At 34.3% G+C, this 271803-nt stretch overlaps 11 protein-coding genes, 1 long non-coding RNA gene and 3 pseudogenes across 29 annotated transcripts in view; 4 read left to right on the forward strand and 11 right to left on the reverse strand.

The window, feature by feature from the left end:
- iyd (iodotyrosine deiodinase) overlaps positions 1–5279 on the reverse strand; it is a 6448-nt gene extending 1169 nt beyond the window's left edge. The window contains exons 1-3 of the mRNA XM_051095882.1: positions 5055–5279; positions 1952–2155; positions 1614–1773 (exon numbers count right to left, since the gene is read on the reverse strand). Of these exons, the coding sequence (XP_050951839.1) occupies positions 1614–1773; positions 1952–2155; positions 5055–5238 (548 nt within the window). The 5' untranslated portion in view covers positions 5239–5279. The remainder of the gene's footprint in view (positions 1–1613; positions 1774–1951; positions 2156–5054) is intronic.
- An 11660-nt stretch (positions 5280–16939) lies between these two features.
- ppp1r14c (protein phosphatase 1, regulatory (inhibitor) subunit 14C) lies at positions 16940–36434 on the reverse strand. Its single transcript, XM_051097425.1, has 4 exons — positions 36122–36434; positions 22109–22192; positions 21126–21158; positions 16940–19327 (listed from the first exon to the last, which is right to left on the reverse strand). Exons 1-4 carry the CDS (start codon positions 36398–36400, stop codon positions 19253–19255), a joined length of 471 nt encoding a protein of 156 aa, XP_050953382.1. The 5' UTR covers positions 36401–36434; the 3' UTR covers positions 16940–19252.
- Positions 36435–40604: 4170 nt separating this feature from the next.
- map7b (microtubule-associated protein 7b) lies at positions 40605–84669 on the forward strand. 10 transcript variants are annotated; one of them, XM_051096721.1, is made up of 20 exons: positions 44787–45183; positions 58407–58529; positions 58613–58687; positions 64353–64516; positions 64770–64884; positions 67487–67585; positions 68463–68573; positions 68713–68814; positions 70889–71005; positions 74213–74394; positions 74582–74724; positions 76591–76835; positions 76929–77079; positions 77176–77344; positions 79737–79841; positions 79928–79969; positions 80093–80147; positions 80236–80374; positions 82276–82496; positions 82580–84669. In XM_051096721.1, exons 1-19 carry the CDS (start codon positions 45066–45068, stop codon positions 82487–82489), a joined length of 2469 nt encoding a protein of 822 aa, XP_050952678.1. In that variant the 5' UTR covers positions 44787–45065; the 3' UTR covers positions 82490–82496; positions 82580–84669. The 10 variants fall into 10 exon arrangements, with proteins under 10 accessions (XP_050952682.1, XP_050952678.1, XP_050952677.1 ...); XM_051096725.1 differs by lacking the exon at positions 44787–45183 and adding an exon at positions 40605–40682 and having other exon boundaries at positions 82276–84669; XM_051096720.1 differs by having other exon boundaries at positions 82276–84669.
- Positions 84670–86553: 1884 nt separating this feature from the next.
- On the reverse strand, positions 86554–88027 carry LOC127154863 (chemokine XC receptor 1). Its single transcript, XM_051096731.1, has 2 exons — positions 87561–88027; positions 86554–87479 (listed from the first exon to the last, which is right to left on the reverse strand). The coding sequence occupies exon 2, from the start codon at positions 87469–87471 to the stop codon at positions 86554–86556; it is 918 nt and encodes a 305-aa protein (XP_050952688.1). The 5' UTR covers positions 87472–87479; positions 87561–88027.
- Positions 88028–92279: 4252 nt separating this feature from the next.
- LOC127154990 (chemokine XC receptor 1-like) lies at positions 92280–94254 on the reverse strand. Of its 2 annotated transcripts, none has more exons than XM_051096885.1 (2): positions 93960–94254; positions 92280–93734 (listed from the first exon to the last, which is right to left on the reverse strand). In XM_051096885.1, the coding sequence occupies exon 2, from the start codon at positions 93687–93689 to the stop codon at positions 92754–92756; it is 936 nt and encodes a 311-aa protein (XP_050952842.1). In that variant the 5' UTR covers positions 93690–93734; positions 93960–94254; the 3' UTR covers positions 92280–92753. The 2 variants fall into 2 exon arrangements, with proteins under 2 accessions (XP_050952842.1, XP_050952841.1); XM_051096884.1 differs by having other exon boundaries at positions 92280–93745.
- Positions 94255–96523: 2269 nt separating this feature from the next.
- LOC127154903 (chemokine XC receptor 1-like) lies at positions 96524–97765 on the reverse strand (annotated as a pseudogene).
- A 3903-nt stretch (positions 97766–101668) lies between these two features.
- LOC127155164 (chemokine XC receptor 1-like) lies at positions 101669–102762 on the reverse strand (annotated as a pseudogene).
- A 6199-nt stretch (positions 102763–108961) lies between these two features.
- On the reverse strand, positions 108962–109922 carry LOC127155103 (chemokine XC receptor 1-like; annotated as a pseudogene).
- A 2571-nt stretch (positions 109923–112493) lies between these two features.
- LOC127154391 (chemokine XC receptor 1-like) lies at positions 112494–114576 on the reverse strand. The gene is made up of 2 exons (XM_051095881.1): positions 114468–114576; positions 112494–114361 (listed from the first exon to the last, which is right to left on the reverse strand). Exon 2 carries the CDS (start codon positions 114242–114244, stop codon positions 113255–113257), a length of 990 nt encoding a protein of 329 aa, XP_050951838.1. The 5' UTR covers positions 114245–114361; positions 114468–114576; the 3' UTR covers positions 112494–113254.
- Positions 114577–115983: 1407 nt separating this feature from the next.
- On the forward strand, positions 115984–151013 carry fyco1a (FYVE and coiled-coil domain autophagy adaptor 1a). 3 transcript variants are annotated; one of them, XM_051096365.1, is made up of 18 exons: positions 115984–116075; positions 117521–117627; positions 117981–118087; positions 119408–119533; positions 121444–121550; positions 126463–126606; positions 126812–126905; positions 127075–129561; positions 130947–131039; positions 131680–131798; positions 132004–132171; positions 134149–134301; positions 136523–136746; positions 139195–139351; positions 145056–145151; positions 145246–145456; positions 149349–149458; positions 149724–151013. In XM_051096365.1, exons 2-18 carry the CDS (start codon positions 117567–117569, stop codon positions 149797–149799), a joined length of 4533 nt encoding a protein of 1510 aa, XP_050952322.1. In that variant the 5' UTR covers positions 115984–116075; positions 117521–117566; the 3' UTR covers positions 149800–151013. The 3 variants fall into 3 exon arrangements, with proteins under 3 accessions (XP_050952322.1, XP_050952325.1, XP_050952324.1); XM_051096368.1 differs by having other exon boundaries at positions 145059–145151; XM_051096367.1 differs by having other exon boundaries at positions 116022–116075; positions 117518–117627.
- A 2550-nt stretch (positions 151014–153563) lies between these two features.
- ghrhrl (growth hormone releasing hormone receptor, like) lies at positions 153564–197977 on the forward strand. Of its 2 annotated transcripts, none has more exons than XM_051095683.1 (13): positions 153564–153628; positions 166266–166374; positions 170180–170287; positions 172746–172837; positions 174896–174993; positions 175226–175358; positions 178593–178746; positions 182330–182390; positions 183927–183996; positions 184088–184179; positions 190205–190334; positions 195029–195070; positions 196010–197977. In XM_051095683.1, the coding sequence occupies exons 1-13, from the start codon at positions 153581–153583 to the stop codon at positions 196109–196111; spliced, it is 1239 nt and encodes a 412-aa protein (XP_050951640.1). In that variant the 5' UTR covers positions 153564–153580; the 3' UTR covers positions 196112–197977. The 2 variants fall into 2 exon arrangements, with proteins under 2 accessions (XP_050951640.1, XP_050951641.1); XM_051095684.1 differs by lacking the exon at positions 196010–197977 and adding an exon at positions 195448–195693.
- LOC127154266 (uncharacterized) lies at positions 172727–178681 on the reverse strand. The gene is made up of 3 exons (XR_007825467.1): positions 178466–178681; positions 175274–175405; positions 172727–172814 (listed from the first exon to the last, which is right to left on the reverse strand). It is a non-coding gene; the product is annotated as an uncharacterized LOC127154266 (long non-coding RNA).
- Positions 197978–198805: 828 nt separating the features above from the next.
- Positions 198806–234752, forward strand: gpsm2l (G protein signaling modulator 2, like). 5 transcript variants are annotated; one of them, XM_051097081.1, is made up of 14 exons: positions 198806–199033; positions 216945–217166; positions 217259–217394; positions 219669–219808; positions 219986–220109; positions 220426–220541; positions 227322–227477; positions 227567–227675; positions 228107–228245; positions 230198–230274; positions 230463–230678; positions 230776–230935; positions 233679–233905; positions 233991–234746. In XM_051097081.1, the coding sequence occupies exons 2-14, from the start codon at positions 216946–216948 to the stop codon at positions 234162–234164; spliced, it is 1995 nt and encodes a 664-aa protein (XP_050953038.1). In that variant the 5' UTR covers positions 198806–199033; position 216945; the 3' UTR covers positions 234165–234746. The 5 variants fall into 5 exon arrangements, with proteins under 5 accessions (XP_050953038.1, XP_050953037.1, XP_050953035.1 ...); XM_051097080.1 differs by lacking the exon at positions 198806–199033 and adding an exon at positions 200055–200161 and having other exon boundaries at positions 233991–234749; XM_051097078.1 differs by lacking the exon at positions 198806–199033 and adding an exon at positions 202729–202950 and having other exon boundaries at positions 233991–234750.
- A 50-nt stretch (positions 234753–234802) lies between these two features.
- Positions 234803–239713, reverse strand: LOC127155099 (protein-glutamine gamma-glutamyltransferase K-like). The gene is made up of 14 exons (XM_051097075.1): positions 239423–239713; positions 238585–239075; positions 238261–238452; positions 237894–238145; positions 237687–237805; positions 237473–237580; positions 237157–237334; positions 236925–237063; positions 236642–236834; positions 236398–236551; positions 235988–236272; positions 235692–235852; positions 235469–235605; positions 234803–235301 (listed from the first exon to the last, which is right to left on the reverse strand). Exons 2-14 carry the CDS (start codon positions 239072–239074, stop codon positions 235154–235156), a joined length of 2556 nt encoding a protein of 851 aa, XP_050953032.1. The 5' UTR covers position 239075; positions 239423–239713; the 3' UTR covers positions 234803–235153.
- Positions 239714–251701: 11988 nt separating this feature from the next.
- Positions 251702–257580, reverse strand: LOC127154878 (protein-glutamine gamma-glutamyltransferase K-like). The gene is made up of 14 exons (XM_051096751.1): positions 257506–257580; positions 256582–257123; positions 256255–256446; positions 255884–256135; positions 255686–255804; positions 255325–255432; positions 255003–255180; positions 254774–254912; positions 254503–254695; positions 254259–254412; positions 253833–254117; positions 253537–253697; positions 252375–252511; positions 251702–252208 (listed from the first exon to the last, which is right to left on the reverse strand). Exons 2-14 carry the CDS (start codon positions 257120–257122, stop codon positions 252061–252063), a joined length of 2607 nt encoding a protein of 868 aa, XP_050952708.1. The 5' UTR covers position 257123; positions 257506–257580; the 3' UTR covers positions 251702–252060.
- Between the last annotated feature and the right edge of the window lie 14223 nt (positions 257581–271803).

The raw sequence follows: 271803 nt of genomic DNA on the forward strand, positions 1-271803 counted from the left end.
CTTCACCTTTATTTTCAAAACAAAAGCCCTGTTAAAAAAGTACTCAAAGTCCTGTGAAACAGACGTTTACTTGAAAAGTCTAAAGTTTAATTCTAAAGTCATAGAATTCTTGAAATAGAAAAAAATTAAATAAAACAAAATACTAGAATTTCTCAAATAATTTCATTTGTAATTTTTATTAATAATATATTATTATAATATATTGTTATATTTCTAAAATATTTATATTATATTATATAACTATATTATATTCTAAAGTCATAAATTCTTGAAATAGAATAAAAAATAAAATACTAAAGTTTCTCGAATAATTAATAAATAAATAATTTTAATTTAATTTAATTTTTTAAATAATTATTATAACATATATTATTATGTAAAAATTTTATTATATTATTACATAACATTTTAGCAGCTAAGTCTTTATTGCTAAGTCTAATAATTTTTTTTTTTACATTTTCGAATACTTAATTTTTAATTTCATTTTTAATTTTTATTAATAAAAATAAGATGTTATTTCTAAAATATTTATATTATTGTGTTAGATTATATTATATTATATTATATTATATTATAATATTTTACCAGCACATACTGATGTGTTTACACTTTTCTGTTGAATTATCCTACAAATAGCCAACACAAGTTGTCTCTGCATATTAACATAGGATAGAATTTAGTGAATTCTAAAGTCATAAAATCTTGACAGAATTATGGTAGAAAGAAACTGACCACAAGGGGGCTCTAGTAACACAGCTATAGGAATTTATTAAAACGTAATAATAATAATAATAATCAAACGTAATGTTTATCTGTAAACCAAAAATACCTAAAATAACTACAATGTAAAATACTACTACTACTACTAATAATAAGAATATTTTTATTATATTACATTGTATTGTATTAGAAATATTATTATTTTTATACATATTATTAAATGATTGTGTTCTATTGTACCTATTAATAATTATTTTTATAATAATAGTTATTATTATTACCTCTGTTTGAAACAAAGTTATCCATGAAAATAAATAAATAAATAAATAAAATGGAAAAAAAAATAACCACAAGGGGGCACTAATATCATAACTAAATGTATTTTAGTCAATACATTATTATTTGTCTGTAATTGTTGTATGTGACCCTGGACCACAAAAGTAGCATGTGTATATTTGTAGCAATAGCCAATAATACACTGTATGGGTCAAAATGATCAATTTTTGCCAAAAATCATTAGGATATTAAGTAAAGATCTTGGTCCATTAAGATATTTCCTACCGTAAATATATCAAAACTTAATTTTTGATTAGTAATATGCATTGCTAAGAACTTCATTTGGACAGTTTTAAAGGCACTTTTCTTAATATTTAATTTTTTTTGCACCCTCAGATTCCAGATTTTCAAATAGTTGTATCCTAACAATACAATAAATCAATGGAAAGCTTATTTATTCAGCTTTCAGATGATGTATAAATCTCAATTTCAAAAAACTGACTGGTTTTGTGGTCCAGGGGCACAAACATAATACTAGTACATAATAATAGTACAGTAATAATAAATACAATGCATAAAACTATACATTATATAATGTCCTGTCTATTTAAACTCACCTCAGTTTCTTCAGGTCATGGACCCACTTGTCTCCCATCCTTTGTTTGTAGTTGATCTCCTCTTCCTCCTCAACGATTTCTCTGATCTTGTGTTTGACGTCTACATCAGACACCACCACAAATGTCCAGGGCTCAGTGTGAGCTCCACTAGGTGCAGTGCCTTAAACACACACACACACACACACACACACACACACACACACACACACACACACATAGGTTTGGCTTTGAATTGTTTTGTCTTTTGAGCTGAATAGGGATTTGCCACCTCTGCCAAACCAACAAACTACATGACCTAAAGTCAAACTTAACCCACTGAATCATGGTGATTGCATTACCTGCGGTGCGTATGACATTGTCAATCACTTCTTTTGGTACTGGGTCTGGACTGATGAAGCGGACAGATCGTCTAAGATTCATGAGCGAGTAGAACTTCTCAGAACGCTCCAGCATCTCAGAAGCAGAGTATTGAGTTTGGGTGTACGGGATATGGAGTAAGTTTTCTTCCTCTGTTGTGTGTAGCCAATCAACATTATCATCCTCTGTGAACAGATGTTAGAGTCACCAACACCAATAAACAGTAACACAAATGAACATCTCAGTCAAGCAATAAATGACTTACATTTTAGACATAATATTGCTTGCTTTTGCTCAATTTGCCAAAGAAAATAGTTACAAACAAAGATCGCAGCACTGTTCTGCGTCTTTGAGCAATGGACGGTGTATACTTATTGAATGAATCTGCTTTTTTGAACGAATTGGTTGATAAAAATGATTCAGTGATTCACTCATTAAATGCTTTGTTCCAGAATGAATCAGCCGTTTGAATGAATCGTTTGAATCTCAATGACTCACTCATTAACAGCCACGTACTGGCGGTTTTAAATTAACATTTCAACCATTCTTTCATGTCTTAAATTATTTCAAATATCAGTATTCAACGTTTTATGCCAAAAACAAAACGTATCTGTAACTACAGTTTAAATGCATCCATGTCCCCTCTGAGATACATTAAACAGTACATACATCTAAATGCTATTTCAGATGCAGATTCCAGAAATGTTTTCTTATGTTGGAATGAAAGATACTAAGTGTCGGATGAAGTGCTTCTTATTCTTACCCAAAAATACAACATGGAAGAAGTAGTTAAAACCAAACACAATCTTGCTACTCAAGCTGTGTATGAACATTTTATGTATATTTATTTGCTTATTTTCCATTTTGCATTTACTTGTACTTTTACTTTCAATACTTAAGTACGTATAAGATAAAAAAATATATACGTTTTGTACTTAAGTACAATAAATATCACATACTTTAAGACTTTTACTCAAGTAATATTCTAAACGGTGACTTCAACTTCTACCAAAGTCATGATATCTGTACTTTTACTTAAGTATGTCTTTCAGTTACTTTATGCACATCAGATAATGTCTTTGAGAGGTGAAAAGCTACATCATGAAGATGTTTTAACTTAAAGCCGTTGATACCACCTAATATGAGTCCTCTATCCATAATATTGCTTTCTCCATTAAAAATCAAATATGTTGGTGGATTTTGATGTGAGAGGACAAAAGGAGATGGAGGAAACGTTATTACTGACTTTTTACAAGATGTAAGCTGATGGACTAGTGTGGTGTGGATTACTTGTGCATTATTGTGATATTTTTATCAGCTGTTTGGAACCTCATTCTGACGGCACCCATTCACTGGAACCATTGGTGAGCAAGGGATGTGATGCAAAATTTCTCCAAATCTACACATCTATATCTTGGCCTGAGATATTAATTTTCTCTTTTTTGGGTGAACTATTCTTTTAATTCTCTACTGTCTTTTGTTTTTTAATATATTTGAAAATGTCATCTAACAGAAGAAAATCATCATATAAGCAAAGTATGACTGAATATACACAAATTATGACAAATATTGCATATAAACAGGACACCTTGGCTAATTGTTCTGTGGGGCTGTAAGTGGGCTGTAACAGAGAATGTTGCAATATCTTGAGCAAGACTTTTTTGGACTTGAACCTTTGCATTTGGTTGAAAACTCTGTCTTAGCACAGAGTTCTTTCCGTCTTTGAGATCTCTTTAAAAGTTCTGCATCGTTACGCTTGACTTGGTTCCCTCTTCAAAGGCATCTTCACATAAATGCTGCTGTGTTGAGGATATGTTTGCTTTCCACTCTTGACTCTAACCATCCGGATCCAGACAATATTTTATATATATACACTACCAGTCAAAAGTTTTTGAACAGTATGATTTTTTAAGTTTTTTTTAAAGAAGTCTCTTCTGCTCACCAAGCCTGCATTTCTTTGATCCAACGTACTGCAAAAACTGTAACATTCTGAAATTTAAAATAACTGTTTTCTATTTGAATATATTTTAAAATGTCATTTATTTCTGTGATTTCAAAGTTGAATTTTTAGCATCATTACTCCAGTCACATGATCTTTCAGAAACCATTCTAATATTTTGATTTGCTGTTCAAACATTTTTATTATTATTATTATTATTATTATTGTGGTAAAAAACAGCTGAGTAGATTTTTTCAGGTTTCTTTGATAAATAGAAAGTTCAGAAGAACAGCATTTATCTGAAATAGAAATCTTTTATCATCACCTTGCTAAAGAAACTATAATTTCTTTCTCAAAAAAAAAAAAAAAATACTGACTCTAAGTCTTTGAATGGTATAGTGTAGAATGTTACAAAGCTTTTTATTTTAGATAAATGCTCATTTTCGGATCTTTCTAGTCATCAAGGAATCTTGAAAAAAAATGTTTTAAATATAGATAATAATAATTAAAAAAATCTTTCTTGAACAGCTAATCAGCATATTAGAATGATTTCCGAACAATCATATGGCACTGAAGACTGGAGTAATGATGCTGAAAATGTAGCTTTGATCACAGGAATAAATTACATTTTAAAATATATTCAAATAGAAAGCAGTTGTTTTAAGTAGTAAATATATTTCAAAATTTTACAGTGTTTACTGCACTTTGCATAAAATAAATACAGACTTGGGGAGTAAAAGAGACGTCTTTAAAAAACATAAAAAAAAATTACTGTTCAAAAACTTTTGACTGGTAGTGTGTGTGTGTGTGTATATTATTATTACTATTATTATTAAAGAGGACCCATGATGGGTTTTGCAAATGTCTATATATTTAAATATAATTAGAGCATATGTATTATATGCAATATATGTAACATGCAATATGATTCTGATACACTATCGTAATATAAAAAATCTATTTATTCATTAATTAATAATTTATTTACATAACATTTTACTATTAGTATTATTAATAATACTCTTATAGACTGGACAGTGGATGCAAAAGTAAAATAATACGATCAAAATCTGTCACTTACTCCTTAACATTAATGAAATATATGTGTTTTATAGTGATGATATGAGTATAGTGGTGGACAGTACCGTTGTGTTTACTGCTGATTTCTGTATCATCCTGCAGATCCTCGTCCACCCACGGTCTGGCTGTCTGATCTGAAAGCTTCTGCTTTGATCTGGTCTCTTTCCTTCGGGAGTTTTTGAAGAGAAATCCGATAATCACACACAAAACCGCCACGAACACCGGAGTAAGAGACGAAAACACCGCCATGATGAACGAGTGAAGTCTAAAGGAGTTTCACTCAAGTTGACTCAAAGGGGAGGGACTCACTTTCTTCTGTTAATATAAAACAGCTCCCAGGGAACATATAGGCTACACACTATTGAATGATTTGTTTATCACACAGTAGTCCTTCATATGATATATCCGTAATACCTATACAAATTATAAAAGTAGTTTACAGTTATACATTATTTAATAGTGTTTTAATAATAATAAAAATGTTATTGTTGTTGATATTATTATTCAATAAACTATTCAAATGGATTAGTCCTGAATATTTAAGTCACTCTTTCTGCGTGTTACATATCATTCGTCAGTAGTTAGCGACAAGTGAAAGACTTTATGAATGAGTCATGGAATCGTCCGATTCGCTCAAAGTCGATTCAGTCAGGAACGAATCAGTGAAGTCTTTAGGAATGACTCGGTGAATCATTTACGAAAACGATTCATTCAAAAACGTTGATTCAATCAATTTCGTGTGGAAATATTTTCGTTGGAAGAGCAAAGGGGACAAAGTAACACTATCTAAATGTAAGTTATTTGACCATAACGCCTTGCCAATATCGCCTCGAAATATTGAGATATTGTCGTTATCAGAATGGATTAACAGCACGCTTGCTCGTCTGATACTGTGACCCTGAACCACAAAACCAGTCGTAAGTCGCACAGGTATATTTGTAGCAATAAGCAACAATACATTTTATGGGTCAAAATGATCGTAGGATTAGGATATTAAGTAAAGATCATGTTCCATGAAGATATTTAGTAATTTTCCTACCGTCAATATATCAAAACTTAATTTTTGATTAGTAATATGCATTGCTAAGAACTTCATTTGAACAACTTTAAAGGCGATTTTCTCAATATTTTTAAACCCATCAGATTCCAGATTTTCAAATAATTGTCTCTCATGTATTGTTTGTCCTAACAAACAATACATCAATGCAAAGCTTATTTATTCAGCTTTCAGACGATGTATAAATATCAATTTCCAAAAATTGACCATTATGACTGATTTTGTGGTCCAGGGTCATCTATATCTTCTTATGTATTAAACTTATATATCTAGGATACAATTTAACATGTATCTTAATAAAATAATTTATTATTAAAATATGCTGTTAATTGATTTATAATGAATTGTAGCGATTTTAGCTCAAAGGGAAATGTATATAAATAATTACAATTAATTATGATTAATTACAATTATTTATATCAGCTGCCAGTAGTAACTGTAGCAGAATTAATTTTCCATCAACTAATCTGTTCGCCCAGCGAACATTCAGTATAATTTTTATATCAGCTCTAAGAAATGGTATTTTCTTGGCCACAGAAAATAACTTTCGTAAAGTACTATTGCGTTAGGGCATGTAGCTCGAATCGGAATCGTAAAGGGACATTAATTTGCAAGGCAGAATCAGAATCAAAACTCAAAAATTTGTGCACAATAGTTTATTAATGAAGGACTAACACATAACTAATCTAAACAAACAAACATGAAATCACATTTCGACCATTTTTTTCATGTCTTAAATTATTTCAAATATCAGTATTCAACGTTTTATGTCAAAAACAAAACAAACAACAGCAGTTTAAATGCATCCATGTCCCCTTTGAGATACATTAAACAGTAAATACATCTAAATGCTATTTCAGATGCAGATTCCAGAAATGTTTTCTTATGCTGGAATAAAAGACACTAAGTACCGGATGAAGTGCTTCTTATTCTTACCCAAAAATACAACATGGAAGTTGTAATTTTGTGCACAATTTGTGTAAATTTGTGCACAATAGTTTATTAATGAAGGACTAACACATAACTAATCTAAACAAACAAACATGAAATCACTCATACACGGGGGAATAGTCAGTGAGAAGCAGTTAGACAGAGACAAGGAAATGAAGCTATGAACAGAGTCAGTTAACCACCTGAGTGAAACTGTCTACAGCTTATACTAAACCTCTGTTTGTTTAGTTAAATGTACGATACTTGCATTGCCTTGGTCGTTGAACAAGTGTCCAAATGCAGTCTCAGGTGAAAGTCTTGATGGTTTGGAGCAGTGGTGGTTTTGGAATTGCAATCACGTACTTCCGGGTCTGAAGAGTGATGAATTCCAAAGATGTTCTGACTCGATGGTGACTGGGAGTTTCTTCCCATGTGAAAAGTGAAGAAGAACCAAGAGCTGAGAGGAACCCACCTGAAGTCCTGTGATCTTTGGGGAATGGAAAGACAAGGCCGCAAGGCCTGGCGCGTGCTTACAGAAGTCCTGAAGAATTCTAGCTCATCTTCTTAGGTTCTAAAAGAATCAATGACTGACTTAGGCAAGTCATGAAGATAAATTCCAGGGTTGAGTGGAACTGTCTGGCTCTTTGTGGTCGAGAGCCACAGCTCTGAATGTTGGGGCCTGTCGGGCCCGCCGGGCACGCCCTGTTCCTCCACACGGGCTGCAATCGGAGGGTTTTGCAGAAGAGAGCGAAGTGAAGAGAGAGAGGGAGGCGATCAATCGTTTGATGCCTTTAAGCTCTCTGGAGGCTGTGCCTCTAGGAGGTCCACAAACCAATGGTAACTTTCACCTTTGGAGAGAAAAGTTTACGACTCTTTGTCTGTGAGCACGGTATTTTGCATATGTAATTCCATTGGGTGTTGATGCAAAAACTACTAAGGTTTCTTAAAACACTAATATGTTGCATAGGTATCAACATCTAATTTACACCACCTTTTAGATAATTAAAATACGAATTCAAAGAGACCAAACATGGCATAGGTGGGTTATGTGACTAGTCATCTATCATAACGCATGCATAAAACAGTAGAAAGACAAATACAAATACAACAGACAAATTAAAATACAATGCAGTAATACTGTACACAATGACCTGGGCTATGTGTGATGGGAAGGTCAAAGAAAGGTTTGTCTGTGAATGAATAGGAAAGAGTCTATTTCTGTAGGCATTGTTCCTTTCCTATGGGCAAATGTAGCATGGGCAGATGTGCATTCCTCTGGGCAATAAAACCTCTTATCAGATAGTCGTCCTGGCAACTGAGCCCTTTTGGGGTGTTAGTTGCTTTGGGGGGTTGTCTCCAGAGCTCCAGCATATAGCTGGCTTTTTGGATTTAAAGACTATTTGTTAAATGTAACAATTAATGTATGTCTGATTGGTCCAGATGCTACAGAATTAAACTGATATTACTGGTATGTGTGTGTGTTTTTATTTAAAGGGGTTGATATAATTCTTTAGGGTCTTAATGAAAAGTCTATAACATGCTTTGGTTAAAATTTCTCAATGGTAGTGTAAATAACACCTTTTTTTACCTTGCCAAAATCAGCACTGCAAAAATCATCCTGTTCCGGTCGAGGTTGCTTTAAATGTTAATGAGCTCTGCTCGGCCCGCCCCTCTCTTCTCTTTGTGGAGTGACAAGCCTGTTTACTTTAGCCGCATTTACCCGCGTTTAGCCGCTAAACTTGCTAACTAGCAGTGATGGGGAGTAACTAGTTACATGTAACGGAATTACGTAATTTAATTACAAAATAAATGTAATTGTAATTAGTTACAGTTACTGAGAAAAAATGTGTAATTAAATTACAGTAAAATGCCAGTGATTACAAAGGGGATTACATCTGAATTTTTTCACACACCCACCCCCACTTACAGATTTAACTGACTTCTTTCATAAATTGCATTGACTGCTCTAAAATGAGACACCAGTGTTTCAGGAGTTTAGGACACAGAATAGGACACATGCTTATTCAATAACTTCAATAACGTTTTATTTCCTATTTGGGTTTATGCAAAAAAAACTTTATTTTTTAAGATTGTTTTTCCAAAGCATTGTTAGATGCTAGTGTTTTCTGTCATAACTATGCAAACATTTGATTTCAAACCCAGTATCATAGCTATTAAACTATTTCTTGTTATTATGTTATGTTATGATTTTGTTATGACATATAGCGCAAGTGCGCTCACAGTGACCCGTGTTCAATTCCCGTCTCGAGGTCCTTTGCCGCTCCCGCTCCCCTCTCTCCTCACAGCTCTTTTCTGTCATCTCTCTACTGTCCTATCACAATAAAAGGCATAAAAAGCCCCCCCCCAAAAATAAGTAAAAATAAGTAAAAAAAAAAAAAAAAATGTCTGAATTTGTGGTGGCTGTTCTTTAAATTAAATTATTACACAGCTCAGGCTCATTTGGGGCACCTTAAGTCAGTGCTATATGCTTGATCATTTTTCTTGGTGGAAGCTTTGCGTTTGGTTAGTTAATAAAATATTAAAGCTTAATTCAATATTATGTGGACAATCTCTTAATTCTGTCATCCTGGTATCATGGACTTGCTCTGTTGTTTCATACAAATGCAGCTGCTGCCATTTTTTTTTTTTTTTTTTTTTGTACACTGTAATGGATTATAAGATAACTAACAAACTAGTACTACTACTTAATTATTTATGTGGTGAAATGTTGTGTAAGAAAACTGGTGTGACTGCACTGTATCCCTAAAATGTCTAGTTTGAACTTGCTGTTTGATAGCAACTGATTTCTTCATGGAAGCTTTGCGTTGAAATATTTCAGCTCAGATCAGTGTTTCGTGTCTAATAATTTTGACACGAAACATCTAAATAATCTATCAAGCAGCTGTGTAATAAGTGGGGTAATGTACATTCAGCCAGTTGTTATCGTAAAATAAAGATGTATGTTATCCCTTACTTATTATAATCTTAATTCAAGTGATAAAGAATTTTGAAAGTCTGACAGTAATCAGTGTTGAGTGCTACTGTAAGGTTAACTCTGCCTGGTTTAATTGTTTCAAAATCATTAACAGTTGAAAATATTAGAAATTTAGAAAAGTAATCAAAAAGTAATTAAAAGTAATGTTACATTACTTTAATAAAGTAATTGAAAAGTTACACTACTTATTACATTTTAAATCAAGTAACTTGTAATCTGTAACCTATTACATTTCCAAAGTAACCTTCCCAACACTGCTAACTAGCACGTTTTTAGCAAAGATTCATAAAAAAAAAAAAACCTTATACTCACTTCTGCTGTCAGTAAAGCTGGATCACAAATAATTTGTGCGAACATAGATGCATTTATGTAGTTTGGGAGGTGCATTCCCTTCACAAACACGTGTAATCCACTGCATCTTCAGCTGCTCAGATGTCGGGAGTAAATGACGACCACTATGTTCATTATTACATCCAGCAACACAACACCTCAATCGTTCAATCGGAGATATTCTTGTCTAATTTACATCCCTGCTCCGGCATTGAAATAATAGAGGTTGGACTGTTACAGCTGAGTAAGATACTCATGAATGGTTCGATTTGAAAAAGGGGATATTATTTTTACAGATGGATTAAAAACCACTGCATGGATTTTTATCATTACAGAGTAAATGTGTACATACATTGCCAACACACATTAATGTTCAAACCAGGCCCGGTTCTACGGGGGTGCTTGAGGGTGCTAAGCACCCCCAAACAAAAGCAAAAGCACCCTCAGATAAAATTATTAATAGCGTATTAATTTTTAAATTAATGAACACGCAGACAGATGCACACACATACATAAATTCGCCAAATTAATACGTACACACAAGCTTATAAATACACAAGCTGAATTGTTAAAAGCGCACCTCGGGTCATGTGACACGAACCAACCAATCAGCTTCATCCTTTATAGAAACAACATTGAAAACTCAGCCAAGACGGTGAAACAGCTGATCATAGCTGTACAGGGATAGACATTTTTAAAATACATTTTGTAGCAGGGCAGTGCTAGAAAGCCATTTATCATTTGCTGAAACTAACTTGTCTTCATGGAGAGCGTAGGCCATGGTTGCCTAGTAACGACAGACGCCATGGGAGCGTAACTTAGCGCTTTAGAAAGAACGCGTTTTTAGGCGCGACATGTGAACTGCTCCTAGATGAGCATGCAGTAATAACCTTCACAGTGTATTCTTGATGTTAGATGGCATTTGTTGAAACTACAATTACGATACTAGTGTAGACGATTTATATTACTCAGTCCTATTTGGTGGTACCGTTTTCATACAGTTCCATGCATATTTTTTGTGAGCACCCTCACAATTTTCAGAAGCACCCTCAGTGATTTGGTTCTGGAACCGGGCCTGGTTCAAACAACATGTAAAAGTGAACTTTGCATCCGATGACCCCTTTAAATCTTCTTAAAATATACTCAAGATCAACATTAACAAACAAATATATTTTTATGGAGTTTCCTAAAAACTGTGGGCCTAAACAACATTCTGTAAAGCAAATTATACATTACAGAAAGAATTATTGGTTTAGGTCATATTTCATTTTTCACTGGTGTGTTCAGACTTCAAGAAGATCTACCACAATAAAATATCAGAGCTAAAGCTCTGTTGACACGACATTTATTCATTTAATTGAAAATCTCTCTCACTCACCATGATATTATAATGTATTCACATTTGAATGATGAGCTCAAAGTTAATTTAATGATATCAATCATAATAGCAGATAAAAATAACAGTCCTTCCCAGAGGCGCATTTCATATCACAAAATGAAAATGGTCTGTCATTACGGCACTTTTGCCATGATTACAATTTCCCTGTGGAGACTGAAGAAAACCTATGTTCTGAGATGCAATTAGTAACATGAAAGCTTATATGTATTCACTTAGGATTTATGTTCTCATACACCACTGATGGCAATTTAAAGGTCATGCAAAGGACATTTTCTATTGTTGTTTGTATTATGAAAATCACCTCATTTGCGTCACTGTATGGTGTTTTCCTCACAGACGTGAAATAATCAAAACAGATGGTTATATGCACTGTCTTGACTCTGTCTGGAATAATATTGTTCATTTACACACACACACACACACACACAAAGCCACATGTTTACATGTTTGTGTGTTTTTAAGAGCTGTTAATCTGCTTTACAGTAGCATCTGTGACCACGCTAGCATTTCTGACCTATATAAATCAATCAGATCAGTGTATGCCATTAAATCCACATGGAGTTCTGTCATTAGAGGAATGGTCCACCCAAAAATGAAAGGTTTCATAAAATTCACTCTCCCTAAGGCATTCAAGATGTAAATGAGTTTATATCATCAGAGCAGATTTGGAGAAATGTAGCATCACATCACTTGCTCACTAATGGATCCGCTGCAGTGAATGGGTGCTGGTGATAAAATTCAGCTGTTTTATAATTTAAAAATGTTTCATATAGTTTTACTGTTCAAAATTAATGAAGTAATGCAATTAATCTCTAACATTATGGAAAACAGAATGAAAATCTCACAACATGCTCTTAGTTTTACTGTTTACAGATTCAGCCTTGAACTTCACGCCAAACAAAGTCATGCTGCGATGGTTAGAAGATCTCAGAAACTCATTTGCGATAATTACATTTCAATGTGAGGATAACAAGCATGTCTAATTGCCACTTCTGTTTGAAAAGGGAGACGAATTCCTGCCTAGTCAGATTTCAGCATCACACGTCCATATCACAGCCATTTCATGCCTTACAATCTCAGCATCACTTTAAGATGGGAATATGCAAACTGAACCTAATATGAAAGAGAGAGGTGGTGAAAACTATTTTTATTTAAATGATCAGTAGAAAGCAATAAACTTCATGAATACAGTTAATATTGCTGATAATTTGCCAAGTCTGTTCATATAAAAATAAAACCCATAAAATCTAGTTTTAATAAAAAACCAACCCCTGGGACAATAAAACTGTCAGAATCAAATGAAACACCCACACCCTAAAGCAGCAATGTATACTTAGTAGGTGTAGTAGTGGAACAGAAGAATTTTAGCATCTACAGTGATAGTCTAATAATAGTAGCAGTAGTACAAGTGTAGCAGTGCTGTTGGAACTGAAAACTGCTGTAATGGCTATAAAGTGAATGGAGTCTGATAGCACTAGAGGTATTCCAGTACTTACACGTCTCTAGAGACAGACTGTGTTTACTGGAGTGAAATAAACCAATTACAGTACACTCACACCATACACACGCAGACACTCACGGTCACGTGACGACAGTGTGATTGAATGCGTGTTCCTGAAAAGCTTTCAGGTCCGGCGTTTCTCCACAGATCTGGGTCAGTGCTGGGCAAGTTAAATATTAACCAATAAAAACAAAATTCTGCATCCGCTGCTCAAAATCTATTGGCCTCTACAAGTATGATTTTCTTCCAAAATAGCAGTTTGCAGTTAACAATCACACATTATCTACTTAAATTATTATTTTTTTAAAACTAAATTCAATTTAAATGAGAGTCTCTTGCTTAGATCCTGAAACACTAATTTTGTTGTTCTATTTTTCTGTGTATCTTCAGATAAAATGGTGGATGAAAGTTTATTAGACTACTGTTATCCCAGAATGCACCAGTTTATCAAAAGGAATTTTTTTTCTGAGCAGAACAAGCATCCCAGTGGCTCTGCAGTGTGTAGCCTCTCAGTTTTTCAGTGACTCTTTCTGTGGCTTTGCCAGTAGGTGGCGAGAAGTGAGTGAGTCACCGATCATTGAATCACTTACTCAGCCGATTTGTTCAAAAAACCTGATTCATTCATCCTTGCATTCCAGAGGTGCGTAACGGTCAATTATGTTGCTGCTTTGTTTCAAACTATTTTAATTCATTTACTTTGAAGCGAGGTGACTGTCTGTATGAGTGAGTCATTGATTCACTCTTTACAACAGTTCCATTCAAAACACTGAATCATTCAGAAACGAAACAAGTGATTTTTTTATGAGTGAATCATTGAATCACTTAATCAACCGATTCGTTCAAAAAACCTGATTTATTCATCATTGCATTCCAGAGGTGCGTAACGGTTAATTATGTTGCTGCTTCATTTGGAACTATTTTATTTTCATTTTATTTTCATTTCATTTGAAGCGAGGTGACTGTCTTTATGAGTGAGTCATTGATTCACTCATTACAACTGTTCCGTTCAAAACACTGATTCATTCAGAAACGAAACAAGTGATTTTTCTATGAGTGAATCGTTGAATCACTTACTCAGCTGATCTGTTCAAAAAACCTGATTCATTCATCCTTGCATTCTAGAGATGCGTAACTGTTAATTATGTATTTGCTATGTTTCTGCTTTGTTTGGAACTATTTTATTTTCATTTACTTTGAAGCGAGGTGACTGTCTTTATGAGTGAGTCACTGATTCACTCATTACAGCAGTTCCATTCAAAAAACTGAATCATTCAGAAACGAAACAAGTTATTTTTTTATGAGTGAGTCATTGAATCACATACTCACTGATTTGTTCAAAAAACCTGATTCATTCATCCTTGCGTTCTAGAGGTGCATAACTGTTAATTATGTATTTGCTATGTTTCTGCTTTGTTTGGAACTATTTTATTTTCATTTGAAACCAAACAAGTGATTTTTCTATGAGTGAGTCATTGAATCACTTACTCAGCCAAAATGAAACAAGTGATTTTTCTATGAGTGAGTCATTAAATCACTTACTCAACCGATCCGTTCAAAAAACCTGATTCATTCATCCTTGCATTCCAGAGGCACGTAACAGTTAATTATGTTGTTGGTTTGTTTGGAACTATTTCAATTTTGTTTAGTTTGGGGCAAAGTAACTGTCTTTATGTGTGAGTTACTGATTCACTCATCACAACAGATCTGTTCAAAACACTAATTCATTCAGAAACAAAAAAATGAATTTTTATGAGTAAGTCTTTGAATCACTTACTCAACTGATTTGCTTAAAAAAACTGATTCATTCATCCTTGCGTTCCAGAAGTGACTGTCTTTAAGTGAGTCATTGATTCACTTATTACAACTGATCTGTTCCAAACAATGATTCATTTAGAAAGTAAACAAGTGATTTTTTATGAGTCATGATTTGGATAACAGCACTCTTATGTGATTGCTGATAGGTATATAATTATACCTATATACATACAGTAGGCTATATAATCATACTTATATATCATATATTTCTAATCATTACAGTCATTTCTGCCGAGCATTTAACTGAAACTGGATTTGATTGATGAATGAATAATATTTTTTTCTTTATTACAGTTTTTCGGAAAAATGCACAAATGTATAAATGCATTTGATGCTTCTGGGAAATGCAGAGAGGGATGTGTGTTTTAAATTCCTCTGAATGTGGCTTTTTAATCTTCCTTGCATGGCAAACCACTGATTGCATTGCTGGATGGCAGATAGTATGCACGCACACGCTAATATTGGCATGATTGATGTGAGAGGGTTAGAAAAACAAATGAATGAGACAAGAGCCGGGTGAAAGAAAAAGACCTGCAGACAACAGTCCAGGAAAAGAGCAACAGAGATATCTGTTGGAAAACAAAGGGGGAGGATGAGCATGCTGACCAGTGCTTGATTTAGCCAATACAATAGCTGAAGAGAGTTAAACAGGGCTGCTTCAGTCAGCCCACATCACATCTTAATATGATGCTATAATGGTCGACAACAGCACTGATGCCAATCAAATTAGACCTAATGGCTGGTTTACTTGTACAGAAACCCTGATACCCTTTCAGTCTAGATTGTTGATTGCGCTAAATGGTATTTGAATGGATTGTGTTGCACATCTGGAGGGCGCAGAGCCAGAGCACGCGCCTGTCATTAGACATTCTCCTCACATGCACCTCCCAGTCTCAATTATTCCCCTCGTGAACGCGCCTGTGGAAAGTGGGTCAGGAAATTTAAAGGGAAAGCGTCGCTATGAAGCGATTTCATAGCCTCATGTGTTTAGAACGTATCTGTGCTTTTTAAACAAGGCTGATATGTGAATAGCCATCGTTATGATTTTATATTATTTAAATAATGAATTAGCAAAATATTTGGTAGCTTTTAAAGGAATAGTTCATTCCAAAATTTAAGAAAAAACTTTAAAAAATCTGAAAATGTACTTACCATCCAAGTTGTAGTTTGTTTCTTGATCGGAAATTACATCTCTTGTTTCACCAGTGAATCCTCTGCAGTGAATGGGTGCCGTCAGAATGAGAATCCAAACAGCTGATAAAAACATCACAAGTCCATCAACTGACATATTGTGAAGTGAAAAGCTGCATGTTTGTAAGAGATCAAATTCATCCGTAAAACATTTTTACTTCAAACCTGCTTCCAGGTAAAATGCAACTCCTCCATCCATAATACTGCATAAAAATTGCAGCAAATTGTCATTTTTGGGGAAACTATTTCTATTGAAATGTAACAAAAAAATTAATTTAATTTTTTACATTTAAATTTAAATTTAAATTTAAAACTACTAAATATTTTGGTAAAAATAAAGTAAAGTACAATGCTTGTGTCACACAAATGTGATGGTTTACTTGAACTGAATTTAATTCAGAAACCTCTTGGAGCTTGGAGAAGAGCATGAATATGTATAAGAATTATAGACAAATGACAGATCTGTCTGCATTATGTAGGGAGGATTCGTAAGAATTCTGATATGGACCACAAGACGAACAGTCTTGTAGCAAGAAAGCGGATTAATACATTTTCAGGATTAATGTGACATGTTCAGTAATTAGATGCAAATTTGTGTCTAACAGACCCCAGAAAGCATGTATTCCACAATGCATATCTACATAACACCACTCCTACATAGGCTTGCTTGTATGATATGTTTGAAATATTGTGCATTTGTGTGAATAAAATGAAGTGACACTGACAAATGTGTATTATAACAGTTCAGACACTTTGCCTTTATTTTAAGTAGAACAGCACAAAAGACCACACTTTACATATATCTAAAAAACAAAACAAAAAAACAAACACCTAAAACGCAGATATACAGTCAATAAAAATGAATAAAAAGTTGTGAATTTAATATTTATAAGAGTAATACTTGTAATAATGTATAAAAAGACAAATCATCGCTTAAGTAAGCGATCCAAATGTTCCTATCATGCCAGTAAAACATGCATAAATAAAGCTTTCGTACACTCAAATACATCTCTAACATTTTAGAAACAAAACAAAGCAAATAAATTTAAAAAAAGAGATCAAGATCAGCCTAAACCCTGAATGTTCTTCTCCGAGAGAAAGTTCAAAACGTACTTGAAAACACGCAAACTCCTTAAAATCTACAATATTTAGGCCGATAGAAATGTTCAGGATAGCGATTTTTGCCCCTTTTCTCTCGGCCTGCAAAACACATCGTCCATTCGCTGTAGAGGGTTAAACGTTTAAACAGCACCATAGTTTTTCCCCTGGATTCCTTGTTATACAATTTACACCATCACAAATCTGACCCATGAGTATGACACCGAATGACACGAAGATTAAATGTTACAGCGAAACGTAATATACATGTACCAATTTACACCAATAGCACTTTATAATATGCTAATATTCAGCCGGTTTATATTCTTTGGCAGCCTCCGTGTAAAGAGAAAAAAGCCTAGATTTTAATGATTTACGTGCTTTCAATAATGGCTTGAGTCAAACTAGACACCTCGGTCGTTAGACGAACACTTACCATCATCACAGTTTGTCTGTTAATAAGATCTACTCTCATGCAGCCCTTGTTCACTTGCAGAAGTATTCAAATCTCAGGTTATGTTCGCAATAGCATACTAGTATACTACGCTCAGCTACTAATTCAGCAGTATGCTACATTACATGAATGCATTTGCATATGCAGTGTATAGAATACTATATTCCACAATGCAATGCACTGAGTATTCTAGTATTTAAAGGAACAGTTCACCAAAACATGATCAGCTTATATTTAGGACATCTAAGATATAGATGAGCTTTTTCCTCATCAGAACAGATTTGGAGAAATTTAGTCTTGGGTGTCCAAACAGCTGGCACAAAGTGTTATTATGGATTAGGGACAAGTAAGCGAAAAACAGACTTCACAAGACGTTAACTGATGGACTACAGTGGTGTGGATTACTATTGTGATGTTTTTATCAGCTGTTTGGACTCTCATTCTGATGGCACCCATTCACTGCAGACGATCCATTGGTGAGCAAGTGATGCAATGCTAAATTTCTCTAAACCTGATGAAAAAACAAACCCATCTACATCTTGGATGGCCTGGGGGTGAGTACATTTTCAGAAAAATTTCTCTTTTTGGGTGAACTATTTCTTTAATTCCAAACATAGCCTTATTTCTTAACTTTCTGTCATCATAGCCCACCCAAAATCTTTGAACTTTTAACATCCCACAATCATATTCACTTTATGAAAGTAGTTATTTTAGCCACAGACCTTTCAAGAACAGTTCAACTTTCTTGAAAGATTATCATAGTTATAAAAAAAACTGAATTATGATGGTTATATGACAGACTGATATGTATTCTGGCCAATTATATGAGTTGAAACTGAACATTACCCACAGTTTATGACCCTAAATATGCTTTTCTTAAGTGTAGATTCTAGGAAAGAATAACTCTCGTGCAAAATTATGAAATTTAACTGGGCAGATATTGGCAAACATGACTGCTGATCCAGGATCAGATGATTGGAAAAATACTAAAGGACAGTAACTGAAGGGGGAGGGAGGGGAACTGTTCTGAGATCAGCAGAAAAAGCAAACAGCTATTAAGAATGGTCTGTTACTTAAAAAAAAACAAAAAACAAAACTGGATGTGACTTAATCAAAAAAAAAAAAAAGGCTATAAAAAATAGCTGTAATACTGCACCAAACAGTGTAATAATGTGTTGGTCGTCTAAGACCCTTAGGTTGAGGACAGGAACATCAGACCATCCCGAGCAGCTGCTGAAATTGTTTGATTATGTCCCGGATGAACTTCACACTCTTGGATTTATTGTGTGATCTATGGGAAATGGATGACTGAGTTTAGGTATACTAAAAGTCCGGGTCATTTGAAAATGAACTCTGCTATATTGATTCTGGGCCAGAAATGAATCCTGGGATATGAAGTCCTTGAGGGCTGTATGAGGTCGACTTCAGGCTGAGTGATGGATTGTGGGACCTGTAGTCCAGGTAGCTGGATTGTCGTTGGCATCTTTGAGCACTTAAAAGCTTTTCTTCTGCGGAGCGCTGAGTTTTCGCATTCCTCTTATCCTGCCGAGGAGCTCGCGTACGAAGTCCTGGTGTAGAGAGAAAGACAGAGAGGGCGAGACAGATTGTATGTTGTAAAATTCTTTCATTCTCTTCTGCTCATTCACTGTCTGTGTGAGTGTAAAGCCTGTGGCTGTAGGTCAGCAGCAATGCTGCAAGGTCAGTGGTTTGCAGACTGTGTGGTTGGTTTTGGCAGAGGCGAGCACACATACTCAAACAAGAGCACATGTTAGTGTTTAAGGGTCTGTGATTAGATTAGAGAGGATTGTAGAGAGGATTGTAAGAGTGCATATTTGCTTTTCATTTAACACAAGATAATTATGAACACGAGTGTGTTTGGATGTCTAAAGATAAAAATTACACTTAAAATATATTTTTTAAAATAAAAAAGTACAATATTTAAACATTTCTTTTGAAAGAAATTCATATTTTTTATATTTTTATATAATAGTATCATTATTACTGTTTTAAATTGATTTAAAGTGACAGTATGGGTATTTATAATATTATGTATTCTTATTAAACATTGATAGATTGTTTTCAACGTTGATAATAAATAGAAACGCACATCAGCATATTAGAATGATTTCTGAAGGATCATGTGACACTGAAGTAATGATACTGAAAATTCAGCTTTGCATCACAGGAATAAATTACATTTTAAAATATATTCAAATAAAAAAAATTGTAAAAAAAAAAATTAAAAATAATATATTTTATTTATATATTTATTTTTAAAAATAATATTTTTACTTTTTGATCAAATAAATGCAGCCTCAGTGAACATAAAAGACTAACGTTACAGACACCAAATTTTTTGAACCAAAGTGTATACATAATAAAATAAAATATTAGAAGACTTATGTTATAAATAAATAAATTCTGAAATATTTTTACTATTTAAAATAATTGTATTTAAAATAAATGTAATTTATTTCTGTGATCCATTTCAGATAAATGTTGTTCTTCTGAACTACCTATTAATTAAAGAAACCTGAAAATATTCTACTCAGCTGTTTTCAACATAATAATAAATGTTTTTGAGCAGCAAATCAGAATATTAGAATGATTTCTGAAGGATCATGTGACTGGAGTAATGATGCTAAAAATTCAGCTTTGAAATCACAGGAATAGATGGAATTTTAAAAATATTTAAAAACTTCACTGTTTTTGCTGGACTTTTGCTGGATCAAATAAATGCAGGCTTGGTGAGCAGAAGAGACTTCTTTAAAGAACATTAAAAACATATGACTGGTAGTGTATATAAAAAAAATCTAAATCTAAAATTAAATTAAAAATAAAAACAGCAGAACCAAATTTCAATAATCAAGTAAACATGTTTAAATTGGGGTAAATGCAATTGTATATATGTGTGTGTTGGTCAGTGGGATATTGTGTCTGCTGTAGCTCCTATGCACTGTGATTTTGATAGTGTTGGATGGATTCTTTGAGCACACACATGTTTTCAGGTCAGTGCACTTGTATGAAATCCACTAGCATGTCCTGAAGCAGTGCATGTGTGTGTGGAGTAATCAAAATGCAACCTCATATGTTACTGATATGAAGCACTCATGCGGTCAGTCATGCAAGCCACATACACTCCTTATGAACAGCATGCAACATTTAACTAATTATATACATTTATTATATATATGAGACTAATATTGTTGCATATACATGTATGCAACTATAAGGCAGTGAATACGGCTATAAAGCTTTTGCTTTGTGAATGCATCTATGATGCCTTAAAATATTATCTATGTATGAAGTTCACTAGGTTTCAGAATAGAGCTGTGTTAGTGGCCTATATTTTACATTATGACTTACGTCAGTAGGCTTGTAGCAGTCTGACAGTGATTCCTAAGGGGCAAAACCAGAGAGATATCAACCGAATGAAACACATATCAACAACTTTAGAAACCTGAACATTTACAGATTTAAAATAGACTAATATGTACACAACATGAAGTTTTGGCTATAGGGCATTGCAAGTGTGCAGTCCTGGTTTTCCTGCTTAACGTGTTTTTGCATTACTGTTTTGGTAGAAAAAAAACTCAAGGGGGCGCTAGAGTTGCTTTTAAATGTCTACAATAGTAAACCAGATGTGGTTACAGCTAGCTAGCTGTAAACATATAGCCGTAAACTTTAATTTTAACAAATTACTCAACAAGACTTACTTAGTGCCCCTACTTAATAGCACTGAGAATGCAAAATGCTGCAATTATTATTGCATTCTGTTATGTTTCATAACAATGACATGTGAAACTAGGCATAGCTAGAATCGTTTGCATTTTAATGTTTGCACTAATTTCAATACTTTGTCTTTAAATGGAATAGTTCACCCAAAAATGAAAATTAGTTACATTGATTTTTCATTGAAACAGATTAAAGCAATGTAGCACTGCATCACTTGCTCACCAGTGGATCCTCTGCAGTGAATGGGTGCCGTCAGAATGAGAGTCCAAACAGCTGATAAACATTTTAATGATTGAATTGTTTTTTACAAACACACAGCTTTTCACTTTACAAGATGTTAAATGATGGACTGGAGTGGTGTGGATTTATTGAGGATTATTGTGATGTTTTTAATCAGCTGTTTGGAATCTCATTCTGACAGCACCCATTCACTGCAGAGGATCCACTGGTGAGCAAGTGATGTAATGCTACATTTCTCTAAACCTGATGAAGAAACAAACTAATCTACATCTTGGATGGCCTGTGTGTGAATACATTTTTTAGCATATTTTCATTTTTGGATGAAAAAATAAGAAAATGCATTCTCTTAAACACATGCTCAAACAGAAATTCACCTGCAGTTTTACAGCTCTTTCATCTTCACTGTTCACCTCCAGGAGATCATCAATGTCTATCTCCACCTCCGGCATTTCCTCTTCCTGTAGAAGCAGAGATCAGGCGACATTAGTGGAAGTGAATACATCACAGTGAGAAATCACAAATGAGATTTCTGAAAAAATACAGAAACATCTAAAACCACCAAGAATTAAAAAGAAACCCCCAAGCAATTAATTTCTCCACTGGGTCCTGTTCTTCATTAGTGCAGAAATGCTAACAGATTGTATGGATGTGGTCTAGATCAAATCAGCAGCCGAGAAATTCTGAATTATATGTTCATCAGGGACGTTTATAGGAAGCTTTCTAGGGAACATCAGGAAGCACTCTGAAGGGTCATTAACCAGAACGCCATGCCACTGTGATGACAGACAGAGCCACACAGACAGGATGAGATGAGCTCTATAAATACACTCGCCTCTTTAAAGGTGAAAGAAGAAGAGGGAAGTATTTTCCATGTAGCAATGGCTTTGGCTCGTTTGCCAAAGGAGAGATGGAATAATACACATCAGCCATATACACAAACATTATGAAACAACATTTGTCATTTCTGTCTGTGTAAATTTCAGGGATTGTGAGCGTTTCAGTTAATTCTGTATTTGCATGGCAGATCCAAGGACAAATCCATGATTCGCTGTCAAGATTTACTCCACTTTGTCAAATGTGCATGACATTACATTACATCACATTACGTCTGTTTTTTTTTTTTTTTTTTTAATTTATAGTTTGAAATGTTCTCTACAGAAGCCTGTATCTGCCACTGAATAAAAAATAAAGGGCAACTTTATGACTTTTTATCTCACAACCTTCTTGCAGTTGCGAGTTTACGTCTTGCAGTTCTGACTTTTTTTCCTCAGAAGATGTAAGATCGCAATTGCAAGTTTTAAAGTCCAGTTCTGAGTAGAATCTTAGAATAGTTTATATTTCACAGTTCTGTCTTCATAAGACACAATTGTGTTTTATAAATAATCTATTTAAATAATCTCGCAATTCTGATTTTTTTTCTGAGGATTTCATGTTTATATCTCGCAATTCTGAGTTTATAAGTCCCAATTGGGAGTTTACATCTCACAATTATGCGAAAAAAGAATTGCAAGATATAAACTTGCAATTAAAAAGTTGCAATTATTATTATTTTTTTTTTCATTTTGTATTCAGTGCCGGAAATGGGCTTACATAGTTTTCACTCATACAGTTTGGTACTGATATAGTTTTAAATGCACATGCATACATATATACATACATTCTTTTTCACACTAAAACATTACAAAGCATTATTTTTAAATTATTTACTATTATTTATTAATATTTTATAGATCATTTTTATAATTAATAATTAATAATTAATAATTTATTTATGTATTGAATTATACAATTAATTATTTGTATTTTTTTATTTTATATATCTACAAATTATTTTAATTAACATTATTATCTACATTTTTACATATATATACACACACACACACACACACACACACACACACCACATACACCTTACACACATCATTTAATAAATAAGTAATAATAATTAATTACACATAATTATTAATTATATAGGTTGAATTATTTAATATCTATATCTATCTATCTATCTATCTATCTATATATATATATATATATATATATATATATATACACACACATATATACATATACACACACAATTTTATAATTTTAACAACAATTTTATAATTTAAATCTTTTTCACACTAAAACATTACAATGCATTTTTTTACATTACTTATATTGCTACATTTCATACATATTTTATATATAAAACACACACACATGTGTATGTACATATAACATATTGTCTATATTTATTAATTAATACTTAACATTTGTGCCCCTGGACCACAAAACCAGTCATAAGGGTCAGTTTTTTCAATTGATATTTTTCCATCATCTGAGAGCTGAATAAAAAAGATTTCCATTGATGTATGGTTTGTTAGGATAGAACAATATTTGGCTTACAACTATTTGAAAATCTGAGTGCAAATAAATAAATAAATAAATAAATAATTAAATAAATATAAATATTGAAAAAAAAAAAAAAAGTGCCTTTAAAGTTGTCCAAATGAAGTTCTTGGCAATGCATATTACTAATCAGAAATTAAGTTTTGATATATTTACGGTAGGAAATTTACAAATTATCTTATATTAATACTTAATATCCTAATGATTTTTGGCATAAAAGAAAAATCGATAATTTTGGCTGTTGCTTCAAATATACCCATGCTACTTATGACTGGTTTTGTTGTCCAGGGTCACAGTTATTCTTACAATTTAATTTTTTTTTTTTTTGAACATTTCCTGAAAAGGCAGACTCAGCTCTAACTGTCTTAAATATCTATATAAACAACTGCACAAGCCGTATCAGCTTCACATGCTCCACAGTTAACAGTTCAGCTGAAAAAAGCAGCAAGATTTCTACTCCTGCTCCCCAGATCTACCCGTTACCAATTTCTCTGTCTCAGGCTGCACTGATGTTGTATTTACTAGCAACTCAAATGATCATCAGTTTAATAAACACTGCTTCCTTTTAGAGAGAATACTGAAAGAAGAAGAGCGAAAGAGAAGAAGAGATTTAGCAGAAGCAGGTCAAAATGATTAGTGCTGGTCTGCAGAGTTAATAAGGATGAGTCCGTGTGTGTGTGGGTTAAGAAAGCGTGGGTGGTTGAGAAGAAAATTCACACTACGGTTCATACGGTGAGGGAAAACTGACAGTGATGGATCTCTACCTGTTTGTATGCCTTCAAAAGAGAGATTTCATCAAAAATATGAGTAATTTCACATCAAGTGTTTCCTCAGGAGATCTCAGGAATGTCTTAATTCTTATCAACTTTGCATAGTGTATTATCTGAGCTGTGCAATCCAGACAAAGGTGGATACTGTGAATTCATGTACATTTATTCAGAATGATTCTGACACACTTTTAACACAAATGGATACACATCAGTGTATATTAACACTATAAATCTGCAAAAGCAGACACACTCACATATGCATTTTTAATGAAGTCTTTTGACAAATCAGCCTTTTAGTACACCAGCATGGTTTCCTTAACCTTGTTAAAGCTGTTTGTTAAAATAATGATCCAATCAGTCGCCTGCCTGCTGTCAGATTGGCTCATTCATCATGCGTTTACACATTCACCATTAGACGAACTAACATTTTAGACCATTTGTCTGTGTGCTCTCTCTTTGAAAGGGAAAATGGCAAGGAAGACAATACCAGCCACAAAGACTCCAGCAGATAAAGCTGAACCATCAGCAGATCAGTCAAGCCAGCCGCCAAGACGGAACCAATCAATCACAGGCTGATCCAACATCAGTCAAGATAAGCTGACACACAGGCCATCAGCCTCAAATAATCATTTCATTAGTTACATTCACAATGATGTACCAAGCAGATAGTCCAGACCACTACAGCAGCCACATGGGAACATGCTAACAAAATGCTCAGGGCAACTTTGCAACCATATTATCAACACCTTGGTGTTGTTGTGGCTAGTATTATGAAGGAAACATTATATATTATACTATAAATAAGAAATGACACACACAAACAAAGACCCACCCACCCACACCTTTTTATATATATAAAATATATATATGAAATACACACACACCTTTTTATATATTTAAATGACATATATTTATCATAAGTTGTATTTTTATAAAATGTATTAATATGTAATATATATAAAAAAGTATATATGCTTTTTATAAGTAATTAATTATGTATTGAATTACATATTTAATTATTATGTATTTGTTATATATATATATATATATATATATATAATAAAAAAGGAATAAAAAAAATTAAGTTATTCAACATGAATATTATGAATGAAATTAAATATATTAATACATTTAGAAAAATTACACACACACACACACACACACACACACACATACATATTATATATATATATGTGTATGTATGTATGTATGTATGTATAATTTAGATGAATAAACATAATATTAATAAAGAATAAATAATAATTTCATAAAATCTATAATAAAAAAATAAATAATATTCAAGTAAATAATTCAATAATTGAACACAGGTATCATTTGTATCAAGTAATGAATTAATTTCTATTAAATATTAAGTTGTTATTTAAATATCAAAAATATTTATCGATCCTTATCTTTAATATTTATCTATCTATAATTGTTCTATATAATATTATTTTTAAAACCTTTGATTAATTATTAATTATTTATGTGGTGAATTATACATTGAATTATGTATTTGTTTATTTTATACAAATTATTTTATTTATATTCATTAAAATGTATACATGTATAATCACACATATAATAAATAAGCAATAATATTATTTAAATCTAGTTATTAATTATATATATGCTGAAATACTGCTATTATTAAATAATTAATATTATAAATTATTTGTATATTATGAGATACATATACATATATATACATACACACACACACACACACACACACACGATAACATTTATTTACAACTTAGTATTTAATAGCAATTAATTTATTACTTATTATATGAACATTATGCATACATACACGTATCAAAACGCCTTTAAAGTTGTCCAAATGAAGTTCTTAGCAATGCATATTACTAATCAAAAATTTAATTTTGATATGTTTACGGTAGAAAATTCACAAAATATTTTCATGGAACATGATCTTTATTTAACATCCTAATGATTTTTGGCATAAAAGAAAAATTGATCATTTTGACCCAAACAATGTATTTTTGGCTATTACTACAAATATACCCAAGTTACTTAAGACTGGTCCATATAGCTATTGCGGTTGTTTCATAAAGGCATCTTTCCATTTTAATAAATCCTTCATTTGCGCAATCATTAATGGCTACTACAGTATCATAAATCATTAATTACTTTTACTAATCATTTTTCATTCCAGCTGCTTGCATGTAACATCTCTCCATTGTGAATGAAAAGCCCTGCAGGTGGATTGTGGGTAGTGAAAGTGTGTGCCTTCAAGCCCAAATGTTGAATGAGCTTCTCCAGTCCGCAGAAGCAGCACACACACCTTCACTTGACCTATTTGTGCATTGTGCCTCATCGTGCAGTCGACAGAGCAGAGGGAAACCGTCTCTCCCCCACACGGAGCAGACAGGTCAGATCACAAAGGATTTGTATCAGAAAAGCAAACAGACGTTGGTGTGAGGAGAGGTCTTGGAGAAATATGCGAAATGTACACAGAAATGCCCACAGCAATGCTGAGAAATCACACACGCTCCCACACACATAACACCATTTGCATACCAACATAAACAAGCAGGTTGTACTGTACTGCGCACATATGTGCTCGTGAAATACTATACACATGCATATTCTGTGTGTCATGGATGATTTATGATCAGGATCCTCCGGTCGACAGAATAAAGATGATAAATTTATTCTCTCCAAGGCAAAGGTGACATGAAACCATTTTTTAGTGGGCATCAGTTGCATTGGTTGCTTTATTAATATGACTGAAGACAAAAAAACAAAAACAAAAAGCCTATATGCATTATATACACAAATAAAATATGTTAAATGTAATTGTATAGTTTCTAATAGCAAGTAAAGAGGCATGATTTAAAATTCAAATTTTTAAATAATTTTAAAATTTAATCAGCATATTAGAATGATTTCTGAAAGATCATGTTACACTGAAGATTGGAGTAATGATGCTGAAAATGTAGATTTGCATTATATAAATTACATTTTAAAATATATTCAAACAGAAAACAGTTATTTTAATTTCTAATAATATTTCACCATATTACTGTTTTTACTGTAGCCATGGAGAGCAAAAAATTAAAAATAAAAATAAATGAATTAATAAATTAAATTAAATTAATTCTTAAAAGTAATTTATATATATATATATATATATATATATATTTTTTTTTTAATTAATTCTTCTTTTTTTATTTATTACAATTGATGTCAAATTTAAATTTTATTTATTTATTTATTTATTTTTTTACATACAGTAATTGTTTTCTTAATAATCAGTTAAATTTGCATTTTAAATGAGCTTGGTTTAAAAAGCCGTGACGCTTCTGCTACAAGGTCACACGGAGATTAAACTCTACGATAAACACAAACAAACGCCAGCAGGATCATCTCTGATACAAAACACAAACACGCTGCATCAGTACAAACAGTCAAAGAGGAATGAAAAGCAGCGCCCCTGATATCAGACAGACAGACAGACAGAACCCTGAAGCGCTCGACATCAAAGTCAAACCCCTTCCCCCCTCGCTGAAGAGGAAGATGACAGCGGAGAGGGGGGTTGAGGGTATCTTTTGCAGACAGGGGCATATTAGCAGAACCCCACTGAGCTGAATGTACAGGACACATCTCACTGCTTCTTATGCTGTGCTGTGTGTCAGAATGCACAGTGTGTGTTAATTTGTGTGCTGTGTGTCACTCAGTACTAATATAATTAACAGGATGCTGAATTTAGCTACTTTGTTTGATAGATTACAGTATTTAGAACAATGCAAAATTAATTTTATTTATTAGAAATTTAATAATGTCCATCATCACCTCTACATTTAAATAAGTTGTATATGTAAGAAAAAAATTCTACTACTATTAGTTTTTATTAATATTCTGAATTAGTTTTAATCTTTATATTTTTGTGTGTTTATTTTAATTTTAGTTTGTTTTAGTCATTTTGTGTCGTCATTATTCGTTTTTGGTTTTTTTTTTAAATGTCAGAAGAATTAATTCTTCTGTTTTTGTCATTTTAATTTTAAAGTTTCAGTATATTTGTTGTTTTTTGTCTTTTTTATTAGCTTTTGTCTTTCCCAAATTGTTTGTATAGTACTTATTAATATTTTGAGTTCGTTTTTGTTTTTATATTTTATATTTTGTGTTGCAATTTTTATTAGTTTTTTTTTTAAGTCTAAGTAGTTTTTATTTATATTTTAAATATCTTAATTTTTCTTTTTTTGTTTTAATTTTAAAGATTTAGTAATTTTGTAGTTGTCGTTTTTTTGTCTTTTTTAGTTTTAGCTTTTTCAAAACATGTCTGTATAGCTTTTTTTTTATCTATTTTGAATTGATTTTCCTTATATTTTCTGTTTACATTTTTAATTTTAGTTAAAGTTTTAATCATTGTGTTGTTGTGTTCCTGTCATTTTTGTTAGTTTTTATTTATATTGTGAATGTCTTGATTTTTCTATTTTTTCTATTGTCATATTTATTTGAAAGTTTTAGTAATTGTGTGATTTTTTTTTTCCCTAATTGTGATCATTTTTATTTGTTTTTGTTATGCCTGTATAATACTTTTTAATATTTTGAATTGGTTTTCCTTCTATTTTCTGTTTGCATTTTAATTTTAGTGAAAGTTTTAGTAATGTTGTTGTCATGTTTTTATTAGTTTTTTAAAAATATATATAATAATAAATATCGTTTTTATAATTTTTTTAATTAGTTTTCATTTTTATATTTTTAAGTTTTAGTAATTATGTTGTGTTCTTGCCATTTTTATTGAAAAAAAAAAAACATTTATTTCAGTTTTAATTTGAGTTATTTTAGTTCATCCATTTAAACTAACTAGCTGTTTTTTTGTTTTTTATTTCAGTTAAGATGTTTGTTTTATGGTTCTAGTTTTAGTTTACTATATTATCCCTGATTACAATTAAAATATAAATGTTTTAACTGTTTTTTCTTTTCTAAAAATGCTTTCACTTCAAACTCGAAACCAAATGTAACAGGCTTTGCAAAAACAAATATGTCATGCGTTATTTTTTTTTCTCCATTATAGTGCGATTTATTTAGAAGCACACTAAAACCAAGTCATAATGCCAAAATATTTATTTAAATCTTAAGTATATATAATTTAATTCTAAGTATAAATGAAGTCTGAGTTGAAATACTTTCTAAGTTGACATACTTTGCAAGTTTGTAACCACATAAAAAAGCCATAAAAATGGAAAATGCATGTTTATTGCCTGCTAATCTGAATATTTAGGATTAGTGTTTAGCACAGCAGTGTTACTGAATTAGCTTTCACATCCTATCACAGCACTATTCATCCTTCATCACACAGTGAGAATCTGCACGCTTGCAAACTGCTGCACGTTGCCCAAAATAGACAGAATCCTCAGCAGAAAACAGCTTAGGCAGCAGTTTGTGACCGTCATTGATTTGAGGACTCCATCATTAGCTCGCACGTAACCGCCTCATCTGCGCGTTCAATGCGCTAATGAACTCCAGACGGACCTGTTTTACTAAGACAAAGCCCATCAGAGCTCTGACACACATATACATGCAAATCGCAACAAGAAACGGCCTACATTTGTTCTTGGTAAGCCTTGTAAGTGCAGACGAGGCTGCTGAGAAAGCAGAGATCATGCTGTGAAAATGGACACAAACACACAAACACACATCTTTAGTGTTTCTCAGAGGATTGTTAGTGTGTGCATGAGATAACATGCTGTTTTACTCAAGGCAGAAATTGATTCAATTCCCAGTCTAGAAATCTCTGTACTTCTCTACCGTAAAATTGCCTGTTTTTCCTTTTGTTTTATCGTCCACGAAACATATTCTATTCTAATTCTATTATATTCATCCATCCTCTGCCTTTCCATTACTTTCCTCTCATCTTCCGTTCTAATTTCTGCTCTAATTCCTTTCTCCCAATCCTCTTCTCCCAGAAGTCATGGAAATTAACCTCTGAAAATCCTGATAACGTTACACCATTTTTACTGCTGGATACACTCTTTCGCTATATGGCGGGCAAATTCATCTAATTCACGCTGTGCTGTCACTCATTCTGATTGGCTGAGGTCGGAGTTCAGCTCGGTGATGTCATAGCCACAAGATGTTATAAAGCGAGCCAGTTTAAGCTCATCACAGACTTAAATTGGCCAATCACAATGTCAAATTGGCTGTGAATACTTAATACTTGTACTCAAAGAGGCGACAAAACAACCTTCAAATGGTTGCATCATTAAACCAAATGTTATTTTTCAGGTTTTCATTTTTATATTTTAATTTTAATTAAGGTTTTAGTCATTTTGTTGTATGTTCTTGTTATTTTTATTGTACTCTGAAAACGCTGGGTTGTTTCAACTCAACTTTGGGTCAAGTATGGACTAACCCAACTGTTGGGTTAAATTTTTTAATTAAGTTTTTAACCCAAAAATTGAGTTAGTCCACATTTGACCCAAAGTTTAAAAGTTAAAGCAACCCAGCAGTTTTTAGAATGTAGTATTTTTTTTTAATGTCTACAGAGATTTATTGATATTTTAAATTAGTTTTAATTTTTATATTCTGTTTTAATTTCAGCTCAAGCTTTAGTAATTTTGTTGTCTTTTGTATCATTTTTTATTGACATATATGTCTATATTATTAAATGTGTATATTAATTATTTTTTATATTTTCTGTTTTCATTTTAATTTTAGCTGACGTTTTTCTATATTATTAAATATGTCTATATACATAATTTCATTATTTCAGTTTTATTTTAATTTTAGTTAAAGTTTGAATAATTTTCTTGTATGTTCATATCATTTTTATTGGTATTTGTTTTTTATGTCTATATAATTAAATGTCTATATTATTTAATTTTAATTTAATTTATTTTTTTGGTTTAATTTTTATATTTTATGTTTTCATTTTAATTTTAGTTAAAGTTTTGTTATTTGTTTTTTTTTAATAAGTCTATATTATTAAATATATCTATATCAATTATTTTTTATTTCAGTTTTATTTTAATATTTTCTGTTTTGATTGTAATTTTAGGTAAAGTTTTAGTAATTTTGTTGTATGTTCTTATTTGTAATGGTATTTGTTTTTAAATATGTCTATATTATTAAATATATCTATATAAATTATTTTTTTATTTTAGTTTCAGTTTAATTTAATATTTAATATTTTGTTTTCATTTTCATCGTGCTTATCATTTTTATTAGAATCTGTTGTTTTTTAAAAATATGTTTAGATTAAATATATCTATATAAATTATTTTTTATTTTAGTTTCATTTTTTCATTTTAATTTAAAAGTTTTAATAATTTTATCGTATGTTCTTATAATCTTTATTGATATTTTTAAACATTTTTATTGGTATTTTATTGTTTTTTTAAAGTATGTCTTTTTTGTTTTTAAATATGTTTTTGTTATTTTAGGTCATCCATTAAATATCAAGTTAAAGAAGTTTACTTTTTTTTAAACATTGTATTTTATTTCAGTTAAAGCTTATTAAAAAAAAAAAAAAATCCAAGAGACTTTTTATGTTTTTAGTTAACTATAATAACTCTAATTACGATTAAAATATCATGCTTTAACTGTCTGATTTTTTTCTGTTCTTGTCTAAAAATAACATTCAAAACCAAATGTTATTAAAGTTAACTAAAACTAAAACCAAAAAGTTACTTGAAATAAACATTAAATTACATAAAATTATTTTATTTTAGCTAGTTGCAACTCACATTTGTTTAGTAACTTTGAAGCACTAAAACTAAAAATCAATACCAAAAAAAAAACAAACAAACAAAAAAAAAACCTATACAGACATTAAAAAAAAAATAACAAAAACGTCAAAAACATAAAATTACTAAAACTTTAGCTAAAAATACAGTGAAAACAGAAAATCTAAAAATAAAATCTAATTCAGAACATTAACTGCATACTTGAGTTATGAATTGTCTTTTGACATTTGGGAATGCAACAATGCATACAATCAAGCCTATTTACACAGCTAGTATGTGCATTCATGCTAGAGACAGAGAGTAAGTTTCAGGCCTTGGAGTTTAGTTAGAAAAAGTTCAATTCTGTCAAACTTCTCCAGAGGCATAAAATCTTCACTGTCAGCAAGTAATCCCATCCTGACCTACTCTTCCTTAAGTAGGTCTGTCTAAGGCGTCAACACCTTACACTAACCCTAAAGGCCATATTGCACAATGGGGATGTTGCTAATGAGCGGCACGCAAATCACGTCAGCAACTGTCTGTTTACATGTTAACTTGATAAACACTTTACCTGAACAAACAAACGTGACAAATTTGCATATTAGAATGATTTCTGCTCATGTGACACTAAAGAGTGGAGTAATGATGCTGAAAATTCAGCTTTGCATCACAGGAATAAATTGCATCTTAATATATATTTAAATTAAAAACAGTTATTTAAAATAGTAATAATATTTTATATTTTTATGATTTTTACTGTATTTTTGATCAAATAAATGTAGACTTGGTGAGCATAAAACACTCAACACTGCATTAGACAAATGCAACAATACTAGTCTTTTAAAAAAAGCTCTATTTAGTAGTAAAGCTATTCCAATTCAGAATCCTGTTTACATGAAGTCTATTGCCTTTGATTGTAACCTGCTGTTAATAGGCGCCCAGACATTGAGCTGCGAACGGTTATTGGCTACGTGTGACTTCCTCCTCTTGTTTCTAATGTAAATGTGACGGGTCGTTAAAATGCACCTGAGTAAACACCTCTTTATGAGCTCACTTGTTTAATCTGATTAGATGCTTAAGCTTGTAAATGGCATCCTATTTGATGTTTTTATTAATGGCACGTATAAAATGCATTTTATTTGCCACAAATGCCATGTTCTAGATCAAAACAGGCTTACGATTATAACAGAGACAAATACCAAAAAAGAAAAAGTGAATATAATTCACAAAGATGTACACAGCAGTGCATAAAACACTGAGGATGCAACTGCAGAGACCAACAACATCCTCCTGTTTTCAACATGATTGCCAGTGAACTACTGCCATCAGAGATCCGGCTCTAAACACCCATAAGATGCTGCTGGGATTGTGTGTAAAGTCCAGAGAAACCATGTTAAAGGTTAATTTACCATATGTTCATGTCTGCTTATATTGAAGAAGGTTTATACAATAAACAACATGGCATTACATTAAACCTTACAGCCTAAAAACACCTATCCTCAGACCCATTGTGTTTTAAGAAACATATCAAACTCAGACGTGTAGCCACTTATTTTTAATGGAAAATAATTTCTCTTCAACATTAAAAAAAACAACAACAATAATTATTATGAATTATTAATACTGAATTATTACATAATATAATTTTTTATAAAGAATATACATTATAAATCAATACTGTCGTGTTTCTAACAGATAACATTCACACAAAAGGTAACTAAAAAGTAAATAAAAATTATTACTTAGTAAAAAACGAATTTATATTATATACAATTTATATATAATTGTAATAATAAAATAATTATAATTATATATTAAATAATAAATATATAATTTCATAATACATTTATAATATATTAAATTTATATAAATGACTATTTAGTAAATAACAAATTTATATAAGAATATATAATTAATAATGTAATTTTATTTATTACTATGAAATACGGTTAAAAAAATAGCATTTACCTGTATATGATGCTTTGAATACAATTAAATTAAAAATTAAAAATATATATTATTCATTATATTTGTTATTTACTAATTAATAATTTATATATAAAGTAAATTAAAATGATTAAATAACACAATTATATTCTATTAAATGTATATATAATTATAATAATAAATAATATAAATATAATAAATAATAAATAATACATATATAATTTTAATAACACATTTGTGATGTTAAATTTATATATATTACTATTTAGTAAATAAATTTATAACTAATTTCTATAAGAATATGTAATTAATAATAGAATTTTATTCATTATATATTATTTTTATTGTGCACATATAATATTTATTATAATAATAGAATAATAAATTTATAATATATTACATTTATATATATATTATTTAGTAAATAGCACATTTATCACTAATTTATATAAGAATATATAATTAATAATAGACTTTTATTTATTATATATTTTATTTATCATACATATATAATATTTATTAATAATATTATAATAATAGAAGTATTATAATAGTTAATATTTACTTACCTCAATAACCTAAAATAAAAGATAATAGAAGATAATTAAATAAAATGACAGTGATTAATAATTATCTAAATGAAATCACAGAGCTTTCCGAGTTTTTCCGCTTTGGGTTTAGTCTTACACAACCATATTTTGTCTAAAGATATATATATATATATATAAGACAGGTTTGTGACATTTTTAGCTCCAAGACTTGTTCACTTAAATATCAATTTCCTGTTTTTTCTCAAATCTTGAAAAACCCTTAGAATCCTTTTAACCCGGTCAACATGATTTCAAACTAGCCATTTCTCTCTTTCTTGTCTCTCTCTGGAGCCAACACAGCATCAGCAGAAAAAAAGCAAGCTGCTGCAGAACAGAAATACTGAGAGAGACAGATAGAGAAAGAACAAAAGAGACCAGCACACTGTACAGAGCAATAAGACACCTCACAGGGGTCAGCAGAATGACGTTTTGTCATCTTCAAATGAGCACTCATGCCAAAGGATGCCACACTTTAAAGATGCCTATTGCTGTAGCGTCATACATTACATCGCAGCCAAATGTAGGTCATACAAAGAAGATCAAATTTATCAACCTATAAACCTGAGGAGATGGTGGAGCTGAGGTTAAAAATCTTGCTTTGTGACCTTTTAGGTCAGAACCCCACACGGGATGACTGATACAGGCTACTACTATCACCACTGTGTCCTTGATTAAAACTCAAGTTACTTAAAACAGTAATAAATGAACTGTAAATAAGGCTCAAAATAACCAATTATTTTGCCTGGCTGATAAGTGACATGTTGGAAGATATTATTAATGTTGTTGTATTTCTAAGATAGATGCATACAAAAGGTCCAAAATATTTTTTTTTTAATAAAATGCAGTAGAAAAGATAGCATTTGTCTGTACTGTATGATAATTAAATGAATATAAATTTGTGTATTTTTATTTTAAAAAAATTAGAAATTGTTTAATTTACTAATTTAATTAGCTAAATTAAAGTAAGGCTTCCGGTTCGGGTCCGGTCTTACCTCGCAGTCGTAAAGTTCGCTCAGCTGTTCAATGATCCATTCCTCCAGTATGAGTCTCTTCCGCAGCTCTTTTCTGTCGTACTTCACCGTCACTTTTCCCTGTTTTTTCTGCACCGGGTCATCCCGCTGCATCGGTCCGGAACCGGCGCATCCGACGCCGGGCTGAAAGAACACTCTGCCCGCGGCCGGGGGTAGCTGTGCGGTCGTCTCGGCGCTGGCGGTGGACATTGCGGCGGTGATGGCGATGATGATGATGATGGTGGTGTCTGAGGGGTGCATGCACTGACACAGTTTCTCTTACCTGCTATTTAAAGCGCAGCGCGAGCATTTAAAGGACGCCCGGCGCGTGGGAGGGGAATGTCAAACCAATGTGCGCGCTCGCGTTAACGCTGTGAGTGCCAGAACGCGCACGGCATTGGTGAAACGGGAAATCCCTTGGTGCTCATTGGACACAACAGAGAACCTGAACAAGCCGTGCCAGTACAATGGTACAGTAAGACATGATAATACCGTGACATTTTGACATGTAGCATGGTATTAAACTTCTCTATCAGGTTATCTCTGTCTATCTATCTATCTATCGGTCTGTCTGTCTGTCTGTCTGTCTGTTTGTGTGTCCATCCGTCCTTCTATCTATCTATCTATCTATCTATCTATCTATCTATCTATCTATCTGTCTGTCTGTCTGTCTGTCTGTGTGTGTGTCCTATGTCTATCTATCTATCTATCTATCTATCTATCTATCTATGTCTGTGTCTGTCTATCTATCTATCTATCTATCTATCTATCTATCTATCTATCTATCTATCTATCTATCTATCTATCTGTCTGTCTGTCTGTGTGTCTGTGTGTCCATCCTTCTATCTATCTATCTATCTATCTATCTATCTATCTATCTATCTATCTATCTATCTATCTATCTGTCTGTCTGTCTGTCTGTCTGTTTGTGTGTCCATCCGTCCTTCTATCTATCTATCTATCTATCTATCTATCTATCTATCTATCTATCTATCTATCTATCCGTCTGTCTGTGTGTCTGTGTGTCCATCCGTCCTTCTATCTATCTATCTATCTATCTATCTATCTATCTATCTATCTATCTATCTATCTATCTATCTGTCTGTCTGTCTGTCTGTCTGTCTGTCTGTTTGTGTCCATCCGTCCTGCTATCTATCTATCTATCTATCTATCTATCTATCTATCTATCTATCTATCTATCTATCTATCTATCTATCTGTCTGTCTGTCTGTCTGTCTGTCTGTCCATCTATCTATCTATCTATCTATCTATCTATCTATCTATCTATCTATCTATCTATCTATCTATCTATCTATCTATCTATCTATCTATCTATCTATCTATCTATCCGTCTGTCTGTCTGTCTGTCTGTGTGTCCATCCGTCCTTCTATCTATCTATCTATCTATCTATCTATCTATCTATCTATCTATCTATCTATCTATCTATCTGTCTGTCTGTCTGTCTGTCTGTGTGTCCATCCGTCCTTCTATCTATCTATCTATCTATCTATCTATCTATCTATCTATCTATCTATCTATCTATCTATCTATCTATCTGTCTGTCTGTCTGTCTGTCTGTGTGTCCATCCGTCCTTCTATCTATCTATCTATCTATCTATCTATCTATCTATCTATCTATCTATCTATCTATCTATCCGTCTGTCTGTCTGTCTGTCCATCCGTCCATCTATCTATCTATCTATCTATCTATCTATCTATCTATCTATCTATCTGTCTGTCTGTCTGTCATCTATCTATCTATCTATCTATCTATCTATCTATCTATCTATCTATCTATCTATCTATCTATCTATCTATCTATCTATCTGTCTGTCTGTCTGTCCGTCACTACAATACAATTTTCAGTACACATAGGTTAATGTTTTGTATAAAACTGAATATATTATCATTCTATATAATACATTTGATTTGATTTTTTGTTTTTTTGTTTTTTAATATTTTGCTTTATAATGATATATAATTGATATATGGAGGCAACTGTGCTCCTATACAATACAGTCTAATACAATATGCAATACAAAATATGATAAAGCACAGTCACAGAATACAGTAAACATGCAGGTGGAGTATAAACAAGTAAAACAAAGGAAACAGGTAATTGGTGTGGCACGCACATGATCTTCCAGATAAACTTGTTCTGGTTTACAAATCAAATACATATTGTTACCAAACTGAGAGAAGGAGTTGCCTGTGTTATGATTATTATATCGATGCAGATGTGTATGTAAGAGGGAAGCTGAGGTCGGAGATTCAGTGGGATAGAGGACAGTGAGGAGAGAAAGTGTTCAGGGCTTATGTAACGTAATGAAACTCCCACTAATGAGATGGCCCAGTCCCAAAACACCAGTGCTGCTCTAGAAAGAGAACAAGAGAGACTGACGGAGAGAGATTTAGTACCTTCATGTTCTCAGTTATCTACTTTATAATGCTTCTTAATAACCATGTGGGATGCATGATGTATGTGAGCAGCCAGGATGATGGATTGGTAGACAAAAAGCATGGGGTGCCTGTATGTGGATTAGAGGTTATCCGGGGATATTCAATATTAAACCATCCAATCTAAAAATACACGGCTTATTGTTCTGTTTTTGTACATTCTGTGTTAAGCTGAACCAAACAATTCTCAGAAGTATTTTTTTCCTGATGTTTTATCCATTTGTTTTTATGTAAAAGAGAGATGTCAAATGATATCACTCCTATAAATAACAACTGGCTTAGCACACAAGTCAAACACACTCATGCAGACACACACATACCACATCGTGGTGCATGGGGACAGTCTATATTCTTATTGTACTTATATAATAAATATGATACATTCTTATAATTTTCATGTTCAGATCATGAAGGTCCAGATAGTACATTCACTTAATATTTTGAAGATATGAAAGAGTACTGTGAATTGCTGCCACCTTCTGGACATGTCATAGTATTACAAGGAAAACATAAACAAGTATACCATAAAAAAAGTACATAATGTATAGGTCAAGGTACTTGACAGGAAGGAATAGAATCTTAAAATGTGACCCGTAGTGGGTGAGCATTGAAAAGCATCCTATTGGTGTCTAATAAGAATTTGATTAACATGAAAATACATTACCACTAGATGGCAACACAATTACACAATTATTTAAGTGCATACTAACACACAAAATAAACTTGTCTTAATTAAAAATATTAAATACTTTATTAATCAGTAAAATATTTTAATAAACAATCAACATATTTATAATAACTGCTATATTATAAAATAAAATAATTAAAATATAATAAATATAAACGATTGAATGATTATAGAAAATATTAGAATATTGTACTGAAAATAATAAAACAAGTATTTTTTAAATATAAAATTATATAAATATTCTAAAATTAAATTCAATTAAGATTTTAAAACAAAAACAAACAAACAAAAAGATTTTTACCAATCAAAAGATTTTAAATGTTTTTTAAAGAAGTCTCTTCTGCTCAGCAAGCCATTTATTTGCATTTATTCGATCCTAAGTACAGCAAAAACAGTAAAATTCTGAAATATTTGTTTGTTTTCTATTTGAATGTATTTTAAAATGTCATTTATTTCTGTGATCAAAGCTAAAATTTTCAGCATCATTTCTCCAGTCTTCAGTGTCACATGATCCTTCAGAAATAATATGCTGATTTGCTGTTCGAGAAATATTTAATTATTAATATTATTATTATCAATATTTAAAACAGTCTAATACATCTTTTTTCAGGATTCTTTGATGAATAGAAAGATCCAAAGATCAGCATTTATCTGAAATAAAAAGTAACATAATACACTATACCATTCAAAAGCTTGGAGTCAGTATCATTTGTTTTTGGAAATTTTGGAAAGAAATGATACAAATTAATACTTTTATTTATCAAGGATTCTTTAAACTGATCAAAATAGATGATAAAGACATTTATAATGTTACAAAAGATTTCTATTTCAGATAAATGCTGTTCTTCTGAACTTTCTGTTCATCAAAGAAACCTGAAAAAAATCTACTCAGCTGTTTTCAACATAGTGATAATAATAAATGTTTTTAAAGCAGCAAATCAGAATATTCGTGACTGGATTAATAATGATAAAAATTCAGCTTTGAAATCACAGAAATAAATTACAATTTAAACTATATTTAAATAGAAAACAATTATTTAAATAGTAAAAATATTTCTAAATGTTACTTTGGATCAAATAAATTCAGGCTTGGTGAGCAGAAGAGACTTCTTTAAAAAACATTAAAAAACTTTTGACTGGCAGTGTACAGTTACATAAAGTCAGGTATATTAAATAATTCAAACTAAAAAATTTTTTTTTTACAATATTTATCAAAAACTGGAAATTATTAGAAAGGAGCTCTTGCAGTCAGACAAGTCCAAATCTGTTATTCTGCACCTGTCCGCTAGAGGCGCGACCGCCGCTTTTGTACTAAGCGCGCTCCCTAATCCTCTCATGTGACGTCGGTGAAATGGCGGAGCGGGATGGAAGCGACGTCTGTCAGAGTTCCAGCCAAGGTGAGAGTTTATTTATTTACCGTAAAGTTTGTCCAAAAGTGCTATCCCACTTCCATTCGGGTGTACCATACGCTTATTTGTTTTTAAAGCTGGTTAGTTAAACTTGTCATTAAATAAAACACTTTTACCTCACAAGCAAGCGCAAGCCGGTCAGACGAAAGGGATTAAATCAGTAAATCAGCCTAAACGCTGAGCCAGAGCACCGCCAGCGGGTGTTTACATCAGCTGTCACGAAGAAAAACACTGGTTTATGTTTCGATATGGTTTTGGTGGTGTTTAATTAGTTTAAACTTGTTTAAATCCCGTTGAAGTACTTTTGCGCAGAGCACCTGTTACGTGCTCGTGCTCGTTCTGCGCGTGATTACAGCTAATGTTGACAAGTTGACAAGTTTGATATCTGTTGTATGCTATTTTACTTGTGTTGTTGTGTTATCTCTACAGTCAAGTAAATATCGCGAAACCAGTTCTTTAAAGAGTCTAATGCAATCGTCCTGTCTTCAGTTGCTTTGTTTATTACATAAATATTCCGGTGAGTGAATCACATTGTCTTTAAGTGTAGATTACTCCTCACGTCGTCTTAATAACTAACTATTATCTATTATCTATTAACTATTATAACTAACCTTCTATTATCCACTATCAAATTGTCTTGTTTCTCCTAATTCTGATGGTTAATATGTCTAGTCCAACCCTTGTCATTTTTGAAAATAGACATGAGCCAAAATTGTGCAATTTGAGAAATAAAAACCTGGTAGAAAAGGAAGGAAAACCCAGATAAAATGGTACAGCATAAAGAATATTTCTGACTAGTTTTGTCAGTCTGATATTTATACGTTTCTAGATTAACTTTACCAATTTTGCAGATTGACAGATATATTATTTAGCCTTTGTGGTTACAAAATGTACCTATAGCTTTGTCGGTGGATTTTACATACAGACAGCAACAGTGTTACTAGTTAAAGTGTAAGGTTACTGCCTTTCTTGGGGCTGGAGGGGCAAAGATCAGATTCCTGTGCTTCCTCTGTTATGAACTGAGAAAAATAGAACCATGATTATGATGGTGTGTGTTTTTGTGATGGATATTGATCACTGTTGTAAATATGAAGAGATTAGGTTTTTTATTATTATTATATTTGATTACTTTATATTTGATTATTATGAGCATCAGCTACATAACTTATTTTTTTTGCTGATCAGTGTAAGCATTAATAAGTTGAAAATTTGGTGGAATTTGGTTGAAAATGGGTGCTGTCAGAATAAGAGTCCACACAGCTAATTAAAAACTTTTGACTGATAGTGTAGTTGCAATTAATTATTATTATTATTATTATTTTTTGCTATAGATAGATATTGATCACTGTTATAAATATGAAGAGATTTGATTATTTTGATTATATTTGATTATTCTGAGTATCGGCTCATAATTTAATTTCTTTGCTGATCAGTATAAGCATTAAAGAATAGTTCATGCAAAATATGACAATTTGATGAAACTTTACCCACACTCAGGCAATCTAAAGCCTTATTCGGGTGGTGACTCTTTCTCATACATACATCTGTAAAAAAAAAAATTTATATGGTGCCTCAGTGATGCAGCTCATGGGCTCAAGATGAAGTTTGTTTCTTCGTTGGAAGAGATCGTTTACTCACCAATGGATTCTCTGCAGTGAATGGGTGCCGTCAGAATGAGAGTCCAAACAGCTGATAAAAACATCACAATAATCCACAAATTACTTCAGTCTATCATTTAACTTCTTGTGAAGTAAAAAGCTTTAGTTTTAACTTCAAAACAATTCCTTTCAGCTAAAATATGAGTCCTCTATCTGTAATATTGCTTATTATGGCCAGAAGCGATGATTCAAAGTTATCGCGGCCAGTTATAACGGCACCCATTCACAACAGATGATCCATTGGATCCATGAATTTCTCCAAATTTTTTTTCAATGAAGAAACAAACTGTTGTACACCTTGAAAGGCCTCAAGGTGAATAATTGTTTTAGCAAATTTTCAATTTTTGTTAGGTAAGCTAATTCTTAAAATCTCTTGCATCTGTTTCACTATATAATGCACCATTCATACAATGGTGTATTTTTCATATGTTTTTAGTAAATGTCAAGTAGAGCATAATTGAATGGAACAAAACAATTGTTTTTGTATGTGACTGAAGCTTGTCTATGAGAAGCCCTAATGACGGCTTTATTGTATGGTAATTGTATCCCTGCTTCCTGAATATTTGAATGGTTTAGCATCTAAATGAATCCGACCTTTTCATTTATGAGTGCTAAATGCAAATTTTTGTGTTCATTTGCAATAAGCAATGTAAATAAACCGCACATGTATATAAATGCATTTTCAGTGTTACGAGATGTCACATGCACTAAAATGCATGCAATTCATATGTGACCCTGGACCACAAAACCAGTCCTATATTTGTATAGCAATAGCCAACAATACATTGTATGAGTCAAAATGACTGATTTTTCTTTTATGGCAAAAATTATTAGGATATTAAGTAAATATCCTAATAAGTGTCCTTTGCACACTCAGATTCCAGATTTTCAAATAGTTGATTCTCAGCAAAATATTGTCCTATCCTAACAAACCATACATAAATGGAAATTTTATTTATTCAACTTTGAGTTGTTCAGTTGTTTATATTCAGTTGATGTATAAATCACAATTTCACAAAAACTGACCCTTATGACTGCTTTTGTGCTCCAGGGTCACATATAGACATTTTTAAGTTGTTAACCTGACTTTCAGCATTTAAATAGTCTGTTTAATGTTTATCAATAGACAGATGGTTATTATTACAAGAAACTGTTTGCTTATAGAGTTTTATGGATTTATTACACATACAATTATCAGGTTTGGCTTATTCATTCATGTTAATTGTCTCTTATACAGGTTAAAGAGTGTTTATTAGATTCAGTCTCACACAATGAGTTTTTAACAGAATAATGTGGGAATAAATATGTGTTGGATTTACTGTATAACAATAGCCTTATTTATATTGGTGGTATAGTGGATTAAAGTAGGAGGAGGATTTGCAATCATTTGGTGGTTATTAGTGGTTTTAGTCAACTGTGCACTGAATAAAAGGGAATCAAATTACAGTATTTCATTACTGCATCAGTTTTGTATTCATGAACTAGAGTCATAAGTGATGCTTTTCAGTTTGCAGTAGGTCATAGGTTGAGCTTTACGTGTCATTCACCCGTTGGCTGTAAACTGACTATCAGCTGTTTCTCTTTCATAAACACACACACACTCTTATCCACTGACAGTAAAGGGTGGGACACAGCACACAGGCAATAACTGCTATGATGGATTCAGTATTTTACTAGACTGACAATCCATAAACTCCAAAACACAAACTACTTTTACAGTTAATTACCTGAACTGGTTCATTAGTCATTTGTTTTTTAATCAGGTTGTTTGTTTTTGCACGCCGCCAGCAAATACAACACAATGGAAATACCCAATCCTTTTGACTCATCACATTCAGTTTGAGCTCTTTTGATGTTCAAACACTGTTGTAGGATGACTAGGCAATCATCCCAACCCATCCCTAGCCTGTGTATTTGTTTTTGAGCATATTTGAGCCACAGTGGGACGATGTGCAATTACATTTACCATTGCTTGATAAATTTTCATGAGTGAAATCTGGTCATTTTAATATAGGAATCTGCACAATGTGGAATTTCATGTGAAGGCAAAAGATTTCCCCATGCACATCTCGCAGCGGATTCATTGCAAATTGGTCAGTTTTATGAAATCCTGCCAAAATGCTGCTAATGTGACTGGACCTTCAGCAGTAAAAACAAGTGCTCATTATGTTGTAGGATGGGCAATAATTAATCTCTTTTGGGTCCATTTTTATCCTACCATTCTGTGTGCCGTAATTGTCATGGTGTCTGTTAATCTGCTGGCTCACCTTGCTGATCTTCATACTGAATATTTCAGTAGGAAACAGGGGACTGTGTGCGTGTGAGGCAGTGTTTCAGTGCATTTGTCAGTCTGTGATACTTTCTCTATAAGGGCCTGTGCAAGAGAGAGAGAGAGAGAGTAAGGCAGACCTGGAGAGAGACAGTGGCAGCATCAGCAACTAGAGCAGCCGTGTCTCTCAGGCTTAAGGAAGAAGGGAGCCGGCTGCTTCTGTGGATTACAGGAACGTCAGTAAGCCGGGCTGGGCTGGAAGGAGTTTTGACTCATCTCGTTTTCCCTTCAATCTGTCTTGCCGCGTCTTCCAGCTCCTACTGTGTCTGTTGCTCTTCCTACTGTGTGCTGTATCATCTGAGATCATTCAGAAGAGATGTGTGGGGTGCTAGCTGTTAGCAGCGCTGGGTACTGAGAGAGAAAGGCACAGGAGAAGAGGGGAGGATGCCGGCCCCCCTCAGGATGAGGAGGGGGGCCTGCAGGTCGGCTATCCCGTCTCTCTCAACCATCGCTGAGGAAGAGGAGGGACAGCGGAGCCGAAAGAGAAGGAGGAAAGGAGGAGGTACGTGGGAGGTCAGGATAGGAAAGATTAAAAAGGCTGATATTAATCTCTCTGGGGTTTTGCTCTCAGGGGTGCTAAGCTAATACTTGGCCTATTAAGTGTTCAGAGTGTCTGCCTGTGTGTTTTATTGTTGGTACAAGTTAAAAAGTTGTTTTTTTGTTTTCATATTGTTTGGTTTGTATCATCAGATGATGTCATAACTGTGCAGGGTTTATGATGTGTAAACATTTTTTTTATAAGTAATATAGAATATTATATATTTATGTATATACAAATTTTCTTAACATATGGTACCAGTCAAAAGTTTTTGAACAGTAAGATTTTTAATGTTTTTTAAAAGAAGTCTCTTCTGCTCACTGAGCCTGCATTTATTTCATCCAAAGTACAGCAAAACAGTAATATGTTTATTGTTTAAAATAACAGTTTTCTTTTTGAATATATCTTAAAATATAATTTATTTCTGTGATCAAAGCTAAATTTTTAGCATCATTACTTCAGTCTTTAGTGTAACATGGTCCTTCAGAAAGCTTTCTAATATGCTGATTTGCAGAAACATTTATTATTATTGTTATTATTATCAATATTTAAAATCAATATTTAAAACAGTTAAAAACATTTTTTTAGTGTATTAACACACTATAGCATTCAAAAGCTTGAAGACAGTATAATTAGTTTTATTTATTTATTTTTTGGAAAAGAAATGATAGAAATTAATACTTTTATTTAGCAAGGATGCTTTAAATTGATAACTTTTTTCAATGTTATAAAAAATTTCTATTTCAGATAGTTCTTCTGAACTTTCTATTCGTCGGAGAAACCTGAAAAAATTCTACTCAGCTGTTTTCAACATAATAATAATAATAATAATAATAATAATAATAATATGTTTTTTCAGCAGCAAATCAAAATATTAGAATGATTTCTGAAGGATCATGTGACTGGAGTAATGACGCTAAAAATTCAGGTTTATAATTTATTCAATTTATTCAAATTTATTCAAATAGAAAACCGTTAATATAGTAAAAATATTTCAAAATTGTACTGTTTTTGTTGTACTTCGGATCAAATAAATGCAGGCTTTGTGAGCAGAAGAGACATAAAAAAAAAAAAAAAAAATTAAAAACCTTACTATCCAAAACCTTATAACTGGTAGTGTATACATTACATTTATTTTTCACTATATGTAAAACTGCGAGAAAAAAAAAAAAAAAGAAGGTCAAACTAAAGAAACAGTGACTAGTTACAACATAATAAATAGATATTACCTCATTCAATCTCTTAAATTGTAGTCTTCATGAAAACCAAAGCACATGCAATCCAAAATCACTCAGTGAGAATTCAGGACAACCTATTTTAGAGCCCCGATTCAGTAACTAAATGTGCGTAAGGAAAGTGTGGCCTTAATACTTGAGATGCCTTCAGATAGATTTTCTTTAGGTTTGTGTCTGTATGTACTGGCATTTTTTTTAGTTTATGGCTGGGTCTTAAAACTTAAAAAGACAGCAATTTTGAGCACCATGGGTGTGATGCTTGAAAGCATATTGTAGTTAGTCAGCTTACAAGGTTTTAAGACCCTATGTGTTAGCTTGGATTCTGAACCACGCATTCTGTGACTATGACCTAAAATACAAAAATATGTTTTTAAATGTTAATTTAGATAATTGTAAGTAATTAGTTCAATTTACTTGCTGATCAAGTTGTTTCAGTTTATTATATATATATTGTTCTGAGTATCCTCTTAAGCTGATTTCCTAGTATTTTTTTTTTGCATAAATAAGTATCAATGTCATTTTTGTGAATACAGACTGAGAATGATGTCATTCTGGAGTGAGCGTCAGCATCGTATCTATTTCACGGAAGTGGAGGAAAACGCATTTATCGGTCTTGAGTGTCTGTTTTATCACCGTGTCTGAGCAGGAAAATATTTTTGCTCTTTTTCTGTTGGGAGTGGCTGTTTTGCCCCACCCATTGTCACTACAGCAATGGCAGATGACTGACAAGTTGGACAGGATGGCCTGGGCTGTGGGTGGGTCACATGACCACCAGGAGGTGGAATGTAAACAGCAGCACAGCTCTGTTAGCTGACTGGAAGGATCCACATAGAGGTGGATGGGACTGTTTAGACTGAGGCTAAAGGCTTTACTTATGAAATAAGGATGCAGGTTACTTATTTCTCGATCTGAAATGATAGATCTCTTTTTTTATGAGGAATCACTTATATGTATTGATAATTAGCTTAAAACACCTAACATTAAAATGTAAAGTAAACATGTTTTAACCTTTGAGGTCTGACTCCAGCTTTGACTTTTCACATGCTCGGATTTGGGTCACAAGAATGTACTCAGCTGGGTCAAAAAATCCCTCTGAACTCAAAACACTGCTGCCTCACTTGAGCTAATGCTGTAGGCAGTACACACATATGCTCTTAGGCTACGTTCAGATTTTTTTTAGGGTTCTGGTAACTCAGAGATGGAGGAATTGGCTGCGTGCCATTTAGAGGTTTTAGATCCAGTTGCCGTTTTTCCATGTAAGTGGCTTCTATTTTGTGTTTTGGGTGCGCCACAAAAGCTGTGCTCTGCACAAAAGAATATAAAGCATTCAAGGCAAGGATGTGTAAGGATAGTCAGCTAATAATTCAGTAGTCAGTTAGTGAGTAGTCTTGTTTGTCTAAAATTCTCAGAGAGGATTTTAGTGCACTGTTAAACTGTCAGCACAACTAGATTTGTTTTTTAAAGGAGACCTAGTATGCCCCTTTTACAATATGTAATATAATTCTCAGGTGTCCCCAGAATGTGTCTGTAAAGTTTCAGCTCAAAATACCCCACAGATCCTTTATTTTATTATTTTGAAAATGCCATTTTGAATAAAAACAGAAACCTGCTGTTTTCATGCATGTCTCTATAAATGCAAATGTGCTGCTGCTTCCCACCCCCTTTTCCAGAACAAGGCTGTACCTTTACAACTTATGTCTCAGATACCTGCTAAAAACATCTGTGTGTTTTTGATTATCATGTCTGTTGTGTTGAAATCATGCGTTAGTTTAAACTTCTGATTTATGGTTTTCTGAGCGAAGACATCCGAAGCACGCATACAGAAAGCGGCAGTCACACATCCTGTGAATGCTAAACTATGCTCTCTTTCGTGTCTTATTGCGCTTAAACTGTCAAATACATACAAGTTTATGTTAAAAACACACAGGAGTTACAAAAACAGTAGGTTATGTCTGTAAAGGAAAACAGCTGGGAAAGAAATCACATGTTTACATTAGATCTGTGTGGAAAATTAAATCTTGCAGGAAAAGGCGTACCAAAAAAAAAAAGTTTTTTCTTTTTCACCTTTTTTGGGTTGGTAGATGCACCGGGACTCGATTATAGCACTTAAACATGGGAAAAAGTCATGATTTTCATGATATGTCACTTTTAAATAACATTTTGTGTTGTTTTAATAACTCTTTAATAACTTTTTTTTGGTTATACTGTGGTTACAGACATTTGTGGTTTTTGCTAGCACTGCACGATAAATCAAAATTATGATATGGGTCGGTGCTGGTAGCCTTGTGGTTAGTCCGCCGACATACACAGCGCAACTGCGCTCACGGCGACCCGAGTTCGATTCCCATCTCAAGGTCCTATGCCGTTCCCACCCCCCTCTCTCTACCCATACTTTCCTTTGTCCTATCTGAATAATAAAGGAATAAAGAGACCAAAAATATAACTTAAAAAAAAAACAAAGTAAATGAAATTTAAAAAATGTGATATGGCTTAGTCCGATAATCATATCGCAAAGGCTTTTTTTTTTAGTTAAATAAATACATGTACTGCGTGTTTCAGAGTAAAGCGTGACTCTTTTACACGTGAGGGGCTCATGATCCAGTGTTTTCAGTGTCTCGGAGTGTCTCAGTTTGCAGTAAATTCTGCTCCATCTGCTCTGAGTTTGGATTCCTTTATTGTGCATTTAGGAACGTAACTTGTACCAAACATTTTCCCAAATTTATAATAAAAAGTGCGTATAGACTCTCTGTTTAGCTTCAAGGCTCTCTGCAGTTTTCCACCAAAATAAAAGCTTGACGGTTTAATGTTTAAAAAATTAAGAAATTACGGCGGCCATAAGTATTTGTATGGTTTTCTAATTGTACAGTTGTAATAGAAATAAATAAAAAATATTATTATATTTGGAAAAATTAAACTTTACTTGTATTTTTTTGACCTATTTTTGCGGATCATGTGAAGTACGAATCATTTGATCTCCATGCCTTGACTTTAGGCACTGAAGAAGGTCATGTTATGAATGAAAAAATTGCAGTTCCTCAGAAAAGCTGTCTTACATTTGGTTTTTAGCTTGTCTTTTTTCACCCTAGTAGTGTACAGGCGTTTTTGCAACTTTTTAGTTGCAGACTGAATTACTCGCAATCAAAATTTTAAGAAAAATAAACTAAAAATGTACCAAATCTTGCAGCCCTAGTTTTAACAAAAATTGAAAAGATCCTAGAGTATTTAAGGAGTTCCTTTGTAGCCAAATGTTAAATGTTAATGTAGCCTTATTCTAGCTGTTTGTATGTTAGTGTGCTGCGGTTTCTTTGTTGTACGTTTCCCAAAGTGCTCTCTGGATAAACTAGCACCCTGTTGTTTAGTAAGGGAGGAAGGGCAGTAAATCTACACAGTGCACTAAATGTGTCTGATCACTTACTGAGAGTAAAAAACTGCATTCAAGGGAAAAGGTGTTAAGTTAAAGAAACAGTAGGTCTACTTATTGTTTCGAATGTAAAAATTCAGACTCAAATTGACTTGCATATATGTTTGTCATTTTACATTGTTTTGATGAGTCATTACCCTGAATATTAGGTCGCGTAAAATCCTGCCAATGTTGTCAAACACACCCTGGAATAATATAATGGGTTAAATTGGGTACGGTTTGATTTTTCTTGTACTGGTTGGTGAGGGTAAGGCTCCCCTGCTCTCTCTTCCTCTCTCTGTAAGCTTAGCATTAGCTGCCGCTAAGCTGCTCAGATCTCTGAGCCTTCCCGCCCCAATACACAAACACACACACACATCCTAGTGCCATGTGGAGAATTGCACACTAATCGCTGATCTCTCTCTCTCTCTCTCTCTCTCTCTCTCTCTCTTTAATCTTGTATTTGTTCTGTACTGCACACACAGCAATCGCACACACAATTGTGATTTATAATCTCACATTTACATGCTCAAAAAAGGGGGATCTACTGTCTCCTCTCAATCAGTCTCAGATTGAAGGGGTTGGGTGAAAGTCCAGTTTTTCTCATCCATGTCTCCATATTCCTCTCTTTATTTGACCATGAATGAGCGCACACATTATCATCACCCTATGATGGATGTTGCATCCTTTGGACTTTGTGTATGCATGAGGTTGTGTCTGATGTATTGGATTAGGATGGCTTCCTGGGTGATGTAGACAAGAGGTTTGCCTGAGGTTTTTCAGAATTCTCCCAAACTATGAGTGAGATTCAAGGTAAGAGCTGGCAGAAATATGCAGTTCACAGTTTCCTAGACCAGATGTTTTTTAAGCTTTTTAATGCCAAGCTACCACAAATATGATGATCCTCTTTGCAAGAAAACATCTCTGTGTATGAACATCTTTCATGCTGTGTATGAACAATTGTACATTGTGCATTTTTTGTGAACATGTTTCTGATATATTTTTATATCTGTATCTATATAAATATCTATATCTATCTATCTATCTATCTATCTGTATATATATATATATATATATATATATATATATATATATATATGTGTGTGTGTGTATATATATATATATATATATATATATATATACTTTTCAGTATATTTTTTTATGGAAACTTGTTTCTGCCACGGGATAAAAAATAAAAAGGGTAATTATGACTATCTCAAAATTCAATTATTTTTTCTCAGAATTCTGAGTTTACATTTCAAAATTCAAAAAAGGTCTAAATTGTGAAATAAAGAGTCACAGTTATCTTTTTCTTTTTCTTTTTTGTCTTGAAAAAGTAAACTTATTTAGTCTTGTGGAGGTTAACAAAGGTCAACAGAAGTCATTCAGGTTTAACTTTCTGGCTACAAATGAATCCATGAGTGTAGTTTAACTGTTTAGTTGCATTATGTTAGTTGCTCAGATTAATCAAACAGCAAGGTGCTCTGTCCTGTTGGAATCTGGATTGTGCTTGTAGATGTGATTGTGCCATGTGAAGACATTTGCCATTTACCCGGATTAAAGACGCGCTGGAGGGGGTGGGGATATGTTATTGGTTGCATTTGATTTCAGACGCTAGTCTGCTCACAAACAGGTAAACTCCAGGTCAGTGACACAAAGCTCAACTCTGACCTTTGCCCTTAAAGTTGGATCATCTGACACCTGGGAAACAGGAAGGCACTCCTGGACACTGTGCTTCTTTGAGCATACTGTTATTTGTGACACATTAATGGATGGTGTGCAAACTGGGATTTCGCAGCAGATACAAAACTGGCTAGGAAAGCATTCGGTTTTAACAGGTATCTCTTTCTCCGCCCTTCTTCCATATATTATCTTGTATAACAAAAGCAGGCTCCTGATTTACATAGCATTTATCCGATGTTTTGTCTCGGACCTCTGCAGTTCTGCTTTGCTGCGCACACTGGCATGGAAACCATTCACAGCAGAGCCAAGATGGACAACATCGACAGCAGAAGAAAATAAGAAAGTGTCACTCCACTTGTGTGCCTGTGTTTGTATTTTAGTTTGCCTATCTATCTGTTTGTGCTTATTTGAATATCTGATAGACGAATGGAGGATATTTCCTTAAATCCTCCTTAACCCACATTGTCTATGGTACATGCTCGCTATGGCACACTCTGAATTTATTGTGGATAATTTGACTGTATTTACTCTGATATAAAGTCTACGGAAACTTGTTTCTGTCACAGAATAAAAAAATAAGTAAAAAAAAGTATATGTGACTCCTTTTTTTTGTACATCTCACAATTCTGACTTTTTTTCTTGCAATTCTGAGATATTAATTGTGAGATTGTGAACTCTGAATTGCATTTTAACTTGCAATTCTGAGAAGTTAAAAGTTCTTGAACAGTAAGATTTTTAATGTTGTTTTTTTTTTCTGTTTATATTTGAATATATTTTAAAATGTAATTTATTCCTGTGATTTCAAAGCTGAATTTTTAGGGTCATTACTCAAATCACATGATCCTTCAGAAATCATTCTAATATTCTGATTTGCTGCTCAATAATACTTACTATTGTTATTGTTATGTTGAAAACAACAGAGTGGAGTTTTTTTTGTTTCTTTAATGAATAGAAAGTTCAGAAGAACAACATTTATCTGGAATAGAATTGTAACATTATTAATTTCTTTGTCATTACTTTTATTCATCAATTTAAAGCATCCTTGCTAAATAAAAGTAATTTCTATAAATTAATTTCTATAATTTCTCCCCCCCCCCAACAAAAAAAAATTCTGACAGCTTTTGAATAGTATAGTGTATAATGTTTTTTTTTTTTTTTTAATTTCAGGTAAATGCTGATCTTTGGATCTTTCTGTTCATCAAAGAATCCTAAAAAAATGTACTCAGCTGTTTTAAATATTGAAAATGAAAATAATAAAAATGTTTCTTGAACAGCAAATCAGCATATTAGGATGATTGGATCATGTGACACTGAAGACTGGAGAAATGATGCTTAAAATGTAGCTTTGATAACAGGAATAAATTACACATTAAAACATATTCAAATAGAATAGCATTTATTTTAAATAGTACAATTATATATATATATTTTATTTGCTGTATTTTGGATCAAATAAATGCAGGTTTGGTGAGCTGAAGAGAATTCTTTACAAAACATTTTACAAATTTAAGAATTCTGAGATTTAAAATTGAATTAAAATTAAATTTAAAATTGAGAGGAAAAAAAAATCTAAATTGTGAGAAAAGTCTCAAGTCCCTTTTTATGCATTTATTTATTTAATTGTTTTTATTCCATGGCAGAAGCAGGCTTCTATAAGAGTCAGTGTACACTAACAACATTTCTTGGATTTTGACTTACTAACTAGCTTTGGCTGCTTTCAAACAAAGCCTGTATGCCATCATATCTTGAATCCTGTTCATCAATAGTTTATTTGTTGGCTAAACAATTGTTTTAAAGTTTGTGTAACTACCTTAATGTAATTTCATTAACACTGTTGTAGGTGGTTGGTGTCTGTGTACTCTTCCTGTTTATTCTGTTCTGCCGTCACTACATACTTAACCAGCCTGTGCAGCCTGGCATTTAGGACACAGATTAGTAAGCTAATCAGGCATAGGCCTGGGAGCAAAGGTTCATGAGCTGGTAGCATTTTATGTCCTGTGCTGAAATGGAGAGAAAATGCAAAGAGAAAGTGTTGAAAACCTGCTAGAACGGGCTCAGTTCACGCATTTGTCAAATCTCGAGAGGAAAGATTTCATGGTACTGTAAATATGCAGACAGGTCTATCTTTTGTTCGAAGAACGTATTGACTTGCCGATGTTGACTTGGTTCAGAACTTTGATTGTTTTTGCACCCCTTGGGCATATATGGGTCAAATGAAAAGCCTTTATTAGCGAGCTACATGAAGGCAAAATCAGGTGTTCACACAAATACGCCCCACAGGTGTCAAGTTAAAGTCACTATAGCCTGAGGCTTGTTTAGATGGTGCATATATCGGATGATTTTAGTCACACTTAGCTGCCATTAGTGATAAATGCGGTGCTGTGATGTAGCAGATGTTTCGGATTGTCCTTTGCAGTTTTGTAAGCTGCATAAAGCTTACATTTTGTGTTTGAGCTTGAAGTGTCTAACACTTGTGCTTGTGATTTCAGATTTTGCTCTCAGGTAATTTCTGGGTTAAACACCACTGGGTCTCCCTTACCATCAAATAATGAGCTAAAGCCTTCACACACACACACACACACACACACACACATACAGACTCATTTTTAGGCTTTGCATTCTCTTAGGGATTGATAAACATGTATGCTGCGTTTTAATAAGCCTCAGCGGAGAACTGATAACTCCAGGTTAGGTTGTATTACTGTAGTAAAGAGGTCTGTATGAGCTGGTAGAAACTGAGTTGATCCTCTGAATGAAATGTAAAACAATGACGCCTTTTATTAAGATTTGTCCCTGTTTCTTGAATATTATAATTTCAGAAATTGCCTTCGGTAATCATTTGAGACCTTGCCCATTGTTTGTCTCAGAAAGGTGATATCTTGCATTTTTGGAAAGCGGGTAAAATGGGTCAGACAGAGTTTGGCCTGGGATAAATCAGGAGCTGCATTGTCCTGGAATCTAGAGCGAGTGACGGCCGTTTCGGTTCCATCTCCTTAGGGATCGCATGCAGAAATAGATTGAATAATATCACAATAGCTCTGTTCCAACACACAGTGAACTGCCAGTGTGGACAGCATCGTTACAGTAATGGAACCTCATTAGGGTGCATGTTTTCCAAATGTGACTTGTTCATAAAGTCTTCAGACAATTTAGCATTTTGTCGAAGGAACTTGGATTTTATGTGGTATTCAAAATCTCAGCCTTATGAAATCAGTTTATTTCTTTATTTAAAAAATTCTGTTTTGTTTAATATAAAAGCATGTTGACTTTTTTAAAATCATGAAACTTATACAATTTAACATCAATTTATTAAAAGTTACATGTTTAGGGCTTTATGAAATGTTTTTTTTTTCACCTTATGTTTTACTGTTACCAAATTCTGTGTTTTAGCATGTCTAATTATTTGAATGCTTAAAAAGAACTTTTATGTATTCTTACGAAAGCTTTATGATTTTTTTTTTTCCAAATTTACATTTTTCTGGTTATCAGATAAAACATTATTTTAATTTATCTTTTAATTAAAGAAAATTAAACTAATTTATTTTTTTTGCAAGTATAACATGAAAGAAGTGTAGTGTTATTATTTCTTTAAAACAGAACAAGCAGGATTCATATTTAAATAGTTTTTTATTTAAATTGTTTAATATTTACAGATACTAGTAAATAGATATTACTAGATATTCCTTAAATAATGTTTTAATAAATTATATTGTTATTAGAAGTTGTACATTCAACAGGTTGTAGTCTGGGCTGGGCGATATGGGGATTTTTTTTTTTTTTTTTTTTTTTTTTTTTAGCCCTCAGAACATTTGACCGATATTTTTTATTTTTTATTTTATTTTTTTTTTTAAATGATTTTTAACTAGTCAGCTTAAAAATGTAACTATAACATGATTCAAGTAATTTTTATATAAATGTTCTATAAAAACAATAAACAGCAGCTTTCAGCCTGTCATCATGATGCAAACATGAAATATCAGACATACAGTAGTAGTTCTTAACCATTTTTTTTATTCGATTACACTGATTTTCATTTTTTTTTTTATTGTGTGTAAACATGGATGCGTTTGACTGTTGCACTCGTTTCTCTTGCAGCATCTCATGCATGTAATGGCATAATAAAAATGCGGCGCTCAAGTTAAAAGAAGTTCACACTTCTTCTTGCTTGTTTTTCCTATTCCACTGCCCACGTTGCGTCTTTGTCAACACAAAAGTGCATTCTGTCTGAATGGCGCCTAGAGATATGAGCATGTGATTAACTGCTTGCATTTAACATGCGCCGACATGCAATTGGATTGTTCTTTTCTCTTTACTGTTATCATTGGCATATCGTCTAATTGTCTAATTCTAACGTTTGGTAATATTTCTATTCTAAATCCTGATTTGTCGATTTCTAAAAAATAAAATCATGACAAAACATTAAATTTGAATTAATCGATTAAATAAAAAAAATTGTTTAGGCCTAGTTGTAGTGAAGAGTCTTGAGTGCCTCTGTGTATCTGACAATATTTTTTTTATCAAATGAAATGGTGAAATGCTGGTGAAGTGATTCTCGGAGTAGCTCTGGAGATGAAGTTTACATGTTCATGTCCTCATATAAGGCAGATGCTGAAAACATTGTGAGCATCATGCAAACTTCATTCATTCGGAGACATTCAGAACATAAAGGTTTCATATTTCAGCAGCAGTCTTTTAATAGTCACAGACACCAGTACATATTGCAGCTTAATTGTACAGCCCTACTTTTTTTTTTTTTTCATCTATTTTGATTTATTCACCATAGTTCTAGTTTTATGACTAGATTCGCTGATTGCTTGTGCGTTGAAATCAAATGTCCCTGTTTTATGTAGAAAAGGAGGTTTTGTTTTTGGCATGAGTCGTCAATGACTTTTGCTAAAATGTTTATTGCTAGTTTGATTGTTTTTGTCCTTTATCCATTCCCTCCTCGTCTAGACACACCATCTGCCCATGGCTTGTTCATCCTCTCCTCCCCCACAGTGGTATTATGGATAGCACTCTTTGAAGATCAGAGTTTATGAGAGCTATAATACACACTATACACTTCCTTCCTTTCCCTGATAATGTTTGAATTTTGAATGTCACCATTGCTAGAGAAATGGCTTTGTATTGGGATAATATTCCTGAAACAAGATGCCTAACCTCAAGTTAACTGAGGGATGTTGTTGTGTTCTGTATTGTAAGTTTGTATGAAAAAGCATAATGCATAACAAGGAATCATATAACTATTATTGATTGATTGTGTGGGGATGACGCAGACAGCAGGAGCTTGATTGGTTTCATAGAGGGGGAATCAATAACACAATTCAACCAGTTGCTGATTCTGACATGTGCTGTTTGCTTTAGTATCTGATCACAGGAAGCTTGCAGATGCAGAGACCTGATTGCAGTAACACTACAAATGCACTTTCTGTCTGTAGATGGTTAAACCTTCTCAAGCCATATCTTTAATATGTTTACCCATGGATTCAAAAGCCTATTTGGCATCTGTTTTCAAGGAAATGTTTACCACCCAGGCTGAGGTCTGTCAGGTCATAAACTGTCTTACAGTCACTTTCTAAAAGAGTGTATGAGGGGGAAGATCTCAAGTCTTAAGTTAAATAAACATAATGTAGATATTATATTTGTATATTTTAGTTAACTTTTAATGTTTCTTTTAATATTTTGTAATATTTCTGTAATATTATGTTGTATTTTATATTACAGGAGAAGTTCACTTCCAAAACAAAGATTCACATATAATGTACTCAGCCCCTTGTCATTCAAGATGTTCATGTCTTTCTTTCTTCAGTCGTAAAGAAATTGTTTAAGGAAAACATTTCAGCATTTTTGTCCATATAATGGACTGATATGGTGCCCTGATTTTGAACTTCCAAAATACAGTTTAAATGCGGCTTCAAACGATCCCAAATGCGGTTGTAAATGATTCCAGAAGAGGAAGAAGGGTCTTATCTAGCAAAACGATCGGTTATTTTCATAAAAAAACAGTTTATATACTTTTTAATGCCAAATGCTCGTCTTGTCTCACTCTGCCTGGACTGTTTTTGTTCCGGTTCATGACAGTTAGGGTATGTCGAAAAACTCCCATCTCATGTTTTCCCTCAACTTCAAAATCATCCTATAGCGCTGTTTTACTTTTTTTGTTAAGAGTGTTTGATCTTCTTTGCATGTTCACTTTGCAAAGACTGGGTCGGTACTTCTGCAGCGATGTAGGATGATTTTGAAATGATTTTTGAAGTTGAGGGAGAAAATACGATTGGAGTTTTTGTCTTGAGTCAGAATACACAGAGTTCAGGAAGAGTGAGACAAGACGAGTGTTTGAGATTAAAAAGTATTTAAATTGTATTTTATAATGAAAATAGCCGATCGTTTTGCTAGATAAGACCCTTCTTCCTCTTCTGGAATCATTTACAACTGCATTTGGGATCGTTTGAAGCCACATTCAAACTGCATTTTGGAAGTTCAAAATCGGGGCACCATATCAGTCCATTATATGGAGAAAAATGCTGAAATGTTTTTCTTAAAAAAACATAATTTCTTTACGACTGAAGAAAGAAAGACATGAACATCTTGGATGACAAGAGGGTAAGTACATTATAGGGTGTGAATCTTTGTTTTGGAAGTGGACTTCTCCTTTAATAAATATTTCATATTCCTATTATATTCCCTGTGATAATATGTTGGCCTAAGATCACCAACACAACTGATAGCTGGATATTTCAAAATCAAAAACACTCACTTTGTATTTTCACTTTCTTTTTTTCTCTTTTTTTCTCTTCTTGATCTCAACATAGTAATGAATAAACACTTTGGGTTTTCCCCCTTCTCTCTCCTTTGTCTTTGTCATTCAGGCTCTGACTACCTTCTCAGAACAGATGAGAAGTCGTCATGGAGTCGACCGGACTCATCTGCTTCTGGACAGTACACCTACACCGTTCCCAGCCCTACAGAGATTCACATAGTTACAAGACCAGGTACTGATCACTGTACATCCACGCAGACATTTCCCAGCTTTACTGCCAGAGCTCATCCGGCGCATGTGTGCTTGTGATTGCAGAGCCTCTCATGCTGAAGAACGATGAAAGGCAGAGACTCGCCCGTGAACGGAGGGAGGTGCTGGAGAAGCAGAGTGGTATGATAAACATACACATATTCTCATTAAAGACAAGAAGTGCGTTTACAGTGGATTTAATATTCTAATAGTGACATATTCCAGAACGCAGCAGTATAAAGAGGTTACAATAACATGATTTTGGGTTTGACTGTCACATCGTTCCAATGTAGGAGATCATGAATTGTAGTGCATTTATATAGACCAATGAGTAGACGTCACAGTGACGTCACTTGCAGCTGCACACGCATAGTGGTTGCAGAAAAACCCTGGTAACAAGTGGAGGTAATTGGGTAAAATCCATGGAATAAGAGAAAAAATATATTTTTGTACCTTTTGATGTCAAAAATGCAAATAATGCAAATAATTTTTATAGAATACTGTCGTCAAATACGTCATTAGAAGCTAAATGCAGACATTTAAACGGACATACTATGGATGAAAACTGCTATGATTACTCTACTTTTAAAGCATAAATTTGATTTAAACAATAGCTCTACATAATATTTACATATGCTGTTCATACGGGACGTATTGTATTAGTAGGGCCCTATGAAATCCGTTTTATTTTTAAATAAATTTTTTAATTTTTCTGGATTCTATTTTTTTCCATTTTAATTTTTCTCAACTATTTTTTTAATGGTAAATTAAATGTAATTAATCAAAGAGCATGTCTAATTAATTAAAATCATAAATGACATGTTAGGGTGCTATGAAATGTTTTATTGTTTCTCACCACGTTTTATTGTTATCAATTTCTGTGTTTTAGCATGTCTAATTATTTGAATGCATACTTAATTTATTCAAATTTATTCTTAAAATAGCCTTATGAAAGGTTTTTTTTACCCTCATAAATTCTGTTTTTTGTATTTAAAATGTTCTGGTTATCAAATGAAGGCATAAAACATTAATTTCACTTATCTTTTAATTATTGAAAATTAAGCAAACTTTTTTTTTTTCCTCAAACAAAGGGGAATTTACTATTAAAATTAAAACATGGAAGAAATGTTGTGTGATTATACCCTAAAAAATAATGTTTGTTATTTCTGGCAGAATGTCTTGAAGTTAAACCAGACTTTGTTTTGATGGGTTGCCGTGTCTACCTTTACATTTCTGTGTGTATATACGATGCTAGTTTTCCTAAAATGGAACGGTCACAAGCTAAAATCACCGTGAGCGCCACACACGCTTCAGTGTGTGTAGTAAACAAAACCGCTCATCTGCTCCATTCATTAAAACAGAGACACGCAGAACATGCAGGATTCACATTTAAATGGTATTTTTGCAGCATACAGATACTGGTCCATATTGCGGGTTGATTTAAGTGTAATGACCTACTTTCGATTAATTCATTCAAACTTTGACAAATTCCATGACATTCCGCATTATTCAGTAAATTCCGTTTTTATGGCTGGATTCTGTGATTCCGTCCACGTTTTCTGCATCACGGAAATCATAGGGCCCTATATTAGCCTAACAGTTACAGCATGAAGTATTATTTAAACCTATTACGATTAACATTTTTACATAACATTTATTTATTTTATCTCCCAATTCGGACTTCTTTTTTCCCTCACAAATGCAAGTTTATAGCTCCTAATTCAGACTTTATAACTTGATTTAACTCAAAAATAGTGGGTTTGTCCATTTTGAGGGAAAAAAGCCAGACGTGTGGGATGTAAACTTCTATTCTGAGCCGAGGGGAAAAAAGAGAATAACAAGTTGTTTTTCCTTATTAGAACTGTGAGATATAATCTCGGAATTGCGAGAATAAAGTCAGAATTTTGAAATGCAATCAAATCGACCTTTTTGTTCTTTTATTCCATGGCTCCATTTTCTGCCAGCAGATAGTCCCCACCCACAAATAAACATCATCTCTATTTTGCATCTGTAAGACTATCCTACTGTCTAACGTCAATTGCGTTGAATAACGTTGCTTATCGCTGGGTGACAAGCTCTTGTAATATGCATAGAACATTTTGAAAATGACATCTAATCAATATAATCTATAATCTTTTTAAATCAAACTATTTTGTACCGTATCCATGTAATTCTCTAGGCCTAAAGGCTATCTCTTCCTGGTTTCTGCAACCACGATGTGCGCGCATCCGAATGTTTACAAACCTATAATTGGTCTATAAGTTTGGTCAGAAAAAATCCGACACATTGGACAATTTCTTAATTCTCTTTTTAACCTCTCAACTGATTTTTCTTAGTGATACCACAAAAAAAAACAAACGAATAAAGGATGTACGTGTGATGTGTTATTCATGCTTTACCTGTTTTTCATCACTTTTGCATAGGGCTAACAATTATTTTAGTGATCGGGTAATCGGTCGATTATTCTGATGATTAATAGAGTAATCGGATAATTATAATTTTTTTTTTTGTGGTAAAAATAGACCCAAGTGAACAATAGTCTGAAAAATTATTTAAAATACATATATAATTGCAATGAGGCAATAATAATTTGTTCAAATAAAGTATCAAAAGCAAGTAATTATATGGTTTTATTGAACAAAAATGTTTAAATACATAATGTATTATAAACAATAGAGCTAATGTACATTACACATTATAACAAATGACAGAGGGCACCAACGGCCTGACGATTGTTTTTACATTTTACTGTGTGATCTAATCCTTGTTTAATATTGACTAAACAACATTTAACATTCAAGTGTCCACTTAAGCTTTCATTTTTAGCCATTTCTTTATGACAGAAATGCTACACCCACTGCAATTTCTTGAATATGTGGGCATCAAAACGTGCAAACTCAGAGTGAGGATTTAAGCTTTTATTTTGAAATCGGGATGAACACTTAGCATATTGAGAAAGATACTGATATATCCTCCTGTGTTTGTGTAGGTTTATAAATGATTTTGATTTTGATAAAATGATTTTCCCAAAAATGTTGAAATGGTGCACGTGCGCTCCCAGATTAACGTTATACTAACCCCAAACTCACAATATGCAGAGATGGAGTTCGAGACGCTCCACACAAATAAATGTTAACTGTTTGTGCGGAGCAGCATTTAACGTTACTCTGAACGGAGGCGGTCGGAGACGCAGGTACACAACCTACACGCATGTAAATAGTTAAAGCGCATATGTTAAACCTACATCGCATATATTTATTTAATCGAATTGTAACGTTTGTGAATTCACGATAGCTTAATGCTATATGATTTAAGTGGGTTTAATATAAGATGTAGCTTTGGAAAACGGTCAAATAATGCATTTCATGGATTCTCTACCACAGAATGCACCATTTCCAGTATTTTGCTGGTTACTCAACACTTTTTTTTTTTTTTAAATAGAGAGCTCGAATTGAATCGAGGAGTCATGACAGCCCTACTCTTGTGCTCCCTCAGAGAATGATGGGAAATGTAGTTTGGTCATGTGGGATTGCATGATGGGTCAAAATGAGTAGTTATGGCAAGTTTCATAGCTATTCTTCACCCACAAAATGTTAAAAACTAAACAATCACAGCTAAAACTTCACATTGACAGCTTGACATTTTAGTTCTTATAAATAACAATAATTAACTCATGTTACATATTTAATTAGCACAATTTCAGGCACGGCTGAAATGCCATTTATGTATGTCATACTTTTGGTGGGACTAAAAGGCAATTATTAAGAAAGTGCTTAATGTCATATGCTTGCTCATGTTTTCATATTGCCTTGAAGAGACAGTGGCTTTTTATAAAAACACAGATACTGTAGAAATGACCTTTGTCCAGAGACTCAGTCCTAATGAGAGTCTAAAAGCAGTTTAGTAAAAGTTAGATGTTAACATACTGTTCTTGTATTTCAGTAAATCATGAATTTGTATGTCAAAACAAACCTACTTTGCCCTAGGTTCGTCTAGGTTATACTTGTTGCCTTTTTACCCATTTTGCACTTTCTTGTTTCTGTCTGTTCATGACTGCATGACTAACTGGATGGGGCAGGTTGCTGTGGCGAGGTGCAGTTGTTATGTAAACTCTTGGCAAGGTGGTTACCAGGACACCCAGTTTTATGTAAGGGGTTAGAGGCCAAGACAGAGAGGCCAGAGAGATTGGCGGATTAATTTTGCTCACTTTACTGAAGTGCTTGGATGCTAATGAAATTCATAATCCACAATGTTGATTATTAACATCTGCCTTTCTTTATATTTGTTCATATTCCACTGATGTTCACTTTTGACCATTTTCCACCGTTTCCCTGAACTATAGCATTAAACTGTTGATTAAAAAAAACATAGTTTTTAAAAGATAAGTTAAAAAGTCTTGAACTTATGTTTATTGACCTTACAAGCAAATTAGATGCAACAAAGGATAGGTGGGTCGATGGTTAGGTAGACTGATTTCCAGAACTCCTTAAACCAGAAAAGTTGTTAGAAAGAGTTGGAATTATAAACAAATGACAATGTATGAACATTTCCCAGGAGGTCTTTCTAAATTTATAGTTGCCATATATAGGGCTAGCAGAAAAATCCTTCTCATGATTAAAGAAATCCACTTCCAGAACAAAAATTTACAGATAATCTACTCACCCCCTTGTCATCCAAGATGTTCATCGTTCGTCTTTTTTTTTTTTTTTTCAGCCGTAAAAATGTTTAAACATTTCAGGACGTTTCTTCATATAATGTTCTACTATGGTGCCCCAATTTTGAACTACCAAAATGCAGTTTAAATGCAACTTCAAACGATCCCAAATGCGGTTGTAAACGATCCCAGCTGAGAAAGAAGGAATTTATTGAAACGATCGGTTATTTTCATTAAAAAAATACGATATAAATACTTTTTCATCTCAAACACTTGTCTTGTCTTTCTTTCCCTGAACTCTGTGTATTCTGGTTCCAAACAGTTAGGGTATGTCGAAAAACTCAAATCGTATTTTCTCTGTCAACTTCAAAAGTCATTTCAAAATCATCCTACGTCACTGCAGAAGTACTGACCCAGTCTTTGCAAAGTGAACGTGCAAAAAAGATCAAACACCCTTACCAAAAAAGGTAAAACAGCGATATAGGGCGATTTTGAAGTTGAGGAAGAACATGAGATGGGAGTTTTTTGACGTACCCTAACTGTCATGAACCGGGAAAAAAAACAGAGTTCAAGCAGAGTAAGACAAGACGAGCATTTGACATTAAAAAGTATACAAATTGTATTATTGTTATGAAAATAACCGATCATTTTGCTAGATAAGACTCTTCTTCCTCGGCTGGGATTGTTTACAACCGCGTTTGGGATTGTTTGAAACTTCATTTAAACTGCATTTTGGAAGTTCAAAATCGGGGCACTGTATCAGTCCATTATATGGAGAAAAATCCTGAAATGTTTCCCTCAAAAAACATTATTTCTTTACGGCTGAAGAAAGAAAGACATGAAGACATGATCTTGGATGACAAGGGGTGAGTACATTACTTTTCAATTTTTGTTATGGAAGTGGAATTCTCCTTTAAAAGAGAATTAATTTTTTAATAAAGATTTCAGATGATGCCAAAACTTGCTACAACTTTGGATTGACACAAAACTGTCAAATATTGTGCTTATAATGCAATCATTACAAGCACAAGCTGTTTCCCAGGCGAACTCCACCAAAAGCATGTATTTTATCCCCACGGAATGCGATTTTTACCAGGTGATCCCCCTTGAAATACGATTGGGCTACTAGAACTGAACTGTGTGTGTGTGCAGCTGCACGGGGTTCCAAGTGGTTGGAGAGAGAGGAGAAGGCCCGACAGTTTCATGAGAGACAGCTGGAGGAGCGCAGGAAAAAGCTGGAGGAGCAGCGGGTGAAAGAGGAAAGGAGACGCGCTGCTGTGGAGGAGAAACGACGACAGAAACTAGAGGAGGAGAAGGTGGTTGAAAACCCCTGCTTTACATTGTCATCACTTTGAACATATACAGAGACTGTTTCATTATAATTGTAAAGGAAATACTAAAGGCAAACAATACTTTTTGTTAAGGGCCCTTTAATATAGACCTGCACTTTTGGACTCTGTATGTGTTAGAGGGTGGACATACAGGATAAGCACCTGAAAAACAAAATAAAGAACATTTTTTTCCAGTTAAATGATTTCTGGATTGAGAATGTGTTTGTGTGCATTTCAGGCTCGATATGAGGCTGTTATCAGGAGAACTATGGAGAGGAGTCAGAGAGCCAGGCCGAAGTCGAACCGCTGGAGCTGGGGTGGAACGCTCTCTGCTAGCACCTCACACAACAGCGGTAAATAAACACACACACTCACTAGTATTCATATCATTTTGAGGCATAATGGTTTTTATACTGGTCATTGTATTACATTGTATTTCCATTTCCTACCCCTAAACCTACCAGTTACACAACACTTTCTGCACAAAACACTGCATTCTGTATGATTAAACAGCACCTTCTTTCTCCCAACTCATCACAAATTGACACTTGGTCAGGACCTCTTGGTGTCGCTTTTTGACACTCAAAGTACCCCTTTAGTGTCAATTCAAACGCACAGGGTCCTCCATTGTTTTCAGTTGTTTGTCTTAATGGTTTGCATGAATTTGTAAAAAAAAAAAAAAAATAGAAACAATTTTATATAAATGTATACTTTCATTGGAACACCTAAACCTACCCACTTCTGAACCATATAAAACACGTAACAGGCAAATATAAGTACAGTCACAAGTATTTATTGCAAAACCTGACCATAAACAAGCAGTATAAAAGCATTGCAAACAAGTTCTGTTGCATTCCGAGTCTTCTGGAGCCATACGGTATCTTTATGCGAAGAAGAGAGTAAAACATAAGGTTTTAATAGCTGAAAATGATCCCGTTCCGTTGAAGAAGTCCACTTCCAGAACAAACATTTATAGATAATGTACTCACCCCCCTTGTCATCCAAGATGTTCATGTCTTTCTTTCTTCAGTCATAAAGAAATTGTTTTTTGAGGAAAACATTTTAGCATTTTTCTCCATATAATGGACTGATATGGTGCCCCGAGTTTGAACTTCCAAAATGCAGTTTAAATGCGGCTTCCAATGATCCCAAATGCGGTTGTAAACAATCCCAGCCGAGGAAGAAGGGTCTTATCTAGCGAGACGATCAGTTATTGTCATTAAAAAAAATAAAATTTAAATACTTTATAATGTCAAACGCTCGTCGTGCCTTTCTCTTTCTGAACTCTGTGCATTCTGACTCAAGACAGTTAGGGTATGTCGCAAAACTCCAATCGTATTTTCTCCCTCACCTTCAAAAATCATTTCAAAATCATCCTACATCGCTGCAGAAGTACCGACCCAGTCTTTGTAAAATGAACATGCAAAGAAGATCAAACACCCTTAACAAAAAAGGTAAAACAGCGACATAGGACGATTTTGAAGTTGAGGCAGAACATACCCTAACTGTCATGAACCGGAAAAAAAGTTCAGGCAGAGCAAGACAAGACGAGCGTTTGACATTTAAAAACTATATAAATTGTATTATATTATATGAACTATTATATATTATATAACCAATTGTTTTCGCTAGATCCCTCAGCTGGGATCGTTTACAACTGCATTTGGGATCGTTTGAAGCCGCATTTAAACTGCATTTTGGAAGTTCAAACTCGGGGCACCATATCAGTCCACTATACTGAGAAAAATCCTGAAATGTTTTCTTTAAAAAACAATTTCTTTATGACTGAAGAAAGAAAGACATGAACATGAATCTTGGATGACAAGGGGGTGAGTACATTATGTGTAATTTTTGTTCTGGAAGTGGACTTCTCCTTTAACGTACTCACATCTCATTCAAAAAGATAGCATGATGCAATCGTTGATGAGACACACAAGAGCCAATAGCATTTCACAACCAAGGGTGACGTAAGGCTGTACAGACTGCAGCACACTGGATGAGCTTTACGGCAATCGCATTTATTCCTCTCACAAATCAATCGTTTCGTCTCGGAAGACTTGGAATATTAATACTTTTGAATGAATGAGTTGTGCCTACGTGTTATATCTTGTGTTTTATTGATAAATACTAGGTTTAGGGGCAGGAGTTGGGTTAAGTGCTCATAATGTGTAAATAGTGTAATATAAATAAAACTGTTGTGACCGTTTACATTAAAAAAAACACACCCGATATGTATGCAATAATGGCAGTATTATTGCCCAATATATAAACTAATCATGACAATGCCTTTTGTCATGGTTACGCCAAGGGTTTCCTATTTTAAGCAATGGAGGACCCTGAACGTTAAAAAATGATGCTAAAGGGGTACCTTGAGTGTCAAAAAGTGTCGCCAAGGGGTCCTAAGTAAAAATGTTCATTTTTCATTAAAAATTTACTGGTATTACTGTACATGTGGGGACATTTGGTCCCCATAACATGTGCACAGAATGATCAGTGTGAAAATTCTGGAAAACAAAATACTCAGGACACCTCAAATGATGTTGGCTGATGTGGAGAGGTGATCTATAAAAGAGTGTTTGTACAAAAGTGTTTGTACTTTTGTCAATGAAACAGATGAAATACTGGGAATGTTTTGAAACCAGTTCAGTTGCTTACAGGTGCTTACAGGTGCTTTAAAGCTTCTCTTTTTAGTATTTTGATTTCAGTTGCTTTTCGATTAAACATGCAGCCTAAATGCAAGCTTACTTTAGCCTGGTTTTCAGGATTTAAGGTCCTAATATTAGTGCTTTTGTTTAAATATAAATTCATATTGTTTTGCAGTACAGCATTTTTCTGCACTCTCCCTTTGTTTCCTTTATTTTACTGTTCCATCGTTATCTCTCTTTCCTTTTTGTATTGTTCTAAATCCTTCCTTCTCTCTTTCTTTCAATGCTTCTCTCTATCTTTCTTTCTCAGGTTTTGATGATTCTGCTCTCTTTTCGTTGGATCTAGCTGGGCTGGAGCACTATCATGGTGTTCTGAGCTTGGCGCGTCAGCAGCAATTTCGCTCTAAATGTGAATATATTCATCAGTGTAGAGCAGCAGACTAGCAGTGCTAGCTAGAGCTTGTAGCATCACCTATAAATGATTAAATGATTAATCTTTTAATTTCCTGTGAGCGGTTAGCATAGAGCCAGAAACAAACTGCTTAACCAGTAGTATCATAGATGTGATGTGTAGATATTTAGTAGTTTCTGTTTTAAAGAGGACATTTCTTGGTAGTGCATCAACTTTATTCTGTCATTTAGGTGTCTCTCTTTTATGCAGTTACACCTTTAAGATTAATACTTTATATGTATTGACCCACAATGTTTGACGGTTAATATATAGATAATTTATTTTTGTCTACTAAACTAATTTCAAGCATTAAAACTTAAGCCTTTAGATCATTTTTTTTAATAGTGTGAGAATGTAATCATGTATTATAATATATTGTGTCTACATTTTTGACTAGTTTTGTACATCAGTTATTATTTTATTTTACATCTTATTTTCCATTATATGACCCCTTTAAAGTCTGAAAATGTCGATACTGGTGATGTTAGATCCTTTTAACGGTGTTTAAAGACATCACAGATGTCCTGTTAGTTTTAAAGCTGTCAATGTGTCTGTCCATACTGGGACACACAGATGGAAGGCAGATTGTGAGCATTAGGCAGATGAATGTGCCGTCATCCTCTGTAGTCTTTAGTACATGTAGCTAAGCAGTTTTTCTCAGAACTAACCTTAAAAATTACCTTCTGTTAACTGCAGGTAAACACACAGTACGAAAAGTAAAGCCTCTCATGCCCTCTTCTCTATTTTCTACTTCTCTAGTCCTTTTTTCAGTGCATGTTTATATTATGCATTTAAGTTTTGGGTCTGATGTTGTATTTTGTCTGTGTGTTTGTAGATACTGACAGAAGGTCAGTCTCCACTATGAATCTGTCCAAACCCACAGATCCAGTCATTTCTAAACGCCTGTCATCTTCCTCAGCCACCTTGCTGAATTTACCAGATAGAGGTAAACACACACACTGTCTCTTTTAAGTGTTACACAATCAATCACATAGCCAAATGAGTCTTTTTAGATCACCTTGTTAAATTGATATTGTTTTTGTGTGTGTGTATTTGTGTGCTGTGATTGTGCTGTACCGTCCAAGCCTTACAGAAGCAGACATCTCTCTCGTCGTCTTGCTTGATTAAAAAAACGCAATCTAAATCCCAAATCTGCAAAGAGAAGATCCCTCAGGACAAACCAGCAGGTGGATTTTAGAAATCCAGGAATCTTTCTTGATGCTCTCCTACTGGGTTTAAACCTGTGCTATCCAGGGCTCCAGACTGCAAAAAAAAAATCACAAATGCAAAAAAGCCTGAATGAGCAGTTCACAAAACAATCAATTACGGAACTTCTGGGTCGATATTAGGGGTGGGAATCTTCAGGTACTTCACGATCCGATCCGATTCCGATTCCGATTCTGGGAGTCATGATCCGATTTCAAAATGATTCTTGATCTGCATTTTTAATTTTAATTTTTTACATTATTGCCGTTTGATTATTACTGATTAGATCATTGGCAGCTTTAACGGACTGTATTCACACTAATGCATAGATCTATTTTGATATTTTGATCTATATCAGAAGTTTTGTCCTGCTCTGAAAACATAACTGAGTGTGTGAACATCAATTTCGTATAAAGGTATTTGAAAATGGAAGTGCATTTAATTGCAGCTGCAATCTATCTTTAAGATGACAAACCAGCGGCCAGCGCATCACTTTCTGCGTTCGGTGTGAAAGCCGCTTCTCACAGCGCAAATTCTGTGAAATGAAGCCTGCCACATCTCTAGCACTGCACACGTACCACATGCGGGGAATAAAACAAGGTCAGAATCGACTGTGAATTGTTGAAGAGAGAATCGCGATGCATCGAAAAATCTTTTTTTTTTTTTCTCCCACCCCTAGTCGATATGTGACTTTTAATTACATATAAATTAAATTTATTTAAAATGCATGTCTTTTTCTTCTTCAAAGTACAGAGTAACTGTTGGATGAGAAATGACATGTTCAAGTAATGAGCTTTGCGCTTAATGAAGTGCATATTCTGTTTCAGATACCATTGCATTCACTCAGTGTGAGCATGAACAAGTGCTTCTAAAAAATAAAAAAGTCTATAATCAAACAATTTAATGTAATTTGTCATTTTCAGTCTTGCGCCCTGGCTACACATGCAATTTCTTCCAGTATTTACAAATTTTGCATGTTAGTTTATGAAAGTCTTAAATGGTTTATGCATTTGCAAATAATGATTTAACTATAACAATAATGGGAAACATTTATACTGTGTCTGCATGCAGCATGCCTTTTTTGACTGTATTGTTAACATGTTTTTGATATTTAGTTCTTGCATGCTTTTTTTCCTACAGTTGGCAACTTTTTTTTTTTTAAAGACAACATGAAATCAAAATGGATTAATTAGTTTTTCAAATGTCTCAATGCGCACGGTTCATCAGTGCATGTTATTTTAAAATAATCAAATAAGGTAGTTACTGAAATTACTTTCCTGCTGCATGACGGGTTATGTGGGTTGGACCAAATAGTATTCATTTTATAACTAACTTTTCACAATTCCATCAAATCCTGATTGATAACATTAGGTTCTGCCCAAAAATATTCTTTCAATTAAAAATATGCAACTTTACATACATTAAATGGGTCGTGATTGCAGTTTCATGTTGTCTTTCAATAAGTGGTTATGTTACAAATCTTTTTTTTTTTTTTTTTCCTTAAATTGATTGGTCTAACTTGAAGGAATAGTTCACCCAAAAGTTTTAATTTGCTGAAAATGTATTCACCCTCAGGCTGTCCAAGACGTAAATGAGTTTGTTTTTTCATCAGAACAGATTTGGAAAAATTTACAGTACTTGCTGAGTACTGTTCTGATTGAAACTGTTTCATTTTTGTGTGAACTATTCCTTTAAATGGGTTGCAAATACAGTTTCATGTCCTCTTTCCGATAGTGGTTGCATTTATGGTACAAGGAAATCCTGTATTTCCTTTATTGGTTGGTCCCACTTAACACACAGCTTCATATAAAACATGCATGATTCACTGTCACCAGCAGATGATGCAAATGGGTAACCAATTCTGTGCAAATGGTGTCATGAATACATGTGATGCATCTGTGTCAGCTGCACTACTGTCGCATTTGCAAACTACTTTTTTTTTTTTTTTTTTTTTTTTTTTTTTTTTTTAACATTTTGTTCCTGGACGACCAAATATTTTCATTCAGTGACATTGACAGTATATAAGAGCAAATATGCTTGTGTGTGCTCATCCAGGTATGCGTCGCATGCCTCTTACCCCATGGGAGAATTCAGTGATCAATCGACTACAGACACCAACACACTCCTACCTGGCCAGGAGTCGCAGCGCCATGTCTTTGTCTGGAGAAGCAGGTAATTGCTTACATAAAAAGGTATTTGCAACTTTACATCTTACAATTCTGAAAAAAAGTCAGAATTGTGAGATATAACCTAAAAATACTGTGAAGAGAAGTCTGAACTCTGAGATAAAGAATTGCGAGATGTAAAGTTAGGATTCTAAGGAAAAAGTCCAAATTGCGAGATATAAACTTGTGATTAAAGTCTAATAACTTATAACTGCAGAATCATTTCTTTTTATTCTGTGGTGGAAATAAATGTTGATACAGCCATTTTAATTATTTTGGTTCGGATAAAATGACATCCTCCAAAACTGAAGTTGCAGGGCTCTACGCTTACTTTTCTTTTTAGGAGCACTTAAAAAAACTTAGCACAGTCAAAATTGTAGGAGCACCTTCTAATCAATAATTTAAAAATCTGATAAAAAATTAGCCATCCCATTATGAGGTGACTGCTTAAAGTGATGTACACGGGAATTTTGTTTTTACCTTTGTAATGCATTTTTCTAACTTTATTAAAAGTATGTCATCTTTTATATCAATTTTTTTTTTTAAATATATTTTTAAGCTTTTTAAAAATTCTAATTAAAACAACAGAATAAGAACAAATAGAATAAGAATAAGTTATTAATCAAATGAAATCAGTGTTAACTAAATTAATTTGTACTACAGAGGTGGCATAGGAGAACAAAAAAGTGGCTTGTAGGTGTATTTTCCTGTTTAATGAGGCTCAGAGGTGGCATAAGTGCAATCATATTTATAAATTCATGTTGAGATTGTTTTAAATATAAAATTTTGAATACAGAAATATTAAATGATTTAAATAACTGAGAAGATACGTTAAAAATGAAACTAAATCTGACTGTAGGTAGCAGCAAGTCACTGATTTAAGTACTGATATCCTTCATTTGATTTGTTCGAACAACTGATTCATTCAGGAATAAAGCAAGTGACTGTCTTTATGAATGGGAAATTGAATCATTGACTCACTAGATTCGTTTAAAAATGCATGTTCATTCATAAACTAAACACTGCTGTGTTTGAATGAAGATGCGCAGCGGCTCCGTTGTGACTTGTTTCAGACGATTTTTAACGATAAAATAGAGCTAAATCAGGCATAGTGTTATAGTCAGACGATGTAAGTTATTTAATATTAACTTGTTTATTTAACTGTTGTATTAAATCAATATCTCATTTACATACTCCGTTAAAAATCATTAAAAGCTGTCACTCATCTTAGTTCATCATGTTCTCACAAAGTTCCATTATAATCAACGAAGCTCTGTACACTGCACAATGGATCTTTTATTTACACTCTCTACACTTTTTATACTTGTACAATAGCTTAACTTCAGGATGTTTTCATATTAAAGAGCGGAGAAAGAAGGGAATGAGAGTACTGTAGAATGGTGAGAGCTGTTTCTGGCAAGGCCCTTGTCCTAAAACAAAACACCCTTTTCAGACAGACTTTTCTCTCAGCTACAGTTTTGCCCAGTTACTGCCAACTTCATCTTAAACTGACGTGTGTGTGCACAAATGGAGTTGATGCTAATCTCTAAATGGCTTGTGTGTATCAGCTGATTAAATTATAAAGCCAAGCTTTTAACATGGGCAACAGCATCATCACTGACTCATGAAGAATTGAAGTGTCTGTGTTGTTCAGAGTGAAATACTACCCTATTGTTGATTGCATACTGTGCCGTACTATTTACTGCCTGCTGTTATTATAATCATGTGTGAAACACTTCGCAGTTGTTCTTCACATTGTTGTTTACCTCATTACTTTGCATTTTTAACGTAGTAAGAAATGTCCAGTTTTTGTCTTTGAATTAAGAGTTTTATTTTGCATTTTTATTCCAATTTAAATCTAATCAAATAATGCGTATAAAGCAGAGTAAATGTATATTTTATATTATTTCTGGTTCTTTTGTCACCCTAAAAAAATGTTTAGTTAATTGCATTATAGGATATAATGTGTTCATATGTTGGCAATTTCAGTTCCTTGCATGCAGTAAATTTACCCAGTGAGCATAGTATACATCAAAAATAGTATGGTAGTATGGCATTCTGAACATGTAGAGCCCTGCATTTGACTCGCAATCTCCTCTTTAGACACGCCTTTAGAGAGAAATGCATCTTTACAGATTACATAATGTAATGAATGAATTACATAATGAATGAGCTTTTGTTTTTGATTTGTTTTATTTCGTTAAGTAATAATTTAAAACTTTCTGTAGATATACCTCACAGACATGATAAATATGTATTCGCTGAGTTTTGGTTTATTTTTGTGAAGTGCTCCTGTTGAGATGACAGAAAGCGCATCATGTTTGTTTTCTTTATTTTATAAAAGCACCATTTGCAACGTTTTGTTGATATTGTGAGTGCACACAAATAAAAGTAGACCCTTTACAGTTCCGAATTATGTTTTACTCTTACCTTTATGGTCAAATATGATGGAATATTTTCAATTGTTTTCAATGAAATAATGAAAGTGATCCCACTGGCGCCTCCATGTCCTGCAAAGCAGCCTTAGCTTCCACTCTCAGCACAAATGATTGGAGATTCGCCTAACAGCACACATTTATTTAGGTTTAACGTTTAAAAATAAAAAATTGGTCTAACAGATTTTTATCAGTCTTCCGCTGGCCGCTTGGTCGTTACTTTAAAAACAAAAACTTATATTTATCAAACAAAAAAATGCTTCAAACGTTTTTCTAAATTAACTTAATAAAAAAAAACTAAACTAAATAATATATCACTTTGCCATTACATACAAAACTGAACTATTTTAATAGCTGAAGCAGTAGTATAAGCCGTTTTGGGAGAAGGGGGAAAAAAGACTGGCTTGGGTCGGACTCGGGCTGAGAATTCTGATAAGCTGTTGGACAAGGGCCGGGCTAGGGCCTGAGCATCTTGGGCCAGGGCCGGGCTAGGGCTTATATATTTAAGGCCTGTGCAGGGCTCTATGAACATGCTTTTCAGACTGTCCCTCCCTACAGTGTTGGTAGATGTTGCCTAATTTCTTTCTGTAGCTTTGTAGATACTAACGCACACTTTCTTTTTCTTCCCCTTCCACTATTTCATCACTCCTTCACCCCTTATTAACCCTTTTCATCCGCACACCTCCCTCCCTCCTTGTCGCTTCTTTTGTCCATATTGAATCAATTTATTTATTCCATAATACTCCCTGGTCGGTTGGTTAAACTTGCCTGTGGTACAGTGACCCCCGTTTGTCCTCGCTCAGCCTCCTGTCACCCAATGAGCTCCATGTCCTTCAAGTCCATCCAGTCTCGCAGCGCTGAACGACCAATCAAAGCAAGCCTTAATCTTGAGAGACCCATCAAAGCAGGGTTCGTTCCTCCAGACAGCAGCACTCGCAGAAAGACCATCCAGAATCTCCCGGTAAGCAAACACACATGATTAGGTATTGATGTATAGTAATTGTGTCTGTGCAAGTGCTGTTATGCTTTAAAAAGATTACTTATGAGTCTGTGTAGGCCAGTTGCAGTGTGTTGATCTTTGTGTAATGTAGTATGGAAGTACAGTACATGTCTCTGAAATTATGTATTTTGTGTGTTTCATTGGGCAGATTGACAGGAAGGATAAGGACAATGTGAGAAAGTCATGGAGTAACCTGGCATATCCCACTCCCAGTCTGAGTCTGTTTACGCCCAAGAGATCTCCTTCACCTGTCGGTAATCGCAGCAGGGTTACCAATCCATCCCCCAACAGGTATAAACACCATTTTTGTATACATTTATGTATTTGTATACATATTTTTAAAAACCTGGGTTAGTACATTTAAAACTTAAAAATGATGAAAATAAATCTGCATTTACATAGTCATTTCATAGGTATAATTACCAAATTATATATATATAAAAAAACTACTAAAATAACTAAACGAAACTAAATTATATAAAATTTAAATTTATTCAAATTATAATCTAATATACACACTACCAGTCAAAAGTTTTTAATGCTTTTAAAAGAAGTCTATACTTTTTCATTATATTTTTACTATTTAAAAAAACTGTTTCTATTTGAATATATTTTAAAATGTAATTTATTCCTGTGATTTCAAGGGTGAATTTTTAGCATCATCACTCCAGTGACATGATACTTCAGAAATCATTCTGATTTCTAAATATCTGATTTTTAGGTTTCTTTAATGAATAGAAAGTTCAGAGGAACAGCATTTACCTGAAATAGAAATAAAAAAAATTATAAAAATTATAGATTTTTATAGAAAGTAAAAATTATAAATGTCTTTATCCTTTCCTTTTTTTTTTTCATTGGAGAAATGTATGCATTACAAAATCTTGGCAAAATCAAACAATTCTCCATATTTTCTTTATGCATAAGAGGTAACAAAAAAAAAAATAATCCAAAAGAGTTGAACAAAAAAAATCTTCCTTTTGCAATAAGTATATACAAATACCTATGAAACACATAAGTACAGTCTTCTTACTCTTACTATACAAGCATGTAAACATGTGCCTATATTCCAACAATCAGCATATTCCTAATACATAACAAGAAAAACACTTTATCCACCCGTCCACCCCCCACCCCGTCCGTCTGCTTGATACGCACTGCATGGGGAAGACTGCTAAAAACAGTCAATAGGTAATTGCACTGTCCTGCTCAGATTGAGTCAACATCTCCTTCCTCTGTGCCTTTTTTGTCTCCCCCCTCTAAATACCTTATGAATGGTTCCCATGTTTTAATGAATTGATGTCTCTTATTCCGTATATATAGAACCGTATACGTTCTAGGTGAAGTGTCATTGTGAGTTCGTTGAGCCAAAGCTGAAAAGGAGGAGGCAATTTATTTTTTCAAAAAGTTAAAATAAGTTTTTTGGCCGTTAAACTTTATCATCACTTTTGATCAATTTAAAGCATCCTTGCTAAATTAAAGTATTGATTTCTGTAATTTCTTTCCAAAAATAAAAAAAAATAAAAATTATACTGACTCCAAGGTTTTGAATGGTATAGTGTATAATGTTACAAAAGCTTTTTATTTCAGATAAATGCTGATCTTTGGATCTTTTTATTCATCAAAGAATCCTGAAAAAATGTACTCAACTGTTTTAAATATTTATAATAATAATAATAATAATAATAATAATAATAATAAATTAAATAATTAATTAAATAGGCATATTCGAATGAATTCTGAAGGTCATATGACACTGAAGACTCGAGCAATGATGCTAAAAATGTATCTTGGATCACAGGAATAAATTACATTTTAAAATATATTTATTAAAATAGAAAGCAGTTTATTTTAAATATTAAAAATGTTTCCAAAATTACTGCTTTTGCTGTATTTTGAATCAAATAAATGCAGGCTTGGTGAGCAGAAACGAAAAACTTTATATATTTAAAAAATATGAAAAATCTTAATGTCCACAAACTTTTGACTGATAGTGTATATTTACTAAAACCTAAACTAAAATATATAAAGATAAAATAGAAAAACTATACTAAAATAGAACTAAGTTTAAATTATAAACTGGTATTCAAATAAATGTTCACTAATTTTATAAAGTACTTTTTGCTCACTGATTAATTTTTGTTGTTGTCTGTTCATCAGGGACTCTACTACCAAACCTCCTCAGAAGACACCTAACCCCAAAATCTCCAAGTCTCCACCTCCTCCAGCATCAATTCCTTTGTCTCCTAGTAACCCGTCCTTATCGCCAGGCAATCTCAGGCCCAACAGAGTGACATCAGAGAGCCCAAGAGCTACCCCAGAAGGAGAGGGGGCCAAAAAGGAGGATGCTGAACCTCCTAAAATTGAACCAGAGGCTCCTGCATCTAAACCAGAACCTTCTCCTGGTCTGTAATTCTGCACAGCCATTCATGAACCATTGAATTCAATTAAACTAGCATCATTTATTCTACTCCTGTGCTTCTTTTTTGTCTTTATAGAAGATTTGGGAAGTCCTCCAACAACACGGCCCTCTGCAGGCACAACGGATCCTGAAGAGGCATCACGTCTGCTGGCTGAGAAACGACGGCAGGCCAGAGAACAGAGAGAAAGAGAAGAGGAGGAGAAGAGACAGCAGGAAGAGGCTGAAAGGTGTGTGTGAGAGAGTTTCATTAGCTAAACCAAGCACTAAACACATATTTACTTTGAAATAATTTTTGAAATCATTATGTGCCTGTGTGCATGCAGGCGCAGCAGGGAGGAGATGGCTCGCAGGAAGGCAGAGGAGCGAGCAAAGAGAGAGGAGGAGGCGCAGCGGCAGGCAGAAGAGAAGAAGAGACAAGAGGAGGAGGCCAAGCGTTTAGAGGAGGAGAAAGCACAGAGAGAGAGAGAGGAAGCTGAACGCCTGCAGAAACAGGTACACACACAAACACACACACAATGGACTTATTCATTAATCATACCAGACAGATCAATAAACACTCAGTACTCACTATGTGTTTCAGTAAGATAAGATGTAAACATTAGGGCTGTAAATAGCTAATTAAATGCTAGTAAATAGCTAGTAAATGCTTGTAAAATTGTGATTAATCTCATGACATTTTGATAGATAATTCAACATTGACAAAAAATAATTATTTATGTGCACTACCATTCAAAAGTTTGGATTTTCTTAAGCTGCAAGTCAGCATGTTAGAATGATTTCTGAAGGATCATGTAACACTGAAGACGAGTGATAATGCTGAAAATTCAGCTCTGTATCACAGGAATAAATTATATTTTACAATATATTTAAATAGAAAACAGTTTTGAATTGTAATAATATTTCATAATATTACTTTTGGTCAAATCAGTGCAGCCATGATGAGCAGAAGCGACTTATAAATCATTGAACAATCTTTCCAACCCCAAACATTTCAATGGCAGTGTGTACTGTATATGTATATAATTTGCCACTCATTATAATGTCTTAAAGGAGAAGTCCACTTCCAGAACAACAGTTCACAAATAATTTACCCTCCCCCTCATTATCCAAGATGTTCATGTCTTTCTGTCTTCAGTCGTAAAGAAACTTGAGGTTTTTGAGGAAAGCATTTCAGGATTTTTCTTCATATAATTGACTCCATTGGAGCCCCGATTTTGAACTTCCAAAATGTAGTTTAAATGCAGCTTCCAAGGGCTCACAATGATCCCAGCCGATGAAGAAGGGTCTTATCTAGCGAAACAATCTGTCATTTTTTTCGGAAAAAAAAATTTGTATACTTTTTAAGCACAAAAGCTCATGTAGCACAGGTTCTGGGATGCACGTTCACAACGCTATGTACTGTCGTCGAAAGGTCAAGTAAGTGCAAGCAAAAAAGCAAAAAGTACAAACAAAAAGGTACACCGATGTCGGACGATTCTGAAGTTGTAGGAGAATATATGATGGAGTTTTTTGACATCCTCTATCTTTTTTTAGCCGGAGTACACAGACAATGAACTTAGACGTGATTCGTAGTAGTGATGGGAAGTTTGGATCATTTTACCGACTCAGACCTTTGAGTCTCATTCAGCAAAATGAACGAATCTTTTTTCAAGTCATTTCGTTCATTTTAGCAAAATATAATTTAAATGTTATGTGTTACTTCCCTAACACATCTACTGCTTACACAAACGTTGATCACACTACAAACAAGACAAAACTATAATGCTGTAACCTCTTATCTGACAAGTTCTTGGGTTTGAGTCGTTCGTTTATCACGTGACAGCCCCATAAGATGAATGAACGACTTGAAACAGGTGAACTAATTCCTGTACAGAACCTAATAGGATGTTGCGCATATGCGACTGAACGAATCACTCCCCGAGACGACTCGTTCTTTACAAGTCACATTAAAGGTTTGTTCAAAATGAACGAATCATTCAAGAACGACCCATCACTAATTTGTAGCATTGTGGACGCGCATCCCAGAGCCTGTGCTACACAAGCTTTTGTGCTTGAAAGGAGAAGTCCACTTTCAAAACAAAGATTCACATATAATGTACTCACCCCCTTGTCATCCAAGATGTTCATGTCTTTCTTCCTTCATTTGTAAAGAAATTGTTTTTTGAGTAAAACATTTCTTCATATAATGGACTGCTATGGTGCCCCGATGAACTTCCAAAATGCAGTTTAAATGTGGCTTCAAACAATCCCAAATGCGGTTGATCCCAACCGAGGAAGAAGGGTCTTATCTAGCAAAACAATCGGTTATTTTTATTAAAAAAATACAATTTAAATACTTTTTAATCTTTTAAGAAGTACCGACACAGTCTTTGCAAAGTGAACATTGAAAGAAGATCAAACACGCTTAACAAAAAAGTTAAAACAGCGATATAGGACGATTTCGAAGTTGAGGGAGAACATGAGATGGGAGTTTTTTGACATACACTAACTGTCATGAACAGGAACAAAAACAGTCCAGGCAGAGTAAGACAAGACAAAAGTATATAAATTGTAGTATTTTTATTAAAATAACTGATCGTTTCGCTAGATAAGACCCTTCTTTCTCATCTGGGATTGTTTACAACCGCATTTGGGATTGTTTGAATCCGCATTTAAACTGCATTTTGGAAGTTCGAGGCACCATATCAGTCCATTATATGAAGAAAAATGCTGAAATGTTTTCCTCAAAAAACAATTTATTTTAAGTAAATTATTTATAAATTGTTGTTCTGGAAGTGGAGTTTTCCTTTAAGTTTGGCAGCCTTAAACTAAATGCATGCTAATTTCAAACATTTTTATGTATAACATTTGTCCAAATGTATTTTTTGTGGCTCTGTTTATTCAGAAAGAGGAAGAGGAGGCTCGCCAGAAAGAAGAGGCAGAGCGTTTGCGTCTGGAGAGAGAGAAACACTTCCAGAAAGAGGAGGCTGAGAGAATGGAGAGAAAGAAGGTAAGATGATTTCATTTTATTGAGTGCTTTGTAAGGTAATGACATCAGGTTTTAATGTTATCTGAGCATATTCTTGTTTGTCACAGCGCCTTGAGGAAATTATGAAACGCACACGCCGATCTGATCAGGTAAGATGTAATATCTGCACAATTACCATCTTCTTTTCAGCGTTGTTTTCTTTAATTTGAAGAGAGCTGGTTTTTTACTAACACACGCACACATTTTCTGTCTCTTTACTTTCTGTTTTTAAGAAAACAACCCCACAGAAAAATGGTGATGCCAGTCAGCAGAGTGAACAGAATTCAGGTGATTTGTGATTTTTAAATTTACATGTGCACCAGTGTTTTCTCGCTCTAACATGACACGACTAACTTTCCATTCTTGTCTTTCTTAGCGAGTTCAGTATCCAGCATCCCTTCAGTGACCGTGTCGGCCCCTCAGGCTCCGGAGACTTCTGTGACAGAGCGTAGTGATAGTAACGGACACACGGGGCCCAGCTTCATTACACCTATACTGCCCACATCAGGTCACAGGTAAGACCAGAGTTCATTATGTCTTTTTTCTGTTGATAAGAAGTGCCTTTATAAAGTCGCAGAACGTCTTTACAACCACATCAAACAGGAGACTTTTCAGACATGCTCTCCAACTGCACATATTGAAGCACGAATGAAACGACGAGCATGCATGTCGATATTATCGTGGTCACATTACAGTATGAAACAATTTAGGTCTTCTGGTCAAAAAGTGTTATTTTTAAAATAAAAGTTATGTTTTGCACCATTATGCTTTGGCACGTTATCTGTCAAACAAACTAAAACCGAAATCACAACACTGCTTAATCCCTTTATCAAGTGTTTTCTCTGCATGTTTCAAAGCGAAGCGCACACATTATTGAGGCGATCAGCTCGTGATCCGGTGTTTTCCATGCTTCAGAACAGCTCTGTTCACTGTGAATGAATGCAGCTAACTCATTTATCGCATGTTTGGGAACGCAGCGGGCAACAGTTTTATTTTTGTGGCAAATGATTACAGCATTTCACTAGATTTGTAGTGATATGCGTTTTTGTAACCCTGTGTTCACTGAAGCTGGAGTTTTCAGTCAAAATAAAAGCTTAAAAGTGCAGTATGATTTGCTGACAGCTAGCGGTTTAAATGGGTAACGTTACTGCAGTCCAAATTCGAAATATCTCTGTAAAGTGTAGAAATTAGGAAAGAAGTATTGTAGTTTCCCTACTGTAGTGTAAAGCAAAAAATAATATACTTGTGAAATATTCATTTTCATTTATTTTACAGTCAAATTGTTTCACAATATATGGCTATTACTGCCATAGGAATAACAGTAATATAAAATTATTATTATATTCTAATTTGTTTGGCTTCCTGAAACACCAGTGTGAATGTAAATTAGACTGAGCCAGTATATTACACATAAACAAAGGTTGAGTCCCCTTTAAATTCCAGGTACAAGTCAGTTCACTAACTTTTTTCTGATTCAAGTTTTAATTTTGAACTCTCAAAGTTTTTTTTGTCCCCAAATCTTTGTCTTTTTTTTTTTTTTTTTTTTTTTTTTTTAATTATTGCAATAAATATCGTATCATGTCAGGATATAATCATATTGTGAGATTTTGATATTGTTTACAGTTAAACAGTGTTTAACTGTCAATTTCTGTATATTTCATATTTTCTGAAGGGCACAGGTAAATAATGGGTTTATGTAAAGATAATTTTAAGTTCATAATAGCTCTTAGTTATAGTGTAATATTGAATGACTATAGTCAATGGTTAAATATTAGGAAAAAAAGAACAATTTCTTAGAGACATCAATAATATCGGTATCAGTGAAACTCCCTTTCAGTCATACACATTATGTGAAAAATATACTATCTTTATGTTTCTACATTAATTTGATGATTAAATGTAATATAATTTCAATATAATAATTGTGATGAAGTGCAATTAATTGAAGAAAAAAAGTTAATTATTTAATTTTAGATATATAATTATATATATATATATATATATATGCAAATATATTTATTATTTATTAAGGATAATGACTGTAATTTTTGTTTGTGATATTTTTGTGATATTGGGATGCTTACTGCACATTTGTACCTGTTTTTGTTTTTTTTTTAATTGCTTTTATTTGTCCTCAAAGTCACTTTGAATAATTGTCTGCTATATGTATTAGTATAATACAGTAAGTGATTCTCTCCTGCCATCTACTGGTGACAGGACGAACTCCAACTTATTTTTTAATTTCCAAGCACTTTAGATCATTTGTTTGCAGGCAGTATGAGCACTATTTACATGTACTTTTATTAATTTAGTACACATTTTTATCCCAAATGACTTCTAATGACAACACAACAATATGCTTAATCAGAGAAACGCAAATTTATTTGTAATTTCTGACACCTTTCTTCACTCAAAGTGTGGCTCTCCAGCTCAAAGAAAACGGCGCTGTCACAGAGGCCTTTGAAGAGGTCATAGAGGTTCCCATGGGGACCAAACTGTCCCGTCAAGATGGAGACGGAGAGGAGGTGGAAAATGAAGAGGAGGAGAACAGAAAGGTTCCCTTATTGGCTTTCAAAGAGAACGGCAGCATGTATAATGTGAGTGGACTGGAGGAAAACCCGGCGCAGTAGAGTTCAGGTCAGTCTGGACACAACATGGACTGGGGGTGACATTCGATACCCTTTTTACCTTATTTAGATATTTTTGTTTTCCCATTATAGATGTATAAACATTTATAATGTTGGAAACGCAACATGCAACACAGGAAAGAAAGAAAACTGAGTCGGAGGGAGACCCCTAACTGTACGTCCCTTCATATGACACTTAGACACCTAAAATGGAAATTACAAAATTCTCTTGGCTTCTACTTTCTGTAATCAGCTCCTGTCTCCTCTAACTGAAGTGGTGCGCATTAGGAACCACATCTTCCGTCTTTTGGGGGGGACCACCATTGTGGTGACTAAAGTCACATCTAATACTTGAAGAAAAGTGTTGTTGCTGTTGTGAAATCTCCTGTGAAGTGCTAACCATAAGGAATGTGTGACAAGAGAATGATGTTTATTGTGTTTGCATAGATTTATGGCAAAACCTTGTAGTTTTGCTCTCGTTATGCCAGCAATTGAGTGGCTGAACTCTTAGTTTTATAATTACCGTTGAAATGAAGAGAACATATTTTCTTCCCTCTTTGTAAAGCTTGAACAGATTTTTGCCTCTTGAATTATGAATTTTGCTATGTTTGCAAAGACCTCGTCTCATTCCACCCCAACGTACGGCTCTCTGCGCAGTCCGAGCGAAGCAAAGCTGTCGTCCTAAAATTATATATATTTTTTTCTGATATGACTGGGTGAATCGAACTAACTTAGGAACATATCCATGATATATTTAACTCAAAATACATGGAAAAAAAGTATTTATACAGTAATTGTGAGAAAAATGATTATATATCATGTAGAATGTGAAGTAAGTACATTATGTAAATAGTTGTTCTACTGCCTATAATTAATGCTGATTCAAAAAAAACAAAAAAAAACAAACAATTTTATTACTTTTTCCATTAGATTTTGGGTTGAAATGTGACCTGGATGTGTTTTTGTGAGATTCACCCAGTTGTTGTTTTGAGTAGCATTAATCACAGACATCCAAAAGCAACTTTTGCTATAAAAACTTATGCATATATGAAATATAACGTCTATTTCATCAGTAGAACCCATACAAGCTAATCGTTAAAAATTGTTTGAACGTTAATAAAAGATGAACCGAATCTCTTTAAATTAAAATGCTGCTACCTATGTTTTTCCTCTGCCTTATCAGATGAAGTGAAGTTTTGAGGATTTGTTTGTAGAGCTGTTGTTAAAGGGCTGATTTTCTTTGTTTTGTTTTTGAAAGATCCTCTTTATCAATAAGCTTTTAACACATGCTGTCAGCCCTGTGAGTCCTGCTGCATCATATAGCCGTTTCCATCCAAGCCCTGTGAGACACCGCCATCAATATTTAATAGGGCTTATGGAAAACCAAGTATCCTATATAATGTAGGACATATTATAAAGCCATTTATCTCACAAACAGTGTACACTGTAAAAAGAAATTAAACTATTTGTTGAGTCAACTTAAAATCATTTGTTACCCTTAAGTTCAGTCAACTCAAAAAAGTTTAGTCAACTTGAAATGTTAAGTTGTACTAAGTGAAAACTTAAATATTTGAGTTTACAACACTAAAAAATTGGCTTTTTAACTTAAAAGCTGTGTTTGCTACCCGGCTGCCTTAAAATTGTAAGTTGAATCAACTCAAATATCTAAGTTGTCACTTACGTTTCAAGTTGACTAAACTTTTTTTTGAGTTGACTGAACTTACAATTTTAAGGCAGCGTGGTAACACATTATTTTAAGTTGTCTCAACAAATTGTTTTTTTACAGTGTAAGACTGTCTCTTTTTGTTGTAATCAGTATCAGTGGATGGTCAATGGACACCATGCAAAAAAGAACCAGGGATCAATTACATATCTCAAAATCAAGAAATTGTAAATCTTGATATGCAAACACTAAAAAACTATATATAAATATTGCACAACATCTGTTTGTAAAAGCGTGGGTGAAGGTTTAAAACGAGCACAACTTGTTTGTTGAGACGTCAGGGACAGATTTCTCAGTTAAGACTTATTAAAAGAGCACTTCTGATAAAGCACCCATGTGCCCTTGACCTAAGCAGCAGCACTGAGCACTACAAACTAAAAACTGAAGCGTTTTCTCCCAACCAAGTCGATCTATATGCATGTACAAATGATAAATCAATAAACTTTTTATCTGGAAATGACTAAGGCTGCTTTGTCCATGTGTCTGTGTCAAATGAAGTTGTCACAGTAAATTACATCTGATATTTTGCTGGCCTAGATTAAACTTTTGCATGTGGGATGATGTGATGTTTACATTCAGCAGTGGTTTGTATGGTGTCGATGTGAAGCTGGCATCCTTTTTTCCCCATGAGGTTTAGATGTTGAAGAAAACCATGTAAACATGCATTTTTTTCCAAAGAAGAATCTGGAAATTTTCAGTGGTTTTCAACAGCATGCCACAGAGGTGGTCAGTTAAGCTTATATTTAATGTGGACTATTTCTTTGAGATCATATAGGGGTCTATCATTTAAAAATCTGAGGTTTGAATGTTTTTAAAAGAAGTCTCACCAAGGCTGAGTGTATTTGATCAAAAATTCTGTAAAAGACAGCGAGATTGTGAAATATTACAATTTAAAATAATTTTCTATTGTAATATATTTTAAAATGTAAATTTTTCCTTTAATGCAAAGCTGAATTTTCAGCATCATTACCCAGTCTTCAGTGTCACATGATGCTCCAAAAATCATTCTAATATGCTGATTTGCTGCACATTTCTTATTATAATCAATGTTAAAAACAGTTATGCTGTTAATATTTTTGGAGACAAAATGTATCACAGTTTAAAAAACAGCATTTATTAGAAATAGAAATCTTTTGTGACATTATAAATGTTTTTACTGACACTTTTCATCAGTTTAATGCATTCTTACTGAATAAAATATTAAAGGAGAAGATTTCTTTACGACTGAAGAAACAAACATGAACATCTTGGAAGCCAAGGGGGTGAGTACATTATCTGTAAATTGTTGTTCTGGAAGTGAATTCTCCTTTAATTTCTTAAAAAAAAGACCCCAAACTTTTAAGGGGTTTGTGGAATCATTTCTGAATACTGGTTTAGTGATGTGGAAAATTCTGATTTGCATCACAGGAATAAATTATATTTTATATTTATATACAGTTGAAGTCAAGAGTTTACATACCTTGCAGAATCTGACAAATGTTAATTATTTTACCAAAATAAGAGGGATCATACAAAATGCATGTTATTTTTTTCATGTGGAAGATATTCCACATAAAAGACATTTACATATAGTCCACAAGAGAAAATAATAGTTGAATTTGACTCTTAATATTGTGTTGTTACTTGAATGATCCACAGCGGGGGGTTTTTTGTTTTGTTTTTTTTTTTTTTTAGTGATAGTTGTTCATGAGTTCCTTGTTTGTCCTGAACAGTTAAACTGCCTGATTTTCTTCAAAAAAATCCTTCAGGTCCCACAAATTCTTTGGTTTTTCAGCATTTTTGTGTGTTTAAACCCTTTCCAGCAATGACTGAATGATTGTGAGATCCATCTTTTCACACTGAGGACAACTGAGGGACTCATGTGCAACTATTTCAGAAGGTTCAGACGCACACGGATGCTCCAAAAGGAAAACAATGCATAAATTCAACTATTATTTTGTCTTGTGGACTATATGTAAACGTCTTTTATGTGAAATATCTTATTCAGGTCAGTACTATATAAAAAATAACATTCGTTTTGTATGATCCTTCTCATTTTGGTAAAATAATGAACATTTTGCAGATTCTTCAAGGTGTGTGTAAACTTTTGACCTCAACTGTATTCAATATATTTAAATAGAAAACAGTAATTTTAATAATAATATTTCACAATATTGCTGTTTTTACTGAATTTTTAATCTCATAAATTCAGCTTTGGTGAGAATTTGTTCAAAAACAAAAAAAGCACCACATTTTTTTAATAATAGTTTATCATAACGTTATGTCATACATCTTAAATAACCTGATATGCACTGTGAAAATTGTTGCATTTAATAAACACACCAAAAGATGGATCAGAATTGCTTTATTTTGAACACAATTTTTTCAATATTGTCTTCAGATGTTTCCGAAATCTTTCTCCAATCAGAGCATAAAGCACTGGGTTTAAGCAGCAATGTGAAAAAGCCAACAGCCGGCAGGCATAATATGCATAATCAAGACAAATGGATACATTACAATCTGTGAATGAAGACAAATCATAATCTTGCAGAATTCTTAAAAACATAACAATGTTGTATGGAGCCCAACTAATGAAGAATACCAGCCCGACACAGAATATGAGTCGGATAGTCTTGTGTCGCCGCTTTATTTGAGATTGAGCGACTGTCTGGAACATTCTTACCTGACAAAATCCCATGATGCAAAATGCAACCAGGAAGAAAACATTCTGTAAATAAACAGCGGCATGTTTTACCTGAATACTGTCAAATTCACAATAAAAACTCCCTTCGTGTTCTAAGACTTTGCTGTGAAGAGAGACTAAAAGTGCAGCTGTTCCACTCAAGAACCATATGATGAGAGGAGCAACTGAAAAGCATTTGCATGCCTCCCAGTCAGACAGAGGATGAACCACTGCCATGTAACGCTGAACGGTCATTAGAGTCAAGAACAACACGCTGCTGTAAAAGCCAGCGTAGAATAGAAACTTCACCGTTCTACAGCCAGCTTCTCCAAACGTCCAACCACAGACGAAGTACAAAGCCCAAAATGGAAGTCCAGACGTGAACAGCAGATCTGACAGAGCTAAATTGCAGATCAGGATGTTGATCAGCGATCTAAACTTCTCATACAGCACCAGGATGAGCAGAACCAGCAGGTTACCAATGCAACTAAACACAACCAGAAGAGTGAAGAAAACTGGAATTACAATAGATCCAACTCTGATCACTTCTTCTTTGTGACATGGTTGGTCTTCTGGATCATATGTATACTCTTCCGTCATGATGTTCTCTATATAATCATATTAATTTTGTCATTAGAATTGATTATGATTGTATTTATTAATCAAATAATAAAGAAAAACATTCTTACCCTAATTTTGTCTGGTCTCTTAGTAATATGATTTGAAACTGCCAAACTGAAACCAACTGGTAAAAAATTCCATGGCAAATTGAAGCTGATATTTAGTGACATCTATGTTTTGGATGGAATGTTTAAGTGTTTTATGTTGAATGGGAGGGTTACAGACGTCAATCTCAAAACTGCCATTTCTCTTTTCCTTTGTAAAAAATTATACTTTCATTTCACTTTTGCAGTGTAACCAGTTGTTCTTGTGGCAGTTCCTTAGTAACATTTTAGGGTAGTTGCCAGTTAATGGGAGTGTCAAAACAGTGTCACACTTTTTCATTTTTATGTTGAAAAGTTTAAAATATCTGTTTTCTATTTTAATATATTTTAAAACGTAATTTATTCCTGTGATGTCAAAGCTGAATTTTTAGCATCATTACTCCAGTCACATGATGCTTCAGAAGTCATTCTGATATTCAGATTTTCTGCTCAAACAGCTGAGTAGTATTTTTTTCAGGTTTCTTTAAATAGAAAGTACAGAAGAACAGCATTTATCTGAAATGGAAATGATAAATGTCTTTATCATCACTTTTGATCAATTTAAAGCGTCCTTGCTTGGTAAAAGTATTTGCTACTATAATAAAATTATACTGACTCAATACTTTTAAGTGGTATATTGTATAATGTTACAAAAGCTTTTTATTTCAGATAAATGCTGATTTGATCTTTTTATTCAAAGAATCCTGAAAAAAAAAAAAAACTTAACTGTTTTATATATTGATAATGTTACATTCCCAATCTCCCGTCTAGGGTCAGGGCAGGAGTAACAAATAAACTAAAGCGTAAAAAGAACTACTGAAAAAAAAAAAAAGAATGAAAACTAAAACGTGGAGGAATCACTCCAGTCCTCTGCCCCAGAAATACAATACAACACTTAACTTAGTTTGAGCGGTTTTATTTAGTAATTCACAAAATAAACAGGGAAGTAACGGTCTTCAGGAGAGAGCCAGGCCAAAACAACAAACAAAACAGCAGCTAACTAACAGGAGGAGTACTAAATAACCTACCTGGGTAAAAGAAAAGAAATAAACGACAAAGGCTTTCCTCAACTCCCTCACTAACCAAAAAACAGGGATAAACATCAAGTACAAACATAAAATGGCACCCTCTCCCTACAGCTTCCAACCTAAACTCAGAATAATCAAACAACAAAATTACAATACCTTCTAATACTTTAACAAATAAATATTAAATTAAAGTTATACACAACACTGCTGGTCAACCTGATTTCAATTAAAACTCTAAAGTTATAGTTCAACAGTTAACTTTTCAAGAGAATGCACCACAATCTACATAAAGAGAAAGAGTCAACACAGGTCTGGAGCAGGGGAGAAGTGAACCTCGCTCCACATTGCTTCTTTGCTCTTTTGTCTGGTTTGCTTCTCTGCAGCACACTCTCTGATGAGCACCACCTGTGGCTAATCTGCAACTGCCAAGCAAGCAGAGAGAGAGGGAGACAGAGAGCACACACAGGGAAACACCACCACACCCAAAATGGGCAGGGAAAACACACCTTAGTCATTAATATTAATATTATACGTCCTCAGGATGTAACAATAATAATACAAAAAAATTTTCTTAGAATGATTTCTGCAAGGATCGTGCGACACTGAAGACTGAAGAAAATGTAGCTTTGATCACAGGAATAAATTACATTTTAATATATATTCAAATACAAAGCAGTTATTTAAAATAGTAAACATATATCAAAATTTTAATCATGCTGTATAGGATCAAATAAATGCAGGCTTGGGTGAGCAGAAGAGACTTCTTTAAAAAACATCTTACTGTTCCAAAACTTTTGACTGGTAGAGTATGTTATTTTTTTTTAAAGGTGATAATGTTTTGCAGGGATTACATGTACAGTATGTAGGCTACAAACATACTAATATTGTTGATATTAATCTGTTAAAAATTACATTTAAAAACAATAAGACTGGCATGAACTCAAATCTTCCATTTTCCTGTTTATGTAGGTTAGTGATGATGCTGTGCTTCCTTCCACAGACCACAATTTGTCACGTGAAAAAAAAAAAAAAAAAAGTGAATTTCCAGTCATAACACATTTACAAAACCAAAACTGCATAATTCTGCGTATTTACAAACAGTTTTTATGGTTTGCTTAACAGTAATTTTGAGTAGGAGTGTTTGAAGTTCACAGCACTTCATTCACAACATTTTTCCGCTCTAAGTAAAAACTGGTTTCTGTTGTGTGTTCGAATTAGAACATGCTTTTACACAAAGATAGCATTTAAATATTTTGCATTTCAGATGTTCTTTGTAATTTGTCTAATAAATTCATCCCATTCGCCAAAATCTGTCAATCTTCAGCATTTGTTTTCATACATTTTTAGGAGAATTTGCTGAAAATTTTACTTACACTTGCTCACAAATGGATCCGCTGCAGTGAATGGGCGCCATCAGAATGAGAGTCCAAACAGCTGATGAAAACATCACAATAATCCACAAGTAATCCACACAACTTCAGTCCATCAGTTAACGTCTTGTGAAGAAAAAGTTGCATGTTTGTCCTCTCACATCAAAATCCACTAAATTAATTGTTTGGATGTGTTTTGGACTGTTTTTCGCTTGTAAATGGTGCTGTGCATATTTTTCTCCTGATTCAGATTAGATGACTTTTTACTGGACATGGAATTACACATTTTTTTCTGAAATTAGTTGCGATTAATCCCACCTAACATTACAACTTTTATAATGCAATAATTTCGCATTCCATCTTCAAATTTATGTAGAAACAACATAAAGAAGTATATTTTCGGTATTTAATCCCATTTTTTTATGACTGTAGGCAAGTATCACTGATACCAACTGATGTCTCTCTGACTTTTTTGCTAATATTTAACCATTATACTATGGCCATTCAACATTACAGTATAATTGAGAACTTTCAATTTAACATTTATTAGACGTAAGTTTTAAGTGAGCTTAAAACAATCTTCACATAAACCCATTATAACAAACACTAACATCTAAATTCATTAAAAAATAATGCTTAAAAACTTCAGAAGTTATTGATCTCCTTATTTTGTTTAAGTTTGTTCTTTGATTAACAGACATCACAGCAGCTGGTTATTAGGATATTTTGGCTGTGGTTACTTTAAAAACTTCTGCTGCTGAACTTGAAGCGGCTCTGACTCTGTTTTAAATGTGACTCTTAAATAATAAACACTTACATGCCCAATTTTAACAGTTTAACAGTTTTACTTTTTTGTAACTTCAGTGAGGTAACTGACGACATAACTATGACTAACTGCATACTCGTAGCTTCATTTGGGTTTGACTATGATACAGCGCTTCAATGGGGTATTTATGGGTTTCAGTCATGTGACTTTTTTTGTCATGGCTGCCATCTTTAGGAGCTTGCATAGCCTCTCCTTGGTGATTGGAAACCAACACTTCACCAACAACGAAAAACAATTTTTTTTTTTTTTTTTTTTTTTTTTTTTTAAGATTTGTTTTCACTGACATGACCAGACAACATCTCATCTGACCACAGTTCAGCATCATCAGTACCGTTTCTGCGCTCGTTTGACTCGCGCCTGACGTGAGGTGACGGTTAGCGCGCGTCTAAATAAACGCAATTCTTTAGTGGTTGTGGGTGGGGTGGCCAAACCTAGCCCCGCCCCTGCGTTAATTGTGTTAAATATTTTTAACGCGTTAAACTGAAGAAATTAATCGCCTGCAGTCCACTTCCAGAACAACAATTCACAAATAATTTACTCACAACTTTGTCATCCAAGATGTTCATGTTTTTCTGTCTTCAGTTGTAAAGAAATTGTTTTTTGAGGAAAATATTTCAATGCAGCTTTAAAGGACTCTAAACGATCCCAGCTGAGGAAGAAGGGTCTTATCTAGTGAAACGATCTGTCATTTTTTTCTGAAAATAAAAATTTGTGTACTTTTTAAGCACAAAAGCTTGTGTAGCCCAGGTTCTGGGATGCGAGTCCACGTACTATTGAATCATGTCGAAAGCACGCCGAACGTAGGTGGAACCACAGACCCAGTGTTTACAAAGCGAGAGCACAAAGACTAAAAAAAGTGCAAGTAAACAAAATGGTACAACGATGTCGGATGATTCTGAAGTTGTAGGAGAAAATAACCTTTTTTGAGCTGGAGTACACAGACGATGAACTTAGACATGGTTCGTAGTAGTGATGGGAATTTCAGATCATTTTACCGACTCGGACCTTTCAGCCGAAGACTCGGAGTCTCGTTCAGCTAAACGAATTAATCGTTTTTTCAAGTAATTTAGTTAATTTTAGCAAAATTAGCATCACATGACAGCCCCATAAGATGAACGAACAACTCAAAACCTGAAACAGGTGAGCTAATTCCAGTACAGAACCTAATAGGATGTTGCACATGCGTGACTGAACGAATCACTCCCCAAGACGACTCGTTCTTCCCGAGTCATATTAAAGATTCGTTCAAAATGAACGAATCGTTCAAGAACGACCCGTGGACGCGCATCCCAGAGCCTGTGCTACGTAAGCTTTTGTGCTTAAAAAGTATACAAATTTTTATTTTTCGAAAACAATGACTGCTCATTTCGCTAGATAAGACCCTTCTTCCTCGGCTGGGATCATTTAGAGCCCTTTGAGGCTGCATTTAATCCATTATTTGGAGGAAAAATCCTGAAATGCTTTCCTCAAAAACCATAATTTCTTTACGACTGAAGACAGAAAGACATGAACATCTTGGATGACAAGGGGGTGAGTAAATTATTTGTAAATTGTTGTTCTGGAAGTGAACTTCTCTTTTAACGCACTAATTTTGACACCACTAGTGTAGACTACTTTATTTTAGCAGAAAGCAGCAGTTTGAAGATAAAAATGTCTTTGTGATGGATTACTTACAAACACTTAGTTGTTCATCAGCTGTTTGGACTCTCATTCTGAGGGCACCTATTCACTGCAGAGGATCCATTGAGCAAGTGATGTAATGCTATGAAGAAACAGAAATACATCTTGGATGGCCTGAAGGTGAGTACATTTTCAGAAAATTCTCATTTTTTGGTTGAACTATTCCTTTAAGCACCCAACTTTTCTCTTTCAGGTCTAGCTTATCTTACCAAGAAGTTGAAATATTGTGATAAACAGTTAATAGTTCTGAGACATTATTCACAGACTTCAATTTTTACACAAAACTTCCTTGTCTTGTAATGTCTTGTAAAGTATTACAGAACCTTGCATCTAAAACTAAAATCACTGGGTTTATGCAACAGTGTGTAAAAGCTAACATTCGGCAAGCATAATACGCATAGTCGATTCTTTTGCTTACTTCACAGTCTGTAAAAGGATTAATAGTCAAAGATTTTAGGAACATGACAATGTTATATGGAGCCCAACCAATAAAAAACACCAGCACGATAAAAAATGTCAGTCTAACAGTCTTGTTAGTCTGTGGTTTTGTAATCGTCCGAAGCATTGTCCCATAACAGTAACCCATGATTACAAATGCAATGAAGAAAAAAGCATTCTGAAAATACGCAATGCCAGATTTCCATTCAACACTGCCATATTCACAGTATTGATTGTCAGATTCAATCATGACTTTACTATGAAGTGAACTGAGCAGTGCAACCGTTCCACTCAGGATCCAAACGATAAAAGGAGAGACTAAAAAGCATCTGGATTTCTTCCAGTCAGACAGAGGATGAACCACTGCCATGTAACGCTGAACGGTCATTAGAGTCAAGAACAAAACGCTGCTGTAAAAGCCAACATAGAACAGAAACTTCACAGCTTTACAGCCAACCTCTCCAAATGTCCAACCCCAGATGTAATACGAGGCCCAAAATGGAAGTCCAAAAGTGAACAGCAAATCTGACACCGCTAAATTAAGGATGAAGACATGGGTCAGGGTTTTGAGGCTCTCGTAGAGTTTAAAGATCACCAGAATGAGCATGTTACCGATGCAGCTCAACACGACCACTACTGTGAAAAAGATTGGAATAACAACAGATCCGACTTTCACCACCTCCTCTTTGCGACACAGCTGGTCGTCATAGTCGCTGTTGTAGTCGTAGTAGTCACTGTCCATCGTATTCTCATCAGTCATGTCAATATCCATTTGCAATCGGATTTGTCCGGGTTCAATCCTTTTTCTCTTTGTTCACTGAAAAAATACTTTGAAACGGTTTTCACTTAGAATTTGCTTGTGGAGTTCAAAGATAATTACAAAGAAAGTGTAAGTTACACATTTACTTAAAATCGAAACTTTTATGTAAATCATTAAAATAATTTTTGACAGTATAAAGGATGTATTTAGGCGACATAAGGAGGAAAAAGTGAAGTTATACCATTCAGTTTAAATAGTCAAATGAATATATAAATGACTTACCTGAATTCTTGATGTGGACCACAGTGACGATCAGAACAGCACTTTAACCGTTCAATGCAGTCGACCACAGTCTCTAGTATAAAATAAACTGGAATTTCATCAGCTATGTTAACTATAATAACTAAAGTTCAAGAGAATGCACCCACTCAGTGAATTACAAAAGCAGCATTATTGTTCTGGTGATTGTGATGTTTGTGTGATAGGTAAATAACATACATCCTCCCTCAAACCTCAAGACTCTGAATCATTTCATCTTACATGCTCAGAGGAAGCTGAAGTGGCTTTGTGATCTTTATGCTCGAAGTAACCGCTCTGCTTAAACTGTTTTGTAATGAGGCAACAAATGGCATAAGAAAGTCACCTGCTTTCTTATGAGCAAAAGACCCAAATCATGTCATGTGTCTGCTCTAGCTTCATAACAGTCACATGTGCTTAAATTTTCCAAGAAAACAAATTTTGCAATCGAAAGTCATTATCATTTGGGTTGAAACTTCATTTACTTGAGAGAAACCAACACTTCAAAATATATGATGGACATACACTTTTTTTTTTTTTTTTTTTTTTAATAATACCATTAAATTTAAATGAGACACAGCTTATATAGGCCATTCTACAGAATTGGTTCAAAGTCAGTTGGAAACTATGTTTCAGTCATTATCAGACATCGAACATGACAGAATTTTGAACTCACATACTAGAACACTACTAAAACATACTAAAATACTAAAAAGTTGCATAACTAATCTAAAATTTTGTTTATTTCCCCCAAATAAAGGATTATGTGTTCCTTTTTCTCACTACCGAAGCAATAATGACATGTTTCTGTCGTGACTGTTACGGCAGTGACAATTTTATGGGATAACACCAAAAAAGACAAAGATGTCACTATACTGAAACTTTACCAAATGTTTTGTTAGTGACAATTGTAGATACTTTTGAACCTAGCTCAAAGATGCCAATCGACACATGGTTAACTAACACAGTTCTGAACAGTTGTACACATATAAAAACTAAATGTAATGGAATAACTCTGAAAAAAAGTGTTTAATTAAAGTGTTTAATTAAATTAGAAAAATGGTGTTCGGTAGTGGCATTCTTTGAAGTTACACACAAATGTTCATAAAACGAACACATTTACCTCAAAATGATGGGGCGTATATACTCACCATATAGCTATGAGAGAGAGGGACACATAAATATTTCCTAATCATAAATGTAGGGGTGTTAAAATCAGTCTCAGCCAATGGACTAAAACATACACTGTTTTGGTAGTGACTTGAAAATGCAGGACACTTAAAGAAAAAAAAAAAAATATATATATATATATATATATATGTGTGTGTGTGTGTGTGTGTGTATGTATGTATATATTATATATATATGTATATATATATATATATGTGTGTGTGTGTGTATGTATATGTATATATATGTATATGTGTGTGTGTGTATATATCTATATATATCTATATATATCTATATATATACATATAAAAAGTCTTAGGCCACTAGTATTTTCATCAGCTAAAAAATGGTTTAAAGTCAGTTAAAGTCAGTCTTTTGCTGTAGTGTGTCAGTAGGAAATATCAGATTACATTTCTAAAGATTCATTTTGCCATTAATTATAATAATCCAGTGAGATTTTTGTATGGAGCACAGGCTGTTGTCAGACTCCTTGTGCAAACAGAGATCTGATCTCTCCATCATTCAATCCAGTCTGTCTTAAGAAACAGCAAAAACGGAGACAGACTAAATCCAGAAGAACTGTGGCAACATCTCCAAGATGCTTTAAGAGACCTACACCTACAAAGCTACAGTACTGTTAACATTTTTAGGCAGTTAGGCACATAAAATGAGGATGCTGTCAAAAACAATGTCATAAATAGATTTTCTTTATCAAAGAACTTCTATTAACTAAAATAAATAAGCATTTGATGTGACCATCAGCAGCTTTTGCCCTATGTGCACTTATGCATAGTTTTTCCGGTAGCTCTGCAGGTAGGTTATTTGAAACATCCTGGAGATGTTGCCACAGTTCTTCTGGATTTAGTCTGTCTCAGTTTTTCTGTTTCTTCATGTCATTCTCACCATGGATGATGGTCAGATCAGATCTCTGTGTGGAGCACTGGCTGTTGTCAGACTCCTTGCGCAAACGAAAATCTCACTAGATTATTACAATTATTGGCAAACAGAATGTTTGTAAATGTAAACTGATATTTTTTACTGACTTTTGCACAGTACTGTATATATATGTACATATATGTATATGTGTGCGTATATATATATATATATATATATATATATATATATAAACATCTTATCATATAAATAATTTAGTGGGTACTTGCAATTTCTGGCTGTCAGATTGGACTGGTGAGTGTGTTCTGGTCAAGAGGTAGTTGAGGATGCATTATGATCGGTTCTCAGTGTAATGTAAACCCAATCTAACTATTGTATCTTTATTCACCATATAAATCCCTGCTCACTCAGTCTGAGGGCTGTCAGAAAATAATAGATGAACAGTTTTGACAAGTTTATTTGAACCTGACAGTAAGTGGCAATATTTAAAACTGTTTATTTAGAAACACGTTTCCTTGGATTTCCTCAAAACGATTACGGAACCTTGCATGTACAAAAGATAAAATCGCTGGGCTTATGCAACAGTGGGAGAAAGCTATCATTCGCTGAGCATAAAATACAGCATAGTTGAGTGTTTTGCTTTCTTCACATTCTGTGAATGGATGGTTGGTTACAGACTTTAGGAACATGACAATGTTATATGGAGCCCAACTGATAAAAAACACTAGTGCAATAAAAAATGTTAGTCTAACAGTCTTGTGTCTCTTTTTAGTGTGTGATTTTCTAATTGTTCGAAGTATTCTGCCATAAAAAAAAAAAACATGATTAGAAATGCAATGAAGAAAAAGGTATTTAGAAAATAAACAAAGGCAGATTTCCATTCAACACTTTCATAAACACAGTACTGGCTGTCAAATACTGTCATGACTTTAAGTGAATTGTGCAGTGCAATTGTTCCACTCAGGATCCAATGATAAAAGTAGTGATGGAAGATCTCTCCCAGTTGGACAGAGGATGAAGCACTGGCATGTAACACTGAACGGTCATTAGAGTCAAGAACAGCACACTGCTGTAAAAGCCAACAAAGAACAGAAACTCCATAGCTTTACAGCCAGCCTCTCCAAATGTCCAACCCCAGATGTACAAGGATGAAAACAGAAGTCCAAAAATGAAGAGCAGATTTGACAGAGTTAAATTGAGGATGAAGATGTTGGTCAGGGATTTGAGGCTTTTGATGAGCGCCAGGAAAACCAGAACGAGGATGTTACAGATGCAGCTCAACACAAACACTGATATGAAAAAAAAAGGATCAATGGATCCGATTTTTACCACATCCTCTGTGTTACAAAACACGTCTTCATAAAATGGGTCGTAGTAGTATGTTGTATTCTTATCAGTCATGTTGTTCTGCAGTTGCAAACTGGGCCGATCAGATTCGTCCAGGTTCAATTCTTTGCTCTTTGTGTAAAAAAAACCAAACTTTGGAGTAATTTTCATATACAATTTGCTTGTTAATTAATTACAAAGAAAGTTAAGTTATACCAGTCAGTTTAAGTTTTATAACTAAGTCAAATGAATATATACATGACTTACCAAAATTCTTTATGATATTGATCTTGTAGAGCGCAATGATAATCAGAATAACGCAGTAACTGATCTCTGCTGTCTACCAAAATCTCTAGTATAAAATGAGCTGGAATTTCATGAAATATATAATTAGATTAACCAGCTATAACATAAAAAAAACAGTTATAAAAACATACCCAATCAATTAATTAAAAAGAGCATTCTGAGTGAAGTTTGTATGTTGGGTAAGTAACGTACATCCTACCTCAAACCTCAGACTCTAAATCTCTTCTCACATGATCAGAGGAAGCTGAAGTGGCTTTGTGATCTTTCTACATGAAGTAACTGCTCTGCTTACACTATTTTCTAATGACAGACGAGGCAACAAATACCACAGGAAAGTCAACCGCTTTCTCATGAGCGAAAGACCCAAAGAATATGTTGTTTCTTCTCTTGCTTCATAACAGTCACATGCTCAACATATTTTGCATTCAAAAGTCATAGTCATAGTCACCCAGCAGGCACTTTGATATCAATTTGACATCAAATCTTAGTCAAGAAATGATCAAGATACTGCAACATCATTTTAAATTTAGTTTGGACGGCAAAGTGGTGAAAATAGGAAGTTAATCCCACTGAAATTTGTTTAATGTATATGTAGGCCAATATGTTTGATGTTCATTTTACATCAAATCAACATCATGTCACATTTTTGATGTTAGTTTTGTTTGCATATTTGACATGTTTTTTTTTGTTTGTTTGTTTTTTTTTAGTTTGTTTTTGTCATCAGTTTTGATATGACATGATATTATACTGAAAAAAACAAAGTAGGATTTACTTAGGAAAAAAGCTAGGAAACAATCTGCAAATTTCACAATTTCAAAGAAATGTAAAGTGACACATTTCTCTTAAAGGAGAAGTTCACTTCCAGAACAAAGGTTTACAGATAATGTACTCACCCCCTTGTCATCCAAGATGTTCATGTCTTTCTTTCTTTAGTCGTAAAGAAATTATGTTTTTTGGGGAAAACATTTCAGGATTTTTCTCCATATAATGGACTGATATGGTGCCCCGAGTTTGAACTTTCAAAATTCAGTTTAAATGCGGCTTCAAACGATCCCAAATTTTGTTGTATATGAGCTGAGGGAGAATGGTCTTATCTAGTGAAACGATCAGTTATTTTCATAAAAATAATGCAATTTATATACTTTTTAATGTCAAACGCTCGTCTTGTCTCACTTTGCCTGAACACTTTTTTTTCCATTTCATGACAGTTAGGGTATGTCGAAAAACTCCCATCACACGTTCTCCCTCAACTTCAAAATCTGATCTTCTTTGCATGTTCACTTTGCAAAGACTGTGTCAGTACTTCTGCAGCGATGTAGGATGATTTCGAAATGATTTTTGAAGTTGAGGGAAAAAATTTGGAGTTTGGAGTTTTTTGAGATACCCTAACTGTCTTGAATCAGAATACACAGAGTTCAGGGAGAGCAAGACAAGATGAGCATTTGAGATGAAAAAGTATTTAAATCGTATTTTTTTAAAATGAAAATAACCCATCGTTTTACTAGATAAGACCCTTCTTCCTCGGCTGGGATCGTTTACAACCGCATTTGGGACTGTTTGAAGCCGCATTTATACTTATATAGAACACTCTCAACCCGTGGTTCTTTATGCAACCTTATAAGGGTTCTATTTGGTGCCAAAGGCATTTACACTTAGCATTAACATGCAAGCTGTATCCATATGTTCTTCACATAAAAGGAAAGTGTTAATGTGTTTCTGATTGTCAGATTGGACTGATATCCAATGAGTGTGTCCTGGTCCAGAGGTAGTTGAGGATGCATTGTGAGTGTTGAGTCCAAACACTTTAGAGATGCTTTTGTAACCTTTTGACTTTCACTGAGATCTCAGTGTAATGTAAACCCAATCTAACTATTGTATCTGTATTCACAGATAGAGGTCACATCACTCTCTCTAAGGGCTGTCAGAAAATGATGGACAGACGCAGTTTTGACAAGAAACTTATTTGAACCTGACAGTAAGCATTAATATTTAAAACTGTTTATTTTTCCACTTATTACTGCATTTTTGGATAAGGCTTTTCTAATTGCTACAGAAATATGTGATAGGGTTATCCCTAAACATCAAAATATTTGTTTGCTGAATGGTGATTCTGATCTTAATTTGAATTTGTATATATCTTGTATATATCTTATATCATGTGTATATGTGTATATGAAATTTGTTTGATGTTCATTTTACCTCAAATCAACATCATGTCAAGCTTTTGACATTAGTTTTGTTTGCACTTGTGACCTGTTTTTTTGTTTGTTTTATGTCATCAGTTTTTATGTCAATCTGATGTCTTTTTAACATCAGTTGCCAACTTGGTATTATACTTGGAAAAACTGAGTAGGATTTACTTAGGAAAAAAGCCAGGGAAACAATTTTCACAATTTTAAAGTAATGTAAAGTAACACATTTACCTTAATGTAACATTTTTAAATATTAGATTGAAATACGTGTAGTGTTTGTACTAATCTTTTTTTTTTTTTTTTTTAGCTAAATATTTAGCTCATTCAGATTTAAAGACAACATGGTTTATTTTACATATAACACTCATTTTTTCCCACTTATTCCTTTGCTGGAAGATAGAAAAAACATCTTTGAAGGAGAAGTTCATTTCCAGAACAAAAATTTACAGATAATGTACTCACCCCTTTGTCATATAAGATGTTCATGTCTTTCTGTCTTCAGTCGTAAAGAAATTGTGTTTTTAAGGAAAACATTTCAAAATGCAGTTTAAATGCGGCTTCAAACGATCCCAAATGTGGTTGTAAATGATCCCAGCCGAGGAGGAAGGGTCTTATTTAGTGAAACGATCAGTTATTTTCATTAAAAAAAATACAATTTATTTACTTTTTAATGTCAAATGTTTGTCTTGTCTTGCTTTGCCTGAACTCATGACAGTTAGGGTATGTCGAAAAACTCCCATCTCATGTTCTCCCTCAACTTCAAAATCATCTTATATCGCTGTTTTACCTTTTTTGTTAAGGGTGTTTGATCTTCTTTACATGTTCACTTTGCAAAGACTGGGTCGGTACTTCTGCAGCGATGTAGGATGATTTTGACATGATTTTTGAAGTTGAGGGAGAAAATACGATTGGAGTTTTTCAACACACCCTAACTGTCTTGAGACAAGACGTGCATTTGAGATTAAAAAGTATTTGAATTTAATTTTTTTTAATGAAAATAACCGATTGATTCATTAGATAAGACCCTTCTTCCTCGGCTGGGATCATTTACAACCGCATTTTGGATCGTTTGAAGCCGCATTTAAACTGCATTTTGGAAGTTCAAAATCAGGGCAGCATATCAGTCCATTATATGCTGAAATATATTTATATGCTGAATAGTTTTCCTCAAAAAACATAATTTCTTTATGACTGAAGAAAGAAAGATATGAACATCTTGGATGACAAGGGGGTCAGTAAATTATCTGTAAATTTTTGTTCTGGAAGTGGACTTACAAGCTACAAACTACAGCTCCTGTGTTTGTCCGAACTCAACTGGTTTTGCGAGAGAATGTAAAAGTTTTGTGAGGGTGTTGCAGAGTTTCTCAAGGAAACGCCAAAAATGTGAAAAATATTTTTTCCTCCCACCCCAAATTTTTCCCACCACATTCCTTTGGGGGTTCCACACTATAGAACACCTTATAAGGCTTCTATTTGGCGCCAAAAGTGTTTACACTTGGCATTAACATGCAGCCTGTATCTGTATGTTGTCCACATAAAAGACAAGTGTTAACATGTTTATGATTGTCAGATTGGACTGATATCCGATGAGTGTATTCTGGTCTAGAGATAGTCAAGGATGCAATGTGATCAGATCTCAGTGTAATGTAAACACAATCTAACCATTGTATCTCCAAATTACCATATAAATCCCCGCTCACTCTGAGGCCTGTCAGAAAATAATAGACAGACGCAGTTTTAACTAGACATTTATTTGAACCTGACAGTAAGCGCCAATATTTAAAACTGTTTATTTAAATTTACATGATAGCCTGTGTTTAATTTTAATTGAGCAACATTTATTGAATTTCTTTAATCACCCAATTTCTCAAGTCTCTCTTATCTTACCAAGTAGAACAAATCAGAGATTAAAATATTGTGGATAACAACAAAACAATTAATAGTTCTGAGATATTTTCATTATTCATAGACTTCAATCTTTAAACAAAATCTCCTTGGAATTGCTCAAAAGGATTACGGAACCTTGCATGTACAAAAACTAAAATCGCTGGGCTTATGCAACAGTGGGAAAAAGCTGTCATTCGCAGAGCATAGATTAGAGCGTAGTCAAGTCTGTTGCTTTCTTCACATTCTATTCTGAACTGATGAATGGTCAAAGATCTTAGGAACATGACAATGTTATATGGAGCCCAACTGATAAAAAACACCAGTGCAATAAAAAATGTTAGTCTAACAGTTTTGTGTCACTTATTAGTCTGAGATTTTTTAATTGTCCAAAACATTCTGCCATAGCAAAAAAACATGATTAGAAATGCAATGAAGAAAATGGCATTTTGAAAATAAACAATGACAAATATCCACTCAAAACTGTCATAAACACAGTATTGGCTGTCAGATACTGTCATGACTTTGCTGTGAAGTGAAACGAGCAGGGCAACTGTTCCACTCAGGATCCAAATGATAAAAGGAGAGATGAAAAAGCATCTGCATCTCTCCCAGTCAGACAGAGGATGAACCACTGCCATGTAACACTGAACGGTCATTAGAGTCAAAAACAACACACTGCTGTAAAAACCAACAAAGAACAGAAACTTCATAGCTTTACAGACAACCTCTCCAAATGTCCGATCCCAGATGTACAAGGCTGAAAACAGAAGTCCAAAAATGAACAGCAGATTTGACAGAGTTAAATTGAGGGTAAGGATGTTGGTCAAGGATTTGAGGCTTTTGAAGAGTGCCAGGAAAACCAGAATGAGGATGTAACATATGCAGCTCAACACAAACACTGATATGTAAAAGGGTGGAATAGCAGTGGATTCGACTTTCACCACCTCCTCCTTGTTACACAACTCTTCATCATAATTAGAGTCATAGTAGAACATTGTATTCTCTTCAGTCATGTTGTTCTGCGGTCGCAAATTGGATAGATCAGATTTGTCCAGGTTCAAATCCTTGCTATTTGTATACTGGAGAAAGAAAAAAAAAAGAAAACTTTAAAATTATTTTCACTTAGAAATAGCTTTTTCTAAAATAATAATAACAAAGAAACGGCAAGTATCATATACAATTAATTGTAAAATTTTAAAGTAGAAACACTGAAGTAGTATTTTCTTGTATTCCAGCAGTCTTTGTTTTATGTTTTTTTACAGTGTATACAGAAATAAATAGGTGTAGAAATTGCTTGTACATTTGACTAATTATTACAACGAAACATGAAGTTGCAAATTGAATTAAACATGACATTTGAAGTAGAAAAGCTGAAACAGTATTTTCTTGTAAAGAAAATTTGCAAATGTCACAAATAATTACAAAGAAACAGAAAGTGACATTTAACTCAATGTAAAACATTGTATGTAAAATATCTAAGTAGAAAGGCTGAAACAGTATTTCTAATAATCTTTATTTTAGTTAGGAGAAAAATTGTTTCCTGCTTTAAGTAAGATTATTTTGCTTACCCCATTGGTAGATTATTTGCTTGTTCTTAACAAAAACTCACTTATTTTGGACTTCTTTTTTTCTTAAACAAGACATTGATTTTTCCTTGTCTGGAAAATCCTTCCTGATTTAAGAATTTTTAGATATTTTGACTGGAAACAAGACAAAAATTCTAAGTAAGAAAAGTATTTTTTGCAGTGCACTGGAAATTTACGCACCCCCATGTCATCCAAGATGTTTTTTTAGTCGCAAAGAAACATTCCAGGACTTTTCTCCATATAGTGGATTTCAATGGTGGCCAAAAGGTGAAGGTTTAAACTGCAGTTTCAGTGCAGCTTCAAAAGGATCTACACAATCCCAGCTGAGGAAGAAGGGTCTAATATAGCGAAACGATCACTCATTTTCTTAAAAGAATAAAAATGTATATACTTTTATAACCACAAATGCTCATTTTGCACTAGCTCTGCGATGCGCTTCTACATTCACAAATTCCGTAATAATGTTGGAAAGGTCAAGCATAGTCTTCGTCTGTGTAGTTTGGTTCAAAAAGGCACTGTTGTTTTACCTTTTTTTTTAATAAAGTGTGTTTGATTTTCTTTGCATGTCCGCTTTGTACACTCTCGATTGGTATTTCCACCTACATCATGCATGACCTTTCCAATGTGACTACGTAATGCATGAAGTCGAGCTAGTGCAAGACAACATTTGTAGTTAAAAAGCATATTAATTTATATTTTTCTTAGAAAATGACCAATCGTTTCGCTAGACAAGACCCTTATTCTTCAGCTGGCTTTGTGTAGAGCCCTCTGAAGCTGCAATAAAACTGCAATTGGACCTTCAACCCGTTGGCCACCATTGAAGTCCACTATATGGAGAAAAATCCTGGAATGTTTTTCTCAAAAAACTTAATTTCTTAGTGACTAAATAAAGAAAGACATCAACATCTCCGATGGCATGAGGGTGAGTAAATTATCAGGAAATGTTCATTCTGGATGTGAACTTGTCCTTGAAGGCATCACAAAATTATATGTTAGCTAAATATTTTGCTCATTTAGATTTAGAGACAGCATGGTTTATTTTATATTTTACACATTTTTCTTGTTCTCACTTATTCCTTTGCTGAAAGACAGAAATGACATCTTTAATAAACCTGAGGCAGAATTAATAAGGATATAAACCTCATTGGATGTAAAACTTGCTTATTTGTTATGTCTAATTTGTGATACTGTGAATGCTAATTCATTTTCCGACTGTCGATTTTTCCTGCTTCAAGTCAAAATGGTTGTTTATTCCACTGATAAATACACTCTAAAAAGATGTTTTTTAAATATATTATAAAGATTATGTTTCTATAGAACACTCTCAAAGTGTGGTTCTATATGGAACCATATAAGGGATCTGTCTGGTGCAAGCATTTACACTTGGCATTAACATGCAACCTGTATCCATATGTTCACTACATAAACTTGGGTTGGGTTGCCAAAAAACCCAAGTTGGGTTGTTTTTAACCCAGCATTTTTTATTGTAGTACATGGGATAAGATTTTTCTAATTGTTACAGAAATATGTGTTAGGGTTATTCCTAAACATCCCAATATTTGTTTGTTGAGTTGTGATTCTGATCTTAATTTGAATGCCTATCAGCGAACAGTATTCTAAATTGGTATAAATCTGGTATTAATTCACATACTCGGCTGACAAAATGTGGCTCATAGAACTAAAAAATATTGTGCTGTTACGTTCAACAGCAAGCATTAATAGAGCTAAACCAAGAACAATTAAGGCATGGTCAGAATTTATTGAGAAACTTTCTTACATAACTCAAAAGACTAAATACAGTGAAAAATAAATAATTGGTATTCCAGTTTTTTTTTTTTTTTTTTTTTTTTTTTGAAGACAAATCCTGGCTTGTATATAGTTCAATCTTTAAACACAATCTCCTTGGAATTGCTCAAAACGGAACCTTGCATGTAATAAAACTAAAGTCGTTGGGCTTATGCAACAGTATGAGAAAGCTATCATTCGGCGAGCAACATATTCAGCATAGTCTGTTTTTTTGCTTACTTCACATTCTGTGAATGGATAGATGGTCAAAGACTTTAGGAACATGACAATGTTATATGGAGCCCAACCAATTAAACACTAGCACAATTAAAACTGTTATTCTAACAGTCTTGTGAAGGGGAAACTAAAAAGCATCTGCATCTCTCCCAGTCAGACAGAGGATGAACCACTGCCATGTAACACAGAATGGTCATTAGAGTCAAGAACAACATGCTGCTGTAAAAGCCGAAATAAAAGAGAAACTTCATAGCTTTACAGCCAACCTCAAACCTTAGACTCTGAATCTTTTCATTTCACATGATCAGAGGAAGTTAAAGTGGCTTTGTGTTCTTTACACTTGACAATAACTGCTCTGCTAAGACCATTTTCTAATGACAGATGAGGCAACAAATACCACAGGAAAGTCACTTTTCTCCAAACATAACGCTTCATATTGCAACCAAAAAGTTCTTTTTTGGTCTCATCTGTTCACAAAATATTTCTCCAATAGTCTTCTGGTTTGTCCATATGATCTTTCGCACAATGTTGTGCGGGCAGCAATGTTGTCCTTGCAACTCGGCCATGCACACGATTGTTGTTCAATGTTCTCCTGATGGTGGATGCATGAACATTAACATTAGCTAATGTGAGAAAAGTCTTTAGCTGCTTAGAAGTTACCCTGGGGCAGGGCAGTACAGTGCGACACATATGTTGCACGTCCTACAAAAAATCAGGTCTGTGCAATAAATTTACCACTGTAGCATGTCTGCGATACAGTTTCGCGTGTTCATAACACAGCTGCTTAGTAGTGTGAAGTGATTTTGTTGTTTGTGTGTGTGATTATACTTAGTAGTTAGTAGGATGATTTTTGATCGTAGACGGTTAAAATGTTTCCACGACCCTCTTTCTGAGAAATATCGTAGTATTGTACTACAATGCACATTATATCAGTTGCAGTTCTGGCGCTTTCACCTCAATATACTGTACAGCGTGACATACGTTCACATCAAATGTTAACTCAGCAGTAGTAGAGTTACACTCGCGGGGCATTATTTGCATCTGCTTTAAACATTTAATTCACATGTTGTTCTGGGGGGTGCATTTCCCAAAAGCATCCTTAGCCACTATGGTCACAAGTTCCGTCATTACCAACATAATTCAACGATGCTGTGTTTCCCGAAACCATAGTTCAAACGAACATTTGAAAACAAGGTCACAAACTTACTTGGTTGGAACTACAGTTCTTGACCTGTGGTTAGAAGCATAGTTCCTTGTTAGTAAGACATATAGGTTCAATAAATGATGCTCTTGGGTACAGTAAGCAAGCTAACATGCAGTACAATCTATATCTTCCGTTCTATCTAAATATAAATGCATTTTAATCTACGTATTTTTGCGCATCATCTGTAAGCGCCGTTTTTGAATAGTGCGCATGTGCATATGTGCCTAAGGCCATTGTTGAACTAATGTGGTTCAAACGACGGAGATGCGACCGTGTTCGGTGACAAGCTAGTTCGTTTCCGCAACAATGCTTTGAGCAGGGGCAGATCTACCGGGGTGGCACGGGGTGGCAACTCTTATAAACCGGTTCTTTTTGAGTCAAAAACACAGGCGTGGCCCAGTTCACTAATGAATTGTTTTACATTTGTACGTGAATCAGATAATTTCTGCTTCTCAGCTAACTCAGAAGTCCTCTGAAAAAATATGATCCCTTTCGGATGTGTCTGAGATTCATCACGTAATTGTTTGATCCGATTCTCTGACCGCTCATTCCACTTTCATCATGGATTTAGGCCTTTATGCCGTATCCGACGAAGCAATAATAGCAAGAATTCAATAAGAAGATGCCGTTCACGGAAACTAATAGCAGAGTTAGGTAAGCATCTGGTCGTATTCCAGTTTTTTTAGTTGGCTCATATTCTCAAACCATTCATTCAGTGCTAAAAACAAAGACACATTTCTCAAAAAGTTTAATACTGAGTAAGTTAAACATTAAGTAGCAAAACTGATGACACACCAATCAGAATCTCTGCATTCAGCAACGGAGAGAGGAGAGAAATGAACGAATCATTCACATGGGTATTATACTTACAAATACAGTATAATTATATACAGTAACAGTACATTAGATGATGGAAATTTCACTATTCTATATGTACAGTAAACTGTAGTACATGTTGTACACCTTCAAAAGTGTGACTATCAAACTTTATTTGTAAGCATTTTTATTTTATGTGTAGCCTACAGCATTTTTGCAGAACTGAAAAATGACTACCTAGAGATATAACTAGTCTTGTGTCAGGAGACCAAGAAACTGAAACTGAATTTTGAAGTGCTTTTCATCTGCTGCAAGATTACTTTACAGTAGTAAAATGATTGCTGAAAAATAATGTAATTGTCTTAAAGTCTTGTTTAACATAAACATATTTAACATGAATAGTTTGGTGAATTTGATGTCCTAGATGTTTGCTTAAGTGTTGCTAGTTGGTTGCTAGAATATTCTGGGTGGTTGCTAGGCTGTTGCTATGCAGTTGCTGGGGTGTTGCTAGAGTATATGGATAATAGTGTGTTATGAGTGATTACAGACATTCCCACCTCTGTTAGTAATTTAATAGAATTTAATTGAATAGAATCGCATGTCTTCTTTAGTGATAGAAGCTCAGAAACATTTATAACCTGTTGAAGTTTATTATTTATAGCCTGTTTATATTGTTTATTGACTTGGTGCCATGATGGACATTGAAATGTTATTTATTTTTCATTTAAAACAGTATAGATGATTACTTAATGGTAATGCAATATTTGTGAACACAACTGTGTATGTCAGACTATAAATCCCCAAAAACTATGCATGGGGGCTTGCTTTGGTGTTGCCACCCCTCATAGACCACAGGCCACCCCTTTGCCACCCTTAAAATTATTTTCTAGATCCGCCCCTGCCTTTGAGAGAGAAACGGATGCGTGCAGCTCTTAAAGCGACAGAACTAAACATGGTGCCGCTTGTCATTAAAGGAATAGTTCACCCCAAAATTAAATCTGACATTATTTACTCAGTCACATGTTGTCCCAAGCCTGTATTAATTTCTTTCTTGTGCTGAACACAAAAGAAGATATTTTGAATAATGTAGATAACTAAACAGTAGCTGTACCCATTTGATAGTAGAGGGGAAAATACTACTGTTAAAAAATACTACTGTTTTTATTTGTATATATGGGTATTTGTAAAGTATATCTTTGTTCTGATTTTCTAATAACAAATATAAAATACAAAGATTTTCATCTTTACCCACTTTGGCCCAAATGTCTGCCATTTTTTTTTATTTTATATTTTGTTATCTTGAAAAGCTTTAAAAAAAAAGTCAACATGACAAAGAATCATGATAAAAATAATGATATTCCTGAAAAAATTTGTGATATGATATTTTTGCCATACCGCCCACCCCTAACTTGTGCTACAACTGTTTGGCCTGTGCTACAAAACTTTTTTGAATTTCACTGAGATTTCAGTGTAATGTAAACCCAATCTAGCCATGGCATCTGCATTAACAGATTGGAGGGACGTTTAAATGAACTAGACAGTAATCTTTTTATTTAGACTTACATGGTAGCACATGATCAAGAACATTTTTTGAATGAGACGATTTCTTTAATCACAGACTTCAATCTTGACACAAAACCTCCTTACTCGTAAACTATTATGGAAACTTCCCTCTACAAAAACTAAAAACACTACAGTGTTTATGTAACAGTGTGTTACAGCTAAAATTCGGCATGCATAATATGCAGCGTAGTCAAGTCTAATGCTTACTTCACAGACTGTGAATGGATAGACTGTCAAAGATTGTAGGAACATGATAATGTTATATGGAGCCCAACCAATAAAAAACACCATCACAATAAAAAATGTTGGTCTAACAGTCTTGTGTTTCTTATTGCTAGACAATTTTGTAATTGTCCGAAGCATTTTGCCATAGCAGTAACATATGATTACAAATGCAATAAAGAACAAAGCATTCTGAAAATAAGCAATGCCAGATTTCCATTCAACACTGCCATATTCACAGTATAGGATGTCCAATTCTATCATGACTTTGCTATGAAGTGAACCAAGCAGTGCAACCGTTCCACTCAGGATCCAAACGATAAAAGGAGAGACTAAAAAGCATCTACATCTCTCCCGGTTGGAAAGAGGATGAACCACTGCCATGTAACGCTGAACCGGTCATTAGAGTCAAGAACAGGACACTGCTGTAAAAGCCAACATAGAAGAGAAACTTCACAGCTTTACAGCCAGCCTCTCCAAATGTCCAACCCCAGTAGTACGAGGCATGAAACAGAAGTCCAAAAGTGAACAGCAGATTTGACAGAGCTAAATTGAGGAAAAAAACATTGGTCAAGGATCTGAGGTTCCCGTAGAGAGCAAGGATGAGCAGAACGAGGACGTTACAGATGCAGCTCAACACAACAACTGATATGAAAAGGAGTGGAATAGATGTGTCTTTCACCTCCACCTCTTTGCGACACAACTGGTCGAAATAGTTAATGTCATAGATGTACACAAAAGTTGTATACTCTTCAGTCATGTTGTTCTGCAGAAATAATTGCAAAGAAATGGCAAGACATTAAATTAAACAAAATGAATGACTGAAATAAGTAAAACATTCCAAATCTTTGTTTTCTTTAAATCAAAGAATACAGTGTATAATAATATAAATTTGACAAAGAAACATCAAGTTTCTAAATGAAATCTTGAAGAAGTAGAAAAGCTGAAAAGCTTTGAGAATAAAGGTTATAGCAATTAATCTAACTTGAATAACTTAAGTCAAATCAATATATACATGACTTACCTGAATTCTTTGATGATCTTAACCTTGTAGAGCAGTGATGATCAGAACAGCACATTAAATAATCACAATCTGTAGTGTAAAATTAACTGGAATTGCAAAAACTTTATTATAGATCAGCAGTTAGTAACTGTTAAGCACCCAATCAATTAATTAAAAAGAGGATATTGTTCTGGTGATGATGTTCTAAACTCTGTTTGTGTGATAGGTAAGTAACATACATCCTCACGCAAACCTCAGACTCTGAATCTGTTCACCTCACACGCTCAGAGGAAGCTGGAAGTGGTTTTGTGATATTTATACTTGAAGTAACTGCTCTGCTTAAACTATTTTGTAAAGAGCTAACAAATAGGAAAGACACCTGCTTTTTCATAAGCAATAGACCCAAATAGTGTCAAATGTGTCTGCTCTTCTCTGCAGTGATGACAACTCATTTGTTGGTGGAGTTCTTTCATTATGTATTTTCTGTTGCATTTTATATGCAAAAATTAGAACTTTAACAAGCACAAAAAAGAAAGAAGAAGAACACAAGAGTCATATGTGTTCAATTTTTTTGAGTTGATCAGGTTGTTGATTGTGGCCTGTGGAATGTTGGTCCACTCCTCTTCAATGGCTGTGCGTAGTTGCTAGATATTGGCAGGAACTGGAACACGCTGTCATATACGTTGATCCAGAGCATCCCAAACATGCTCAATGGGTGACATGTCTGGTGAGTATGCTGGCCGTGCAAGAAATGGGATGTTTTCAGCTTTCAGGAATTGTGTACAGATCCTTGCAACATGAGGCCGTGCATTGTCATGCTGCAACATGAGGTGATGGTTGTGGATGAATGGCACAACAATGGGCCTCAGTATCTTGTCACAGTATCTCTGTGCATTCAGAATGCCATCAATAAAATGCACCTGTGTTTGTTGTCCATAACATATGCCTGCCCATACCATAACCCCACCGCCAAAATGGGCCACTCGATCCACAACATTGACATCAGCAAACCGCTCACCCACACAACGCCATACACGCTGTCTGCCATCTGTTTTGTACAGTGAACACCGGGATTCATCCGTGAAGAGAACACCTCTCCAAAGTGCCAGATGCCATTGAATGTGAGCATTTGCCCACTCAAGTCGGTTACGACGACAAACTGCAGTCAGGTCGAGACCCCGATGAGGACAATGAGCATGCAGATGAGCGGTTTCTGACAGTATGTGCAGAAATTCTTTGGTTATGCAAAACATAACACTTCTGCAGTCAGCATGCTAATTGCACGCTTCCTCAAAACTTGCGACATCTGTGGCATTGTGCTGTGTGATAAAACTGGACATTTTAGAGTGGCCTTTTATTGTGGCCAGCCTAAGGCACACCCGTGCAATAATCACGCTGTCTAATCAGCATCCTGATATGCCACACCTGTGAGGTGGATGGATTATCTCGGCAAAGGAGAAGTGCTCACTAACAGATTTAGACAGATTTGTAAACAATATTTGAGAGAAATAGGCCTTTTGTGTACATAGAAAAAAGTCTTAGATCTTTGAGTTCAGCTCATGAAAAATGGGGGCAAAAACAAAAGTGTTGCGTTTATAATTTTGGTCAGTGTATGTAGTAAAAAACCCGTAAAAGATTATATATTTTGGACTGGAAAATACTGGGGGGCGCCATTATTTCGATGACGTAAAATGGTTGCACTCAGTGAGCTGCTGCGCTACCTGTTGCTATATTTACTGCAACATAACTCGGACAATAAAGTACTATGTGGCTTTTGGTTGTAATTGTCAGTCTAAGGACAGAAAGAGAAGTGAGAAGTTACAAGAACAGTGACGTTTAAACACCTTGTGAGAAAAATCGATGGTAAGGCATTTCAGTAAAGCCTACGCTTATATTCATCGCCACCTGTAAGCTCTTTCAGTAGCTGTGGTCATCGCATTTGTATTTTATTTTCATTTACATTATATTAAGCCATACAATTTACCTAGAACACTGTGGTGTGTGGAGTGCTCACACATTCACAGTAGCTACTTTTGGTCATTTAAACATAATTGTCTAAACAATTGGAAGATAAACACTTGTCACTCTAAATGTGCATTTCTACCCAGATGCCATCACTCCCTACAACCTCATCATCTGCACAGAGAAACTGACGCTTAGTTACACCAAAGTACATGATTGAACCATACTGAAAGAAAAAGGGTTCTGCTATTGTTACAAACTGAAGAACTATAATTTGGTACCATTTAGAACCGTTTCAGTGTATAATATATATTTGGATTAATAGCGAAACCTGGCAGTAATTTTTCACCACAAAACTGACCACACTGTGGTCTAAAAAAAATGAAATATATTCAAATGGGGATTTTGCAGCAATGCCATCGAAGATCCATTTTTGGTTCCTCAAAGAACCTGTAAGTGAACAGTTCCTCAGGAAGTCTTTTTTTAGTGTGAAGAACATTTCAATCTAAAGGGCCTTTTGTGAAAGGCTCCATGGATGTTAAAGGTTCTTCATGGAACCACCGATGCCAAAACCTTTTTAAAAGCGAGGAGCGACAGATGGTTCATAAACTGGACTCATACTTTATGCTCATGCTGTATATTACTTTTGCTCTATATTATCCATTTAATAAATTGTACAAGCAGTGTCATAAACATGAGTCATAATATAAATGCATACAGAAATAGACAGAAGAAGGCATATAGATATATTTTAATTTCTTGTGGAAATATTTTCTGCATTAATGACGACACATTTGTTCATGGGCTTCTTTCATTACGTATCTTTAGTTTTTACCTTAAATAAATGAGAACTTCAACAAAAAGGAAAAACACTGGTTATAATTTAGGACATGACATTCTCACAACTGAATGTTTTTGCTGTTTGATAGAGAGAGGAATCATCATGCAAATTGGTACTTTTTTGTTTTTATTCAATGGTTCAACAAAGTTCTGCCATGACTTTACCAGCATATTAATAATAATAATAACCAAAAAAGCTGCAACATCTCTCTGTACATTATTTACACATCATATTTTAAAACTCAAAGCCTATTCGCTGCAATCTGTAAAAGCACTTGAGTTTTCTCTCAGTACATTGAACCCAGCGACTGATTTTTTGCCAATGTGACTTGACTGAAATTGAGTTTTTTTTTTTTTTGAAAGATCTTCTGTAAAATCATTTTTAGATGATTTCTGAACTTTACGCCAACAAAAACGTAAAACACAGGGTTCAAGCAACAGTGGGAGAAAGCGATCACTCGGCAAGCATAATACGCATAGTCGACATTTATGCTTACTTCGCAGACTGTGAATGGATGGAAGGTCAAAGATTTTAGGAACATGACAATGTTATATGGAGCCCAACCGATAAAAAACACCAGTGCGATGCAGAATATTAGTCTAACAGTCTTGTGTCTCTTATTAGTCCGTGAGTTTGTAATCGTGTGAAGCATTCTGCCATAGCAATAGCCCATGATTACAAATGCAATGAAGAAAAAAGCATTTTGAAAATAGGCAATGCCAGATTTCCATTCAACAGTGCCATATTCACAGTATTCGCTGCCAGATTCTGCCATGACTTTACTATGATACGAACCAAGCATTGCAACCGTTCCACTCAGGATCCAAACGATAAAAGGAGAGAATGAAAGGCATCTGCATCTCTCCCAGTCAGACAGCGGATGAACCACTGCCATGTAACGCTGAACGGTCATTAGAGTCAAGAACAGCACGCTGCTGTAAAAGCCGAAATAAAAGAGAAACTTCACAGCTTTACAGCCAGCCTCTCCAAATGTCCAACCCCAGATGTAATACGAAGCCCAAAATGGAAGTCCAAAAGTGAACAGCAAATCTGACAGAGCTAAATTGAGGATGAAGACGTTGGTCAAGGATTTGAGGCTCTCGTAGAGTGCAAGGATGACCAGAACAAGGATGTTTCCGATGCAGCTCAACACGACCACTACTGTGAAAAAGATTGGAATAATAATGGATCCGACTTTCACCACCTTTTCTTTACGACACAACTCATCTGGATAGTCTGAATCATAGTTGTAGAACGTTGTATTCTCATCAGTCATGTTGTTCTGCAACTGCTAACTACTAGTCAGCTTCGATTTGTCCAAGTTCAGTTCTTTATTCCCTTTATTCCCTTCCCTAACGTTTTCTGTGGAGAATTGACTTCAACATAAATCTGCCTTTTCAGACAAAACAACAACAACAAAAAAGTTTTATTAATCATTTCAGATAAATTTATTCCAGTGAGCATATACAAAATTAATGTATTAATCATTTTGTCCTTACCTGTTGCTATTTCTAACTGAACGGGCTCAAACCAGTTTGAAATTAAATATATAAAACCATTGTCCCCACAGCTGACCTTCTTGTCAAGTAGACAGCCGATGTGAGATGTGGTAGAAGCGTTTGCGTTTGCATATTTATACTGAAAAAAGGGCAGTTTTTCTTCCTCATTTTTTCTTAACACATGACAAACATGTACACAAAAGACCTTTTTTGTTATGCAGAAATATAAAATTTAGGTAATAAAAGATGGGATAGAATACATATAGTGAGATATAGTGGAAGAAAATTAATGTTATGTTACATTATAATAATATTTAATATTATATTGTATAAATACAATTATTAAAATAATATACAGTTGAAGTCAAAAGCAGAATGTGCAAAATGTTAATTATTTTACCAAAATAATAAAGATTATACAAAATGCATGTTATTTTTTTTACTTAGTATTGACCTGAATAAGACATTTTACATGAAAGACTTTTACATATAGTCCCTTGTTTGTCCTAAACAGTTAAACTGCCTGCAGTTCTTCAATTCTCAAGTCCTTCAGGTCCCATAAATTCTTTGATTTTTTCAGCATTTTTGTGCATTTTTTAAACCCTTTCCAACAATGACTGTATGATTTTGAGATCCATCTTTTTACATTGAAGACAACTGAGGGACTCATATGCAACTATTATAGAAGGTTCAAACACTCAATGATGCTCCAGAAGGAAATGCAATGCATTAAGAGCTGGGTGGTGAAAACTTTTGGAATTTGAAGATCAGAGTAAATTTAACTTTTATTTTGAAACATGTAAGTATGTTCTGTAGCTTCTGAAGGGCAGTACTAAATGAAAAAAAGAAAAAAAAAAAAAAGAGATATTTTAGGCTACATAAGAAAAATGTACACATCTTAATTTTAGTTCAAAAGTTTACACCCCAGCTCTTAAAGCATCGTTTTTCCTTCTGGAGCATCAGTGAGCGTTTGAACCTTCTGTAATAGTTGCATATGAGTCTTTCAGTTATCATAGTCATTGTTGGAATGGGTTTAAATACACAAAAATGCTGAAAAACCAAAGAATTTGTGGAATCTGAAAGATTTTTTTGAAGAACAGCAGGCAGTTTAACTGTTTAGGACAAACAAGGGTCTCATGAACAACTATCACTAAACAAAAAACACAGATGTGGATCATTCATGTAACAACACAGAGTTAAGATTCAAGTGTATGTAAACTTCTGTAAACTATTATTTTCTCTTGTGGACTACAAACATCTTTTATGTTAAATATATTATTGAAGTCAGTATTAAATAAAAAATAACATGCATTTTATACGTTCCCTCTTATTTCGCTAAAATAATTAACATTTTGCAGATTCTGTTATGTATATGTATAATTTTATTATGAATTGCACTTTTTTTTACTGTTACTTCGGACACTCACATCTACAACTGATCGGCTCCTGTTCTCGAAACCAAACTTGATGCGGGCTGTTTTTCGCTGTCCAATAAAAATGACTCTCTCAAGCCTGCCGTCTATGGCGGAAATTTCTGTCAATCAAGGCTAGCAAGGTTGGTTGTGTAACGATGTAAACCAAAGTGGAGTTTCGGATCCCTATAAAAGCGTAAGTTATGTCAGTTTCTGTTTTTCACTTTCAAGACATTTATTGCACATTCAGCAAACGTCCAGCTGTAATACGTACATGGCAAATTCAGTCTAAAATCGCGTTTATACTGAATAAACGTTCTGACATGTCATCCTGCGCGTGACTGTCTGTTTACCCTGTGAATTCTTGACTGAACTTTAATAAAGTTGAACAACTGTTGATATTTTATTAAAAAAACCTCGTTTCTATGACAACAAAAGACGCCGTTCCAAAGAACTCGTCTCTTTTTGTTTGAATTCAAACTATACAGGAATGCGTGAAAGAACGCGGACACTGATGTTTGTTTACACTTCAAAACAGCTGTTTTTGTATAACAACAGTGTTGTATAATTGAGCAGTACACTTAATAAGCATGTTATTGTTTTTTCAAAAAGCCTTTTATCTCTTCCACTCTAAGGGTTTCGATGTCATGTGTGATAATTTTGTAACTTGATATTTATAATTCTGGGTAGGACGTACAATTACGCCATCTAAGTATATATAAAAATAAAACCATCTGGAAAGTTTCTGATAGTAATTCTTATTTTCGTTCCTCGGAATCGTCACCAAACCACTGTCTAAACCAGCTGTTAAAATAAATTAGAGAAGTAGGTTTGTCTTACCATGTCTTAAATAATCTTTAGCTTGCAATTGGTACAATTTTAGTAGTTCCTTCAAATCCCTTCTGACCAGATATTGCATCTCTGCTATAACAGATTAGTAGTTTACTCTACATGATGTTGCACATTGCTTCATTTTAATGAGAAATAGACATTTTGGCTTTAGTAACTATTATTATGTGTATGCTAAAGCTTTGGTTGTCAACAAAGGGCAATACTGAGATACTGTTTGTGGCCTTATTATATTATATTATAGTCAATAATCAATCAGCAATATTATTAATCTGTACTACATTGATAATAAATTATTCATGCATTGAAACACTAATCCATAACATTTAAAACATTATAATGTGCGATCAAACCTAAGTATAATGTTCTTAGGTTTATAAAATTGTATAAAATCACGATTTTATACAAGAAGTTCTTGCATAATGTGCAATCAAACCTAAGTATAAGCTTTAATAGTGATGCTTGACACCACTCCAAGCTGTGTTTTTAAGAAACAAATCCATCTTTAAGATGATTTTAACTTCAAACAGTTGCTTCCAGTTAAAGCATGAGTCCCCTATTCATCATATAGCTTTTTCTACAGTGAAAAAAGTTGCGTTGCCTGAATATACCCAGATTGAGCACTGTTTACAAGCCAAAACAGTTGCTTAACAAATATGTTGGTGGATTTTGATGTGAGAGGACAATTAAAATCACTGATATGACTAATATTTCATTCATCTCTATAAATAAATGTAATATACATGTCAAATGCGAGTTATCTTTAGTCACTGTGATTCTTTTACTCAGCAGAATACAGATGACCTCTTGACCCCGTTGGCAGGAAGCTAGTCAGACCATGGCCGCTGGTGCTGCAGTTGGGGAGGGTCAGATCCAACGGATTATCAGAGATCTGCATGGTACGGATGCGCGTTGGCCTTCACGAGAGGGGCAAAGCTATTGTTTAGAGTTAAAAGAGACACGTGGTTCACGGCAGAGCACGTGCAATTGCTATTCTCAGGGTGCTGGCTTTCAACATGGGGGAAAGAGAAATCCAAAACGAGAAAGACCTGCATGTCAGAGTTCATCCCTCACGTGTGCCGTTTCAGTTCCTGAAGTGGATGAAAGGCGCGTGGAGTACATGTAACCAAGATGGCCTAAAGAAGGAGAAAAAACACTTCTTAAAGCTTCTGACTATGAAATTGGGGTTTTGTTTTCTGTGATCAGTGTTAATTACAGTGCGATGGTCTTATTTGCTTTGATTGTCTTACAGATGCTGTATCGGAACTGACAAAAGAGTATAAGGAAAATGGCGAGCCCATTACAGATGACAGCTCCAACCTGCAAAAGTTCTCCTACAAGCTGGAGTACCTGCTTCAGGTCAGAGATACATAAACATAGAACAAAGGTGTAAATGGAGTCCCAAACTTCTTATTTGATAGATCAAAGTAGTTCGAAATGCATTTGATCACATCGCATTTCTTGTCTAAATTCTCACGCATACATTTTTGGAGGTTGATCAGGAGGTACAGTGAAAGTTATTTACATACACTACCAGTCAAAAGTTTTTGAACAGTAACATTTGCATTTATTGATCCAAAATACAGCAAAAGCAGTAATATTGGGAAATATTCTTACTATTTAAAATAATTTCTATCTGAATATATTTTAAAATGTAATTTATTCCTGTGATGCAAAGCTGAATTTTCAGCATCATTACTCCAGTCTTTAGTGTCACATGAAACCATTTCAATATGTTGATTTGCTGCTCATGAAACTTTATTATTATTATTATTATCAATATTTAAAACAGTTGGGGGGATAAGAAATTATATAAATAATACTTTTATTTACCAAGGATGCTGTAAATTGATCAAAAGTGATTACTAAAGACATTTATAATGTTACAAAAGATTTCTATTTCAGATAAATGCTGTTCTACTGAACTGTCTATTCATCAAAGAAACCTAAAAAAATGCTAATATTAGAATGATTACTGAAGGATCATGTGACTGGAGTAATGATGCTAAAATTCAGCTTTGAAATTTTAAATATAATTTTAAAATATATTCAAATAGAAAAGTGTTATTTTAAATAGAAAACATTTTTTCAAAATTTTTACTGTTTTTGCTGTGCTTTGGATCAAATAAATGCAGGCTTGGTGAGCAGAATAGACTTCTTTTAAAAATCTTAATGTTCACTGGTAGTGTGAATTTTGAGAACGTAAGTTCCTTTCAATTTATTCCTCAAAATTTCTTTACTTGGCCTTAAAAAAAGATCTTAAATTTATCTTGATAAACCTGTTATGATTTGGCTGCAAAAGTGGTTTATTTGTATTTCTGCTGCTTTAATTTTTTCATGTATTATCAACATGCAGTGACAGAATGATGTGTTTAGTCCTATAATGGGAAACCCTCTTTTGATTAAACCTGACTACAAGTGATCACAGGAGATGCATGTTAATATCAGGTGTAAATGACAGTCGTCTCCGCCGACCACTTGGGATCCGATCACCCGCGGAAAATGCTAATACCAAGTGTGAAGCAGGCCATATGGATGTACTCAAAATCCCTAATCGTACAAGATGAGATCTCATGCTGTCCAAAAGGACTGAAACTTTTCCATTTAAACTTTGTGTCTGCTTTTAAGATGTTTCACAGTCATTTATGTGAAGTGTTGTGTTATTGTTATGTTGCTCAGTTCGACCAGAAGGAGAAAACAACATTTCTGGGGTCCAGAAAAGACTACTGGGATTATTTCAGCGACTGTCTAGCCAAAATCAAAGGAGCAAATGATGGAATCCGTTTTGTTAAATCAATTCCAGAGGTAAACATCTGTCTCATTTGCTTCTAGCATGAATCTGAGCAATATTGTCCTGTGTGGCATGCTAAATTTCGCATCTAAAACCTTTTAAACAAAATTTACATTTTTTAACTTACCCCAATTTTTTATTATAACAAAATAGTAATTAATAATAATAATAATAATAATTATTAGTAGTAGTAGTCGTAGTAGTAGTAGAAGTATTGGTATCATTTTTAATAACAATAACATAGTGTAGGTGTATAAAGAAAAATTTATAATATATGATATAATTATATATTACTGTATAATATGGACACTGATATGTTAATGATATTATAAAAATATTTTTTAATTATAATTCATAAATGTAAATACCAATTTATAATGTAATATAATAATAATAATAACGATAAGAATTATTATTATTGTTATTATTATTATATTTATTATTACTACTAATATTTTATTAATAATAATAATAATAGTAATATAATAATAATAACAACATAATGTAGGTGTATAAAAATAGGAATATATAATATGAATTTTATATTACTGTAAAAAATTGACATTTGATATATTAATGTAATATATTTATTGAAATTCTATATATTTATTAATAATAAATATTTTTTAATTAATTAATAATAATTTATACATGTAAAAACAATTTATGATGTTGTATATAATGTAATAATATGTAATAATATTGCCAATAATAAACTTTATTTAAAAACCTTTAAAACCAACATTGTTTACATAAAAAAATTACAAACTAATGCAAATACAAACATAATAAATAAATACATAAATCTGTCACATTAACTTATTAACATTAACAATGTTAAATAACTAATGATACTACTAATATTTTGGTAACGTTTTACAATAAGGTATCATTTGTGAATATTAGTTAATGTATTCATTAACATAAACAAACAATGAATGACACATTTATTACACTATTTATTAATCTTTGTTAATGTTAGTTAATAAAAATACAGTCATTCATTGTTAGTTCATGTTAGTTCACAGTGCATTAACTAATGTTAACACAACTTGTGATTTTAAGAATGCATGAAATGAATATTAACTAAGATTAATAAATGCTGTAGAAGTATTGTTCACTCTTAGTTCATGTTAACTAATGTAGTTAACTAATGTTAACTAATGAACCTTTTTGTAAAATGTTACTAATATTTTATTATTTATATATACGGTAATAATGATTGTTTGTATTTATTCTTTTGCATGCATATCTCCATGTTAACTACCCCTTTTTTATTATGTGTCGTATTAGTGGACATCTCTTACCAAAGTATCCCTGTAGACACACACACCTTTTGTTCAAACAGACCTTCCTATCGGATTTGTACAGTTCCGTTTTCTCTCTGAAATACAAGAGATTTTAGTTATACTATTGATTAGGTTGTTCCTTATCTGCCTACATGATACTCTGAATTTAAATGCCATGTTCCACTTCCACATGTCCGCTATTTGATATGGTTAACAGTAAGATTTGTTTCTGTATTGTCTTGACGCTGCTACTGTGGTGACCAACTTCCTTCTATTGTGGTGTGGTCAGTTTCAGCGGCAGATTCACTGAATTTTGGGAATTTGTAACAGCGGCTGAATTATTCAGCTTTGACCAAGTTACTGATTATAGTCTGTGTGTGTGCGTGTCTAAATATGGCTATTTAAATATGCCACACAAAAAAGTCAAACATCCTTCAAATTAAAAGAATAAAAATGCTGTAAATTGAAAAGCACTAATTACTTTATAAAAACTAATTTGCCTTAAATATTAAGCAACCACCCAAAACATCCTAGCAAACACTTGCAACACCTTGGCATCTTCAGAAAATGTCTTAAAAAAAAGTATTGTCATTTATATATCAATAGTGTGAAATATGTTCCTTTTTCTTTCTTAGCTGAAGACGTCTCTGGGTAAAGGCAGAGCATTTATCCGTTACTCGCTTGTGCATCAGCGGCTGGCTGACACCCTCCAGCAGTGCCTTATGAACCACAGGGTCACCAGGTAACACTTCACTGTCACTCTTCTTTCTTTATAAACATGGAATTTAGTATTCAGACCCATAGTCAATCCTTTGACTGTATTGTTTTTGCTTTAAAATTAAGACAATGAAACACAGTATGTCAGTGCAATATTTCTACATGTAGGTATATGAAAAAATATTGATAAATAATGTAGATTTTATATTAATACTAGGGCTGTCAAACGATTAATCGCGATTAATCGCATACAAAATAAAAGTTTGAGTTTGCCTAATATATGTGTGTGTACTGTATGTAATTATTATGCATATATAAATACAAGCACATTCATGTATATATTTAAGAAACATTTACAAGTATATGCATTTATTATAATTTTTATAGAATTTATATTACATATGAATAAAATATTTTGTACATAAATAACATATTTCTCTTAAATATTTACATTAATTTGTGTGTATTTATATATACATAGTAATTACACACAGTACACACACATATATTAGGCAAACTCAAACTTTTATTTTGCATGCGATTAATCACGATTAATCCTAATTAATACAGTACTTGTCAAAAGTTTGGAACATCACAGTTTTAAAATATTTTTTATGTAGACTCTTATACTTGCCAAGGGTGCATTTATGTGCTCAAAAATAAAATAGCATAAAAACTAATATTGTGAAATATTATTACAATTTCAAATACATGTTTTCTACTGCAATATATTTGAAAATTTAATTTATTTCTGTGATGCAAAGCTGAATTTTCAGCATTACTCCAGTCTTCAGTGTCACATGATTCTTCAGAAATCATTTCAAGAAATAATTTCATTTCTTATTATTATCAATTTTGAAAACAGTTGTGGGCAATTCCACCATTATGAATGTGACATTTGCAGTCAAAACCTGAAATAAAAATTCTCAAGAATTATATTTATTACCAATATACTGAACCATCTCTTTATATATTTTTTAAAACCCCTTAAAATAGATTCCAGACATCAGTAAGGTATCAGTCTATAAACCTGCTTTATATTTTAAATGCTGGAAAAACACGAAGTTGCTGGGAGACAACATATTTCGTAGACTTTCTGTGAATTACAATGCACAAATCAGAAGCAACAACATCTGCCGAGTGGAGAAGAGTTGGCTATTTACAAAGGATAAAGTATCAATTTTTATTTGTTTCTGAAAGCGGAATTTATCTGACTTTGAAAACGCCTATAAAATGCTTAAAAAAACTTTAACAGAGACCTCTAGTGAGTATTTAATAGGGGTGCCCCTACTAAAGTTTTTTCTAGTTAACTAATCGTTCGTTTAAGCCATTGCCTAGTAGGCTGTTCAACTAATCACACATTTATATTAAATCAATAGGCCTACTAATCCATAATGAGCTTTTATATATTCTGCACTCAAGCACACGTATAAGGTTTGCCCCAAATCACAGGCAAAAGTAGCCTAAAGATTATTAACATATAGAAAAAGGAGATTTATTTATTTATTAATAAACTAAAGTTTATTGTTGGCTGCAAAGATGAAATTCACGAAATCTCTACTGGACACGCCTTTAGAGAGAAGTGCATTCACTCATTACGTAATCAGAGAGCAGCCTATTTGATTACGTTTTGAACTGGTTCGTTTAAAAGTAGACAAGCTTTCTTTAGATATATTTCTCATATATATAAGGCACCCCAATTTTAAGTTGTTTCATCATCAGGAAAAATGCAAGTGATCGCATGTGTGCATCCCTGTCTTGCTTCTTTGTTATATAACTTTGTTATTCATAAATTTGAATATGAATAACAGCCTCGAGCACATTTATATTAGGTCAACGCTAGAGTGTGGGATCCGCATTAAAATATTAAATAAAATAGATGTAGAACCTGCAAATTGAAGGCTGTTTGACGTTTAAAATGATCTAATAAAGGGCCAATGCCGCTCCAATTCGTTGATGTTGATCAACATTAAATCGTCACAGTCATAAACTTGTTTTGATAAATCACTTAAGCATTAAATAATAAAGATACAAAACAGGTTAAGTTAAATATGCTGAATATATATTACACAAATATTTATAAAATGCTAGACTGCAAATAAGATTACAGTTTCACATTTTGCATCTGCCTAACATAGTGAATTTTCTTTAACATGCAATGATAAAAAATTCAACACAGCAGACACAAATCAAACAAGATTTGTAATGAAGAAAAAATACGTAGACAATTGGCAATGAATGATGTTACTCCACAGCACATCTCTTGCGCGTCTCATGCAAAATCTTGCTCTCTGTATGAATGCAGCACAAATAGCGACATTATTTGAAACGCATTAAAAAGTTTAAAGACGATAATTTTGACAATGAACATGACATGTCATGAAATAGTTCTGCCGATTTGTCCTTCAGTCCGTCTGTGCATTTCTGACCCGCACATGCAGTCTTAGCTAAACCTCCGTGATGTTCTCGTTGAGAATGCAATTTCTAAAATGTTAGAATTATTTTTTTTCTAAAACGTTATGATACGGAAAGCCTGAAACAGATCACAGCAATCACAGTAAACGTGCATGCCAGTATGCTTATGCTTATGCATTTAGTATAGAGATAAGCTGTTGATCATAATTAGCATGGCCAAAAGTTTTAAGTTAAATGCATTAATAATTACTATATGATATAAACTTAATCTTTAAAATGTTACGGGTGTGACACAGCGCTGAAGCGCCCTGCCCTTATAAACCTAGTGCTTATAAATCAAAAAATCATCGCTGTTTAGACAAAGTGAGTTAATAACTGAATTAAAAAATGAGCAGTCTTTGATCTCTCATTTGAAAAGATGAATGAGAATGAAAATGTTGAATGAAAATGTCATTTTACTTAGGTGCACCCCTCATATGTGGTGGATAAACATAGCGATTTCCTTCAAATTTCTATTAAAGCATGTTAATGCAGTAAAATAGAGACCTAAATGCACAAGTTAAACAGGGTTTTATTCTTTTGGTTAAAAAATTTCATGGTAAGGATGACTTTTGCATGGAATTGCCCGTGTGCTTCTTAATTATGCAGAAACCATTCAAATGTTTGTTTTATTTGTGTGTGTGTGTGTTTAAATAGAAATTAAAGTTAAATTAAATTATTCAGCAATTATGCATTAAATTGTTCAAAATGACAGTAAAACATTTCTAATGTTACAAAAGATTCTATCTGAAATAAGTTATGTTCTTTTAAACTTTCTATTCATCAAAGAATCCTGAAAAAATCCACAAGATATTAAGCAGCAAAGTAGAGTGGAAGACCGGAGTAATGATACTGAAAATTCAGCTTTGCATCACAGGAATAAATTACATTTTAAATTGTATTCAAATAGAAAACCGTCATTTCAAATTGTAACCATATTTCACAATATTACTGTTTTTACTGTATTTTTGATCCAATAATTGCAGCCTTTATGGACTTGAGATTTAATCAAAAACATTTAAAAATCCTAATGTTTCTAAACTTTTGATAAGTTCTGTATACAATATGGACATTTGACATATAAATGTAATAATAATCAACTATTACTGGACCTTTAAAAGTAGCTTCTGAAAGTGCTTTGCATAGTAAAAACAGCCTTGACAATACAAACATTACAAACTAAATAAAACATGCAATTAAAAAATTACATAATGTGTATATGTACATTGTGTATATGCTGCAATGTGTGACTGTTTTTTAAACATGGCTGTAAATTAAATCTGTTACTTTATAAGTAATTTTAAATGGTAATTTGAATATTTTGATATTTGATATGATATATATATATATATATATTTTGTAAGGATTTCATTAAATGACCTTTGGAATTCAACATTTGCGTCCTAAAATTTAACAAAAACATACAACTTTTCCATGCAGCATTTCTGCGCTTATGAGAAATAACACCTAAAATAGGTTGTGCCATCAGCATAGAGACATGATTATTCGTATTGATGTCTGTGTTCACTATCCAAACCAAAAAAGGCAAAAAACTTGTACATTAGGTACCGTTTCCGCATGTTCTATTTACAGTATTTTACAACGCAGAGCTTAATTCAGTAGAAACAATACTGAGAGTGCTTCCCTCGCAGAGTTTTACTTCTTTAAATTGGCTTCCCTGTTTTTAAGAAACACTATTACTTCTTATTACAGATTAATAAGTCAGTGCTATGCATGCGTATACAAGCTTAATGTGAGCTTCCTTTTTTTTTTTTAATGCTGATGAATTAATTGTCAGACAATGTAGTGTTTGTGATGAATACATGGCGTCTTAACCCATTGTGAGATTTGATTAATACGGCCAGTACAGTAATTTGCTATCATAATTTTGTGTGTATATATATATATATATATATATATATATATATATATATATATATATATGTATATATATATATATATATATATATATATACACACATAGTATAAAATTGCATCCCAGTTCATATGTGTTTACTATGCACTTAAAGTATGTACTGTGCGGGTAATGCTGAATTACATATATTATTAGTATGACACCAAAACAATGTGCTTTACTGCAGAGCCCTTTTCTCTATGATGTTTGTATTTGCATGTAGGTATATAAATCTAGCAAACTAAGTTAAAAAGCTGAAAGCACTTGCATGAATGAATGTACATTTTGAAAGTCTTTTGAAATACTGTACTTTGGGTTTCTCCGAGTCTTAAACTGTCTTAATTTGCCTTTCCTTTTAAGGACTTAAAAAATTAATATTTATTTTCAGACGTGGAAGCATTTACACAGAGTACATATTAAATAGTATTAAAAAGTATTAAATTTACCTTCATAACCTGCAGAAACCCTGAATGTAATAAGATTTGGGGCGCCAGAATTTTTATTTCTCATTAGAGAACTAGACTAGGTTTTCCAATGCCTTCTTTTTACAGTTTTTTTTTTTCTGTAGTGACTGGTATAATTCCCGGAGTCCATTTCTCAAACCCCATCTCAGTGTGGACATCATTAATTACCTCTATGAGCTGAATGATGTTCAGTTTGATGTGGCATCCAGAGGTCACGATCTTGACTCAGAATGGCCCACTTTTGCAAGGTAAGAGCACATTGTAATTTCTGCAATTTTAAGATAAATATAACATCAAAAGTAGATTAATACAAACACAGTGACGCACGAGTAATGCTACTAGTTTATAGTCCATTTGCCAGTCCATTTGTCATGACTGGTAATAGTGTGTGTGAATGCATTTGAATAATATGATTGATGTTCAGTTAAGTTAATTTTAAAAAATGTGTCACAGGAGGACATTGGGAATGACTAGCTCCCCCAGTCACATGTGGAAACCACCAAGTCGTAGTTCCAGCATCAACAGCCTGGCCAGCACATACTCACAGGTACCAGCACACCTATTGTCATCACTCTAAACTTACATTTAAACAATGAACACTACTGTTTTATATCCAGTAGATGGCAGTGTTTCTCTCAGATCTGCAGAGTTGAAGCCTTCTTTTTGTATGTATATATGTATATTCCCTCTCACAAACTTTCTGTCAAACCTTGCAGCAGGCCCATGAGTTCCCTGGGAGTCCAGACTTCGGACCTGGGCTTCTATCAGACATGTCTGTACAAAACTCCAGTGGTCTAAATGATTCTTCCATCAGTGCTATGGACGAACTCCGTCTGGAGCTGGACCAGTCTGAATTAAAGCAAAGAGAGCTTCTCAACCAGGTTCAGCAGTTAGGTGGTGAGGCAGGTGAACTCCGCGGGGTTGTGGTAGAGCTCCAAAGGCAGCTGGATGTCTCTCTAGCTGCCCAAGGTAACCATCAGGAGCTACAAAGGAACCTTGAGGTGCTAGCTGAGAGTGAACGAGCACTATCCCGTGAGCTGGATGTCTTGCGGGGACACGAGACCATGAGAGAGGCCTCCTATAAGGACCTCCAAGACATGTTGGCAGCAGCAGAGCGAAAAAATGAGGAATTGATGGCAAGGTTAGATGGAGTATTGGATGAGAAAGGCCAGAGGGCTGCCAGTGACTTCAGCTCCGCCCAGAAGATTCATGAGCTGTTAAATGAATTGAAAGAATCTGAGAAGGGAAGGATAGATGCTGTGGCAGAAGGAGAAGAGAGGAGGAGGCAGGCGGAACAGCTGGCTGAGAAAGTCAGGATGAAGGATGAAGCACTCAAAGAGGCTGAGGTGAAAATGGCAGCTTGGATGGAGAAAGGTGAACAACTGCAAACCAAGGCAGGGGAGCACCGTAATGTCATGGACAAACTACAAGGTGCACTTGCAGTGCGAGAGAAAGAGACCAGCAATCTGCAGAAGCAACTGCAAGATCTTCAGCACTCTTTGGAAACCATGGAGCAGCAGGCCAAAGTGGAGCGTAAGGAAATGCAAGAGGATAAAGAAGAGCTTGAGAAGAAGTTGAGTGGTCTGGAAGAGCAAGTGCAAACATTGCGGACGCAGCTGAAAACTAAGGAGTCCAATCTTCTCTCCAGTACCAAGAGAGTCCAGTTTTTGGAAAAGGAAACGGAGAAGCTTAAAAGCGACAAACAGAATCTGAAAGAAACCATATCTGAATTGGAGAACAACGTCAAAGATCAGGCCAAGAAGATTGGAGAATACAAAGATAGCTGTGCCAATCTAAAGGAGGAAAACAGCAAGCTCCTCCAGACGGTGAACAAGAATGAAGAAACCAAAAAGGAGTTGCTTGAAAACAAATCATCCCTAGAGAGCGAGCTGGCTGGATTGAAGGCTTCGGAGAAGCAGTTGCGAGCGCAAATTGATGATGCCAAAGTGACTGTGGATGAACGAGAGCAGCGACTCAGAGAGGAGAACAGAAGCCTGGATGAAAAACTGCATAAGGCCAACATGCATTTGGAGGAATCCGAAAATTCAGTTCGCCAACTGAAACTGGAGAACAAGGACCTCATGGAGGTTCAGGTCACTCTTAAAGCATCTCTCACAACCATGCAGGAGGAGATACGAAACATAAACAGCCAGATTGCTGAGCTTGAGAAGAGTCTTGGTGCTGCAAGATGCAATGAGACAAACTTGACCTCGCAGCTTAAAGATAAGGATTCCCAACTGGAGGATCGGGAGAAGCTCTGTGAGGAGCTTCAGGGAAGGGTGGAAGAACTTGAAGGTCGGGAGAGGGATTTGGAAGTGGAGAAGACCAAGGCAGAAAGAGCGTTTGTTAAACAAACAGAGATGATTAAAACTCTTGAGGCCCAGAGGACAGCTGCAGAGAAGGTCCAACTTGAGCAGAGTTCATGCCATGCTAAAGAAACCCAAGAGATGGCCTCAAAAGTGACTCTACTGGAAGATCAGCTGGGACTGAGCATGAAGGAGGTTTCTAGGCTTCAAGAGGAGGTGCTTGATCTCAGGGCTAAACTTCACAGTGCTGTGGAAGAAAAGGACAAGACCCAGGCAAGGCTGGATGTCACAGAGGCTTCCTGTGCAGAACTACGAACGTTGACTGAGGAGTTGAAGAAGCAGACGGAGGAGCAGAATCGACTGCATGTTAAAGAGCTGCTGCAGTCTAGCGAACGGGTAGATGCCATAACTTTGCAACTGAATCAGGAGACGTCCACATGCAAGAAAACATCTGCTGAACTTGCTTCAGTCCAAGAGGAGCTGGCAGAGCTCAAAGCCCACAATGAAAAGTTGGTTCTGGAGAATGCTGAGACTCGAGATGGTCTCCATCGGGTCAACACAGAAATGGCAGAGTTGGGAATGACAATTTGCAAGCTCACCGCAGAGCGGGAAGAAGCACGGGAACAATGGGCTGCCGAAGCTGCTCGGATCCAGGAGCTTCAACAGCAGGGAGTAAAGGAAACAGAGCGGCTTAATGCTAGCTTGGTGGCTCTTCACCAAGAAAACTCTAGTTTGCAAGAAGAGCTCCAGCAGACGGAGAAACTTTCAGAAACTGTGCTGGAGCTAAAGGAGCTGTTGGACAAAACGGAGGGTGAAAGGGACGCTGCTCGAGAAGAGATTGCCGCAGTGAAATTTCAGATGAGCACAGAGAGCATGACTCTCAAAAACCAGATAAAGGTAAAAGGAGTTTAGAATTATCAGTCATTATCACTTCATATCTGTTCTGTCAAATACTTATGCTGCACTCATGTCATGGTAGAATTACCATAATTACAAGTTGACAACGCTACTCTGAAACAAGTTGTTTCTATGGTAACACTCATAATGCAAAATACATAAAATGTATTAGACTTTGCTGTTGATGTCCATTTTATATCTGCTGTGTTTTTATTTTTTTTTATCTAGTACTTACTAATAGAAGAAATATAAAACAGAAATAGTTGAGGTTATCTTATCAAAATAGGAGGGATCATACAAAATGCATGTTATTTTTTATTTAGTACAGACCTGAATAAGATATTTCACATAAAATACATTTACATGTAGATAAAATAATAGTTGAATTCATAAAAATGACCCCGTTCAAAAGTTGTACTTGATTCTTAATGCTGAGTTACTTGAATGATCCACAGCTGTGTGTGTGTGTGTTTTTTTTTTTTTTTTATCGTTGTTCATGAGTCCCATGTTTGTCCTGAACAGTTAAACTGCCTGCTGTTCTTCAAAAAAATCCTTTAGGTCCCAAAAATTATTTGGTTTTTCAGCATTTTTGTGTATTTGAACCCTTTCCAGCAATGACTGTACGATTTTGAGATCCATCTTTTCACACTGAAAACAACTGAGGGACTCATATGCAACTATTACAAAAGGTTTAAACACTCACTGATGCTTCAGAAGGAAAAATTATGTATTAAGAGCTGGGGTGTGAAAACTTTTAGAATTTGAAGATCAGGCTAAATTTAACTTTTTTTTGTCTTCTGGGAAACATGTAACTATCTTCTGTAGCATCTGAAGGGCAGTACTACATGAAAAAATATGGAACTTAGGCGAAATAAGAAAAATGTACACGTTTTCAATCGGTTCAAAAGTTTTCACCCCCCAGCTCTTAATGCATTGTTTTTCGTTCTGAAGCATCAGTGCGCATTTGAACCTTCTGTAATAGTCGCAAATGAGTTCCTCAGTTGTCATTAGTGTGAAAAGATGGATCTCAGGGTTCCAAAACACAAAAATGCTGAAAAACCAAAGAATTTGTGGGACCTGAAGGATTTTTTTTGAAGAACAGCAGGCAGTTTAACTTCAGGACAAACAAGGGACTCATAAACAACTATCACTAAACAAAAAAACACAGCTGTGGATCATTCTGGAACAACATAGTATTAAGAATCAAGTATATGTAAACTTTGGAACAGGGTCATTTTATAAATTCAACTATTATTTTCTCTTATGGACTGTATGTAAATTTACAGTTAAGTGAGAGAAACTGGTCATAATTCAAGCACTTTATTTCTTTTTTTAATACTATATGTATAATTTCTTGATATAATTATTGTTATTTTTTAACCTAGAGCCTTGATAAAGAGATTGAGGGTTTGAAAACTCAGCTAGACTTGGAGTTGAAGAACACATCTGAGCTGGAGACCAAATTATCAGAGTTAGAGGTATGTAAATGTTGAGCCAGGTGAGGATAGATTAACAGCATTACTTTTAATACTTTCATTTCAGTGATCAACATGATCATCAGATACTTTTTGCATACCAGCATGTGAATGATTAATATTCTTCTCTGTTGGCTGATAACACTGATATTAGTAGGTGATGAATGTCTGATCTCTCGCTGCTCCTTTTGTTCTCTTTCATTGGAGACCCGCTGCGCGAGACAGTAGAACAGAAGACGAGAGATTGGGGTTAATTGCCAGACAGTGATGAATGATTTGCTTCTCATTAAGTCTATAATTAGGAACATTGCAGACTGTTACCTGCAGATATTTGTCAATTAGAGTACAAATGCCACTGTAATTATTTTCTAAAATAATGTTCTTCCAATTGTGCATCATCATTTTTGGAAGCGTTGCCATGGTACATGTTCAAAAAAGATTAGTTATGGTACATTTTTGTTTATGCTAATACATTGTTAAATGCTCAATAATACAGTAATGAGTTAAACCGAGATGAAAATCCAGATAAAATCAAACAAAATGAGACAAAATAACTACAGTGCATTGTCAGTTTATCCAAATGTTTGATGCTTCTGTGTACAGATTGTGTTCATGCATTTGGCTGTTTGTTTTGCATGTTTAGGCAGTAAATATTGAATACTCTCGTCTGATTGAGGAGAAAGACTCTCACATCACTGACAGTGAGACTCTGATGCGTGAGAAAGAGAGCGAGGCGCAGCAACTGCAAGAAAGTGTATCAAGGTGAACGCTCAAAAACACAATAAAAGGGTTAATGCATCACAGATAATGGATCTGCATGTATAAAAGCCATCACTAATGGATTTCCAAATGGATCTTCATAAGGATTTCTTGGGCCCTGGATGAGATTCAGTTTTAGTAATTATTGGTTAGGTTATATTTGTATGCATTATGATGAACTTCTATTTTCTTGTTCTCTCGCCCTCAGTACCAGAGAGGCTCTTAGTGAGGTACAGAAAGAGAAGGAGGAATTGAAACAGAAATTGGATCAGGTGTTGACAGACACTCAGAATCAGCATGTTCGCATGTCTGCTGAGCTGGAGGATCTGGGACAAACCAAAGTAAACCTGGAGGAACGGCTCATTGAACTTATTAGGTTTGTATATTGCCTTGCACTTCAGGGTTAACTTCTTTTTGCTTACCTAACAACAAGGTTACTTCATTGTTTTGAATTAGCTAGGGTGTTTTATGATAATAGGTTAGGTAACTTTGTTCAGTTTTCCTAACATGTCTAGTCATGTTCATAAAGCTCTGTCACACCTAGGATGTTTTGCCATAAAAAATGATTCAGTGCATTTATATAAAACATATTCATTCCTGAGCATGATTTATTTCCCTCTTGGTGTGATTAATTTGACTTTGTCATTTTGAGAATTCTTAAAAAATTTTAAATAGTTTCGATGCAAAATAATACTCTTTTGTTGTTGTTTTAAACAGGGTAAGTACAAGGTGCTTGAAGTGTTTGAAGTGCTTGAATTTTTTTTTTATTGAAGGTCTTAAAAACCCTCGAAAATATTAATATTCCTGAAGAGGTACTTGAAAAGTGCTTCAATTATTGAAAGACAATGTATCTGTGAAACAACTCTTTAAGCACATATCTTTTCTTGCAATTCATAAAACATCATACCTTTTTTGCTTATTTCAGTTAATGTCAGAAAACAATCAAGCTAAGCAAGTAGTAGTACTGATAGTGTCGCGTAAAGAAGAACAGATGAACCGAATCAATTGAGTCATTTACGCTGGAAGTAACCGCTTATTTAAACTCGCGACTTTGATCATTCATTTCAAGCGATTCACTAGCAAAAACAGATCAAAATAAAAAGCCATTCATTTTAGAATTTCAACATTGCTTGTAATGATTTTTAAAAAGCACGTAGTGATGGGTGAAGATCAAGATCATCATTTCAGATCTGTATCCTGATCTGAAATAATGATTCGCGAATAGTTTGATTCAGATCGGAACTTCAAATCGCGGATCGCGAATCATTTGATTCAGTTTGGGAATTTAAATGGTGGATCGCGAATCATTTGATTCAACTTCAAATCGCAATTCTTTTTTTCTGATTTTTTTTTTCTTAAACAGTAGGCCTAACATCAAACCATTTTTTTACAGTTTTTTACAGTTATAAAAAAAAAAAAGAGTATATTTTTATTTAACTTTTTCTCTTTGTTTAGAATTTGAAATAGAAGTTAAGATCTCTAAAGTCCTTGAAAATCAAAAAAGTAGTGTTTGAAAAAATTTTTTTTTTCACTATCTGTATGAACTTTTCTTTTTGTTTTAAAATAGTTAAATAGTTTTAATTTAGTTAATTTTTAAAGTTGTTAATTTTGTTTTAAAATATTTTTCAAATGAAAATGATTGGATGATTTTAGTTGTAGAAGTAAGTAATGTAACCTTTTTTTTCAATAATTTCTCTTAACGATGAATGAAACCCATCAGTTTCTTTTACTTTGGTCTTGCATGTCATCTTATGCTACTTGAAATAAAAAGCTTCAGGGGAGAGAAACTAAAAAAAGACTAAAAACTATTTCACAGATGAAGCTACCTGAATTCTCAATGAGATGTTAAGAAAAACTGATAATGGCTATGTGAAGTGTTTGTATATCAAAATACAAGAAGCACACATAAAAGCAGGTCAAGAGCCCATTCTGTCTCATTTTAATTCATTCCTGCCACACTCACACACAAGCAGATGTTGGTTTGTTATTTGCTCTTTTTAAGTGCATGGCTTATTACATTGTCATGGACTGTAAGGTAATTCACTTTAATTCTCAATGCAAAACAAAACTAAGCCGAAAACAGTCAAACAAATATAAAGGTGCTGTTTCCACAAAAGTGTGTGAGATATTCAGGAACTTACATAAGCTTTTATATTTTGATGAAATATGCAGTTCGGTGTGATTCACATAATCAAACAGCTGCAGATGTTATAAAACGTTATCCTTGACATGAAAAGGAAAAGAAACATGAAAAGTGCCGTACGACATTGAGGACCCCAAGAGACAAAAGAGAATCAAAGAGATTCTGAGTCTTTCTTTGTTTCTCATCTCATCCTTTCTTTCTGTTCTTCAGGGATAAGGATGCTCTGTGGCAGAAGTCGGATGCTCTGGAGTTTGAGCAGAAGCTGAGAGCCGAGGAGCAGTGGTGGCTGGTGGATAAAGAGGCCACACATTGCCTGGGCTGCCAGGGCCAGTTCACATGGTGGCTGCGGCGCCATCACTGCAGGTGGGCAATCTTGCAAACACCCACGCTGATCTCAAGTTAGATGTGAAGTGACATGCAAAAACTGCAGAAAAATAAATATGCATATTAATGCCACGTTAGTATATCACTAAACAATGCTAAATGTTTGGCTGGAAAATGGTGATATTTCTTGAAATTAAATTAAACTTTCTTTTGAAACAAAGTGTATTGTAAAAAGTACTGTGCGTTTTGAATCTTTTGTTGAATAATGCAAATATATGCATACATTTGTAACTAAGTTTTGAGTGTCCAAATACTTTTTGTTGTGCAGGTTTAACTCTGGAGGTGTTTACGTCTTTTTTCCTGGGCAAACACAACACATTTTTGGCTGTTTGCTTTGCTACCTGATCTGCATAATGACTTTAGTCAATCTGGCTGAAACAATGCAGACAAAACATGCAAATTAACACCATCACTGGGAGCAATTCATTCTCAGTCAATCCTCACCTCAGGTCTTTTAGACACTTCCTGAGGTTTTATTGCAATTCTTTGAGCACATTAAACGAACAGTTCACTAAGAACTAAAAATTTACTAATAATTTGCTCATCCTCGGGTCGTCTAAGATACAGATGAGTTTCGTTATGGGAAGTGATTTGAAGAAATGTAGCATTACATCGCTTGCTCACTAATGGATCCTCTGCAGTGAATGGGTGCCGTCAGAATAGTTGATAAAAACATCACAATAATCCACAAGTAATCCACACCACCTTAGTTCATCCATGTCTTGTGAAATGAAAAGCTGTATGTTTGTAAGAAACACATCCATCATTAAGATTTTTTTTAAAGTTGTAAATCCCATGTCCTTAATAGTGCTTTCTCCAGTGAAAAAGTCACCTCGTCTGAATCAGGGAAGAAATATGTACAAATCCAACACTTGTTACAAGTGAAAACATTCCTAAACAACAGTCCAAAACAAATATGTCAGTGGATTTTGTTGTGAGAGGAAGGAGACTGGAGGAAGTGTTATTATGGATTATGGGCTTTATTTTGTCCAGAAGCAAAAGTTTAATGTTAAAACGCATCAGCGATGGATTTGTTTCTAACAAACACGTAGCTTTTTCCTTCACAAGATGTTAATTGATGGACTGGAGTGGTGTGGATTACTTGTGGATTATTGTGATATTTTATGATTATTGTGGACTTTCATTTTGACGGCACCCATTCACTGCAGAGGATCCCTTGGTTTTTCATTTTGGACAAACTGTTCCTTTAAATACTGTGCTGTTTTCAGTACTTATTTTTATATTATTTATAAAAAATGATATAATTCATATTTTAAGACCTGAAAAATGATTTGCCAAACATTATCTGTTACACTATTTATACTGACAAAAATAAAATAAAAAAAAGGTTATTATGACTTTTTATCTCACAGTTTTGACTTTTTCATAGAATTGCATGATACAAACTTGCAATTCTACCTTTTTTCTCAGAATTGTGTGATATAAACTCTTATTGCAGGTTATAAAGGCAGAATTGCAAGACAAAACCGTCAGAGGCCGCTCCCACGATAGTTGATTGACATGAGCGTCTTACCTCAGACCCGCCCTAAATCTGTAACAGTCCGACCTCCATTGTTTTGATGCCAGAGCAGGGATGTAAGTTAGACAAGAATATCTCAGATTGAGTGATTGAGGTGTTGTGTTGCTGGATGTAATAATGAACATAGTGGTCGTCATTTACTCCCGACATCTGAGCCGCTGAAGATGCCGTGGATTACGTTTGTTTGTGAAGGGAATGCGCCTCCCGATCTACATAAATGTGTCTATGTTCATGCAAATCATTCGTGATCCAGCTTTACCTACAGCAGAAGTGAGTATTAGGGTTTTTCTTATGAATCTCTACAATCGCCTTTCCTAACAGCGAGCTAGTTAGCAAATTTCGTGGCTAAATGCAGCTAAAGTAAACAGGCTTGTCACTCCACAAAGAGAAGAGAGGGGCGGGGCGAGCAGAGCTCATTTGCATTTAAAGGAACAATCCATCAGAATGGGTTGATTTTTGCAGAGCTTATTTTGATAAGGTAAAAAGGGTGTTGTTTTACACAACAAATGAGAATTTTTAACCAAAGTATATTATAGACTTTTCATTAGGACCCTAAAGAATCATATCAACTTGTGGAAAATGGGCGTCCGATGACCCCTTTAAAAAGTTCTTTTTTTTGTACCCAGTATTTAAACTTATGTTATACTTCGTTCCTGCCAGGTTGTGTGGCCGCATCTTCTGTTACTACTGCAGCAATAATTATGTAATGACAAAAAGCTCAAAGAAGGAGCGCTGCTGTCGAGAGTGCTACACACAGCACAACGCTGTGGTGGAAAGATTCACAAAAGCCGAACTCAACAGCTCATCAGAGGATCAGCCACCGCCTCATGCAAATGCTGCCGGTCGACCACCACCACCCTATATACCCACACCAAGAGTTACAGGTACAGATACAGACAAAAAACAGACCTTAAAAATACTTACAAGTTAATGAATGCCACCTTAAAAGTTGTAATTGTGTTAGAACTGTGAATGTTAATGGAATAGTTTAGTTTGTATGAATTTTATTGATGGAGAGTAGCCAGAAAGCACTACTAATTTATCTAATTCATGAGAACAGACTTGTGCAATCAACTTGCATTTCTCATGTCAGATAAAACTTAAATTACACAGCAAATATGCATCCTTTGCTTCTCACTGTGTTGCATTAGTGCTAAAAAGCTTTCTCCTGACAGTGGAAAAAAGAGAAATATGATATAGTCCATTTTATTCTTGATTATATCATAGTTTCTGTCTTGAAAGTTTGAACTTCCCAGGAGGTCTTGAATGTAAAATTACTTGGGTTGTTATTCTTTAAGTTTTAGATTTAAGAAACTTTTTCCATTTAGGAGGACCTCAAAGCTCCCTTAGCAAGCGTAAAAGTTACTTTTCTTTCATGTAAACTCTCTGCATAAGTACTGATAACAAAGGTGCTGTCAGCTACGAGTGGTTTTTCATTTTGAGTGTGTGAATATAGCAGCACATACGATTGAGAGAACCTTCAAGTGCTTAAATGTATTGTTCTGTCTGGCATTCATCTTTTGTGTCTTAAGATTGTCTTTATGAATGGATTGAATGGCCAAGAAGTCCATTCTTGAATGCTAAAAGACTGGGGTTTTGCTACAGAGAGATTTGTTTTTAACATGCGTCATTGTAATTGACAGGTGGAATGCCACAAATTTGTCTTGACTGTAACAGGCAGTCCTGTCACTGGTGCACAGCAAATATTGCTTGTTAATAAATCTATCTAGAGGCACCTGATAGTTAAAAAAAAAAAGCCTGATGCAATAAAAATCCTGACATTTGAATAGAGTATAGCAGATATTTATACAAAAGAAAGTATAACTGTTAAAATCTGTTAAAAGTGTGAAGTATAGAAATCTGCTCTGTGCAATCTCAAATCAATATACAGTCATTGCAGACTGTGATTGCTCCATTCTGACCAGCACTGAGAAAAGTAACATGTGACAGCGCCATCTATGTATCATCAGTAATTTAAACCTGAACAACAATACTTAGAAACTTTATAGCCATTGAATTTAAAACAGCGAATTTAGATCAGTTGAGTATTGTTTTAATCTATTTTAGTTTTAGCATTTTAGTGAATCTATTTTATTTTATTTCAGGTTTTGTTTCTATTAATGAAAATAACGAAATTACATTTTTGATAGTTTTTCTTAAAAATAACAACACTGGATCCATCATATATTAATGATCTGTGTACTGTGTGTATTTATTATGTATTTGTGACCCTGAACCACAAAACAAGTCATAAGGGCCTTTTTTTGTGAAACTGAGATTTATACATAATCCGAAAGCTTTCCATTGATGTATGGTTTGTTAGGATAGGACAATATTTGGCCAAGATACAACTATTTGTTAAAAAAATCTAAATATTGAGAAAATCGCCTTTAAAGTTGTCCAAATGAAGTTGTTAGCAGAGCATATTCCTAATTAAAAATTAAGTTTTAATATATTTACGATAGGAAATTCACAAAATATCTTCATGGGACATGATCTTTACTTAATATCCTAATGATTTTTTGCATAAAATAAATATCGATAATTTTGACCCATGTAATGTATTTTTGGCTATTGCTACAAATATACCCGTGCTACTTAAGACTGGTTTCGTTGTCCAAGGTCACATATATAAATACACACACATACAGTATATATTTTGAGAATATTTACATGTATTTACATGTATATATTTGTATTCATATAATTTATATTCTGTATAAATATATTTAATGTAAAAACATAACATTTTTCTTAAATATATACATGCATATGTGTGTATTTATATATACATAATAAATATACACAGTACACACACATAGATTATGTAAACAAGAAGTGCGATTAATCGTTTGACAACACTACTTTTTTTTTATGAGGTACGCTCACTAAGGAACTTGTTTAGTAAGATTTTACCAGATTTTAGAATTTTTATCATATGTTTAAGTGATAGTTCACCAAAAATCATTCTGTCATTAATTACTCACCCTTATGTTGTTCCAAACCTGTAAGACCTTTGTTTGTCTTTGGAAGACAAATTAAGATATTTTTGATAAAAACCGAGAGCTTTCTGACCCTGCATAGACAGTAATGCAACTGACATGTTCAAGACCCAAAAAGATAAGGACATCAACAAAATTCAAATTCAAGTCATTTTTTATTTTAAACAAATGTCTTATGGGTTTGGAACAACATGAGGGTGAGTAATTAATAACAGAATTTTCATTTTTGGGTGAAATATTCCTTTAATGCCAATTGCCATTCTACTTCATACATTTCTCATGGGCTGTTGTCATACTAAAGTTGATACCTTCCTGTGTCCTGACTTGCAGTTACAGATCCTAGTGAGAAACCGGATGATGGGGCGTTTGACATCATAACGGAGGAGGAAGTGAATGAGGTCTATGACAGCGACTCGCGCACCACCACCGGGTCACAGGAGGAAGAAGGAGATGGAGGGCAAACTGGAGAAGTATTTAATAGTCCTAGGTAACACCACCGGTAAAAACACTGATGTTCAAAAGTTTGGGATGAGTAGGATTGTTTCAAAGAAATGAATACTTTCATTCAGCAAGGATACATGAAATTGATCAAAAGTGACAGTGCAGACGTTAATATGTTATAGAAGATTTGTATTTCAAATAAATGCTGTTCTTTTGAACTTTCTATTCATCAAAGATCTTCAAAAGGTGTCAAAAAAAGCAGAACATCTCTTTTCAAAACTGATAACAAGAAATGTTTCATAATGTTTCTTAATTAAGCATACTAGAATGATTTCTAAAGGACACTAAAGACTGGAGTAATGATGCTAAAAATCCTTTTTAAAATGTGTTTTTAACTGTATAAATAAATACAAACTTTGTGAGCATGAGAGACTTCAAAAACATTTTTAAAAATCTTACGAAGACCGAACTTCTAAATAGTAGTGTACTTGGTGAACTAATCTATCTTAAACCTTAAACCTGGCATTCAGATATGCTTATGAATAAATTTAAAAGTAAACCAAAATACATTTATGCCACATATACAGTCTGTGTAAAATCTTCAGTTTTGCTGAAAATTCCATTTTAAAAGTGTATTTTTTAACTGTATAAATAAATACAGCCTTTGTGAGTGTGAGAGACTTCAAAAATATAAAAAAAAAAAAAAAAATCTTACAGACATCAAACTTTTAAACGGTAGTGTACCTGGTGAACTAATCTAGTTTAAACTAAAGGGGTCCTATTATGCTCTTTTTCGAAGTCTTGATTTTGTTTTGGGGTGTACTAGAACATGCTCTCATGCTTGGTGGTTTGAAAAACGCATTATTTTTGACATAATTTACATTATTACAATACATTTCTCCCAGCCTGGCACTAAAGGCTTGATTAGTTCCGGGTTTAATGAAGGCCCGCCTTCCGAAAAAAGGAAATGTGTTATGACTGGTTAACTATCCCAGTGCGTTGCAATTGGCGAACAGCTTAGATGGTGCTTCAGTACTGACACGCGCCTTGTCAAAGCAGTTAGCGCAAACTAGATTAAGAGTGAATCTTACGTTTTAAATATGGATAATTTTCTTACAAAAACGCATTGGGAACCTTGTGAGGCACTTTTTATTATTGATGGATGCACTTTATTAGACTTTATTAGACTTTGCGATTGCATTTGTCTGAAAGAAGCTAGTCATATACACCTAGGATGCATGGAGGGTGAGTAAATAATACGCTACAGTAGTGTTGAGTCCTATCCTTATTCTAGTGTAAGTTTATACATTTTAAAAAGCACTCGCGTTATAAGTGAAGCTATCTACACTGTATGATGAATAAATCTCTTACCACATACTGCACACGTCTGCGGCACGTTACGACTCCGACGCGGCAACCGGAGTAGATCGTGGTTTCGGCATGTGTTTCGGCACGTTACAGCTCATTACGGCACGTTACAGCTCGTTACAGAGCGGCCGCCCCTCTAGTCAGTGCTTGTGTTTATACCCGTCACGCTGCGGCTCGTTGAAGTGGCTCTCTGCGCTGCATCGCTGAAGTCCTCGTCCCTACACACCCCCAACAATTCGAATTTCCGTAGGTGGAATTTAATCATTAATTTATCATTAAATTTAATGTAATGATATTCTATGGACCGCGTTGGGACATGTAGTCCAAAGGAGCCCTTAGTTGTAGTTGTTGAAAAGAGATTTTTTAAAAACGAAATATCTCCCTTTGGAGTGGACTTTGTAGATCTTTTTTATGCCCAAAGATGCACACCACACACTTTAAAACTAAAATTCAAAAAGTGAAAAAGCATAATAGCACCCCTTTACATCTGGCAGTCAGATATGGTTATGAATAAATGTAAAAGTAAACCGAAATGCATTTATGCCACATATACACTCTGTGAAAAAGCTTCAGTTTTGCTGAAAATTCCATTTTAATGGTGTATTTTTTCAACTGTATAAATAAATACAGTCTTTGTGAGCGTGAGAGACTTCAAAAACGCTTAAACGTACAGACACCAAACTTTAAAGTGGTAGTGTACCTGGTGAACTACTCTACCTTAAACTTTAACCCTGGCATTCAGAAATGCTTATGGATAAATGTAAAAGTAAACCAAAATACATTTATGCCACATATACAGTCTGTGAAAAAGCTTTAGTTTTGCTGAAAAATCCATTTTTAAGGTGTATTTTTAAACTGTATAAATAAATACAGCCTTTGTGAGCGTGAGAGACATCAAAAACGTTTTAAAAAAATCTTACAGGCACCAAACTTTTAAACGGTAGTGTGCCTGGTGAACTAATCTACCTTGAACTTTAACCCTGGTGTTCAGATGTGCTTATGAATAAATGTAAAAGGAAACAAAAACACATTTATGCCACATATACAGCTCAGTTTTGTAGTATATGCTGCTTAAGATATGTAGTTTTTGCAAATAAAGATGCTTTTAGACTTTTTATTGTAATATAACTATATGCATCTTTTTATTGTGAGACATTTTCCATTCTTTTACCTTTAAAAGAATAATTAAGGGAACAAATAAGGAACAGCTTTTATTAAATGTATTTTGAAAAACATGCATACCAAAAAGAAATGACTAGAGACAATGGACGTGCTAAAGCATTCTCATGTCCTCACAATCACACTCATAATGGTCCGATTTGTAGCAGTGTTATCAAGATTCCCCAGGCTGCATCACCGGGCCTGTTTAGAAAATTGTCCTGTGATGCTTCCACAAATAAGTGTTACAGACAGACAGGAAGTCCTGCCGGGAGATTGATTGTGGGGGGGATGATGACTGTCAATTTATGCATTTCATGCCATCTTGTGTGCATTTCCTAACGTTTGTCACTCTGAGATGAGCACCTGCTTGGCATATAATTTTACAGCAACCTCAAAAGATCATTTTATTGTGGGTGAACAAGGTTTTCCGTAATTAGACACACTTCCTGGGAAAGGAGAGAAGTTTGATTGATCTATTTTTTGAGTCATTGAGGTTTTTTAGTGTTTTTCCCTTATTGTTTACGTCAAACACATCATATGTGCGTGCATTAATTGCTAACTTTTTGCTGCTTTGCCTTTAAGAGCTTTATGCATGCACCATTTTTGCATTTAAAGTAAAAATGGTTCTTGCTTGCAAGTTTGCTGTTGGATCCAATTGAGATTTTTCCTGCTTCGTCCTTCGATAACAGTCTCTCTGGCAAGCTGCTTAACATTGCAGGGCTGTACGCTTACTTTTCTTTTTAGGAGCACTTAAAAAATTTAGGAGCACAGTCAAAATTTTAGGAGCACCTTCTAATAAATAATCCAAAAATCTGATCAAAAATTAGCTTTCCCAATATGAGGTGATATTAGACTCCTTAAAGTGATTTACAGGGGAATTTTGTTTTTACCATTGTAATGCCATTGTTCTAACTTTATTAAAAGTATGTCATCTCTTATGTCAAATTTAAAATTTCTAATTAAAACAACAGAATAAGAACAAGTAGAATAAGAATAAGTTACCAATCAAATGAAATCAGTATTAACAAAATTAATTTGCACTACAGAGTTGGCATAGAAGAACACAAAAGTGGTTTGTAGTTGTATTTTCATGTTTAATGAGGCTCAGAGGTGGCATAAGTGCAATCAAATTCAGATTAATGTTTTAAATATAACATTTTGAATATAGAAATATTAAATGATTTAAATAACTCAAAAGATACTTTAAAAATAAAACAGAAACTGCCAATAGGTTTCGACAAGTCACTGATTTAATTCATTCATTTGATTTGTTCGAACGGCTGATTGATTCAGGAATAAAGCAAGAGACTGTCTTTATGAATGGGAAATTGAATTATTAACTCAGTAGATTAGTTTAAAAATGCACATTCATTCATAAATTAAACACCGCTGTGTTTGAATAGAGATGCGCAGCTGCTCAGTTGTGACTTGTTTCAGACTATTTTTGATGATGAAATAGAGCAAAATGAGGCAACAGTGTTATAGTCAGACAATGTAAGTGACTTAATATTAACGTCTTGTTGATTTAACTGTTGTATTAAATCAATATCTCATTTACAAACTCATTTTTAAAAATCATTAAAAGCTGTCACTCATCTTAGTTCGTCGTGATCTCACAAAGTTCCATTATAATCAACGAAGCTCTGTACACTGCACAATTAATCTCTTATGTACACTCTCTCTACACTTTGTTTATGAAAGGATTCATGAGATATGTCTGTGATACATTACTCAACATTGTAAAAACACATAGAAACATTTGAAGCTCCCCTCAGCGCAAACGCAGATATGCTGATCGGGTCGTGCTGGTGCTCCTAAATGTCATAGTTCATAGTCACACGCAGTAGTTTTCAGATGCAAATGCGACTGAAATGGTCGCACTGAAGAGCCCTGCATTGTGACAGATTTCTATAATAATCAAAACTAAAATGTGCCTGATAAGTTCACACTGAAATGAATAGGAATAAGAGATCCAGAAACCGCACACAAACACTACTATTAAAAAGTTTGGGGTCTGGAAGGTTTATTTTTTTAAAGGACGCTAGTAATTTTATTTAGCAAGTATGGATTATGCTGATGTGACAGTAGAGACATTTAGAATGTTATTTCAAATAAATGCTGTTCTTTTGAACCTTCTATTTAGCAAGAATTCTGAAAAAACTGTTTTCAACATTGAAATAATAAGTGTTTGGATCAGAATGAATCTTTGTATTAAAATGATTTCTGAAGGATCATGTGACACTGAAGGCTGGAATAATGATGTTGAAAATTCAGCTTTGCATCACAGGAATAAATTACATTTTGCAATATATTCAATAGAAAACTGCTATACTACATTGTAATAACATTCCACAACCATTTTTACTGTATTTTTGGTTAAATAAATGCAGCCTTGCTGGGCAAAAAAAAAAGACTTTAAGAAATTTTACAGACCTTACATTTGAATGGTAGTGTATTTGCAAACTTATATGTCCAAATGTATTCATCTGTATTATTTAATATAATAAAGCTGCGTTATTTCAGATTTTTGCAGCTTAGTTTTTGTATTAGAATGTTTTGACATCTGAAAGATGCAGAATGTTTGCATAGTTCAATTAACTGTTATTTAAAAAAACAAAAACAAAACAAGGACAGTTACATTTTTTAATTGTCATTTTTAGATAGTCTAGACATAAGGGCAGATTTTTCTTTGTGACTTGGACCATCAAGCAACCACATAGCAACCCATTAAGAAGCTTTCAACCCCCTGAAAGAGATAGTACACCCAAAAATGTAAATTCTGTCATTAAATACTCACCCTCATGTCGTTTCAAACCCAGAAGACCTTCATTCATCTTCAGAACGCAAATTAAAATATTTCTGACCCTGCATAGACAGCAACGCAGCTACCACGTTCAAAGCTCGAAAAGGTAGTAAGGAAATCATTAAAATAGTTCAAAGTTCATGTGACAATGTATTTACCTTGAACGTGTCAGTTGCGTTGCTGTCTATGCAGGGTTAGAAAGCTCTTGAATTTCATCAGAAATATCTTAATTGGTGTTCTGAAGGTCTTATGTGTGTGGAATGACATGAGGGTGAGTAATTAATGACAAAATTTTCATTTTTGAGTGAACCATACCTTTAAGCAACGTCATAGCAACATCCAGGCAACATTCCAAACATTCTAGCTTCAAAAAATATTCTATCTATTTATGGTTGGTTGTGATAATTGTCTTTTTTAGTAGCATTTCAAGTGACGTGACCCCTGATGAACAGGAAGAGATGGTCCCTAGTGTACAGGATGCAGAAATCACCCTCCTCGTGTCAGGAGAACTCACGTTAGTATATTCCGACACACTGACACACACACACACACACTCATCCGGCTACACTGTTGTTATTACTGTTGATTGGGTGCATGTCTTTCTGTAGTGTCTCTGTGCCTCTGGATATAGATGAGATTTCTCATTTTGGCGATGGTTCCCGTGAGCTGTTTGTCAAGTCCAGTTGCTACAGCGCAATTCCCATCACCGTGGGCGACCGCGGCCCCATCATCAGCTGGGTTTTCTCTTCCGAGCCCAAGAGCATCTCCTTCACTGTGGTGTACAGAGAGACACTTGACACACCTGTTGAGCAGGCCAAGGTACCAAACACATACATACATGCCCTTCAACACCTGTTTTGGTATTGGTTGCCACAGGCAACGTGCACTCATGCTTGTTCGCACATGCACATAGATGAGTCAACCATCACAAAGCTGTAAAATATGGCCTTGTTAGTGGGATGCTCAAATATAGTTCATGAAAAAAACCCAATGCATTTCTGCAAGGAGTGTCATTAGTGGTGTAGTTATAGGTGTCTCTTTGTGTTTTAATACTTGATTTTTCAGATCACAGCTAAATATCGCCTCCCTTTTTTGTTGTAGTGGAGTAACAAATAAACTATAAGAAATATTGTAATATTATAATTGTCAATATTAAATTTTATTTCATTTGGTGGAAAAAAAGAACATTTTAATGGCATGGAGAATATGTGAAGAATTTTTTCCACACAGTGGAATGTACAAAAAAAAAAGATTCCCTTTTAAAGGAATCTAAAACATTTAGCATTTTATAGCAAAATAATACTCTAATATAATGTATAGTAAAACTATATTAAAATATTAACATACCATTGTTTTTTTATATGTATTTTTTAAATAACATTTTAAAATAATTTAGTGAAAATTCTGGGCTATTTATTTTGTATGATTACATCTGTAGGTACAAGAAGTATATTTGTAGTTAAATTTGGTGTATTTTATGTGTTCACTTTAGATGCTTTTAGCCTAATTGTGATTCTTATTGTTTTTCTGTAAGGTAAATACTAATAAATATTAAGTCTGACAGAGCAAAATTGCCTGACTAAATAGCTTCAGAGTTTATAGTCAGTGTTATTTTAGTATTATTTATATACTGTTTAGTGTTTATTAATATTTTGAATGAGCTTTTATTTGTATATTTTCAGATGCATTTAAAGTTTTTGTAATTTTATATTTAATGTTTTAGTTTTGTTTATTAATTTAATATTTTTTAAATCATTCCTTATATTTTAGTTTCTTTTTTTTTTTTTTTTTAGTTTTACTATTTCAACTTTTAAGTTTTCTTCACATACTTACAGTTGAGGTGAAAGGTTTGCATACCTGTACACCTTGCAGAATCTGCAAAATGTAATTTTTTTTAACCAAAATAAGAGGGATCATACAAAATGCATTCGATTATTATTATTATTTTTTTTTTTTTAGTACTGACCTGAATAAGATATTTCACATAAAAGACATTAACATATAGACCACAAGCGAAAATAATAGTTGAACGTATAAAACCGACCCCTTTGAAAGGTTTACATACGCTTAATTCTTAATACTGTGTTGTTACCTGAATAATCCACAGCTGTGTTTTTTTCTTTTGTTTGTCCTGAACAGTTCTTCAGAAAAATCTTTTAGGTCCCACAAATTCTTTGGTTTTTCAGGATTTTGGTGTATTTGAACCCTTTCCAACAATGACTGTATGATTTTGAGATCCAAATTTCCACACTGAGGACAATTGAGGGACTCATATGCAACTATTACAGAAGGTTTAAACACTCACTGATGCTTCAGAAGGAAACACAATGCATCAAGAGCCAGTGGGTGAAAACTTTTTGAATTTGAAGATCAGGGTAAATGTAACTTATTTTGTCTTCTGGGTAAGTATCTTCTGTAGCTTCTGAAGGGCAGTACTAAATGAAAAAAAAAAAGAAAAGATATTTAGGCAAAATAAGAAAAATGTACACGTTTTCATTTTGTTAAAAAGTTTATACCCCCTGGCTCTTAATGCATAGTTTTTCCTTCTGAAGCATCAGTGAATGTTTGAACCGTCTGTAATAGTTGCGTATGAGTCCCTCAGTTGTTCTCAGTGTGAAAAGATGGATCTCAGAATCATAGTCATTTTTGGAAAGGGTTCAAATTCACAAAAATGCTGAAAAACCAAAGAATTTGTGGGACCTGAAAGATTTTTCTGAAGAATTAAATTCAGTTCAATTCAAATTTATTTGTATAGTGCCTTTCACAATACATATCATTGCAAAGCAACTTCACAGCAAATTAAAGTTTATACAGTATATTTAGTAGTAGCTTACTAGTGGTGACTATGTCAAGTTGATGTACATATGGCAGAGATGTACGGTAAAGATCAATTAATAATGTAATTAAACAGACAAAGAACACTATAAATTAGTAGCAAAATTCGGTAGTTCGGTATTCGGGTTGGCATTATCTCTTCTTAAGTGTTCTGGATCCAGACTGAAGCTTGTGAATTCCTAGTTACCACAGGATGTCAATCCCATGGCAGAAACAGAGAACAAATAGGAACATAATTAGTGTAACTGCTGTTCAAACCAAGCAAAGAAAGATTTGTTCAGCTAGAGCTAAAAGATTAATAATGTGCATTTGATCAGATATAACTGCAGGAAAAGTTTATTAGATGCATTATTTGAATGCTTGGCTAAAAAGATGTGTCTTTAATCTAGATTGAAACAGAGAGAGTGTGTCTGAAGCCTGAACGTTATCAGGAAGGCTAATCCAGAGTTTGGGAGCCAAATGCGAAAAAGCTCTACCTCCTTTAGTGGACTTTGCTAACCTAGGAACTACCAAAGGTTTGTAGTTTTACAACCTTAGGGAGCGTGATGGATTGTAGCGTGGTAGAAGACTAGATAGGTACACAGGAGCTAAACCGTTAAGGGCCTTATAGGTAAGAAGTAATATTTTGTAGCTGATGCGGAACCTAATGGATAGCCAGTGCAGAGACTTTAAAATTGGGGTAATATGATCATATTTTCTTGACCTGGTAAGGACTCTTACAGTTTAAATATTCAGGACAAACAAACGACTCATGAACAACTCTCACTAAACAAAAAAACACATTGTGAATCATTCAGGTAACAACACAGTATTAAGAATTAAGTGTATGTAAACTTTTGAACAGGGTCATTTTTATAAATAAAAGTATTATTTTCTCTTATGGACTATATGTAAACGTCAAACAACTCTACAAGGTGTATGTAAACTTTTGACCTCATCTGTATATTACTTTATTTCTACGCAAGCCTTCTGCAACTGAATATTTTTTTTTTTTTTAAAGTTAGTGCGACTTTTTATCTCACAATTCTGACTTTTTTTTGTCAGAATTGTGTGTTATAAACTCTCAATTGCACATTATATAGTCAGAGTTGTGAGATATAAACCCACAGTTGTGAGTTATAGTCTTTTGACTTTTTCTCAGAATTCTGACATTTTAATCGCAATGCGAGTTATAAAGGCTAAGTTTGAAGGGAAAGACTGATATGTTCTCATAATTATAAGTCTATTTCTCACAATTCTGATTTAATAACTTGCAATTGCGATTTAAAAACAGAATTGTGAGCTATAAACTTGCATTTCTGAGAAAAAAAGAATTGTGAGTTCATATCTGACTTTATAACTTGCAATTGTGAGTTTACATCATACAATTCTGAGTTAATTTCTCAGAATTGCAAGTTTATATCTTACAGTTCTGAGAAAAAAGTCATAATTGCAAGATGTAAACTCGCAAAAAAAAGGTCAGAATTGTGAGATGATAAGTCGCAGTTACCTTTTTAAATTTTTTATTCAGTGGTGGAAACGGGCTTCCATATATTTCAGCTTTATCCCAGTTAGGAATTTATACAGTATCAGTAACAGTATCAGCTCTTCTTGAAGTGTAGCTAATTACTTTGTTACAATAAAAATATCTTGAAGGTTGCTTAGTTTGAAAGTGGTTTGAAAATAGCTTACCCAACATTCACCACTTTGTTATTTACAGTAAATTAGACATTGCATCAGCTTGCTTTTTTAAATCCATTCAGTGTGGCAGCGTCTCAAATGCGTCCTCCTTTTCATCTTCTGGAAACTTTTTCACCCGTTGAAATGACAACCATAAATCCTGGGAGCCCTTTTACTTCATAGAGTGCTAAATCTATTTTATGTCCCTGTGGTTCAGGTTCTGATTCCTCTCACGCGCTGTAACTCGCACAAAGAGACCATACAGGGCCAACTCAAAGTCCGCAATCCTGGAGTCTATATGCTCATCTTTGATAACTCGTTTTCCAGGTACAGTAGCACACAGCTGACATTTACACTCTCCAGGGAACCTTTCAAAGCTTTTATGCTTCTCAAAAAATATCTACCATTTTGACTGATAGTATTTTCCTGATGTTTACTACAAATGTCACATGTCCGCAGGGTTTCTGCCGGTCTTAAAAAGTATTAAAAAGTATTAATACACTCATCCACAAATTAAAGCCATTTTTTGGGTGCACTATCCCTTGAAGCAATCACTGTTTCTTATGCTTGTCCTGTATTTTCTTTTCTACAGGTTTCTCTCCAAGAAGGTCAACTACCATCTGACCATTGAGAAGCCCATCATCTATGATGGAAGTGACTTCCCTTAAATGTGGCTTTGTGGTGTGTAGCGTCCTCGTGTGAACTTGATGTGTTTCATTTTTATCCTTTTTCATCTCAGACCTGTTCCTGTGTGCCAAGGGTTTCTGTTTTAAGGTTTTATGGTTTAGTATAGTATTAGTTATGTTTTATTGCTGATAGCGTTAAGGTTGTCTGTTTTGGCCTGAGTTAAGTGTTATGAATGGGTTTCTACAGCACATGTTCTTATTGGAAGAGGATTATTTGCTTTTGATGAATCTTTTTTTTGTGTGTGTGTATTTTATTTTCTTGTGGATTCAGTATTTTAAAAAAGATTTTACAAACAGTACAGATGAATTGAAAGCATCAGTGATACAGAGCAGTTGAAGCTGATGTGGGTAAATATGCAAAGCAAGACAATCACAAATTAAGCTTTAAAAAAATAGTTCACCCAAAATTTAAATAGACTTGCTGAAAACATGCTCATCCTCAGGCTATCCAAGACAGAAATGCAGCATCACGTCACTTGCTCACTAATGGATCAATGCAGTGAGTGGATGCCATCAGAATGAGACATCACAATAATCCACAGGTAATCCACACCACTCCAGTCCATCAGTTAAAATGTTAACTTTTTAACTGGAGAAAGCCTTATCATGGATTATGGACTCTTTCTGACGGCACCCATTCATTCTAGAGGATCCAATGGTGAGCAAGTGATGTAATGCTACATTTCACCAAGTATTTTCAGATGAAGATACAAAATCATGTACAGAATGGCCTGAGGGTGAGTAAATGTTCAGCATATTTGGGTGAACTAGTCATTAATAAACTGAACTATTCCTTAGTGTCATTTTGTTCTTGCATATTACAAAATACAATCTGCAAATAAGACTTGGAGATGTCCAAAAATGGCTGCTGTTTGTAAAGATATCACACTACACTTCCACTACAGTTGTGCAACACAATACTATATGCTCCAAGTTTACAAAGTACACAGAAAAACACGTTTTTGCCATGTTAACTTGGTGTGTTTTTAAGAAATGCTGCATTAGGTATTTTTATAACATGATGAGACTTTCATACAAGGTAAAATTGTGCGGTACAAAAATTGTATGGCTCATGTCTATATGCATTTAAACCACTCTCTCTTGTTCTTTTTTTTTTTTTTTTTTTTTTTTTTTGCTGAGATGCTGAGACATTGTTTCATGACAGAGTCCTGTAAAACTATATTCAGTTTTACTGTCCAAAATATATATATATATATATATATATATATATATATATTTTTTTTTTTTTTTTTTTTTTTTTTTTTGCAGTCTCCAGCAACTAGGTCAAATTATCAGTTATCACTGGTAAGACAGCAGGTAAACTGTTTAACCACTCAATATTCTTGTATCAGCTATATTATTTCATATACACCATTTATAAATATAGCACTTTTTTATTTAGTGTGCTCCATGCAGTAATTCAGCATACTCTGCATTGAATGAAATGGCACATACTTTGTACTCATTTAGCACTTGCACAGAGTATATTTTTGCAAATATAAGGCTGTCAGTTTTTCGATCTTATAAAACTGGTTTACTGATGCTCGGATACATAATATTTGGTTTTATTCCTTCATGTTTGTATATGCATCACTGAATCCTTATCCTGATCATCAAACATTAGTAATATGAACACTAAGGCTGTTAAATGTGCATCTAATGAACTATCTCACCTTTTTTAACAACTTTGAAAGCAAATATGCAAGACACATGTTTATTCAGGTGTAAGGTTCATGTATAATTTTCCCGGTGACAAAGCTCAATTAGACTGCTGCTCTTAAGAAGATCTGTTTATATATTTATATCATATTTCAAGCTCCTTTTTGAACTATGTGCAATTTTAAATATTTTCCTAATAGAACTTGTTCTTTTGGAAGAGTTTTTTAAATGGTATTTTAAATAAATTGATACTTTCAAAGTACTTTTTAAAAGCGGTTGTTCAGGAAATTGTGAATACTTAATGAATGTCACTGATGGTATCTGTGAATCTATGCAATCACAGTGCAATGTTTACAAATTGCAGAACCCTTTAAATGTAATAAAGTTTTATCAGTTCATCATTGAGCGCAACAGTTTTGTTTGTTTATAAGCAGACGCTTGTCTGTATGCATGCACATGATAATAATTAGGCTTCTTTGAAAAAGCCTAAATGAGCCTGTATTATCTGTATTTGCAACATTATGTGGTGTGTGTTGCTCAGCAGATTTTTATAGATCATCCTTCTGCTTTGGTGGTTTGAGCCACATTGCTGGTCATGTGATGTCAACATGAGGGGGCGACCTTCTCCATGTAGAATAAAACAGCTGTTTCTGGGAGAGTTTTCATCTCATGTGAAAAGTGTTCATCATCTAATGTTTTATTTATTATTATTGTTATTATTATTATTTTTTAAAGCTATTATTTTCCTTGGGCAAATGTTTTATTTGGCAGAAAACATGTAAGTGTAATTAAAGTACACTAATTTACGTAAAAAATATGGAAGCCCGTTCCCGCCATAATGAAAAAGGTACACAAACTTTTCATCTCACAATTCGGACCTTTTTTCCTCGCTATTCCGAGAAAAAAAACCCAGAATGTAAACTCAGAATTGCAAGGCAAAAGTTAACGAATTCTGAGTTTATATTTCACATCTCTGACTTCTTTTCCCTCAGAATTGAGAGTTTACATCTCAGAATTGTTGTGCGATAAAAAAGTAAAAATGATCTTTAATTGATCTCCTTTTTTTATTTATCCCGTGGTGGAAACAAGCTTCCATAAAAATAGAATAAATATTGTACACTGTAAAAAATTACCGTGAATTTAACAGTAAAAATACTGTAAAAATGCTACAGTAAAAACCCGTTAAATGGTTAACGGTAAAAGGCCGTAACATTTACAGTGAACAGTGAAATTTACCGTAAACTGACTTTCCCAGAATTTCCTATGTTACATTTTTGATGTTTTTTTTTGTTGAAATAACCCTTTCTTCTTACTTTTTCTTATCAGTTTTGTACATTAGGGTTCTATGTTACATCTGATGTTGTTAAATGAATGTTTATGCATTATTTCAGTTTCATGTGTGTTACCATGATGGTGTTTAGTGTTTGTGTGAATGACACTGTGCACCTTCTATATGTTAATATATAAAAGCTGTTTGTGATGAGCTTTGGTTCATCATGTGATTTTTCTCATCACCACCTGCTTTTGGTGGTTATCAGTATATTACAAAGGTACAAAACAGATTTCAGTACTTCAATAGGTTGGTACATTAACATTATATCAGTTAATGAAATTACGGTATTTACCTGTAAATTTTAGTGAAAACCGCAAAACATAAAATGTTGCTACCGTATTTTTTACGGTAAAATTCTGGCAACCACAGCTGCCAGTTTTTTACCGTAAATTTTATGGAATATTTTTTACAGTGTAGTATACCTGCCGTACACCTAAATGTGAAATTATCTGCACATGAACTTTAAATTAAGTCTACACATTAAGCAGTTTTAATAGCAACCTTAGAGGTTTAGAAACAAACCTAGTGTTTGGGGAATATTAATAAGCTACATTAATTCAAAAACAAGTTCTTGCATGTTTTGAGTAAAAGTGAGCAAGTGGACATTTGTTGGAATTCCCTGTCAGATGCAATGGTTTTAACGCGCCTTGTGCTGTGCTATGAATGATGTGCGCTCTCTCCTCTCTCTCTCCTCTGATTGGTCAGATCCAGTCTATATAGCATTTGCTCCAACTACAGCTGTCAGCGCGCACTGTGGACTCGACTGGAGAGATGCGTTTGTGCGTTCGCGGGATCCTCTGGTTGACATCTCTTACAACAGTGAGTATGCACAACCTCATGTATTTATTCACCTGTGAGAATTACAGTCTGCACTTTTTACAATACATAATTGTTTGAGAAGCATCTTTAAAACTAGGACAGACTTTTGAGCGGTTGTTGGTGGTCTAGTGAGGTAATTAAATTATTCCACGCCTTTAGAATGAAGAACTGAGCGTTGTGTTTTATCTGTATCTGTGTTAACTTAACTTTGTATTGTTTTACTAGATATTAATTTGGACTCTGTGAGAATATGATCGCAGTCAATGTGCTCTTAATTCAGTAGTGCAGGTTTGCTCACCAGTTGATGCGCTGCTTTAAAGGTGGAGTGATTTTTTTCCACACCTGTTTCACTTATACGTTGTAAACAGCGAAAAAGAGACAGGGGAGTCCCTTTTTAGCCAATTAGAATATCTGGACAATCAAAATTGATGGTTGTCTTCGCATTTTATGTGCTGGAGTCTGATATTTCTTTGGAGGGCGGGGTTTTTAGGGGATTTTCTTAATAATAATAATAATAATAATAATAATTACTGTGTGAATTAAAAAGGCTATTTAGGTAAATTAGAATACAAATTTCTTTTTGTTTCTTAGTATAATTGTAGTCCAAACAGTCTGCATCCAATATTGGCAGTACACTTTATAGGTCTACTGCACATTTGGGTTATATAGATCTTATGCGTAAGAGAAACAATTTAGAATGTTGTCTTTAAACTTTTGGCGCTTGCCTATTAAGCTGGTGAAGTAGATTTACTCATTGTAGAGTTCAATCATGTGCATTGCAATGTTTGAGGCGGATGTCATAACAAATGTCAGTAGACCTGGAAGATTTTAAAACGGGTGGTTCATTCATAAATTCGCACAATCTTACCGTCACGCTGTGGAAATACAAACGGATGACAGAAGACAACGAGCGCAGCGCTGGGGGCGCAGGGGCAGGGCTACATAAATAGCGGTTGTCTGTCAAAACGATTGAGGTGACCAATCACATAAAAGAAGGCGGGGCTTTATTTTTCACAGTTTATTTTTTTAATGGTAAAAAGAGTGCAAGGTAAGATGTGAGCAGGTAAACATTTGTATCACATGTTTTGTGATACAAATGTTAAAAGACCAACAGAAATATCCAGTGATGCAAATTACTCAACTTTGTCAAATATCACCCTTTTTAATTGATGTAATTCATAACTGAATGTGACTAGACTAGAATTGTTTTGAATATGAATAAGAGTGAATATTGTTTATTTCTAAAATAAATATACTATTCGCTAATAGACCAGCTCATAATAGTTAAAAATTATTCTTTCTTCTTTACTGCCCTTATGACTTGGTTATGAGTGTTTTCACGATGTGTCATCAATTGGCCACATTGGCGGCACTGAATGTAAACAGTGCCACTGAAAAATGGTGATTATTGCTGCTAAAAATGGTCAGTTATTGCCATGTTTTGGGTTGTATTAATCGGTCGGACCAGAAAAAACATTCAGAGTACTATAGACTGCCAAAAGTTATAACAAATCAAGAATAGTGCAAAAACTGAGGAACAAAATGCGTTTGTGGTTGGCCAAACTCAACTAGGAATTCCAAGGCAAGAATCTTTAACAATGTTTGTGTTTGTTCTTATAATTTCCGGTCAGGCAGGTTAAATATTAGGCTATTATCCTAATTAATACTGCTCGTATGTTTTTTTACCACCTATTACCTTTAGTTTGTCAGAATATTGCACCCTTTCTCTATATGATTTAGCAGCTTCCACACTTTTTTTCCATGGTTTAGACAGCATAAATTAGCAGAACAACGTATTCAGTAGTACATTAACCATGCAATCCATGCTGTTGTTTATATCCGAGTATCGCCAATATGGCCGTGACTAAAAGTGCAAACCCTTATAGAGTGCAACAGTCAGGTTTTGGAAGTAAAAATACCATTCATTTTTCATAGGTAAAAACTTATAAACTTTTCAAGACAGACCTTCTGTGAGCTCCAAGGTTGTTAATCGATGGTACTGTATATGCTTTTTAATGTTTTAAATAATAGCAGAATCACTGGTGAAAAATTGCATTAGCCATGATGCTGTAAAGAAAATTCCACCAATCAAAGAATCAAAGCGAGGAAACCGTGCCAAATGATTGCAGAGCTTTATCCACTCCCATGCAACATCATCGATCGTCCACACTCCCAATACACTTACATTTTCAATATAAATGCATATTTTTGCAATAAACTTAAAATATATTGTTTCAGTACATGCAGTCAACAACTTTAAATGGATAGTTTTAGATATCTCCATCATTTTGAATTCAGTTATGCCATTTGCAATAGTTTATGAGAGTTTCACATTTTTTGCTTCAAATAAAAGCTTGTAGTGTACACCTCATAGCTGGCTGGTTTGGTTCATGGCTTATAGTGTTTTAATGAAGACTTTTCAAAATTCTTATGAAGAAAATGAATGGAAAAAATAATTTCTGGAACCGGCAGGTTGGCATTGTTACATACCATGCGACCTTGTGTATGTCATTGTTAAAAGATTGTTTTGGAGGTATTTATAATAGGCAGAAAATCCTTGTTTTCCCACCTGTGGCAGCTAATGATCTTCCTCTGTCACCCACCTCTCTGTGTTTTAGCCACTCTATACCCCAGCACTGATGGAAAACAGAATTGCAACACTTCTGATGTCAAGGTTGCCATCTGAGGTCGAGGTTAGAGTATGCCATTTGCGATTTCTAAGAAAAGAGAAAACACTCTTTTGTGGAGTGTTAAATTCGCCTTTTTCAATGTGGATTTGACAGTGAGTCAAAATGACTTCAGATAATGATATTTTTGGACACATGTCTAATTTTAACCTTCTCTTAAAAAAGGTTGTCTGCTCATCTCTCCGTGTTGGATATGTTGGCTTCTTCTGAGTTTCACAATGGCTTATAGTTTTGAATTATCCATCATGCCTCCTGCAGGGGCCTGTAAATGCAGGTGTATGTGAATGTCTTCGCCAGGAGAAGGTTTCGAAATGATCTCGGGCTTTCTTGCTGTCAGAAATAAGTGAGCATTCAACTTTACTCTGGTGCATTTGGTTGTGCACTTGTGCGCCCATTTCCTTTGGCAACTACACCGCACAACCTCAAAATGAAGTAAATATGGAGGCACAAGCACCATCTGCGAACTGAACTGGGGAACCCTTTCTTGGAAACGGGGCAGTTAATGGATCTGTGTGCCGTCCTGTAGAATGGAGATTAATGTTCTCCAGGGAGGATGCACAGTATAATAGAGCTCTCTGTAAGCGAGACAGGTGGTTTGATATGGCGCAGGTGTTTTTTTTTGGAGCATCTGTACAAATAAGCGCTTTCTTTTTCATTTTCTGCGCTGAAGTACATTAACATTTCAGGCCTTTTGAGATCATCAATGGAATCAGTGGTTCGCTTGGTGGGACGTTTTAAGATTAGTTGTTGCATTCATAATATGAACTTGAATTCAAGATATATTTCTAAATAACCAGGAGCTTTCTAAAGCCTTTAAACAGTACTGGGGCATTCACAAGCTGCTCACAATCTGTTTGTCATTGACAAATGGTAGAAGATATTTGCAGGTAGGTAGATATCCTCACTCCTTTTGTATTCTACCCTTTACTATTTCAGTGTGAGAAACCGCCACAAATGATTTAGTGTGTGAATGAATCAAACTGAATCACGAACACTTTTTCATTATTATTAAGTGTTCAAGCTATTGCAATTGTTAGAATGGCCAAGGATCAGCAATCTCCATGTAAAACTCATCATGCAAACCAAACCGTAAGTCATAGAGACTTGAAACTTGGAGCAATGGTAGTACTCACCCCGCCAAGGCTCGCCCAAATTGGCCTGACAGGGGCGCTACACCGATCAAAAAGTATGAAATCGCTCATAACTCCTAAACCTTCAGTCGATCCTAGCTATCTACTTTTGCCCGATGGGAACCAAACCAGTACAGGAAGACTCTCTGGAGAGCAAATATCAATAATTATGAAAAAAAAGTTTCAACTCGTCGTTTCAAAACATTCGAAAAGGGAGGGGCCACTTTTAGTAAAATGCCTATAACTCCTGAACAGAATGAGATATCCTCACCAAACTCACAAACTTTTTGCCACACCTGCCAGTGGCTGGTGATGTGATAAAATTTACTGGCCAAAATTTTTTTTACCGGCCTTGAAATGCTTTTTGCAAAAACTGGCAGTTATTAAAATGACTAAACATATTTACAAATGTTTTTAATTTGTCCTGCTACTGGTGTCTCTATTAAATGCATTTCCCCTCAATTTTGCCTATTAATTATAGCCATTCAACATTACAGTATAATTGAAAGCTATTATTTCTTATTTTTAGGCTTTTAGGAAATATATAACAACTTTTAATTTAAGTGATTTTAAAACAATCTTCACATAAACTGTAAATTATGCAAAAACTATACAGATTAATCTTTATTCAAGCTACAAAAGTTAATCAGCGACTAGAGCAGTAGAGTGTTTTCTCTTTTTCTTTTGTTGTAATTTACATCAATGAGGTTAAATTTCACTTTAAAAGCAGCGTGGTTTCTTTAAAACGTGACGCGCATGACGCGGATCTGGCACATGGCCGAATTCCGCCGCTCTTTCCGGTCATTTAAGATTTCATAACTCATTTAAGAATACATTTCACTCCATTCAAAGTAAATGAGAAGTGTTAACGCTGATGCCCCGTGTGAATAGGGTGTTAGCCGTTTGTATTTCATTATTTGATTGGCTCGTCGCTTATGACATCACGATGATCTTATGTTCGGAATAGATAATTTTATTCGCTTACATCAGAAACAGCGAATCTCTTTAAAAACTGACTATTGTTTTCACTACATTGCATTGTTATATTTCGTAAAAATTTTACCCGCCAACTGGCGACTGACACTGTTACATATACTCGCCAACGCCGATTTTTACTCGCATTTGGCACTTGGCGAGTGTTAATTTTAGGCCCTGCAAACACATATGTAAGAGCTCAATTTGAGGTCACTATAAAAAAAATGCGGAGCTTGGCCACTTGGTGGCGCTATAGGAGGGAAAACACATAAATATCTATAACTACACACCCTGTTAGACAAGGTTAATGGAGGCTGTTCGGAATGCAACTCAGTGGGCCTGTTTGACTCAGGGCCCCAAAGGTCTGTGAGAAATTTGAAAGAAATCGGCCACTAGGGGAGCGATATTGCTTTTTTAAAGGGTGTAACGATCGTAGGTCTTGCAGTTTTTCACACATGCGCAAGATATTCGTATCATATGATAGAACTCCTCATTCTGAACAACTTTGCCTGTAGAACCATTGCTGTCAATCAAATTGTTTGTTAAATGATTGAGAAGATGTTAAAAAACCTACTTTTGCGAACTAGTCCTAGGTATTTCTTTCTTTCTAGGTTAATAATTATCATATAATGTTGAAATTTACTGTTTGGAAGATGATAATGGGGTCGTTTAGAAAAGGGGCCTGTCCGAGTTTTAAGAAGATCGGACCACAGTTGGCGCTATAATAGTCATAACTGTTAAAAAACATATTTCTATGGTAAATTACCTGGATTTGCCAAAATGCTTTTTAAATCATTGATTAAGGTGGTTACAAACTTGCTACATAATGTCTTTTTTCATATGTGCTTAAATGCCTTAAAGAGCTTGAACCCCGGCAATCGCTGCAATGCAGCTATACTTATTATTATTTTTTTAAAGAAATTAATACTTTTGAAATAAAATAAGATATAAAAATGTATTTCAACTTAAACATTTTTTATTTAAATTTTTCCTAATTTTAATGTAATTAAACTTGATTTACTAAAATAACTAAAATAAAAACTATGGACATATAGTTGTAGTTTATATACTGTAGTACTAAAAATGACGAATGCACAACAAAATTACTAAAACTTTCACTAAAATGAAAATGGAGAATATTTAAATAAAACATATAAATATGAATAAAACTAATAATCGTATCTCAGTGAATCTAAAATAACATTCTTATTCTGAAAGCTTGATGCTAAACATTAATAATAAATGTTTCTTAAGCAGCAAATCAGCATATTAGAACGATTTCTGAAGAATCATGTGACATTATAGACTGGAGTAATGATGCTTAAAATTTAGCTTTGCATCACAGAAATAAATTACATGTTAAACTATATTTAAATAGGAAACAGTTTTTTTTTTTTTTAAAATTGTAATAATATTTCACAATTTTACTGTTTTTACTGTATTTTAAATCCAATAAATGCTGACTTGGTGAGGAAAGAGACTTCTTTAAGTGTATAATTAGATGAAATCATTGTGCTATTATGGATGAATACTGTGAAGTGCTGCTGTAAGCAGCTCAGGATCAAAAACATAAAGTAAAAGCCCATAATAGTATTTAATTGTTTTGATGAAATGCATGCTTTAATAGCAGGAAGAGAGAAATAAAACCACAGACAGACGAGCACGTTGGGTAAAATATCCACAGCGTGCAGCTCTGAAATCCACTGAATCCAGTTGTGAGTGATGTCATAGAAACAGCATGAATGCATTAATGGACTCTCTTTTCATTTCATGTCCAGAGAATCAAAAGCATTAGTGACAAAAGCACCAGCACTCTTCTCTCCTTTTTACACTAATCAAACCGATTGTGACTCTGAACACGACAGAGCGTCCGTGTCAAGTTTAGCAGCCGTCAGTATTAAATGTAAATGAGCGTGGAACATGGTGGTAGGTGTAAATGTTTTTTTTGTGTAATAAAGAGGGTGTGAAACTTTATGAATGAAGAGAGACCTTGTTTACACCGCAACTCTGACTAATATATTAAAAAGAGTTTATAGACCCAGAGTCAGTGCTGATTGAATTACCGTTTACACTGTCAGTTATTATGAGGAAAATCTTGGACAGAGGTTTGATTAATTTCATGCTCATGCATATATCCGGTCAATGGATTCCATCAGTTTAAACAGCATGATGAATGACACTTACAAAGAAATGTCACAGTCATATTTCACTTAAAAGATAAGAAGATATATTCTGCATACAGATTATTATTAATAATGATTAAGCCTGTTTTTAGGAAGATTATTTATTTACATGACAAATAAAAGCACTTTTTCTGTTTAAATTCTCAATACTTAAAAAAAACAAACAGATTTAATGCATTGTGATAATCATTATACATATATATATAATATGATTATCAAAATGCATTAGCTCCGTTTTTTTTAAGTACTGAGAATTTAGACACAAAATGTGACATCATAAAAAAAAAAATATATATATATATAATTAATACATTAATACATATAATTAATACATATATATAATATATTAGTAATTTCATAAATAATACAATATATATATATATAATACAATAATACAATAATCATATGATTATATATATAGAGAGAGAGAGAGAGAGATTATTTATATTAATTATATATAGAGAGAGAATATATACAGAGAGAGAATTTATACTTATATTTATTACTGAATAATTATTTAATAAGGAATATACATTTTTAAGAATAAATTAATGAATTAAAATCTAAAAAATCTGAATGCTCCAAATTTCACAGAATCTAGATGCTGAAAAAAATAGGCTTTTTGTTTTTAACTTAAAATGTGAATTATTGTTTTTCCTTTTATTTTCGAGGTAAAATATGACCCAGATAATCATAATGTATAATAATGTATAATTATAATATAATTGTATTATATAAAACTACATATAATTGTATTTATAAATTTAATATAATTATTTTGTAGTTGAATATGTAGATATACAATGATCATATGATTATATATAGAGAGAGATTAATTATGTAATTATATATAGAGATAATATATGGAAAATGTATATTTTTAATTAATTAGTTAATTAATTAATTATTTAATTTTTTAAAAATAAAATAAATGAATTTAAATCTAAAAAAATCAAAGTGCTCAAAATCTCACAGAGTCTAGGTGCTGAAAAAATAGGCTTCTTGTTCTTATGTATTATTATGTATTATTAATCATTATTAATAATAATCGTTAAAATGTTCTTAACGTAAAATGTAATTTGTTTTTCCTTTTGATTTTGGGGTAAAATATGACCCAGACATGTTTTTTTTTTTTTTTTTATATTATTTATATTATTTTATTTGATAAATAATACAAAAGTATATACAGTTATGATATAATTGTATCATATGCAATTGTAATAATTGTATTTATAAATATAACTAACCTATTTTATAGTTATATATAGATATACAATAATCATATGATTTTTTATATAGAGAAACTATTTATATTAACTATATATATATAAACAGAGAATATATATTTTTATATTATTTATCTGAAAAATCTAAATGCTCAAAATCTCACAGAATCTAGGCAGTGAAAAAACAAGGCTTCTTGCTCTGAGCATAAAATATGATTTATCGTTTTTCCTTTTGATTTTGGGCTGAAATATGACCCAGACAGCATTCATGAGCTTCACCCAAATAGTAACCTAATTCTGCTGTTTCCCCACAGATAACGTAACCTTGAAGCAACAACTTGAAGTAACACCCATATAAAATCTCCCAGGGGAGGCCTGTCTCACAAACTCAATTCAAGTCCTGTTCGTTTTGGGATGTTTCTAGTCTTGCTTTCTAAAAATAGAATAAAGCGTATAATGGTTCCAGAGCTCTGTCTGGATTACTGCTATCAGAGGAGAGTTTGGGCAGCTTAGTGAAACTAAAGAGGTAATTTTGGTTGGATAGTGAGATGAGCTTGACCTGCTTTCATAAGCACTGACATTTCACCTTTCCTTTCTAGTAGCAGAGAATGCAGGAAAATATCTGGTGAAGTTACACATCCATAGTGACTCATGCGCTCAGGCCCAGGTTTTGATTTATAACGCTGCATTTATTTGGAGGATTGAATTGTTGGTCGACAACATTTCATTTCCCATATACTAATAACTCAATATGCTACTGTGATGAGACAAATAACCGTTAACTAGATGACGCAGGATTTTCACCAGTGCTATTGTTTTGCTTCTTGAAGTGATGGCTGATATGGGTTGGCTGGGCTCCTCAGAGAACAAATGTCTAGAGCTTGGAGATTGAGTTACATTTAATCTCACTCTGGGTTGAATCGTTTTGAAGGGCTCTCCATAGTTTTTCATCATGTGAGATGAATAGAAGAATTAGATTTATTAGGCCGTGCTGTGGTTCTTAGGGCAGCCTTGTAAAGAATGTTCCAGGACGGGGGTTTTTGATTGTAAGTGCTGGTACTTTGGTTCAAAGCGGGGCAGAATGAAGTCCTGGTGGAAAGTCACCCTTCGACGGCTCTCCAAAGCTGCCATCTGTGGAAGACCTCTCAGGAAGGCTCTTCTTTCGGCTGCTTCATTTTTATAATCATTTCCATCAGCTTGCAGTTTCTCGGCCTCTTTTGTTCTCTCTCTCTCTCTCTCTTTCTCTCTCTGTACCCATATACATGTATACTACCAGTCAAGAATAAAGATGTTTTTTTTTTTAGATAAAAAAGTCTCTTATGCTCACCAATTAATTTGATCAAAAATACAGTAAAAACAGTAAGACTGTGAAATATTATTACAATTTAAAAAAACTGTTTTCTATGGTGCTATATTGTAAAATGTAATAATTCCTGTGATGCAAAGCTGAATTTTCAGCATCGTTACTCCAGTCTTCAGTGTCACATGATCCTTCAGAAGTCATTCTAATATGATGACTTGCTGCTCAAAAAACATTTCTTATTACTGTAAATAGTTGTGCCGCTTTTTTGTGGAAACCATAAACCACCATTTCAGGATTCTTTGATTAGAAAGTTCAAAAGAACAGCATTTATTTGACATAAAAAACTTTCGTAACATTAAAAATGTCTTGCTGTCACTTCTGTACATTTGTTGGTCATAATATTCAGTGTTATTTTATTATTATTTTATATACTATTATAGTTTTCATTCTGAATTAGCTTTTATTTTTATATTTTCAGTTTTCATTTTAAATTTAGTTACATTTTTAGTAATTCTGTTAGGTGTTTTGTTTAATAATTTAGTGTTTATTTAATTTTGTTAAATTACTATTTCAGGTTTAATGTACATATATTTGTTTTCTAGTTTTAGTTTATATATTTATATATATATATATATATATATATATAAACAGAGTTGTCTGTTTTTGCAAATAAACTCTTCATATATATAATACATTGCTATGAATTATTTATGTATTTATGAAATATTAATATTTTAGGTTTAATGTATTTAATATATTTTTATTGCAGTTTTAGTTTTCATTCTGTTTTAATTTTATTAATTTTATTTTATTTTGGTGCTTCGGCTGAAACATCAGTTAGTTCCCCAGCAAATTTTCAGTTTAAGTCTATAATATTTCCAATGCTTTCAGTATATGTATATATATATACAATTTTTTATTTTTTTATCATATTACTCTTTTAGGTTAATGCATTTTTATTGTGGTTTTAGTTTTCATATATATATATATATATATATATATATATATATATTACATTATATATAATACATTGCTCTACAATTTCTCTAATATTTAATTTTTTGATTTATTTCAGCTTTATGTCATATCAAAATGTTTAAGTTACCTCTAACAATTACAAACAAATATATTCTACTTGTAATATGCACAGAAACTGTACCTTTTTTCTAAAAACATTCCTCTTTCTCATTGTCTAGTATTGTATGATTGAATAGTTCTTCTAGTCTTCTTCCCTCCGCTCGTGTTTTCCTACTGTGCTTTATTTTTTCCTTTAGACATTGAAAATGGCAAGTGATACTATCAGTCTTCCTGCGTCTCTAAGTCTTGAGGATTAAAAAGAAGCAGATGGAGAATGATAAACAGTGAAAAAAACAAGTACATATGAGATTGTTAGAATGAGATAGAGCTGCTTTATGAGACTAAAGAACCCCACACAGAGTAAACACACACACACACACACATATGCCTTCTCAGTAGACTTGTTTATGGTCTTGAACGGCTCAGTGTTTTTGAAGAAATCTTTTAATGAACAATACCCTGTTGCTGACCTGTATTTTTCATTCAGTGAAAGCTCCCCCTTGTAGCAGAGAGACGTGACCGCTTTGGAGATGATTTACCTTTCAAGACAGACTATAGCACACACAGCCTTATCGAGCAGCCAGTAAAGAGCGAAGTGATGAACTTTTACCTTCTCTTGTGTAAAATAATATTTTTTGAACTTTTCAGACTGTTATTGGCAAAAACATATATCAAAGTAAATGTTATATGAGAGCATTTCTCAGGAAATGGAGCCATTTCTGTGCTGTGTGTGTCAAGGACTTACTGATGTGAATACACTGCTGTTTAAGTCAGGGGTTGGTTTTTAAAAAAATTAATAATGAATTTTGAAAGAGTAATTGATCAAAAGCGACAGCAAAGACATTTGTAATGTTACAAAAGGTTTTTGTTTCAAATAAATGATGTTCTTTTTGAGCTTTCTGTTCATCAAAGAATCCTAAAAACTGTTTTCAACATTGATAATAATCAGAAATGTTTCTTGAGCAGCAAATCAGCATATTAGAATGATTTCTGAAGGATCACATGTCACGTAATGATGCTGAAAATTCAGCTTTGGATCACAGAAATAAATTACATTTTAAAATATATTCACGTAGAACACAGTTATTTTAAATTGTAATAATATTTCACAATATTGCCGTTTTTTTGCAATGGTGACCGTAAAACATTTTCTAAGAAACATCAAGGTTGTGTAAAATCAGTTCTTTTCTTTTCAGCAACTTAACAAAAAATGATTTATGGAATATTATTATTATTATTATTATTACTGCATGTTTACTGCGAATTGGGGGTTTATTAGTTTAAGGGTCATTGAAAAACCTATTTTGTTAATTTGGAATCTCCCTACGCTGCTTCTGTAATATCTGGACCTGTTACTTCAAGCCTGAGGTGCTGAAATACTACTTTCTTGAACCTTTTTGAACAATAATACAAATTTCCCTGAATATTTCCAGCACAATAGCAGCGTTTCCTCAGAATAACCCATGAGTCTTTGATTGCGATTGCTTTCAAAAGCTTCTGGAGCTCATAATACATTTTTAACTCTTAAACTACGTGGAGTCACACTGAAGTGTTTGATTGGAGACAATCATTCTGAATGAGCGCTTTGATTGCATGTATATAGTTAATGTGTGCATATGCATGTGTTTGTGCATACAGTACATATGTTGAAACGGTGTTTGATGAGGGCTACTTCATTAACAACCACTACGGAAGAAACAATAATTTGAGTTGAAAAGCAGTGTGTTTATTTTAAATTGCAGGTCTAATGAATTCTTTTCAATAACCTCAATATGGCAGAACGACCATCCATTGAAAAAGAAGAAAAATTTCACATTTGTGCTAATGCAATCAGAAGTGATGTTTTTCTGTGCTGTTATTACCATTACAGTTTCAATCTATTTTTCCATGGACATAAGCACATGCTCTGCAAAGTGGGTCAGGATTGCGTCTGCAATTGATTGTCATTTTTTATTTAAAGCGGGAGTGTTTGAAGATGGATTTTTGAAGCATTGTGTTATAAGGTAGACCTGCATTTTTATGCATCACTCACTCATTTAATTTTCTCTCTCGGCAGGTGTTGTCTAGTTTGCATCCTGAGTGTGAGTATATCTTTCAGTTGGCAAGAGATGAACAGCGGTGTCTCAGAGAGATCACAGATCTCGGGAACCTCAGCAACTCTTCAGGTACAAATAAACAGACGCTCCTGATGAGATGTTGAAGGGGTTTTTTTTCCCACAGGATGTGAGATGCATGCTAAAGAGCACTAACTTTCAATAAGAGAGCAAATGGAGACTTTTGTTAAAACATCCTGTTTCTTAGATTTTTTTTATTCAGAAACTGTATTTGAGATACTAAATTCTGAAAAATTGCTCAGTTTTATCCAAGACTAAATTCAAAGGAAATATTATTACAGTTTAAAAAAACTGAATACATTTTAAAATGTAATTTATTCCTGTGATGCAAAGCTGAATTTTCAGCATCATTTCTCCAGTCTTCAGTCTCACATGATCCTTCAGAAATCAATATACTGATCTAATATGAATCCAATATGTTGATCTTTAGAAATCTGATATGCTGATTTGATGCTCAAATGCCATTTCTTCTTATTATCAATGTTGAAAACAGTTGTGCTGATTAATATTTCAGGATTCTTTGATCAGAAGAAAATTCAAAATAAAAGCATTTATTCAAAACAAATTTTAGTAGCATGATCTATACTGTCATTTTTGATCAATGTAATAAATTCTTGTTAATTGTTAGTATAATTTCTTTCAAAATTCATTATTACATTTTTAAAAACTGACCCCAAATCATATACACTACCAGTCAAAATCTTTTGAACAGTAAAATTTTTATTGTTTTTTAGAAGCTCAATAAGCCTGCATTTATTTGATCTAAAATACAGCAAAAACAGTAAAATTGTGAAATATTTTTACTATTTAAAAAAACATATATATTCGAAACAAATCTTTAGTAGCATTATCTTTACTGTCATTTTTGATTAAGTTAATGAATTCTTGTTGAATAAAAGTATAATTTCTTTCAAAATTCTTTATTATTTTTTTCAAAAACTGACCGTTAAGCAGTTAAAAGTGTTTAAACAGTAAGATTTTTAATCTTTTTTAAAGAAGTCTCTTCTGCTTACTAAGCCTGCATTTATTTAATCCAAAATACAGCACAAAACAGAAAATTATGAAATATTTTTACTGTTTAAAAAACTGTTTTCAGTTTGAATATATTTTAAAATATAATTTATTCCTGTGATGCAAAGCTGAATTTTCAGCATCATTTCTCCAGTCTTCAGTGTCACATGATCCTTCAGAAATCAATATACTGATCTAATATGAATCCAATATGTTGATCTTTACAAATCTGATATGCTGATTTGATGCTCAAATGCCATTTCTTCTTATTATAAATGGGTTAAACAGTTGTGCTGATTAATATTTCAGGATTCTTTGATCAGAAGAAAATTTAAAATAACAGCATTTATTTGAAACAAATTTTTAGTAGCATGATCTATACTGTCATTTTTGATCAATGTAATAAATTCTTGTTAAATATAAGTATAATTTCTTTCAAAATTCATTATTACATTTTTAAAAACTGACCCCAAATCATATACACTACCAGTCAAAATCTTTTGAACAGTAAAATTTTTATTGTTTTTTAGAAGCTCAATAAGCCTGCATTTATTTGATCTAAAATACAGCAAAAACAGTAAAATTGTGAAATATTTTTACTATGTAAAAAAACAAATATATTCGAAACAAATCTTTAGTAGCATTATCTTTACTGTCATTTTTGATTAAGTTAATGAATTCTTGTTGAATAAAAGTATAATTTCTTTCAAAATTCTTTATTATTTTTTTCAAAAACTGACCGTAAAGCAGTTAAAAGTGTTTGAACAGTAAGATTTTTAATGTTTTTTAAAGAAGTCTCTTCTGCTTACTAAGCCTGCATTTATTTAATCCAAAATACAGCAAAACAGAAAATTATGAAATATTTTTACTGTTTAAAAAACTGTTTTCAGTTTGAATATATTTTAAAATATAATTTATTCCTGTGATGCAAAGCTGAATTTCCAGCATCATTATTCCAGTCTTCAGTCTCACATGATCCTTCAGAAATCAATATGTTGATCTAATATGAATCCAATATGCTGATCTTTAGAAATCTAATATGCTGATTTAATTTTCAAATGTCATATCTTATCATTATTATCAATGTTGAAAACAGTTGTGCTGATTAATATTTGTGTGGAAACAACAAATAATTTTTTTTAGGATTCTTTGATTAGTAGAAAGTTCAAAAGAACAGCATTTATTCGAAACAAACCTTTAGTAGCATTATCTTTACTGTCATTTTTGATTAATTTAATGAATTCTTGTTGAATAAAAGTATAATTTCTTTCAAAATTCTTTATTACATTTTTCAAAAAACTGACCCCAAAGCACTACCACAAAAAAGTTTTTGAACAGTAAGATTCTTAACGTTTTTTAAAGAAGTCTCTTCTGCTCACAAAGCCTGCATTTATTTGATCCAAAGTAAAGCAAAAACAGTAAAATTTTCAAATATTTTTACTATTTAAAATAGCTGTTTTCTATTTGAATATATTTTAAAATGTAATTTATTCCTGTGATCAAAGCTACATTTTTAACATCATTACTCCAGTCTTAAGTGTCACATGATCCTTCAGAAATCATTCTAATATGCTGATTTGCAGAAACATTTTTATTATTATTATTATTATTATTATTAGTATTATATAAGTACATTTTTCAGGATTCTTTGACGAATAGAAAGATCCAAGGATCAGCATTTATCTGAAATAAAAAGCTTTTGTAACATTATACGCAATACCATTTAAAATAGTTTTTGGGAAAGAAATTATAGAAATTAATATTTTTATTTAGTAAGGACGCCTTAAATTGATCAAAAGTGATCATAAAAACATCTATAATTTTACAAAAGATTTCGATTTCAGATAAATGCCACTTTTCTTTATTTTCTATTCATCAAAGAAATCTAATACATTTCTATTCAGCTGTTTTTAATATAATAAAAATAATAATAAATGTTTTTTGAGCAGCAAATCAGCATATCAGAATGATTTCTGAAGGATCATGTGACTGGAGTAATAATGCTAAAAATTCAGCTTTGAAACCACAGGAATAAATTACATTTAAAAAATAGAAAACAGTTATTTTAAATAGTAAAAATATTTCAAAATTGTACTGTTTTGCTGTACTTTGGATCACATAAATGCAGGCTTGGTGAGCAGAAGAGACTTCTAAATAAAACCTAAAATGTTACTGTTCAAAAACTTTTGACTGGTAGCGTATATATATATATATATATATATATATAATATATTTATATATATATATATATATATGTGTGTGTGTGTGTATAGGATATTGAAAATATTCTGCTACTTTAAGAGAATATACTATATTTTTATTTCTATGTTATTTCAAAAATACATTTTTTGAAGCCATAATATCATCAGTCATTTCTCCTGTCAAGTGTTTTAACTTTTTGACTTTTAAACTCTACTATTTTTTGTTTGAAATGACACGAATAGAGGTCACAACCCCATGAGATGTCATTCAAAATAAATCACATCTGCATAGCATTTAACACTGCCATAAGCTGTCAGTGGTGACATTCAGAGACAGAGTTTAGTACGAGTTCAGACTCATTGTAATGCAGCGCCTTGCGTTTGTGTTTCCCAATGGATCTCAGAAGTGAAGTCGTGTTGGCAGCGGCTTTGCGGAGGATTCACATGCACAGATGTACTTGTGGCGATCCAACATGGCAAACTGGAGCTTGAGAGAGCAAATTCTAGCTGTTATGTGCCACAGACAGCCTTTCAGATACTTTGTTTTCTTGATGTGCGGTGCTTGAGTGCATGGGTAGTTACTGAATAAACACATGCTGTTCATTTCTGTTTGTGTGTGTGTGTGTGTGTGTGTGTGTGTGAAGGTTGTCTGCCAGTATGGGATGCTGTAGTTTGTTGGCCCAGAGCTGCAGTAGGCGAGACGATCCACTTGCCCTGTCCTGCTGTTTTCTCTCTCTTCAACAACAACACGGGTATGACACACAACCACGTGTATGATTCAAAGCTGAAGTTGAAAATTACAGTTCAATACCTGAATGTGAATTAGGTAAAGATGGCAAACAGGATGCATAATTATCATTTGAATTTAGATTGAAATACATACATAAATAGGATTGAAGTAAAAAGAAACTGATGTCCCAAGACGATTTAATAAATATGTTGGATGGTATCACTTTAGAATAAGGTGTAATTTGTTAACCTTAGTTAACTAACATGAACAAACAATGAACAGTAATAATAAATAGTAATAAATAGTAATAAATGTATTTTATTACTATTTATTAAGCTTCGTTAATGTTAGTTAATAAAAAGATTATTGTTCATTGTTAGTTCATGTTAGTTCAGTGCATTTATTGATGTTAACAAATATCTTTTGATTTTAATAATGCATTGGGAAATGCTGAAATTAATATTAACTAAGATTAATAAATGCTGTAGAAGTATTGTTAATTTTTAGTTAATGTTAACTAAAGAAACCTTATTGTAAAGTGTTACCGTTTTTAGTATGAAGTATCCATGCATGTTATTTTATTAATAACCAACATCCGATATATATAATAATTTACATTATTTGGAAAAAAAAAAAAAAAAAAAAAAAAGCAATATAATGTATTGCTACATACATTCGTAATTAATAAATTAAATATAAATTAATAAAACATTGGATTGTATTTATAACATCTAAAACTAAAGAAATTGATGTACCAATATTATTTGATTCATTAAAATGTTTAATTTTTTAACATGAAGTATCCATGCATGTCATTAGTATATTAATTACTAACATTTCAGATAACAATTCATATAAATATATTTGCTAACTAAAAAAATCTGAATTAAAATATTTAATTATGAATGAAAACATTGGATTATATTAATAACCAATTTAATTTGATAACATTTTTCAATATAAATTATCCATGCACATAATTATATAAAATTCAATTAAAACATTTAATTATAATAATAGCCAACATTTGAGCTGTAACAATTCAAAAAACAGTATTATTTGATAAATAAAAATATGTAATTTCTTATTATGGATTATCTATACATGTTTTGAATTATAAAGCATTAAATTAAAACACTGGCTATTTTATTAAACAACTTTAAGATGCCAACTAGAGAAATTTGTATTAGTTTTTCCGTATTTGATTGTATTTATAACAATCTAAATACAAAAATTGATCTACCAATATTATTTGATTCATTAAAATGTTTAATTTTTTAACATGAAGTATCCATTCATGTCATTATTATATTAATAACCAACATTTCAGATAACAATTCATATAACTATATTTGTTAAATAAAAAAATCTGAATTAAAATATTTAATTTAATATTTAATTATGAATGGAAACAGTGGATTATATAAATAACCAAATTAATTTTATTACATTTTTCAATATGAATTATATTAATAGCCAACATTTGAGATGTAACAGTTCGAAAAATAGTATTATTTGATAAATAAAAATATCAAAGTTTTCATTATGCATTATCCATGCATGTTTTGAATTATAAACCATTAAATTAAAACATTGGCTATTTCATTAAAAAACGTTTGGGATATTAAGAGAAATTTGTACCAGTTTTCCATTTGTATTAGTTAAAGGTTGTGGTCATTTTGTGGTGCTGTTTGTTAAAACGTTTTCGATTGGTATTGGTGGTGTTAATTGTTTTAATGGCACTGAAAGCACTTAATACACATAATAGAAATGCAATGAGGCCTATTTTATTTTCAGTACCTCTGGAACAGAACGTAATAACAACTTATTGGTTGACTTTTTTGCTTCGAGAAATTGAAATGTTTCTATCTAATCAATTGACAGAGGGTTTGTCCAATCCTGCTCCGCACATTAACAGCTTCTGCAAGCAAACCTGTAGGTTTCAGTCTGTGGGCTTTAACAATAGACACATCTACCTTGGGAATATAAACTGAAACCTCAAATGGGAAAATGCACAGCCTCAATTTCAAGGCTTTGTAAGTTTGAGCAAAAGAAGGCAGGCTTTCGTATTTACCAGTGCAATAACGTCTCAGAGTCTCCACAGATCCGCCGATATAACAAACTAAACCCATTCTGAGCCTGGCCAACCAACACCGCATTCAAATCTGACAGCTCTCAAATGAAATTGTGCAGTTTGGTCTGATGGCGACTAAAGCAGCACTCCATCACTGTATCTCTGTATCTCGTGTAGAAAAGGATACAGACCTCATTTCACATTCAGCTTTAGCACAAGCTAATTTTATGCATTGCATCCCATTCTCTAGAGGCAAAAGTCAATGCAAACCACACGAAATGCCCACTTGCGTTTATTCATTTATTTTGAAGGCTCCGGTGAGCGTAGTAGCATATTTAAACCTTTGCTTGCGGGGATTGCCTTGCATTCTTGTCATTGACCTTTGCCCTTTAATTCATTACTGTAGGTATAGTGAGTCGTAATTGCACGGCTGGCGGCTGGTCACATCCGTTCCCTCCTTACCATGAGGCCTGCACTGCTGAGGATGAAGTCCCAGAGGTCAGACATATTTTGAAATTCATATTGACATATATTTGATAATCATTTAACATTTATTCATACACTTCTGCTTAAATCCCCTGCTTCTCAGGTTGTTTTTCCAAGTAAAAAAACCCAGTAATCTCACATGTGAAGAGATCTTAATGACATGTCAAATGGTGCTTAGATAAAATGTAAAGCTCAAATGATCTGAGCTGCTATTCACATTAACATTTAAAAGCTCTATAGTCAAACAATTGTCTTTTTTGACAGTTTTAGACATCTGAAACAACTGATACTTAAATGAAACATAATTGAGGTTTTCATTAATAATGATTATCTATGAACATCTTTAGGCATTTGCGTGCAGTATATGTCATAATTCTCACTGGGAAACATACTTATAAATGGCTTACAGTTTTAAAAAGTGCTTTGAAAGTTTTCCATTTTTATGATGAAATAAATTTTGTTATTGTATAAATAAATTATATATTTATTATATTATTGTAGTATAAATAAACAGGCTTTAGGCTTTTAATGTTATGTCTGTCTGCTATAATTCTCACCGGGAAACATACTTATGGTAGCTTTCAATTTTAATATAAAGTAAATGAATAATTGTAATTAACAAATTATTGATTGAATTTAAATCTAGTACCATTTATTTAATGAATTTTATATAATTTTGTTATTAAATATTAATATGATTTAATATTTATTTATTTATTTTTATTAAAGATTTTAAAAAAAAAATTATATCAAATTTACATTTATTTTATTTCTTATTTTCAGAATAAACAGGCTTTAGGCTTTCAATATTATGTCTGTCTGCCATAATTCTCATCGGGAAACAAACTTATAGTAGTTTAAAAAGCTTTCAATTTTAATATAAAGTAAATGAATACATTTAATTAATAAATTAATTATAAAGTAATTAACATTTCTAAATAATTAAAATAGCACAATTTAAATCTAGTAACATTTATTTAATCCTTTTTATATTTAATATTTTAATTAAATATTAATTCATGTATTAATGTATATATAAATTAATACATTAATTCTAAGGTAATTGCAATTACTAAATCATTTTATTGACTGAATTTAAATCTAGTACCAGTTATTTAATGAATCTGATATAATTTTATGTTATTAAATATTAATATTATGTATTTATTATTTTTTTTTAAGATTAAAAATGATATCAAATTTACATTTATTTTAATTCTATAAATAAAACAAATAAATAAATACATAAATAAATGTAACTAATAAATTAATTATAAAGTAATTAACATTACTAAATAATTAAAACAGTACAGTTTAAATCTAGTAACATTTATTTATTTATTTTTTTTTATATTTTTAATAAATATTAATATTATTTAGGATTTTTACTAAAGATTAAAGAATATATATATATATTTTTTTTCAGAATAAACAGGCTTCAGGCTTTCAATATTTTGTCTGTTTGCCATAATTATCACTGGGAAATGTACTTATAGTAGTTTAAAAACTTTTCAATTTTAATATAAATAAATGAATGAATGAATGAATAATTAATAAAGTAATTATAATTTCTAAAATAATTACAATGACTAGTAACATTTATTTAATTAATGTTTAGATTTAATGTTTTATTTAACATAATTTAATATTTAGTATTTTTTACAAGTGAAAAGTTATTTAATGTTTGAGAATGTTTATTTTAAAGCTTTAGGCTTTCACAGTTATGTCTGTTTGCCATAATTCTCACCGGAAAACATACTTATAGTAGTTTTCAAAAAGTTTCCAATTTTAATATAAAATAAATAAATACATTTGTTAATTTCTAAATAAATTAATGAATTAATATAAAGTAATTTAATGACTCAATTTAAATCTGGTAACATGTATTTAATAATTTTTTTTACATTTAATGTTTTATGTAACCTAATTTAATGTTTAATAAAAATGATATAATGTTTTAAAATGTTTATTTTAAAGCTTTAGGCTGTGTGTCTTAACTGATATTTAAATTAAATCATATTATTTTTCATTTATTCATCATTTAATCAAATCTGCTTGTTTGTCTTCCAGGAATCATATTTTGCCACTGTGAAACTGATCTACACCGTTGGTTACGGAGTGTCACTGCTGTCGCTCTCTGTTGCCGTAATAATACTGCTGCTCCTTAGGTACTGTGCTTTACAATGCATTCTTCCTGATGGACACATCACTAATATAAGTTGTTATAAAAAATTGCTTTAATGTAATTAGTTTCTTTTGTGAATAATCTTAGATATCTAGCTACCTTTTTAAACAAACTTGCCAACTTTACGTTTAAATAAGATTTCAAAGAAGTATTTTCTAAGTACTGCAAAGTAGTTAACACTGGTGAAACGCTAAACTGTTGTTTGTATTGTATAGGCGATTACACTGTGCTCGAAACTACATCCACATGCAGCTGTTTTTCACCTTCATCCTGAAATCGGTGGCTGTGTTTATCAAAGATGCTACACTGTTCTCCAGTGACGACACAGATCACTGCACGCTCTCTACGGTGAGTCCATCAACGCCACTGATCTAACAGCCTTTAAATGTGGTTTCCTGTGAAAAGAACAAAACACACGCTGCTTTTGACCTCAGTGACTCAACGGATGTGTGGCAGTACATATATATATTTATATTCTTAACTGTATTTATATTTGACATTTCTCCCGACTCCATTCACCATCTTGGATGATTTTTGTCAGTAGTCACAATGCATTCTGGCATTGCTTTTTTTCATGAATGATAAATGCAATGCTGTCTGTCTTAACCATGCACAATGTGACAACCAAATCGCATTTGTTCAGAATCCAAACCAAATTTAAATTATTAACGGAATTTAAATTTCAAAAGCCATTCAAAATTGAATAAATATAATATATAAATATAATATAAATAATATATAATATAAATCTTTGTGAGATTTATAAGAAGTCTCTAAAGGTCATTGCACACTGATTTTTTCAGTTTTTTTTTTTTTTTTTCATTTTTTTGTCATCCTTTCCTATCAAAATGCTTGCTAAAGATGTGAAAATCTAACCTGATCCGAACTTTTTTATGACGGACGAAAGTTTCGGTGGCAGTGTGGAAATGTGGTTGACACAACATGAGGTCGTAATTATTTTTTAAAGTGCGAAAATTTCAGACGAGAATTTCGGACTCAGTGTGCAATCACCTTTATGCTCACCAAGGATGCATGTATTTGTATTAAAAATACAGTAAAAACAGTAATAATGTGAAATATTATTGTAACTTAAAACAACCGTTTTCTATTTTAATATATTGTAAATTGTAATTTGTGACCCTGGACCACAAAATCAGTCTTAAGTCGCTGGGGTATATTTGTAGCAATAGCCAAAAATACATTGTATGGGTCAAAATTATAGATTTTTCTTTTATGGCAAAAATCATTAGGAAATTAATCATGTTCCATGAAGATATGTTGTAAATTTCTACTGTAAATATATCAAAACTTATATTTTGTAATATAATATACATTATAATATACATAATTAATATACATTCTTAATAATGTAATATACATTATTAAGAACTTTGTTTGGACAACTTTAAAACTTTCTCAATATTTTTATTTTTATGCACTCTCAGATTCCAGGTTTTCAAATAGTTGTATCTCGACCAAATATTGTCCTATCCTAACAAACCATACATCAATGGAAGTTTATTTATTCAGCTTTCAGATTATGTATAAATCTCAATTTTGAAAAATTGACCCTTTTGACTGGTTTTGTGATCCAGGGTCACATTTATTCCTGTGATGCAAATCTGAATTTTCAGCATCAGTGTCATTCTTCATAAATAATTCTAATACGCTGATTTGATACCCAAGAAACATTTGTGCTGGTTCCTATCTTTGTGGATTAATTTTTCCTTAACGAATAGAAAGTTCAAAAGAATAGCTTTAATTTGAAATCTTGGTAAGTTGTTATTAGTTAAATGTGTCATAATGTATTAGTTTCCTAAAAACATATATTAACTAATGATGTAAATTCATATGTTAATTACCACAGTGGTCAAATCTATGTACTACAACTTCCAGTTGTCTGTTTTAATTAATAATTATCTAATGATTTGCAAATGTATCATTATGTTATGACTTTACTTGTTGAGGCACAGAACTATTCACTAATTGTTGAGTAATATGTCATTGTGGTTATGGATTTAGAATTAGTTAGTCATGTGCCTCAGCAAGCAAAGTCATAACATAATGATATTTCTTTTGCAAATCATTAGCTAATGATTAATTAAACCAAACAACTGGAAGTATAATTTATTGATTATTTAATTTATGAATCACATGAAACGTTCATTTATGGCTTATGCAGTAAATGGTTTAGTTCTTCATGATTTATATATTAACGCATGATTATCTCTGCATTAGTTAAAGGAGAAGTCCACTTCCAGAACAACAATTTACAGATAATGTACTCACCCCCTTGTCATCCAAGATGTTTATGTCTTTCTTTCTTCAGTCGTAAAGAAATTATGTTTTTTGAGAAAAACTTTACAGGATTTTTCTTCATATAATGAACTGATATAGTGCTCCAAGTCTGAACTTCCAAAATGCAGTTTAAATGCGGCTTCAAACGATCCCAAATCCTCCAGCCGAGGAAGAAGTGTCTTATCTAGCGACACAATTATTTTCATTAAAAAAACACAATTTAAATACTTTTTAATCTCAAACGCTCGTCTTGCCTTACTCTCCCTGAACTCTGTGTATTCTGGCTCAAGACAGTTAGGGTATGTCGAAAAACTCCAGGCGTATTTTCTCAATCAACTTCAAAAATCATTTCAAAATCATCCTACATCACTGCAGAAGTACCGACACAGTCTTTGCAAAGTGAACATGCAAAGAAGATCAAACACCTAACAAAAATGGTTAAACAGCGATATAGGGTGATTTTGAAGCTTAGGGAAAACATGAGATGAGAGTTTTTTCGACATACCCTAACTGTCATGAACCGGAACAAAAACAGGTTGGGAAGAGCAAGACAAGATGACCGTTTGACATTAAAAAGTATATAAATTGTATTATTTTTATGAAAATAACCGATCGTTTTACTAGATAAGACCCTTCTTTTGCTGGGATCGTTTATAACCACATTTGGGATCGTTTGAAGCCGCATTTAAACTGCATTTTGGAAGTTCAAAGTCGGGGCACCATATCAGTCCATTATATGGAGAAAAATCCTGAAATGTTTTCCTTAAAAAACATAATTGCTTTGCGACTGAAGAAAGACATGAACATCTTGGATGACAAGGGGGTGAGTACATTATCTGTAAATTATTTTTCTGGAAGTCGACTTCTCCTTTAAGCATGAATTAATGCATTTTTGTGTACCCGTATTGTAAACTGTTATCGAAATCTTTTATAACATAATAAACATCTTTACTTTCACTTTCAATCAATTTAATGCATCTTTGCTGAATAAAAATATCATCATATCGTCATAATAATAATTTAATAATTTTTAGAAAATATTCATAGTTAAGCACCTCTGAAAAACTCACCTTTACTAAAAAAGAAAATAATTTCAAATTTCATAAGCGTTTCTGACCCAATTTAATGTTCATACATTTTTAGTTGCAATTATTCACCTTCTTTTATGTCCTGCTGAGTTTCTACTTTCTCCGTCTGCTTAAGTCTCCCTCTCTTGTGTTTTTGCCGTCATGCCCTGTTTATCATTCTCAGCGTCGCTCTCTTTCTCTTCCTCTCTCTCCGCAGGCGGCATGTAAGGCGTCGGTGGTGTTTTGTCATTATTGCGTCATGACTAATTTCTTCTGGTTGCTGGTTGAAGCCATGTATCTAAACTCTCTGCTGGTCTCGGCCTTCCCGCGGAGCCGGCGCTGTCTGTGGAGTTTCGCTCTGCTGGGCTGGGGTGAGACGCTCATATCTCTGTCCACACAGCCATTCGGCTCTGTCCTCTCTCATGCTCTTTCCTCTGGCCATCACAAATGAGGTTTATCTAACAGTGTAGACTATGTGAGTTATTAAAGGAACAAAAAGTGAAATTTAGATCTTTGATCTTAGTTCTGACATTTTTTCTGTGACTACGTCAAGAAGGGTAACCATAAAGATAACTATATTAGCGTCCGCACCAGCACGCGATAAAGTTCTGTTTATTAAAAGCTCACACTGCAGTTTTGTCGTCTATCACTTTAAATGGTCAAGCTCTTTTAAAGCAGGATGGATCCTGACTGACTTTGAATGTTGTTATTGTTTATCAGCTGGAAAAAATAATTTTGAAAAGGATTACAATAATATTGATTTTCTGTGTCAGTATCGTTATAGTTGTAGTGTGACCAAAGACTAAATGAAATTGCAAAAATTCTGAATAGAACACATCCCATCTGCCGTTGGTCAGATAAACACACAGCCCCGCCCCAAACTCATAAAATGTGTTGCTGTGTCAGTGTTTATAATATTTGGTGGAGTTGATCTACAAATGCTACATATACTTATAAAATAGGACAAAGCCTTTCACAAAGTCTTTTCATTTCCATTCAAAGTAAGATTTTTATTTTGTTTATTTTAAAGAAATTCATACTTTTATTCAGCAAGGATGCATTAAAAAGATCAGAATTGACAGTAAAGACATTTATAATGTGAAGGTTTCTTCCTTCATCAAAAAATTCTGCAAAATTGCTTTACGGTTTCCACAAAATATGAAGCAGCACAACTGTTTTCAACATTGATAATAACTGTTTCTTGAGCAGCAAATCAGCATATTAGAATGATTTCTGGAGGATCATATGACAAATGATGCTGAAAATTAATATTTTCATCATATGAATAAATTACGTTTTAAAATATTTTAAAACAGACAACAGCTATTTTAAATTGCAATAATATTTCACATTTTTTACTGTATTTTTGATCACATAAATGCAGACTTGGTGAGTTTTTGAACAGGAAGATTTTTAAGTCTGTTCTGCTCACCAAGCCTACAAAAGCAGTAATATTATAAAAAAAAATACTATTTAAAATAACTGTGATCAAAGGTAGATTTTCAGCATCATTACTCCAGTCTTAAGTGTCACATGATCCTTCAGAAATCATTCTAATATGCTGATTTGCAGAAACATTTATTATTATTATTATTATTATTATCATCATCATCAATATTTTAAACAGCTAAGTACATTTTTCAGGATTCTTTGATGAATTGAAAGATCCAAGGATTAGCATTTATCTGAAATAAAAAGCTTTTGTAACATTATATACAATACCATTTAAAATAGTTTTTGGGAAAGAAATTATAGAAATTAATATTTTTATTTAGTAAGGACACCTTAAATTGATCAAAAGTGATGATAAATACATCTATAATTTTACAAAAGATTTCTATTTCAGATAAATGCCACTTTTCTGTACTTTCTATTCATCAAAGAAATCTAATACAATTCTATTCAGCTGTTTTTAATATAATACAAATAATAATAAATAGGTTTTGAGCAGCAAATCAGCATATCAGAATGATTTCTGAAGGATCATGTGACTGGAGTAATAATAAAATTCAGCTTTGAAACCACAGGAATAAATTACATTTAAAAAATAGAAAACAGTTATTTTAAATAGTACAAATATTTCTAAATTCTACTGTTTTTGCTGTACTTGGAATCAAATAAATGCAGGCTTGGTTAGCAGAATAGAAATCTTCTGTTCAAAACGTTTGACTGCTAGTGTATGTAGTAGAAACCCATGAAAGATTACGTTATTTTTAAAAAATCCACATCGTTTTATGCATACTTTTGTACTATGGGGGCGCCATTATTTTAGGTGCACAGTGCATTCTGCGTCGATTATGTCAAACGGTTGCACTTGGCGAGCTACTGGCTCTACCTGTTGCTATTTTTACTGAAACGCAACTCGGAATATAAAATACTGATACAATGTCACATTCTGTGGCTTTTGGTTGTAATTTTTACTCGATGGGCAACAAGAGAAGCGATGTAAGTCTTCACTGCTTTTCTTCGATAAGAAGAGGAGAAAAGACTGGGAAGATGCCTGTGGATTAATAAAACATCTTAAAGACCTGCATCTTTGTTTTCTCCACTTTAGCTCTGATGCCTTTGAGGCTTTTAGTAGAGCACAGTTTCTCTTGTTGCCCTTGAACTGAAAATTACAACCAAAAGCCGCACAATATGGCATCGTATCAGTATTTTATTTTTTGAGTTCTGTTACATTAAAAATAGCCACAGATAGTGCTAGTATCTCACCCAGTGCAACTACTTGACGTCATTGACCCTCATAGTCCAAAATATGTATAAAATGATGTGGATTTTTTAAATAACGTAAATCTTTCTATTAAGGCATACAAGTCTTAATACCTGGGGTTCCTTTTAAAACATGCTACTGACTACTCGTTTGTATGGTAGTTTATGTATGTAAAGAATAATGTTAGTGCTTTGTCTGACGTCGTGATCAGCCCGTCTATGGTTTTATTTCTGCAGTAATGTCAATTTCATTGCTGGCTGTACATTATGATCCTTATTTTTGAAACCTATTATTTTTCTCGTGTTAGCAGCTATTACAGTTTCAGTGACTCCAATCAGTGAAGTACAGCATGATCCTTCTGTTATTCTGTTTCTCAATTTCCATTTATATTTCTCTGTGTCTCTCTCTCTCCTGCTCTCCGTTACCCTGGGAGGGCTGAGGAGTGTCAGAACAACTCTTGTGATTGGCATCGCTATCGTCTCTGATTTGAGCAGACAATTGAAAGAACAAACAGTTTAAATGACATTGTCGATGCAGTTCTCAACACAGAGATGTGCAAATCACTAATCTTGTTTTTACACGCTCCTGGTTTTATTGTGAATTATGCATCTGGGCAGGTTGTTCTCTAGAATTATTTTTAGTTTTGACCTTTTGTTAAAACTGAGATATTCTATAATGCTATTTCCAATCAAGTCCTGAATTATTAAATCAAACCCTGTCTTACATTTTTTGCACCACATTAGGAAAATTCAGTGGGTTGCAAATAGCATTTCATTAAGATTATTAAGAGATCTGCTCTTTTTCTTTATATACATAAAAATAGAAAGCACTAAATTGAAACAGGACATTTTCTTGTTTCTTGTGCAAATATGTTTAATTTGTAATGAATGCTCTCTAAATGCTGTCATTTCCATAAACGTTTAAGCTTATTTTCATAATTGCTTAAATTATTAATTTTGGTTTTCGCCAACTTTTGGTAATTTAACTAAAAGGCACTTAATATTTCATAAAGCATAGCACTGATTCTTTTAATTTGCTTCTGTCTGGGTAGCACTGAATAAAATCTGGAATAAACTGCTTCAGATTCTACATTTAGTGTCATTATCATGATCATCATTGAAAATAATAGCTTCTAGGTTTATTATCCGTGCTCTTTTTTAACAGAGTTGCATTGAACACTGTCTGTAAGATTCCCTTTCACTAACAACATAATCTTTTTGTCTGTCTCTTGTCTTTTCTTGCAGGTTTTCCGCTGGTCTGCATCATCCTCTGGATCTGCTCCAGACTGTATTTTGAGGATACAGAGTAATTGCACATATTTCCCTCCCTGACTTAGTGGTGCTCGTTCATATTAGGGTTAGGGATTAAAACAAGCCCCTAAAGCCATGTGCACACTACAGAACTCATCTTATTGTCTTTGATGTTTTCAGTCAGCAGCTACAAGAAGTCCCAGGCTGACACCCTTACAATGCTCTTCTAGAATGAGTGATAGCTTTATCATAAATCAGTGACTTTTGTCATTTGCTGTGTTATTGCATCATACTGCTTAGGACATTACAGTTATCTGTCTACTAGAATGAATGTCACAAGACTTCGGTCAGTAAGCAGTGACCCAGAACACCCTAGCAACCGCACAAAAACACCCCAACAACCACATAGCAACACAACAATTCTGTTCAGAACACCCTAGCAACCACATAGCAACACACTAATCCATTCAGAACACCCAAGAAACTGCATAGCAACACACTTAAACAATCCAGAACACCCTAGAAACTGCATAGCAACACACTAAACCATCCGGAACACCCCGGAAACTGCATAGCAACACACTTAAACCATTCAAAACACCCTGGAAACTGCATAGCAACACACTTAAACCATTCAGAACACCCTGGAAACCCCATAGCAACACACTTAAACCATTCAAAACACCCTGGAAACTGCATAGCAACACACTTAAACCATTCAGAACACCCTGGAAACCCCATAGCAACACACTTAAACCATTCAAAACACCCTAGAAACCGCACAGCAACACACTTAAACCATTCAAAACACCCTGGAAACTGCATATCAACGCACTAAACCATCCAGAACACCCCGGTAATTGCATAGCAACACACCTAACCATCCAGAACACCCTGGAAACCACATAGCAACACATTTAAACCATCCAGAACACCCCAGAAACCGCATGGCAACACACTAAACCAGCCAGAACACCCCAGAAACTGCTAGGCAACACACTAAACCATCTAGAACACCCCGGAAACTGCATAGCAACACACTTAAACCATTCAAAACACCCTAGCAATTGCATAGCAACGCACTTATCCAACCAGAACACCTGGAAACTGCATAGCAACACATTTAAACCATCTAGAACACCCCGAAACACCCCGGAAACCACATGGCAACATATTAACCATTCAGAACACCTCAGAAACTGCATAGCAACACAGTTAAATGAGTCAGAAAACCCTAGAAACTGCATAGCATCACACTTAAACCATTGGAACACCCCGGAAACCACATAGCAACATGCTTAAACCATCCAGAACCCCCCGGAAACCTCATAGCAACACGCTTAAACCATCCAGAACACCCCAATAACTGCATAGCAACAGAAAAAGCTGAATGTCTTGAATGACCTTTTACCTGGCCATATAATCAGTGAGAGCAGAAGAGTGTTTATTATTTTTCACTGCCTCTTTAGATCCACAGTTGCTCTGCTCTCACATCAGACAGGAAATTAGTCTTTTAATGGATTGCGAGAGAGCAGAAAAGGTAGAGATTTGAATCAGCTCTGTCTTATCCAGGCCTTTGGGTGTTTTCCAGGTGTTGGGACATAAATGAAGATTCTCCTTATTGGTGGATAATCAAAGGCCCCATTGTAGTTTCCATAGGGGTGAGATAAAGCATGAGTGACATGGATGAATGAGTTTGGCTCACACACAGTTTTTTAAAATTCAGATTTCCCTGTTTTCCCACCCAACCAGGTGAACTTCCTTCTCTTCATGAACATTATCAGGATTCTGGTGCAGAAACTGAACCCTCGCTTGATCCAGTTCAACAATTCAGCTCAGTACAGGTACAGAAAACAAGACAACACTACAAACCCATCAGCAGGGCTATCAAAAATGGGACAGGAACTGCATGTGTCCTCACGTGTGGAGATGAGTGGGTGCTTTCAATTCACTCTCTATGGGAGCTGAGCAGCATATCAGTGTGGGGGATTGTGGGAATGATAGCGTGGCTCAAGTGGAGAGAGCTTTATGATAAGCCTAACAAATTGCTAGGTTCAATACATCAACTTTAGTAAATGCATTAGATATTATTAACTGACAGGCAATATTGGTTTATAAATATACATATAGTTCATTTTAGTTCATAATGCATGAACTAATCTTATCATATTCCTTAAATATTATTTTCAGAATGAGTTTAGTATTTATTCATAATTTAAATCAGATTTTATTTTTAGATTTTCAGTTTGTATTTTAATTTTACTTTCATTCTTTCGATTATGTACTTTTTAATTTTTATGATTATTTTTTAAAATATATTTCTATTTAGTTCTAATTTATTTTTCGGTTTTATTAGTAGTTTTAGGACTTCAGTATAAACTTATTTATATCAGTTAGTTGCCAGGGCGTAATTTGTTTCTAATATAATTTTTTTTTTCACTTTGAAGTTGTTTCATGCAAAAATAAAATAACAAAATAAAATAAAATAAAATAAAAAAGTAAAAAAATTAAATTAAAGTAAATTTAATTAAATTTAAAATTGCCAAAAAAATGTTTATAGTTTACATGTTACTTAACAATAATAACACTGTAGTGTAGTAAAATTTATTCATGTAAACATTAACCAGACTCAACAAATGCTGCATAAATATAGTTTGTATAGTTGATGTTGACTGTACAACTGATGTTAATGTACATCCTTACTGTAAAGCAAATGTTTGTTGTCTACAATGCTTATGAGTTAAACAATGAGTAGAAATGAAATCTTAAGTTGAAACATGTTTCTTTTAATAGCTCCATCATTTTCCACCAACTGGTAAACTGAACTGTAAAAAAGGTTCAGGTTAAAAATGTGCCTCATATGCTAACATAATGTTGCAATTAAGTGATAAACATTATTTAATATAACCGAATCAGCCTGACTGCATTAGATTACACTAATGAAAACCATAGCAAGGGTCAGGTTATACAGAAACAATGTCTTACAGTATAGCAATGAGACAGTAGACAGGATGTTATGCAAAAGTTGTTCTTTCAGGTCCTGTAGATGCACAAGAACTCTAGGGATGTGGTAATGAAATTCATGGAGCTTGACTTTGAGATCCACGGATAAGCACTACAGATGTAAAGCTGAGGCAAACCTCGCATGCTGACAGGAAATAGAATTGAGTTCTCAGAACGCAGCTGAAGGAGATTGTTGTGGACTTGACACGTCATTGTCACTGCAAGGATCCTTTGATAATTTTTAGCCACGGCGGCTGCTGGAAATGTGATTCTCTTAAGTACCATGCTTTTGTTCTTTCATCTCTACTATACTGTACTCCCCACCACATATTGTACTGTAGCAGCACTGCCACTGGAAATAAGATTGCTTTTGCTATTCTAGGTATTTTAACAGATAAAGCCCAAGAGTTGTTTTGAGTTATTATAGTGTTATTAAAGGAGAAGTCCACTTCCAGAACAAAGATTCACATATAATGTACTCACCCCCTTGTCATCCAAGATGTTCATGTCTTTCTTTCTTCAGTCAGTAAAGAAATTATGTTTTTTTGAAAAAAAAAAAAAAAAAAAAAACATTTCAACATTTTTCTCCATATAATGGACTGATATGGTGCCCCGATTTTGAACTTCCAAAAGGCAGCTTAAATGCAGCTTCAAATGATCCCAAATGCAGTTGTAAACGATCACAGTTGAGGAAGAAGGGTCTTATCTAGCGAAACGATCATTTTTTTTTAATTAAAAAAATACAATTTAAATACTTTTTAATCTCAAACGCTCGTCTTGCCTCGCTCTTCCTGAACTCTGTGTATTCTGACTCAAGACAGTTAGGGTATGTCGAAAAACTCCAATCGTATTTTCTTCCTCAACTTCAAAAATCATTTCAAAATCATCCTACAGACCCAGTTTTTGCGAAGCGAACATGCAAGGATCAAACTCCCTTAAGAAAAAAGGTAAAACAGCAATATAGGATGATTTTGAAGTTGAGGGAGAACATGAGATGGGAGTTTTTCGACATACCCTAACTGTCATGAACTGAGTGAGACAAGATGAGCGTTTGACATTAGACAGTTTATAAATTGTATTATTTTTTATGAAAATAACCGATCGTTACACTAGATAAGACCCTTCTTTCTTGGCTGGGATCGTTTACAACCGCATTTTTGATTTTGGAAGTTCAAACTCGGGTCACCATATCAGTCCATTATATGGAGAAAAATGCTAAAATGTTTTCCTCAAAAAACATAATTTCTTTACGACTGAAGAAAGAAAGACATGAACATCTTGGATGACAAGGGGGTTGAGTACATTATATGTGAATCTTTGTTTTGGAAGTGGACTTCTTTAATATTTTGAATTAGCTTTCTTATACTATGCATATACACTGGCAACCAAACGTTTTGAATATTTAAGAATTTTGTTTTTTAAAAAGAAATATCATATTCTCAACAATGATGGATTTAATCAAAAATATAGTAATAACAGTAATATTGTGAAAAAATAATATTTAAAATAACAGTTTACAATTTGATTATATTGTAAATGTAATGCAGTTGAAGTCAAACATTTACATACACTTTGCAGAATCTGCAAAATGTTTATTATGTTACCAAAATGAGAGGGATCATACAAAATGCATGTAATTTTTTATTTAGTACTGGCCTGAATAAGATATTTTACATAAAAGACGTTTACATATAGTCAACAAGATAAAACAATAGTTGAATTTATAAAAATACACTTGATTCTTAATACTGTGTTGTTACCTGAATGATCCACAGCTGTGTTTTTTTTGTTTAGTGATAGTTGTTCATGAGTCCCTTGTTTGTCCTGAACTGTTAAACTGCCTTCTTCAGGTCCCACAAATTCTTTGGTTTTTCAGAATTTTGTGTATTTGAACCATTTTCAACAATGACTGTATGATTTTGAGATCCATCTTTTCACACACACATATATATATATATATATATATATATATATATTTTTTTTTTTAGTACTGCCCTTTAGAAGCTACAGAAGATACTTACATGTTCCCCAGAAGACAAAATAAGTTAAATTTACTATGATCTTCAAATGAATGCATCAGATTATCTTCTTAAGCATCAGCGCGGGTTTTGGTTATCTGTAATAGTTGCATATGAGTCCCTCCGTTGTCCTCATTGTGAAAAGATGGATATCAAAATCATACAGTCATTGTTGGAAAGGGTTCAGATAATATAAATATACAGATAATCAAATAATATCCAAAATATTATACTTTTTGGTAGTTTTTTGTAAGTATTAACAATAAAATAAAAACATGTCAAATCCATGGTACTTTTTGGACATTGTACCATGGTTTTTGAACATGTACAGTGGCAATACTGTTGTACTTTGTTCTAAGTACTTTGGTGTATGATTATGGTAATCAGCTGTCATAATAACAATAATTAAAATAAACAGTTCTTCTGGCAGTTCATATAGTTAAACTGTAGGCTGTTGCCAAGCAACATAATGAAATTTCAATACTGTTTTTACATCCATGTGTCAGAAGATGATTTCCAGTACATTTCTGCCTGGCACAGCTCATGTTTAAAGAGCAGTGAATGACCGTAAACAATATTTTGAGAGAGATGTGTGTATGTGTTTGGTTATGTGTCCTGTTAATGGTGTTTTTATGAAGAGACTCTTTGTGTTTGCCAAAAATGAGTGTTTGCTGCTGTTGTGTTTATATTCATAGTCATACATATGCAGATTTTACACAGGCCTGTGAATGACAGCTACACTCTCCGGGATCTGTGTTTTTAGAGTTTCTGTCAGATTATTTCATGCTTTTGCATTAAAACTGTGTGCAGCGGTGCTGATATGGTAAAACACAGCGAGATCATTGATCTGTGGGTGAAATTTTAATTCATTTAACACTGAGGGACCTCGTCTATATTTATATTTAAAGGAATAGCACACCTAGTATAAATAAAAAAATGTTTTGATTGAATAAACTTTCAATTTCACACAAAGTTGATTTTAGAAGGCTTGGAATATAGCGTATGAGTTACGTAGACTATATGCTACAGTTATTCATACAGATTTGTTTTATGAAAACAGCAGCTAAACCTGTACTCTATGTAGAAAGAAAATCATAGTTTTGGAGTGTGAGTAGAAAATCAGCAGAACGCCTATTATAATCATGGCACATATGTTTACATTCATACATATTCATGTTTACATGGCTCACAAATAGAGAACAATACAAACACAAGAAATTTTAAATACAACATTACTCACAGTATTTATAATGCATTTAAGAATATTCACATCAGTGTGCAAATACAGAGGACACATATGAATATTAAAGGAACAGTTCACCCTAAAATGAAAACTGTCTTTTTTTTTTTTTACCACCAGCTTGCTGTTATTTTTCTTTTTCAACAGAAGACAATGAAAGTGAATCGCTTGATACATCATATTAATCTCCATTCGTCCATAACTGATGCCAAAACGACCAACGATAATTCTCATAATTTGTATGCATTTTACGTAAAATGTGGTTCTACAAAACGTACATTTACTTACGTTATTCCAGACACTAATACGTACAATACTGACGTTTTCACAGCATTTAAACGTACAATACTGACGTATTGACGACACCTAAAAACGAATATGAATATTGAAATCACTGCATTAATTTATTATTTTTTTTATTTGTCATACCAATGACCTTATGTTTTCAATTGCGTTATTAAATTGTTAATCGTTTATTTAATATTAGAATTATAACATTTCATTCTGCTGTGTGATTTCTGCTGCCCGCTCGTTTCCAAGAATAGGCCTACATAATGTTAAACAAGACTACACTTTAAACCCTTGAAATAAATAACATTTCTGTAATCGTTTAACCATTCATGTAATATTAACGTGATGGGACACAAAAGGCGTTTTCTCCAACATGCTGTGACTAACAATAGAACCATATAATACACCATACACGCATCATAATTACAAATGCGATTACACTTATTCGTCTGTCATGTTTTTCTTTATTACTGTTCAGAGAGAGACTTATGGTTATGTTTAGAGGTAGGAGTGGGGTTAGCGACTATAACAATATTTTTTATTCTACGTTGTTACTAAAATGGTAATTTCCCTGCATATTTTGGTCAGTTACGTTTTATATCCTTTTGTATTCGCTATGAAATTGGTACATTTAGGTTTGGGGTAGGCTAAGGGGGCTAAAAATCAAAATCGCTTGTTGATAAAATGATAAAAAAGGGCGTTGATACGAATATCTTAATATAAAAGACACGTAAATATTTTACCTTTTTTAGCTAAAAAGTATGTAGCGATATGTACGTTTTAAATGTTGAAATATGTCTAAACTGTATGTTTTAGCATCAATAAAAACGTACAAAAATGTACGTTTTGTGCCTCTAAACATTACGTATAAATACCTACGTATAAACAATGAGACGTATAATGTATAAACGTGGTTTCTTGCATATTTTGTTACCAAAAGGGACATGTCAGTTTGAATGTGCAGGATGTTTTCTCACAAAGCTCTATAAAATATAGCCTACAAGTCAAACAGATAATTTCAATGTTTCTCTTTTGATGCTTTCAGCATTTTGGAGCTTTCACAGCGTCTGTCTCTATTCACTTTCCTTGTACTTGGGAAAAATAACAGCATGCAGGTTAGGAATGACAGGGCAACAGTAATATTGACAGTATTTTGATTTTTGAACTATTCCTTTACAGTGTTGTCTGAACTCCTTCCTTATCGTGTTCTTACTCGTTTGAATCCATAAAATCACTCACCAGAAGCACCCTGCACTAATCTGCCCAATAACACTCTTACCCTTCCTTCTCTTGATCCTTTATCTCTCCTCCCCTCAGGCGACTGACCAAATCCACCCTCCTCCTCATCCCTCTCTTCGGCACTCATTACATGGTCTTCAGCTTCCTCCCAGACTACTTCAACGTGAGCCTGCGGCTTTGCATCGAGCTCTGTCTGGGCTCCTTCCAGGTTATTCAGACTGCTATCAGCACAACACAGCTTAAACACAAATACAGCATGCATAAACTTACAAAGACTGGAATACACTACACGACTTTGCCCAGATTTGCAGTCTGGACGTGCTGACGCTTGTTGCCAAAAATTAAAACTAGTCTGCAGAATTTCGTGTGTGATTTACAAACAAATGAATTTTCTTGTTAGTGAATCAGAAACATGCAGCACGAACAGTATAGTCCAACTCATGAACAAATGACTATTTTCAGTCTGTTCTTTTTATTCAATCAGAAGCACACAGCACAAACAGTCCAATTCACAAACAAATGACTCTTTTCAATTGGTTCTAAAAATCAACCTGTGTAGTTCACAAACAAATGACTTAAGCCATTTTTTAACCAGTTCTTTTTATTAAATCAAAAACATGCAGCACAAAAAGTACAGTCTGATTTAAGAACAAATGACTCTTTTAGAATTATTCATTTAATCCATCATAAACATACCACGCAACCAGTGTAGTCTGATTTACAAACGAATGGCTCTTTAAAACCAGTTTGTTTTAGTGAATCAAAAATAACTAGCACAAACAGTATAGTCTGATTCATGAACAAATGAAATTACTCTTTTAAACCATTTTTTAATTGAATCAAAAATGTCCATCCCAAAGAGTATAGTCCAATTCACGAACAAATGACTCTTTTAAAATTATTTTTTTAGTCAGTCATAAAATACAAGCAATGATGAATAAATTACTCTTTTAAAACATTTTTAGTGAATCAAAAATAACTTGCACAAACAGTATAGTCTGATTCACGAAAAAATTACTTTTTTCAAATGGTTCTTTTTTCAGCTCAACCAGTGTAGTCTCATTAACTAACAAATGACTCTTTTAAACTGGTTCTGTTTAGTGAATCAAAAACATGCAGAACAAACAGTACAGTCTGATTCACAAACAAATGACTCATTTAAACCAGTTCTTTTTATTAAATCAAAACACAGCACAAATAGTATAGTCTGATTCACGAACAAATGACTTGTTTAAACCAGTTCTTTTTATTAAATCAAAACACACAGCACAAACAGTACAGTCTGATCACAAACAAATGACTCTTTTCAAATGTTTCTTTTTTAGTTAATCGCACATATACAGTGCAGCTCAACCAGTGTAGTCCAATTAAACGAACAAATGACTCTTTTAAACTGGTTCTGTGTAGTGAATCAAAAACATACAAAGCAGTCAGCGTAGTCTAATTCACAAACAAATGATTTTTATAACTTTTTTAAGTCAGTCATAAAATACAAGCAATAATGAATAAATTACTCTTTTAAAACATTTTTAGTAAATCAAAAACAACTAGCACAAACAGTATAGTCTGATTCACGAACAAATGACTCTTTTAAACCGGTTCTTTTTATTAAATCAAAACACAGCACAAACAGTGCAGTCTAATTCACGAACAAATGACTCTTTTCAAATGGTTATTTTTTAGTGAGTCGCACATATACAGTGCAGCTCAACCAGTGTAGTCCAATTAATTAACAAATGACTCTTTTAAACTGGTTCTGTGTAGTGAATCAAAAACATACAAAGCAATCAGCGTAGTCTGATTCACAAACAAACAGTTTTTAAACCTTTTTTTTAATTGAATCAAAAACACGCAGTACAAACAGTACAGTCTGATTTATGAACAAATGACTCTTTTGAAATTTTTTTAAAGTCAGTAATAAAATACAAGCAATAATGAATAAATGACTCTTTTAAAACATCTTTAGTGAATAAAAAACAACTAGCACAAACAGTATAGTCTGATTCATGAACAAATGACTCGTTTAAACCAGTTCTTTTTATTAAATCAAAACACAGCACAAACAGTACAGTCTGATTCACAAACAAATGACTCTTTTCAAATGGTTCTTTTTTAGTGAATCGCACACATACGGTACAACTCAACCAGTGTAGTCCAATTAACTAGAAAAATGACTCTTTTAAACTGGTTCTGTTTCGTGAATCAAAAACATACAAAGCATCAGCGTAGTCTGATTCACAAATGACTTTTAAACCTTTTTTTTAATTGAATCAAAAACATGCAGCACAAACAGTACAGTCTGATTCACAAACAAATGACTCGTTTAAATCAGTTCTTTTTATTAAATCAAAACACAGCACAAACAGTACAGTCTGATTCATGAACAAATGACTCTTTTCAAATGGTTCTTTTTTAGTGAATCGCACACACACGGTACAACTCAACCAGTGTAGTCCAATTAACTAACAAATGACTCTTTTAAACTGGTTCTGTTTAGTGAATCAAAAACATACAAAGCAAACAGCATAGTCTGATTCACAAACAAATGACTCTTTTAAACCAGATCTTTTTGTTAAATTACAAACGTGCAGCACAACCAGTGTAGTCCGATTAACTAACAAATTTTTAATTAGTCACACACTAACAATGAGACGCGTTGAAGAGTTTGTTGCGTTCGCTGTGCTGTCCCTTGTCGTTTAGTATATGATGGACATTTTTTCTTCATTTTAACAATTTTCAATGTCCAAAAGTGTATGACGCCTAATATTTTGCTCAGATTTTAAAAGTCCTGTGGTGTATTCCATCCTTCAGATGAGCTCAGATCAAAACAACCTCAGAGCAGACCTCATACTCACCTTTGATCTGTTGAGACAGAAGATGGACATTGGGGCTTTAGAGATATTACTTAGTTAGATGAAACACTAATTGAGTTTCCTGAAGGGCCGGTGACTAATTTTAAAGATTAATTCCATGCAGGAGTTCAAGAAACATAACAGGAAGGCTGTTACCTTCTTGTAAAGGTTTAATATGATGTCCGTGATGTGTGTTTTTTAGTGCTAATTACTTTCTTTGTAGGCTAAAAATGAAGTAGGACTGTGTCATTTATCTTGACTAGTCAGATATGTCAGCTCACTCTGAATGTGTGAAATGACTGACAGGCAGGGAGGCACCTCAAGTTTTCAGATTGCTATTTGCTGTTTACAGAGCCTGTATATATTGTTGTGTGTGAGCGTGTGTGTGCAAGAGCTTGACATGTCAGACTGCTCAAAAAGAGCAATATTTTGATTTACCTGCCTTCAAGGCTATCACTTACGGGCCATGTTCACATCCTTTTTATCTGCCATTTATCTGCCTTTGTGATCTGATAGTACAAGAGTAGTTCACTTGAATGTGATAATCATACCATTATTTACTCATCCTTGTGTTGTTTCAAACCTGTATGCTGTTATTTTTCTGTGGAACACACAAGTAGAATTTTTTTTTTTTAAACATCCATGAAATGGTATAGAATGTTTTTGAGTGTTTTCAAAGTATTTATTACACGAATAGGCTCATAAGAGTCATTTGCTTGTGAGCCAGTGTTGGACATGTTACTTTAAAAAAGTAATTAATTATATTTACTAGTTAATTTTCAGAAATGACATCATTATAAAAGTTTAATTACCAGGGAAAGTAGCTACTGTCTTACTTTAAGAAAAAAAAAAAACGTTTAAATATGTCAAATAATGTGGATGCCCCCAATGTTAAATATGTTAAAAGAATGAAATTGAAATGAATATATATATATATATATATATAAACATTATACAATATAAGTACATATTTGGACTGGTGGTGGTGCTATTGTTTGTAATTTAATGTTTCAATAAAAAAATGAAAAAAAATTCTTCAAAATACTCTTCAAATTCTTCAAAAAAAATTTCAATTCTACTAGGCCTACTAATAACAGTATAAAACGCACAAAGGGTTAATGAGCTACTAGGTTCATGAATATTAATCACGTTATCTGTGTTCGCTCAAACTGATTTGCTGAAATCAAAACAGGGACTATAATAGGTGAGCGCCAGCCAATGAGATTGCCAGTTTGAAAGAGTCATTTGTTTGTGAATCCAACTTTGTTAGTTGTCCTTTATGTTTTTGATTTACTAAAAACAACCAGTTTAAAAGAGTCATTTGTTCATGTATCGGACTACCATGTTTTTGATTCACTGAAAAGAATTGGTTTAAAAGAGTCATTTGGTAGTTTATCAGACTTAAGTATTTGCACTGTGTGTTTTTGATTCATTAAAAAGAACTGTTTTAACAGACTTGTTTGTGAATCACACTATTCTGATTGTGCTGTCTTTCTTTTACTAAAAAGAACTGATTTAATAGAGCTATTTGAACATTTTAAATTTAAACATGAGCACAAACATTCTTTTGAATTTTTACTTTTGAATTCTATAGAACAATTAACAGCATAGAAGTTAATGAACAATTCCTATCATGTTTAAATTTAAAAGTCACCCCTGTAAAATGTGTCACATGTTGGATGCCAACAGTGTGAGATTATCTGGATTTACTCTCTTACACACACACTGCCAGATGATTCTTCACTGCGAATAGCATTGAAAGGTCATACATCTCATGGATACTCCTAAAGGATTAGGATCTGAGCGGATGACTCAAAACACACAGATACATCCATGATTATGCATAAATGATGTACTATGGGCCTGCACAAAATCTTGCAGAAATAACGTGAAAAGCATATCATTGTTTTGTCTCAAAACATTCAATCTGAGATGAAAGGGAGAGGAAGAAAGATGGATTTATAATATTTGATGTAAGGAACATTTTCTGCAATTTACATAAACTGACTTTCTCCTTCTTTTTGATTTTCTCCTTCTTTTTGATCTTAAGGGCCTCATTGTTGCAGTTCTTTACTGTTTCCTAAACCAGGAGGTGAGTGATTATGACACATCATAAAAATATTAAATATACAGCAAAATTCAAAATAATGTGCTGAATGCTAGGTTCTGTAAGTGCAGTGCCCTTATGCATTTTCAAACTGTAAAATGCATGCAAGTCAGGTATCTGGACTAACCGGCTTGTTTACTGTTGATTCTGCAAGTCAGGTTTGTTTTTGTATGGAGATAATCAGCGTTTTCAGAGGCATAAACAACACTGGTACTCAAAATCTGGCCCAATAAAATCCTTGACAAACATGTTTACCAGTCTTTATTAATTTGATTAAGAAACAGATTGGGGAATTTGCAAGAGGACTGCTTAAAGGCCAATATGCAATTAAGGATGAATAATAATAATGCATTGCATTTCAGTGCTGAAAATGTACTCACCCTCGGGCCATCACCAGTGGATCCTTTGCAGTCAATGGGTGCTGTCAGAAAAACAAAAGCATCATGATAATATACAGTTATAATATTTAAAACATGTTAGGTTTAAATTTGGTTTTGATCAAGTCTTTCCTGAGATTTTGTGTTTATATGTGACCACAAAACTAGTCATACAGGTACATTTTTGGAAATTGAGATTTTAAATGTATGGTTTGTTTGGATATGACAATATTTGGTCTGAGATACAACTGTTTGAAAATTTGGAATCTGAGGGTGCAAATAAATCAAAATATTGAGAAATCGCCTTTAAAGTTGTCCAAATGACGTTCTTTTGCATATTACTAATCAAAAATTAAGTTTTGATATATTTGTGGTAGGAAATGTACAAAATATTTTCATGAAAGATGATCTTTACTTAATATCCTAATGATTTTTGGCATAAAAGAATACAATGTGTTGTTGGAGATTGCTGCAAATATACCCGTGCTACATACGACTGGTTTTGTGGCCCAGGGTCACATATATTACATATGTGTTTGTCTGTCAGGTTCAGAATGAAATACGCTTACGATGGATGCGATATCAAGAGGGGAGTTATGTTGTCGTCCCTGTTGGAGCCAAAGGAAGTCAGATGGACACACCATTCTAGAGTCATTAAAACTCACCAGTGCCTCCATACAGACCTCAACACCTCCAGAAAACATGAACATCTCAATGAAACAGTTTTATTAAATGCAGATTCTATTGCTCAGTTTATATGACAATAAATGACTTAAAGAGACATAATATATTTGAGTTGCAGTATATCAGTGAATTATACACATTTAAAAAAAATGTGAATACTGGAATTTATCAAAGCAAAACTGGTGCTTTTGGGGGGATTCTGGGTGGGCACACTCTTAAAAATAAAGGTGCTTTAAAAGATTCTTCACAGCGATGCCAAAGAAGAACCATTTTTGGTTCCACAAAGAACAATTGAGTCAAAGGTTCTTTAAAGAACCATCACTCTTTTACCTTTTTATAACCTGAAGAACCTTCTATCGCCACAAAGAACCTTTTACGAAACAGAAAGGTTCTAAAGATGTTAAAGGTTCTTTATGGAACCATTTAGACAAAAAAGGTTTTTCTATTGCATCGTGAAGCACCTTTATTTAGAGTGTTCATTATATAGAAAAGCCTATGAAAATATACTTCTATTGCCCTTTAAATGCAGATATTTAATTATATTATTTGTTTACTACTTTGGAGAAATGTTAAACTGTAAAAATCTCTCCAATAAAAGAGGTTTGAATACATTTATCGGTTTGTATGAACGTGTTACAGTATTTAACATTTGTATATACAAATATAAAGATTAATTCTGTGTGAGATACAGGTAACCGGGGAAAGTTGTTACATATTTTTAATGTTGTAATTTTGTTGAATTTTTAAAAACTGTGGTTTGATATTTCCTTCTCTTTTTTTTATTGCATTTGTTGTTTTGTGGTTCATAACTGTAATACTGTGTACGTTTTGCTGAAACGCCTGTAAATAGGCTGTTAAATGTCAAGTTCCCATATTGTGAAAAAATGCCCTGCAATTTGTTGATCATATATTCCTGTATCTTTTCCCCCCTGCAGTAACAGTACAAATGTTCAAAAGCATCGTTGTAGCAAATACTTAGTGTTTATAAATACATTGACTTTAAAATTGAACCCGCTCTCAAAAATAATAATTTGAGCTAAAGGTCTGGCAACTAGTGCTGGTTTCTTCTTTCTGCTGGTTGATTCTTTCTTGACAACTTACTTAAGTGCCAGTTCCGGGGCCATTTGCTTTGTTATTTTAGCTATAAAAACATTACTTTCTGCAGTTCGATATTTCAAACTGGTATTTGTCATACTAGGCCTATTATTTTAATTCATTATCATAAACACGCTAATTTGTTGTGCAAAGTCTTTACGTTTACTTTTTCTTATTCTTTCTTATTTACCTATAGTGACTAATTTCAGATTTTCAAAGAAAATAGCGTATTTTTGTGTTTCAAAATAGAGCAGAGATTGAAATACCAAATGTGTTTAACAGTGTTGTGTTTCTTTATATGTAGCCTTCTCTTCTAATTCTCACCAAATGTGCATTTATACTCCGTTGCCTTTAAACTGCTAGTAAAATCATTGTAATTTTTTTTTTTTTAAATATGAATATTGTATTATACTGTATATTTTCTAGCTGTAATATGTTATTTAATTGTTTGTTTATCTTTCTGTTTTCACATGCTCTTTGAGTGGCCTTAAGTGTTTTAATGCATCACATCATCAGAGTGCATTACAGAGATGGAAATATTACCCAATTTTATGATGCTTTTTCTGTGTAATGGGTTTTGCCCATTTTTTTCCTTTAATTGTGCAATTAAGCTGATGTCGTCACTCATGTGTTTGTGTATGTGCTTAAGCAAGAGTTGATTTTTCTGCTTTAATGTCTACAAAATAATTACTTTTTATTAAAGCAAGAAAAATGTATTTAAATTACCAAATGCCATTCATCTGGATTTATCTGTCAGTAATAAACACTGACCCCTGTTGGTCAATACACCACACTGACTGATATTTACTCGCAATACTTAATGAGATTTAGGCCATGTTTAAGTTTTTAAAAGTCCTTGTGAGTGTTTTTACCTTTTTTTTTTTTTTTTTTTTCTTTTTTTTTTTTTTGCTAAAAATTAGAGCTATATAGGATAGGATATATAGGATATAGTTCTAATTTCTTTTTCTTTCTTTCTTTCTTTCTTTCTTACTTTCTTTCTTTCTTTTATGTTTTCACACGTATTTTCATCTAATCTGCCACAAACTCTAGAAAGGTTGACAAAATTTTGCAATAAGTTATTTGGATCTACGAGCACTTCGACATCCAATTCATTTTAGCAAATCGATTCTTTCAGATAATCAGTTCAATGAATCGATTCACCGCGAGTCATCACTTACATTTTTTGGTTCGTTTTATTTTTACGGTTATGCCTATAAAATGGATTTTAGATTAGTGTATAGCCTAGTTTATTAGTTTAGCATAGTTTACAGGCTGCCCACGTGTGCTTAAACAATTCTACTGTCAGGTTTTAGTCTAAAACAAAGTCACCTGATAGTCATGTGATTTACAAATGATTCAACCAAAACTTAAAAAAAAAAACATTAGTTTGTCAATAATAACAACTCTAATTATTAGGAATGACTCCACAATATCGCCCTCCCTTCAGTTTTTACAGTGGTTTGTGAATCACTTGGCGAATCGGTTCGAACGAATCATTTTAAAGAGTCTGTTTACAAGAACGACTCGCTCGCGAGCATTACTTCAGCACTGAAGCATTATGATGGCGAGGCGTGGCGTTTACAAACTCCTGTGTAATGATTGGCGTGCCAGAGTAAAAGACGCTTTCTTTTTTTTTCCGAAAAAAAGTTAGGAAAGGAAAGTGTCTTGAGAAAACATGGCGGAGTAGGAGAAGGAAACTTTACCGATGCTTCCTAAAAAAGCGAGAAACTCTCCCACCACAGGACATGCAGCGCGATTACACGCTTTAAAGCTGTACAAATCTGAAAGTGAGGTATGAGTTTGATTTCGTTTCTCTTCGGAATTATTTTATTTGTGCCTGAGCAGCTTCTCCTACTCTGATCTATTCTGTATTATGCATTGCATAGTACTTCCTTATCTTTTTTGTTTTTGTGAAAGTAGATTTGTTTTTTACCTTTTGACGATTTAGTGCAAAAACCGACTTCCTACTAGTCAAAATTATCTTTACAGTTTATCTCACAGACACGTCAGTATATGCTGACCATGGCATAGTAGTAGTGAGTATATGGTAGACACAATTGTGTCAAAATCACTACATTATATAAAAAAAATGGGTGACAAATTAGAATTTATATTTTGCATAAACCAAAAAATGTGCTTTGTGCCATTTATTAAACACATTTTCACAAATTCTCACTCAAAAATATTATTTCCATTACAGTAGTTCCTTAAAAATAATGTTATATTATTAACATTTCAATGTATTTATAATATAGTACAATATAATATAATACAGGCTTTCATTTCATGGTTGTTTTATAGGACATTTTTTTTTTTTTTTTTTTTTTTTTTTTTTTTTACTTAAAGACAGGATTATTTTCATTTTCATCAATTAGACTAATCATTGACTGTAATGAGAAATACAGAAGTAAATCATTGGTTTTCATTAAAATAACAATCAAATGTGTTTATAATTCTTTTAAAAATGTGTAAGTAAAAATATCAAACTGTATAATAATAGGCTTCATTTTCTTTATGTAAAATCTAATTTTTTCTTTTGATTTTGGGGTGAATTGTGACTACGTGACTCTCTCGAAGAGTTCTTGTCTTGTAAGTGTTTCCTCAAAGTTCGCTGCTTTCCAAAGCCTCCTGTGGGATTTTATAAGAAACACCTGGACAGGCTCCGGCTGACAAAATGAGCACAGCGGCGCTTGTGTTTGTGTGCTTGAATCTTTTAATGAATCGCAGGCGTTTACAGTGCACAGGCTGTACCTTTGTGTTTTATTCTGTTGAAGAGACTAGTCATTTATTGGTCACAAAGCTATTGTCACTCCACTAGAGCCTTTGAACAAGTGTCTCAATGATTCTGGAACTGTTAGCATAAAGAAAATGCTGAAATGAAACTGAAATGATGATGCAGTATGCAATTTGGAATCTGTGTGTGAGTAGTTAAATATTCCTGTCTTGCTTGTTTAGTGAAATGACCCTGGAAAGGAAGTTAAAATGTCAAACAAAAAGGAAAAATACATAGAGTGTGTCTATATAACATGCTTATGGCTGGACACGGCCTGGGGTTCGCTGGACAAACTGGCTCAGGACTTTAGGAATCAGCCACAAAACCACCATGTTTGACCGAATGTGGTGTAAAATACGGATGTGTTCAAAGTTTTTTTTTGCTGTAGACATTGTAGAGATAAAGGTCGCGGCCCTTTCCTGAGTATTCAGATTGATGGTTGATCTAGTTTTGAACGTGAACAATGCTTTCAGATTAATGCTCAATGCAAGGAATTCCTGAAGTACAAACAAATATGATTTCTGTTGTATTTTCCCACTGCCTGTTTGGTTTTCAGGATTGTTAATTCAAAGATGAAAAGTGTTGACGTCGTTAACTCACCCTTTTGTTTTCTCAAAGTTAGCGCTTTCTTCTGTGCAGTGTTATTTTAGTATTGTTTATATGCTATTAATATTTTGTATTTGCTTTAATTTTTAATTTTCTTTTTTGTTTTACATTTTACTTGAAATTTTAGTGATTTAGTGTTTTTGTTATGGTTATGTTTTATTAGCATTTTAAAGCATTTAGCTTTAACTGTTATTTTAGTTTTACTAATTTTAGTTCTTTAACAAGCATATTTTATATTAGTTCCTAAGGCAACATTTCTAATTTTCATGTTTTTTTATGTTTATGTTTTTAATCTTATATTTATATTTTAAATTTATACTGCTGTTTAAAAGTTTGGGATCTTTTTTTTTTTTTTTTTTTTTTTTTTTTAAAAGAAGTCTGCTCATCAATAAGGCTGCATTTATTTGATTAAAAATACGGACTAAACAGTAATATTGTGAAATATTATTGCAATTTAAAATAGTGGTTTTCTATTTTAATATACTTTAAAAAGAAATTTATTTCTGTGATTCAAAGCTGAATTTTCAACATCATTACTCCAGTCTTCAGTGTCACATGATCCTTCAGAAATTGGTCTAATATGCTGATTTATTATCAATGCTGGAAACAGTTGTGCTGTTTAATAATTTTGTTTTGGAACCTGTGATACTTTTATCAGGATTCTTTGATGAATAAAATGTTAAATAAAAGAACAGCATTTATTTGAAATGATACTCCTTTACTGTACAAAATTTGGGGTCAGTAATTTTTTCCTTCGTTTAAAAGAAATTAATACTTTTATTCAGCAAGATTCTAGATTTATATTTTGAATAAATTATGTTCCTTTGAATTTTTATTGATCAAAGAATCCTGAACAAAATATTGTTTCCAAAAAATATCCAACATTTCCAACATTGATTATAAATCTAAATATTAGAACGGTTTCTGAAGGATCATGTGACATTGAAGACTTGAGTAATGACTGGTGAAAATTCAGTTTTTTATCACAGAAATAAATTCTATTTTAAAGTATATTAAAATATAAACCTGCTATTTTAAATTGCAATAATGTTTAATAATATTGCTGTTTTGTTCTGTATTTTTGATCAAATAAATGCAACTTTGAGCATAAAAATCTTTAAAATCTTACAGATCACAAACATTTAAATGGGAGAGTATACAAAATCAAAAAAATATTTCATTTCAATTAAATTTCAGTTTTTAAATGGCTGCATCTGTGTAATGCAAAAGGAAATATTATGTCAACATATGTCAGTCATCAAAAATAATGATAAAGATTGTGCAACTCAAGCTCGGGTGTTGTGACATCATACAGTGACTTCGTGTGAGAAAAACATTCAAAAATAAGTCATTATTTTCTCAAAAAAAAAAAAGAAAAAGCTCTATAACTTACACATCTCATTTTGCATGCATATATTCAAACATTGCATGAAGAAGTATCACACCAGGTTTAACATTAGCAGTGTCAAGTGGCATTGAATCCTTGGGGTTTTTCCTCACACAAATCTATCATATGACTTCAAAAGACTTGGAATAGTATGTGAGTCATATGGATTTTATAATTCTTTTTTGTCAGCTTTGTAGCTAGACGGGTTCTGCCCACTGTAGCATTGTTGAAAAAGTCTCCGCTTGCGTTTCTCAGCAGAAATGAATTCATATGGGTGGGTCTGAAATGGCGTAAGGATGAGTAAATGATTTCTGTGTAACCATCCCTTCGAATAGAAGAATTACTCAAGATTATATATGGTGATGTTGGTCTCAGTCTTCAATCTAAATTCAAATCCCTTTGTTTTTCCTCATGCACTGGATCACACCAAACAGCCACTATAATGCAACAGCTTTCCATCCTGGAAAAAAGTGTCTTTGATGATCAGATGATTGCTCACGAGGAAGTCAAGAGACTTCCTCATGTTCACCCATCCACATGAGATGCAACATGATACATGCTAAGTTAGAATTAGTTTGTAGGTGGAAGTGTTGCATGTTGTGATTAATCAGTCATTGACTGTTTTCTTAGTGAAATCATTAGCTACTTACACCTCAGTGTGTGGGTGTGTGTGCATCTGGCTGTGTGTGTGTGGGAGAGGCTCATATTTCTTAGACTCTTTCTTTTGTGTCGCCCGCCTGTCAGATGGACGATGGTTCAGATCCGGTGAAAACATGGACATGTTTGCTCCGTCTTAGTTAGTCCTTTGTTTTAGAGTTATGATGGCATCTTCATACAGTGTCTTGCATGTCTGCTGTTTTTGTTTTAAACTTGGACTTTTACTATGAACTTAAATGGATGTAATCACAAAAGACGAGGATCAAGCGTTTCATGTTCGTTCCAGGTAGGAGAACAAACCTGTCTTGCCATATACCGCACATTCTCCACTATCTTTATTTTTATCAGTTTTAAGCAACCAAATGACTTCAGATATGCTTTTCAGCACTAGAGTTTGTCATTCTTTAGTAGACGATCCACTGACGTGCACTTGTTTTTCCATCAGATAAACGGGGTTTGAAACGTAATACGGTGTGCGGGTGGAGGCGGGCGAATGAGGGCTCAGGTTGGCCGAGAGATCTCCTGTGTGTAAATTTTTAATAGGCGTGTTTAAAAATTAAAACAGAGGGTCATCATTTGTTGGCACTGTTTTGTTTCTTGCTGTAGTACATCCTCAACTGAGCATCTACACCTGAAAGATGAGTCAAGGGCCTATGTTTCTTTCCACACATGCAGCTTTATAAAATATTAGAGAGAGTCGGGGAATGGGATTGAATTCGGCATGTTTTGGAGCACATGCACAAACCACTAGGCCATGGCTCCAACAAGGCCCTGAATTTGGATGGGGTGGTTCGTCTAAACATGAACATTTTGTCATCATTTGGTCACCATTATGTAATTCCAAACCTTTCTGTTGTAGAAAAGCATGAAAAAGCATCAGCAACAATAGTCTATACCACTCATGCATTATATTCCAAGTCTTTTATTGTGAAAAAGTATCGTAGGAATTCAGTCCTAAAAACGGAATTTAATAAATAACGTGGAATGTTTGGATGAATTAATGAAAAGTAGGTCATTACACCTAAATCGAAACGCGATATGGACTAGTATCTGTAAATATTAAACCGCCAAAATACCATTTATATACAGTGCACAGCATAAATGAGTACACCCCCTCTTAATATACATAAAAGATGTATTTTCTTAATGATCATTAATATAATTCATGGAAAGATGGCAAAATTTAAATGTTTTAAACTTATACTTAATAAAAACAACAAAATATATGCCAATATTTCCTGTAATATAAGTAAATTAGCCAATTTAGTTTAAATAATGGATTGCAGAAATGAGTACACCCTATATGTAATTCAGCAAATGTATAATATTCTAGTACTTAATATGTCCTCCAGAACATTAAGTATACTGCTCTGACCCTTCTTGGCACTGAGTGTACAAGTTCATGGCAAATTTTCACATCTGTTTAACTCCTGGAGGACGACCTCCTTAAATGCCCTGGTCTTTAATGGGGAGTTTTGCTTAGCTCGTCTCTACAGAATCCCCCACAGCTGCTCAAGAGTGTTAATACTGAGTGAAATACATGTCCACTGAAGGATTTTCACCTTGGAAGAATAAATATCCTCATTGTCATGCTGAAAAAATGAGGGGAGGGTAGCATCTGCAGTTTCAGTTTTTTGTATTACATCACACAGCAGTGTGTGAATTCATGACAGCACTGATAAAGCACAGCTCCCTCACACCTTCAGCACTCATACATCCCTGTAGAAGAGCTTTACTACCACTGAACGTCACTGTAGGTACCAGGCACTTCTCGCTGTACTCCTCCTGTAGCAACACCAGAACATTTTGGATGCTTTTGGATCCGAAATGATTGACTTAGTCCCTTGACACCAGAGTATGGATTCCCAGAAGTCTATATTTTGTAAATATGGGCCTTGGAAGAGGTTACATGAGTTTATTGTGCTTTGGCTACAGTAGGTAATTCTAGTGGTGACAATAACCATGCATGTCACTTCTGCAGGCTGCTTCGTACTCTGTGAGATAAAGTGTCACTCTTTTCATAGCTTTTGCCGGCTCTGATACTCTTGCATGGTATTTCTCCGCCTCATTTTGTAGCAAAAATTCACTCATCATTAAATGAAAACTTAAAGTGAAGACCTGGTTATTTCAGGAGCCTTGTCACAAGTCCATTGTTTTTGAATGTCAGTGCTACTTCTGCTATATTTTCACACATAAAACAATAATTTGGTATTCCTCTTGTACCACTGTCCTCTGCTTTTATGCTAGGAAATAATTCACCTGGCAGTTCTCTCCCAAGTGGTTTCATTGTTGACAGCATTAAGTCTGTGTATGATTCAGTAGGCTATACAATGTCTTTAACTGTCAGGAAATTACTTGTCTTTAAAAGTTTTGGTTCAGTATACTTACCGGTTGATCAAAAATAGCATTAAACCTACACTTTTGTTTTCTTTTTTTAGTTTTATTTAGTAACTTTCAGGAGGGTGTACTCATTTTTGCAACACAACATTTTATCACTTTGATAGGAAAATCTTAATTTGCTAAATAATTTTGACATTCTTCTTTGGTAATTGATCAAGCAGGCCTGTTGGAACATTATATCTCCAAAGAATCCTAATATGTCTTTCAAGTGAAGAGTAATTGCTCAGTTTGTTAAGTTTTAGAGGGGGTGTACTCATTTATGCTGTATGCACTGTATGAATTCTCTGTGTTTATGAATGGCGCAGACGCGCGGATTTGTTTACTACACACACTCTGAAACGCGCGTGACGCTTGCGGTGACATCAGCGTCTGCCGTCTCACTAAATGAGGGCATAAATACATGAACAACATTTTCAGAACTGCTATAAGAGTCAGTCACTTCATGAGCATTTGACCGTTGCATTTGAGTAAAACTAGAGTCATATCATATACACACACAGAACTGTAAAGGTAGTCACGGCAGCCCGTCAAAATAAATGTCCGGTTTAAGACATTGTGCCAGAAATATATTACTATTGTTCAGTAGAATTTACATTCTAAAATTCTACTACTAAAATGAAACAAACATTATTTTTTAGGGTATAATCACACAACATTTCTTCCATGTTTTAATTTTAATAGTAGCTAAATCCCCTTTGTTTGCCAAAAAATAAAGTTTGCTTAATTTTCAATAATTAAGTAAGTAAGTTTCAATATTATTAATTATGTTATATGCCTTCATTTGATAACAAGAAAATAAAATAAAAAAACACAAAGTAGAATTTCTGAGGGGGAAAAAACATTTCATAAGGATATTTTAATAATACATTTGAATAAATTAAGTATGCATTTATTAAACAATAAAACATATGGTGAGAAAACATTTCATAGCGCCCTAAACATGTAATTTTTGTAAAACTTTTAATAAATTGATGTGAAATTGTATAAGTTTCATAATTTTAATTAATTCATGCTTTTTAATTAATGAAATGTAATTTAACCATTAAAAAGGAGTTGAGAAAAATTAAAACAGAAAAAAAGGGAATCCAGAATTTTCCGAATGGAATTTGGAAAAAAATAAAATGAAATTTGGGAAAAAATAAAAATTTCATAGGGCCTTAGTATTTTACCTCCTGCTACTTTCAGATATAATTTCCTAATGTACGTATTTGAACTTCCATGTTGTGTATTCCAAGTACTTTAAAAAGTTATGAATTTTCAACTATTTTATGATAAAACAGTTATTCACTGAGTATAATTGAGATATTATTCTCCATTCTGCATATTTGAACTGCCATGTTGCATTCAGTCATGACCAACACCATGCAGTGTTATTTTAATACCATTTATGTACTTATAAACAATTAAATTATTAATAGTTTTTATATTTTGTTTTAAGTTTTTATGTATTTTTTTTCTTATTACGTATTAGTAATTAAGTTTTAATTTTAGTGCTTTTGTACTTTTTTTTTTTGTTTATTATTTCTGTTTTAGTCATTGTAGTACTTGAAACTTTTCTTTTTTTTAGTTTAAGTTTTTCATTTAACTATACTTTAACCTTTATTTTAATTAACAAAAAGCTTTTCTAAACTTTTGTTTTAGTTTTAATGTTAAATTAGGTTAACAACACTTGATTCAGATGCACTACTTTTTACTGCACTTTTATTGTGTGTGGGTTTTGTTTTGTTTTGTTTTGTTTTGTTTTTTTGTCACAACTCATTTTTAATTGTATGGTAATCAAAATGAAAACTATATTCCAAGTACTTAAAAGATGTGACTTTTCAACTATATTATGATAGAATGGTTATTCATATAACCATTTATTTAACTAAGTATAATTGAGATATTATTCTGCATATTTGAACTGTCATGTAGCATTTAATCATGACCAATACCATGCAATGTTATTTTAGGGCCATTTATGTACTTATAAACAATTATATCATTTATTAATATTATTATATTCTCAGTTGTAGGTTTTTATGTTTTATTTATTTTTAGTAATTTAGTTTTCATTTTAGTGCTTATTTATTTGTTTTTTTATTTCTGTTTTAATAACTGTAGTACTTTAAACTAGGGTTTTTTTTTTTTAAATAAGTTTTTAATTTAACTATATTTTATTTAAACTTTATTTTAATTAACAAAAATGTTTTATAAGTTTTCGTTTTAGTTAACAATAACAACACTTGACTCAGATGGACTATTACGGCACTTATTTACTTATTTATTTATTTATTTATTTTCATTTTTACTTGAAAGTTGTGACTTTTCCACTATTTAATGATAAAACAGTTATTCACCGAGTATATTTTAGATATTATTATCCATTTTGCATATTTAAACTGCCATGTTTTTTTGTTCTTTATTTTTTTTATTTCTATTTTAGTTTTACTTAAGTTGTACAACTTACACATTTATTTCAGCTTTGTTTAATCTTTGTTAAAAATACTGAAATATTATTATTATTATTATTATTATTATTATTATTATTATTATTATTATTATTATTTTTAACAGTTTTAGTTTATAATAACAACACTCATAGCAGCTTAATTTACAACTTAAATTTCCATATGCTCCTCACACAATGCTTTTGTTTGGCTTCAGAAAACTTGTAAAATAGCATCTGATGCAAATGGACTAATTTTCGTTCCACAGGGTTCCGCAGAACTCATGAAAAGACAAGAGGGTGAATATAGAAGTTTCAGTGAACAGTCTCTTTAAAGTCAGAGTTTGAGAAATGAACAGAAGTAACGAGCAACATATGCCTGGCCTTTCAGTAAGTATCAGTGAAATTCATTACTTCGTGAGAAGTATGAGTTAATATATGGTGCGAATTAGTCATTTGCATCAGTCAGTGGAGAAATCGTGTCAGCCGCTCGGCCGGCGTCCCACCTCGCTGAGGATAATGAAATTAGAACATGTGAACGTGGCCAGCCTTCCGCTGAGGACACTCTGGGCAAAGCGCAGGATTTAACTCGACCTAATGGATTTTCCCAGCGTGCCCTTGGTTACCTGACTGTTTCTCTGGCTGGAGTTGATTCGTTCTTCACGATAGCATCTCACTCTACTTCGGCTGTAGATTAAGTGATTCTGGCAGGCTTTCTTGGATAGCTTTATTCCTTCACAGCTCTAAAGCCTTCCTATCATCTCTTTTTCTTGCTAAGGTGTTTCTAAGGTGTTGTAAGTGGTTTCCAGGGTGTTTTAGGGGATTGCTAGTTGGTTTGGTATGCTGGTTACTAGATGTTACTCCCCATGTTCTTAAAAACTATGTAAAAGTTTGGAATTAGTATATATATATTAGGGGTGTAATGGTACACAGATGTCACGGTTCGGTACGTACCTCGGTTCGAGGGTCACGGTTTGATACAATTTCGGTACAACAGGAAAAAAATCTACTATGCTAGGTTTCTTTTTATTTATTTTAAACAGACAGTAGTACAAATTAAAAAAAAAATTTCCACCTACATGTGAAAATACTAAATATTATATCAAATTAATGTCACATATAGACTATAAAATCTGCAGTACATATATACATACAAGGAATAAATACTTCCTATAAAATATACTTAATTTAGTTAACTGATAGACAAGGAGAAAAAACTGTGCGACACGTAACATGGCCTATATTTACTGAGTTTCAGTTCAGTTTTGTGACAGAAAGGAAACTCAAATGGCAGAAAGCGATTTTTGTTGAAGTTGATTTTGCTGGTATGAGGAGCATTGCTAGCATTGCTAACTTGACCGCGCAGTTGGTAATTTATGAAAATAAAACACAGTGAACGAAACATCAGCACGCCCGCCTCACTGTGTCACTGTTAGAACGCAACTGAAGTACAAAGTCTATCATTAATATTTTAGCATTTGGATGCATCGCAAATATAGAAATATTAGGGAATATTTCGATTTGTGCCGAATGGGAGGGGTAGGATACAAGAGCACAAAGCTCCATTTCGCAGACAGTTGAGTGTGCAAGCCTTAAAGGGGTCATCGGATGCAAACTTCACTTTTTTATGTTTTTTGAACATTAATGTGTGTTGGCAGTGTATGTACAAATCTACCCTATAATGATAAAAATCCATGCAGTGGTTTTTAGTTAATCTGTAAAAATAATATCCCCTTTTTCAAATCGAGCCATTCTCAGATGCCTGTCGGTGTGGCGTCACACCCACAGAGGCCGCTCCCATGATAGTTGATTGACATGAGCGTCTTAGCTCAGACCCCCCTTAAATCAGCTGTAACAGTCCGGCCGCCATTGTTTTGATGACGGAGCAGGGATGTAAGTTAGACAAGAATACCTCCGATTGAGCGATTAAAGTGTTGTGTTGCTGGATGTAATAATGAACATAGTGGTCCTCATTTACTCCTGGCATCTGAGCCACTAAAGATGCAGTGGATTACGTTTGTTTGTGAAGGGAATGCGTCTCCCGATCTACATATTTCCGTCTATGTTCGCGCGAATCATTCTTGATCCAGCTTCACTTACAGCAGAAGTGAGTATAAGGGTTTTTTTATGAATCTTTGCGATCGCCTTTCCTAATAACGTGCGAGTTAGAAGGTTTAGCGGCTAAACATTAAATAAACAGTAAACAGGCTCGTCACTCCACGGAGAGAAGAGAGGGGAGGGGCGAGCAGAGCTCATTAACATTTAAAGCAGCCTCGACCAGAACAGGACGATTTTTGCAGAGCTGACTTTGGCAAGGTGAAAATGGTGTTATTTTACGCTACCATTGACAATTTTTAACCAAAGTATATTATAGACTTTTCATCAACTTGTGGAAAATGGGCGATGACCTCTTTAATATCCTAATCATTTTTGGCATAAAAGAAAAATAGATAATTTTAACCCATACAGTGTATTTTTGGCTATTGCTGCAAATATACCTGTGCTACTTAAGATTGGTTTTGTGGTCCAGGGTCACACATTAGAAAAGGTTTCTATTTCTATTTTATTCCTTGACGACAGCATCTCGCTATTTCAGCTGGAGATTAATCAGTTCTGGCAGGGTTTCTTGGATTGCTTTATTTCTTGACACATTGCTATAAAATCTTCACATGTTCTCTTGTTCTTGCTAACTCTCATTGTTAATGCTGAGAGTGACTAGATGTTTACATATTCTGAAGAACATTGTGCACTTGCCTGTGCAAATGTTGCTGACTAAGTTGTTTGCTTGGTTGCCAAAGCCAGAAATGTAACTAGACCCTCCAATCTAGTTATGTTTTGGATCGCTTGTTCCCACGTTCCCTCGTTTAGTTTTCTTTCCGTACAAAAAGTATTCTCTTACCATCATAACATTACAGTTGAACAACTGATGTCACATGGACTATTTTAACGATGCCCTTACTACCTTTCTGGTCCTAGAACGTGTCAGTTGCATTGCTGTATGCAGGGTCAGAAAGCTCTTGCATTTCATCAAAAATATCTTAATTTGTGTTCCAAAGATGAATGAAGGTCTTATGGGTTTGGAACGACGTGAGGGTGAGTGATGAAAGAATATTCCTTTTTGGATGAACTGTGCCTTCAATTCTTAGAGTAAGGATTTTGTTGTCAATGAAATCCCATTTTTGTGTCTGTATAAAAATAAATTACCAAAATTGTGCTCATTAAAATATATGAAAGAAAAAGTGATCATACTAAATTTATGAGATTTTGAATTATTAAAACTTATTGCTAACAAGTGGGCAAAACCTAGTGTTTTAAAGGATATAGTGGGAATTTATTAGCTATTGAGGGCTGTGACCTTTGAATAGAGTTCTGTAATGCCATCTAATGATTCTAGTTTTGAATATGCCTGCCAAAATTGTGGTATATAAACCGTTACACTGAATGACATTTTAGTGGGTATCTTTTGTAAAAATTAGGACCCTGTGGAATTCAGTTTATTTTTCCCAAATTCTGTTTTATTCTTTTCTTGTTCATGTTTTTTTTTTTTTCAGTTTTTTTTTTTTTTTTTTTTTTTTTTCAGTTTTTTTTTTTTGCCCCAGTTTTAATTTTTCTAGATATATTAATCAAAAATAATTAATTGAAACGTGCACAATTTAACAGCGATTTATTAAAACTTTACAAAGAAAAATAATTTTAAGGCCTTATAAAATCTGTTTACATAAAAAAAAATGTACATAATCAAAAGCATTTTTTTCTTTAATGTTATTAATTTACTATATTTAATTTTAGTTTTTTATTTAATATTTACATTTTCTGGTAAATAAATACTGGTAAATAATTTTGCTGGTAAATATTCCTTAAATAATGTTTTAAAAAATATTATTATCATTATTATTAGTAGTAGTAGTGTCATTACATTAAGTAATATATTTCTGTCACAGTTTCTTCAAATTAAACCACACTTTAATTTTGACGTGTTGCTATGAAGACCTTTTAAGTTTTAAAGTTTGTATAGTTTTTCTGAAAAGAAATGGTATTCTCTTGAAGTGAGTCTCAGAGCGGTTCTAGAGATTACATGTTCATATACTCATATATTGAGATGGCAGAGGCTAAAAACAACAACTAGCGCACACCTCAGTATACGTGTAGTAAATGAAACCGGACGCATGTGCCATTTATTCATAGAGACATGCTGAACATGCAGGATTCTTATTTACTGTTTTTGTGCCTTAATATTCACGGACACCAGCCCATTTCTCATTTTAATTAATGTGTACTGAGCTACTTTTCATTTATTCATCCAAAAACTCACAAATTCCCAGACATTCCATGTTAAAAATTGGATTCCATCTTTGTTTTATGCATCTCAGAAAGCATAGGGCTCTAAAAAATGTATGATCATCATTATTTTTTGCTCAGAAAATAAATGAAATTGAACAGGGCTTATTCTAATGTATTGTTTTGATACCTGAAAACCCCTTTTTGTCATTGGCCCAATACTTAACTTTGAGTATAAGCAAAAGTAATAGCTTGACTTTGCAAGCAAATCCAAAACATGGATCTTCTATGAACTACTGATGCTGATAAAGAACTGTTACTTTTATGCGTTCAAGATTCCAAAAGGTTGTTTTTTTTGTGCCATAGAAGAAGCATTTTTCGTTCTTTGAAGAACCTTTCAGTGAATGAGTCTTAAAACAACCACTATAAAAAACCTGTTGTGGAATGAAAAGATTCCATGAATGTTTAAGTTCTTCACAGAACCGTCAATGCCAGTAAATAACCTGTTTTTTTTTTGTTTTTTTTTTAAGTGTAAGTGGAAAAAATCAGAAGCATTTTTTCTGAGGTTGACCCATCCAACTGGAACAACGGGTTTAGAAGCACATTAGATCTCCTCTCTTTCCTCTTTTACGTGTGATAATCTCCATGTGTCATCTCACTCATAATTGGAATTGACACTTGCCATCGGGTGTCCGTAGATGACACGGACATGTCGCACCGTTGCATCTGCTATCAACAGGCTTACCGCTGACCCTCGTTTATGTGTGCGAGACCCGGCGTAACCTGTCAAAGCATGTCAACAACAAAACATTTTACAAGCTAAAGGCCGTTTGGTTGCACAGAGGCTTCTCACTGGCGTAGAGGGCTGGGAAAGGTCTTACAGAGGGGGTTATCCTGTAATTCTGTGTCTTTTGGAAGAGTTCAGTCTGTTTCGGGATGTGTCTGAGAGGGTCGAAGCCGTGGGTCGCATGCTGCACCCCGTGGAGAATTAAACGTGTCTATCACACCAGAGGAGACAAGGTCATACAAAAGATTGGGATGTTTAGACGGTGCGCTGAATGTTCCAAAAAGAAAAAGGAAAAAAGGTGAGGTGTGTTTTGGTTTGTGGGTTTTCCTGCACACAGTTGACATATGTGACCCTGGACCACAAAACCTTAAGTAGTCTTAAGTAGCATGGGTATATTTGTAGCAGTAGCCAAAATACATTGTATGAGTCAAAATTTGTATAAGATTTGTATAAGTTGTGTAAGATATTAAGTACAGTTCCATGAGGATATTTGTAAATTTCCTACTGTAAATATATCTAAACTTAATTTTTGATTGGTAATACAGTATGCATTGCTAAAAACTTCATTTGGACAACTTTAAAGGTGATTTTCTCAATATTTTGATTTTTTTGCACCCTCAGATTCCTGATAGTTAAATAGTTGTCTCAGCCAAATATTGTCCTACCCTAACAAACCATAAATCAATGGCAAGCTTATTTATTCAGCTAAGGTTTTCAGATAAAGTATAAACTTATGACTGGTTTTGTGGTCCCAGGTCACATATTTGGTTGCTACGGTGTTGCTGGGGTGTTGGAGGTGATTGCTCGTTCGTTTTAAAAGTCTGGCATCAGTAAGATTGTTTTTGAAAGAAATTTCAATTTTTATTCAGCAAGAATGCATTAAATTAGAAAAACTGGCAGTAAAGTGGCAGTTTTAAATAAATGCATAAGTTTCCACAGAAATATTAGGCAGCACAGCTGTTTCAGTATTGATAGAGATGTTTCTTGATCAGCAAATCAGCATATTAGAATGATTTCTGAAGGATCACTGAGGATCACTGAAGACTGGAGTAATGATACTAAAAATGCAGCTTTTAAAATATAATCAAATAGAAAACAGTTATGGTAATAATAATTCACAGTCTTTCTGTTTTTACTGTATTTTCAGTAAATCAAATCAATGCAGCCTTGGTGAGCATTCAAGACTAAAAAAATCTTCCCAACCCCAAACATACAGTTGAGGTCAAAAGTTTACATACACCTTGCAGAATCTGCAAAATGTTCATTATTTTACCAAAATAAGCGGGATTATTCAAAATGCATGTTGTTTTTTTTAATTTGGTATTGACCTGAATAAGATATTTCACATAAGACCTTTATATATAGTCCATAAGAGAAAATAATAGTTGAATTTATAAAAATGACCCCGTTCAAAAGTTTACATACACTTGATTCTTAATACTGTGTTGTTGTCTGAATGATCCACAGCTGTGTTTTTGTTTAGTGATAGTTGTTCATGAGTCCATTGTTTGTCCTAAACAGTTAAACTGCCCGCTGTTCTTCAGAAAAATCCTTCAGGTCCCACAGATTCTGGTTTTTCAGCATTTTTGTGTATTTGAACCCTTTCCAACAATGACTGTATGATTTTGAGATCCATTTTTTCATATGCAACTATTACAGAAGGTTCAAACGCTAACTGATTCTTCAGAAGGAAAAGCAATGCATTAAGAGCCAGGGGTGAAAACTTTTGAACCGAATGAAGATGTGTACATTTTTCTTATTTTGCCTAAATATCATATTTTTTCATTTAGCACTGCCCTTCAAAAGCTACAGAAGATACTTGTATGTTTCCTAGAAGTCAAAATAAGTTAAATTTATCCTGATCTTCAAATTCAAAAAGTTTTCACCCCCCCCAACTCTAAATGCATCGTGTTTACTTCTGAAGCATCAGTGAGCGTTTGAACCTTCTGAAATAGTTGCATATGAGTCCCTCAGTTGTCCTCAGTGTGAAAAGATGAATCTCAAAATCATACAGTCATTGTTGGAAAAGGCTCAAATAAACAAAAATGCTGAAAAACCAAAGAATTTCTGGGACCTGAAGGCTGAAGAACAGCAGGCAGTTCAGGACAAACAAGAGACTCATGAACAACTATCACTAAACAAAAAAAACACAGCTGTGGATCATTCAAGTAACAACACAGTATTAAGAATCAAGTGTGTAAACTTTTGAACGGGGTCATTTTCATAAATTCAGCTATTATTTTCTCTTGTGAACTATATGTAAACGTATTTTTGGTGAAATATCTTATTGAGGTCAGCACTAAATAAAAAATAACATGCATTTTGTACGATCCCTCTTATTTTGGTAAAATAATGAAGATTTTGTAGATTCTGCAAGGTGTAAGTAAACTTTTGACCTCAACTGTATGAACATTATCTGTATTGTGATTGGCAGTCCCGCCCACAGTGAAACTGGATTTGTTTTTTACCTCAGCATTTTTACTTTTGGCGAGAACCGAAAATGTACTTCAACTCAGACAACAATTGGCACCTGATGTCTATACATGGAAACATAGTGTGAAATAACAAACAGAAGTCTTTGTATGCGAATACAACATGCGTGTTTATGGTTTTCAGGTATCAAGTCAGCCTTTTGGTTGTTGGTTCATGGAAACATTTTCAGCTGAGATTCTTAGTCATTCTGTGACACTATATAAAGTCATCATAAGGGAGTCATCATGTTTTTAGTGCATGCCATACATTTTCAAAGTCTTGTGTAGGCAAACACCTAATGATTTTGGTGTTGTAAAAATTCTTTTTAGATTTGTTGTTTGCCCCAGGCAAACTTTTCAACTTAGTGTCTCCTTAGTGTGTATAAAATAATAGGAAATGAATTTACAGTAAATAGACTTTCTAAGCTGTTTAGATGACCTAGACTCATCTATAAGGCCTCTTAAAAAGGCCTCTGTTTGTAAATATAAAAGTACAGTGTGTGTGAAGGTTAGAATATGCTTAAACACAAATACTAAACTGCTTATTAAGTTTAAAAACCCTTAGTTGCTCTTTTCTTTTAATAGTCTTATTAAAGTACCCTTTAACTGTCACCCTCCCCTGCAGTGGGACGCCTACGTTTACTTCACCGTATTACAAATAAATCCTAATCTAATCATGACAAACTATACATCGTTGGAAAGGTCTAAGACTCCAAATAGATATTTTACCATATATTTGTGATAGTAATTATGTAGGAAAAGTAATAGATTAATATATGTCAAGAGTGCAACTTAAAAAAAAATCTACATCATAACATGAGTTTTGACCTTTGTCACAAAAGACTTTCTTTGTTGCCTTTTTCCCTATATCACGCTTTAGAAATCATAAGAAATTATATATCAGTTCAAAACTTAAAATCTCAAAATTCATCCTTTGAAAGACATTTTAAAATCAGACATTACATTACCACGGAAAATGTACATCAAAATCATATTACAAAATGTTTTCATTCATGAATTATAAAAATTTAAGTCTGGATAGTGCATTTTTATGTCTGTTTTAAAAAATGGGAGTGACAGTTAAAGGGTTAAACTGAAATATTTTATGATTTCAGTATTTCTCTATACTTTCGTGGTATCTCTATGCTCATCCTAGTTACAGCCCTAGTAAATAGACATTTGGTTGAAAATAAACCAATAAAATATGTATGTTTGTTTGTTCTCAATTAATTATTTTATTCATTTATTTTTTATTTATTTTTACAATTTATTTAGAATTTATTTAATTACAGTTTTTGTATTATTATTATTATTATTATTATTATTGATCTAATTTATTACTTATTTGTATTTATATATTTAATAATGTATTATTTTATTTATTATTATTATTATAGTTTTAATTGTTTTAATTGTTTGTTTTAATTATTTAATTGTATTTTTATTCATTTTTGAATTTAATTAATGAATAATTTAATTGTATTATTGTTATTATTATTTATATATTTATTATATATATATTATTATTTTTTATCTAATTTAGTACTTATTATTTTTTATTTAATAATTTATTATTTTACCTATGTATTTTTATTTATAAAAATATATTTTATTTATTATACTTAATAATTTATTATTATTATTATTATTATTGTTGTTGTTGTTGTTTTAATTATTTAACTGTTTTTATTTTATTCATTAATTTTTATTTTTATTCATTTATTGTACTTAATTATTAATTATTATTTAATTGTTCACTTGATTTTTGAATTGATTGATTATTGAATTGATTTTTTTATTTTATTTTATTTTTACCAGATTTTTTTTTGGGGGGGTTCTCTGACCTCATAAATAACCTAATGATCCCATCTTATCCTAATTTTGCTCTTCGCTCACCACTCTGCTCTCCCGTGCAGGATGGAGGCCTCGTGTCTGGAACTGGCTCTGGAAGGTGAGCGTCTGTGTAAAGTGGGAGATTACCGAGCAGGTGTCTCGTTTTTTGAGTCAGCCATTCAGGTGGGCACAGAAGACCTGCAGATTCTGAGCGCAATCTACAGTCAGCTGGGCAATGCCTACTTCCACCTGCACGAATACAACAAGGCGCTGGAATACCATCGGCATGACCTCACGCTCACCAGGTCTGAATCTGGAAGCTTATGTCACTCTTTCAAAGCTGGTAGGATTATGTCCTTATCTAAAATAACATGTTTTGTTATTCTGATGTTTTCAGAACTATCGGAGATCAGCTGGGCGAAGCTAAAGCCAGCGGTAACCTTGGAAACACGTTGAAGGTTTTGGGTCGCTATGATGAAGCAGCAGTTTGTTGCCAAAGACACCTGGACATTTCCAGGATGCTCCATGATAAGGTGAGGTGTTTAAAGTTCGTTTTAATGCAGTAGTTAAACCCAAAATAAAGGTTAGGTCGTCGTTTATCATTTCAGTGCAAAATAAGATATTTAAAAAAAAATCTACAGTATGATTCTCACGAACCAATGCTGTTCTGTATTGATGTCAAACCTGGCGTGTCAAGGCACAATGTACATATGTGCGATGTGTATGTGTGAATAAGATCTGACAGCTATCATATGCCGTCATCAAACTGGGAATATCACATATTGAATGGTATTGACTATTTTTATGGATTTTTTTTTTTTTTTTTTTTTGTGTGTTTTTATGGAGCTCCTGACCTGGTTCTGGTCACAATATGCTTGCAAAGCCAAAGAAAACATTTAAGTAAAAATAAACAAGATTCAAGCACTTTAAATGCATTTATTGACTGATTTTATTTATTTATTAATGTAAGCAATACCAATTTATTTATAAACTGTTCACACATAAATAAATAAAACCGTATGTATTTACAGTATTTTTATGATCAAATAAAATACAACTTTTTAAATAAAAGAATTTTTAAATAAATAAAATAGTAATGATTTATTAACTGATAAAATACTCAGACTGTTTAAACAAATAAATAGTAATAGGATTTTAAGTAATAGGACTTTTAATTTATTTAAAATTTCTTAATCACTTCCCCTTAACATGTTTATGTACTGTTATCAACTAAATTTCTAAAAGAATATTATTAAATAAAATGTTCAGCTAAAAGAAATTTAAAAAAATGATAGGAGAAATAATTAAAAGCACCTTAAATGCTTTATTGACTGATTTTATTTATTTATTTGAGCAGTACTGTTTATTTATTTATTGTTCAAACATTAATAAATAAAATGGTATTTCCAGTATTTTTTGATAAAATAAAAATAAAATGTTTTAAATAAAAGACTTTTTAAATAAATAAAATAGTAATACATTAAAATTGAATTTACTTATTTTTAATTTTTTAATCACTTTCCTATAAATTTTTTGTATATAATATCAACAAATGTTTTTAATAATACTGTGAAATAAAATATTCAGCTAAAATGCATTTATTGATAGATTTTATTTATTCATTGATTAACTGTTCAAACATAAATCAATAAAATGTTATGTATTTTGAGTATTTTGTGATAAAATAAAAACAAAACTTTTAAATAAAAGACCTTTTAAAATGAACAAAATAGTAATGATTTATTATTAAAAAAAATAAAACTGATTGTTCAAACAAATAAATAGTAATAGAATTGTAAGTAATAGGACTTTTTTTTTTTTTAATTTTTCAATCACTTTACCATCAAATTTTATGTTATATTAATTTAGAAATGTAAATCATACGTTAAATAAATGCAAAAAAATAAAATAATATTTGTTTATTTAAAAATACATTAAAAATTATATTTTTACTAATATAATTTGCACATTGGTTGAAAAAAGATACAAAGCAGATATAATAAAAAACTAAAACGGTCATGTATTTGTTGACATAGTCTTTATTTAGTGATGTGAATGATAACACAAATAAAACACAGATCAACAAAATAGCTTTTATAATTGATAAAATAAAATCATTTTATGGGAAAGTGATTAAAAAATTAAAAATGGATGATAATGGTTTGGACGGTCAGTTTTATTTTAGCAATTAATAAATCATGACTACTTATATTTAAAAAGTCTTTTATTTAAAAAGTTTTGTTTTTATTTAATCAAAAATACTGTAAATATATACCATTTTATTTGTTTATTTATCAATAAATAAATAAATAAATAAATAATATTACTCACATCAATAAAAAAATCAAATCAGTCAATAAATGCTTTTAAAGCGCTTTTAATTATTTCTCCTCACCACCATTAAACTGAAAAAATAAATTAAAATAAACAAACAAACTGATGGAATTACTTTGGAAATTGTCAGACAATATTTCAGATTTTTAATCGCTTTTTGACTAAAAATGTGTAAGTGTTCATTATATATAATTAGCAACCAAACTTTTTAACATTAGCATGATCTATTTTTTTACAAGTGTGAGTAAATGATGACAAAATCTTTTAACTCCATTAAACTCCGTTTGAATATTTCATGGCCAAGTTTGCCTTGGATGTTTTTGGAAGTCTTGTTATCCCGAGACACCACTTGATCTATTTTAACAGACCATAAACATAGTTTAGCTGCAAGCCGTCGATCCGTTTTAGGTGTGTAATGAGTGGTGCTTGTGGACTGACTGTTGTGTGTGCGTGTCTGTGTGTGGTTTGGTTAGGTGGGGCAGGCCAGAGCGCTGTATAATTACGGGAATGTGTACCACGCCAAGGGGAAGAACATATGTTGGAGCGGTATGGACCCTGGAGACTTTCCCGAGGAGGCACGCATCGCTCTAAAGAAAGCAACAGAGTACTACGAGTGAGCGAGCCCACGTTTGTTGTTTTCATTCTTTTGAACACCCAAACCAGTGTGTAGACGACACATGTGCCAAAGGACACAATAAAGAACATAGTAGTGACTGCAGTAATGTTTTCCTAATGCTTTTGTTGTTTTATCCCCGCTGCTGTGTCTTATACTGCGCTTCTGGGTTTGAAGGGCGAATCTGGCCATTGTGAAAGAGTTGGGGGACAGAGCGGCACAGGGCAGGACTTACGGTAACCTTGGCAACTCGCACTATTTGCTCGGAAACTTCCAGGATGCTGTTCTTGCTCACGAACAGGTATTTCATACGGAGAGTTTCTTAAATGAACAAACCTGTGTGTTATTAAAAAAATGCACAAACTAATAAATGTTGGATTACTGTACAGAAAATGTCTGTATTATTATGTGTACAATATATATATATATATATATATAGTTGCAATCAATATTGTATAATTGTAGAAAATATTACTAGATATACAGTAATAATGCAGAAACTTGTGCAGTATTGTACTGATCAGCAATGCATTTATGTTTCTTGAATTAGGCTTAATGTAAAAATAAATAATAAAATCATCATTTTTTTTTTTTTTTTTTTTTTTTTTTTTTAACAGCGTCTCCTTATTGCAAAGGAGTTTGGAGACAGAGCAGCAGAGCGGAGAGCATATTGCAACCTTGGAAATGCATACATATTCCTTGGACAGTTTGAAGTTGCAGCTGAACATTACAAGTCAGTTTGCTTTTTTATTTTATTTTATTTTATTTTATTTTATTTTATTTTATTTTATTTTATTTTATTTTATTTTATTTCTTATTCCAAGTTTTTACCATAATTTACAAAGCCAGAAATACAAAGCAACAACAGAAACTGAATATTTTTTACTGAATTTATTTTTAATGAATATAGCAACAACAGTGAAATTTTATTTTATTTTATTTTATTTTATTTTATTTTATTTTATTTTATTTTATTTTATTTTATTTTATTTTATTTTATTTTATTTTATACCACGTTTTTAAAATAATTTACAAAGCCAGAAATACAAACAAAGCAACAACAGAAACAGTTTTTTAAATTTATTTTTGATGAATAAAGCAACAACAGTGATATTTTATTTTATTTTATTTCTTATTCCTAGTTTTTAACATAATTTAAAAAGCCAGAAATACAAACAAAGCAACAACAGAAACTGAATATTTATTTTATTTATTTTTGACAAATATAGCAACATTATTTTATTTTAATTTAATTTAATTTAATTTAATTTAATTTTGTTTTATACCAAGTTTTTAAAATAATTTACAAAGCCAGAAATGCAAACAAATTAACAACAGAAACTGTTTTATTTTTATTTTTATTTATTTTCGATGAATATAGCAACAACAGTGAAATTTAATTTAATTTAATTTAATTTAATTTAATTTAATTTTATTTAATTTTATTTTATTTTATACCAAGTTTTTAACATAATTTACGAAGCCAGAAATACAAAGTAACAACAGAAACTGTTTCTTTTTCTTTTTATTTGTATTTATTTTTGATGAATATAGCAACGACAGTGAAATTTAATTTAATTTAATTTAATTTAATTTAATTTAATTTAATTTAATTTAATTTAATTTTATTTAATTTTATTTTATTTTATAAAAACTTATACCTGTTACGACAGCGGTCTCTGTGGCTCCCTCTAACCGCCGTCAGCGGGAACCGTCTCCGGACTATTGACTCACTACATTTCCCATAACCCCGTACCTGGGACCCCCCGCTTCCGGTTCCGGTTCACCCGGGTTCACTTCCCCTCTGGCGGCCATTTTAGGACCGTCAGTTCGGCGGGTTCCCTCGCGAAGTATTGTTTAGTTTGTCTAGCAATTCCGAGCGTTTTCCCTTGTATTTCTGATTGCCTGTTACCGACTGGACTGTTTGTTATCGTGTTTGATTCTTGCTGCCTGCCCCGACCTACTGCCTGGATTTACGACTATTCTTGGATTACCTTTGTTGTTCCCGTTTGCTGGCTTTTGAACTCTGCCTGGTGTACCACTCTCATTGTTCATTAAAGATGTCGCACATGGATCTAACGTCTCCGGATCTGTCACTAGACCCGTCACAGAATACTTCGCCACCTCAGGATCCAGCGACTTCTCCGACAACGTCATCCGTGAACCCCACGGCGGTACAACAGATCGCTACGGAATTGTCCGCTCAAGCCTCAACGTTGCAAATACACCAACAACAGCTGGACCGTCTGACCGACCTGACAGGACAGCTCGTGCAAGCGCTGCAGGGACTCCAGCTGATTCCGCCAGCGTCCTCACCACCAGCGCTCCCAACATCACCTCCGACGGCACCACCGGCCGCCGCCAGCCCTCGCCTGGCGTTTCCCGAGAAATTCGACGGGTCTCCCACGAAATGTAAGGGCTTCCTTCTCCAATGCTCCCTCTTCGTTGGTCAACAGCCACATCTCTACCCCACCGACGAGAGTAAAATCGCGTTTGTGTGTTCGCTGCTCATAGGAAGAGCACTGGAGTGGGCCACGGCGGTGTGGCGCTTAGACCAGCCTACCTTCCCTTCGTTTTCCGCTTTCCTGCAACGCTTCAAGGAGGTCTTTCAGCCGTGCACGGAGGATGGAGAGGCGGGGGAGCAGATCCTGACGCTGCGACAGGGCCGGAGAACCGCAGCGGATTACGCCCTGAGTTTCCGAACCCTCGCGGCCCAGAGCGGCTGGAACGATGGCCCATTGAAGCTGCACTATCGAAGGGGACTCAATCCGGATCTGCAGGTGGAGTTGGCGTGTCGGGACGAGGGTCTCTCCTGTGAACAGTACATCGATCTCTCGATCAGGGTGGATAACGTCATGCGGGCTCGCAGGCCTGGTAGGCTGCTCGTACCCATCCCGCAGGCTGCGCCCGTTGCCGAGGCGGCGCCCGAACCTATGCAGATTGGCGCAACGAAGCTATCACTGGAGGAGAGAGAGGCGTCTCCGCGGTAATCTCTGCTTGTATTGCGGACAACCAGGACACATCCGAGCCAACTGCCCCACGCGCCCGCCACGCCAGCCAGCCTCGGTGAGTACGGAGGAACTTTCTCTCAAACGTTGTGAGATACCAGTCATGCTGAGGGCAGGGAATGTTACTCTCAAGACCACTGCTTTGATTGACTCTGGGGCTGCGGGTAACTTCATTGATGCTGCTTTCGTCACTGCTAATCGAATCCCTGTCTCCTCTTGTTCCTCACATGTCACAGTGGCCGCCCTCGACGGGCGACCGCTAGGCTCCGGCAAGATCCACCACACCACTCAGGACCTCACCCTCCAGATCGGACCCCACCATCATGAAATAATTCGGTTCTTCGTCATCACATCACCTCACTCACCTGTCATATTAGGATACCCTTGGCTCGACCGTCATGGCCCTACCATCACCTGGGCGGATCGCTCCATCTCCAATTGGTCACCCTACTGCACGGAACACTGTCTCCAGCCTGAGACGTCACCTCAACCATCCCGAAGAACCGTTCCCCTCGAGTATCAGGATCTTCTCGAGGCCTTCAGCCGCATCAAGGCCACTCAGTTACCTCCCCATCGGCCTGGGGACTGCGCCATCGACCTGATCCCCGGAACTACTCCACCTAGAGGGCGCATCTTCCCATTGTCTCAGGCGGAAACAGCAGCCATGAACACCTACATTCAGGAGGAACTAGTCAAGGGCTTCATAAGACCTTCTACCTCACCCGCCTCGGCGGGCTTCTTCTTTGTCAAGAAGAAGGACGGGGGTCTCCGTCCGTGCATCGATTATCGAGGTCTCAACGATATCACCATCAAATATAGATACCCACTCCCGCTCGTCCCCGCCTCCCTTGAACAGTTACGCAAGGCCAAGGTTTTCACAAAGCTGGACCTGCGATCCGCTTACAACCTCATTCGTATTCGTGCGGGGGATGAGTGGAAGACCGCCTTCTCCACAACCTCAGGCCACTATGAATATACGGTGATGCCCTTCGGGCTAGCCAATAGTCCGTCGATCTTCCAGGCTTTCGTTAATGAGGTGTTCAGAGACATGCTAAACCGCTGGGTGATCATCTACATAGACGACATCCTCATTTTTTCCAACAACTACTCGGAACATGTCACTCACGTCCGGGCGGTGCTGCAGCGTCTCATTGCTCATCAGCTCTACGCAAAGGAGGAAAAGTGCGAGTTCCACTTGGAAAAGATCTCCTTCCTCGGCTATGTCATCAGCCCCGAGGGGGTTTCTATGGACGAACGGAAGGTGAACGCGGTACTGAACTGGCCTCGCCCTGCCACGCTCAAGGAACTCCAACGCTTCCTGGGGTTCTCGAACTTCTACCGGCGTTTCATTCGCCATTTCAGTACCGTAGCCGCCCCACTCACGGCCATGGTAAAAAGGGAACCACACGTCTCACCTGGTCCGAACCGGCACTCCAGGCCTTCAACGACCTCCGTCAGAGGTTCACCTCAGCACCCATTCTCCATCATCCGGACCCCGAAAGGCCTTTCCTCGTGGAGGTGGACGCCTCTAGCACGGGTGTTGGAGCTGTGCTCTCCCAGCGTCAAGGAGAACCTCCGAAAATGTTCCCCTGCGCCTATTTTTCGCACAAGTTGAGTCCAGCCGAGAGAAATTATGATGTGGGCAATCGAGAGCTTCTGGCAATCAAGCTGGCCCTCGAGGAGTGGCGGCACTGGCTAGAGGGCGCTAAGCACCCCTTCACGGTGCTAACCGACCATAAGAACTTAGAATACCTCCGCTCGGCCAGGCTGCTCAACCACCGCCAGGCTCGGTGGGCTCTGTTCTTCTCACGTTTCAACTTTCAAGTTACTTATCGTCCCGGCTCCTTGAACACCAAAGCAGACGCGCTCTCCCGACAGCAAGAGCCCGACCAGCCAGTCAAATCGTCGGAGACCATCCTACCCCCACCGTTCTCGTCGCACCGGTAACCTGGGATATCATGAGTGAGATAACAGAGGCCCAGGCTCTGGACCCTACACCAGCCGATTGTCCAGGCCACCTCGTTTATGTTCCACGCACCCTTCGACCCCGGATCCTTACGGAGGTACATACTACCCCCAGCTCAGGTCACCCAGGGATCGAGGCCACACTACAGCTGCTGTCCAACAAGTTCTGGTGGCCCACTCAACGTGCAGACACCGTAGAGTTCATCAGGAGATGCACGACTTGCAATGTTTCCAAGGTTCCCCGCCGTCTGCCCGCTGGGCTGCTCCAGCCCTTGCCCGTACCGCGACGCCCCTGGTCACACATCGCTGTGGACTTTATCACGGATCTGCCTCTCTCCAACGGTTACACCGCCATCCTCTCTGTTATTGACCGGTTCTCCAAAGGCTGCCGACTCATTCCCTCGCTAAACTCCCCACCGCCATGGAAACAGCAGAAATTCTCTGTAACTGGGTGTTTAGACTCTACGGCCTGCCAGAGGACATAGTATCGGACCGGGGACCTCAGTTCTCTTCTCGTCTCTGGGCCTGCTTCTTCCGCTTCCTAGGAGTTAACGTGAGCCTCACCTCGGGCTACCACCCTCAGGCCAATGGCCAGGTCGAGAGGTTGAACCAGGAGACTCGCTTCCTCCGTTCGTACTGCCACGACCAACAGGAGGACTGGAGCCGCTACCTCTTCTGGGCCGAATATGCCCAGAACTCACTACTCAAACCTGCCACTCAACTCACCCCGTTCCAATGTATCCTGGGCTACCAGCCGCCACTCTTCCCCTGGTCCGGCGAACCCGCAGATCTACCAGCAGTCAACTCCTGGTTCCAGCACAGCGAGCAGACGTGGGATCTCGCCCATGTTCATCTACAAAGAGCCGTCCGCCGTACCCAGACCCAGGCCAACCGCAGGCGTCGGCCTAACCCCCCTTACGAACCGGGCCAATGGGTATGGCTATCTACCCGAGACCTACGTCTCCGCCTTCCCTGCAAGAAACTAAGTCCCAGGTACGTGGGTCCCTTCAAAATAACTAAACAAATTACACCCGTATCATTCAGATTAGACCTACCTCCTGAGTATCGTATCTCACCCACTTTCCATGTCTCTCTGTTGAAGCCTGCTGACGTGCCGGGAGGAGCGGAGGACCTAGACGAGACCGCACCACAGGGACCTCCCCCCATAATCATCGACGGCGAGGAGGCCTATCAGGTCAACGCAATCTTGGACTCCCGACGCCGCAGAGGTCACCTCCAGTATCTGGTAGACTGGGAGGGCTTCGGCCCCGAAGAGAGGTCCTGGGTCGCGGCTGAGGATATCCTCGACCCCTCTCTCACACTCGACTTCCACTCGGCGCACCCGGACCGACCTGCTCCCCGTAGGAGGGGTAGACCCCGGCGTCGGGCACCTCCTCGCGCCAGGAGTCGCTCGCAGGGGGGGGGCTCTGTTACGACAGCGGTCTCTGTGGCTCCCTCTAACCGCCGTCAGCGGGAACCGTCTCCGGACTATTGACTCACTACATTTCCCATAACCCCGTACCTGGGACCCCCCGCTTCCGGTTCCGGTTCACCCGGGTTCACTTCCCCTCTGGCGGCCATTTTAGGACCGTCAGTTCGGCGGGTTCCCTCGCGAAGTATTGTTTAGTTTGTCTAGCAATTCCGAGCGTTTTCCCTTGTATTTCTGATTGCCTGTTACCGACTGGACTGTTTGTTATCGTGTTTGATTCTTGCTGCCTGCCCCGACCTACTGCCTGGATTTACGACTATTCTTGGATTACCTTTGTTGTTCCCGTTTGCTGGCTTTTGAACTCTGCCTGGTGTACCACTCTCATTGTTCATTAAAGATGTCGCACATGGATCTAACGTCTCCGGATCTGTCACTAGACCCGTCACAATACCAAGTTTTTAACATAATTTACAAAGCCAGAAATACAAACAAAGTAACAACAGAAACTGTTTATGTTTATTTTTATTTATTTTCAATGAATAAAGCAACAACAGTGATATTTTTATTTTTTTTATTTTACACATTATAATTAATTTACTAACTAATTATAATAGGCGTAATTATAGGCATTATATTATAGCCTCTTTAAGTCATGTTTATTGTTGTTTTTTGTTCTTGCAAAACAGAGAGAAAAAAATAATTTTTTTATTACAATTATTATACAAATTATAATTAATTTACTTTCCACTTTGCTATTTATTTAATTTCCATTAATATAGGCATTATATTATAGCCATTATAAGCCATGTTTATTGTCATTTTTGTCCTTGTCATGAAAACCTTCAACCTTTAAAATGCACTATTTGCGAAAACTATTTATTTATTTATTTATTTATTTATTTACTTGTTTTTCTTAAAACCAAGCAAACTTGAATAGACTGGAATCAGACATACTGGGAGCCTCTTGCATGGATTTCTTCAGCAGTATTATACATTTAATACCTAAGAGTATGGTTTTACCATGGTACATGTCCAAAAAAACCCCCATGTAATCTCATGTTAGATGAGCTAGTGTGATTCGATGAGTTGATTTTGGTGTATTTCCCTGCAGGCGGACGCTGCAGTTAGCGCGGCAGCTAAAGGACAGGGCCGTGGAGGCTCAGGCCTGCTACAGTCTGGGCAACACCTACACGCTACTACAGGACTATGAGAGAGCCATAGACTATCACCTCAAACATCTCATCATAGCTCAGGACCTAAAGGACAGGTACAATGTCACTGACACTTCCTGTCTGTGCTGCTGCTGTTCCTGATGTCTAACACTCTCTCTGTCTGTGTGTGTGTGTTTGTGTGTAGGATTGGAGAAGGGAGGGCGTGCTGGAGTTTAGGAAACGCCTACACCGCACTGGGAAACCACGAGCAGGCCATGAGCTTCGCTGAAAAACATCTGGAGATCTCCAAAGAGGTGTGTGCGCACTGAGATAACACCAACACACTTCCTGTCTGTGCAGGAAAGCCCACGAGTGATTCTCACAGAAAAGAAAAATCTAAAGACAAAAAGAAAATAGTAAGAAATAGTTTTAAATGGAGAAAAAAGAGACTTATTTTAGGATTAAGATTGTTGTATTATGATTATTATACATTTATTTTAGTATTTTTACTATAGTATTATAGTTTTTGTTAATATTTTGAATATAAACTTTTTTCTCAGTTGTCATAAAAGTTATATTAGAACAAAGCAAAATAAACATTCTTATTTCTTTCTTTTGATTTTAAGGTAAAATGTGACTTAATCAGGCTCCATGTGTGCGTTTTCATGTTTGAAATGAGTGTGTTTTTTTCTGAAGAAGCACTTCCAGCAATGTTTTTTCCTTCCTGTATGTGTGCACTGTTCAGATTGGAGACCGTAGCGGGGAGCTGACGGCTCGAATGAACGTATCTGATCTGCAGTTAGTTTTGGGTCTGAAGCAGAACAATTCAAACACTAACAGCTCTGCTTTCATCGAGAGTTCGCCTGGTGACAGCAGTCAGCCTGGTAAAAGCACAAACAACTTTCCACAAACTTTAAAATCACAGTTTGTAGATGCTGTGGTAACACTGAACAAGTATGCTTAAAGGTGCACACAGTTGGGTTTTATGCTGTCCTTGTTACAGCGCAATTAGGGTTAGGCTTTGGTTTAGGGTTATTGCATGTAATTTACTGCTATTACGCCCCTCTTATATCTTTCTCTTATTGCACGTAACGTGTGACAGGGAAACCTGTATAATAAAGTGTTTTTTAATGATTTATTTATATTTTTTATGATGCATACAGGGCTGGAGAAACAACAACAAAATAATAACAATAAAAAAAAATGAATAAATAAATAAATTCTGATAGAAGGGAGGTAATGGTGAAAATAAAAATTGAAAATATAAATAATTAAATAAACTTAATATAATAAAGCACTAAAATGTACAAACAGATTTACAAAATTATAGTTGTGATAAGTACAAATCAGTTTTTAACCCAAAAATAGTACTTTAATATTAATATTGAGAAATGTAATAAATTGAAAACAAAATCCTGTTGAAGTCATATTAGAATATTAAGTATCATCAAATAACTTAACAAATCTGATTTAAACCCAGATTTTACCCTTGAAATTCAAAAGGATTTCCAGTGCAAGTGTTAAAATGTCTTAAATGTCTTTTTAGAATATTAAGTATAATCAGATATCATACGTCTGATTAAAGAAAAACCCTTGTAATACAAAAAATATATTCTTTAAAATTTTCAGTAAATGTGTTAAAATGCCAAAATCAGATAAAAAGATTTTCAATACAATCAAGTTTTTAAATGTCTGAAATATTCTAAAATAATCAGATACAAAATTTTAGTGCAAAAATTATTTAAAAAATTGTAATGCAGGTGTTAAAATGTCTTAAATATCAATTTAGAATAAGTATCATCAAATATCTTAACAGTCTGATTAAAAAAAAATACCATGTAATACAACAATTATTTTCAGAAATTTTATCAGAATATTTAAAAAATTGTAATGCAAGTGTTAAAATATCTTAAATATTCTAAAATAATCAGATAAAAAAAACTTGTAGTGCAAAAATTATTTTAAAAAATTGCAGTGCAAGTGTTGAAATGTCTTAAATGTCATTTTAGAATATTAAAATTTAGAATCATTAAATATCTTAACAAATCTAACAAACAAAAAAAAAAAAGTTGTAATACAAAAATTATTTTTACATTTTTAAAACATTATTTTAAAAGTGTTAAAATGTCTTATGATAAAATAATTTAAAAAAATCTGATTTAAAAAAGATGCAGAAATAATTTAATTTATATAAGTGTTTTAAATATTATAAAATAATCTGGTTAAAATGCAATGCAAGTGTTAAAATTTCTAAAATGTAATTTCAGAATATTAAGTATCCTCAAAAATCTTAACACATCTGATTAAAAAAAAAAATCAAAAATGTAGTAAAAGTGTTAAGAAGTTTTGTAATCAAATAATTTTAAAAAATCTGATTTAAAAAATATGCAAAAAAAAATTCAAGTGTTTTAATATTATAAAATAATAAGATAAAAAGCAAACAATTATTTTAATAATCGCAATTTAAGTCTTAAAATGTCTTAAATGTCATTCCCTTTAAACATGTAGTTGTGGTGCATTTTGGCAGGAGTGTATGGTGTTTGGTGTTAGCAGATTGGTGATAGTGCCACCTACTGGATGAAAGCTGTACATTTTGTTTAAACTTGAATTCATTGGCTTGAATATCATCTTTGTGCTGTTCATTAGTTTTTGGATCATATAAATATATATATAAAAGCTATATAAAATGTACAGAATTACTTGGTGCATGATTAATATGCTTGTCAGCAACAAATGTTAGTAAATTGTCACTGAAATCAGAGTATAAGCTATATATGCTGATATGCTATGCTATGATATGAGTCACAGTGCCTCCTGCTTCTTTCTGATTTTGTAGATGGAAGATCCAGAGGAAGCCGGAGACACAGCATGGAGAACATGGAGCTCATGAAACTCAGCTCTGACAAAAATACGGTGGGGCATAAAACACATTCGCTGTAGTGATTTAATTAGTGTGCTGAATTTTGACAACAAAGGTTTTGGTTAGTTTTACTTTCCTTTGTTGGGAAAAAGTCAGTGACAAGAGAATAGGACTTTATAGTGTTGCATATGAAATCATTTGCATAACAAAAGTGTCTTTAAAGTCTTTATGCTTCATCTAGCAGGGCCAGGCCTGTGAGGACACTACAACCCCTCAGCAAACCAAATCGCCAACCAAATCATCCGTAGCCAAGACATCTTCTAAGCTTTTCTTCATCAATCGCTTCAAGAGCAAAAAACACAGGTTGAATGGGTCAAACTCCAGTCCGGCAGCTGAGAACCACAACAGCAACAGCAGCAGCAGCAGCAGCCCACCTCCAGCCCGTCTGGACAAACAGGTCAAATGCTAAACTTTTCTACATTTAAGTATTTACATAATAAACTAAATAGTTATTATTAACATTTAGCATTTTTCTTAAACGCCTTTTCCCACAGTACGCTCCAGACACTCTGGGTGACGACGGCTTTTTTGATCTTCTGAGCCGTTTTCAAGGCAACCGCATGGATGACCAAAGGTGCTCATTACAGGACGGCCTAAGCCGCGTTCCTGCCCCTTCCTTTCCCTTTGAAACCCAGCCTGTAGCCTTGAGGAAACGTGAGTCGTCCTTCCTCCCTGACTGAGTACTGACCTGTGCAAACTATAATTGCTTATAAAGGTGCAAAACCATGGAAGGTGCATTCACACTGTCAGCGATTTAAAGCAGAAAAGTAGGAGCAAGTGATTTGAGATCATGCAAAAAAATAAAAAAATAAAAAAATAAACACCTACAATCAACTAACAAGTGACCAGTGTGAATGCACCTTTAGTTTGTAATAATTATCCCAGTGTATAGCAGTCAATTTCTAGACACTGACTATAGTATTGAATCACATGACAAAAATCACAGCCAATCATACATTTTCTTTCACATAGGCAGCATAAACAGAAACCAAAATGTGCTGTTTCTGGCAAAAATGTCAAACTTGCATGTAGATTTCTACTTTTGCATGTTAAAAAGTAAAATAAGTGTGTATGTATGTGTGTGTGTGTGTATATATATATATATGTATATGTGAAGTGTTCAGATGCAAAACCAGCTAAAAGCCATCTCGGTCAAAAATAAGATAATGATACTGAGTGAATGCTCCTGACTCATAAAATATGTCCATCAAATACTTTTACTTCGATTAATTCGCTAAATTCCAGCCTCAGCCCAATCAGAAGTACCAGTATTTACATAGAAATCTATACAAAGTAGGCAGAAAGAAATGCTCATTTTAAAGAAATACATCAGAAGGATTTAGAGGATTTATATATATATGTATATATATATGTATATATATGTATATATATAAATCAGAGGGATCATACAAAATGCATACAAAATACAAAATGCACGCTATTTTTTTTTATTTAGTACTGACCTGAATAAGATATTTCACATAAAAGACATTTACATACAGTCCACTAGAGAAAATATTAGTTGAATTTATAAAAATGACACAATTCAAAAGTTTACATACACTTGATTCTTAAAACTGTGTTGTTACCTGAATGATTCACAGCTGTTTTTTTGTTTGTTTTTTTTGCTTAGTGATAGTTATTCATGAGTCCCTTGTTTGTCCTGAACAGTTAAATCACCTGCTGTTCTTTAGAAAAATCCTTTTCTGTGGTTCTCCAGCATTTTTGTCTATTTAAACCCTTTCCAACAATAACTGAACAATAATATGATTTTGAGATTCATCTTTTCACACTGAGGACAACTGAGGGACTCATATGCAACTATTACAGAAGGTTCAAATGCTCACTGATGCTTCAGAAGGAAACACAATGCATTAATAGCCATGGGTGAAAACTTTTGAACAGAATGAGGATGTGTACATTTTTCTTATTTTGCCTAAATATAATATTTTTTATCATTTATTACTAGATACTTACATGTTTCCCAGAAGACAAAATAAGTTAAATGTACCCTAATCTTCGAAGTCAAGAAGTTTTCACCCATTTTTACATTAACATTTATTAATTTAGCACAGAAATGTAAAAAATCCCTTCGAAGCCATCATAGAATACTGAGTATCATCAAATAACTTTAATAAATCTTTAAATTCAATAATAATAAAAAAAGTATGATGCAGATATTAAGTGTTAAATGTATTAAATACTATCAAATAATCAGATAAAAATATTTGGCATATTTATTTTGAGAGTACCATGTGTTTAGTGGTAGGTGTTTGGTGATAGTGCCATCTACTGGATGAAAGCTGCACATTTTGTTTGAACTTCAACAAATGTATTGGTTTGAATATCCTCTTTGTAGCTGTGTGGAATGAGAGAGACGCAAGCACATTTCACACTGACTGCTAGTTGTTTTTAAATTATTTAATTATTACTGTTGCTGTCCCTGAAGAAGGCATGTGCCGAAAAGTGTTGGAGAGCTTTTAGATTTCTTGTGTAATCATTTGGTAATAAAGGCTTTTTAATTTACTAGAGTGCCGTGGTTATTCTTAAGTTTTCTTTGAAAATCTTTCATACTCACCAAAGCTGCGTTTCTTTGATCAAAAATACAGTAAAAACTGTAATATTGTGAAATATTATTATTTAAAATAACTGTTTTCTATTTGAATGTATTTTTAAATGTAATTTATTCCTGTGCTCAAAGCTGAATTTTTAGCATCTTTACTCCAGAGTTCAGTGTCACATGATCCTTCAGAAATCATTCTAATATGCTGATTTGCTGCTCAAGAAACATTTTTTATTATTATTATCAATATTTAAAACAACTGAGTAAAAAAATCAGGATTCTTTGATGAAAAGTTGATTTAAAAAAAGAATATTTAGAATAGATGTTTTTGTTATATGTGAACCTGAACCACAAAACCAAGGGTCAAAACTTTTGAAACTGAGATTTATACATCATCCATTTTTGTATTTGTTAGGACAGGACAATATTTGGCCTAGAGACAACTATTTGAATATCTGCAGGAGCAAAAAAAAATCAAAATATTGAGAAAATCGCCTTTAAAGTTGTCCAAGTGAAGTTCTTAGCAATGCATATTACTAATCAGAAATTAAGTTTTAACATATTTACGGTAGGAAATTTACAAAATATCTTCATGGAGCATGATCTTTACTTAATATTCGATTGATATTTGGAATAAAAGAAAAATCTATCATTTTAACTCGTACAATGTATTATTGGCTATTGCCACAAATATACCCGTGCTACTTAAGACTGGTTTTGTGGTCCAGGGTCTCACTTTTGACTGATTTATTGTTTCCTTGCTGAACAAATCTATGTCTGTTTAAAAAAAATAAAAATCTGTGTATAAATTATAAACCTTTTCACCTTGTTCAGCTATTTCCGCGTCCGGAGCGGAGGCCTCGGCACAGCCTGGCCATTTCCTAGACCTGCTGGCCAGCTCACAGAGCCGTCGGCTGGACGAGCAGCGAGCCAGTGTGGACAGCCTCCCGGGCCTCCGGCTGGACCAGCGCCACAGCCAGGACGTTCTCAGCAAACTCATGGCCTCGGCCGATAACAAAGAACCAGATGAAGACTTCTTCGACATGCTGATTAAGTGCCAGGTTAATACTGTTTATTAATAGGCTGCATGGAACTATTCATTTTTTTTGAAAGCGTGTGTTTAATAGCTGTGTTTGGCTTATACAGGGATCCAGACTGGATGATCAGAGATGTGCTCCTCCACCTCCTCCAACCAGAGGCCCTACAGTCCCAGACGAAGACTTTTTCAGTCTCATCCTTCGCTCCCAGGCCAAACGGATAGATGAGCAGAGAGTCATCTTACCATCAGACACTAGACCCCTTCAGACCAATCCTGACTGATGTGTTCTTTATGAAGCCAGAATACTATTTTAGGACACTGCAACCTCACTGAAGTCTTATGATTCAATGCCTTGTTGAAAATCAGACCCTACAAGATGATTTCTCTTCTTACTTAAGATTTTTGAAGGAGGAGATGCATGAAGTTCTTTTATTCTTCCAACTACCGTGATCTGAACTGGATTCAGATGTTTCTGTGCAGAACAGATGCTTATATTCAGATCATGACCGCAGTCTCTTTCTCAGGGATTCAGTACAATGCACTGACTGCATATCATACACCTGGATAACTGGATGGATTTAATCAACGGTAGATTAGGATGTCAGAACATTTTATATATATTTTTAACACTAAACGTAGTATCAGTTCAGTTTTGATTCTTTCTTTGACTTGAAATGTTTTATGTTACCTTTTAATACCAGCGAAGCAATGCCCTATATTAATGTTTCGAGGTTTTAGAAACAAGCAGTCTGCAAAAGTTTGGATTTATGTGAATATAAAAGTCTATGTTCTGGAAAAGTATATAAGTCAAGATTGTATTACTAATTTTAAATGGCGAGAGGAATAAAGCCTCATTTTAATAGATCCTGTTCAAATACACACCACAAAGTGACAGTTTAGTATGCTGGAAATATTTTATTTGAAGCTGAAGCTACACAGGACAGAGTAACCAACACCATGAAACAATTACATGAGTTTTCAAATAAGAGAAAAAAAAATAAAATAAAAAAAGGTTAATTATTATTTAGGATGACATTTGTACCAAAAGACTACTGAAAAATCAATAAGATGAAAAGACAATAGTGTCTTGCATAAAGCATGAGTGCAATTGATCTACATGATGATTAAATGCACTCTAAGAAGTTTAAGGTTTACAGCTTGTAGGTTAAGAGAAACTAACAGCTGTTACCTAATTCTGCAAGTCAATTCAATGTGAGCACTTTCTGTTCAATAGAGCCGTGACGTTTCCTGTTTCGGTTACTTGATCGGTTTAACAGCGCTGTTTGACAACAAAGTCGGCGAATCCATGCACCTGGGTGAGCTGAGGACAATCGAATGAGGCCAGAAGTTTCTGTGGGCCGTGACACCTGGGAATAAACTTCTCCGTCAGGCAAACAGAGGCGTGTCCAGCAATGTCACTGTGAAAGAAAGAGTAAATGATCATGTAATACTACAATTATGATATTTTGTTTTACAAATTTGGCATTTAGCAATTATAATTTATATAATTAAGTGAAAATTAAACAGAATAATGCCAAATTAATGTATTATTATTTAATTAATTATTTAATGAAATTCATTTTACCCATAGTTGATAACTCTGGCATTCTGCAGTCCAAATCCCGTAAAGCGGAATACAGAGTTCCTCAGGACACAAGGCAGTGGATTCTGGAAAGTGATTTTGACTGGCACTTCTTGACCAACAACAGCATCACAGGCAGGCTGGGAACACATTCAAGAAACAGTTTAGCGCTAAATGATTCAACTGATCAAACGATTAAGCAATCAAACCATAACTTTCAACTCACAGCAAGAACAAGGTCTGGTGTGCGCAGTCTGAAGCCAAACTGGGTGGCCACAACCTGCTTAGTCTGAGTCACATGTCCAAAGAGGTTGAGCATCACTGAGGCGTGATCCACCACGTGCTCTCTATATTCGTCATAACTCAGGGTCCAGTCCAGAGGTCTGCCTATAGTGGGGAAAAGTGACAAATACTGAATGAATTCTCATGCCTTCATTAGTAGTTTCTTTACCCATAAGCTGATTTATACCAAGTGTGTTGTCTCATCTACTTCAACTCTTACAAAACATTATCATTTCTCACATTCAGAGGGCTTGAGCTCAATGCATGTATGGTCTCTCTTGAGGAAGGTCTTCCTGACTCCGGTGTAGTACGTGGCTGCAGCATGGCTGTAGAGGGTGACAGTACGAGGTGAGCTGCATTTGTTTCTTAGATTGATGCACAGCACGGCATCCCTGCCGATACATGGTCCGTCCCCTTTCAGGCTGACTTCACAGACAACATCCTCAGCACAGGGCAGTGGGTATGTGCATCTCCTCAAGCCATGACGAACGGCTGTTTCATAAGCAGCGCTCATCTCAGAAGAACCTAATTGTTGAAAGTGAAAGGACAGTTTAGAGAGGCATGAATCACAGGTGAGACGCCAAACTTCATCATTCATTTAAACACCATGGTTCAAAGTGTTGTTTAAGAGAAATGCAAGTGGTTTTTACCACATGGGAATTTGTAGAGGTTTGTGATGTCTATACGCTGATCTGAGCCGACAGCCTTGGTGCTGATGCAGTGACCTCCTACATTCTTCTCAACGTGGACAACACCAAATGTTCCATCACATTTCCTCTGCCAGTAAACTCTATCATTGTTCACCTGGAAAATAAAGAGACAAACAGGAATCATAAGTCAAATTTAATTACAATCACTGTATGACAGAATGGTAAATTATAGGAATTTACGCACTTCGGCAAAGAGGAAGGGCACATCGTGCTTCAGGAAGACCTGACCACTGCGGATCGCAGCAACAGAGGTGGGGCCACAGCGGAAGAAGCCCTGGCTGGTCAGTTGAGGAGTGGAATCAATCACTTGCCAGCCACCAAAACCAGTGGGCAGGTCTGGGCGAGTCATCCAGGCCTCATTCCACACGTGGTAGTTCCTACATGGAAGAGAAGAAGAAAGAAATAAAAACACTTAATGGACATTCATAGGAACTCTTTATGACATCACTAATTGTAATGACACTTACCAGATTGAATCGCGGTTCATGTGATCGATCAGCTGAAATTTCTCATCCAAGTAGACGTCAGTTGTCAAACTAACATCAGTGTCATGAGCAGAGCAGAAGTTTGAGACTGGACGAACAGGAATACCCAAACACCTCAACACTACAAGAAAGATGAAGATAAATATAAATGCGTTACATCTACAATCACTTTCTCAAAACTTTTTTTCCGTGTCTATTCTGCAGGAAGTCTCACATGTGTTGGTGACTCCAGCAAAGGCCAAGCTCTGGCCATATCTGACAGGTACTCCTCCAAATCTGTGGTATTGTTTCAGGATGGCACTGCTGCTGCACCAGGATGCAGGAGCAATTCCATCTCCGTAGCAGTTTGACCAGTTACCCACCAGCACACCACAGTCTTTTTTGGCAATAACCTGATAAGAAGAGATAATTAGTGTTATTTTATTTTAAATGCAGTCAACTTCATACAGAAGTACCACAAGAGAACAAATCAGATCATTTTAAAGGCAACATGAAATCAGGATGTTGATAGGAAAAAAATGAAGACTGACCATGTCAGACACCACTCTGGAAAGGACAACTGGGTTTCCCCATCCTGAGCAAGGGGTACAGCTCTTCTCCAACACAAACATACATGCAGGCAAGACTCCCTCCTCACACTAAGAATCAGACAGAGGAGTGAGGAAGTTGGAAAGTTAAAAAATATTTTTATATTTCACTCGCTTAAGCACTTTTGTAATATATGATTAAAAGTTTGTCTCTTACTAGACCAAAGTTCCAATTTCTGCAGGCAATCTGCTGCTTAGTTCCATAGTAGATCTTGCCTATGTTATTCAGCACATACTCAGCTCTCTCTGCCTCTTCACTCAGGTACACACAGTCATCTGTTGAAGAGAGCATTGAACATATATTTTTAAACTTTAAACATATATTCAGGTTGAGGCTTATCTTAAAGTGTAATGAAACACATACCTTTACACCAGGGGTTGAACAGCATGTAAATGTCATTTTCAGGAACATAAGGTAAAGCGAATCTGCCTCCTGCACAGTGTGTCACAACACTGAACTGGTATCGTCCAACGCAAGCAGTTGGAACAGAGTTCACACACAGTTTGATTCGGTTTTGTGCTATTTCCACAATCTTTGCCCCCCAGCAGTCTTTCTTGAATTCTTCCACAATTGGAACGACCACCAAAGTGCCATCTCTGATGGATGGGACGTGACCTGTAAAACACAGAGAAGAAAAATAGGTTTCAGTGACGGTAGAAAAGCTGGTTCAACTCCTCACATGTTCTGCCTGTACATATCCTTTTTTGACATTGTATCAGTCATAACTAACCTAGTTTAAGCTCCAGGTGAAGCTTGTCACAACTGCGATTGAAAGGACGGCACAGATCAACCCACATGTTGAAGCACTGTCCTCTGCGGACAATGAGATGATCTTCTTGGAAAAAGTGTGTGTGATGCTCCAGACGATTTGGTCCAGTCCTGCATTTGAGCAGGTCGACTTTAGACACCCGAAGGACAGAGCCTAAGGAAATGAAAAGGCAGAAAGCAGGTAATTTATTATCAATCAAATCATTCATTGAGTTATAATGAGTAAGGATTTACACGTTTCTTATCATGCACTACACAACAAAGATAAAACCACAAAGACTCTTACTCTCGACTCCACAGACTTGCGTGCAATCATCCTGATATTCCTTGACGACGACTTCCCTTCTCTCATAATCACTGGTTGTAGCGACAATGCCGCAAGGATTAGCGCATGGAGTAGCGCAAGTAGTAACACATGGAGCAGGAGTAGCACATGGAGTAGCGCAAGGAGTACCATATGCACTAGCATATGGAAAACCATATGCGCTAAAGTATGGAGTACCGTATGCACTAGCATATGGAGTACCGTACACACTAGCATATGGAGTACCATATGTAGTTACATATGGAGAAGAGTAAGGAGTAGCATACGGGCTTACCCATGAGTTAACCCAAGGGTTAGCATATGAGTAACCATAAGAGCTAGCGCATGGGTTAACACAGGGGTTGGTGTAAGCTGGTTTGCAGCAGGTTGATTTCTTGCAGCCATCCTCCAGCAGTACTGGGAAACGGCCAACGTTGCAGAGGTTTCTGTATGGGTTGTATACGAAAGGCATGCTGGACAATAAAGAAAGAGATGAGAGACATGAGTATAATCTGTAATTGGTCAGTAGATGGTTAACAATTCATAAATAAGATCTTTGTTCTTAGAAATCAAATCTTCAGTTTCTATTTAAGCTGCAATTACTGTTTTTTAAAATTATCAGACCAAAATTGTAACTACACAACCATATGAACTATGTAATTATATCAGAAAAGGAAAGACTTTAGAAATAATCTGCTATAGATGTTGTTGGGTTTTCACCAAACTCTTGAATCACAAAAACAGCCTATGAATTCTAGATGTCAGCTTTCTTATAGCAATTAATGATACGTTTCAAACAATGTCTGAAAGGATTACTTACATGGTTTAGTCCTTGTCCGTTCGAGAGAAGCTGAACCGAAAGCTTGTACTGAAGTGAACACTCCTGCTTTGACCAGCTCGTTGCTCGTGCTGTTTGACTCCACATCAGACGGGATATTTATACTACTTCGCCATCGCCACCCCATCCACAGCTCATAGCTGAAAAGTGTGAGTAATTGCTCTTTAAAGAAAGAGATGAAAGGGTTTTGAGTCACCTTAATTGCACTGGTCTTTTCAGAGGATTAATGGGACGAATTAACATCTTAGCTTAATTGTTCTGAACCCTTAAACTTTAGGCACAGTAATTGTCTAGTCATTTTCCAGACTAACACTTCGTCTACACCGGACGCGAGTAAGATGTAGACAAGTAATATCAGCAGTAAAATTACTAATACATGTATATTAAAGGATATAAAGTCTAAAAACGAAGCAAAGTCTTGAAACATACGCAACATAAGAATGTTCAATAAACTCTTCTCCTTTTTTTTTTTTTTTTTTTTTTTTTTTTATCATCATCACTTTGTCTCCTGCTTCTGCTCTTTACTGCCACTGGCTTTGCTCAGTGAACTTAAGATATAACTGATATAAAACTGTTAAATCAGTTTTGGGAATCAGATAAAACAGTATATATATATATATATATATATATATATATATATATATATATATATGAAGAGTTCAGATGCAAAACCAGCTAAATCCATCTGACGCCCTTCTTTAAAAAATGCATTTTTATCAGGCTCAGATGTATAGGTTTCTGTGTAAGTACTGGTACTTCTGATTTGGACGTATAATATGTGTCAAGAGCATTCACTCAGTATCATTATCAAATTTTTGACCAAGATGGCTTTTAGCTGGTTTTGCATCTGAACTCTTCATTTATATATATATATATATATATATATAAGAAAGGAGTAAGTAGTACAATGATTTATGCATTTTATGCAATACCAAATCTAAAGGAATAGGGCTCATTTTAACAAAAAAAAAAAAAAATTAGGTAATAGATTTTAAGTCTATTTAAAAAATTAGGTAATAGATTTTAAGTCTATTTTTAAGTCTAAAAAATTAGCTCTAATACATACAGTAATAGTGCATGATTAAATTAAATTGGAGTATAGTTAAGAGTCCATTACTCTTACATTTATCTCTCATGATTGTCAGAACAAGGGTGACTCTTTGATGTATGACATGACTGTTAGTCAGTTATTAAATAAAATGACTCATAAAATTGGAAAGCAGAGTATGGAAATTCACATGCAAGAGGATTTATGAGAAAAAAAAGAGTCTGTGATCAGCAAAAATTGTAATGTTTTATAAAGAAAACCACAAACTTTCTTATGCTCATCAATACTGTGTTTATTTGATCAAAAATACAGAATACAGAATTTAATTTATTCGCTGAATTTTCAGCATCATTAATATAAAATATTTAGCAGCACAGCTGTTACCAGCATTGATAATTCTAATAAATAATAAATCAAAGTAATAATAAAATAATAAATCAGCATATTAGAATGAAGGGTCATGTGTGACGCGTAAGACAGGAGTAACAGCTGATGAAAATTCAGCTTTGCATCACAGAAATAAATGATATTTTAAAGTATGTTAAAATAGAAACCATTATTTTATATTGTAATAACATTTAGCAATATTACTGTTTTTTTTTTCTTTCTCTTTGACCAAATAAATTCAGGCTTGATGAGCATAGGAGACAAAAAAACATAAGTCTTATTGATCCCAAACTTTTGAACGGCAGTGTATATGATGTTAAATTTTCATGTTTTATTTTTCATTTATTTTTTCCTTTTCCCTAACAGAAGGTAAAATGTTGCTTCAGGCCCTGTGAATACAAACAATGGCCCCTGCAGTGATGAAGGACAATGTCTCTTGCTTGACAAGTGGAAGTAAGGAATCTGATTATGTAACTTCAAATCAGCATGTACCTTTGGATTGGATTGATCTATTTTATAGAAGGTTATATATATTATAGGTATTATTTTTATTTATTTGTGTATTCTTTTTTTTTTTTGCTTAGCATTTCTGACCTGACCCTCATGCTCCACCCAGAAGGTGTATGAGAAAAGGTGTATGAGAAGGTGTAAGGACTTTAATAAGACCAATTAAATCAAAATGACCCAAAAGTCATTAGTCCAGCACAATTTTAAAAGAACAATGACTATACAAGGGCTGACATAACTATAGTGTGTTTAGTAATTATAGCCTGACTTGAATGAATAATGAAAGGGCCAGTATTCATTAAATCTGTATTCTGTCTATGTATGTATGTATGTATGTATGTATCTATCTATCTATATGTATTCTATCTATCTATCCCCTGCAGGGACCCTAGAGTCCCAGACGAAGACTTCTTCAGGCTCATCCTTTGCTCCCAGGCCAAATGGTTGATGAGCAGAGTCAGAGAGTCATCTTACCATCGGACACAGGCCCCTTCAGGTCAATCCTGATTGATATGCTCTTTATGAAGCCAGAATACTATTTTAGGACCTTGCGGCCTCATTGAAATCTTACTCATGAATCAGTGGTTTGCTGAAAATCAGATCCCAGATGATTTCTCTTCTCAGAAATCATCAGAAAGACTATCTCTACTACTGTGATCCACCAAAATCCACTATAATTTTATAAAAAATAATGTTCCTTTTGAACAGTTTCTGCTGTTGCGTTAATATGCTTTGAGAATACTCCTGTTTACTCTGGTACTGAAGCCTGATTTGTTTATGTTCGTGTAGCTGCACAAACAAATAACGCTTCAACCCCCCAAAAGGGGTAAGTAAGTCGGCTCTAAGTGCCATTTAGTCAGCAACAAAGGTCATCTCAGCCTGCTGCTCGCCACCGTGAGAATGAGCCCTGGCAGCGGAAGAAGCCTGACGCCTTTCCCTACAGCCATCCAGCATTTTAGATAAAAGTACTTTTCTGAGAAAATTTCAGAGCAAAATTTGCAAATGTCACATCACAAGTGTGGTCCATGCAGATGGGCAAGGTAAGTGCTTTGCCTGTTTGGGCAGTGCCCACATAGAGGCTGCGTTCACCGAGACAAATTATTCTTATTGTGAGAACACGAGTCTCGCCCTTCTCCGCTCTGCTCCGCTTCTTCCACGAAAGCAGTCCTCCCCAGCCTCACTCTCCCTGCAACGTCTTGACTTGCCCGTGTTCTTTACACGAGAGGATCAGTGCCTCTCGTTGGCTGTGAGTGGCTTGATTTCCTTCAGCGGGTCTGTGGAGGAAGTTGCCACAGATTACTCCATGTCATTGACGGGGTAAGAGTGGGTGTTTTCTGGCGAAGACCATGACACCCTCCTTTGGCACAAGCAACACAGCCCAGCGTGGAGCTTATCTGCATTCTAACTAAGAATGTGGAGGATCTCGGCATGGATCCCTTGCTTGTTCAGCTCTGGAAGAGCCCGCCCGTGCCCTCCTTGATGAGTGGTACCTGGAAGGACGCCGTCAACAATCCTCCTGCAAGCGGCCTGCCCTGTTCCTTCCGGCAGTTCACGAGGTACTCACCAGGGCATGGTGCGCCCCCTAATTGGCACAAGTTATTCCCTCCACTTCTTTCTGTTGCAAGCCAGCAATGGACTTGGTTCTGCTTGCTACTAAGACCACAGAGCAGGCAATCGGCAAGGCCATCGCCAACTTGGTGGTGCTCCAGTGTCACCTTTTGTGAAATGAAATTTCATTCATATGTGCATCATATATGTACAGTCGAATGACAATTAAGTTACCTACCTACCTTACCTACCTTAGCTCAACATTGCTGCCTCAGCTTCATTCAAGCTGGGCTCGTCCTCCCCATTCAGCGCGTGGCCAAAAAAATGTACTGCTATGATAGTGTACCCACATACATACAAGAGATTTCTCCTCTCCTCATCACCACAAATGTCAGTTCCCTGCCCCCGAACTCCCACTCAAAAAACTGGACTGGTTTATGTGGGTGAATCTGAAAGACACTTACATTCACATCCAGACGCTGAGAGCATTCATGCTGAACCAAGTCAAGTCAAGTCAAGTCACCATTATTTATTCAGCGCTTTTTGCGATGCAGATTGTGTCAAAGCACCTTTACAGTATTACAATACATGGAAATAGTGTGTCAAAACAGTGTTCCACTCTCCTCTGGCCAGACGAAACCAACAGTTTAATTCTAGGCTGCAACAAAGTCAAATTGTGCCGAGGATTCATCTGGTTCCCGCGTTCTTGTCCTGATGGCCGTCTAGGTGACAAGGTCTTCGGAGGAGATCTGTCTTTGGGGCTCATGTAGTTCACATGTTCTCCACTGACATTCAGGGCTGTAGGTGCCGATCCACCATTTGGACTGGATACGGACTGAATCCGGGTGACTTCAGTGACCACACTGAAGTCTACAACTGGGAACTAAGTACATTTTTTAAATACAGAGATAGTATGTTAAAAGCACATTTTAATTCATATTCATGGTGTCCCAAAATAGCACATTAAAGAATCATTTTTAGTATATTAAGTACAAAATTAGTGTAAAAAAATATTTAGCACTTTAAAGGAGAACTCCACTTCCAGAACAACAATTTACAAATAAACTCACCCCCTTGTCATCCAAGATGTTAATGTCTTTCTGTCTTCAGTCGTAAAGAAATTATGTTTTTTGAGGAAAGCATTTCAGGATTTTTCTTTATATAATGGACTTCACTGGTACCCCGATTTTGACTTCCAAAATGCAGTTTAAATGCAGCTTCAAAAGGCTCTAAACGATCCCAGCAGAGGAAGAAGGGTCTTATCTAGCGAAGCGATTTTCAAAAAATAAAAATGTGTATACTTTTTAAGCACAAAACTCGTGTAGCACAGGCAATGGAACGCGCTTTCACGACGCTACGAGTCACGTCTAAGTTCATCGTCTGTTCATCGCCGGCTCAAAAAGGTAGAGTATAGCGAAAAACTCGTATCTTCTCCTACTACTTCAGAATCGTCCGTCATCGTTTTACCGTTTTGTTTGTAAACAGCATTTGACTTACTTGCACTTTCTTAGTCTTTGCACGTTCGCTTTGTAAACACTGGGTCTGTAGTTCCACGTGACCTTTTGACGTGATTCAGTAGTACGTAGTGTCGTGGACGCACATCCCAGAGCCTGTGCTACACGGGCTTTTGTGCTTAAAAAGTATACAATTTTTTATTTTCCGAAAAAAATATAATTTCTTCACGACTGAAGACAGAAAGATATGAACATCTTGGATGACAAGGGGGTGAGTAAATTATCTGTAAATTGTTGTTCTGGAAGTGGAGTTCTCCTTTAAGTATATTATGGAAGTGCACTTGTTTTTCGCCTGGGAATACAGTAAAGCATTAAGCTTTTAATGAAGCAACTCAATGTACTAATTAGTAAAAGAGGTTTTAGAGGTTTGGACTAGAGGTTAAACAAGAGGTGTCTTACTATTGGGAGATGAGAGGGTCTGTATTACTTACCATTGGAAAAAGTGTAAGTTGGATCGCGTGAGGCACCTCAGTAAATCATACAATGGCAGTGACGTCAGTGGCAGGCTTTCACAGTTCTACAACAGTCAGTTACAGTTTACGATGCACAATGTCAAAAAAGTGCAAATTCTGCAAAAGTGCAAAAACTGATACTAATCACTAAAATATAACATATTTGTTGAAATCTGGAGAAAGAATACCTTTTTTATTTATTAAAATATATATTTTTTTACCTTCATTAAAAAGAGTTATATCATCATACGCAGCAGTCACAAGTCAAGTCTATTTATTGAAAATTGGAAGCAATAGAAAGGACATATTTTCATTAAATAACATACAATATAATACAATAATTTAAATAATTCATATTCCTTTAAAATGCGTTATTCATTAAAATGCATTATTTCAACATAAGGCATATGGTCACATAATAGTCATTACAATTCAAGTCTAATTTTAAAACATTTTTATCAAGCTACATATAGTTCCCAATGAATGTACTGTTTAGCGAACAGATTAGTGAACAGGTTGCCCATTCATTAAATGATAAGCTGTTTCCTCAAAAAAGCTGTTTATTCAGAGTAGTAAAGCCACTCCTTTATTGACATCCTTTCCAAAAAACGGCGTTTGGCCTCCTTCCCTGCACCACAGCATTAGGATTAGCCATTGCGCTTTTTTGGCTAAAGGTTGCAGGCTTGCCTTCCAGTGGCTTTTCAACCTGTCAACTTGAATTTTTAATCCATGGCGGAAGGAAGTAGTCCTGCTTACAGTTTATTTATTTATTTTTAAATAAAGGTACTTCTTACCAGAAGCTACTATATTTTACCCATGATACTCTGCAAAAGTTCATAATGTCTATCCACAGCAATTGTTAAAAAACGGATAGACTTTGCTTGTCAAGATAAAATTATCAAACTTTATTTTGGGGGGAAAAAACACAAAAGCACAGCCATGACTTGATGATATTAATTATGAAAATTTGTATTCCAATACTATTTATTTATGTAAACCTTTATAAACCCTTTACAAAGTGAACTTTAATGTAAAGTGTTGCCAAATTCTGTTCTGAGAAGTATATGACACACACCTTAAATACACCTTGCAGGATTATCAAAATGTTTATTATTTTACCAAAATAAGATGGATCACACAAAATGCTTGTTATTTTTTATTTAGTACTGACCTGAATAAGATTTTTCACATAAAATATGGTTACATATAGTCCAGCTGTCAGTTTGTCCATTTGTTTTGATCTGTCATCCAGATTTGTCAATTTTTTTGTTTCTGAAACATGTCATGTATTGTAGGCTGGCATGTGGATGTTGCCCCCTGCTCAGATTCAGGCTTGTTTGTTTGTGCAGATTTATACAAGCCATGGTGATGAATCCTAAAATGAGACCACAGGTTTGAAGTATTGGCACTTTTTGCCATTGTACCACCCATACTGACAACATCTCTACATGTTTTGCACACTGCCTTTCCTGGTGTTTGTTGAGTGTAGTACTCCCATACTGCACTTCTTACTTTTGTTTTCCTCCGTGCATCCATCTACAATAAGGGTAATATAAAGAGAGAGTTAAAAGTGGGGCCACTGTATACTACATGATTAAGCCTATGAATACTGTACTACAGCTAAACAGCTTGGTAAAATGTAATGTTGGCTTCAATAATTTACAAATGTATGAGTAATAGCATAACCTCTAATAATTCCTCATTAATTCTTTTCTGACGACTAAAACGTAACCTACAATAGTAGAGGTGACTATTCAATTTATCATCTGATGCACATCAATCGATTAACTTAAAAATGCACAATGTATAAAATAAGTGTAAATAATTTAATTGTCTTCATAGCTCCATTATAGATTATGTTAAGACGACTGCAACTATTTTCATGAAAAATGAAATAATTATATGCACACTCAGTTCAATAGCCTATTGAAATGTCTCAATTTTTTAAGGAAAGGAGGAAAGGAAAGAACGTGATGTGAGGCAAAGTATGGTGACCTATACTCGGAATTTGTGCTCTGCATTTAATCCATCCAAGTGCAAATACACCGCAGTGAACACACATACCGTGAACACACACCCGGAGCAGCCATATTGCTATTGCTGCGGTGCCCGGGGAGCAGTTGGGGGTTCGGTGCCTTGCTCAAGGGACTCACCTCGGTTGTGGTATTGAGGGTGGAGAGAGCGCTGGTTATTCACTACCCTCACCTTCAATCCCTGCCAGACCTGGGACTCAAACCTGCAAACTTTCGGTTACAAGCCCGACTCCCTAACCATTAGGCCAATCATTTAATCCTAATCTTGGCCAATGTGACATTAAAAATTTATGTTAGTTTTAATTTACAGTACAAATGAAGGCATAAAACATTACTTTAATTTATCTTTTAATTTTAATCATAAACTCTTTATTATCTTCAGCTGGCATGTTTTATTTGCAACAGTCATGCTAACAACAAAAGGCATATATGTCATTAAAACAGCGACATCTGCTGACAGACACCATGCTGCGTTGTCACAGGAACATGCCATCTGAAGATAATAAGATAATGAGGAAATTACATCGCTCTTTGCCAAGTGCATTCCAAAGGCTACATAATGGCACGCACATGTTCATGTATTTGTGTCATCATAGTGAGAAGGCAGATGCTGAAATCACCACGAGCATTGTGTACATCAGTAAGTGTGTAGAAAACAACACCGCACCTCTGTGCCATCCACATAGAGACACGCAGAAAATGCAGGATTCAAATTTAAATAGTATTTTTGCGGCTTAATGTTTCCAGATGCTAGCCCACATAGCGACTCGATTTAAGTGTACTGACCTAGTTTTAAGTTATTTAATTAATTATAACTAATTTATCCAAACTTTGACACATTCCATGATATTCCGCGTTATGCAGTAAATTCCATTTATGATTGGAACTGTGTTGTTGGAGGACAACGGCGCATGCTCTGCTGCGACGACACACATTCAGTCAGTGTTCCATGGTGGCGTCACGTCTTTGTCTACAGTCGGTTTGTTGTACCAGCTTGTTTGTACTAGTGTGCCGTACTAGTGTACCAGTGTTTGTCACATCGTTCTACTGATTGTCAAGAATGAGGAATTTAAGCACACTCATCGTAATTACGCTCACAACATTATGGATTATACACAACAATCTGGCGCTGGCATTACTAACCAGCGACCAGAAACTACTTACCTACAGCCGGGCGGATCTCCTTCAGCTCCGATCCTCTGCACTCTGCCAGCAAAAACCACCAGTTGCACTTCCACCAGAGATCAAACTAAGACGAAGAGGCAGACGAGGAGGTGTATGAACTAGACTCCGAAAGCGTCCCTTCAGGCCCCCTCTCCCTTCCATCATATTAGCGAACGTCCGTTCGCTCAGGAACAAAATGGACCTGCTGCACGCCAAGTGCTCCATGGAGAGAGGCTACAAGGATGCCTGCATCATCGTGCTCACCGAAACCTGGCTGGACGAGGAGGTCCCGGAGTCTGAGGTCAGTCTTGATCATTTCACCATCCTAAGAGCCGACAGGACCCATCAGTCAGGCAAAGTGAGAGGTGGTGGGATCTGCATCTATGTCAACAACAGATGGTGCGATAACATCAAGATCCATAACAGGATCTGCACACCAGATGTGGAGATGATGACTGTGAGTCTGCGTCCCTTCCACCTCCCGAGAGAATTCCAGACGGTGGTTGTTACCTGTGTTTACATCTGTCCGAGTGCCAACGCTAGGGTAGCAGCAGAGCTAGTAGCCGACAACGCTAACACCATGCTAGCCGCCTATCCAGAGGCTCCGGCGTTTATCCTGGGGGATTTTAATAACTGCAGGCTTAACGATGTTCTGCCATCCTTCCATCAGTTCGTGGATGTTCCAACGAGGAAAGAGAACACTCTGGACCTGTGCTACGGCAATGTTGCCGGTGCTTACACTGCACGGGCCTTCCCGCCACTTGGTTTCTCTGATCACAACGTCATCTTCCTCCTCCCGCAGTATAAACCGAAACTGAAACGGATCAAACCAACAATCTATAGCGCCACCCTCTGGTCGGAGGACGCTATTGAACAACTTCAGGGCTCTCTAGCCTGCACAGATTGGGGTATTTTTCAGGGCACCTTGGACGAGAGGGTATCTACCATCACTGACTATATTAAGTTCTGTATTCACACCACCATCCCCACCAGAACTGTCAAAAGATACCCCAACTCCAAACCCTGGATTACCCCTCACATAAAATATGCACTAAAAGAAAAACGGGCAGCATTTAAGAAGAAGGACTGGGTCACTCTTAAAATACTCAACAGACAAATAAAGAATGATATTATTAGAGCCAAAATGCAATACAAAAACAAACTGGAGCAGGAGTTTAGCAACATGAACACAAAACAAGCATTCCAGAAAATCAAAAAACTTACAGGTCAAGAACAAAATCACCACCATCAATCAAGTCCGGATCCTCTTTATCTTGCAAACACCCTGAACAGTTTCTTCAACCGGTTCGACACCCATGACCACACCCCCACCTGTGAGGAACTTCTCAGAACCCTCCCCATCCATGAACCTCAACACCCGCCTTTCACAGAGGAGGATGTACAGTGGCAGCTGGCCAGGTGCAAAGCTGGCAAGGCACCAGGGCCAGACGGCATCCCGGCAAAGGTGCTGAAGTGCTGCGCAATGGAGCTCTCCTCCATCTTTCACTCCATCTTCTGGGAATCCTACAGGACAGCAACAATACCCACCCTTTGGAAAACATCAACCATTACACCTGTACCCAAGAAACCCCACCCCTCAGAGCCCAACCACTATCGTCCAGTTGCACTCACCCCAATAGTCATGAAATGCATGGAGAAAATCATACTGCAACTCATCCTACCTACTGTCAGCACACAACTGGATTCATACCAATTTGCATACCGGCCGAAAAGGGGGACAGAGGACGCAGTGGCATGCCTTCTCCACTCCCTCCTTCACCACCTCCAGACTCCTCATAACTTTGCCTCAGTTCTGTTTGTTGATTTCAGCTCCGCATTTAATACAATCCAGCGACATCTACTCATCAAGAAACTACAGCACCTGAATGTCACCCCTCTTCTCATTCACTGGATAAATAACTTTCTCAGCAGCAGGCCACAGACAGTGAAAATAGGGATAACAACATCATCAACCATCATCACCAACACTTGAGCCCCCCAGGGCTGTGTACTTAGTCCCTTCCTGTATACACTTTACACAAATGACTGCCAGAGTTCACTACCTAATACCACCTACTACAAATATGCAGATGACACAGCCATAGTAGGTCTACTAAAAGATAACAGCTCCATCACAGCATACCACCAGTCCATCACAGATTTCACACTGTGGTGCTCTGATAACTATCTTCAACTTAACACTGACAAGACAAAAGAACTGGTCATCCATGCATCAAAATCACCTCCTGGATTCACCCATATCACCATCCATGGTCAACCAGTTGAACAGGTCAGCACTTTCAAATACCTTGGACTCACCATTGATAATAAGCTCAACTTCAATGAACATGTCACCATCACACAGAAACGTGCACAACAGAGACTGTATGCGATACGCAAATTAAGATCTCTGCATGTCGCCCCTCATCTCCTTTTGCTACTTTACAAAAGCATTATCCAACCTCTTCTACTTTACTGCTCCCCATGTTTCTTCACCACACTAAGTGTCACCAGTAAGAACAAACTCATTAAATTCTCACACTTAGCATCTAAGATAATACAGCTTCCCACCCCCAGCCTCACTGATGCAAATGACACAGCTACCACACGTCTTGCCCGCACCATAGCAAGCAGCCCTGATCATCCCCTGAACCGGTTCTTCACTCTACTTCCGTCTGGCCGCAGATACAGAGCCTTGGACTGGAAAAAAGCCCACTTTAAGAAAAGTTTTGTACCATCCGCCATCACTGCTCTAAACAAACTCTTGTGACAATTATCCCTCCTTTGTGTAATGTTTGTCTGCACTGTTCACCTTTTGCCTGCACTGTGTTGAGGAGGGGGGGAAACTAGAGGGGGGAAGGGTGGTGTGTGTTTATATGTCATATGTGATATGCTATATGTTATATGTTATGTTGCTGCTATATCTTGTATTTTCTGGAAATATGACGAATGTGTGAAAAAGAATATCCTTATGGGACAATAAAGACTATCTATCATATTGCCTAAATGATGCACAGCTGTTTTTTTGTTTAGTGATAGTTGTTCATGAGTCCCTTGTTTGTCCTGAAGTTAAACTGCCTGCTGTTTTTCAGAAAAAAACCTTCAGGTCCCACAAATTCTTAGGTTTTTTTTTTTTTTAGCATTGTGTATTTGAACCCTTTTTAACAATGACTGTATGATTTTGAGATCCATCTTTTCACACTGAGGACAACTGAACACTATCAATGGAAAAAAGGCAAAATAAGAAAAACATACACATCTTCATTATGTTCAAAAGTTTACACCCCTGGTTCTTAATGCATAATTTTTCCTTCTGGAGCATCAGTGAGCGTTTAAACCTTCTGTAATAGTTGCATATGAGTCCCTCAGTTGTCCTCAGTGTAAAAAGATGGATCTCAAAATCATAGAGTCATTGTTGGAAAGGGTTCAAATACACAAAAATGCTGAAAGACCAAAGAGTTTGTGGGAACTAAACAAAACAAACAAACAAACAAAAAAAACAGCTGTGGATCATTCAGGTAACAACACAGCTGTAGATCCTGCTCAATTACCCACCACAAACTGACACAGTTTAGTATGCCGGAAATATTTTATTTGAAGCTGAAGCTACACAGGACAGAGTAACCAACACCATGAAACAATTACATGAGTTTTCAAATGAGGAAAACAAAGAAAAATTAATAGAAAGAAAAAAATCGTTATGGTTAATGATTATTTAGAATGACATTTGCAATCTCTCAAACTCATAAATGCCAATTTAAACTCCTGAAAAATCAAAAAGTTGGAAAGACAAAAGTGTCTTGCATAAAGCATGATTGCAGTTGGCCTGCGTCATAATTAAATGGACTGTGAGAAAGTTAAGGTTTACAGCTTGTAGGTTAAGCCATTATCTATTTCTGCAAATCAATTCACTGTAAGCACTGAATGAGCACAGTGACATTTCCTCCATTTTGGTTATTTTATTGGATTAGCAGTGCTGTTTGACAACAACGTCGGCGAATCCATGCACCTGAGTGAGCTGAGGACAATCGAATGATGCCAGAAGTTTCTGTGGGCCATGACACCTGGGAATAAACTTCTCATTCAGGCACACTGAGCCGTGTCCTGCAATGTCACTGCAAAACAAAGAAACAAGAGCACATATATATATAAACAAAGATTTTTTCATTATTAAATTAGCACCTGTTTAGGAATCATAATTTATCTAATTAAGTGAAGATTAGAAGAATGCAAAATTAATGTATTATTCAATTATTATTCAGTTTCTGAAATTAATTTTACCCATAGTTGACAATTCTGGCTTGCTGCAGTCCCAATCCCGTAAAGCGAAATACACTGTTCTTCAGGACACAAGGCAGTGGATTCTGGAAAGTGATTTTGACTGGCACTTCTTGACCCACAATGGCATCACAGGCAGGCTGGAATGAACACATTCAAGACACAATTTAGCACTAAATGATTCAGCCGATCAAAACATCAGCAGTTAAACACCTTCAAAAAAAGCATAATGTTGATTTGGATGACTTAATTATCACCCCATATCAAACCAAGCCTCAGATTCTGGTTCTCTCTCCATTCTTTTTCTTCTTGATCTCAGTGCCTCTTTTGATACTGTCAGATCTCTTACATAACCATCCTGAGACTGTCTTTGGTGTTTCTGAGATGGTTTTAACCTGGTTTAACCCTTCACATCTCTTTGATGGTCAATAGCTTGTCTGTGTTAGTGGTCTCAGGTCTGAGATCGGCTCTGTCTCTATGGGTGTTCCTCAGAGTTCAGTTTTGGGCCCTTTTCGTCTCAGCATTTATGTATTACCCCTTGGATTGCTTTTAAGATCACTTATTTTTTTAGGCTGATGACACTGATCTATATTTACTCTAAGCCTGGTCAAAATGTGGATGTTTCTTATCACACTGCATTTCTGAGATAAAAGAATGGATGTCACATAACTTTTTGTGTCTTAATAGTGAAAAGACAGTTATATTTGACTCAAGTCTTTTGACCCATATGTGCAATACACTGTTTAGAACTCCTTTTTTCATCTCAGAAATATTGCTAGATTACACCCTATGCTATACCTTTCTGTGACTGAAAGGCTTAACACTAAAACTAATATTTTCCTGCAATGTGTGCAAAACTCCGCTGCAAAGATCCGGAGTCAGAAGAAATGAACACATTTCTTCTGTGCACTGACTTCCGGTTGAGTTGATTTTAAAATCCCTACATTCATATATATGGCTCTGCATGGTTTGGCCCCTCAGTATTTGTCTGCACTTTTTGTCATTTGCGCTCCTTACATGCACTCCCTTCTTATATCAGAGATGCACAGAATCGAAGTAGTTTTAAATCTTAAAATCTTGTTTTTGTTAGATTAGCTTTTTCTTGTATGTGCTTTATAAAATATAGTTGTTTATTATTATTATTAAACCAGAACTTTCAACTCACAGCGAGAACAAGATCTGGTGTGCGCAGTCTGAAGCCGTACTGGGTGGCCACAACCTGCTTAGTCTGAGTCACATGTCCAAAGAGGTTGAGCATCAGTGAGGCGTGATCCACCAGGTGCTCTTTATATTCATCATAAGTCAGGGTCCAGTCCAGAGGTCTGCCTATAGTGGGGAAAAGTGACAAATACTAAATGAATACTCATGATTTCATTACTAGTTTCTTTACTCATAAGCTGCATTATATCAACTGTGTGGTGTCATCTACTGCAACTCTTACAAAACATTATCATTTCTCACATTCAGAGGGCTTGAGCTCAATGCATGTCTGGTCTCTCCTGAGGAAGGTCTTCCTGACTCCGGTGTAGAACATGGCCGCAGCCTGGCTGTAGAAGGTGACGGTACGAGGTGAGCTGCATTTGTTTCTAAGATTGATGCAAAGCACGGCATCCCTGCCCACACATGGTCCGTCCCCTTTCAGGCTGATATCACAGACAACATCCTCAGCGCAGGGCAATGGGTATGCGCATCTCTTCAAGCCATGACGACATGCTGTTTCATAAGCAGTGCACATCTCAGTAGAACCTAATCAGTGAAAGAAAGCATAAAATTTACATGGGGATGAATCACAGGAGAGACACCAAATTTCGTCATTCATGTAAGCACCATGGTTCAAAGTGGTGAGGATGGACCAGATGTTTTAAGAGAAATGCTAGTGGTTTTTACCACATGGGTGTTTGTAGAGGTTTGTGATGTCTATACGCTGATCTGAGCCGACAGCCTTGGTACTGATGCAGTGACCTACTACATTCTTCTCAACGTGAACAACACCAAATGTCCCATCACATTTCCTCTGCCAATAAACTCTATCACTGTTCACCTAGAACACAAAGAGACAAACAGGAATCATAAATCATATGTGATTGTAATCGCTGTATGACAGAATGCTAAGTTATAGGAATTAACGCACTTCGGTGAAAAGGGAGGCCACATCATGCTTCAGGAAGATTTGCCCACTGCGGATCGCAGCAACAGAGGTGGGGCCGCAGCGGAAAAAGCCCTGGCTGGTCAGTTGAGGAGTGGAATCAATCACTTGCCAACCTCCAAAACCAGTGGGCAGGTCTGACCGATTCATCCAGGCCTCATTCCACACGTGGTAGTTCCTACATGGAAGAAATAAAATCACTTCAGAGACATTCAGAGGAACTTTTTATGACATCACTAATGTTAACAATGCTTACCAGATTGCATCACGGTTCATGTGATCGATCAGCTGAAAGTTCTCATCCAAATAGATGTCAGTTGTCAAACTAACATCAGTGTCATGAGCAGAACAGAAGTTTGAGACTGGACGAACAGGAATACCCAAACACCTCAACACTACAAGAAAGAGAAGAAGAATAAAAGCATTACATCTGCAATTACCTTCTCGAAACGTTTTCTGCTTGTTGAGTCTATAGGAAATCTCACGTGTGTTGGTGACTCCAGCAAAGGCCAAGCTCTGGCCATATTTGACAGGTACTCCTCCACATTTGTGCCATTGTTTTAGGATGGAACTGCTGCTGCACCAGGATGTAGGAGCAATTCCATCTCCATAGCAGCTTGACCAGTTACCTACCAGCACACCACAGTCTTTTTTGGCAATAACCTGATAAAGAGAGACGATTAAAACTCTTATTTTGAATGCAGCAAACTTCATGCAGAAGTACCCCACTCAGAAGAGAACAAATCTGACCATTTTAAAGGCTTTCCAACATGAAATTAGGGTGTCGATAAGACAATGAAGACTCACCATGTCAGACAACACTCTGGAAATGACAACTGGGCTTCCCCATCCTGAGCAAGGGGTACAGCTCTTCTCCAACACATGCATACATGCAGGCAAGACTCCCTCTTCACACTAAGAATCAGACAAAAGAGTAAGAAAATGGGAAAATGAAAAATTTGTCATGCTGTCTCATGCATACAAATTTAAGACAGTAGAGCTTGTTCTGTGAAATTATATCTCAGATGGGATGAAAACTGGGATGTGAAAAACCTTTTTGTGTTACACACTATTTCCACTGAAATCAGTGGATTCACAATGTCTCTTTGACATACCATTAACTTGTGTAGGTACTTTTGTAATATGTGAGTGAAAGTTTGTCTCTTACTAGACCAAAGTTCCAATTTCTGCAGCCAATCTGCTGCTTAGTTCCATAGTAGATCTTGCCCATGTTACTCAACACATACTCAGCTCTCTCTGCCTCATCACTCAGGTACACACAATCATCTGATAAAGCAAATATTGAACTTTAAACATATATTCAGGTTCAGGTTTGACTTAAAGTGTAATAAAATGCAACCCGTACCTTTACACCAGGGGTTGAACAGCATGTAAATGTCATTTTCAGGAACATAAGGTAAAGCGAATCTGCCTCCTGCACAGTGAGTCACGACACTGAACTGGTATCGTCCAACGCAAGCAGTCGGAATGGAGTTCACACACAGTTTGATTCGGTTTTGTGCTGTTTCCACAATCTTTGCCCCCCAGCAGTCTTTCTTGAATTCATCCACTATTGGAACCATCACATAAGTGCCGTCCCGGATGGATGGAATTTGACCTGTAAAAAACACAGAGAAGAACAAGATATTTTGGTAATGGTAGAAATGCTGGTTCAACTCTTTGCCCGGTACATGTTCTTTTTTGGCATGTTTCCACATGCTGTCTTTCATAACTAACCTAGTTTGAGTTCCAGGTGAAGCTTGTCACAACTGCGATTGAAAGGACGGCACAGATCAACCCACATGTTGAAGCACTGTCCTCTGCGGACGATGAGATGGTCCTCAAAGAAATAATTTGTGTGATGCTCCAGACGATTCAGTCCAGTCCTGCATTTGAGCAGGTCGACTTTAGACACCCGGAGGAGAGAATCTAAGAAAATGAAAAAAGCACAAAGGTGGTAACTCATTATCAATCAAATCTTTCATCAAGTTATAATAAATAAGAATAACATGTTTCCCATCATGCATTACAGGACAAAGATAAAGAGAACACAAAGACTCTTACTCTCGACTTCACAGACTCGCGTGCCCGTGCAATCGTCCACGTGTTCCTTGACGACGACTTCCTTTCTCTCATATTCACTGGTTGTAGCGACAAAGCCGCAAGGATTAGCGCATGGAGTGGCGCATGGCGTAGCGCAAGTAGTAACACATGGAGCAGGAGTAGCACATGGAGTAGCGCAAGGAGTAGCACATGGAATTTTGCAAGGACTAGCACATGGAGTTTTGCAAGGACTAGCACATGGAGTTTTGCAAGGACTAGCACATGGAATTTTGCAAGGACTAACACATGGAGTAGCACATGGAGTAGCGTATGCAGTGGCATATGGAGTAGCACATGGGCTTACGCATGGGTTAACATAAGGGTAAGCATAAGAGTAAGCGTAAGGAATAGCGCATGGGCTAACACAAGGGTTGGGGTAAGCCGGTTTGCAGCAGCTTGGTTTCTTGCAGCAGCTTGGTTTCTTGCAGCAGCCATCCTCCATCAGTACTGGGAAACGGCCAACATTGTAGAGGTTTACATATGGGTTGCATGCAAAAGCCATGCTGGAAAAACAAAAAAACAAAAACAAATGAGAGACAGGAGAATGATCTGTCATTGGTCAGTAGTTAACAATTCATAAGCAAGGTCTCTTTATTCTTGGAAATTAGATCTCCGGTTTCTGCAATTACTGAATGGCAAAACCATCCTAACCAGGGTTTGGTTTCTTGAGAACATTAGACTGTTTTAGAACTAGAACTATTTGTAACTATACGTTACATATGAACTATATAATCATACCAGAAAAGGAAAGACTTAATTTGCTAAAGATGTTGGATTTTTTTCACCAACTTTTGATCCACAAAAACAGCCTATGAATTCTAGATGTCAGCTTTTTTTAAAGCAATTAATAATATGTTTCAAACAATGTCTGAGATGATTACTTACATGCTTTTAGTCCTTGTCTGTTCAAGAGTAACTGAACCGAAAACCTGATGTACTGTGGTGAACAGTCCTGCTGTAACCAGCTCGTCACTCGTACTGTCTAGTCCCACATCAGATGGGATATTTATACTACATCGCAAAGCCACCCCATCTACAGCTCATAGATGAAAAGTGTGAGTAACTGTCCTCCTAAGAAAGAGATAAAAGGGTTTTGAGTTTTGAGTCACACGTTAATCACAATGGTCTCTTTTAATTAATCGGACAAATGAACTTAGTTTAATTGTTTTGAACCTTTAAACTTTAGTCTGAGTCATTTTAGGCAAAGCATCTATCTGTCTATGTATCTATCTATCTATCGTTCCATTCATCCATTTATCCATCCATCCATCCATCTTTATTTACATATATACAATGCCCTCCATAAGTATTGGGACAGTAAAGACAAAATTGCTCTGTTTGCTGTGGAGTCAAGATATCTGTAAATATGATTAAAAGATGGATCTGAGACTGTTCAACACACTTGTTTATCAACTAAGATCAGCACTTTTAGAGTTTTATCTCCTTATTTGGTGTGAGCATAAATATTGCATAAATATTCCAGTCATCAGCTGTGTCCTTTTGCATTAATTGTTCAGATATTAAAAGCAGGGAATGTGTTGTATCAGTTATGTCTATTGCTTTTTCTGAGTCTTTCATTTGATGCAGACACACACAAACTAAGATGAAGTCAAGGAACCTTGAGAGAAAAGCAAGCAATTTGGATGCTAAAATTAAAAAGGAATTCAGAGCCATATCAGAAACAATGAGCATCTGAAATCAACTGTTTGGAATCTCATAAAAAAAGAAACCACTGAGCAACCAACAACAACCTGGTAAGTTGAAAAAAAAAACAACAGCAGTTGATGATCTATCTATCTATCTGGGTCATTCTATAATTGTGGGTACATCTCATGTCCGTGAAGTATATTTTTAATATATTTTCGTAAATATAAAGCCGTGATGGTTAATTTTCTAGTACACAGTTGTATTTTTTTCCCAATCACTCTAGATATTGAAAAAGCCATATCTTTTGTTCAAAAATGATGTTCATATCACATACAACCCTGGTATTCAACTGTCCAGTCTTGTAAAGTTGCTCATTCTTCTCTGCATTTAAGCATGAAAATGACCTCAGATATAAATTAATTTCATAGTTTTGCCTTCAGTTAGATTAGGTTATGAAGACATTTGGGTGTGTACTTCAAAAATAATAATGGTTTATTGTGATATAACTTGTAAACTAATTTACCCACTAGAAAAGTTAACCCCGCAAAAAAAGAATGGTTTGTCCCATTCTCGCATAAATACCTGTCAACTGTGTTACCCAGTAAAAGTAACATGGTGGACAGTAGCAAATATAGATGGTATTTTATGCACATATTCCTACAGATCACCTTTATTTATAGCACTTTATACAATATAGATTGTTTCAAAGCAGCAATCTAAGGTCATGTTTGGGTTTTTGGGTATAAGGAAAACCTTTTTCTTCACATTGTCAAATTCTAAATGTACCCCTAATTATAGAATAACCCATCTATCTATCTATCTATGTATTGTTATATATATACAGTGCCCTCCACTAATATTGGGACCCTTGGTAAATATGAGCAAAGGTGGCTGTAAGAATAAATCTGCATTGTTTATCCTTTTAATCTTTCATTCAAAAAGTTCACAATATTCTAACCTATCATTTAAGTAAAACCATGGAAAGCAGGGGGAAAATCTCTTTATGAAATAAGTGTTTTTCTGTAGTTCATGTTGACCACAATTATTGGCACACAATTATTGCAATGTCCTTTATTCAAGATAACAGCTCTGTGTTTTCTTCTTTAATGCCTGAAGAGTTTGGAGAACACCTGACGGGATCAGAGAGCATTCCTTCATACAGAAACTCTTCAGATCCTTTAGTTTCCCAGCTCCATGCTGGTGCTTCTTCTCTTCAGTTCACCTCACGCATTTTCTATAGGGTTCAGGTCAGGCAACTGGGACGGCCATGGCAGAAGCTTCATTTTATGCTCAGTGACACATTTTTGTGTTGATTTTGATGTTTGATTTGGATCACTGTCCTGATGGAAGATCCAACCACAGCTCATTATAGAACTTCTAACAGATGCAGTCAGGTTTACATTTTTTATCTGTTGGTATTTGCTAGAATCCATGATGCCATGTATCTGAACAGGATGTCCAGGACCTCTGGCAGGAAAATAAGCCCACAACATTAAAGATCCAGCAATATATTTAACCGTGGGCATGGGGTACTTTTTGTACCAAACCTATCTTGAGTGTTTGCTGCCAGAAAGCTCTTTTTTTAGTTTCATCTGACCACAGAAGCCATTCCCATTTGAAATTCAAGTTGTGTCTGACAACTGAATATGCTGGAGTTTGTTTTTGGATGAGCAAGGAGGATTTTTCTTAAAACCCTCCTGAACAACACGTGGTGACGTAGGGGCTGTTTGAATTTTTTTTTTTTTTAGTCTTTTGGCCCCAAGACTCAACTAATCTCTGCAATTCTCCTACTGTGATCCTTGGAGAGTCTTTGGACACTTAAACTCTCCTCCTCACCATGCATTAGGACGATATAGACACACATCCTTTTCCAGGCAGATTTGTAACATCTTTAGTTGATTGGAATTCTTAATTATTGTCCTAATGATGGAAATTGGGATTTTCAATGCTTTAGCTCTTTTCTTACAGCCACTTTCTATTTTGTGAAGCTCAACAATCTTGTTCTGCACATCAGAACTATATTATTTGGTTTTATTCCTTGTGATGGATGATTAAGGAAATTTGGCCTTTGTGCTCCTCATATTTATAATCCTGTGAAACAGGAAGTTATTGCTGGACAATATCATACTCCTATTCATTCTAGTGTGCTAAATAAATGCAAATATGAATGGGAATATACTTCATAAATATTTTACTCATTATAATTTCTAAGGGTGCCAATAATTGTGCCCAACATGCATATGAGAAAAACATTTATTTCATAATGTAAGTTTCCCCCCACTTTTAATTGTTTTATGTCAATAAAAGGTTATCATTTTGTGAATTTTTTGAATGAAAGACCATGAAGATAAACAAAGCAGATTTATTTTCATAGCCGTCTTTGCTCATATTTACCAAGGGTGCCAATATTAGTGGAGGGCACTGTATATATATAACAATTAAAGCAATTATAACAATTAATGCAAAAGGACACAGCTGATGACTAAGGAATACTCATGCAATATATATATATATATATATATATATATGTATATATATACATATTCCCAAAATATGTGACCCTGGATCACAAAACCAGTCATATAGGCAAATTTTTAAAAATTGAGATTTATACTTCATTTGAAAGCTGAATAAATACGCTTTTCAAAATGGTGGAAATGCAAATCTTTCAAGAAGTGCTCAATGTGCTTTCAGCACTGTACTGCTAAAAAACAGGGTTGCTCTGAGATGAATGTCTATTGTAAGGCATTTTATAATCTCGTAAAATTGCTCCTGTATGTATTACAGACAATTATTATAATGCTCTAGTCAGAGCCTTACCCACAGTTAATCTAACATGAGAGAACAAAGTAAAACACAGAAGCCACTGACCTTTATGATCTGGTGTCACTCTAAATCATTACTGAGTGATTTCAATCTCTTAATATTTTTGTGGTATTAAGTACAAGTTTCCATTGTTCACTTTCAGGCTTAATTATTTTTTATACTCTGTTTTCAATGTCTGCTATGTTTGGGGCATTTTACTTTGTATTTTATATTTCTTTAAATTACCTCCTTTCTGCAGACAGTTCTGCTAGTGTTTTAGGACGGGTTGTGTTGGTCTGGTTGCTACTCTGTGGTCAAACTTTGCATCGACTGAATCTTAGGCAAGCATGATATATATCAACAATATTGTGATAAAATTATGTGATATTGTTTTTTTTTTTATCTCAACGGTTCATGTTAATATTTTTTGGCAGACATTTTAGTTTTAACTGTGGACTTTAGTTTATGTGCTTAATCTAATTTTAATCTAGCACTAATTTAAAGGCACAACAATTTATTATGGCAAAGTTGGATCCTTTCAAGAACATAATGCCTTTAAGAGTTTTTTTTAGTGAACTAATTTCAGATCAAATTTGTTCTTGTTTATTTATCTATTTATTATATGCATTCATTTTCATATTGTGTAAAAATAAGTACTTTTACAGTTTAGTTTAAAGATCAGCATTTAGTAGCAACATGTGTTTTTTGGCTGAACTGCGCTACAGTGTGAACCAGACAGCAGTCTCTAAGAGAATAATCAGATATTTATACATGACTTAAATGCAGTATCAGTCATCAACTTTCAAACTAACAAAAAAATTTGCTGAGTAGGTGTCACCTGTGGTATTGAAGGGCAAATACATACAAGTAGGTCACCTAATCTTAATCATCACTCATTATTTGTACATTCTTCCATTACTAATGATCAGCATTAAGTGTATCCCAAACTATGATATTACTTTGATGTAGCTGTTTGGACCATATTATACAAAACAATGCCACTGACAAAACAGTGTTCTGCTTTACCTGTATTCACTTTGTATGTGACAATACTACAAAATTACCTGCTTTTACATTTCTAAATGACAGCTCAGCACCAGTGCAATTATAATACAAAGTTCATTTATTCCACACATTTTCACACACTATGGGCAGTTCGGGTGGAGAGGAGGTCATTATATACCATTGTGTTTATTTTGGAACAGCTGCAGTTAGTCCCAGTAAGACCTGCTTTCACATGCTTAAATGCAGTTCTCTCAGTTGCTTTGACTCAATTCTTGAATCAGAGTTTCTTTTTCCTTGAAAGCACACCTAGTTTCTTGTAGGGCTGGGTGATATGGCCTAAAAAAAATATAAGGGCATTCTTATCATACCGGAAATGTAAATGTTTGTAAGACCCCCGCAATCCAATCCGGCTGCATCTAAATACTGTGTTCGGAAAGAAAATGACGTGTTCTACGGAACCCTAAAGGGAATAAATACGAAATGGGAGGAAAATATATATAAATTGCGGGCATCGTGTTTTGTCTAGTTTCCTGAGTTGTATTCTCGCAGGATTTTCTTGTTTTTTCTGTTTCGCCGCCTGCCCTGTGGATATCTCGCATGTTTATTGGACTACCCTTTTGCCTAGCCCCCTGGATTACGTTCGCCGTTTATCGACCATCGCCTGCCCAACAGATTACTCTTGTGTCTTGCTCCTATATGCCTGTTTGCCAGAGTTCGACCCTGCCTGTTTGTGTCGTGTTTGTTTTGATCAAATAAAACTTTGCATTTGGATCCGCCCATTTCACGTCTCCTTCACTCTGTTACAGTAGGCTACAATTTCAATTTGTTTATGGTGAAATAACTCTGTTTTTTTTCTGTCCTCTGATAAGCATTGTTCTGGGCTGTCATTCCCAAAAGCATCAACGCTTTCTAATGATACTTTTGGGAAATGCAGCCTTGTTTGAATGCACTGTCTGAAGTGAATTATTCGCTAACATAGGTTATACGTCTAATTCAATGCATATTGTACACATTGTTTTTTTGTTAAATAAACAAATTAATTGGTAAATAAAACACCTTAGTATCGATACTTTTTATTTCGATACTCGCATCAGTATCGATATATCAATACTTCCGGATCGATACGCCCATCCCTAACTTTCACTTTAGAAATTGGCCATCGCACATGTTGTATGTATACTACAGAGGCAGTACTTGCCACACATTTGACAAGATTATATGCTTGTCAGTGGTGATCAGGATCTGCAAATCATTTGCCATCATCTTCAGTCATCTCTCTTTACTCTGTTTATGTGGTAAGTGAAATTGTATGTACTGTGATAAAACAGGCTAAATAATTTTGTAAAGAAATTATGCTTTTTAAGGAAAACATTTCAGCATTTTTCTCCATATAATGGACTGATATTGTGTCTCGATTTTGAACTTCCAAAAGGCAGATTAAATGCAGCTTCAAACGATCCCAAATGCGGTTATAAACGATCCCAGCTGATGAAGAAGGGTCTTATCTAGCAAAACGATCAGCTATTTTCATAAAAATAATACAATTTTTATACTTTTTAATGTCAAACGCTCGTCTTGTCTTACTCTGCCTGGACTGTTTTTGTTCTGGTTCATGACAGTTAGGGTATGTTGAAAAACTCCCATCTCATGTTCTGCCTCAACTTCAAAATTGCCCTATATCGCTGTTCTACCTTTTTTGTTAAGGGTGTTTGATCTTCTTTGCATGTTCACTTTGCAAAGACTGGGTCTGCAGCAATGTAGGATGATTTTGAAATGATTTTTGAAGTTGAGGGAGAAAGTACGATTGGAGTTTTTTGACATACCCTAACTGTCTTGAACCAGAATACACAGAGTCGAGCGTTTGAGATTAAAAGTATTTAAATTGTATTATGTTAATGAAAATAACCAATTGTTTTGCTAGATAAGACCCTTTTTCCTCGGCTGGGATCGTTTACAACCACATTTGGGACCGCATTTAAACTGCACTTTGGAAGTTCAAACTCAGGGCACCATATCAGTTATATGGAGAAAAATCCTAAAATGTTTTCCTCATAAAACAAAGACAGACATGAACATCTTAAATTACAAGGGGGTGAGTACATTATATGTGAATCTTTGTTTTGGAAGTGGACTTCTCCTTTAAAGGCACAATATGTAATATGTAACAATATGTTTTTGCCGCTAGACGGCTCATATTCAAAACAAACAAAGAAACACAGGCATAGTTTGATGATGCTGTGACTGAGTGTGGAATCATGGGAGTTGTAGTCTTTATCCCCATAGCCAATGCAATCTGTCAGAACTCGGGCAGAAATCACGTCCATGGATGAGCTAATGTATTTAAGACGTAATAAGGTCACTGTAGTTTGAAGCAGGATGAAAGTCGTGGAAGTGAAACAAGGACACTGAAGCGATTGCTAATGAAGGACAAGTGTGATACACAGCTCGGAAGCAGCGGAGCTTTTAATATACCACAGTGGAGCACTTCCGCTCCTTCCGGTCATGCGTATGTGAGGTAAAACAGCACTGTTTTATCATACTGGATACATTTGAGTGTGTTGAAAGTTCTGTTATAATGCTACTCTGTGTGTTTGTCACCCATCTAATAAAATGCAGAACATATTAAAGTGTCTTTGGGGTTTCCATGTTTTCTACAAAATAAAACCGGAGAATTGAAGGTGCATGACGTTTCTCTGGATTGAATGAATGTGCAAAGATCAAATGGCCTTTACAAAAAAGGTAAAACAGCGATGTAGTGCGATTTTGAAGTTGGAGGAGAAAATGAGATGGGAGTTTTTCAACCTACCTTAATTGTATTGACCCAGATTACATGCACATCATGGAGCTAGACAAGTCTTCTTCAGTCGTAATTGAATTATGTTTCTTGAGGAAAACATTTCAGTTTTTTTTTCCATATAGTGGACTTCAATGGTGCCCGCGAGTTTGAACTTTAAAAATGCAGTTTAAATGCAGCTTCAAGGGGCTCTAAAACTGAGGAAGAAGGGTCTTATCTAGTGAAACGATCAGTTATTTTCTAAAAAAGTTTACAGTTTATATGCTTTTTAACCTCAAATGCTCGTCTTGTCTAGCTCTGCGATGTGCATGCATAGTCTGTGTAATCTGGGTCAATACAGTTAGGGTAGGTCAATAAACTCCCATCTCTTTTTCTCCTCCAACTTCAAATTCGTCCTACATCGCTGTTTTACCTTTTTTTGTAAAGAGCGTTTGACCTTCTTTGAACATTCACTTTGTAAACACTGGGTCGCTACTTCTGCAGTGATGTAGGATGACTTTAAGGTTGAAGGAAAAAATTTGATCTGAATTTTTTTACCTACCCTAACTGTATTGACCCGGATTACACAGACTACACATGTGTATCGCAGAGCTAGGCAAGATGAGCATTTGAGGTTAAAAAGCATATAAATTGTAAATTGTTTTAGAAAATAACAGATCGTTTCGTCGATAGGATAGAATAGGACGCTTCTTCATCGGCTGGGATCATTTAGAGCCCTTTGAAGCTGCATTTAAACTGCATTTTGGAAGTTCAAACTTGCGGGCACCATAGAAATCCACTATATGGAGATAATTCCTTAAATGTTTTCCTCAAGAAACATAATTTCTTTACAACTGAAAAAAAAGAAAAAAAAGACATTAACATGGCTGACAAGGGGGTGAGTAAATTATCTGTAATTTTTTGTTTTGTTCTTCTCCTTTAATTCTGTGTTTATCTCTTTTTGTTCTATAGCCCAAACTATGCTGTGGACCAGGAATGCTTGCTCTTTGGACACGACACCCTGACCAAACAAATTTTCTCCACCCAGTTTCACTTCAGACTGCGCACACAAGATCTTATTTCTGTGAGTTTAGCAGGTTGAGAATTGTGAAACGTTAATTATGGAAGTTATGCCTACTGTATGTTGCAATACCATTCAAATGATAAATGTATATATATACACACCCATCCCTATGTGTCATTATTTGCAATAGGTGTATATAGAAAGTGTGTTCGCCTACAGGTGTGTGCAAGTATAATTACAGTATATAAGCGTAAGCCTCCAATTTGAAGTAATTGACATCAAAATTCACATGCAAAAACCTGAGACTACATTGAAATTCTGAGGTTTAATATCTAATTAAAACCTGGAAAAAAGGAGAAATGTTAAACTGTAAAATGAATGACATTACAGATTTTGCACTAAGCCAAGTCATATGCGCTTCCTCTGAACATTTCAAATTATACTGAAGAACATGACTATCTGAATTTCATGTGGATAAAGGTATAGGAAAATATTTTGTGTAAGGCCATAGTCAAATCACGGTTCTATGTTTGTGTAAGGCCATAGTCAAATCACGGTTCTAGTCAAATCAGGTTTTATGTTTGTGTGTTACAAGCTGATGTGCAAGTCTGCTGCCTGTGGGGAAAAAATGTGTGGTGACTAGTGAGTTATAACAAATAAGGAGACTGTTTTTTTTTATAAATCACAACCCTCACTGTGGTGGGCTTACATTACAGATCTGCATGATGAGAGAATCTGTTTACAGAACTGAACCTATTACCAACATGATTATTTTTTTTATTACATACACTGTAAAAAATAAAAAACACAATTTGTTGAGTGAGCTTAAAATAATTTGTTACCCTGCTGCCTTAATATTTTAAGTTCAGTCAACTAAAATAAGTTTAGTCAACTTGAAATGTTAAGTTGTACTAAGTAACAACTTAGATATTTGTGTTTGCTACACTTAACAGATGGGTAAGTAACCCAGCTGCCTTAAAATTTTAAGTTGATTCAAATCAAATATCTAAGTTGTCACTTAGTATAATTTAACATTTCAAGTTGAATCAACTTTTTTTGAGTTGACTGAACTTAAAATTTTAAGGCTGCCAGGTTACAAATTATTTTAAGTTGACTCAGCAAATTGTTTTTTACAGTGTAGGAACCTGCAATTCTTTTCACTGCATACATTTTTACTTAGAAACTTGTCATAGTAATACTTAACTCAACAATTAAGTACTAATAGTTTTACCTGGACATTTTTTCCCAACATGTCATTCTCAAGTTATCAACTCAACAGTATCTGTTGACAGTGGAACCAGTTATACTTGAACAATGAACAAACATTTTACATTAAGTCACTCAAAAATGGGTGCATATTAAAAAAAAAAAAAAAATGCTGACAAAGCAAAATGTGAAACTTCACATGAGAATTACACAATCACTAACTACACTAAGTAGGATTAGTACACACCCAGTGCATTTATTATGCAAACCTAAAATGCTTATGGTGATGATGGCTCAGGTCAAGTTTAAGATGGGTGGTTAGTGCTGATGCCCTAGCGGTTAGAGCACTGACATATAATGCAGCTGCATCTCTGGCAACCCAAGTTTGAATCTGATTTCTGGTCCTTTGCCAGTTCTGTTCCCAACTTTCCACCCCACACTTTCCTGTCATTCTTCACTGTCCTGTCTGTTAAAAAAAGCATGAAAAAAAAAAAAAAAAAATATATATATATATATAATAAAAGATGAGTGAAGCTGCTCTAGTGCCTGATTAATGCTACGTACAACACAGTCTTACCAAATGTGTCATATTTAATTTTTATTGCAGCTATGAATTAAATATTTGAAATAGAAGCTGCATGACAATTGCAATAGTGTATGTGCCATAGTAAAGTGAGGTGCACTAGTTAAAAATAGGCTGTGTTTTGCCATTTTAAAACTTTAGATAGCAGATATTCATGTATTTGCAACCATTTTACCAAAAATACAATTCAAAAACAGAACAATATGAAGAATTAATTCAGCTTTGATTCTGTAATTACTGATTACATATCAGTAAATCAAGTTCTCACATGACCTTAAGGTAGGACTTTACAACTGATTTTCAGTTTCATTTAATTTCCACAAACACAGACAGAATGTTAAGCAGGAAATTATGCAGGCAGTTTGTAAAACAAACAAACAAACAAAAGTGAAACACACCCTCTAAAATGACAGCTATAAAGAAATCACAGAAATAAGTAACTTACATTTAGGTTAATTAAATATTTTTGAAAGATTTTATCTTATACAATATATGTAAAACGAATGCAGTATCTGGGAATCACTCTAGCGACCTTTCCATGACTAGTGTATCGGCAGCATTTTGTCATCATTATAAATGAGCATTTCTCCTTACTCTGCAATTTCATTACTATAAGTCCACAACAATTAAACTAAGACATTAATTTGACTTAATTCCCTGAAACAGATCATTCAGATTAAAATACGTCACTCACCCAAAATCCTTTTTTCTTGCATCTCACAGGAGACGTGGATGGGGTGGAGATGGACATGAAGTATATATATAACCCAGGCTGCAGTTGAAAGATGAGCTGGTTAAAGCAGGGCTTACTGCTTGCTTGCTTTAGTAAATTGAGTTCTTTCTTCAGTTAGTTGCTACAAACAAGGACAAGGACTAAAAACATGTTAACAATTTCTTTTAAATCTTCACTCGGGGCTAGACAGATATCACCTATTTACTCCGTCAAAATCTTCAACATGTTTTGTTTTGTTTTAAAGAGTCATCAGTTATTTCACATAACATATTTGCAATAGCAATCATCAAGAAAAGCAATATAATACAAATAAAGACTTGTAGCTTTTTCGTAGTGTATTTACAATATTTGTATATAAATCACACAGCCAAATCACAATTAATCGAGAGTATCATACAAACACATAGATATCCGCATAGCATCAATAGCAGTTCATAAAACAATCCCACATCAGCTCTCTTTAAATAGGCTAAGTCTTCAAAAGAGAAGTAAGAGAAAGAGTCAAAGGTCAATGGTTTCCATCAAGCATTATGCTTGGTATTTAACACTCACTTGTTTTTTTAACCACTGCGTCCACATTTATTAAAAATCCAAAGAGTGATTCCGCAGCAGCTTACCTCGGGAAGATCGCATTACTCACGTTCACTGCATAATCTCCATTTATGTCGACTGAAAATTTGTTATTGCTTTACTCACTGCTCTAACACAACAACAAAGCGCAGAACGAAGTGTGCTCTAGACTCGGATAACATCAATTATCCATTGTTACATCTCTCTGTTTACGATGGCTGGGAACTCGGTTAATGCTGTTCTCTTCTCCGATACACAAGCAACGGGAGTGCATGTAAAGTATATTCCAGGCGCAAACACAAACTTTAATCCATTAGGCCAAATGAATCGCTGACAATCAACTTTTCGTCGCGGTAAAACAACAGAGGGTGAAGTCAGCTAAAATGGGCCAAATAAGGTTGTAGTGTCATATCTCTTTACATTTGTACAGTTAATCAAAATAACTGATCTTGCATTTTTGCACATAACAAAAATTTTAAATGGTCTGAGTTTTTTAAGGCGGACACTGCTGCCTGTTAGCTTATTGGAGAATTTTTAAGGTAAGTGAGCCTGACATACTAGTAAATTTCATTCATCACTAATAAGGGTAATAAAGCAATTAAAAGTAATCCTACCAACAAAGCAAGGTTTATGAACAATGTTTTAACATGCTTTTACAAACGAAAAGTTTCATTTCACTAACCCTAAACCTACCCCTTACAGGAAACATGTTTGCATCGTTACCTTTTCAGATAAACACCATTTACTATTTTTAAGCATTTTTTAACATTGTGGAGACCGCAGGTTTTACATTTGGTCCCCACAATGTAGCAAAAACAGCAAAAAGTACACACACACACACACATTTTTACACAGAAATGAAGGGTGAAAATATTTTTATAGTTTTATAGGCCTAGATATGTATCCATACAAAATGTTAACACTCTTTAAAAAACATGTGCATTGCAGACAGTATGGCAGAAGGACTACAAAGAAAGGAAATAAGAGACAATAAGACAATAAGCTCTAGCTAATGGGCATGCTCACATCAGTCTAACATTATTTTTGTCACACTGTACAACGATAATACTGTTTTTGTATTATAGTAAGGGCTAAGTTTAGGGTTGGGGTAGGTGTAGACGTAAAAAAAACCCAACCCAATTGGTAGAACAATTAATTTCATTGTTAGTTTCCGGGTGGAGCTGTATCCCTTCTAGCCACAACCCTGATTGACCGGACATATTTCAACCGATTTCTGTCCCGGGTTTGCTCACGAACTGCATGCATCTTTTTTTTTAAAATGTCGTGTGTGTGGAAATTTTACGAACTCCTCAAACATCCGTTAACAGAGGAGAGAGACGAATGCAATTTGAATTTACAAACAAATTGAACTTATATATGTTAGGCTAGTAGGTTTTGTTGTTTGAACATTAATCTATGTTGGCAGTGTATGTACAAATCTACCCTATAATGATACAAATCCATCCAGTGGTTTTTAAATAATCTGTAAAAAATAATATCCCCTTTTTCAAGTCGAGCCATTCTTTGATGCCTGTTGGCGTGGCGTCACACCAACAGAGGCCGCTCCCACGATAGTTGATTGACATGAGCGTCTTACCTCAGATTAGCTGTAACAGTCCGACCTCCATTGTTAAAGAATAATATAGACTTTTCATTAAGACCCTAAAGAATCATATCAACTTGTGGAGAATGGGCATCCGATGACCCCTTTAACAAAATGTCTGATATATATTTGAAAGCATACACACATATAGTACATGCACACAAAAGACACCAATGCACAGAAACCCACACCTATACAATATGATCAGCTAATTTTTAATTACATTGTTTAATGAAATATTCGTTCAACTTTTATTTAATGAAATACATTTATGGTGTTATTGCTATGGCACACTACCGTTAAAAATAAAACTATTTCAGCCGAAATTACTTGCATTGTTCTCTTTTTATACTGGCCCATTTTACCTGAATGTTGTACTTGCTCACATTTAAAAAACAATATATATATTTAAGAGACTCATGCTAATTTATAAAAATATCATTAGACATTGTGCATAGCTATACAGACTTCTAAGTAAACTTCTCGCTTTGACGCCCACTATTTCTCTCTTCAGCTTACTTTAACACTTACGTCATTGTCTTTCTGTTATTCCCAACCAGACCATCTAAATGTAAGCGATTATAAATTCCAAATATAATAAATATATTATTAATATAAAACATTATTTAAAAAATGGAAGTGCATTGTCATTATGTAAGTAGGCCTAATCAGTCACTAAAATCCATCTGGGACGGATTCAAGAAAGACTGTGGTAATTGTCATTATCATTTATGATGTCATAAAGAGTTTCTCTCAATGTTCATGAAGTGTTTCTATTTCTTTTTTCTTCTCTTCCATGTAGGAACTACCACGTGTGGAATGAGGCCTGGATACATAGAGGCTTTTCTCTTTAAACATTAATTCTTTTAAAACAGTAATTTACACGGATGTTTAAGACAGAAATGTGGTCCAAAAATCCAATGAAAATCTGAGATTTAAAATATCATTAAAACCTGAAAAAAAAAAAATTTATGCTGTAAAAAGGAATTTAAAAAAAGCTGTAATGCGAAATGCGATGGGTGAATGATTTGTTTCACTCTAAATTTTAACTAAATTGTTATACCGATTATATCATTTAGTATGATAAGACTTCTAATCTTGGGGGAAATATCTATAATAAAACCGTTTTTACTAGTGACCCCAATTTCACATATCCCTCACTGTGGTAGAATTACATTGCAGATCTGCATGATGAAAGTATCTGTTCACAGAACTGAATTCATTAGCAGTGTCA

This window comes from Labeo rohita, chromosome 23, assembly GCF_022985175.1.
Source record: "Labeo rohita strain BAU-BD-2019 chromosome 23, IGBB_LRoh.1.0, whole genome shotgun sequence".
Taxonomy (NCBI): domain Eukaryota; kingdom Metazoa; phylum Chordata; class Actinopteri; order Cypriniformes; family Cyprinidae; genus Labeo; species Labeo rohita.

Excerpts from the sequence above, each read along its gene's own strand:
- ghrhrl (XM_051095683.1), top strand. The coding sequence starts at position 153,581 with ATGCGTTTGTGCGTTCGCGGGATCCTCTGGTTGACATCTCTTACAACA. Across the intron at positions 178,747-182,329 it reads TTTCGCTCTGCTGGGCTGGG|GTTTTCCGCTGGTCTGCATC; the intron begins GTGAGACGCTCA and ends CTTTTCTTGCAG. Across the intron at positions 190,335-195,028 it reads TCTGTCTGGGCTCCTTCCAG|GGCCTCATTGTTGCAGTTCT; the intron begins GTTATTCAGACT and ends TTTGATCTTAAG.
- gpsm2l (XM_051097076.1), top strand. The coding sequence starts at position 212,707 with ATGTGTCTGAGAGGGTCGAAGCCGTGGGTCGCATGCTGCACCCCGTGG. Across the intron at positions 217,395-219,668 it reads CCAGGATGCTCCATGATAAG|GTGGGGCAGGCCAGAGCGCT; the intron begins GTGAGGTGTTTA and ends TGGTTTGGTTAG. Across the intron at positions 230,936-233,678 it reads GCCTGTAGCCTTGAGGAAAC|CTATTTCCGCGTCCGGAGCG; the intron begins GTGAGTCGTCCT and ends CACCTTGTTCAG.
- LOC127154878 (XM_051096751.1), bottom strand. The coding sequence starts at position 257,122 with ATGGCTTTTGCATGCAACCCATATGTAAACCTCTACAATGTTGGCCGT. Across the intron at positions 256,447-256,581 it reads GCGAGTCTGTGAAGTCGAGA|ATTCTCTCCTCCGGGTGTCT; the intron begins GTAAGAGTCTTT and ends TCATTTTCTTAG. Across the intron at positions 255,433-255,685 it reads GAAATTGGAACTTTGGTCTA|TGTGAAGAGGGAGTCTTGCC; the intron begins GTAAGAGACAAA and ends TCTGATTCTTAG.
- ppp1r14c (XM_051097425.1), bottom strand. The coding sequence starts at position 36,400 with ATGCACCCCTCAGACACCACCATCATCATCATCATCGCCATCACCGCC. Across the intron at positions 21,159-22,108 it reads AAAGAGCTGTAAAACTGCAG|GAATCACTGTCAGACTGCTA; the intron begins GTGAATTTCTGT and ends TTTGCCCCTTAG. Across the intron at positions 19,328-21,125 it reads ACTGCTACAAGCCTACTGAC|GACTTCGTACGCGAGCTCCT; the intron begins GTAAGTCATAAT and ends TCTCTACACCAG.
- LOC127154990 (XM_051096885.1), bottom strand. The coding sequence starts at position 93,689 with ATGGATATTGACATGACTGATGAGAATACGATGGACAGTGACTACTAC.
- fyco1a (XM_051096365.1), top strand. The coding sequence starts at position 117,567 with ATGGCCGCTGGTGCTGCAGTTGGGGAGGGTCAGATCCAACGGATTATC. Across the intron at positions 118,088-119,407 it reads AGCTGGAGTACCTGCTTCAG|TTCGACCAGAAGGAGAAAAC; the intron begins GTCAGAGATACA and ends TATGTTGCTCAG. Across the intron at positions 126,607-126,811 it reads GAATGGCCCACTTTTGCAAG|GAGGACATTGGGAATGACTA; the intron begins GTAAGAGCACAT and ends AATGTGTCACAG.
- LOC127154863 (XM_051096731.1), bottom strand. The coding sequence starts at position 87,471 with ATGACGGAAGAGTATACATATGATCCAGAAGACCAACCATGTCACAAA.
- LOC127155099 (XM_051097075.1), bottom strand. The coding sequence starts at position 239,074 with ATGCCTTTCGTATACAACCCATACAGAAACCTCTGCAACGTTGGCCGT. Across the intron at positions 237,064-237,156 it reads TGCTGGAGTCACCAACACAT|TGTTGAGGTGTTTGGGTATT; the intron begins GTGAGACTTCCT and ends TCTTTCTTGTAG. Across the intron at positions 235,853-235,987 it reads TGAGCTCAAGCCCTCTGAAT|GCAGACCTCTGGACTGGACC; the intron begins GTGAGAAATGAT and ends TCCCCACTATAG.
- map7b (XM_051096720.1), top strand. The coding sequence starts at position 45,066 with ATGCCGGCCCCCCTCAGGATGAGGAGGGGGGCCTGCAGGTCGGCTATC. Across the intron at positions 74,725-76,590 it reads ACCAATCCATCCCCCAACAG|GGACTCTACTACCAAACCTC; the intron begins GTATAAACACCA and ends TCTGTTCATCAG. Across the intron at positions 77,345-79,736 it reads CTGAACGCCTGCAGAAACAG|AAAGAGGAAGAGGAGGCTCG; the intron begins GTACACACACAA and ends CTGTTTATTCAG.
- LOC127154391 (XM_051095881.1), bottom strand. The coding sequence starts at position 114,244 with ATGACTGATGAGAATACAACGTTCTACAACTATGATTCAGACTATCCA.